At 52.0% G+C, this 279,714-nt stretch overlaps 7 protein-coding genes, 2 long non-coding RNA genes, 2 other non-coding genes and 1 pseudogene across 27 annotated transcripts in view; 6 read left to right on the top strand and 6 right to left on the bottom strand.

The window, feature by feature from the left end:
* Nucleotides 1-28,488, bottom strand: part of SLC8A2 (solute carrier family 8 member A2) — a 31,103-nt gene extending 2,615 nt beyond the window's left edge. The window contains exons 1-11 of one of the 6 annotated variants that reach the window (XM_072773519.1): nucleotides 28,088-28,485; nucleotides 26,437-26,551; nucleotides 23,867-24,088; nucleotides 22,950-23,639; nucleotides 17,826-18,490; nucleotides 11,724-12,146; nucleotides 7,614-7,717; nucleotides 7,439-7,456; nucleotides 5,614-5,738; nucleotides 5,205-5,304; nucleotides 835-1,113 (exon numbers count right to left, since the gene is read on the bottom strand). In XM_072773519.1, coding sequence (XP_072629620.1) covers nucleotides 835-1,113; nucleotides 5,205-5,304; nucleotides 5,614-5,738; nucleotides 7,439-7,456; nucleotides 7,614-7,717; nucleotides 11,724-12,146; nucleotides 17,826-18,490; nucleotides 22,950-23,624 — 2,389 coding nt within the window. In that variant the 5' untranslated portion in view covers nucleotides 23,625-23,639; nucleotides 23,867-24,088; nucleotides 26,437-26,551; nucleotides 28,088-28,485. Of the gene's footprint in view, nucleotides 1-834; nucleotides 1,114-5,204; nucleotides 5,305-5,613; nucleotides 5,739-7,438; nucleotides 7,457-7,613; nucleotides 7,718-11,723; nucleotides 12,147-17,825; nucleotides 18,491-22,949; nucleotides 23,640-23,866; nucleotides 24,089-26,436; nucleotides 26,552-28,087 lie in introns of all 6 variants that reach the window. The other 5 variants (XM_072773509.1, XM_072773527.1, XM_072773533.1 and 2 more) reach the window with 5 other exon arrangements.
* A 163-nt stretch (nucleotides 28,489-28,651) lies between these two features.
* Nucleotides 28,652-37,119, bottom strand: KPTN (kaptin, actin binding protein). Its single transcript, XM_072773462.1, has 12 exons — nucleotides 36,845-37,119; nucleotides 36,428-36,510; nucleotides 36,221-36,305; nucleotides 36,073-36,127; nucleotides 34,976-35,051; nucleotides 34,784-34,857; nucleotides 34,287-34,396; nucleotides 34,127-34,204; nucleotides 33,433-33,511; nucleotides 32,560-32,695; nucleotides 32,289-32,471; nucleotides 28,652-30,604 (listed from the first exon to the last, which is right to left on the bottom strand). Exons 1-12 carry the CDS (start codon nucleotides 37,065-37,067, stop codon nucleotides 30,476-30,478), a joined length of 1,311 nt encoding a protein of 436 aa, XP_072629563.1. The 5' UTR covers nucleotides 37,068-37,119; the 3' UTR covers nucleotides 28,652-30,475.
* Nucleotides 37,120-39,746: 2,627 nt separating this feature from the next.
* Nucleotides 39,747-62,193, bottom strand: NAPA (NSF attachment protein alpha). The gene is made up of 11 exons (XM_072773470.1): nucleotides 61,946-62,193; nucleotides 53,368-53,447; nucleotides 50,680-50,796; nucleotides 45,832-45,878; nucleotides 44,533-44,610; nucleotides 44,220-44,275; nucleotides 44,028-44,112; nucleotides 43,084-43,188; nucleotides 41,937-42,005; nucleotides 41,284-41,334; nucleotides 39,747-40,523 (listed from the first exon to the last, which is right to left on the bottom strand). Exons 1-11 carry the CDS (start codon nucleotides 62,041-62,043, stop codon nucleotides 40,422-40,424), a joined length of 888 nt encoding a protein of 295 aa, XP_072629571.1. The 5' UTR covers nucleotides 62,044-62,193; the 3' UTR covers nucleotides 39,747-40,421.
* A 4,318-nt stretch (nucleotides 62,194-66,511) lies between these two features.
* ZNF541 (zinc finger protein 541) lies at nucleotides 66,512-112,098 on the bottom strand. Of its 3 annotated transcripts, none has more exons than XM_072773442.1 (17): nucleotides 112,000-112,098; nucleotides 110,680-110,841; nucleotides 99,507-99,910; nucleotides 94,725-94,968; nucleotides 91,279-93,112; nucleotides 89,261-89,319; nucleotides 88,060-88,219; nucleotides 87,665-87,838; nucleotides 86,446-86,770; nucleotides 79,969-80,032; nucleotides 79,201-79,343; nucleotides 78,704-78,807; nucleotides 77,430-77,505; nucleotides 76,604-76,692; nucleotides 67,705-67,845; nucleotides 67,355-67,536; nucleotides 66,512-67,241 (listed from the first exon to the last, which is right to left on the bottom strand). In XM_072773442.1, exons 3-17 carry the CDS (start codon nucleotides 99,811-99,813, stop codon nucleotides 67,073-67,075), a joined length of 4,071 nt encoding a protein of 1,356 aa, XP_072629543.1. In that variant the 5' UTR covers nucleotides 99,814-99,910; nucleotides 110,680-110,841; nucleotides 112,000-112,098; the 3' UTR covers nucleotides 66,512-67,072. The 3 variants fall into 3 exon arrangements, with proteins under 3 accessions (XP_072629543.1, XP_072629533.1, XP_072629553.1); XM_072773432.1 differs by lacking the exon at nucleotides 112,000-112,098 and adding an exon at nucleotides 111,865-111,911; XM_072773452.1 differs by lacking the exon at nucleotides 112,000-112,098 and adding an exon at nucleotides 99,995-100,177 and having other exon boundaries at nucleotides 110,680-111,519.
* LOC140624489 (mitochondrial import receptor subunit TOM6 homolog pseudogene) lies at nucleotides 71,450-72,623 on the bottom strand (annotated as a pseudogene).
* Nucleotides 105,440-113,425, top strand: LOC140603031 (uncharacterized). Of its 2 annotated transcripts, none has more exons than XR_012006057.1 (5): nucleotides 105,440-105,558; nucleotides 106,064-106,184; nucleotides 106,301-106,571; nucleotides 109,666-109,746; nucleotides 112,967-113,424. It is a non-coding gene; the product is annotated as an uncharacterized lncRNA (long non-coding RNA). The 2 variants fall into 2 exon arrangements; XR_012006058.1 differs by having other exon boundaries at nucleotides 105,467-105,558; nucleotides 106,060-106,184; nucleotides 112,967-113,425.
* Nucleotides 113,426-145,142: 31,717 nt separating this feature from the next.
* On the top strand, nucleotides 145,143-228,405 carry BICRA (BRD4 interacting chromatin remodeling complex associated protein). 6 transcript variants are annotated; one of them, XM_072773392.1, is made up of 15 exons: nucleotides 145,143-145,273; nucleotides 201,782-201,882; nucleotides 203,302-203,347; nucleotides 203,432-203,474; nucleotides 205,567-205,632; nucleotides 207,824-209,812; nucleotides 210,389-210,565; nucleotides 221,703-222,335; nucleotides 222,504-222,684; nucleotides 222,992-223,101; nucleotides 223,921-223,982; nucleotides 225,188-225,336; nucleotides 225,506-225,600; nucleotides 225,846-225,948; nucleotides 226,405-228,405. In XM_072773392.1, exons 3-15 carry the CDS (start codon nucleotides 203,307-203,309, stop codon nucleotides 227,508-227,510), a joined length of 4,755 nt encoding a protein of 1,584 aa, XP_072629493.1. In that variant the 5' UTR covers nucleotides 145,143-145,273; nucleotides 201,782-201,882; nucleotides 203,302-203,306; the 3' UTR covers nucleotides 227,511-228,405. The 6 variants fall into 6 exon arrangements, with proteins under 6 accessions (XP_072629493.1, XP_072629484.1, XP_072629495.1 ...); XM_072773383.1 differs by lacking the exon at nucleotides 145,143-145,273 and adding an exon at nucleotides 145,976-146,146; XM_072773378.1 differs by lacking the exons at nucleotides 145,143-145,273; nucleotides 201,782-201,882; nucleotides 203,302-203,347; nucleotides 203,432-203,474 and adding an exon at nucleotides 203,498-204,741.
* On the bottom strand, nucleotides 219,771-227,596 carry LOC140603014 (uncharacterized). 2 transcript variants are annotated; one of them, XR_012006047.1, is made up of 3 exons: nucleotides 227,460-227,596; nucleotides 220,638-220,851; nucleotides 219,771-220,172 (listed from the first exon to the last, which is right to left on the bottom strand). It is a non-coding gene; the product is annotated as an uncharacterized lncRNA (long non-coding RNA). The 2 variants fall into 2 exon arrangements; XR_012006041.1 differs by having other exon boundaries at nucleotides 220,638-220,819; nucleotides 227,460-227,594.
* A 7,960-nt stretch (nucleotides 228,406-236,365) lies between the features above and the next one.
* EHD2 (EH domain containing 2) lies at nucleotides 236,366-254,957 on the top strand. Its single transcript, XM_072773374.1, has 6 exons — nucleotides 236,366-236,479; nucleotides 238,645-239,110; nucleotides 239,616-239,713; nucleotides 243,926-244,338; nucleotides 250,525-250,689; nucleotides 253,198-254,957. The coding sequence occupies exons 2-6, from the start codon at nucleotides 238,707-238,709 to the stop codon at nucleotides 253,747-253,749; spliced, it is 1,632 nt and encodes a 543-aa protein (XP_072629475.1). The 5' UTR covers nucleotides 236,366-236,479; nucleotides 238,645-238,706; the 3' UTR covers nucleotides 253,750-254,957.
* A 1,747-nt stretch (nucleotides 254,958-256,704) lies between these two features.
* NOP53 (NOP53 ribosome biogenesis factor) lies at nucleotides 256,705-265,396 on the top strand. Of its 3 annotated transcripts, XM_072773348.1 has the most exons (13): nucleotides 256,705-256,951; nucleotides 257,371-257,435; nucleotides 259,092-259,200; nucleotides 259,857-260,056; nucleotides 260,444-260,514; nucleotides 261,559-261,654; nucleotides 263,034-263,138; nucleotides 263,233-263,436; nucleotides 263,675-263,850; nucleotides 264,020-264,086; nucleotides 264,746-264,822; nucleotides 264,912-264,968; nucleotides 265,337-265,396. In XM_072773348.1, exons 1-13 carry the CDS (start codon nucleotides 256,728-256,730, stop codon nucleotides 265,341-265,343), a joined length of 1,458 nt encoding a protein of 485 aa, XP_072629449.1. In that variant the 5' UTR covers nucleotides 256,705-256,727; the 3' UTR covers nucleotides 265,344-265,396. The 3 variants fall into 3 exon arrangements, with proteins under 3 accessions (XP_072629449.1, XP_072629461.1, XP_072629453.1); XM_072773360.1 differs by lacking the exon at nucleotides 261,559-261,654; XM_072773352.1 differs by lacking the exon at nucleotides 265,337-265,396 and having other exon boundaries at nucleotides 264,912-264,972.
* LOC140608989 (small nucleolar RNA SNORA54) lies at nucleotides 258,398-258,530 on the top strand. Its single transcript, XR_012010993.1, has one exon. It is a non-coding gene; the product is annotated as a small nucleolar RNA SNORA54 (small nucleolar RNA).
* LOC140609008 (small nucleolar RNA SNORD23) lies at nucleotides 264,129-264,237 on the top strand. The gene has a single exon (XR_012011019.1). It is a non-coding gene; the product is annotated as a small nucleolar RNA SNORD23 (small nucleolar RNA).
* Nucleotides 265,397-279,714: the final 14,318 nt, after the last annotated feature.

Below are 279,714 nucleotides of genomic sequence, written 5' to 3'. Positions count from 1 at the left end.
CTTTTGAACGTCTCGCTAGTGACTCAGATCTCTGGCAGGAAGCAGGGGCATCAGAGAACCATTCACAATGCCTGCTCTCTAGGCCTACAGCGCCCCACCTGACAGGTGAACACATCCTATGGGAGGTTGGTGGAGGAGGGGGGTGTCAGGCTCCCCACATCTGGTCTTCCCAGTCCTGTAAGGATTTCTGTCTGAGGTGCCTGGTTTCTAAGGGACCCTCCCTTAGATTCATTTGGAAAGAGGGGGATCATGGCCATTGTGCTTGAATGGGACATACACTACAGTCTTTGAGGTTCTACTCTTACTTCTATGGCATCGCTCCCCAACATTTGGTTTTGACTCTGCCCTCTCATCTTAGTTAAAGCTTTGAGACTCATTGGCTTTGTTCCTGTTGTGTCCACCAACCTAGTTCGATGGAATCTTCCATGTGGTTTCTCGAGGGAAAGGTAATTACGATCTTGTTGCTATGGCACCCACTGGATGGAACTATTAAGTTCCCACCTTATTTCTATGGGACCCCTCTCCTACCTTTCTCTTCAATGCCTCACCTCCCTCTCTATGGAATCTTCATTGTCTGGTTTCTACATTTCTCTCCACCTTAGTTCTATGGGACATTCTACCCATTTGCTTTTGGGGAGGATTCAGTTTGCATATTGAATCTACAGGACCTTCGTCACCTAGTTTCTATTATGTTCCATCATCCTATCTCTATGGGACCCACCATATGGGCTCTGTATGACTCTACCACCTAATATCTGCAGAACTTTTCTTTTCAGTTCTACTATCTGACTTCTCTGAGACTCAACCCCAACAAGCAATTTCCCAGGGGGTTACCAGGGATGGAGGTGCCCAGGGCCACGAAGACTACAGCGTTGACAGAGTCCTTGAGGCCAACGGTGCAGCCAAAGTGGGAGGCCAGGTCCCCGATGAGTGCGGTGAGGAGGCCGATGACCAGGATGCAGACCCCGAAGCAGGCCCAGCCGTGGCAGTACTCGGTGGGGGGCACGCAGGCAAAAAGCACCTTCCAGAACACCGTCAGGAAGTGCATGACGTAGTCAAAGCAGGAAGGCAGCCGTTCCTCCCGGGACCCGTCCTCCTCCTCCTCCTCGTCTCCTGTGGGCACACGACCCAGCTGGGGCACACACCCATGCCTCCTTCTTCCTCGCCTACAGACAACCCCCGCCTCCCGCATTTTGTGCAATTTCCAGACAGTGAGTTCCATAAAACTAAATGCTTTCCCAGAATCCCTTGCAGCTAGGAGAATGTATGGGCCCAGATAAAAATATTCGCTTTTCCAGAATTCCTTGAAGCTAGAGGCTATGTGCCCATCTAAAAATATCTGGCATGCCAAGATCCCTTGCTGCGAGGGAGGGAGGGCACATGCCTAGCTAAAAAAAGAGTCCCCTTCCCAGAAGCCTTTACAACTACCATCTATGGACAGTCATTTCTGCAGCTAGAAATATTGACTTCCTCTGTTTCACTGCAGCCAACAGTAGCCACATACTCAGCTAACGGTGTTTGCTTTCTCAGATCTTTTGCAGTTAGAGCATGCCAGACACCCAGCTAACATTATTCACTTTCCCAGAATCCCTTTGGGCCAGCAACAGCCAGGTCCTCAGACAAAATATTCACTTTCCTGGAATTCCTTGCAGCTAGTGGCAGTCCTGTCCTCAGCTAAATACTTGCCTTCCCAGAATCCCTTGCAACAGTGGCCATGTGACCCAGTCTGGCAGTGAGACACACCCACAGGGCTTCTGGCTTTGCGGACACGGGCACTGTGTTACGGATCTGTTTTTCTGACCTTTGCAAAAGGATGCCTCACTCACCCTGAGAGTTGTTTGTGTCATGTCCTGTGACTGAATTTGACTTGCTTTTGACCTGCAGTAGCTTGTAACAGGAAAGCACAAATGAAATGTTTTGTCTAACCTGCCCATGACTGAGAATCACGAAGCAGTGAATGAGAAGTAGTGAACAACTCGAGTGGCCATGCACAATGACATCCGGAAGGACGGAGACAAGGAACAGGGTAACCCTGGACCGGTCACACTGAGCAAGTCAGGGAGGAAAAGCCAGGCCAGCCACCAAGCCATGGGCTGCTTCTCATTGGTCAACCCCAGCTCCCCACCACCGAACGTCAGCAAGCAGAGGATACCTGGTGGCAGTGGAGACAGAGGCAGATGGATGGATTCGGGAATTCAGGTCATATAGCCCTCTCCCGCTTTTCCAGCCACTTAGCCTCTTGGCTTGGTAAATAAATACATATATGTTTGAACTTGTAAATGCTTGACTAAGTGGTTCGTGTGCTTTCTTGGTTCTTCATGCTACATATCCAATAAGGAGATATTTGCTGTGACCTCAGGTAAATGGAATTGTCAGCTGCAATGTAAAAGGCCCCCTGCCCCTCCTTGCTTCCCTGCTTCCTCTTTCTGCTTGCCTGGAATGTGAACTTGATACCTGGAGGTGCAGCAACCATCTTGCAACCATGATGGCAACCACTGAGAGTGGAGAAGAAAAATAAAGAAGAAGTCTGGGCATTTAAGGATGTTACTGAGCTGCCAATTCCTTATGGCCTCCTGCAGATTTCTTTGTTCTGTGAGAAAAAGAAAATCTAGTGTGCTTAAGCCACTGTGGTTGAGTTTTCTGGTGTTTGCTGCTGAGCACATTCCGAATTGGCCACAGTGAGACATGGCCAAAGTCAGAGTGGGGAGCACAGAACACACTCCTGGGAGGGAAGGGGCTGCTATCAATGCGTCTTGGAGGGCTTTCCCTGCCCTGTTGCAAATCCTGCCTTGCTTTCCCACTGCCCTTACACCCAGGCTCATATTCCTGTGCTTGGCATTTGAGAACCTGCAGGCTCTGGCCTCTGCTCATTTCTCTGGCCTTTTCCATCAGGGGAGGCTCTTCCTCCACCTTTCCCATAGAGGGAGCCTCATGGTTACATCTGTGGCTCTGGAGCTACCTCTGTGTTGTCAAACCTTGGATCTGCCGTGTGATCTTGAACCAGTGTCCTAACCTCTCTGAGCCTCTGGATGCCTATCTGAGAAATAGGAGTAGGAACTGGACCAGCCTCAAGAGAAGGCTGCGATAACTACATGAGTCAAGCCGCAGAAAGTACTCTCCACGCAGCCCGGCGCCTCTCAGTGTGATGGTTATTGTTTGAAGGCTCTTCCATTGCCTGGGGAAATTCACAGATGCTCCAAACCAAGGCCACCCAGCAAACAGCTTACAGTTAAGGCAGGGAGGTAAAGGCTATAATACAAAAGCACCTCTAAGTGCAAGACAGGCCATGATTCATCCTCCGAGGGGGTGAGAACAGCCCTTCTCTGGCAGTGCCTCAAGCACCTTTGTGTTCACATCAAGAATCGAAAGGCATTTGTTGAACAAAGTGCAAAATGATCAAGCACCGAGCCAGATACTTGGGAAACATCAGTTAAATGAGGTCATACAGGAAATGGACTTCCAAGCTGCCTGGCACTCCACAGTCCCCATCATCGTTGTCACCATCAAGATGATTAGTTATCTCTGCCATGGTTTCCCTCTCCCCCACTCCACTACTCCCTCTGATCCAATCAGCTGTTTTCTACAGACCTGTCGGCTGACTCACATTGGCCCTCATGACCACTGTCTCACACCCTCTCCTTCCCACTAAGCCCGGAGGGAGGGCCGTGGCTCCTCAGCATTCTTGGACTGAAGCCCCATCTCCTCATCACATTCTCAGGGTCCATATCCTGACAGGTTGGCAGCCTCAACTCACGCCCCATCCCAGCCTCTTCTTCCTTCCGTGGACTCCCTCCAGCGCCCGGAGCTTCCCTTATTCAGAATGCTCCGTGGGGACCCCATGCACCGAAATGACACCCAAGCTCCCTACCGTGGCTTGTGAGGATTTGCACAGTCTGGACTCTGCCCACCTCCAGCATCATCCCGTGCTGTTTCTTCACTCCTGAAACTAGTCACCCTCCCCAGATGTGCCATGACCCGGCATACTTCCAGTCTCTGTACTTGGTTTTCCTTCTGCCTGAAATACCTCACTGTCTTCTCCCTTCTCCTGGCTAATTCCTATTTCAATTTGAAGTCTCATCTCAGAAGCCTCCTCCTCCAGGAAGCCTTCCTTGACCTTCAGGCTGGGTCAATAGCCCCTCTGGGCTCCTGCAGCAACTTCGGGTCCCCTGTCCCAGCCCTGCCCACTCTGGTCATTTTGTGACAGGTTTGTCTCCCCCACTGGACTGTGAGCTCTGTGAAACCAAGGCCCATGCTGTCATCTGTCATGGTTATCCCTTTGTCCCCAGCAATGTCCTACACAGGGCTGAGTCCAGAGGATCCCTCAGAAATAGATATGGAAAGAATGTGGCTTCAGAGGGAGACACCACTTTGTTTCTATTGGACCTACGAGCTGCTGTCTGTAGGTCTACTACCTGGTATTTCTCCATCTTCAAAGCCACATTGCTTTTGATCCCACCCATCAACCACAATCCCTGGTGTGATTTCAGTTCCCACCAGTTAGGCCTCCCTGAAGGAAACCTGAGGTTTGTGTAAGGGACAGAAGGCTTGAGCTCCACGTGAAGTCCCTGTGGGGGATTTCAGGCCAGTCCCTCCTCTGCCTCCGGGCCTCAGTTTCTCCTATCCGCATCACAAAGGGCCACTGTTGGTCTCCAAGATTGAGCCTGTGAATGCAAGTGTCATGGTGTCTCTGGCCACAGGGGGGCAGTATGGGCCCGCCTGAGACCTAAGGCGGGTTCCCGGCACAGGTGGGAGTGAGCTGGGTGTCCTGGTGACTGTCTCCATGGCAACAGAGGAGCCCAGGCTGTCTGGGGAGGCCAAGACTTTTAACCTGGTCCCACCCTCGGGCTGTCTGATGAGAAAGCCCTGGCGGTCTGCTCCTCCCTCAGCTCCTCCTGCTATCTTTCTCTCTGTGTCTCTCTTTCTGGCCTTTTGCAATTTACTGACTTGTCTCTCTCTCTCTCTCTCTCTCTCTCTCTCTCTCTCTCTCTCGTGCTGTCTCCATGTCTCTTTGTGTATCTGTGTCTCCTGTCTGTATCCATTCCTTAGCTCTTCCTCTTTCTGTGTCTTTCTTGTTCTTTTTCCTCTAACGTGTTGTCCTCTCTTTGTCGCTCTTTCTTTCTATTCATATTTCTCTCTTCCTCCCCATTCCTCTGTCTCTCCCTCCCTCCCTCTCTCTCTCTTCTTCCTCCTCCCTCCCCACTTACCTGCGCTCACCGTAACTGCCTCTAAAAACTGTTCCCTCCAGGAATGGGTCCCAATCACCAAAGCCAAGTTGGTTTTCTTGATGAGTTTATCCACTGTGTTCTGAGGATGAAAGCAGGGGGAAAGCAGGATCATTGCCCATGATCACCTCAGGGCACCCCTGAGGCTCCCTGAAGAACACTGGACTCACAGCCCATGCTCAGGGGTCCCCATGCCCCCATACCCTGATTCACAGCAAGAAAGGAAAAGGGAGTGTTACTGTCCATGGTGCTGGCAGAGGGATGAGAGGATGGTCTTGGACCCTTGGCCATCCCTCCCCTTATGACCCTCATAGTTGACTCCTCCTGAACCTCCCTCCCCCAGGAAATGACTCAGGCAAGACTCCAGGAAGCTGGGGACCCAGAAAGTCACCTTAAAATCATATGACTCCTCGATGATGACTTCCAGTCGGCAGTTTTCCCCAAGAACTGGCTTGCCCATCTCTGCTATCCTCCGAGCCTCCTCCTCCTCAGCTGTCAACTTCCTGTCCCCATCCCCTGCAGCATGAAGGATGGGAGTTAAACTCCAGGGAGGCCTACCTCACCGGGCCAATAGTGTCCTCACTCTCTGTTCCTCTTGAGAAAGAAAACCTGTCTGCTGTCCTTTGGGAAGGCTTCCTGATGGCATGCTCCCAGCCTGCCCCAGTGTCCCATCTGATCACTATCTTCCCCAACCTAAGACCCAGCTAGTCCATGAGGTTCAGCTGGTGGGCTCTGGGCTTCATATGGAAGGAGCTACGTGACCTTCGGCAATGTTCTGGACTCTCTGTATCTCAGTGTTCATATCTGTAAAACAGGCACAATAGTAGCTACCTTATCAGTGGTTGTGAGGGTTAAAGAAGTTAATTCATGTGCACCTTAGCACAGTGCCTGGCACACAATAAACAGTCCAAAACGGACTGTTTAAATACTTGTTAAGGGGATCCCTGGGTGGCTCAGCGGTTTAGCGCCTGCCTTTGGCCCAGGGCGCGATCCTGGAGTCCCGGGATCGAGTCCCACGTCGGGCTCCCGGCATGGAACCTGCTTCTCCCTCCTCCTGTGTCTCTGCCTCTCTCTCTCTCTCTCTCTCTCTCTCTATCATAAATAAATGAATAAATAAATCTTTTTTAAAAAAATAAATACTTGTTAAAAATCACAACCATCATCATCATTACCATCCCTGTGGGAGGAGGCTTTGTCTCTACATCTAAGCTCTGAAAAACATCCTTGAGTGTAGCTGGGGTGGTGAGGAAAGATGGGATACCCAATTTTGGTACAGAACTTGGACCCAGACCCAGCCATAGGTAGCTCTTACCTCACTTATCTCCCCAAAGCATGTTGGTCTTTTGCTTCAAGCCTAGCACCTACTTAACCCTAATTCTCAGTGGAAAGCTACTCCCACCAGGAACACCCTCAGAAAACTCTGCCACCAATGGCTTTATTGTGTTAAGCTTCTGGGATTGGGGGGCCTATTTGTTATGGCAGCTCCTGTTATTTACCCTGACTAATATGATCTTTAGTCTGACCCTAATCCTAAACCCAAACTCCAATCCTGATCTTAGTTCCAAAAGTACTCTGTCCTTTATCTTTGAGCCACTGCCCCCACCCTCACCCCAATCTCTGACCCTGGCCCCAACTTGAACCATAATTCCCCCAAACTCATTTGGTCAAACCCACACCTAGACTTTGACATAAATCTGACCCCAATTCTAATCTGATCTCACCATAAACCTGGATGAGGTACTGACTTATCATCCCCCCAACATTAACTACAAACAAAACATGATCTTGGGGCACCTGCGTGGCTCAGTCGGTTGAGCTTCTGACTTTTGATTTCAGCTCAGGTCATGATCTCAGGGTTGTGAGATCAAGCCCCACACTGAGCTCTGTGCTGGGTGTGGAGTCTGCTTGAAATTCTCTCTCACCCTCTCCCTCTGCCCTCCCAATCATGTTCTCTCTCTCCCTCTCTCTCTCTCTCAGAACAAAACAAAATAAAAACACGATCTTGGCCTCCAAACCCCCAAATATAACTCCAAACTCAATGGGCCTTGGCAACTCTGAGGTCAGTTCCAACCTTCCAAAGCCCCAAATCTGCCTTTGTCTCACCTCTAACTTGCCTCAAACATGACATGGAAGGGTAGCTTGAGGCTATGACCCTCTCCCAAGACTTCCCTCCAGTGTGCCCCGTCTAGTCAAAGCCCAGAGGTAACTCCACTCACCTTGATTGAGCAGCAGAGCTGGGAGGAGAGAGAGAGAGAAACAGAGAGCAGGTGAGATTGCTTCCCTGAGAAGCTCAGATCCATGAGCCTGAAGGAGCACCCTCTAACGGAGCCTCCCCGGGTCTTCCCATCCTGGACCCCTTACCTCTCCCGCAGCCCAACCATCACCCCTCACCTGAAATCCCTCGCTTCAGCCACTGCGGCTGGCCCAGTTCGATGAAGAAATTATCCTTTTTCTCATATTCCTCGTCATCAACTATCTTTACCTGAAGAGTTTTCCTGAGGGTGGGAGGAGGAAGAGCACCCAGCATAAGGCCCCTCCCCAGATCGCCAGATGACTCACCCACTAGCCCACTATGTTGAGCACCCCTCCAACCCAAGCTCCATAATTTCAGTTAATCCTTATAACTGCCCATCCCAGGAAGGCTCTCTATTATCCCTGCTTGAAAGAAACAAGAGTAGGTCTTTCTTGTACTCAAAATGTTCACATGGTTCCCATCTCGGCCAGAATAAAAACCAAAGTCCTCACAATGGCCAACAAGGCCCCATGCAATGTGGCCTTTTGTCCCTTTCTGGCCTCCCCATCCTGCTCCCCCTTGCTCACTCACTCCAGCTACACCGGCTTCCTCACTGTTTCTTGAACATGCCAGGCCTGTTTGTGCCACAGGGCCCTTACACTGACTGTTCTGTCCACTTAGAACAATCTTCCCCCAGGCTCATTTCCTCAGTTCCCCTGGATCCCTGCTCAAACATGAAGCCCATGTGCTCAATGAAGCCCATTCCAACCCCTTTCTTTAATTTTGAAATTCACCCTTGCCCCAACCCCAGCACACCTGGCCCCCCTATTCTGTTCTATGTCTTCTTTGTTGCATGTCACCTTCTAACATACCACTTAGTGTATTTATTTTGCTTGTACTTTGCCACTTGCCTCTTCTCATTAAAATGTAAATTCCGCCATGGCAATGACCTTTGTTCATTTATGTTCTTTGCTGTATCCCCAATGCCTAGAACAGTGCCTGGCACATAGTATGCCTTCCAGAAACATTTGTTAACTCTAATCCTTCCACTCAAGAGACATTCTGCTTCCTGCCCTCTGCCCTGACTGCATTCTGAGGGTTAAGTGAGTGTTAATTGATTTTCCCAGCATCCCCACTGCTATGGTAACTGGGGAACAGTAGGGACTGGGGAGGAAGACCCAGAAGCTATGCGTGCCCTCCAGGCACACAACTCACCCCCCCCCCCACACTCACAAAGACCCACAACTCCCAGAAAGCCCACAGCCCTGCCACTAGCAGCTCTTTCAGCTGTAGGAACCTTGAGGCCCGGCCTCAGAACCCAGAAACACAAACACCCAGCCCACACAGTCACCCAGCAGAGGAAGCTCAGCCAATCACACCGCCCACACCCACACACCATCGCACCCCGCAGCCATTCTCTATGCAGTGGCAAAATCGCACAGACCAGATGCCTGTTAGCACAACACCCCCACCACAGCCTCGCGACTTCGCCAACCTGCAGAGCCCCACTGTGGTACCATGTAGACTCTTCTTCCTTATATCTCACTCATTATGCCTCTTCGTGTCTGTTTATTTTTATTCCCTTCAGTCTCTCCGTCTCTCTCCCCATCTCTGACCCTTTCTGTCTCAGGCTCCTCCCCAGCTCTCTGCCTTTCTTTATCTGTGTTCTTCTTTCCCCATCTTGGTCTCTCGGTGTCCATAGAATGGAAGAGCCAAAGTTAACACAACTAGAGCAAGAGGCTCTCAATCATACAGTCTCTCAATGGACCCATCTCCACACACAGACGCACAAGACACAGCGACACCCATGCAAAGACAGATGCACACAAAACAGTCATGTGGGGACATGTGCCCACTTCCACCCTCACCCCCTCCTGGTCTCAGGATATTTTAAATTTTCTGTGGGTGAAGAGGAATGGCCGCCCCCAACCTCAGGAGTGGGCTGGGAGCTGTCCAAGGTGCTGGAACGCCGTGGCAAGACGCAGGGTCTCTGGAGACATTCTCTGCACACACCCTGACATGCAGACAGCTGCCGACCTGGGTGACATGCTGACAGAGTGATACACACACACCTCCGACGCTCCGTCTCTCACAGACACGCCGTGATCCACTGACATGTGGTGACTGACACGCAGTGACACGCGCGCCAGCTGGCACCCTTAGGCGCGTGCCCTCGGGGGACCCAGGGAGGGGAAACCCAACTGGCAGGGGACAGCATGAGGGACTCGAGCTAGACAAAAGCAGGACTTCCTGAGATCAGAGGAAGCAGCCTTTCTCCCCAGCCTGACACTGCCGCCCTCATGCCTGCCCTCTCTGTTTCCTGGAAACCCCACTCTCCCACCCTCTGCAGCCTCTGATCTCGGACCAGTCTCCATCATGTCCTGTCTCTTGTGCCCCTCTCTGACCCAAACTCTTTTCTCTCTGTAGCATCAAGAGGACCTCTTCTTCCCTGAGTCCCACTGAGTTTCTCTCAGTAAGAAGGTCTCTTTCTTCCTAGCATCTCACCTCCTTTCAGGCTTCCTGGATCGTATCCTCTCAATCTCTCTCTCTCCACATATTTCTGTTTCCTTCTCCCTCTGAATGAAAGTTTCTTTCTGTCCCTTTCTCTCTGTGACTCTTTCCCTCCATCTCTATCTCTAGGTCTTTCCCTTTGTCTCTGCCGCACTCTCTCCCCGCCACTCCATCTCTGGGCGTCTCTCCTCCACCTCAGTGTTGCCCAGTCCTGCCTGGGGCCCCCCTCCAGCGGGGCTGCTTCCAAGCACCTCTAATTAGCACCAGCCCGTGAGAGGAAGGATGTGTTTCCCTAAACGCTAATTAGCCTCCTGTACTGTCTTCAGAAGCCACAGCTGGAAGCTTCGGTGGGGGCGAGGGTAGGGGTGGGGGCAGAGGGCGCCCAGCCTGGGGAAGCCGCCTGGGGGAGAAGAGGGCCTGTGGGGTTGCAGCAGCAGGAGGGAAGCGAGTTAGACTACAGGAAGGACCAGAAAGGGCAGAAAGACAACTCTCCCCATTCCTCCTGCTTCTTGAATGTGACAGACGGGATCTGGGCTGGTGCTCTCAGCCCTCAACCCAAGTTCTTAGCTCAAGCCAGAGAGAGAGAGAGAGAGAGAGAGAGAGAGAGAGGAAGGTATGGAGAGTCCGTAACTGAAACATAACCCGAGTCAGAGAGCTGGACATCGGGGATCGAGATCTAGAGATTAACAGAGACCCAGAGAGAGACTGCCGGGAGCGAGAGACGCGGAGACGCGGAGGGAGGGCGGGGGGGCGGGGAGAGCAGCGGGAGGCTGAGCGGAGGCCAAGGCGCGGGGCCGGGAGGAGGAGCGGAGGGAGCGCGGTGGGGGCCCTGCTGGGTGGGAGGAGCGTGGGCGGCCGGAGGAGGGAGACAGACGGGCGTGCGGGGGCGGAAGGCAGCGGGCGAAGGGGGAGGTGCCGCCCGCATCCAGGCGGGCGGCGGGGGGTGGACTCGGCATCTGTGTAAGGGGGTGGCCGCGTGTCTGGGCGTGAGACCAGCCCCGACGCTGTGTTAGCGAGCGTGTCTGCGGCTTGCGGGTTCTGTGCGCGCCAGCGTGTGTGAATCCAGCCCGCTTCCCCAGACCCACCCCAGTCGCGCAAATCCAGTGTCCTCCGGCTTCTTCAGTGTCTCTCCGGGCCCTGCCCCCACATTCCTACTCGGTGTCTTCCCGAAGCCTCGACCGCATTCCCCTCAAGGGTCCCGCGGTTCCGCCAGGTTCTTCCTCCGACCACAAGCCCCGCCCCTCCCGCCCCAAGCCCCGCCCCATTCCCGTAGGCCCCGCCCCCGCCCCTCCGCAGACCCCGTCCACCGCCTCAGGCCTTGCTGCCTCCCCGTTTCCACAGGCACCGACCCACCTCGATCGCACCCCCCTCTTGCCCACGAGGCCCCTCTGCTCAGGCCACAGTCCATCTCCACTAGGCACCGATTCAGTCCTCTACACTCCTGTCCCCAGGCCCCTCTCCTACCTCTTCTCCCTCGCCTCACCTGGCCCTTCCTCCTCGGGCCCACCCTCCTCTCAAACCAGCCTCTTTCTCCCAAGTCCTTCCCGCATCCCGCCCCTGAATCTTGGTCCCACCCCGTCTCTCCTGTCTTCCCCCTCCTCACCCCTGTCCCGCCCCCTCTCTGGGCCTTGCCCCGCCTCCCCACAAGGCCCCACCCACCAAAGGGCACGCCCCGCCCCGCCCCGGCCCCGGCCCCGGCCCCGCCCCGGCCCCGCCTCCCCGCCGAGCCCCGCTCCCTCCCGCCGCGGCGCGCTCACATGGTCTCGTCGTCGCCGAACTCGAGCTCGCCGCACGCGTCCTCGTAGTGCACGCCGCCGCCGCGCGCCGTGCCGTCCACCGTGCGGTATGGAAGGCGCACGGTGCCCCGGGCGCCCGAGCTGCGCACGACGCGCACGTCCACGGTGCCCATGCACTCGCTCACGTGCAGCAGGCGGTCCTGGAAGGAGAAGATGCCCGCGTGGTCGTCGTCCAGGATGGTGACAGTGGCCAGCAGCGGCGCCACCAGCCGTCCCTTGGGTCGCCCGCCGCCGTCGGGCTCGAACATGCCCTGCGCGTCGCCGACGCGCAGGTTCAGTAGCCGCACGAAGAAGTGTTCGTCCTCCTCAAAGATGTCGTCGTCGATGATGCCAATGCGCAGCTCCTTCTGCGTCTCGCCCGGCTTGAACACCAGCGTGCCCTCGCTGCGGCGGGAGGGTTGGGGGAGAAAGGGGTGTAGGTGGGTCAGCGGCTCTGTGGGAAGGAGAGGAGTCAGGGCAGGCGTCCTAGAGGAGGGAAAGGCGCCTCGGAAAACTCCCAAGTATGAGGGTGGACCGGCATTAAATAATACTGAGGATCAATCAGGGTGGGCTTCTGGGGCTGGGTGGGGGAAGGGGATGCAGCAGGACAGCTCCTCCCACCATGGACCCCTGAGGTTTAGGAGCACCAGCGATGAATAAATAATGATGAAAAAGAGATCAGCGCCAGCTTCCTGGGGTAGTTTCTAGTGGACGGGAATGCTCCAAGCAGAGGGAACAGCACATGCAAAATCCCAGAACGGAGAGAGCCTGCAGTGTTCCACAGCCACACTTCTCAAACCTTATTGTGCACACGAATCCCCTGGGAGATCTTGATAAAATGCAGATTCCGGTTCAGTGGCCCCGGGTTTCAACACTGCATTTCTAAGTCTCTCCTCCCACAGGATGTGGATGATCCCATGGGATGTGGATGCTCCCATAGGATACAGGGACCACATTTAGGAGTAGCAGGGATGTAGGGCCCAGAGCTGACCTTTTCACACTTCTGATGAAAACCCTTGTGTACTCCTGGGTACCCGCAAGAGAAAGGCTACACTTCTTAACTTGGTGCCATTCATTCATTCAGTCAACAAATACTCCCTGAGCATTTTCTCTGTGCCCTGTGCTGGGCGGTGCTGGGAACAGAGTGGTGACGAGGCCCTGTCTGCACAGGGCTCACCAGACTCACAGCCTCGTGAGAGAGTCACATCGCAGTGACAATTACACATTTAATAATTTAATTACAGGCCATTCATTCAACAAATATTTACTGAGCAGCTGCTGTGTGCCAGGCACTGTTCTTAGTGTTTTCTCAGATCAGAGAAAATCCCTACTCCAGTGGAGCTTCTGTTATAGTGCAGGAGACGGATAAACAAACATATAATAAAGTGTCAGGTGCTGATTGTACTATGAAGAAAAATAGAGGAAACCAGAGGAAGGAGGGTAGGGAGTGAGAAGCTGTTGTGCTAGGATATCAGGGCAAGCTTTTCTGAGAGGTGACGTTTGAGCAGAGACTTGAGGAAGAGGAGGGAGAGAGCCATGTGGAGGGTATCTGGGGAAAAATCTCTGGCAAAGGGGACAGCCAGTGCAAATGTCTTGAGGCAGGAGAAGCTTGGAGTGTTTGAGGGGGCCAGCCTGGCTCTAGTGGAGGGAGAAAGAGGGAGTGGGAGATGAGGGAGACAACATCCCAGAGGAGGGAAACAGGGCAGATGTCACGGGGCTGTGGTGGGCCACAGTGAGGACTTTGGTGCTTACTTGGAGTGGGATGGGAAGCATGGGAGGCCTCTGAGGTGGGGAAGGATATGAGCTGCCTTGGAGCATCAGCTGTGTAAGTCTCTGAAGCACATGCGAGATGCTCTATAATGAGGCAGAAGAAGAAATGAGACAGTGACATCAGGGTAGTCAGGGTGAAACTTTGAGGGGACAGGGAATGGGTGGGCTCTTGGCAGGGCTGCAGGCATCAAAATGTCTCTGGGATGTAAATGCATCTATAATTTCCCCACCCAGATGCTCGCTCCATGCACCTCTGGCACCATTTCTGAAAGGTGCTATATGATCTATGAGTGTTCTCTATCATTACTGTGATCACTTTCATAAAAGGTCCTGAGCTCCAGTTCTCCCAGAGCAGTCCAGCTATGTGGAAGGGGCAGAGGGACCCCAAGTTTCTGGCGAAGAGGTAGAACCCAGGTGACAAGCCTGGAGTAGACTCCAGGTAAGGGGCTCCCTGTGGCGGCAGCCTTCTGCTCAGGAGACGCTGTCCGTGGTGGCCGAGGCACCCAGCCCAGTGAGCCCACCTGCTCCAAGCCGGGTTGGGCTGCTGTGCTGGCAGTGTGATCTAGGGCAGTTAGGATTTGCAGCCCTCTGAATTTCAGCTTCCTTATCTGTAAAGTAGAGCTGATAACAGTGTCTACCTCGTGACTGTGTTATGAGGATTGAGTTATAATGCAAGGGAAGCACTCTACAAAAGTTAGCTAGTGATATTTGTGTATTAAGATTAGAGTCTTAGGGGTGGCTGGTGGTGGCTCAGTCAGTTAAGCATCCAACTCTTGGTTTAGGCTCAGGTCATGATCTCAGGGCCATGAGATTGAGCCCCATATTGGGCTCCATACTCAGCACAGAGTCTGCTTGTCCCTATCCCTCTGCTCCTTCTACTGTTTGCATGCTCTCTCTTTCAAATAAATAAAATCTCAAAAAAAAAAAAAGATTAGAATCTTAGAATGCTAAAGTTATGGGATGTTAGAAATGTAAACTTAAGGGTTAGTAGACGGGGGGATTTTAGCACCCTCTTTACCAAATGGTTAAAGTGGACATCACTAATAGTGGGACAGGCAGGTGTCACAGCCTCCTGGTATAATGCACTGAAGAGGACACCACATCACTTGCATGAACTCTGGCCATCACCTGAATCTAATCATGAGGAAACATCTGACAAACCCAAATTGAGGACTGCTGTACTAACTGGCCTATCTTCAAAAGTGTCAGGGTCACAAAAGTCATAGAGAAGCTGAGGTATTGATCCAGAAGAACTCTAAATTTAGAGAATGACAACCAAGTGCAACATTTGGTGCTGGATTGGACCGGAAAAGAGGGAGGGAGCAAAAACACAGCCACAAGGATGTTATGGCGACAACCAGGGAAAATGCAAACAGGGACTGCAGATTGGGTAATAATATTGATTCAGTATTACATTTCTTGAGTGCGGTGATCAGATTGTGACTGTGGTGGGGTGGTGGTGGGGAATGTCATAAATCTTAGCAGATGCACACTCAAGTGTTCATGAGTGAGTGGTCATGCTGTCTGCAACTCGCTCCCATCTCGTGCCACAATTATTAATACTATTATATATTCGAGAGAGTGAGTGAATGCAAGCAGGACAGAACATGAACAATTGGTGAATCTGGGGAAAGGTTACATGAGGGTTCACTAAGCCATCTCTGCAGTTCTGCAGGTGTGAATTTCTTTTTCACAATAAAAGGTTGGGCAGAAAAAGAACATGGGGATTTTAGAAACCAGGTATGATAGAAGTATAGAAGATGGACTCGTGTTTCAACAGTGGATGCACAAAATCTGAGAAGATGAAAATCTTAGCACCATCAAATCAGAGACTGGTTGGGATATGGGTTAGAATACCCAGATATGGGAATCCTGGAAACTTAAAACTTTAGATTCTTAGCATATTAAAATTATAGGGCTTAAATCTCAGAATCTGGGAACAGCCATGATCCTTTGGTGCCTCAGAGATCATATTTAATTTGGAGAAACTAAGGCCCATGGACCACCCTAATCCGTATAGTGGCTGTGGGCAAATCTGAAAATGGGTTATCTTCTTCAAGACACTTTTATTTCCATGAATCAGGACATGGTCACAATAGACATACAAATCCACAATATCCATTATGTGAATAGAGCTTTCTTAGATGTGGTGCTCTTACGCAGTGCACAATCTCAATAACTGTATGTGACAGCCCGGATTGCCCACGCTGAGGCAGAAACTTTCTCAAGAAACAGGGTCCAGGGCTAATTTGGACTGGAACCCAGGTGTCCTCCCTCCTAGTCCTGGACTTATGCTGCACTGATAAGTGATGCCAGGCCTGTGACTGTCACCTGGGATGGGAGAGCAGGGATAGAAGGAAGGCGTCAACTTTTCCTAGCTCTTTGGTGCCACCACTGAGCAGCATTTACTCCTGCACTTCAGACATCTCACTACTGAGGTCATTTGCAGGTGAGAAAGGCGCCGCTGATGCCTGCAGTGACACCCATACTCACTTCCTTCTGCAAAAGATGGGGGCAGGGCAGACTCGGGGTGTGGGTAGCAGTGGAATGCTGAGCTCTAGTGACAGCAGGCACCAGTATGGTGAATGCCTTTTCTTTAGTCCAAGGAGGCTGGGAGACGGGGAATGGTAGGGATAGGATGGAGAGAGGAGGTCACAGATGGCCAAAGGGATCCCATGCTACAGGATGACAGAACAAAGATCCTGAGCCCCACTCGGGAGAAACAGAGTGGGGGAGGGGGTGGCGGGGCGGGGCCGGGAGAGGAAGAAAAATGAATGGGGATGGGCAGATCAGAGGATCCTAGGCTGACCCAGGTGGACAGAATGATCTACAAATACCCAGGGCAGTAGAAAGATAGGAAGATGTGATAGGCAGAGAGGCAGGGAAGGTGGCCTATTGATAGTCTTTGCTGGGGTACCGGGGTGGAACTAAAGATTTATGAGACCCAGAAATCCAGCCCCAGGAAGAGTTAGAGGCACGAGGGGACTGGCGACTGCATGAGCAGAACCAAAGATCTGTGACCAGTTACGCCTCAGCTTTACTCCAGAAAGAGGATGAAAGGGGGGTATGGCACACCATGTAGCAGGTGGCAGGTGGGACCCGTGAGAAGCTCAGCCTGTCCTCTACTTCAGTTCCTTTGCAGCTCTTACCACTCCCTGACACTCTTCTAGCTTCACTGCTCACTCCCCAGTGGCCCATCCTTCCCACGAGAATCCCAGCTGCATCAGGGCAGGGCCTTGACATGTCTCATTCACTGCTGGTCTTCATTGTCCAGACCCGCTTCTGGCATGTAGTAGACCCACAATAAATGTTGGTGTTATTATAGGCAACAATGACAGTGCATCAGTCAACAAAATACACTATAAAACTATCATTCTTGAGTGTGGCACGGACAGAAGAACTACTAGCAGATAAAAAATTTTGTGGGCCACACAAGGATAGAGAAGTTATCTTGTTTACTTCTGTGTTCTTCTTTTTTTTAGGAGGGGAGAGGCAAGGGGCACAGGGAGAAGGAGAATCTTAAGCCGACTCCATGCCCAGCAGGGAGCCCAATGCGGGGCTTGATCTCATGCCCCCGAGATCATGACCTAAGCCGAAATCAAGAGTCCCACGCTTAACAGACAGAGCCACCCAGGCTCCCCCCACGACTGTTCTGTGTTCTAAAGGTAGGACCTGACATATAGTAGGTGCTCAGTAGGAGCTGCGAAAGGAGGGAAATCACAGGTCCCTTCAAAGAAGGGTGAGGAGAGGGATGGGGGCAGGGAGACACAGGAGGGTAGGAAGGTACAAGGGGAGGTGGGCTTCTTTATGATTCAACCAAAGACCTGGGGATAAGGTGGGCGCTGCCTCTTTCCTCTATACCATTTAATTTTCCCACATAATGCTTACCATCACCTGCTGTTTTTATATATTTAATAGTCCATAACCTTATTGCAGCTTGAGGGCAGGGACCCAAGCTGTCTTGTTATGCATGCCATTCATGCGCTCAATACACATTTTTATTTTAGTTATGCGTGTGTGTGGGTGTGTGGGTAAGGGGTTACCTGTTCTTCCAGGTAACACTACCTATAATGGAGCTCTAATAATTAACACGGGAGCAGTGTCAAGCATGGGGGAGGGGGACAGCACACCATCTGGCCAATACCTAGAAGGCTGTGCGGTACCGTGAGGGCTCTCCACCGTGAATGCACCAGCGAGGGGTGAATGGATGGATGCCTCAGGCCTGCCCACCAGGCAAGGTGAAGGACACGGGCGCTGGAGGCAGCCCTGAGCGCCAGGAGCCCTGAGGCTGCGGCCCCGGGACAGCCCACCCACCTGTACTCGTAGTCGGAGCCGGCCTTGGCGGAGCCGTCCTCGGTGCGGTAGTCCACGTAGAACGTGCTGTTGCCCTCCCCGCCCTGGCAGGTGACGGACAGCAGCACCGAGCCGCAGTTCTCCAAGCAGTGGTAGAGGCTGGGCTCGAAGTAGATGCGGCTGGCGCCGTCGTCCTCGTCCTCGCCGGGGCCCTCGGCCGGGGACGCCCTGCGCGACGCGTCCACCGCGTGTCGCCGCAGCACGTTGCCCGCGCCCGTCATGAGCCGCGTGGCCTGGATGCGGTAGAAGGCGCGGCTCTTCTGCTGGTGCAGCAGCGCGTAGTAGTTGGCGATGCCCACCAGCTGCTCCAGGTCCTTGTCCGGGTGCTTCTGCTTGAGGTCCTTGAGGATCTGGATGACCTCGCGGCGGCTGGCGTCCAGCTCGCGGGCCTCGGCGGGGCCCGGGCCCAGGCCGCCCAGCTCGCCCGGCACCTCGGCGCCCACGAACGTGCCGTCCAGCTCGATGCTCTTGGGGGGGTCGCCCTCGGCGCCGATGATGATGCCGCTGCGCGGGTCGGTGCGGTAGCGCTTGTACACGTACTTGTAGAAGAGCAGCCGCTTATCGGCCATCCAGGCGAACACCACGCACACCGGGAAGAAGACGAGGGTCAGCAGCGCCTCCCACACCTGCGGGCGGCCGCGGGTCAGGACCGCCGCGCCGCCAGGGGGCGCGCTCGCAGCCCGCCGTCCCGCCGCCCTGCGTCTCTCTCGCGGGGCACTGGGTCCCGGGGTCCGCGGGCGCGACCCCCCAACCCCCCCACCGTCTATCCCGTCCTGCATCTCCCCGCATCTCTGTCCTTGCGCTACTTCGCTCCGGGGTCGGCTCGTCTCTGCCTCTCCCCATCTCTCTCTGTCTAGGTCGTTGTCTCTCTCTCCCTGTCTCCGTCCCACCCGGTGTCGGTCGGTTTTTGAACCTTCTCTCTCTCTGCCTTGTTGCCTCTGTCTCCTTGTCCTCCTTTTAGGTCTTTTGTAGATACTCATCTGTCCCCGTTGTGAGATTCTTCCCTCACAAGAGGTTCCTCTCCCTCTCCCTCTTTCATGGTCTCCTGATGAATCCACGCATCCATCGGTCCATCCACCCATCCATTCATCCGCCCACGCATCCATCCGTCCACCCATTCATCCCTCCGGCGGCCCATCCATCCGTCCACCCACCCATCCATCTGTCCACCCATCCATCCATCCATATTCACTCATCCATCCACCCACCCATCCACCTTTTATGCCGAGACCCACTCCCAGCTGCCTCAGTGCCAGGAATCCAGACACCCTCAGCTGCCACTAGGCAACAGGTCCCCACCCTGTGGTTTCAGCTCCAGTCAAGGGGCAGAGCCTGTGTCCCTTCCTGCCTCTCTCTCCTTCCATCTTTTTCTCCTTGCTCCATTTCCCCTCTATCCTTCCTCACCTGGGATGCCTCGGCTTGTCCAAACCCTACCCATCAGTCACCCAGGGCCAGTTCTCTACTCATCTCTTCCTAAAGCTCCCTGATTCCCCACCCTTCCCCCCACCAGGGAAGGGTGGGGAAGGTCTTTGCAAGCCTCTCCTTCTTTAGAATCTGTTTGGCCCTTAGGGATAAGACTTTGACTCTAAAAGAGGCACAAGTTTGGCTCCTCTCACGGCCTCATAGCGCAAGTTCCCATGTTTACATGCTGCCTCCCCAGAGAGACAAGGCAATGCTGAGTTCAGATCCTGGTTCTAGAAGAGGGAGGTCTGGCTCAGCCTCTTGTCTGTAAAATTGGGGCATCCCAAGACTGAATGAGACCCTGTACCCCTAAACACTTAGCACTGTCAGTTCCTGACACGCAGAACATACTCAAAATGTGAAATTACCATTACCATTATCATGCTAGTGCTGTACCTATATTAGTGTTCATTGAGGTCCAGGACACACTCCGCCCCTGGTTACCCTTCTCATTAAAGATAAGAATGGATTACAGATTATTTACAGTCAGATGGCCCCCAGAGGTATCTTTAAAATGGGCCCAGAAGGGAAAATACCTTTTAAGATCCAATCCCTACACTTCGTCACCATGTTTACTGATGGCTCAGAGAGAAGGGTAGGACTTGGAAACAGAGCCTCACAAAGCCACCAGGCAGGCTTGTGAAAAGAAGCCAGGTTTCCTACACAAGCTGTAAAATGAACTCTGGGCTTGTGTTCATTGCACTGACCACTGTGTATATTGCAGGGGATTCTTCCCTAATCAGAAGACAACCTCAAACCCCTAAGATTTGCTTTTGATTCTAGGAGACTCATATCTTCCTTCCAGGGTACCCACTGTGAATGTTCTTGCCCACCGTGGAAGAGAAGTGAGACAGCTTCAGTGGACAGGAACACCCCCAAGATGGGGTGTCACCAATCTAGGGTTTTTCATGGGCTGCCACTATGACTGGGGGGGGGGGGATATTATCCAGCAAGTCATGGGGCAGTCCCACATAATACAGAATTATCCCATGTCTTGCTGACTTCAGAACCTCCTGCTGGACATGCACGTTGGTGAAGAAAACCTGCTTATAATTGGAGTCTGGAACTCAGCTCTGTTATGTGTATATGAAGTATTTTCCTGATGCTTTAATATATGCTGAATATGCTTATTTTTAATCTTGTAGCTACCCACTCCTCTGCTCAACTTTTGCATGGAATGTTTCCTGATCTTTTTCTTTCTCTTAAACCCAAACTTGCTCAATCTAAGTAGGTGCTGGCATCTGGCTTCCCCATTATGACTTTTAAAGTAGCCATGGGATCCCTGGGTGGCGCAGCGGTTTGGCGCCTGCCTTTGGCCCAGGGCGCGATCCTGGAGACCCGGGATCGAATCCCACATCGGGCTCCCGGTGCATAGAGCCTGCTTCTCCCTCTGCCTATGTCTCTGCCTCTCTCTCTCTCTCTCTCTCTCTCTGTGACTATCATAAATAAATAAAAATTAAAAAAAAATAAAGTAGCTATGCTAAAGCATTTACATGTGGAAATGCACATCGTTCTATTAGAGATTACTTTCTTTTATATCACAGTTCAGGCATTATACTGACTTTCAGAAAGCCAACAGTGCAGGCAAATTCATTAACAGGAAGAGTAGCTCACATTTACTCTGTTCCAGGCCTGCTGTTCTGAGCCCTTCCACGTGTAATTTATTTGATCTTCACACAGCCCCTCAAAAGTCAGTCCTATGACAACGGCCAGGTGACAGGCCCAGAAACTGAGGCACAGGCAAAGTGAGGAACCTGCCCGAGAACAGCCAGGAAGCAGCAGAAGTGGGGTGTACCAGGACATTTACCAGAAAAAGGGAGCATCGGGTATGAAGGGTCAAGAACCAAGGGGCCTGGCCTAACCCCTTCCATGGTTCAGATGTGAAAACTGAGGGCCAGAGAGGGTACAGGCTTTGCCTGAGGTCACACAGCACTTCGGGACAAAATCCAGAGCTAGACCCATCTCACTGTCTCAGTTCACTGTGTTGAGGAGGAAGTGGCACCATCTTGGTCTCATGCCAGTTCCTTCCATTACTTCATGAAAATGTCCCATAATTCTGGCTTTCACATTACTCCTGAAGGGATCCCCCCATGGCTACTTCCCCAGAACTGTGGCACTCTCCACCCTGTTTTCTGAGTCTGAAGGGCTCCTTCTCAGGGGGATATCTCTCTTCTACTCTCATGCCTACCCACCTGTCGCTCATGGTGCCTAAAGTTCTCTTCATATTTTTGCTGTAAATCCTCATCAAAGACCACTTTGCAAACCTAAGTCAGTATACCATCCTTTTTAATAGCGCATGAGAACCACGTGACACATCCTTCTGTACTTTTCACCATAGCAGCCAGGAGACTCAGCATTATAGTCATTAGTCAATTGCAGCAAATGTCTCTTGCCCTCTCTCATCCCTGTCTTCTGGTGCTACCTTAGCTCACCTGTCGTTTCTGGTCCCTTAGCTCCTCCTTAGCTCATCTGCGGTTTCTGGTCCCTCCCTCCCTTCTGCTTTTATATCACCTGCAAAGAATTTTTATACTTCTAACTTCAGCTCCTTCCTGGAAAGAAACTATAGTTGGCAGAATCTGGCAGATATGCACCAAGAGATTATACACATGTGTGAAGGAATTCTGGGTAGCCTCAAATAAATTATGCATGTGTGTGAACAAATTAGGCCAGGCCCATAAATAAATTATGCAAATATGGGCAGCAGTCATGGGATTGTGGGAAATAAATTAGGCACATGTTTTAAGCAGAATGTGGTTAAGACACTGGACGAACGAGAGGCAAATGATTATGTGAACGTGGGTGTAACTTACTGAGTGGTGGGGCTAAATTTTGTCTCGCTGCTGGAATAAATTATGCAAAGTGGCCTTTGCAGTGAACTGGGTTTATACCTACGCTGGATTGGATTGAGTATAAATTATAGTGATGTGGCATAAATTATCCTCCTATCGGAGATCAATTATGAATAATGAATGAATTATGCAAATCACAATCACAGATCTGGCAAATACAGAGGGAGATCATGCAGATGTGGGCCTGCATCTATACAAGCCCGTGGATACATTAAGCCAATCGCACCAAGTTACCCAAATTGATTAGCACTGTCAGAAAACACAAGGCTGGATTATGCAACTGTGGCATGAATTATGGAAAATGGAGGAGGTCTTATTATACAGACAGGAATAAATTATGCAGAAGACAGGGAGTGTAACACGTGAACATACCTGGCAAATACCTGGCTAGACTGTGAACTACGTGCGGTATGCATTACACAGATCACAAGGACTCTGTTAACACATATGGCACCATCGTGAGAGCTAAAAAGGGGCCCCTTCTGGATGGGTATATTGCAAAATGTCACCTCCCTCTGGGCAGAGGAGTCCTTTCCAGGGCCTGTGGAGCCATACAGACATGGCTTGAGCACACTCAATGGACTTGAGCCCCAACTTGCCTTCTCCAGCCCAATGCCCTTGTGCAGTGTGTGACCAGGGCATACCTGACTGCCCTCCCAGATGTGAGCATGCATTTCTGCAAACACATAAATCAAGTCTCCAAGCCCAGGGAGCCACCCCTCTGGATTTTGCAGACATGCATGCACCAAGGAGGTGTCCATGGCTCCTTGCTCACCTGGACCACACCCGGGGAAAAGACGGCAAGGATGAGATAAAGCCAGACGTAGGCGAAGATACTCCAAGAGGCAGTGACAAAGAAGACTCTCAGGTGCTTGATCTTGCGGCTCTCGCCGGCTGGGATGACATAGATGCACACGGCAATGACCACGAACATGTTGAAGGCAGCACTGCCCACGATGGTGCCAGGGCCCAGCTCGCCCGCCTGGAAGTTGTGGCCACAGACCTCGATGACAGACAGCAGGATCTCAGGGGCTGAGGACCCCAGGGCCATGAGTGTGAGGTTCGACACCGTCTCGTTCCAGATGCGGACGGTGCCCACGCTGGTCTCACCATTGGCTTTGGTGATGGTAATCTCCTTCTCCTTTGATGTGATGACCTCGATGGATGCCATGAAGCGGTCAGCGATGATGGACACGCCCAGGAACATGTAAACCATGGCCACGAAGTAGACCACTGCTCTCGCTGCTTTGTCACCCAGCGACGGGTCATCGGGCTCCCACACAGGCAGCAGGACCCCCGGCTGGCAGCGGTTAGAGCCCTGGCAGCCCCCTGTGCTGGTATCACTGTCATTGGTTGGGGGAGGTGGCAGGGAGGGAGTGGGGGTGGCTGCCCCTGAGCATAGGGACGTCCCCAGGAGGAGTGCAAACCCCACTAAGGCCAAGGGAGCCATGGAGGGTGTCGGGTCCTGTGGAGGAGGAGGAAGTGTGGGTGAGGGGCACGAACCCCTCCCATTCGCACAGGAGCCAAGGCTTGTTGGGTGTCAAGCAGAGGGCTGATGGAGGGGGGATGGAGACAGAGGGAGACACAGACATGGAGAGATGGAGAGACAGAGAGTGCCAGATAGAGACCAAGAGAGAAAGATAAAGACAGAGGAGCGTCACACACTGCCAGTGGGGTGCACATTGGTCTCACCAGTTCGAGGAACTACAGCTGAACGTCCTGTGTCCTAGGACTCAGCCCAGGTACACATGCACTCAGGAGCCACAGGTCGTGTGTCTGCCAAGAGACACATCCGAGAATGTCCGTAGCTGCTTTATTTTTAACAGCTCCTGTCTTGAGACAACCCAGATGCCTCTCGGCAGTAAACGGAGAATGACAGCACAGAGCACTCACACTGTGGAATGCTATATGGCCCTGGAAAGGAATTGGCTGTTGACCCGCCCAGCCGCACAGATGAATCCCACAGACAACGGAGGAATGAATCCAGGCCCCAAAGAACACAGACTGAACGATTTCGTGGGTGAGGTGAGGGTCCCGAGGCCCTAAATTCATTAGGTCCTTCTAATGGTTTCCAACCTGGCCCTCAGAGGGCTCCTGCCTGGGGTCTGGGATGTGGCAGGATGTCTGTTTGTCTGAGCGGGGCTGGGGAGGGGCTGCTGGAGGGTCTCTCACTCGCATCTTCCCCTGCAATGGTGGCAGGTGTCTCCCTCAAGCACCCATAGGTCTCTGTGAGGTGCCCAGGTCTTCAGCAGCTGTGACAGGAGGCCCCGTGTTGAGCTTTCTGTCCCGTTTGTGGGTTTTGGGGTCTCTGTGGTTTCAATACTCCCCCCCCCCCCGGGGGGTGCCTGGGTGGCTCAGTTGGTTAAGCATCTGCCTTTGGCTCAGGTCATGATCCCAGGGTCCTGGGATCAGGCCCCGCATCAGGCTCCTTGCTCTTCTCCCTTTACCTTTGCACCTCCCCCTGCTCATTCTTTCTCTCTCAAATAAATAAAAACTTAAAAAAAAAAAACCATAAAACTCCTCTGGCCTCTAATCCTGGGTTTGAGTGGCTATTTCATGTCTTGCCTTGGTTCCCTTTAAAAGCGCTAATCAGCTCAGCTCCTCCCTCTGCTCAGAACCCTCCATGACTCCCAACTCCGCCTTAGAGAACCGCAGCCCTTGCCCTGGCTCATAAGGTCTCACAGGATCTGCCTCCCTCTTTCCCTCTCTGGCTTCATCTCTCTCCCTGTACCCTTTGCTTGCATGACTCCAGCCATCTCGAGGTTCCTCACATACTAGACAAGTTCTTGCCTCAGGGCCTTTGCACCTGCTGTTCCCCCTCCCTGGGACACTCTTCCCCACATATTCGCCCTCTCTTCTCCAGTTCTCCACTCAGATGTCACCTTCCCTGAGCTCCCCATTCCAAATGACACCACCTCACTTTGGGGAGGGCCAAGGCTCAGAGGTTAAAAACTCGTTCAAGCCCCTAGTACCAACTCTGGTTTCATTTCTCTCTCCAAGAGTGGCCTCAACTCCCAGCTCCTCTGCCCCACTGTTGCGTTGTCTTGGTAACCCAGTAGCCTATTAAAAAAGGGTCTGAGAGAAGAAGGAGGGGTCCTCCGAGCCCGCCTCCACTTCCCTGATCCCGGTCTCCTCCAGCTGCTGGGGGCTTCAGATCTCCAGGTAACTTGCATTTCTGTCTGGAAGTTCTTCTATCAGTCTAACTCACAGCCTGCCCCCAAAACACGCCCACATACTCACGGGCAGGGAGCTGGCTCCTGGGGGAGGGAGGCAGAATGTTGGCAGAACTTCCCTGAGGAGTGTGTGTGTGTGTGTGTGTGTGTGTGGGCGGCGAGAGGGGGGATTCTTAAAGGGCCACCACACAATTAGCCCCCTTTGCAAGGCCCCTAATGATACATCTAATTAGCAGCCCCCTAATTAGCAACAACTTAGGCATAATTACAAACCCACCAGGATCCCAAGCAGACTCATGCTCTCTTCTCCCTCCCTTCTCCGTGGCTTTCAGGAGTAACAAGGGCCACCTGGAGTCAAGAATTCATCTCAAGCATCTAGCTCCCTCTGTCATGTGAGGGCCCTGGCCTGGAAAGTGCCCCCTCAAGTCTAACCACCTGTCCCTCCTGCTGCAGTCCCAGAGGGAGATCAGAGTCCGCCAATGGGTGTTCTCATGCCTGCCCCCCTTGCCCAGGGGCTGGGCCAAGCAGCCCTTTTCCTGTAAAACGTGGTTTCCTCTCACCGAGGCCCTTAGGGGAGGTGGGGTCGGAGAAAGTACTAGATAAATATTTGTGAAATAAACGACCAAGAGCTCTGAGCCTTGTCGCTGGGGACAGCTGGGCTTCCTCTGCTAGAGACGCCTGCATCTGCCTCTCTCCATCCACCAGCAGCCTTGAAACCTAATCTGGGTTTAGAACCCAGGGGCAAAAGGATCAGGTTGAGGCCAGGGTAGGAGTCCGGAGGGCAGCTGGTGGCATCTCTCCATGTCTCCCCACCCTCGCAGGCAGGTGGCCAGCTGGGTCGGTGGTGAGCACCCTGGTTCTGCCTCACACACCCCTCAGGGTCTCAGACACCTGCCTAGAGTGGGACTGCAAGTGGGGGGGGGGCAGTCTGGTGTGCCAGGTGGGACCTCCTCCCTTCTGCATGTCCCTCGCACTGGTGATGGAGGTGGCAGTTTCTGCTTGTGCTCTGGTGGGGGCAGGGGTTGCCTGCCACCCCTTGGAGGGATTTCTAGGCAGGGACACGACGGGCTTCTAAACACACCCACTTACTGCTCCAGGGTGAGCCAGGCTCTCCCAGCACCACTCCATATCCCGCTCTGGGTGGGGAGTGTCACACAGAGTCTCCGTGCTCAGGGCTACGACACATTGATGGGTAAACTGAGGTCTGGAGGGGGAAAGAGCTTGGTCAGGTCAAGCAGCTTCGGAACAGGGGCAAGGGAGGATGGAAACTCAAGGCATGGAACTCCTAACCTGGTGCTCTTCTGAACCCAGCCGGGCCCCACGTGGATATTTGAGGACCTCACCCCATCGCAGCCTGGGCTATTGGCTAGGCTCACACCTCTCCCCTAGTCGCTCACTCCCCACCCACCTTCTTTGGGTCCGCCTTCCCCCCAGGAAAGATGTATTGGCCAGGGACCTCCAGACTCAGAGGGGCCCTCTTGGAGCCCCCAAGGGATGGTGGAGAATTTCTGAGATCCACCCCTACTGAGAGACAGGTCTGAGGCTGGTACAATGAGAGGGATGGAGGTGAGGCTGCGGGAGGGACTGGCCTGACCCGCCCCAGTGCCTAGTGTTGTGCCTGGTGTAGGAAAGGTGCTCAGTAACTGTCAAAAGAAGGGAGGAGTTGAGCAAGCAATGGATGAATGGGCGAACGAGGAACAGAAGTCAGACTGCAGGAAGGACTGGTCCAGTCTCTATGAAGAGGAATGGGGAGGCAAGATGGAAGGACTGGGGCCAGCTCCACCACAAAGGGTATAGGGTAGACTGCAAGAAGGACTGGCCCCAGAATGCCAGACACAAGGCAGGGGAGAAGAGAAGAGCTCTGGCCTCAGGGGAGGGATGGGGCACCAGCGAGGCAGCTGGGAGGATGGGCGGGAGCTTGGAGGAGTTTGGGGGGACTCCGCACCTTCTGAGGCAGCCCACCCTGGGGAGGGGACGATCTTCTCCCTCCAGGTCTCCCCCTTGCCAGGGGCGGGGACCAAGGTGTGTAGGAGGAGAGTTAACCTGCTATTAGGGAAGGGAGAGACCGAGAAACGGAGACCACATACCTACAGATGGTGATGGAGAGGAGGGAGAGGGGCAAGAAGAGACAGGGAGACACCCACAGAGATAGAAGAGATGGGAGAGCAGAGATTGGAGAGAGAGAGATAGAGAGACATACACATATGGTGAAGGAGAAAGAAACCAGGGACTTAGAGACAGAATCCCTGAAAAGACACAGGACAGACCGGGGCACAGAGGGAACCAGGGGGACAGAGGCTGGAGTGAGGGACTGAGAGACAGGGGCACGGGGACAGGGACTCAGAGAGCCAGATAGACTGTGCAGGACAGGACCCTGGAGAGATGTGGAGAGGCAGAAAGACGAGACCCAGACGCAGGAAGGCGGGGGCGGAGGGAGAGAAGGCGAAGGGGGGCTGCCCCAGACGGGCTGGGGTGTTCTCACCCCCTCAGTGACCAGGATGCACCCCCTCCCCGCCGGCAGTGCTCCCAGGAACACAGGAGGGGCTGAGGGTGTCGGCTAGAGGTGGCGCCCCTAATCCACGGAGGGGACCTGGTATCCCCACCCGGGATATGCAGCCCCTCAACCCCCATAAGCGAGCTCGGGGAACAGCGGCTCCTGGCTCTTCAAATGTCCCCTCCACCCGCCTGAGGCAACACCATCCTTCCTCCACGCCCCCCCCAAAACTGGGGGGTCTCTTACCTGCAGCTGCAGTCTGGAGCAGGTCCCCCTAGCACTGGGCTGGCAGTGGTGGGCGACTCCGCCCGACAGAAAGAGAGAGAGAGAGAGAGAGAGAGAGAGAGAGAGAAAAGCTGGAGACTGAGAGGGAGAGCCAGGGAGGAGGGGAGGGAGAGGGGATAGAGGGAGGAGAGGAAGAGGGGGGAGGGACACGAGGGAGGGGGAGTCGGGAGAGAGGGAGGAGGAGGGACAGGGGAGAGTGCTGGGAGGGAGGAGGAGGAGCCGGAGACAGAGGGGAGGAGGAGGAGGCGGGGAGAGGGGAGGCTGCCGAGAGGCGGGGGAGGCACCTGGAGAGAGGAGGTTGGGGGGAGCCCGAGCCTCCCCCCAACCCTTCAGGTTCAGCACCACAGGCAAGGGACAGCGGTGGCGGATGCTCCTGTGTGTGTGTGTGTGTGTGTGTGTGTTGGGGGGGGGCTGGGGGTCATCCAGAGGCATCTTTCCCTCTCCCCAACACACACACTCTCCGATCCATACAAGGGCCAGGGAGGCAAAAACAGCCACAAATAGTTACAGGCTCACAGAACCGGGTGGGGGGGAGGGCAAGAATGTTTAATCAGAGTCAGATCCAAATTCACATGCTGTGCCGACAGACATAACCTCGCAAAGCAAGCCAGAAACAACCACAAAGTCACCCGTTAGTAATAGTAACAACTGTTGCCATTCATATGGCCCTTGCCATTGGCCAGGCGGGGTTATGATTTTTTTTGGAAGTGACTGACATGGGTTGACACAGCTAAGCCCTCCTAATAAGCCTGTGACGTAAATGCTATTAGCCTCATTTTACAGCTGGGGAAACCGAGGCACAGGGGGGCCAAGTATGGCTTCAGGCTCTGCACCATTAACCACTACACTACGTGCTGTCCCAGACTGAGGAGCAAGAGGTCAGGCAGTGAACCACAAAAGGCCAGGTGAGTGGCTGGAGTCCTGAAGATACAAAATCCTGAGCCCTGAAGTGTCCACGCAGGTGCCCATACACGCCCACGAGCACATACTTCACAGACCCACACCATCTAAACTCACCTAAATCCCACGCTGGAGTCCCACTCCCACCTGGGGCCAGGAGGCAATGTAGCTCTCCACCTCAGCAGGCGGGCAGCAGGAGGGAGGAGACCCTGCTTGCATCAACCGTCCGTGCCCACCACCAGGCCAGGCTGGACACCCTTGGGTGGGCTGTCAGGGGGAGGTGATTCAGCTCCAGGCAATTTCCCACGCTTGGGCCCAGGTTCTAGGAGATGACAAGGGAGCCCAGCCCAGCTGTGGGCCGGGGAAATCAGCCCTGTCTCAAACTTCTTGGTCCCTGGATCCCCTGGGTTTTTCAATCAGGTCTAACCTTGGTCCTTTCTAGCACGGCATACCCTGGGTCTTTCCCTCCTGGGTCTTATCTCAGTATGCCCCACTGGGACCTAAACTCAGCTGCTTCCTGGTGGGGTCTAGCCTTGGCCCTTGGCACAAGGTCTAACCACAGTAATTTGTCGGGGGTCCAATCTCGGCATTATTCATGGAGGGAGGTGTCTAGCCTCAATCCCTCTGCTACAATTTGACCACAGCTTCCCATGGCAGTCCTTCCCAACTGTATCCTTTCCTCTGAGGTTTAATTTCTGTGTTTTCTCCACTGGGGTCTATCCTCAGATCCAGAGAGCCCCACTGCGGTCTAGCCTCAGATCCAGGGGGGCCCACAGGTGTCTAGCCTCAGATCCAGAGGGCCTCACTGGGGCCTAGCTTCAGATCCAGGGGGCCCCATTGGGGTCTAGCCTCAGTCCTTTTCTTTGGCTTCTACAATCTCTTCCACATTGGTTTTATTTATTTTTTTCCACGTTGGTTTTAATTCAACTTTTATGCCAGGGCCTCATTTCTAACCTCACTTCTGTCTTCTGAGGTCTACACTACGATCTCACCTTAGTCCTGCTTCTAGGTCTAACCTTGGATTTTCTCTCCCCGTATGCCCCTCCCTCCATTCTTCTGGGTGAATCCAGCACCCAGCACAGAGCCTGGCACATAGCAGGCACACATCAATCACCTCCCAGAACAAAAGAATGAAGGCAACTCGAAGTCGGCTTCCTCTGGACATATAAATAATCGTTGGCTGACCAATTCTCACTGGGGACAGAAGGGGGGAGTCAGGTGTGATCATCCCACTTTCAAATGGGGACACTGAGGCACAGAGACAGGAGTGTGTCAGCCAGGGTTGCACGGCATGGTGGGGCAGAGCCAGAGCAGGAACTCACAGCTCCACTGCCCTGGGGGGCTCTGGGGAGACCATCCCTCCTTCAGGATGCTTCTCCACCAGGAATGGCTAGAGGCGATTTCTCCAGTGAACTGTCCCTGGGTCTGGGGCAGGCAGTGGGTGGGAGCTCAGGAGGCCGAGGTCTCAGCAGGCCCTGGACCTGCCCTGTCCCCAGGCCTCTGGGACTGATGTCTCCTCTGCTCCACTTGATGCCGAAGCCGGGTCAGGACCAGCTCCGAGGCCTGGACCAGGCTGTGCTGTGGGGAACAAGAGGAGGCCAGGAATGAGACAGAGCAGGAGGAGTATAGGCTAGACCATGCGGGATGGTCTGGAGAAGCAGATGGGCCAGGAGCTTGACTGTGGTGGGAGGTCGGAGAGCAGACCAGCATGTGGGTGGGAATGGATGTCTGTGATGGGGTGACGGTTAGACCCAGGAGGATGGTGTTCAGTGTATTTCCAGCGGGAGAAACAAAGCCCAGGCCCAAACATATGGGTGTGAGGTTAGAACTCAGGAGGGACAGAGAAGGACCAAAGCACAAGAGACACACTGCACTGTACAGGAATGAGGCTAAGGTTAGACCATAGTGGGGGAGACAACGGCGAGACCTTGACAACAAAGGATAGGCCGGTAAGACAGGGGAGGAGCCAACCAAAGTACAAAGGAGAGGAATATGGCACCACAGGAGGGACAGAGTGAGACCCTGGTTGGAGGGTCTGAAGCTAATCCTAATAGAAGGGACAGAAGGGATTACAGTGATATGGCTGGATGAATGAAGGAGCAGGGGTGAGGGGATGGTTTGGCCACTATAGGGAAGTCCTCTGTCCCACAGCTGGACTCCAGCCTCTTCCACTGGGATCTAACTTAGGTCCTTTCTATTTAAGGTCTAACCTCAGACCTCTCCACTGGGGTCCAGCCTTTCTCCTTTCTGCTGAGGTCTAACCTAGACCATTCCACTGAGGAATAGATTGCAGGAAAAGACCCAAGCAAAGATTGCAGAGGAGGCAGTACCATTAGCCTCTGAGGAAAAGAACCCAGGCTAGACCACATAGAAAAGCAGATCAAAGGCAAAGAGAAGGCAAACAACACGCCAGAAAACAGGCAGACCACAGCCCAAGAGGTGGCGGTTGGGCCACAGGTAAAAGATCAGAGGTTAGACTATATTAGTTGCGATGGAGGCTTCAGTTTGGACCTTGGATTATTGACACGGTTGATTATTAGACCCTAACAGGGGTTATGGCAGGTAGGCTGCTATGGCAGGGTGGGGGGTGTGAAAATATAGCAGAAGGCCCAAACTATGGACCCCACAGCTCAAGGACCAGACCATAAGTGAAAGTTCAGAGGCTGGGCCAAAGCAGAAAGATTCGAGGTTAGGAGCTAGTGGAAAACCAGAGACTGGATGCCGGAAGGCTGGAGATTAGGGTACAGGGGAGGGTAAGTCCCCTCCTGCCATGGAAGAGGTTAGACCGCAGTGGAAGGACCGAGGTTTAAGTCATGGAGTCGGGGGTGGGGGTGGGGGTGATGTGGGCTAAATTACCACAAGGAGAAAGTCAGACAAAGCACAAGAAATCAAGGACTGAAGTTAGGGAGGCTGAGGGTAGGCAGGGACTGACAGATGCCACGTCAGAATCCCCTCTGCCAGGATGGCACCCTCCCCAACAGCGGCCCCCTCTTCGGGGACTGTCCTTGGCCAACAGAACCACCTCTCGGAAACAGTTCCTCCCTCCTTCAGGAGGGCCTGCAACCAGGGGTCCCCTTGCTGAGGGTGGACTCAGGCTACAGAGCTCCTGTGGGGTCAGTCCCTTGAATCCATCCCCTAGTGTGGCTTCTTCCCATCCCTCTCCGTGTTTCCTGGGAGAATGCGTCTGTGACAAAACGGGTGTGCAAAAATCTCCATCTCAGGCTCTGCTTTGAGGGAAACCCAACCCGAGTTGCCCAGCTACCTGCAGGATGTGCACGCCCTTCAGGGAGACCACGGCGAGCTCCTGCAGCCCGTCCCCGGTCAGGTCCACATGTGCCATGGCCAGCAGCGGGCTGGAGAAGCCCCGCTGCCACAGCAAGCGGAATCCACGCTCGGCCTCAGGCAGCCCAGACTCTGGGCCGAAGTACTTGTAACAGAGCAGCTCCTGCAGGAGGTAAGGGGTGAAGCTCACACAGGGATGTAGGGCAGTGGGAGGGGATAGGTGGTGGTGGCCCCGATCCCTCAGGTCCCACCTGTCCGTAGGTGGCCACCAGGACTTCAGGTCGCCCATCCAAATCTATATCGGTGACCAGGCCACAGAGGACGCTGTCAAACTGGTCACTGCCAGGCAGGAGAAGCTGGTCCTCAAGGCCCCGGCTAAGCAGGTCCCTGTGGGTCCCGAAGGCGGTGGGGAGACTGAGGTCATACCACAGTGTCTGTCACCTTTGGTGACAGACCTGGGCTGGGTGCCCACACAGTAGCTCCCCATCCCAGGTCTGGTCATGCTTTTCCTCCCAATGCCAGGACACCCTGGTTTCCGACCTGGACTTCTTCATCTCCACCAAAGGGAACTCAAATTGCTCGCTCAGACTGTCAACCCGCTATTCCCCAGTAGGGACACCCACTCTGCTCCCTGAAGGCGGGACCATCTCCCTCCCAAACAGAGGCCCACTTTGCTCTTTCTGGTGACATCCCTTGTCTCCAGGCTGGACACCAACACTACCTCTGTAGAGCCAGGGGAGCTTGGTCCCAGCTTGGACATCTCCGCTGCCCTCCAGGTGAGCCACAGCCGGCTTGTACTGGCTCACAAGAGCAGACTGGGACATTTTTAGAAATTCTGCTGGCTGGCTGGCATCATGTGAGTGCTCAAAATCCACCATGGTGGGAGTGGATCAGCGAACACTATGAAATTGGGGCTTTCTCACCCATGGAGCCAGTTGTTAAACATTTGCCAACATGCTCATCCAGGCAGAGGAGACATCGAGGTGCCCATCCCAAAGGCTCAATGTATCTCCTGTAAGTTCTAGACCCGAACATTCACACTGCCCTCCCTGGAGCATGAACACCTTTACCTGCCCAGCCCTGAACAACCTCCCCCAAGGGGACTTCCCGCTGAGGCCCCTCACCGGTACACCACGGCTGGCTCTAACATACTGGCCACGAGCACGCTGTACTCCTCCTGTTGTGGCGGCCGGTCCTTGGTCTCTGGAGAAGGGACATGCAGGGGGCGGGGCGTGAGGGGACAGGCTCCAGGCTCCTCCTCACACCCCCTGCTCCCTGAGAGGAGGAAGACCCCATGAGTGAGGGGAGATGCCAGGAGGAGGAGCAGGTGTGAGGCCAGAATGGGAGGGAGAGAAGTGAAGACCAACCAGACGGCAGAAGGCAGCCTGCAGGGGTCAGGCAAAGGGAAGCACCGAAAAAGGCCAGGGCACAGCAAGAGGAACAGAGCACCGCGTGGGGGTAGAGGTGAGCCCAAGCAGGAGTAGGAGGGCAGCGCAGAGTCTCCGGAGGAAAGCTTGGGGTTAGATCACAGCAAGAGACAGAGTGAAGAGGCCAGTGAGAGGGATCAGAGGAAGTCAGTGTGCAGGCTGATGGTTCCACCACCAGGGGAAAGACTCCAGGGAATGTCTGAGATCAGACCACAGGGGCAAGTCACTGAAGTGAATCTGAGAGCACAGAGGGCAGGGAGGGGCATGGGAGGGATGGCGGGGGTGGTGGTGCAGGGGGCTTGGATACTTTGGGAGAGGGGCATGGATCTGGGTATGGGGAGCTGAGCCTGCAGAGTCGACCCCCCCACCCCCCCTCAGGTCTGGAGCTCACCCTCAGGCGCCGAGAGGCTGAACACAATCACGCGGGAAATGGGGCCGTCCTGCAGGATTGTCCATGTCTGCAGAACCTCTGTGCAGAGGGGGAGGACTCAGGGCCCTGCCCCAGACCCCCGCTCTCAGCTCCCTGTCCCAGGGCCCATTCCGGCCATCACCTTGGCTTCGCTGGTCCACGTGAGCAACTCGGACATAACCACTCTGGCAGCCGAGAGCGGACAGTCGCCGGGATGTGCCGGGGAGGTTGTGGACATCAAGCCAGAGGACACTGGTGGGGGCAGGTGGACAGAGGGGCTGGAGAGTGTCACCAGGTACTGCCCCATATTCTGCCTCCCCTGGAGCATCCATTCTGTTTCTGTAGCCCTGGGACCCCGCCAGGCCTGTTATCTCTGAGGTTACCTCTACTGCCCACTTTCTCTTAGGGCTCGATTGCTATCACCTGATTTCAGAGTCCGTTTTGTGTTTTCTCTGGGATCACCACTGTTGACCAACTTCTCCGGAGTCATATCCATAGCCTGAGTTTGCTCAACTCCCCTCCCCTGCCCAGTTTCTCTGTGGTCATCTCCATCCCAGCTGTCTCTAAGGGCTTTCCCGCCACCTGATTTCTCTGAAGCCACCTGTCCTGGTCCCCTGGGCCTCTTTCAGGGGCTCTTACCTGCTGGTCAGGTTCGTGAGCTCTGGGAAGAGGTTTTCCAGGGGCTGTTCTTCAAACTGATGCAGACCCTCATTCTGGGGGAACCAAGACCGACCCCCCCACCTTGGGAGTCAGTGGCCAGCCTCATACCCAGCACCAGCCCATGGCCACCTGAACAGGGCTCTACACCCCCCAAGCCTCCCTCTGCCTCACCTCCTTGTACAGATGAATGGCTGGGTCATTCCCACTCAGGAGAAACACTGTCTCCAGTTGATTCCCGACCTGGACCCTGAAAACAGAGAAATCTAGAACCCCAGTGTGGTAGAGTCCATGTGTAGAACCTTCCAACTTCAGAATAACAGAAACCTTCTGTTTCTAGAGTACTCACCTGCCGGAATCCTCACTCTGGGTGTGGATTCAGGCATGGAACATGGGGCTCCGGTGTTCCATGTTCCAGAACACCAGAACTTATTTAATCTAGAACTCTGGTGTTCCAGAAATTCTGTTTTCCATTTCCTTTTAAATACTAGAATTTCTAGAAATTGCCATCATGGATATATTCACACTCATAAAATGTCAGAACATCCAAATCCCAGGATCCAGAACATCAGCTTCTAGAATTCTCACCTGCTAGACCAGAGGTTGGCAAACTATGACCTACAGACCAAATCCAACTTACCCCCTAATGCTGTAAATAAGGTTTTACTGAAACACAGTTACACCAATTATTTGCACAGTGTCAATGGCTGCCTTCCTGCAACAGTGGCAGACTTGAGTAGTTATAACAGAGATTGTCTAGCCCTTAACAGAAAAACTTGGTCAATTGCTATGCTAGACCATTGGTGTTCCAGAATGGAACGCAGAGGTCTAGAGTGGAATTTTCATACTTTGGGATTCTAGAACCTCACATTCTAGATGATCTATATTCTATCTCCTTGAAATATGAGAGTTTGAAATAGGAAAATGACTTTATCACTACAGAATCTCCAGAACTTTTAAATCTTGGAATCTCAGAGCTTACAACTCTAGAAAACTTAGCATCTCTGGATTCTGCTATATCAAAACCTAGAACATCAGTACCTGAGAGTTCTAGATGTCTAAAACACAGGTGCTCAATAAGCTCTGATTATCTAGTTCAGGGCCGAGGCTGGTCCATAGCCACTTTAAAAGCACAATGCTCTAAAAAACAAAACTAGAGTCTGACCGTCTACAGGTAGGTTTGCTGCCTTGTTTGCTAAAGCCTCCCCACATCACACGTGCATGACCACACATGAGCACACTTTGTTGTATTACACCTGTGGCTTACATACTCTGCATGGCACAGCTGGAAAGGAGTGAACTGGAGCTCCAGGTTCAGGCAGCTCTCTGTAAGGGGAGCACACACAGATGGGCACAGGGGACCTGACAGGTGCCCCCTCCCATCATCCCCCTCCTTTCTTCCCCCGAGGCCACACTTACGGGCAATGGAGTCAAGGTTGTACTCAGAGCCAGGCTCGTAGTCGCAGTAAATGTTAAGGAAGGGGCTGCCCTTGTCCCCTGAATCCTGAGGTAGGAAACTGGCCTCAGAGGAGAGTAGGGGTAGCCGGAGGGATTGGGGTCAGAAGCAGTGGGATCCTCTGTTCGTGTAAGGAGGAGGGCACGGGTAGATGGAGGGGGCCTGGGTACCTTGATGAACGTGATCCCCACAACCAGGCCCCGCTTTGGGGGTGACTTGTTGAAGGTGTCGATGGAGACAATCTCTGCATCCACTGGGAGGGGACAGTTGAAGGTTCGGGTCAGGAAGATTCCTGACCCCCATATCCTCACTCATGGTGATCCCTGACCTCTGGGATTCACTCATCTCTGACCACAGCAATTACCATCATCTCTGGGTCCATGTGAGTCCTGATCATCATAACCATGGCATGAGGAATCCTAACCTTTGGGTCTGACCTAGCCACTGACATCAATATGTCCTGATCATCAGCCCTGATCCCTTTCAATCACCCCATCCCATCCTCCCATCACGGTGACCCAGCTCAGAGCCTCAGAAGCCTTCTCAACACCACACACCCGGCCCCTCAACCCCACGGCGCCACGCACCGGGAATGTAGTTGAATTGCAGCTCCTTGGCCACAGGCCGGATTTTCTGTCGGAGGTCTTGGTAGCGGAAGCCCAGCACCTTGCCTTTAAGGGTGGCGGCCAGCAGCTCTCCGCGCCCGCCCGCGCCGCCCGCCAGCCCGTACACATTGCTCTGCGACGAGAAGCGCGTGAAGCTATCCTCCCGCAGCGGACAAGGCCCCGCGGCCACGGCCGCCTCCCCCATCACGCCCCTCAACCACTCACCCCACCGGTGGCGCCCGCCCTGCCCCACCCCACCCACCGCTCCCGAAGCGACCTGGACCGCCGGTGCCCGCCCGTCGCGCACACCGATGACGTCAAGAAGCTGCCGTCCCTGCCCTTTACCAAGATGGCCACCCGCCGGGCTGCCCGGGCTTCCCCTAGGACTGCCCCATCGCGCCTGCGCGCTCCTACCGGCTTTTACACGCCCAGAGAAGGGGCTCCCACAGGCTCCCTGAACATGGGAGGGGGTGGCCCTCTCTGTGGGCAGTATGGAAGATAGAATATTAATCATAAAACGCAGTATAGCCCTTACGTGCCAGGAACTGTTCTAAGCGCTTTCCATTTATCGATTTATTTCAAACTCACAAGCAGGCTCAAGTAGGAACTATGTTTGATGAAGGAATCGAAGCGCGGGAGGTAATTTGTCTACAATCACACAGCCAGTAAGCAGCACACGGGAATCCAAACAAGATCGTTCTATCTCATGTTACCTTTAAAATGGTGAAATGCGTTCCTACCCAAGGAAAAAGGATCTGGCTGGCTGTCCTGGCAAATAACCACCTCCTTCACTGAATACCTACTTTGTGCCAGTCGTGTCAGCCTGATTATCTCTGAATCCTGACACCGGCCCCTCCCCCCCAGCTGTTGTTACTCTGCATTATTCATTTACTCAGCATTTATTGAGCACTTCCTGTGTGCCAGGTGGTCCTTTACCCATCAATCTAAATGAGCCCTTCCAACCCCAATTTATAGAGAATGAAACTGTGGCTCTGAGATTACTAGGAAGTGGTGGAGACTGGATGTTAACTCGGCGTTTCTAACTCTGGGGTCTTCATAAACATGTGGGTTTTTTTTTTTTTTTGGGGGGGGGGGGCTAGAAGGGCGTCAGGGGTTTGGGGACTCTGGACAAAGCTGTACCTTATTTCCAGAAGACATGAGTTGGCCAATTGTTCTGGCCATGTTGAGTAATCTTCTGTTACCCATGTACACACCACCAATGCAGAAAGCACGAGTGCACGCACTCACACACACACATGAACAAGGACTCCAAGATCTGTGAAGGTTGTGACTGGATCTCCCTTGGTCTCAGTCAGATCCCCAGCACCTGGGCCACAAGGCCTGACACAAAGCAAGCATCCAGTAAATATACATTAGAAATCCACAAACTCTGTGCCAGCCCCTTTGCCAGGCACCAAGGACATTGTTATGTAAGAGACACAAGAGGAAAGTTCTCAAGGGCACGCGGGTTCTGGAGGGTGGAGAAGGGGACCTGGTGTCTATTCCAGACTTCGGGATTTGGTGAGTAAAACCTCTTGGAGGGCAGGTCATGGCATACAGTAGGTGCTTAGTAGATACTTGCTGAGTCAACTGAATGTGGGGTCTAATTCTGCTTCTGAAGAAATTCTTCTTCAGGTTTTGTCTCCCTCACATTGACTTAATATCCAATGAGTGAATAAATGAAGTTATAGGCTTTGGAAGAAAGAGTTGTCCTGCTCAGTGATCTCTACCTCTAGCTGTACCCTGTGAATCAGCAGTGACATTTTCAGGAAAACAAAACGAAACCCCCAAAGACAGTGGGGAACTTCAAACCACAATTTATCATGCTGTGACCCAAGCTTGTGTGCTTTCAATGATTTGAAGTACAGCCAGAGAGGAGACTCACTGTTGAGGTCACCTGTGGCAGAAAAGAGATTGTGGTGCTACTTACCCTTCAGCCTGTGTCCATGGCAGACATCAGTAATCAATCTCAGGTTTCAGGAGTCTTCACTGACCTCTAGGCAGCCATCATCAATCCATCCACTGGAGCTGTGGGAGGAGATGCAGGGGACCAGACGGGGCACAGTGCCGTAGTCCATTCTTTCTTGACACGGTGAACCTGAACCTCTCTAGATCTTCCAGAATCTAGAGTACCTCTTCCAGGAGCCTGACTTGGTCTCCCAGGTGGCCCCTCCTCTGCATCCTGCCCACCCACCCTTGCTTCCTGAGATCCCATCCTAGGGTGGCTCTGTGCTCTGGATGCTCTGTCCCCTGCCACATCCCAGTGCCCGGCATAGCACACACATCAGATTGCTCACCTCTATGCAAGCCTACATTGAGGCAATGTGGAGGTGGCAGGTGGTTCTTGTCCACCTTTCCCAGGCAGAGGGCTCCTTCCTGTCATGCCCTCTTCCACTTGACATGCCCACTTGGACTTTGTGCCCTGTTCAACTAAGTCATTTCCTCCCTTGTCCTGGGACACCTAGAACAAATGCCACTGGGGCTTTCAACCCTCCCTCCAGGGAAGTGTGGACATGAGGGAAGGCCGTGAGGTTCAGCAGCCCTCTGCCATCCTCCTTCCCCACCACTGTGGTTACCCTCTATTCTCCAGCTGGCTGAGGGCTGGTACTGCCACCCACCATCCCACTGTTGGAAACCGAGGCCTGCAGAACCCAGATGCCACTGGATCAAGCCAGGCACTCCCAGACTCTCAAGCCCGTGACTCCTCCCCGAGCCACCCATCCCCAGGGCCTCTGACACAGCCCTGTCTCCCAGTCATGCTCGCCCTCTTCTTTCCCACAGTGTGCCTGGAGTCCCAGGTGGGGACCAGGAGGGACAGGAAGACAGGACAGCAGCCCTTAAGGGAGAAGGGGGCAGCAGACGTGAGGAGAAAGAGAGACTCATGCAAAGTGTTCTTTTTTATTTTCTTCCTTAGGCCAGCTGCAGCTTCTAACCACAAAACCTCAAAGCACTAGGGAAGGAGCAGATGGAGGGGTGGGTGCAGGGGTGACCCTCTGAGCTCCAAGGCCTGGGGTCTATCCTGAGAGGTCAAGGCTGCAGGAGGCTGGGGGTGGGTGGTGGTTCCTGGCACTGAAGGGGAAGGAGCCCACCCCTGAGGTGAGAGCAAATCTCAGTGGCTACATGTGCTCGGAGCTGGGCTGGAGGACAAGTGGGCAAGACCAAAGCCAGCCTCACGCCTCGGCTGCTCAGGAGATGGGGGACCAGGTGCTGACCCCCACCCCTGGCAGCACCCACAGCAAGTAGGTCTGTGTCAGGTTCTGTGTTTCGGGATGGAGAAGGGGCATCTTTGGGGGGCTTAAATAAACGGGCAGGAGGTGAGGGATGCAGCAAGAACAGAGGAGGGGTCTGTCCAGCCAGCAGGCCCGGCCGGCCTCAGGAGCCCCGAAGCAGGGCTGAGCCCGCACTGTGTCTTGGGGAGACTCCTCTACGGGGAGGGAAGGAAGGTCTCACAGCCAAGGTCTCGGCCCCACCTCTCTCTCTCTCTGGGCTCACGCGCTGGAGGGGCGCGGGGGTAGAGAAGACAGGGCAGGAAGACAGGTGCCAGGGGGCTGGGTGGGGCTTAGCGCAGGTCCTCCTCATCCCCCTGGATCGTCTTCTTGATGCGAAGCAGCATGGTGGTGAGCCACTGGTCCAGCCGGGAGATGGTGTCATACTCCTTCACCTGTGACACGTGGAGGGAAGGGAAAGTGACAGGGGGGCTGGTCCCACACCTGGGCCTGGCTCCCTCCTTGTCCCCAGTCCAAGTTTCTGGTCCCCAAATTCTCTAGATGTGTCCCAGCCAGCCTCCTTGAGGAGGAGCGAAGGGAGGGGTGCTCCCTCTAAGGCTGCCTTGGGGAAAAAGAAAAAGATGCTCCAGCATAAAATGGTCTAGCTTCCTTGTTTTCTGGGTGGGAAACAGTCCTGGAGATGGGAGGGCCTGTTCCAAGTGCCACGGGGAAGGAGGTCAGAGAGAGAACTTGCACCTTGTCACCCTGCTGTGGCCCCACTTCTCTCTTCTCCATGGCTGAGCTTCCCGATGTCCTGCCCACTGTCTGGGGCAGGGTGGACCAGAGGGATTTTGATCTCTGTTATCGTGGGTGGTACAGGGTTCTTGAGGGGTACCCAGGAGCCACACTTGACAGATGCAGCCTAGATGCACTCTGAATGGGGCAAAGGACTTGGCCTTCAGGAACAGATAGATGGACACGGGTCTGCCTCCCAGCTCTGCCTCCAAGGGGGGGTTTCTAATACAGGGGGAACACCTCCTGTATCCCTGGGGCTCCCTTTGAGGATTCTGGGCTGACAGGAGAAAGGAATTCACAGCCAGGGCCAGGCGAGAAAGGGTGGGAGAAAGGGTGGGATAAAGGGTGGGATTCATGGGAGAGCATGTCTCAGCAGGGGGCCCCCCTCCATCCTGCCCCTCCCCGCCCCAGGCTACTCACCGCCTCGGTGTAGCTGTCGATGTTCTGCTCCTCATGGGCATCTAACAATTTCTGCAAGAAGATGGCAGGCAGGCAGGGGTTAGGGGCCAAGGCTGGCCCACACACACCATCGGGGGATGTGGGCTGGGGGCTCCTGTGCTGGGAGGGAGGAAGGGGTGGTTTCCAGCCCTGCCTGTGTGCATTCAAGAGCCTCCTAGGTCTGCCCCTACCTCCGTCACCACCTGAACCTTCTCTTATTGAGAGAGAACAGAGGCCCAAATGGGAGAAGAGGGAAAAACGAAACAAAAACAAAAGACCCTTAAGAACCCTCCCTAGTGGGGATCCCTGGGTGGCTCAGCAGTTCCGTGCCTGCCTTTGGCCTAGGGCGCAGTCCTGGAGTCCCGGGATCGAGTCCCATGTCAGGCTCCCGGCACGGAGCCTGCTTCTCCCTCTGCCTGTGTCTCTGCCTCTCTCTCTCTCTATGTCTATCATAAATAAATAAAAATAAAAATTAAAAAAAAAAAAAAAAAAAAAAGAACCCTCCCTAGTTGGTGATTACGGTAGGTAAGGAGAACCTAAGACTCCAGGTGTCCTCTGCCCCAAATCCTGGCTGAGTCTCCAGGCCCAGAGACAGGGAAAGGGTGGGGAGAGGGTGCTGAGCACCCAGCACTCACTTTCATCAGCGTGCACTCCCGGGAACCAGAGAATGCGGGGAACAGCTCCTCATACTTCTGCACAGCGAGCTGGACATCACGAGGGTGGAAGAAAAGAAGGAAGGAAGGAAGGGGACAAGCTAATGAAGACGGGCCACTGGAGCCACTGGCCTGACAGCCAAGGGGATCTGAGACACCTGGCCCCAGGCAGTGCTCTGCGCCCCTCTCCCTCCCCCTCCCCCAGTGTCACCTGGCTCTGTGCCTGGAGGGTACTTCCCTGGGGCTGTACTTGGCCAAACCTGGCTGCAGAGACAGCTTGTGTGGAGGAAGCGTGGGGAGGGGCTCCTAGGCCAGTGCCCAGGGCAGGGCACAAATGACAGCTGCCTCCTATGAATACATCCTACAGGGCAGGGCTGGTGCTGGGTACTTCTTACATTTAACCATCATGTGGACCCAGGGAAGGTGGAATGAGTGACCCCCATTCTGAAAGATTTGCTCAGGGCACAGGGTATATGGGGGCAGGGATGCGAACCAGCCTGAGGCCGAGCCTGAGCGAGCTCTTACACGCAGCCAGTGGGAGCAGGGGTGGTGGTGGGGCTCAGACACTCCATGTGGCGGAGGGCACGGTGGCTGGAGACCCCAGGAAATGTGGAACCCTGGAAGACTCCAGCTCCCTGCCCCCAGCAGTTCCCCACCCCCTCGCCCACCACTCACTCCTGTCTTGCCAAACAGCCCTCAAAAGGGGTGGTGTGGACACGCAAACTATGGTTCAAATCATGACACTGGGAGTCAGAAAGATCTGGAATCCAGCCATGTGACCTTGAATAAGGGTCCCTGTGTCTTAGCCTCAGTGTCATCATCTGTACAACAGGTGACAGTGGTGTTGACCTCGAGGGATGCAGCAAAAACTCAAAGTGTGCTCTCCCTCACTGGCACCAAGTAAGTGAGAAGCTGGATAAACTCAAAAGCTACAGACACTGGGCAGGTGACACCTGGGACAGGAGCACATCGGTGAGAACAAGCATTTCCTGCCCACAGCTGACAGGCAGGTGCTGGACATGAGGGAGGGCTCACCCCTATTAAGGGATCTAGTGATAAACATGGTGCACCACGGTGGTCACTGGGAGGTGGGGGACGCTCTGGGTGGTCCGACTGGGCCCCAGCTCACCTTGGCATTGAGCATGTCAATGCAGAAGTGACAGAGGGCCGCCTTGAAGAAGTAGTCCTTGGCGCTGTACTTGAGGAGGGGGCTGTCCATGGCATTGGTCCCCACCTGTGGAGGTGCGGTGGTGGCACTATAAGCTTGGGCAGGCAGCCAGAGAGCCAGGGTCACTGAGAGGCACCGGGGGGCCGGCTGGGAGCCTCATCTGTGTCCCGGATGAAGCCCCATCAACCCGGGACCCGAAGGGCAGGGAGGCCAAGGGCCAGCCCCAGGAAGTCAGCCGGTGGTGTGTGGGTAGCCAAAGACCAGGGTATGGCAGGGGGCGAGTGCTGTCACAGGGCCAAAGCCCGGTGTCGGTGGGCTCCCCCCACCCCCTGAGATGGTGGGGAGGAGGCGGCCCCGCTGTCAGGCCCTACAGGAGGCTGGCACGTCGGTGGGCAGAGGGGCGGCAGGCTGCGGGAACATGAGAGGTGGCACCCGCCCCCTACTCCTCCGAGGCCAGCTGCCTGCCTTTCTCTTGGCCAAGCTGAACCCACCAGGACCGCCCAGCCTTCCCCACACAGCCCAGGGGAGCCTGCGCCCCCACGTGATGCTCCCTCCCTGTCACTCCCATGGTGTGTGAAGGACGAGCTTTCTGACCCCTCCCTGTGGGCTCCTCAGCTCCCTCTGGCTACCCCAGGCCTTAAGGATTCTCTTCCCACTCCCTCTGGGCCCCCAGGCCCCCCCAGGAAGCTTTCTGTGAGAAGCATACAGGGAGAGGGTGGGGACTCCCTGTGGGGTTGTGGGTGGTGAACTGTTTAGCCAGTGAGGACAAGGGGAGTGCCAGGATGGTGATGGAGGGGAGGGGAGAGGTGGCCAGGGGGAGGGAGGGAGCACTGTGCAGATGATGGGACATCAGGAAAGGGCAAATGGGGTGCAGGGCCCTCCCCCAGAGCCCTGGCTGTCCCCACCTGCTCATAAATGTCAATGGCCTTCTGATACTGCTCCAGCTGTGCGGCATAGCCAGCCACCTTCAGCAGGCACTTATTGGCTGAGCTGTAAGGGTGGGCGGAGGAGACAGAGGTCAGTGGTGGCCGGCCTGGGGGCTAAGGGGTGGGGTGGGGGGGGTATAGGGAAGGGGGAAGGGTGCCCACAGCCGGTACCTGTTGGACTCCTCTCCTTTGTAGTAGTCTGCAGACTGCTCATAGTGGGCGATGGCCTGGGGAGACACGGGGAGAGGCAGGGCGTGAGGAGGTGGCAATGTGACCTTGATCCACCATAGGGCCGGCCCTGCCTGGGCCACAGCAGGAGCCCTCTACCCAAGTTCTGTCGGTGCGCCACACCCCCTTTCTGGTACTCAGACACCAGAGGATGCCTCAGGTGGAGAGAGCAGACAGACGAGCCCCAGTCTGAGGAGACAGGCTGCTGCAGTCCTCCCCCACTGTCAGCCAGGCAGGGCCACCGACTGCCACTCACCTTCTCGATGTCCACCAGCTCCGTCTCATAGATCTCAGCAATGGAGATGTGGTGCTTGGCCGCGATCGTGAACCGGCCCTGGGTGGGACACAGGAATGGGTCCTTTTTGATGGAGTAATGTTCCCAGCGTCCCACTTGCCCCTCCTTGTTCTTCTGGGCCCCCAAAACCAGTGGGTTCCTGCACCTCAGTCACACAAATGAGGCATGTACAAGAGGGTACCGGGAGACTGAGGGGCACAGGCCTCCAATGGGAGGCTTCACTGAGCCCTGATGGGGTGACCTTGTCACACCCCTCCACATTCAGCCTCCGGGTTTCTCCTGTCCACAGGGATACAGGTTGACGAGGCAATGCCAGAGGTAATGGGGCCCAGGTACCAGGCAGAGGGCCTGGCCTGGGGACAGATGGCCCAGAGAGGGGGGAAGACCAGCCTAGAATCACCTGTAAACACTCTGGAGAAACCAGGCTGACAGCCCAGGCATCCCTACTGCGGAGGGGACAGCCTTCCTAAGCCTCCCCTTGCCCCCAATGTGGCCATGGAGGCCGCCCCACTGACAGGCCAACCCCCAGCTTCCCCCATTGACACGATGGCTCTCCCCAAGGAAGCCTCTAGCTCTCTAGCTTCCAGAGGGGCTGAGCCCCCCGGCCTCCACCCGGTGGGCGTCCAGGCGCCAGGCTGCCCACTCGGCACGCAGGGCTGCTCCACAGCCCCTGCCCCTGCCGAGGGACATCAGGAAAGGGCAAAGCTCTGAGCTCAGCAAGGCCTAGTTCTGGGTCTCAGCAACTTCTGCTTGTGGGCATGTGTCCCTGGGCAAGTCACATCACTCGTCTGGGCCCCCCTTTTCTGTCACATGGAGGACGGCCCCCACCCCGCAGGGCTATCGAAGGGGAGGATTAAACCACTCAGCTGACAATGTCGGGTTCAACAGATGGTAGTGGCTATCACTGTGCTCACTACAATATTTCAGTATTGCCCGGGGTCTGTCAGGGGGCGGGACTGTGTTCCCGCCTGGGGAAGGGACCTGAAGAGACAAGCAGCAAGAATGGACAGGAGCCTGAGCCTCGTCTTGGTCCCTGGTCCTGGCTCCCGGGCGGAGGCGCCTCTGGGCCTCTCCTGTCATGGGGATGTTCCCTGGGGCAGGGCCAGGGCTGAGCCAACCCTGGGCTGCCAGAACCCAGGTGAGCAGACTCCTTCCACTCTCACACCCCCTCCTACCTGCTCTTCGTGCCAGGGTTGGGGAGGGCAGGCTGGAGCAATATGGTGGGGCAGGAAGCGGAACAGGACAGGCAGCAACCCTTACCATGTCTGTGTAGATCTCAATCGCTCTCATCAAACAGTTAATGGCCTCTGGGGAGAGAAAAAGGGAGGCAAGGAAGAGAAATGAGGAAGAGAAGTCATCTCAGCAGAAGCCAGGACAGGAGGTGGTGGCAGGGCAGGCGCTCGGTGGCCTGCAGAGAACACCAGGCACACGGAGCTGCCAGGGCTGCGGTGTCATGGCTGGGAGGGGAGGTGAAGGGGATCCTCAAGTCCCAGGTAGTGTGCTCAGAGAAATGGACTGTGTAGACCCTGACTTGCCGAGGGCTGTCCTCTCCCTCAGGGCTGCCACAATGCCACCACCTTCCCAGCAGCCCCAGGGACAGAACCACAGGCTCACGGCCAGCCTCCCGTGGGCGTTCTGAGCCAGGCCCACTAAGGCCCTGCTCTCCACAAGTGGTGCTGGAGAGGGGGAGAGGTGGGATCGGAGGTGGCCAAGCTGGAAGGCCCAAGTTCCACTGTGTCACTGCAGGATCCTGCATCAGCCATGTCCCCTGCACCTGCCTGGCCTCTGTCCATGGCAGGAGGGGGCTGGATGCCATGATACCCAGGCCCCTTCAGCTAGATTCTCCATCACTGATTCTTGCCCGCCACTCGTCTGCTCCTCAAACCACAAGACCCCCAACACAGCAAACACCAGGAAGGCCCACAAGGGGAGATATTCAGCTACCTTTGCCGTACTACCTCTCCCAAGACCTTAAATTTGGGGAGGCTTTTTTATTCTTTTGACACGTTATTTGGAGGAGAGAGCAGCATGAGTGGGAGGCATTTTCTAGCAGACAGAGATGAGCTCTCAGGGTAGATTTTTTTAAATGCATCTCAGAGGAAAAGGTGTGGGGGGAGGTGTGGGGAAGAGGACAGAGAGCCTGGACAGACCCAGGATGTGGGCTCTGAGGTGGGGTGGAGCTAGAAGTTCATCCTACCATCCAGGATGACCCCTAGTCAGCTGGGCCCACTGGGTAGAGGCCAAGGAGGGCCGAACCTAGTGCCTGCTCTTATGGTGCTAAATAACTCACTACCTGAGACTCGGTAGGGTGGGGGTGGGGGATATGTGAACAGAGGCTCTCAGCCTCAGACCTGTGGCTGTACCTTCAGGGAGTCCACAAAGCCCCCCCCAAATTTACATGTGCAAGGTGAGTATCTCAGAGCAGTGCTCTGGGGGAGGGAGGGCTCACAGGTTTGGTCTGATTCTGAAAGGCCTCTGGGGATGCCAGGAAGATTCAGAGAATGTACACCATTCTGTCAAGGTTCTGGGGCAGACAGTTGGAAACCCGGGGCACCAAAGAAGAAAACAAGGCCAAAAAGGAGGCAGAGTCACAGAAAAGGCAGAGAACACAGAAAAAAATTATGGCTGGAAGTAGTCTCGTTTGAACACACGCAACATATTTTGAAACAGAGCATTTTTGAACTCAGGAACCAGCAATCGGTTGGTTGTAACACGACGCTAACTGATAAGGAGCTAGCCCACTGGGCTGCAGGGAGCCAGCTCTGCAAGTCCCACCCCTGCTCCATTCTCCACACCAGGCGGTGCCTGTGGCCAACAGGGAGACTCACCGGCTCCCTCTTCTGGAATACCAGGGAGCCCAACCTGGCACCTGCACATATGCTCAGAGGTGGCACAGGTTGCTCCCAGTGAGAGGAGCAGCCCAGGCGGGGGAGAGAGGCTGTGAGCTCTTCTGGTAGGACAGGCTCCCCCACAGCTGCTGCCCCAGGCCTGCTGGTGCTGGCGCTGGAGTGCTGTCAACAAGGCATGGCCCTTGGAGTGGCAGGGGGCAGAAGGCTCACCCCCAGGCGGCAACATGGATTCATGGGGTTAAGTCCCCTTCACACCTGCTCCTGGCTCGGGGATACCTGTCCCTGAAAGTGGCAGGCTGCCAGCTGACACCCCAGCAAGTGCTGGCAGACAAGCTGCTGACACACTGGATATGACTGGCTCATCTTCAGTCAGGTCCCTTCAGTCCTGGGACCTAGAGGATGAGTGGCCAGAGCTCCCCTGGACAAGATCTAGCCCAGGCTGGGGGGCTGGTGGTGCTGTGGTCTAGAGCGGGGGAAGGCGCTGGCTTAGGCACACCAGGAGTTGGGACCCTTGCAACCCAGGGCCCTCTCCCCACCCTCCACTGTGCTCTAGTGGCCTCTGGGTCCAGCTGCGGTTTCCCACATCAAGCCTGGGACTCAGCCCTTCTGGGTACAACCGGACAGACTGAAGAAGCAAACAAGAGGAATGGGTTAAAAAAAGCTGCTGCCGTGTCTGGTACTCAGTAGGCACCCAGTAATGTAGACACGCAGAGCCTTGGGCCTGGCTCTCAGGTGGCTGGGGTAAGAGGCCTCCCTGGCCTGAGTCCCTCCAGAGCGGCTGGCAGTGGTGGGTAAACAGGGGAATCACCGACAGCTATGGGCATCACGCCCCCGCCTTCCCTTCCAGCCACCAGGGCAGGCCACCCCCTGGTCCACCATTCTGGGCAGACTCACAGAGAGACAGCACGCTGACAGGCCTTCTGTGCAGGCTGGGCACCAGCTGCCTCTTGTGGGGAGGGACCTCCAGGACTCCCGTAGGAGGTGCTGACACAGGACAGAGGTCTTTGAGGAGGCCAAGGTGACCAGCAAGGCCCTAGGGAGCTAGCCACCCACTGGGGGAAACCTGGAGGGGTTCCAGGTGGGTCCCTTGTGCTTCATTTCACAAGACACATGGCCAAGGGGAGGAGGTTAGGCCTCTGATGGGAGCCTAGAGCCACCCCTCACTAGATGTTTATCACATACCAGGTATCATGCTGGCCAGGTCTGTGCTTTTTCTCACATGTGGTCTCTGCCTTACCAGATCAGTTCATGGATGCCCCAAAAGATGAAGTGACTGCCTGAGGTTACAGGGGAACGGGCTCCATCTAGACTTAGGAGATCACGCGGAGCCCCACGCCCCACAAACCATTACTAGGGTGGGGAGGCTGTGAGGCGGCAGTGCTGGGACACTGCTCCCGTGCCCCTCCCTGCCAGAACCTGGCACTCCAGCTAAGGTACTCACTCTGGGCTGGGCCCAAATTAGGCTCCCCTCCTCATCACTGCTTCTCTTGCTCCCTGAAAGGTAATTCCCATCCCAAACACACCCTCCCTGTGCCTCAGCTCCCAGGGCAATAAACCGTGCTTGCTGATCCCTGGAGAAACCAAGCTGGCCTCTGGGCCCCACAATGGCCATGGCCATATCAGCAGACATAACTGCTGCTGCTTTCACTGGCATGGGACACCTCTGCCATGCTCTGCACTTCCTGAGGCCAGGCATGGGGCTGCGGCCCTTCCCAAGGCCCCAGCATCCAACACACCCCCTGCAGAGCCTTGCCTCCAGCTGAAAAAGCTCAGATCAAAAGCCACTGAAGGACCTATAGACGCAACATCACAGGCACAACATCACGGCGGCGCCGGGTGGAGGCCCATCCAAGGGAAGTGCTGGGGTTTTTGTTTAAAGAGCAAAGGGCGCCATGCACGTGTCATGAAGCCTGACACTCAACTCCCGCCCCAGAAACGAGTCCTTCCAGTCACTCTGGAGCAGCAGCTGAACATCACAGATGCTACGGTGGCATCTCCAGGAAGCGCCAGTTCCCCAGGGACCAAAGGGAAAGCTGGTTGGCAGGGGGAGGGGGGACAGACATCCCTGGGTGACTTGAGGCTGCCCTGAGTCCTCATCCTCACATGACCCACCTGGTCACAGGGACTCCCCTCTGGCTCTTGGCGAGCCTGGGCCCGCCATGTGACCCTCAGGCCAACCTCTGTGAGATACTCAGCTCCAGGGCAGTGACTGGTCAAGTCTGTGGACACAGAAAAGCTATCTGGTCTGCAGAGATCAAATCCCTGACTGGGAACTACGTGTCCCTGGTAGTAGTAACAGATCTGCCAACAATTCCCCAGCACTGGGGCGGGAACTAGGGTTCACCAAGCCTTACAAACACCTCTGGACCTGGGTGTAAACTGTCCTCTTGGGAAGGGCAGCCCCTTTATTCCAAGATAAGGCATCTCCTTTTTTCTTTTTTTCTTAAAACATTCACCTATTCCCTATTCTCTCACAAGAGAATAGTAACAATAGATTGTCTCCTAAAAAAAATGTCTTGGCTTGCTAAAATTAAGAAAGTCAGCAACCTGTGTCTGGCACAGAGATTTAAAAAAAAAAAAAAAAAAAAGAAAATCCCAGCTCCCTGAAATCCAAAATTCTGGTACCCACTGGGCTGTGCCTCTGCTTCAGGACGAGCCCAGTGGGACAAATGGTTTTCTCACCATGAGTCAGTCCCAAACTGGGCTTCTATCCCCAACACTTCCTCATTTTAAGTAACTTGTTCTCTGGCAACTCCATCCAGGGCTCTGTTCTGATTCTCCACACCCGCCCCCCCCCCCCCCCCCCCAGGGTGTAGGGAAGCCAGGTTAGGATAATTTCCGCTCCTTTTTCGGCAGCAACTCCTACCTGGCTGGTCTCAGAACCCCCTCCCACCCCCTTCTGCATGTTAATTCTGACAACAGAACAGATTTTCGTCTCTCCTTGGCATGCGGTGGGTCTGCAATGTAACTCCCACTCCCAAATGCTCCCAGGCTCCAGGAGGGAAGCCATCAGCTGCGCACACAAAGTAGGGGTGGGGGGGGGGGGAGGCGGCAGAGGCTTGGAGCGGGGATGCAAATGCCAACCGGAAGGGAGCCAATTCTGAAGTTCAAGCACAAGCGTCTCCCTGCCAGCCTCTGGTATGCTTTGGGCCCCTGGAGAAAACTGGAGCCTCGCGGAAACCCGAAGCCTTCCCTGAAGAGGGTTCAGTCATGTCTGTGCTGGGGGCAGCCAGGGCCCCAGTGACCCTTGGAGGCTCACCTTGGGGGTCAGCTTTCTTGAAGGCATTGCCGGCATCCACAAAGCAGGTGGCCGCGTCATGTTTGCTCTGGAGCTGCAGGTGCAGCTGGGCTGCCTGGCAGAAAGCGTTTCCGGCAGCTGGAACAGAAAACAGTGAGCTCAGCCTGAGTGGGGCTCCGCTTGTCAGGAGCCATGCAGACGCTGCCCTGGGGGTGGCTCTCTAGAATGCAGTGGGGCCTGAGTGAGGAAGTGGCTGGCCTGGGTGAGCTGAGGTGAAGGCCTCAACCTCAGGCTTCCTGGCCCCTGGACTGAGACTTCTGAAGACCCGTGAGGTAGACTAGGGAGGGAGGAGGAAGCAGCACTGGGGAGAAGCCCCTGAGCCCCATGTATATATAGAGAGAGCCAGGCTGAGGTCAGCTAAAATCCCATTGCTCTGATCCCAGCCTTTGCCAGTTTTCCAGGGCCACCCACTTCTAAAGATCCAAGGAGAAGGCAGACTGGGCCAAGAGCTCTGCAGGATATATAAACTATCCCCAGCTAACCCCAGCAGTGGCCCCAGGGGACAGCAGGAACTCCAGTGTATGGGGACAAGCGCCCACGGGCAGAGGCTGGTGGAGACCACATGGGAAGCCTTTTCTGTCCTTTGCCTAGCTGCATGCTGTTATCCTGCACTGGCCACAAGCCACTGGGGTCACCAGTCTGCCTCCCATACTGCCTTGCAGCTTGCAGGAGACTATGGCATCTCTCCTCTTCTAAGGCTGGAGAGCAGGGATAGGACTGTGCTAACTGGAAGCTCCAACACCCACTTCCGGCTCAGCCAGTCTCCACCTGAGGTTACGCTTCCCTTCATCCTACTCCAGCTGAATTGGGATTACAGAATTCCTAAACTGGAAGGGGACCAGAGCGCCTGGCCCCATCCTGTAACTTCAGAGGAGTAGGGAAGACAAAGCAGCCCAGTTTCCATTATGTCTGATTTATTTTTTAAGGGCTCAAACGTGACAGCATAATTTCCAGAAAAGCAGCATCACTGGAGAAAAATGAGAAAACAGCCCAGCACTTTTGTTTGAATGGCTGGGGCCTGGGGAAGTGCCAAATTTTAGGGGCAAAGTGACATCTACGTGATGAAGAAATATTCTTTTTCTGCTGGCACCTTATTAGTTTGGGAGCATGAAATTACACATGGTGTGTGGCTTTGTGTACAATGTATTTGGTGACAGCTCAGGGAAAACCCTTCCAATTTCCAGGAAACCAAAAGCATTCTCAGAAAACGGGGAGAATCTGTCTCACCCTGGGCTTCCAGACTGCCTCCAGGGTCCCATTCCAGGCTTTGTCTCCTTCTGGGTAAGAAAGTTCCTCCTTGGATCCCAAACCTGTCTCTGCTCGATTTCCTTGATCCAATCTTGCTGATGTGCAAGGCAGGGTAACGTAATGAGATCAGCCTCGATGAGCTCTGATGGGCTAGATTTTCAAAGCTCTCCTCTAGATCTTCCAGCCTCTCTGATCTCTAGGAGCCCATCCCTGCCTGCCCACCTCTCCTTGGTGGAGCCAGCCAAGCGCCAACCTCGCCAGAGTCCGACCACAGCCTCACAGCCAGGTCAGAGGAGCCGTGACTCTGGTCACACTCCACCCACCAATATATGTTGTGAGTTTCTCTGGAGGCACATGACCTGGGATGCCCTCTTCCAGATGGATGGAGGCCCTTCCAGCAGAATATGACATTGCCATCATGTGTGCTCCCCTAGTTGGAGCAAGGGCACACAGAAGGCTGTGGCTGGCACCTCATGGCTGGCTCCTTAAGTTTGCTCATCAGCAGCTCATCTGCTGTCATCAGCAGACATCTCTCAGTGTCCTGAGAGAGCTTTTCCTTCCATCCCAAAGTGGGAGGTGGTGTCGCTAACGCGCATGACGGATGTGGAGCTCACAGACATCACGTCTACTGAGTGCTGGCTGCCCTCACTGGTGACGCTGGATCTCCACTAGTCCATACCACAGCCCCACAGGGCTGGGATTCCTGCTGTCCCTGTGGTTGGACTGAGGAGGGATTGGATTTGAGGAGCCCAAGTAACTTCCCCCAGGGCCACGTGGCCAGGGTAAGCCATGCCATGAACCTAAGTCACTCTGGCTGTAAAGGTCAAGAAGCCACACAAGGACAGGTTAAGCACTCTGCTCCAGAGTCAGACCTCTGTTCTCTGAATTCTGGTTCTGACCCTTACTAGTCGTGACACCTCAGGGACGGGGCTGAGCCAAGACTCAGTTTCCAACAAACTAATTGCAGTGCCCTTCATGGGGCTGCTGTGACAATTCAATCAAGTAGCACATACTCAGCACTTAGGGGAACACTCGAGAAATGGTTAATGTTTAAGGTTACTACTGGAACACTGGAATGGCTTCCCAGGCCCAGAATTCAGATGCTGATAAAAACATGAGCCAGGAGTTTCCGGGGAAACCGGACATTGAATTAAAGGAGAAACCACTCCAAGAGCTATCTGGATTCAACAACCTATTTATCCCTACCCTTAGAGCCCTCTAGCCAAACCCCGTGACCCAGTACAATAACTCCATGGGCTTGAAGTGAGCCGATGGCAGGCTGATGGGTTTCTGCTGCCAGACAGGGGGCTGTAAGGGTAGCCCATGAGCCAGGACTTCAGGACCGGAAGCTGAGGGAAGAGGAGAAACGAGCATGAAGGGGTTCTAGCCGAGATCACATACCACTCCAGTTTTTGGCCATTTTGAACATGTTTGCTGCTCTGGTGTAGATCTCACATGCTTCCTCTATTTTGGATGAGCCTCTGGGGAAAGAAGAGAAAAGGAGATGAAACACATGAGTCTGGTAGTGAAAAACAAGCCAGCATTCTGCCCCCGGTGACAGGGGAGACGTATCCTCACCCCCATGCCTTTGTGAAGCCTGCTGCAGCTCAGGCCTCTGCTGAGGGCTCAGAGGAGACCAAGCCCGTGGCCCCCTGCTCCCTCTGCACAAAGGCACACTGAATGCAGAGTGCCGGGGCCCTCCCTGGGGAGGCCTGGGCCACCCCGACTCAGCATGGTTGTGGGGAGCCTTCCTGATCTCCCCGTGAGTCCTGTCTCTGATGGCCTCTTCCACTTTTGTTCAGTGACCGCTGGTTTCCAGGCTCTCTGCAAATCCACCCCACCCAGGAGGTTGCAAAGCATCCTCAGGGAGGAACTCAGCTCTGGATGCCTTGTCCATCTCCCTGAATCCCGTGCCCTGCATGCTGCATTTGTTCAGGGAAGACCCCTCAACCCTATGAGGGTGCCATTACTAACTCAAAACAGAGCAGGTATATGCAAAAAACTAGTCACGACCTTTTTTCTCCAAGGTGGGGTCTACAAAACTGGGGACCAGGCATGAGAAACAAGGTTTCATCACCATACACTCCTCCTTTGTACTGTCTGAATTTTCTTATTTTCTATCTGCTAAAATATATTTATATAATACATACAAAAATACGTACATATATAGATCATTTTAAATATCAAGATTTACATTTGGTTCTGTTGTCCAGCAAAGAATTACATTTCTAGCCATCTACCCCGAGAAATGCATCAGAAAAGTCGTAAGGATGTTCAGTGCAGAATTATTTAAAATAGCAAAACCACCTTCAAAGAACTTATTGTGCAAGAGTAGGGGCCTGAGAAATACGGAGGAGTATATTTAAAAAAAAAAAAAAAAAGAGAGAGAGAGAGAGAGAGAGAGTGAGCATTCGGTTTGGGCTTTATTCTGCCCTCCTGATCTCCAAGCGGTGCAGATGAAGCTCTTCCTGAATTGGGGGGACCCTTCATGAGCACCTTGTCTGTGAGTCTCAGCCACATTTCTATCCTCCCACCTCCAATAACGCAACCCGCCTCAGCCCATGGGGTCTGTGGTCTCTGCAATTGTTCCAAATCCCATGGCCCACATAAACCAGTAGGAAAAAAACCCACATGCTCAGTTCCAAATGAATTTCAGATTCTCTTCGCTGACGTCAGTGTTTTGTGTGGAAAGAGAAGAAAAGAGAGGTATTTTCCAATAAAAAGCCACACAAATCATTGGTCCTGTCCCCCCCACCCCTGACCCATGTCCACTGGACCTGGAAACCAGCCAGCCCCAGCTGTGGCCGTGGAAGGCCTCCAGGGTAATTTTGGGAGTTGTGTTCACAATGCTCCTTCCTTCTGTCTATTCCACTGAATCACAGGAGTTCCTGGCTAACAATAATCAAGTCAGACCTCTAAGCCACCCTCCCAGAAGATTTCGCTCAGTAGGTCCGGGTGGGGCCTGGGATCAGGGTTTTTAAACAATGGCCTCAGGTGATTCAGAAAGCTCAGGTGAATTGGGGATGAAAAAGCTGATCTAAACCAACCGCTTGGAAAGCAGCCAGCCAATGACCTCTCTTCTGAGTCAGGCTGTGTCAGTTGGTAAATACCCCAGGACAGGCTAGCTGGCTGGCCAGGGCTGGAATCCCGGCCTTCTGAATCCACATCACTGCCAGGTAAGGTTCTTCTTTAGAACCTTCTGGGGCTGCACTGATGCTGTCTCCTCTACCCTCTGCTATTCCACAGGAAGTGGCCCCTGAGGAATGCACTCCCACGCTCACCCTGCTGGGTCCCAGGGTCTTCTCTGGCAAACTTTACCCCAGCTGGCCTGACACACCTTGGCCTGGGCACCTCTGCTTGGAGTGACCTCTTTGAACCCACTCTTGGCCTTGGAGAGGCGAGGGACTTGCACAGGCATAGGGGCCTTTAGAGCCTACCAACAAAATCCTCTAGGGGACCTTCACTAGAATGTTCTCAGACTTCAAGGAGATGGATGCGTTCATAGACCGATATCCTATCTCTCCATCCTGTGGATCCCCTAGCTCATCATTCCCTTCTTTGTGGGAATGACAAGGTTCTAGCCAGATTCAGCCATTCTCTGAAAATAACAAAAAACAAAAACAAAAACAAAAAAAAAACTCAGACTCCTGGATGAGCAGAAATGGTTTGTCCCACTGAGAGGCCCAAAGCGGGGTGATCAACAATGAACAGAGTCAGCCCCAGCTGGTTTGTTTCAGCTCAGTGGGACAGAGTGAACACAGAACACAAAGGCTGTCAGCTGCCGGGCTGAAATTCTGTGATCCCACGCCAGCCCTGCACTGGGTCAACGATTCTAACTGTGTAGTGGGAAAACCAGAGGGATTAATGTCTGCTCAGGCCTGCCTCCTCCCAGGACTTGGGTCCTGGCCATTTCCATGCCAAGTGACAACAGGGGAATCTCTGGAACTCCATCCTCTTCTTTTAGAGATGGAGGTGGAGTTCCCAGAGGGGATGAGTGACTTGCCCAGGGTCATTGGTCCATCCTGAAACAGAAGCCATTCCCACAGCCACTTACTCACCTGGGAAACAAAGGTGAGCATTTATTATGTGCCAGACACTGCAGTTAATAGCAGTAAACCAAGGAGAAGGACCTGGCCCTCAGTAAACAGGAAATCAGCAAGAAAATTTCAGAGTGAGTAAGCACTAGAGGGATTGGGGGAGGAGGGGCCTCCCTGGATGGGCAGATCACGGCAAGCTGCCACAGTGAGGATGTAAGATTTAAGCTTGGTCCTCAAAGATGACTCAGGAGCTCCCTGTGGAAAGAGGGAAGAGCATTCTAGACAGCAGTCACAGCAGGTGCAAAAAGCCTAGGACAGAAACAAGTGTGGCCGGTTCAGGTTCAAGGAAGAGCGGCGGGCAGGCTGGCTACCATGCAGGGAAGGGGTAGAAAATGAGGCTGGAGAGACAGGCGGGAGACCTCCCTGGTGGAGGCCTTTGGGAAGCGATGAGAGCACGACGCAGAGCCCTCATGACCAGGACAAGTGCCTTTATAAAAGAGACTCCAGGGCTGAGGCCCTGTTGTAATGTAACAGGGAGGTTTCTGGCAGGGAGAGTGCCCAGAAGGGAGAAGTCCCCAGCTCCGGGTGCTCTACAAAGCTGCCTCCCTGCACGGTAAATCTGCAGTTTCCTACAAGCCTTGTCCCTGAGGTTAGGGTGGCTCAGAGCACTCATCAGAGTGGCAAACTCCCTTTGGGGGAAGAAACCAGGTCTCCTCCAAGGCCTCCTGCAGGAGATCCAGAAAAGCTAGTTGGGCCTGTCTCTCCTGAAGAGCCCAGTGGCAACATAGGTGACAGCTGACTGCCCTTCCCCCGCTGATAACCCCACCACCACCACCCCCCAGCTGCCTCTGCTTAGCTCTCCCCATCCCGCAGCTCCAGCACCAAGTCACGCTGGGAATAGAGGGAACTGGTTTGGGCCAGCCTGGTGCACGGCTGTCTATAATTACCCACTCAGCTCTGCTTTCTGCCCCCTCCCCAGGCGGAGGAAGCAGGCTCAGGGCTCCCAGGCACAGCCACCAACCTCCAGCGACTGCCATATGGAGAGGAGCGAGCGGTGCCAGCAATGCACAGACGGGCTCAGTGGGCCTCAGGCCAGGGGGGTCTGCAGGGCAGAGTCTCAGCCTCCCTCGCTCCTTCCTCCACCCCCTGGGCACTTCCTGGCTGCCAGAAACAGGTCACCCGGCCCACCTGCACTTTCCTAGGGCCTCAAAGGGCAGGGCGGAGAGAGGAAGTCCCATTTTAGGTCTTTGACCTTCGCTGTCCCTCCTGTGCCACAGCCACCGCCTTGGGCTTCTCTGGTTCTCTGGCCAGAGTCCTGGACGGGGAAGAACGGATCCCAGGGCCTGTCCCACCCTTACCTTCTCTCATGTTGCTCTACACACCTCCTTTACTTGATTATAACGGCTTGGTAGGAGGCGCAGGCTTCCTCACAGTAGCGCTCTGGGTATTACCCCGAGGAGAGAGTGGGGCTCAGCGGGGTCAAGGGGCTTGCCCACACTCACGCTGCCAGGGAGCCACAGGGCCCAGAGACAGGACTCAGGCCTTGGAGATTAAGTTCTGCCTTGAGTCTCACTCACTCAGTGATGGGGGAGGCTTGCTTTCCCATGTCCAAGGGTCTTCTGGAAAGCGAGAAGGTGGACAGGGTCCCTGCCCGCTCTCACCTCCTCTCTACAGAGCCAACAGCCAAGGCTGTGCAGATTTCCCTCACCTGATGAGCAGACGCTGCTCTCTGCTGGAGCCCTGCTGAGCTGCCTCTAGGCAAGGGAGGGAGTCCTTAAACCAGTCCCCCCACCAGAGGCCCCAAGCAGTGCTGCAGGCGGAAGGAACGTTAGAAAACAGGAAGGTCCACCTGGCACAGGGAGCAGGCGGCCACCAGCCCTGCTCCGCCACTGACCGCATTGAGCTGTGAGCTGCGGGATCCCTTGGCATCTCCTCCTGCCCCACCTGCAAGGCTAAGCCATTCACCCTCTTCCGCCACCCCCCACCCCCACTCTGCAGTGCACCCCGTCCTCCTGGGCCTAAAGGGTATGAGCACAACCTGGGCTCCCACCCAGTGCACACAGGCCCCAGGAATGAAAGGACGAGAAAATTGTTGCACACCAACTGCCCAGTTCTGCAACCATCACAGAACGCTCTTGTGACATGCCTGTTAACAGGCAAGAAGCAGAAACAGAGCCGACTTGGGGACCAGGGGACCTGGGCTGAGATCAGTTCCAGGCACTTTGACAATGGCGTGACCTTGGGCTAGCAACCCCAGAGCCTCGGCTGCTTTCTCTGTAAAATGGAGACAACGAACCCGATCTGGGAAGAGGCCCTGTGGGGATGAGAGATGACATATCTGGCAGAGAGGACAGAACAGAGCAGGTGCTCAAACGTTTGCTATTATGTGAAGGAGGAGAAACACACTCTGAGGGCTGCTGGCCACCTGGCAAGGGGAATTCTAGAGTCACGTGGGGTGGTGGAAAAACCAAGGACTGTAGTTAGGCCTGGACTCAAAATGTGGGCTCATGGCTTCTGTGACCCGGGTCCCTCTGTGACTGGGGGAAGATTCCCATACCCGGTGGGGACTGCCGGAGGTTCTTGCAATCCCGCAGGTAGCATCTGGGAGCGTGCCAATCACACGGCAGGTGTTCAGCTTGGCTCCTGTCAGGCTGACAGAGCATATTCTAGAATTGTTTACCTATTTCCAATCTCAGTGTGGGCTTTTCCTTCCCTACCCCAGGTTGGCAAGGTGGCACCCTCCTCTGATATCCAAAGAGCTCTGGGCCTCTGACCTGCCCTCCTCCCCACCCCTTACTACATTCTGCTGATAGTGCTTATTTACGGGTTGCTGCCTTCCTGACCGTAAGCTGGATGCAGGGGCCATGCCTGTGAATGACAAGGTGGGTACTCCTCTAGTTGTCCTACGGATGCCTCTCTACACCCCAACAAGATGACCTTATTGCAGCCCTAGAACTAAACGTGTTTCCCTTTTTTAACAGTTGCTTCTGGAAGACCTGTGGCTCTCAGTTGTCCTGTCCCAAACAGGAGCACTGGACGCTCTGTGTAACCAGGTGGCGAAGTCCCTACCATCGAGAAAGGCAGAACCCTGGGATTGCAGCAAAATGATGGCTGGGCACCCCCAAAAGCTTGCATTCCCTCAGGAAAGACTCCACTCTGAGACTGGGCGAGGGGCACGAGAGTTTTCAGCTGCAGAGCCTGGCAGCTGGCAGGGCACTTTGAGTCACTATAATGCCCAATGCAAACAGGCCCATGGGGCTGAGTGCATGCTCTGCAGGTGGAAGGCAGTTCTCAGCAGAGCTGGAAGCTCTGGTTCCCACACCATGCTTAGCTAAGGGCCCACCCACCCTACCTGGGCATCAATTCTTCCCTCACAAAGCCAGCCTCCAGGGCTCCTGGGGGGTTGCTGGTATCTATAGGCAGTTTAAACAGGAACTGATTTGTCACCTTTCAATCTTTAGGAATGTGCTCCGTGCTCTTTGTCTACAGAACACCCTATCATCCCTATTGTTCTAGTGCCTCCTGCTCAACTTCCAGTAATGGGACTTAATGATAATAGTTAAGTACCTAAACACTTACCAGGGTCAGGCACTGTGTGGCCCCCACTTCACGAGCACATTCTCCATTACTTTTTAGAACCACTCCATGAAGTAGGTATTACCACGATTTTCATTTTACAGACGCAGAAAACTTCCTACTAACATTGGTATCCAAGTGGGAAGAAGTTTTTATCTTGGATTTCGGTAGGCAGGGGAACTGGGGGAGCAGGGGGAGAGGGTGGAAGTGTCAGGGACAAGGACAAGCCCCAGGGAACACAACCACTGTTTAAATCTTGTATAATTCCAGAGGAGGCACAGTGGGGAAGTTTCTGGATCCATCTGAAGCCTTGGAGCAGGAAGAAGCACACTTCCCCTCCCATTTCTGTGGTTTCACTACACTTCACTCAGGAACTTTGCAGCTTTTTATTTCCAGATAGAAGTCTGGGCTGCTCCCCACTGCCCCCACCCCCCAGCTCCCTGCCCCAGGTGCATGTGCTCTGGCTGGGGACTTGAGGGAGGAGGAAGGAGCCAGAGGAAAGGTACACAGAGTTCTGATCTACTAACTGGCTGGTACCGCCTCCCTTGCGGGCTGCTGGTGCCCCAAAGCCCTCTAGTGTCTGGCTTCCCAGAAACAGTGAAGAACAAAGGCCGTAACATCCAAAGATACAGGGTTGCTCCGGATCCCAGGTGGGGGCTATCCTACTTGGCCCTCTAATGTGACCAGGGACCTCTCAATTTGCAATGCTACTGCTGAAGTTTCTAAAAGGAGAGGAAAAGGCATGAGGGACAAGCTGAGCCCCAACACTCCCTTCTCCAGTCCCCAAAGCCACCGGGGGCCTTAAAAAAAGGCAGCTGTGAAATGCTGAACACATGAAACCCCAGTTCCAAAGGGAGCAGGTGCCAGGAGTGGCTGCTGGCCATGAGGAGTCATCCGGGCTGACCTCTTGCTAGACTCCCTGCTCTCAGACAGACAGGCTCCGGTCAGTATCTCTGCCCTCTGTTCTCCCCTTGCTCATTCCCCTCTCAGCACCATCTCAACTGTTTTTAGAGCTGGAAGGGACTGGGATGAATATACCTGCTCTTTCAAATGTTCGGAGAAAAACTGCCAGGTCAGGCAGAGAGAGAGAGGGAGTTTAGGGTGGGAGCCTCCTAAGACACCCAAGTCTGCCAACATCCTTCCTTTTTTTTTTTTTTTTTTTTTTTTGCCAACATCCTTCCTAAGTGTAGTGTTCAGAAATGGACATGAGCCTCAGGGAGAAATCAGTGTGGCAGCAAGGCAGCTCTGGGATCGGACAGGCCCACGTCTCCCACTTACTGGGGAACCAAGCAAATAGACCTGTCCACCTCCACACGGATGCTGTGAGGATTCAATGCAAAGACACAGGTAAAGTGCCTGGCCGGGGTCTGACTCAGAATCAGAGGACTTAATAAATACTATCTGGTATTTCTCCTGTCAGTGCCTTCACCCTCCCCCACACCAGCTGCTATGGTCCTAACAGGGAAGTGGGAACCCTCCAAAGGTAGCTCTGTTATGGACTGTGTCCCCCCAAGATTCATGTGTCAGGTCCTAACCTCCAAGATGATGGTATGAGGAGATGGGGGCCTTTGGGAAGCGATCAGGGCACGACGCATAGCCCTCATGACCAGGACAAGTGCCTTTATAAAAGAGACTCCAGGGCGCCCGTTTACCCCTTCCACAGCCTCTTCCACAACTCAGTGACAAGCCCCGTCTGTGAGAAAGCAGGCCCTCACCAGATGCGAAATCTGCCAGCGCCCTCATCTTGGACTTCCAGCCTCCAAAACTGCTAGAGACAAATTTCTGTCGTTTCTAAGCCAGCCACTTTAGGTACTGGTACAGTGGCCCAACACAGAGGACCCCCGTTAGAATCCGCAATGTTCTCCAGCACCTCAAGCCCGAGCCCTTTCTCCAGGCCATGCAGCTTTCTCTCAGGCACCGTCACACCCCTCAGACTTGGGCTCCTCACCCCCAGGATGGCCTCAGCCCTGACCCCCTCACCCCCACCGCCCAGAGCTCATGCAAATCCACTGCAGCGCCTGGGAAAGGTCACCGGCCGGGCAGATGCCCTCAGTCCCAGGCCCCACCGTGCCCGTGAGGGATCCTGCACACAGGCTCTCCCAGAACTCTAGAAGGCTCCGCGATCCAGCTGCCCTCCCTGGCTGGTCCCCTTCGGTTTGGGCGCCCTGGGTCCAGGGCCCTCCCCACACCTCAGACGGTCTCTCCTCTAACCGCGCTACCGCCGCCTGGCCCCTTGCTCCTTCAGACCACGGAACCTCCCCCCGTCCTCTGGGCTCCAGCCCGGCGGCTCTCCTCCGCCGCTGCAGGCCATGACTCCTCCGTCCTCTCAGCGTAGGTCCCAGCTGACCCCCCGGCGCGCTTCTCACCCAAAGAGGCCTGAGAAGAAGGACTGCGAGTTCTTCACTTTGCGCTCCGCCTCGGCCAGCAGCGCCATCGCCTCCGCTTCTTTCCCCGAGTTGTCCATGACGGCCGCAAAGGTGCTCAGCAGACGGCCCCACCCGGGCCCACGGGGGTCTCAGCCGAGGCCCGGCCTCGGTGCACAGGTCGGGGGAGCTTAGCGGGCTGCGTTGACGTCGCACCGGTGCGGACCGCCCCCTGCCCCGCCCCACGTGATGTGCGCCGGCCAACCAGCGGCCGGGCAGGGGGCGCGCGCCCTCCTGGCCACGCCCCCGCCAGCCGCCGCACGCCGCCCGTGACTCACGGCCGCCAATCGGCGACGCGATGCCTCAGCGCTTGCGCATACTTCCGCGTAGGACACCCCAGTCTTCCTGGTGCGCTCCACGACTTCCCACGTGACTCGCATAAGCCAATCGTAGTTCCCACCGCCAAAGACTCGCCCGGAGGTGCTAGTGTCTGGCTTCGGCTCCACCAGTCAGCAGCATCCTCCGGCTCGGAGGGTAACATCCCTGCGGGACTTGCGCCCCAGTCAGCTGACCACCGACCCTCACGTGACAGCTCCCGGCCCGGGCCCAAGATAGGCCCCGCCCCCGTCCGGGTTTGACAGGTGTCCTGCGCCGAGCTGTGCCCGCCTCCACTCCTTATCCCGCGCGGTCCCTCGCCGGGAGGGGCGTCAGTGGTGGGGGAAGCGCGGCCTTTTCCTGCGCCCTCTGCTGACGGACACTGGAACCGCTCTGGGCGGGCCAGTAATGTACTCAGACGGGAAACACCTCTGAGCGATTAAAAAGGCTGGAGAGCGCGTGTCAAAAATTCAGACACGCAGAGCCCAGATCTTTGTCTTTAACACCATTCTCCAATAAAAGGAACCAGGGCTCCTTGATTAAATGCCTGGTTTGAGGCCTGGGCAGGAAATTACACAGGATGAGCCTGGAGCATCTTGTAGTGCCAAAAAGGAAGTGCGTGTGAGAGACACACACAAATGGTAGGGCCCGTCAGAAAGACGCAGGAGCCGAGGGAAAGAGCTCCCCATGGCCACAGCTGGAACCATTTGAGCAACACCATGAACTAGTCCTGGAGCATAACCCAATGTAAAAAATATCCCTGAGGCCATGCTGGTATAAATGAACAAATAGGGGGAATCGACAAGTATTTCACGCAGAAGTGTTCTGAATAATGCACGTGGGCTCCTCACTCCTCAGTGTGGACCACACAGGGGCTCCTTCAGGATGCCTATGGGAAGCGGATGGGAGGACTGTTTCCAGGGGCGAAACCTGACAAATAGCCAGGTGACTGAGGTTAATATCAACAGTGGGGAATCATGATGACAGGATGTACTCTCAATAATGTGATGTGAAGGGCACTTCTCTGTGGAGGATGGCTCCCGACACCACCCTCTACCCATCTAATCACAAAAAGACATCAGAAAAACCCCACTTGAAGCCCGTTCTCCAAAAAACTTAACCAGGACTTCTCAACACTGTCAAATTCGTTAGAAACATGTCAAGTCCGAGAAACAGTCACAGCCAAGAGGAATCTAGGGAGACATGTCCCCTAAATGTAATGTGGTGTCCTGGGTGGGATCCTGAAACAGAAGATGAATGTTAGGTAAAAACTAAGGAAATGTGGGGATCCCTGGGTGGCTCAGCGGTTTAGTGCCTGCCTTTGGCCCAGGGCGTGATCCTGGAGTCCTGGGATGGAGTCCCATGTCGGGCTCCCGGCATGGAGCCTGCTTCTCCCTCTGCCTGGGTCTCTGCCTCTCTCTCTCTCTGTGTCTATCATGAATAGATAAATCTTAAAAACAAAAACAAAAAAAAAAAAAAGGAAATGTGAATAAAGTATGGACTGTAATTTTTTTTGTGGACTGTAATTAATAGCATATCAATATTGGTTGGTTCAGTAATTGTGACAGATGTACCACACTCAGAATCTAAGATATTAATAGGGGGAGTGGCGCCTGGTTGGCTCAGTTAAGTGTCTAACTCTTGGTTTGGCTCAGGTCATGATCAGGGTCCTGGAACTGAGCCTATCAGGCTCCCTGCTCAGTGCAAAGTCGGCTTGAAGATTTCTCTCTGTCCCTCCTCCTGCTCAAGTTCTCTCTTATAAATAAATAAATTAATACATACATACATACAGCTTTTTAAAAAACAATGAGAGAATATATGGGGGCATATGGAAATTCTTGGTACCATTTTCACAATTTTTCTAAAAATCTAAAAACTACTAAGAAAGTTTCTTTTAAAAAATTCAAGTTCTAGGCCCCTACTGCCAATGATTCCAATTATGAAAGTCTGTGGCAGGCTACAGGAATATGCATTTTCTTACAGGACTCCCAGGAAATTTGGATGCAAATAATCCAGGACTGGGTAAGAAAATACTGTTATCTGGGGGTAAGGACAGGATTTAGCTGAAGGGGAAGGGGGAGTAATTCACAAGAAACCTTTGCTCTCAGGACACCTGGGTGGCTCAGTGGTTGAGCATCTGCCTTTGGCTCAGGTCATGATCCTGGGGTCCTAGAATCAAGTCCCACATCTGGCTCCCCTCAGGGAGCCTGCTTCTCCCTCTGTATCTCTGCCTCTCTCCGTGTGTCTCTCATGAATAAATAAAATCTTAAAAAAAAAAAAAAGGAAACCTTTGTTCTCTTCTGACGTTTGGAGACTCCCTTGGACTACCCTCCTGCAGTGGCCACTGTATTCTGACCACAGATCAGATTGGGTTGGCGGGAGGAGGGAGTCTGGATTACCACAAAGAGTTTCAGTTCCCTGTCCGTGTGAGTGGCACTATCATAAAAGTTCTTGTTTGTCTAAAGCTGTTAAATTTCAGGCCCATTTGTTATGCAGCACTAGAGAACTAATACTATACCACCCACCGGTCAAGTCAGGGCCTTTCCTTTCCAGATGCTGAGCCTGTTCTTCAGGCAGGACCCAAACAGTAAGAGCAACACAACGCATTAAACAGGAGCTGCTCCTTCCTGCGGTGCACTCTGCCAAATGCTTCATTTATGGTTTCTCACTGAACCGGATACCAGGTGGAAGGCACTTTCCATCCCATTTTATAGAATGAGAACACAGGGACTGAAACAGGGAAAGTGACTTGCCCAAGGTCACAAAGGAGCCAGCTGTAAATTCTGGCTCTTAGGATACCTGAGCCTGGAGGCCTTCCTCTTAACCACAATGGTCCTAAGTGTTTCAAATTCATCTTGCTCCTTTGCTCCCCGTCCTGCCCAGGCTTTAGGATTTACTTAGCTGAAACAAAGCCCCTCTGGGATGGCTCCTGACACCACCCTCTGCCCTGCTCCCCATTAGTCCCTCAGAACGGAGCACCCTCTATCACAGACACAATTGTGCCTCAAAGCCATCAGTCCTCTGATGTGGCCCTGCTCTTCCCCATATTGGCATCTACTAGAGTGCCAGCCCCAAAGCTGACATGCCGGCCTTGTCTTGTCCCTTCCCTTAAGCACCTCTCCCTGTGAGGGTACCCATCAGCAAGTCTGAGGCTACCACTAAGGTGGCTCCCCTAATCCTAGAGTCTCTGTCCCTCTGCAGCTCAGGCCACCATGCCTACTGTGCTCACTTGCCATTTGCCTCCTCCAACCTCCACAGAGCAGCTAGAGGCTCTTAGAACACCCTCCACTAGCTTCTGTGGCAAAGTGCTTTGCCATGCCATGGCTTGGAATCCCAACTTTGGCTCCGGCAGCCTCTGGCCTGCCCTGGCTGGCCACTGAACACCACCTGCCATGCCCAGGACACTCCCTAGGACTCAGCTCCTGGCTTTATTTTCTTTATGTCACTTTGTGGTGGACACAAGGTCTACCTGCCCAGTAGCCCTTTCTGTGTCTTCTTTTCCTGGCAAACAGAATTCCAGTTTTGACCTGGTGACTACAAACTTAGGGGGTCACACTGCTTTCCCATAGTTCCTGGAGACAAACCCTAAGTGTCTGGGAGAACCGCAGCCAATTTTCCTTCCAACTGCCAGGGATAAGCTGAGAAAGAGCATGGGCTACAGTTGTGCCAGTGAGATGTGAGGAGCATTCTGCTAGGGGGTGCTACATGTGTGCCTGGCTCTTCAAAGGGGACACGGAGGAACACGCTCTCTTCCCTGCAACTCTTCTGAAGGTCTGGACATTGGTATAGCAGAGGCTGATGCTTGCCACTGCTGCAGCCAACATGCTGACCTTAAGCACCACAACTCCTGACGGCTGAATCCTACGCTGCCTCTCCTGCTACTATGACTGCAAGCACACCCACAATCAAGATCTCAAATCACCTTTTCATTCATTCATCACTGCTACTCTCCCACTCCTAAAATGGAAGCTCCACAAGGAGAAGGACTTTGTTCCCCTTGCGTCACTGTAGCCCTGCTGCACCAGTTGGGCACTGTGTGGCTTATACTCTAGTAGGTGCTTAATAACTGCTGGCTGAATGAGTGTACAAAGCCTCCTGGGCTCCTCTGGGGAGGGGACTCAGCTTACTCATCTCTGTGGCTCCAGCAAGATTCAAAAGCCTTTGCTGGATCAAAAGGCTGGGGAAGCCAGAAGACAGCTGCTCGAGAACCCAATTTAATAAGATTTACAAGTCGACACGTACAAAAAAAACCTAACAATGTACAAGTCATTGCAAAACTAGGGACTGAATCTGGAATGCAGAGAGACTCCCCTGGAGGGGGGGCCCCAACATGTTGGAGATCTGAAGGTATCTTCCCACTGATTCTCTACGTCTTGGCCTTATCTAACAAATGTAACCAAACCCCAAAACTGAGGCTAAGATTTAAGAGCTACCCAGATCTACCTCATTACCTCCCCAAGCCCCCCTGCTCTAGATGGAGTGGGACTGAAAGAAGGGGAGTGACTAATTAACCTAAAGAGAATGGAGCCTCTGGCACCAGCCAACTGGGACTTCACGGTGGTCTGATGGTTGGGTGCTTCTCCTGCCTATTTATGGCCAAATGCCTACCACGTTTCCAAGCCAGGCTGGCCAGTGAGGGACAGTGGGGGTGGGGAGGAGGCAGAGGGGGGCCCTCAACCCCTTGGAGAGGCTGTCGGGGGGCTGGAGGCCCCCATCCAGACTTGCTGCCTGGCTCCAGCTCCCCACTCCACCCAATCACCACTGCAGGGGGCCGATGTCAGCCCCTATCTCCTCCTCCTCCTCCTCTTCCTCCTTCAGCTGGAAGGGCTTCACAGGCCACTTCACCCTGACGATGGGCTCCACATGGTCCTGAAGCCGGTGTCGCTTCATGTGGGCATTTCGACTCTTGATTTTGTCGAACACCCTGAGGATTCACCAGAGAACACAGGTCAGAGCAGGGGGAAGGCACGCCAACCAAGGGCAGCCATGGGGGCCGAGGGAAGGTGGTGTGGGCGCATCCAGGGAAAGGGCTGGTACCTCTCACACTCTCTGCAGGGGAAGACACCCTGGCCCTCCACACTGCCTGGTGGTTCAGGGGTCCGCTTGGGACCAGCATTTGGGCTGGAGTTGAGAATGGACTCCCTCCTGTAACTCTTGGTCTTTATCTTGAACTCAGGAGTGGGACGGTGGCTGGGTCTCTCCCGAGGGCTGCAAGTGACCTGCAGAACAGCAGAAATGATGGTATAAGGGCACCAAGCCTCCACCCTTCTAAGGGAGATGCTTTCCACTGCAGGGAGAAGCCCTTCCTGGTGGGTGCCCTCCCCTTTCCCTGTCTGGGATGGGCAGCTGCATCCCCATCAGCACCCAACATTCCCCAGACCTCCTACCTTTGCTTCTGTCTTGTCTGCCTCATCTGGCTCTCTCTTGACCCTCTTTTCCAGTCCTGGGGCTCGGCCACAGTCAAACTTGATCATTTTTTTCCAGATGTAATAATACTCAACACACTGGGCTACAGTCTTTGTCTGAATCTGGTGAAGGAAAACAGAAGGTGGCATGAGCAACACTTCCTGAGCAGCCTTGAGTGTCACCATGACACCCCAAATACCCTCCCCAGGGGGCCAGTCACTTTTTTTTAAAGATTTTATTTACTTATACATGAGAGGCAGAGAGAGAGAGAGAGAGAGAGAGAGAGAGGCAGTGACACAGGCAGAGGGAGAAGCAGGCTCTGCACAGGGAGCTTGACGTGGGACTTGATCCCAGGTCCCCAGGATCAGGCCCTGGGCTGAAGGCGGTGCTAAACCACTGAGCCACCCGGGCTGCCCCTGCCAGTCACTTTTTGAAAGGCTTCCTGAAATGTCTCTCTGCTTTGGCCTGGCGTGCCCCTGATTCACTGCAAGGGGCAGAGAATCGCAAAGTCCTCGCAGGTGACGAGGGGTTCAGAGTGAAGTCACCACCACAGCCAACACCAGCTAAGCCCCTCACGCCCTGGGGGGAAGTCCATCTCAGGGATTCTTCCTTATGGGATGGCGCACTAGAAGGCATACAAGGATGCTCACTGCAACTTCATGTCTAGTAGCCATACCTCTGCCAACTAGAACTAACAAAAGCAGAATGCCTCAGGCATTGGGGGCCACACAGCCTTTGTAACAGTGAGGCAGAGCCCTAAAGCGAGGGAAGTGGCCCAGGAGAGAAGGAAGAGGTTCTGAGGGCACAGTTTGATCCTGGCCAGTAAGACCCCACTGTTTGCTCCCCCCTCACTGTCCACTAAAGAAGAGATCCCATTAACAATAACCTCCATAAAAACAAAACAGAATGGAAAAGTTTAACTGCTCCAGAAAGAATATTTTTCAGGTAAATTAAAGTAGCCATTTAGTATCTGGATCTCACTTCAGAAGACACCTTTCTCCGTGTGAATTTGTTTCCACTTTGTGTGTTTTCACAAACTAAGAGGCAAAATAGTGCACTCCTGTCCACCTAAGAAATAGCACTAAGTTAAAAAAAAAAAAAGAAACAAAAAAGTTAAACTTCTGCTTCCTAACAAGACAGAGCAACAGGAGCTAGATCTCCCTCCCATCCAAAACAATGAAAAGACACAGGCAAAATACATGAAACAGTGGTTGGTAAGACACTTGGCATTAGTCCAAAAACATCTTTCTGAGAGGCAGAAAAACCACCACCACCTCAGGAGAGTTTCCAGGCCATGGCCCAGGGGGAGTCACCCCAGCAGACCCCCTGAGTTGAGAGGGAGCCGAGTGCCTGGGGAGACCAAGATGGTAAGAGTCCACAGGACAAGGTGCAGCAGAGGAGACAGAGGCACAGAGAAACACTCCAGAAATCTGGACAGAGTTCCCCTCAAGGATTCAGCAAAGTCCGTGTGAAGAGACAACCCAATGCCAGGCAAAGACCAATCCAAAAGGATCAGAGGGAAAGGCGCCTGTGGCTCACAGGGGCCAGGAATGGTGTCTGTCTCCACCGGTGTGTGTGTGTGTGTGTGTGTGTGTGTGTGTGTGTGTAAAGCCTCATAATTCATGGGGTACTGGTAGAGCAATGAGAACGGTTTTGCTTCAGAAACGAGAAATAATTAGCCCTAGACAAAAAGCTGTTCTGGTACCATCTTCAAAAACCTAAAAGCAATACCCTAAAGGAACACGTTGTTTTCAAATAACTGCATGCCAGAAAAAAGTTCAAGAATACTTATAAGGTGCAAAAATATACAGCAAACAACAAGCTAAAATTCACAATGCCTAGAATCCAGTGAAAAATCACCAGGCATGCAAAGAAGCAGGAAAATATGACATATAATGGGGAGAAAAATCAAACTGTCAAAATTAACTCGGAACACACACAGATGTTAGAATCAGCAGGGAAAAATGTTAAGTTTATTATATCTGCATAATATATGATCAAAAAGTTAAATAGAGACATGGAATATATGAAAGAGACCAAAAGAGAACTTTAGGGACAAAACCTATAATGTCTGAAATGAAAACTGCAGAACATGGGATTAATGACAGGTTGGGCACCACAGAAGGTAAGATGAGTGAACTTGAAGACACAACAATAGAAACCATTAGAAACCATCCAAAATGAAACAGAGGAAAAACAAGAGAAATGAAAAAGAGCACCAGTGAGCCATGGGGCAAGTGCAGGAAGGCATGTGCATGTGTGCATGCACACACATCAGTGGGATCCTCAATCAACACCAACCACAAGAAAAAAAATGAAGAAAACCATGTTGAAGCACATCATAATAAAACTGCTCAAAACCAGTGATAAAGAGAAGTTCATATAAACCACCATCAAACAAACAAACAAACAAACAAACAAACAAAAAACATGTTTATACAGGGACAGAGACAATGAAATCAGTCGGCTTCTTGCTGGATACAACAAAAGCAAGAAGAAAATAGAGCAACATCTTTAAATGACGTCAAGAATTAAAAAAAAAAAACCCGTCTAACTAGAATTGTATACCTAGCAAAGATATCTTTCAAAAATGAATGCAAAATAAAAAAATTTTTAGATATTCAGAAGCTGGAAAAATCCATGACTAGCAAACTTGCACCACAAGAAGTAGTACAGGATTTGCATCTATTTCCTTCTGGAAAATGATAACAAACAGAAACATGAATCTACACAAAGGGACGCAAGCACAGTAAAAATGGTAACCACATGTGTAAATATAAGCCTTTGCACTATTAAAATCTCTCTAAACATAGTTGGGTCATTCAAACAAAAACAGTAACAAGATATTGCAGGGCTTTATAACATATGTAAAATAAAAGGCATAACAATAGTAGTATAAAGGCCAGGAGGAGAGACGGAAGTCTGCTACTCTGCAGTTTTCAGTCTGCACATGAAGTGCTATCAAGTCACTTGAAGATTTGACAGTGATAAGTTAATGATGCGCAGTATAAACCCTAACGTAACCACCAAAATAATAGTTACAGCCAATAAACCAACAAAGGATATAAAACAGAATCCTAATTTTTACTTCATTAGTCCAAAAGAGGCAGAAAAAGCAGAAAGTGGAAACAAAGAACAGATAAGATCAACAAGACACACAGCAAGGTGATGGACTTAAACCTAACCATCTCAATAATCACGTTAAATGCGAATGATAAACACCCTAATTAAAAGGCTGGATTTTTTTTAAAAGCATATAATGGAATATTACTCAACCATAAAAAAGGAATGAAATCTTGCCATTTGTGACAACATGGATGGATCTAGAGAGTATAATGCTAAGTGAAGTAAGTCGGATAAAGACAAAACCATGGAATATAAGAAACAAAAGATACAAAGGAAAAAAATACAAACAAGAAGACAGATTCTAAAATGCAGAGAACAAATTGGTAGTTACCACATGGGATGTGGGTGGGGGATGGGAGATATAGTGAAGAGGGATCAAGAGCACTTATTTTGATGAGCTCTGAGCAATGTACAAAAGCGCTGAATTATTTTACTGTGTGCCTGAAACTAATATAACCCTGTATGTTAATGATACTTCAGTTAAAACAAGTAAAAAAGCACCATCCAACACATGATACTATAGACCACACTTTAAATATAAAAACACAAATAGATTAAAAATAAGAGGATGAAAAAAGATATACCAAGCAAACACCCATTATAAGAAAACTGGAGTAGTTGGCTATATTAATACTAGAAAAATAAATTTCAGAACAAAGAATAATACCAGGCATAAAGGAAATCACTTCATAATGATAAAAAGTTCAATTCATCAAGAGGACATAAGAATCCCAAATGTTTAGGCATCTAAATAAGAGCTTCCAAATACATGAAGCAAAACCTGATGGAACTACAGGGAAAAATACATCTACAGTTACAACCAAATATTTTATTTTATTTTACTTTATTATTTTATTTTATTTATTTTATTTTGTCTTTGTATATGTCTTTATTCCAAATATTTGTTAAAATATCATTAGGTTATTCCTCAGGACAAGAGCAAAGATCACCCCCTGCAGAAACATAGGAACTATGTACAGAATTTTACAAAACAGAGGACAACACTTTGGCTGAAACCTGACTGCTGACCAGAGAATGGAGTTCTGAGTGGGCTCAAGAAGACGAAGCAATCGGGAAGGGAAGGTGGTCTGATTGAAGCTTCAACTTCCAAGAAGGCTAGTCTTGTGATGGTCATAAATTGGAAGTCTGGTTTTGGAAGGTTCAAGTACAGCACAGGGGGTTCCATGTGTCTATTTGGCTACACTCCCGGCTGAGGTGCCATTAGGTCAATGTCATTCAAATTCCTAGCCAGCCATACTCCCACAGCAAAAAGTCCCAAATTGAGGATCAAGTTCCCCTGGAAATCGTTCCTGTTGGCGGCGAAACGGTAGACGCCGCAGAGCCAATCTCCCACGTTGTCTGGAATTTCTGGTGCTTCATTTGGCGTGCCAGCAGTGCTCACGCCGACCCCGCTGGAAGCCATAGCAGCACCCTCACAGCCAAATATTTTAATAACCCATTCTCAATAACTGTTAGATCAAGTAGATGATAAAGGTATGGAAGACTCAAACCACATTATGAACCATCTTGAACTGGTATTTCTAGAGCTCCAACCAACAGCAGCAGAATACACCTTCTTCAAGTGTACTCAGGACATCTACTAGGATATAGACCATATTTGGGGCCATAAACAAGGATTAAAAAATTTTAAAGGGGGATCCCTGGGTGGCGCAGCGGTTTGGCGCCTGCCTTTGGCCCAGGGCGCGATCCTGGAGACCCGGGATGGAGTCCCGCGTCGGGCTCCCGGTGCACGGAGCCTGCTTCTCCCTCTGCCTGTGTCTCTGCCTCTCTCTCTCTCTCTCTGTGTGACTATCATAAATAAATAAAAATTAAAAAAATTTTTTTAAAGGATTAGAGTTATATGAAGTATTTCTTTGACCACAGCGATGTTACATTAAAAGTCAGTAACAGAAAAAGCCTGGAAAATCCCCAAATATCTGGAGACTAAATAACACACTTCTAAATAACTCATTGGTCAAAAAAGAAATCAAAAAGTGAAAATGTACTTCGAACTGAATAAAAGTGAAAACCCAAGATACCAAAATGTATCAAAGCAGTACTCTGAAGAAAATTTATAGCACTAAATACCTATATTAGGAAAGAAAAAAGGTCTCATATCAATGGCCTCAGCTTCCACCTTCAGAAACTAGAAAAGAAGAGCACATTAAACTCAAGGCAAGCAGAAGAAATGAAATTATAATAAACAGTAGAGCAGAAATAAATTAAATAGAAAAAAAACCAACATGCCAAAAGCAGCTGTTGTTTTTTTTTTTTTTTAAGATTTATTTGTTTATTCATGACAGAAAGAGGCAGAGACATTGGCAGAGGGAGAAGCAGGCAGGGAGCAGGGAGCCTGATGCAGGACTCGATCCCAGATTCTGGGAACCCACCCTGAGTCAAAGGCAGACACTCAACCACTGAGCCACCCAGACATCCCGCTGTTTTTTTGAGAAAATCAGTAAAACTGATGAACCTCTGGCCAGTGGTCAGAAAAAAAAAGACAAATTATCAATATCAGGAATGAGAGAGGTGACATCTCTATAAGTCAAGGATTAAGGACAATATATGAGACCATTATGAATCAAGGAAAAGGACAATATATGAGACCATTATGAACAATTTTATGTTACTGTATCAGACAACTTAGAAGAAATGAACAAATTTCTCAAAAAAAAAAACAAAGCTCACTCAAGAAGACATGATAATGTGACTAGTCCTACATCTAAGAAATAACCTTAATCCACGCTTCAAAACCTTTCCCATAAAGAAAACTCCAGGCTGAGGTGGCTTCACCACCAAATATTTAAGGAATAAAAAAAAGCCAATTCTAAACAAATTCTTCCAAAAAATTGAGGAGAAGGGAGTATTTCCCAACTCATTTGATAAGGTCAGCATTACCCTGATATGAAAGCCAAAGGTACTACAAGGAAAGAAAGTTACAGACCAATATCCCCTCATGAACACAAATGAAAACTTCTTTTTTTTTTTTTTAATTTTTTTTTATTTATTTATGATAGGCACACAGTGAGAGAGAGAGAGGCAGAGACACAGGCAGAGAGAGAAGCAGGCTCCATGCACCGGGAGCCTGACGTGGGATTCGATCCCGGGTCTCCAGGATCGCGCCCTGGGCCAAAGGCAGGCGCCAAACCGCTGCGCCACCCAGGGATCCCCACAAATGAAAACTTCTAAACAAAGTTTTAATAAATAGAATCCAACTATATATATATATATATATACACACACACACACACATATACATATATACATACACACATATATACATATATATATACATATATATACATATATATATACACACATATATACATATACATATATATATACATATATATATACATATACATATATATATATATATATATATATATATATATATATATGAAGGATAAGACATCATGGCTTAAGTGGAGCTCATCCCAGAAATGTGAGGTCAATTTAACAATCAAAAATCAAGGGATCCCTGGGTGGCGCAGCGGTTTGGCGCCTGCCTTTGGCCCAGGGCGCGATCCTGGAGACCCGGGATCGAATCCCACATCAGGCTCCCAGTGCATGGAGCCTGCTTCTCCCTCTGCCTGTGTCTCTGCCTCTCTCTCTCTCACTGTGTGCCTATCATAAATAAATAAAAAAATTAAAAAAAAAGACAAGAAATTGACAAGCTAATTCTAAAATTCACATGGAAATGCAAAGGACCTAGGATAGAAAACATTTTGAAAAAGAATAAGAAAGTTCAAGAACTAATGTTTTCTGATTAAATTACTTATTATAATACAACAGTAATAAAGACCTTAATAGTATACAAACATCAAACAAAATGGATAGTCCGGAAATAAACACATAGGTGTATGGCCAACTGATACTTGGCCAAACTATAAAGGCAGTTGGGTAGAGAAAATATAGTCTTTTCAACAAAAGGTACCAAAACGTTTAAATATGCATATACAGGGGCACCTGGGTGGCTCAATGGTTGAGTGCCTTTGGCTCAGGTCATGATCCTAGAGTACTGGGATCAAGTCCTGCATCAGGTTCCCTGGAGGGAGCCTGCCTCTCCCTCTGCCTATGTTTCTGATTCTCTGTGTCTCATGAATAAATAAATAAAACCTTAAAAATAAATAAATAAATATACAAATGCAGAAAATGAACTCTAATCCTTACCTTGCACTATCAACCCAGAATGGGTCATAAATCTCAAAAACCAAAACCAAAAACCATAACATTTTAATAAATAAAATCTAACAATATATATATATAAAAGATAAGACATCATAAAACTAGAAGAAAACATGGGGGAAAATTCCGATGACTTTGGATTAGGCAAAGGTTTCTTAGTGATGCCATTTGAAGCATGGTCCATAAAAGAAAAATTGATAAATTGAGCTCACTCAAATTTTAAAACTTTTCCTCAAAGACACTTGAACAGAGCCTGAGAAGCCAGAGACCAGGGGCAAGCATCCGCAAAGCAGGTACTTGGATGTAGAACTTGTGTTCAGAACAAATAAAGAACTCTTGCAATTTAATAAAAACACAAATACTCCAAAAAGAAAACCCACACAGACAAAAACAAAACAAAACAAAACAAAAAAACAAAAAACAAAAACCACAGGTAAAAGATTGGGAGCAGACACCTCATCAAATGAGGCACACAGACAGCAAAGCAGCAGGTACGCTCAGCACTGTCAGTCTTTCTGGGAGTACAGAGAGGGAACCACTGTGTGCGCTCACCAGAATGGCTACAGTAAGAAGAGGGGGTTGTTGTGATGGCATGGGCCTCCTGGAACTCTCATGCACTGCCCACCCACCCATGGGAATGTGTAGTGGCATGACCACTCTGGATAACCATTTGGCAGTTTCTTAAAAGTTAAACATAACACTTAGTGTATGATGTGCTCATTCCTCCCCTGCCTATTCACCCCAAAGAAAAATAGTATTGGTCCATGAGAGCCTTGAACGTGAAGGAGTGTTCACAGCAGCTTTATTTATAATGGCTAGTATCTGGAAACCTCCCAGATTCAATGGGTGAAGGACTAAATAAACTTCAGTACTCCAACAATGACATATACCCCAGCAATGAAAAGGGGTGAACCACTGGCACACAACAACACAGATGAATCTCAATCATGCTGAGTGTAAGGATCCAGAGAGCATAGCACATGCCCTATGATGGTTTCATTGATGAAAAACTCTGAAAAATGCAAACTAATTTACAGTGACAGAAAGTAGACAAGGTGTTGACTAGGGACAGGGTGGCAGGAAAGAGGGACTCTACAAAGGGGCAGGGGAAAGTCTTGGGGGGTGATGATGGTCCTATAGTTGTGTAAGTACACGAAAACATCAAATGTTACACTTTAATTACGTGCAGCTTTGTGTATATCAAGTTAACAAAAGAATAGAAAAATCAGCAGGATATTAAGTATATTAAGATCTGTGCAGGCAGCGTGATGACTGAAGTTCAAGAGTGAAAAGCATAGGTTACCCATCAGGAGGAGGACTCTGGGCAGGGGGATTGAGGCCTTTCGTGGAGCATTTCTCAAGCTGAGAATAGGAGCATTCATTTATTGGAGCATTGAGCACTGCTGCATTTCTGTACTGTCTGGAGGTGTCCACAATGGCTTTCTAAAATTATGAAACGTTTACAGACAAGCAGAGCATCACCCTCAATGGGCTCCTCAGCTCTAGCTTAGCTCTGCTGTGGGAGGTGAGGCCCTGTCTACACCAGTGTGCCCATATTCACCTTACCGTCTTGTGTATCAAGTAAAAGTCCTTCTTGTGGGCACAGAACGCCTTCTTAAAAAGCCTCTTCTCCATGGGGGTCCAGATGTCTGAACCTATTAAAGAAAGAGCCGAGAGGGGGAGAAGGGCATGGCTGAAAGGCAGAGCATCCTCCTTTTTAAGCTGCCATCAGGGCACCTGGGTGGCTCAGAGGTTGAACGTTTGCCTTCAGCTCAGGTTGTGATCCTGGGGTCCTGGGATTGAGTCTTGAATCAGGCTCCCCGTAGGGAGACTGCTTCTCCCTCTAGGTCTCTGTCTCTCATGGATAAATAAAATCTTTAAAAAAATAAATAAGGCTGCCATCAGCAAACACAATTACATGTCAAGCAGTCTGCTGAACCCCTGACTTGCTTTATCTCATACAATCCTCACAAAACCCTTAGCAGGTAGGGGCCATGATGATTTTCACTTTATAGATGCAGCCACTGAGGCTTCCCTGAATTGAGAGGCTTGCCAAGGCTGAGGGAGGGCCCCACACTGCCTGACTCCAGGCAGTTCAGCCCCACTTCTGAACCCTGGCCTGTCTCCACCTCTCCCTGGCCACAGGCAGCCCCTTCCTGGCTGGACAGAGCCCATGAGGGAACCACTGAAAAGGGGGATGGTGGGATACAACTAGAAGAGAACACGCCCACAGAGTCCCTGCCCCACCCCGGGAAGAACAAGCCTTTCTGGAAAAGCAGGTGAAGGCCTCCAAGAGAACTCCGAAGAGGCACAGGCAAAGTGTGCTGTTGGGATTGACTGTTGAGCTGGTGTCATGTAGGCAGAAACCACACCCACACCCTGCTCCACTCACCTGTGTAGCGGTAGTCGGCCAGTGGGTGAGTCTGTGGCTTCTGGGGTCCTCTGAGTAAGAGGGTCTCCAGGGCAATCTAGAGCAAGAGTAGTGCCAGGCTACTTACACTGGACAGGGTTGGAGGAGGGGGACGATAAAGAGTCTCGCTTTCATTCCTTTGTTCCTCCACAAAACACTCAGCACCCTCCCAAAGGCCTGCCCTTCCCTACAACTCAGCATGGGGCTGGTGCACAGAGCAGCCACTGCCTGTGAGCCACCTGTGGACACTGGGACTATAGCACTGAACACAGAGTGCAGCGGATGTAGATTCCTCCTGGCAAGGTTCTCCTGATGCAGGAAAGAGTGTGCAGATTTATTCTGCTGTGAGCCCCTCACCATCAGGGTCTGGCCTTTGGAACAGCGCTGCCTGTGCCCACTGCCTCGCTTTACTTCCTTCATAGCACTAGTCGCTGTCCAGCAATCTTCTAAAACGTATTTCCTGTTTTGACTCTTCTCAAATGTCAGCCCACAGAGAGAGGGATTTTTGTCCTGCTCACCAGAACAACCCTGTCAGGTCCAGCCATGTGGTCTGTGGGTCCCGGTGCAAAATGAAAACAGGGGCCCTTGTTCGAAACTAATAATTTCACGGTGGAGGCAGCAGAGCATAAAGCCAAGGCTGGGACCCTCAGGCCAGCCCTGGCCCCAGTGCCACATTACCAAGTGCTCAGTAGGACCCCATGTGCGTTGGTCACTCTTCTGAACACCCACTATGTGCTGGCCGCTGCCTCTCAGCTGCAGAAAAAATATGACTGTGGCACTGACTCCTGGGGAACCCATCTCGGGTGACAGGTCTTTTCTCTCCCATTATTCAAGAATGTGAGCAGGGTCCTTGGAATAGACAGAGGCATTTCTATTGCATTAGAGGTTTTCATACATGGGTTTTTAATTGAAGAGGGATAATAAAGCTCAATAAATAAACCCAATCAGCACAGGATCTGAGTTGGGCCTACTGGGCTCCCAGCTCCCCACTGCCCCTGAGACGTCTCGGAGGAACCCTGGCACCACTGTTGTGTCAGACAGCTGATTCGCTGAGCCCGTATCTGCAGCTCACAAGACCTGCACCAATCCCAAAGCCACTGGAAGAAGGGTGATGGGCTTCCTTCATTCTTCGTGAGCCATAAACCCCCAAGCCAGTGGCACCCTCCATGCACCTGCAGCTCCCAGCCCCAGGAGAGCTGGGAGCTTCTTGAGACAGCCTCCCCACCCTACCTCATCCTGCCCCTGCTTCACTTCACCTGAACATCGCCCTGGGCTTCATGCAAGCAGTGCAGAGCAAGCTCCAGATTGGTGCCCCCTCCTGGCATCACGCTGGAGCAGGCCACGTTGCACAGCTCGGTCACTGTTGCCAGCAAGCATGTGAGAGAGGAGATACAAAGAGTCAGGGAGCTCCAGGGAGGAGATTTTCCTGACAGCACAAAGATGGGGGCTTCTTGTCACTGACTCCCCCTCACGTCTCAGCTGAAAGTGGGATGAGGGTAGAGAGAGCCAAGGAGGAAGGGCATAAATCCTGCTCCCAGCCCCTGCTCTGAGCAGCCTGGCCAGGACTGTGTGAGAAGGGAGGTGGGAGCAGGAGGCTGCAACTCAAGAGAAGCAGCACAGCACCAAGGGCTAGCCTTCCTACCCCCTCACTCCAGCGCACTGCTTCTTGGCCAAGGGGAGAACTGGGAGGAAAAAGCCTCAGATAGGGGCTTTCGGCAGGGCCCTGGGGAATTTGGCCCCAAGTCTCAGCCACCTCTGTCCTGTGTTTCTGGGTTGGTTGTCACATCTCCCCATGGCTTCCAGACCAAAGAAGCTACATGCTCATCCATTCCAGCCAGCGATCTCTCCTGAAGCTCTGGGATCTCAGCTTGAAACCGGCTTCCTATGTTGATGTGTCTGAAATGAGGCCACACACACACAGACATGCGAGACATACACATGTGACTAAGACAGGAGATAAAACAGGGATGTGTGGTGGTGTGCCCTGCTCTTGGGCCCCAGCCCCGCTCTGTGCCATCTGTCAGACATGTGAAGTGTCCATCATCCCTGATAGATATGTACAGGCATTCCAGAAACCTCTCAAGGGATGCTTCCTTCCTTCCCCTGATTCTCCTTATTGCCACATCTCTGGCCTCAGGTGTCTCTTTGGGTCTAGGAGAGGGAAGGTATATGCTGATAGCTGGCATGCTTCTACATCCACAGCCATATCTATCCAGCCACATTCCACAGACACTAAAATGTCTTGCACTGTAACATCACCAATTCTACCTAGAACCCCAAGGTCCTGGGCATTCTGTTTCCCTGGTCCCAGCTATGGTATGTCTGAACAGAAAGAACACTGGAGGAACTTCCCACATACACCCACAGAAATGCACTTCTCTCTTAGGAAGGCTCCATAGTTAGATCTGATCCTCTATGATAAAGGGGCCATTGGGAAAAACTGACACTGGCCACAAGGAGGGCAAAAGCACCCCTACTTTGGAAGGATCCACTCTCAGGTGCTAAGTCTGTTCCAACTCACGGTTCAATGCTGATCTTGGTGTCATCCTTTACCATGCAAATGCCAAAAGAGCCATCCACTTGATCTAGGAAACACATAACAAAAAAAAGTCTCAAGAAGATTGATAAGAAGTGTTCTGGGGGCCCATTCTGCCTGACTTTGCAGAGCAGCTAAAAGCAGCCTCTCTTAAAGCTGAGTGGTAGGGAAATTAAAAAAAAATTAAATTAAAAGTAGAACTATCACATGATTCAGCAATCCCGTTTCTGGGAATTTGTCCAAAAAAACTTGAAATCAGTATCTTCAAAGAGATACCTGCACTCCCATGTTTACTTGGCACTATTCACAACAGCCAAGTGGAAACAATCTATTTGTCCACTTACAGGAGAGTGGGTAAGGAAAACCTGGTATTTACATCTAATGGAATACTAGGTAGCCTTTTTTCATTTTTTCTTAAAAAGAAACCTTCATTATTCAACAGCATGAATAAACCTTGCGGACATTATGCCAAGTGAAACAAGCCAGTACAGAGAAGAAAATACTGTATGACCCCACTTGTATAAGTATCTAGAATAGTCAAATTCAGGGGCTTGTGGTGGCTCAGTTGGTTGAGCATCCAACTCTTGGTTTCGACTTGGGTCATGATCTTGGGTTCTGGGATTGAGCACCACATTGGGCTCTGCACAATCTCCTGCTGGAGATTCTCTCCCTCTCCTTCTCTCTCAGCCCCTTCTCACACATGCATGCTTGCTCACTGCCTCTCTCTCAAAATAAATAAATAAAAATAAAAAAATAGTCCACATAATCATAAGTGGAATGGTGGATGCCAGGGGCTGAGGGAGTGAGAAGTGGGTATTCACTAATCAATGAGCATAAAGTATCAGTTAAGACAGACGAATAAGCTCTAGAGCTCTGCTCTATAGCACAGTAGCTATAATTAACAATGTACTGTATACCTTCTCATTTAAGGGGGCAACTGTTCTTATCATGAGAAACATCATAGCATATTAACTGTTCTTATCATGAGAAAACATTTTTTGAAAAGATTTATTGGGGCGGGGGCACAGGGAGGGGCAGTCAGAGAGGGAGAGAGTAGCCTAAGCAGACTCTTGTGCTAAGCATGGAGCTCAATGTTGGGCCTGGTATCATGACCCTGATATCATGACCTGAGCTGAAACCAAGAGGTGGTCACTCAACCAACTGCACTACCTGGGTGCCCTGATAAAACACAATTTTAAGAAAGATTGCATGAAAGGGGGAGTGGACTTCTAAAAAGCAGAGTAAGGAACTCAGCAGGATGACTAACTGATAAAAATTATTTTTAAAAACAGCAACTTAAAGTCTCTGGAAGTCCTAAAGGCATACAGTATTTTGGGAAATACTCATTTAAGAAAATGACCAAATATTGGTAATAACAGTGAGAGTCTGTGGCATCTGCCCATCCCTTACCCACCCAATCCCCAGCTCTCTTTAACAGAAGCTCTACCTGGAGTGCCCAGCTCTAGGCAGGTGCAACTAAGGAGAGAGGCTTCCTCTCCCTGCAGCATCAGTGCTTAAAGAATTAAAGGGAGGTATGATGAAGATTTGATGAAGATTTCTTATCAGAGAGAGAATACCATTAGGAGACAGAAGAGTTTAAAAAAGAACCAAATGGAAATTCTGGGGCTAAAAAGGTATATTAACCGGGGTGCCTGGATGGCTCAGTCAGTTAAGCATCTGACTCTTGATTTCATCTTAGGTTATAATCTCAGGGTCATGAGATAGAGCCCCACATGGGGCTCCTGTGCTCAGTGGGGAGTCTGCTTCAGCTTCTCTCTCTCCCCCTCTCCCTCTGCTCCACTCCCCCACCAAAAGAAATAAATCATTTTTTTTAAAGTACAATAACCAAGATGAGGCTCAACAGTAGATTTGAACTGGCATGAGAAATAATCAGCAAATCTGAAGACAGATCAATGGAGATTATGTAATCAGAAGAACAGAGTGAAAAAAAGTGGAAAAAGATGGAGTGAGCCTCAGAGAAATATGGGACATCATTAAGTACAATGAAATACTTGTAAGGAGAGTACCAGAAAAAGAGAAGAAAGGGAAAAAAAACATGTAAGATATCATGGCATTGATACAACAGCTGAAATCTTCCCAAATTTGGTAAAACAAACAAACAAAAAAACCCACCTATATATACATCTAGGAAACTCTATAAACTCCAAATAAAACAAACACAAAAAGCTTTACATCTAGACACATAGTAGGCAAAATGCTGAAAGCAAAAGATAAAGATCTTGAAAGTAAAAAGAGAAAAACTTGTTACATTCAAGAGCACCTGAGTAAGATTAACAGCTGACTTATCAGAACAGAGGTCAGAAGGCAGAAGGATAACATATTCAAATTGCTGAAAGTAAAAAAACTGTCCATCAGTAATCATATCCAGTAAATTACTTTTCAAAAATAAAGGTAAAATAAAATCATTCTCAAATAAAAAATGGTATTTGTTGCTATTACACCTGTCTTTTTTTAACATTTTTTTCTAAATTTTTATTTATTTATGTTAGGCACACAGTGAGAGAGAGAGGCAGAGACACAGGCAGAGGGAGAAGCAGGCTCCATGCAGGGAGCCTGACGTGGAATTCGATCCCGGGTCTCCAGGATCGCGCCCTGGGCCAAAGGCAGGCGCTAAACCGCTGCGCCACCCAGGGATCCCCTATTACATCTGTCTTATAAGAAACAGGAAACGTGGAGGGGTGCCTGAGTGGCTGAGTCATGATCAGCTCAGGTCATGATCTCAGGGTTGTGGGATCGAGCCCTGGGTCAGGCTCTGTGTTCAGCAGGGAGTCTGCTGAAATCCCCCCTCCCCCATGTTCTCTATCTCTCTAAAATAAATAGATAAATCTTTTTAAAAAAGAAATAAAGGTAGAATATTATTCAGTCACAAAAAGGAATGGGATACTGACATACTGTAACACAGGTGAAGCCTGAAACCTCATGCCAAGTGAAAGGAGACAGTGGGCAAAAAACCGCATACTGTAGGATTCCATATATATGGAAATGTCCAGATTAGCCAAATCTACAGAGACAGAGAGACTACTAGTGGTTACTCAGGGCTGGGGGTGGGGGTCAGGGACAGGAGTGGCTGCTAATAAGTGTGGGGCTTCTTTAGGGGGTGATGACGATGTCTGAAAATTAATGGTAGCAAGAGTTGCACAGTTCTGTGAATGTAATAAAAACCACTGTAATACATACTTTAAAGGGATGGATTTTATGTAAATTGTATCTCCATAATGATAACAAACACCGGGGATCGGGCATCCCAGGTGGCTCAGTGATTTAGCACCGCCTTCCACCCAGGGAGTGATCCTGGAGACCCAGGATCGAGTCTCGCATCAGGCTCCCTGCTTGGAGCCTGTCTGTCCCTCTGCCTACATCTCTGCCTTTCTCTGTGTGTCTCATCAATAAATAAATTAAATTAAAAAAACAAACAAACAAAAAAAAAAACGGGGATTCCTGGGTGGCTCAGTGGTTTAGCACTGCCTTCAGCCCAGGGTGTGATCCTGGAGTCCCGGATTGAGTCCTGCATCAAGCTCCCTGCATGGAGCCTACTTCTTCCTCTGCCTGTGTCTCTGCCTCTCTCTCTGTGTGTGTCTCTCGTGAATAAATGGAATCTTTAAAAAAAATGGTAACAAAACCCCAAAAAAGTTTAGACTGAAAGCAAATGACACCAGATAGTGACGTGAACCAAAACAAAACAAAACAAAACAAAGGATGCTGGTAAAGATGATTATAAAAGTATAATCACTTATTTCTTCTCTTAATTGACTCAGAAAGCAATTGCACAAAACAATATGTATTGTGGGCCTATAAAATATAGAAATACACTATAGGTGACAATAATATCACAAAGGAGCTACACTAAAGAAATAATACCCCAGACAATAACTTGAATCCACTGGAATAAATGAAGTTATCAGTAACAGTAAATAAGAAGGGTAATACAACAAACTCTATAAATAATACCTGTTTTCCTTTAATATTTTTTCATATAGCTTAAAATTATATAAGTTAATAATTACAATAACGTATTTCTGAGTTTCTCAAATATATGTCTATGTATGTACATATATAACATATTGCTATATATATATATATATAACAGTAATAGCAAAAAAAGGCTAGAAGGAATAGAACTCGGTAGCAATGTTTCTGTATTTTATTAATACACAACTGAACACACCATGATAAATTAAGACATGTTTAAGTCCTAGAGCAACTCTTAAGAAATGACTAAAAAAAGTGAAACATTAGAGGAACGGATGTGTTATATAGGAAAACATTCACTTAATATAAAGGAAAGCAGAAAAAGAGGAACATATATATAAAAAGCAAAATGAAAGATGTAAATCCAGCTGTATCAATGTAATATTAAAAGAGAATGAGCCTGGTGGCTCAGTGGTTTAGGGCCGCCTTCAGTCCAGGGCCTGGTCCTGGAGACCTGGGATCGAGTCTTACGTCAGGCTCCCTGCATGGAGCCTGCTTCTCCCTCTGCCTGTCTCTGTGTCTCTCATGAATAAATAAATTAAATTAAAAAAAAAAAAACGGGGATCCCACCCTCTGTGTTTCTCATGAATAAATAAATAAATAAATAAAATATTTTAAAAATAAAATAAAAGAATGCTTAGGGGCACCTGGGTGACTCAGCTGGTTAAGTGTCTGCCTTTGGCTCAGGTCACAAGGTCCTGGGACCGAGCCCCATGTCAGGCTCCTTGCTTAGGCCTCTCCCTCTGTCCCTCCCATTTGTGCTTGCTCATTCTCTTAAACAAATAAAATCTTAAAAAAAAAAAAAAGAAATCAGAAAATACTTTGAGATAAATGAAAATAAGAACACAACATACTGAAACTTATGAATGTGGCTAAAGCAGTGCTCTGAGAAAAATTTATAACTACAAATGATAGTATTAAAAAAGAAGAAAAATCTCAAATCATTTATGGTCAATTGAGTTTCCACAGGGAGCCAAGCCAATTCAAGAGGAAAGGAATAGTATTTTCAATAAATGGTGCTGGAACAGCTGATATCCATATGCAAAAGAGTGAATCTGGACTCCTGCCTTACACAATATATAAAAGTTAAAATGGATCAGACACAAATTTAAGACTGAAAATGATACAACTCTTACAAGGAAACACAGAAGTAAATCTTCGTGAGCTTTGGTCAGGCAAAAACCTTGGATACAATGCTGAAAGCACAAGTGACAAAAAATAAACTGGACTTCATCAAAATTAAAAACTTTAGTCCTGCAAACAAGACCACAAATAAAATGAAAAGATGATGCCGAAAACGGGAGAGAATCTGCAAACTGTATATCTGATAAAGGACTTAATTCCAGAATATATGAGAAAGTTTACAACTGAATAATAAAAAGACAACAACCCTATTCAAAAAATAGGCAAAGGATCTGAAAAGATTACAAATGGACAGTAAGCATGCAGGAAGATGCTCAATCTCAACAGCTATCAGGGAAATGTAGCTCAAAACTAGATTGGTTATATAAGAAAAAAAGATCACAAGTGTTGACGAGGATGTGAAGAACCTGGAACTTTCATACAATGCTGGTGGGAATTTAAAATGGTCCAGTCATTTTGGAAAATGGTCTGATAGCTCCTTAAATGGCTAAATATAGAGTTACTCTATGACCTGGCAATTGCACTCTTGGGGGTATTCGCAGGAGAAATGAAAACATACATCCAACAAAAACCTGTACGTGAATATTCATGAGCAGCATTATTCACAATAGCCAAAAGGCAGAAACCACCCAAATGCCCATCAACTGATGAATGGATAAATAATATGCAGTTATGTTCAGACAACAGGATGTTATCTGGGCGAAAAAGGAAAGCACAGACACATCCTATAACATGGATGAACATGGATGCTAGTGAATAAGCTAAACACAAAATGTTACCTACTATGTAATTCCAGTTGTACAAAATGTCCAGAAAGGGCAGATCCATAGAGAGAAAATGCAGATTAGAGGTTGCTCAGAGCTGGGGAGATGGGGGCTGCGGAATGCACGTGTGATGCATGGATTCGGTGCTTCTTCTGGGGGTGATCAAAAAGCTCTAAAATTAGATTGTGTGATGGGTGCAGAACCCTGTGAATATACTAAAAAAATGCTGTATACTTTAAACGGGTGGTTCTCATGGTATGTGAATTCTATTTCAGCAACACTGTTAAAAAGTACTTATAGGGCCCAGGCAGAAGGGTTGTCAGGCTACACAGTCTCCAGATTTTCTTTCTAGCTGTAACACTCTAAATATCTAGAAGGTTAAAAAAAAGTATCTAGAAGGTTGCTGGTCCCAGATGGTCCTGGGATACCTCTGAACAGCAATGGCACTCATAGTCGGGCACAGCCACAGACCAGAGAGAATCTCTGGACCAAATATGGCAGGAGGGAATGGACCCGGCCCATCGCATGCTGAGCAGAGATTGCAATAATGCCCAGCCTCACTCACCAAGCATGTTGCTGATGAGTTTGTCAGGCCCGGCGTGAACGGAGGTGGAACAGAGGGTGTTGAAGTACAGCCCAGAGCCCTCGCGGATGGGGCTGAGCATGGGGGGTGGTGTATAAGGAGAGCACTGGAACAACCCCTTCAGGAGGCGGTCCACCAGGAACACTGGGGACCTCAGACAGCTCTGGTGGCATCCTCCCAGGCCCAGCTCCCCTAATGAAGAGGGTGCGGGAGGGATGGACAGTGACTTGGGCTGGGGGCGCTTCTTCCGCTTCCTGTGTTGGCTGCTCTCCTTGCTGTCTCTCTCTTCCCCATCCTTCTCTTGTCCCTGGAGAAGAAGAAGAGAGTTCAGAATGGCATGGGAGTACTGGAGACCACCCGCCCCACAGCTCTGTCTTTGGGATAGCAGGACAGTGGGCAGAGAGTACAGACTACGGAGACTCAGGGACATGTGACCACGCCTGGCGCCCTCAGAAAAGGGAGCCAAGCAGGGCTACTATGTCTGAGCCATACCCCAGATCCTAACTAAGCCTGGTGACATTCGAGGCTGGAGCCCTCCCATGCATCTGTGCCCTCAAAGAGGCCTTGACACAGAGGAATGTGCAAACAGGGGAGGCTGGTTTCAGTTGTTAAAAGCCCTGGCTCGCACAGAGTGGGGGCCAGAGACAGTGCAGCCATATCACAGAATAAGAAACAGCAACAGGTCCTGTGAGACGGGCAAGGCATCCGTGCACCTCATCCACCAAGGCTAGCCTGGGCTTGCCTGGTGGGATCCTCCAGTAGAGGCTGGGGAGACTGGTCACTTGAAATTACAATGCTCTGTCTCACCTCCATGCAGTCCCTCCTCTCTGCCAGGCCTACTCCTCCTCTCCTCCATGGTTCAGCTGCAACACACCCTCCTCCAGGAAGACCTCCCTGATCTCCTCAGGCTGAGTCCCTGGGGCCCCTCTGGGATGCTCTCAGCTCCCTGCGCTCTGGGGCATCACTGTTTGGGGACAGGTCCACTGACTCTACCGGACTGGCAGGCCCAGGGCTGTCATGGTCACCAAGTCCACAGGCTGGCACCAGGGAAGCTCAGTGGATGTTAATGACTGATTGAACATGCAAAGCAAGCTTCCTGAGACTCAGACATTTTTTTGATGTTTGGTTTGTGCTTTCCCTTGCCGCTTCCACCGGCAGGTAGGGGAAGCAGCAGGAAGGAAGTGGACTGACCAGCACCCACCTTGGCAGCGCTCCCAATGGGTCGGGTTGCTGGAGCTACAGGTGCAGACACAGGGATCGCCAAAGGGGCTGCAGCTGTGTTGTCCAAGGACTTCTTAGCCCCTGGGGGACTCTGCCCGTCCCCCTCTGGCCTCAGCACCTGTCTCAGTGGCTTGCAAAACTCCGTGCCAAACACCTAAATGCAGAAGACAGAAGGCTCTTTCAGATTCCCAGTAGGCAGGACAGGAAGAGCTGCTCTGGCCTGAAGCGCCGGACAGCCCTGACTCCTGGAACCCCTGCCCAGGCTTCCCCCAGGGGGACAGCTGCATCCTGAGATAGATGACATCCAGGCACCTACTCCCCAAAAAGCCTGCCAGAAACCCTGAAAGCAAGAACCTACTGCGCGCGCCCCTTCACCTGCTGCTCCTGCTTCCCTCGAGGTGATGGCCACTGGTCGCTGTGAAAACACATGTGGCTGCTCAGCCCTTTCTCTGTATAAAACATCTGGCTGCAATTCTTGCAGACATAAGTGCTCCTTGGCTCTGCCCAGTCTGCAGGACCCCCATTTTGCTGGTTACTGTGAGGAGACATGGCAGGAGGGAAGAACAGGAGAATGGGACTCTGTCCCCATCACTAATTTCCTTTTGTTTTTTTCTTTTTCATTTTTAAGTCTGATCCACTGATAACTCTTGAACCCTAAGAAGCGGAGACAGGATACCACAAATCTTCACAGCTGGGTACATACCTCTTCAAGACTAAAGCAGAAGTGTTCTGTAGTTTTTAGGGTATAGATCCTTTACCTCTTTGGTGAGGTTTATTCCTAGGTATCTTATGCTTTTGGGTGCAATTGTAAATGGGATTGACTCCTTAATTTCTCCTTCTTCAGTCTCACTGTAAACCGTGTGGAGGTTCCTCAAAGAGTTAAAAATAGATCTTCCCTACGACCCAGCAATTGCACTGCTGGGGATTTACCCCAAAGATACAGATGCAGTGAAACGCCGGGACACCTGCACCCCGATGTTTATAGCAGCAATGTCCACAATAGTTAAACTGTGGAAGGAGCCTCGGTGTCCATCGAAAGATGAATGGATAAAGAAGATGTGGTTTATGTATACAATGGAATATTCCTCAGCCATTAGAAACGACAAATACCCACCATTTGCTTCAACGTGGATGGAACTGGAGGGTATTATGCTGAGTGAAATGAGTCAATAGGAGAAGGACAAACATTATATGGTCTCATTCATTTGGGGAATATAAATAATAGTGAAAGGGAATAGAAGGGAAGAGAGAAGAAATGGGTAGGAAATAACAGAAAGGGAGACAGAACATAGACTCCTAACTCTGGAAAACGAACTAGTGGTGGTGGAAGGGGAGGAGGGCAGGGGGTGGGGGTGAATGGGTGACGGGCACTGAGGGGGGCACTTGACGGGATGAGCACTGGGTGTTATTCTGTATGTTGGCAAATTGAACACCAATAAAAATAAATTTACAAAAAAAAAAATAAGACTAAAGTATCCAGAACTCGGGTGACCCAGGGTCAGGGCATAAAGGCCACCTGAGGAATCTGAGGGGCTGAGCTCCCCCAGGGTGTGCAGGGCATGGCTTCTGAACTTACCATCCACCTGCCACATTCTCCTCCTTCAGCGGATGGGGGAGCCGGTAGATATTTCCACCCTAAAGATGAAAATACATGTAAGCCAACATGTTGGAAAGGAAGTATACAAGAGCTACAACTGTAAAACTCTGAGAAGAAAGCATAGGTGTGATTCTTCATGACCCTAGAGGATGCACTGGTTTCCCAGATAAGACCAAAACAAAAAGACAGAACTGACAAATCTGACTCCATCAAAATTTCTAACTGCTGTGCTTCAAAGGATACCATCAAGAGAGTGAAAAGACAATGGTAGAATGGGAGAAAATCACAGCCAGTCACAGGCCTGGCAAGGGATTGTATTCATGATATATAAAGAACTCATATACAGCTCAATAAGAAAAAGTCCAATAACCCAATTTAAAAATGGGCAAAGGGTCCAAAAGACACTTAGTGTAAATGATTTACAAATGGGGGGCAGCCCGGGTGGCTCAGTGGTTTAGTGCCACCTTCAGCCTGGGGTGTGATCCTGGAGACCCGGGATCGAGTCCCACGTCAGGTTCCCTGCATGGAGCCTGCTTCTCCCTCTGCCTGTGTCTGCCTCTCTCTCCCTCTCTCTCTGCCTCTCTCTCTCTCTCCGTGTCTCTCACGAATAAATAAATAAATAATCTTTTTTAAAAAAGATTTACAAATGGCCACTGAGCACATGAAAAGATGCTCAGTGGCATTAGCCACTGGAGCAAAACAAATCAAAGCAGTGATGCAATACCACATCACACCTAGGAGGATGGCTGGGATACAAAAACCTGGAGAACCACCAGGGTTGGTGAGGATGCAGAGAAAGCAGAGTCCTCCTATACTGTGGGTGGGGATATTAAATGGCGTGGCCACTTTGGAAAAGTCAGGCAGTCCCTCGGACGGTTAAGCACAGAGTTGCCTTATGACCTAGAAATTGCACGCTTAAGCATTTCCTAAGAGAAATGGAAACCTATGTCTGAATGGAAACTTGTGTACAGATGTTCACAGCAGCACTATTCCCAATGGCCAAGAAGTGGGAACAACCCAAATGCCAATTGATGAATGGATTAACAAAACGTGATGCGTCCATACTGTGGAATATTACTCAGTTGTATAAAAGAGCAAAGCACTGACAGGTGCTAGAACACAGACAAAACTTGAAAATACCACACCAAGTGTAAGAAACCAGACACAGAAGGCCACATAGTGTATGACTTCAACCACGTGAAATGTCCAGAAAGGGCAAACCCATAGACACAGGTAGATTCATGGTTGCCAGGGGTCGGGAGGGATGGAGAGATTGGGGGGACAATTCAGGGTACAGGGCTTCTGTTTGGGGTGATGAAAACGTTTGGCAAAGAGTGGTAAGGGATGTACAATCCTGTGAATATACTGAGAGCCACTGGAGAGTACACTTCAACATGGTGAATTAAATCATGTGTGCTGTCAAAAAAAAAAAAAAAAGAGAGAGAGAGAAGAAAAAGACAGCTCTGGGGTGACAGGAAGGGTGCTGGACCCCGGGCCGTCACAAGGAAGGATGGCCCACCTCTCTGCACCCAGACCTGGTGGATGCCACCCACAAGGACGGAGCTACCATTCCACAAGCGCTGGCTGGCATCGGGACCGAGACTCCCACCAGGAGAGGCAGGGCATCGTGCGCAGGAACATTTACGGGGGCAGAACTCTACCTTTATGGTCCCTGAAGAATTTAAGGAGGGCAATCCAAAAGGAAGTGAGAGGCAAAAAGCAAGCCAGCAGAAAAAGCTCAGGGGGATGGGGTGGGAAGGGAAGGATCTTTGACAATGCTGAAGACCTCATTCTGGCTCTTTCGGGGGAGGGGGTGACAGGAAGAGCCACAATCTCTGCAAATCTGCTCTGGAGGAGGATCCCCAAGGATCAAACACAATGCCTGGCCAACCAATAGGTGCAGAAGCAAGTCACACATGGGACGCAGGAGACTCTGGCCTGGGGCCTGGACAGGTGGGTCAGAGGTTGGGGGTGGCATGAGGGCAGGGCCCACGTACCTGGATTCTGTTGAATATGGTCAGCTTGGACTTGGAGTCCTGGGGTGGCTCTGCTGGTGGTCCAGCTGATGAGAAGGAGGCCATGGCTACCTGGCTTGGGGAGGCCGTGCAGCACATATCCATTTTCACCTTCTCCTTCCTGAAGCCTGAGAAGCGCTGGGACCTAGGGTTGCCGGAGAAGAGCCTGTAGCCTCCGCCCCGGGTGCAGGCCTGGCTCTTTTCGCCTTTCCCGGCCCCCAAAGCTGGGCCATTCTCCGCCTGGGCCTGCTTCCCAGGGAGCGGGGCTCCGAGGGTCTCCTCCCCACCTAACTGGGTCTGCCGGGGGCCCCCGGGGGAGAAGATGTCCCCCAAGTCCAAGGTCCCTTTAGTGGATCTCAGCTGCTTGGCTAGAGAGATGTCTGGATTCCCAGGAGGGTCCAATGATGCCGCTGTGAGGGGCAGCGGAGCAGTGGCCACCTTTGGTCCTCCCTTGGTGTCCCGTCTGGTGCCGCCCGGAGAGGCCTCTCTGGGGAACCCGGGCGTGGTTTTCTTCCTGCGGCCTGGGGACCCCTCTGGCTCCGGGTATCCAGGGCCAGCATGGAGAGAGTCAACAGGAGTTGCTGGTGGTGGGGGCTGCTGCGGCCATGGCCCCGGCAGTGGCTTCAGGGCAGCCTGCTTGCCCTCGGGCCCCGGCAGCTGGGAGAAGATCCGCTGGGACTTGGCAATCATTTGGAACACCTGCATCTGCTCGTGGCTCACCAGAGACTCCTGGGACTTCAGGAACAGCTGCCGGAAGAGTGGAGTGGCATCCGATGGGAGCCCGCTGGGCTTCTGGGCATCTGGGAGGCTGGGCTCCCCGGGGTTCTGCCGCAAGAAGGAGTCGCAGTCAAACTTGCTTTTCTTGGAAACCCAGGAGTCGTCTTCTCCGCCAACATATCTGGGGTCCCCTGAGGCTTCCCCAGGTGCCTTCAGGAGCGTGGCAGGGAAGGGCAACGCGTCCTCCAGACTGGGGCCTGAGTTGGGCAAGGGTTCCCCCACGGGGGAGGTGCTGCTGGGGCCAGGGGCTGACTCGCAGCCCTCCCGAGATGGCACTGACGGGGGCTTGTGGACCATGAACACATTGTTCCCTTTGTTCTTGGGGCAGCCGGGCAGGTTCCGGAGCCACTGGAAGTTGTGGCTGGCTGGCTGGGAACTGGTGGGGACCGTCTGGGCTCGGAACAGAGGCAGGCAGGCAGGTAGGGGGCCACCCTCAGGCCACCCCTCCAGGGTGGGCGGCACTGGGAGCAGAGGGGGCTCAGACTCAGCCAGGTCAGTGCCCCCATTCTCCACTGCTCTTGAGTGGACGGCTGTGAACATGGCTGCAGCAGGCTCCTTCCTTGGGGGACGAGGCTCTTCCGGAACGTCAATGCCCAGGTTTCCAGGGGCCACTGGGATGCCACCTGGGGTGCAGGAGGAGGGCCCGGAAGAGGGTGCGCAGGGACAGGCTGTGTTCCTCCCCTCACTGCCATCTGAGGGCCCCGCGGCGGCCGGGCCGGGAGAAGGGATCTTCTGGTGGACGATGCTGCTCACAATACAGCGCAGGAGGTCTCGGTTGGGCAAGAGGGAGCTGGGGGACCTGGCTTCTGGGGGCACCAGAGATCGCAGGCCAGCGGGTGCAGGCTGGCTGGCCCCCTCGTGGGCGTGGGGGGAGTCCCCACAGGCTTCCTCTTCTGGGGGGGCTTCTTTTAGGATACACAGACCATGCTGGACCTCGTAGTGCCGACGTAGGGAGCGGTAGTCACAGTAGCTCTTGCTGCAGCCCTGCTCGATGCACACGAAGGGCTTGGTCTTCTGGTGGGTGAGCATGTGCCCAGTCCTGGAGTCACACGAGAGAAGTCAGTCAGCAGGTTTCTCAGCTGCCCCTTACCACACACAGAACCCCAGGTGTGTCCCCAGGGGGTGGCGGTGCATCCATCCCATCAATCAGAAGCTACACTGAGCCTCCCTGAGGAAAGACCCAGGCAGCCACTCTTATGGGCAAAGCAATGCAAGGGGTGCTCCCCTCCCTCACCTTCGAGCAAAACCCTTATATGAGGGGAAAAAAATCAATGAGAGCCAGATTGGAGTTCCCCAAAGTGAGTTCCCAAGGAACACCAGTCCTCCAGAGTCACTCCCTGAGGACGTGGGCTCAGCTGGCAAGGAAGTTTTGAAAAAAAAAAACACCATTTGCTCCTTGGAGGTTCAGCGTAGCAAATTTAAAAGCTATATAGTGCATAGAGAGACATCTCTTTAACCTCCCATATCTCTCAAACCTATGTGCCCACAGAACCATTTATTTAAACAGCCCCTCCTAGCATCCTTGAGGACCAAGGTTCTGCAGGACACAGTGAAGGAGATGCTATCTTCAGGATAACCATTCCCTTAGCCAAAGGAGCCTTTGCCTTCCCATAGCACTCCTCTAAGGAGACAGCTACCTGGAACCCACTCCAGCAAAAAAAAAAAAAAAAAATTACAGATGCCCATCAGTAAAAACTTTCTAGCAGTCAAATGTGCCTTCTGTAATTTCTGCAATTATAAATGAATACAAATATGTACTACATCTATATCATACTTCTATGTACATTAATATATCCTAAGTCTTGCTCTGGGTTCCCAACAGCCCTTCCCTGGATGGTCTAATCAACATGACACATGGGGTATCTCCAGTAAATAATACAGCCCTTCCTCAAAGGCTGGCCTTGGCCTCCATCAGAGGGCAGCTGCAGAGGAGGAGTCGGGAGATTCCATTTCTAGCCCCAACCATAGTTAGGTGCATCCTAAAAATGCAAGGATTTGCCATCTACCACTGGCAAGTCTCTTAGTTTGAAAAAAGTCTGCCTTTCCTGCCTCATTAGCAAGAAAAGCTCATGATTTTCCAAGATACTGAGAACAAAGGGAATTCTGGCTAACTCTTAAAGTGGGCTTTATTTTTTACATCATGAGTTTAGGAGGGCAAAATGGAGTTAAAAAAATTAATGCTCCACTAACATATTCTATAAACAGGCATTTCAGAATCTCTCAGGCCCCTGAGTTATTCCCATCCACACTCCTCATGAGACGCAGATCCATTCTCCTCGGACACCTGCCAGGGCCTCCAAAACATTTCTCTCTAAAGTTAGCCCAATTCCCTGTGTGACAAAATTCTTTTGGGAGTGAGCCCTTATGTGTCCTGAAACCCACAAGGGTCCTGCCTGCAGAATTGAGGCAGTGATTTCCTCCCTGGTGTGAACATGGGGGCTGGGAAAAGTGATCTGCTCTGGGAGGAGCGAGCCCTGGGCTCAGGAGCACTGGCAGTGGGAGAAGAGAGGTACATCTGCACATGGGGTCACAGCCATCTTGGGAGTGGGAGGGGACCCCAGCTGAGGGCAGGCCTGGTTGCCTGGGAGGGCGTTAAGGGAAGTGGGAGCATGCCCACTCCCCACTGGCCCCTTGACCGTGCTCCCACATACAGGTGGTCCTGGCGCTTGAAGGCCTTGCTGCAGATTTTGCAAACGTGCTTCCTTTCCTGGCTGTGCGTCAGGTAGTGCTTGCTAAGGGAGCTGGCGCTGCTGAACACCTTTCCACAGAGGCTGCAGTCCAGAAGCGGGTTCTGGGGGGAAGTGTGCTGCCGCTTGCCTTTCCTGGTACTCCCACAGGTAGCCCTGCCTCCTTCATCAGCCTCCTTAGGCATCTTGAGCACGCCAAGGCCCAGGTCTAAACAGAGGGAGAAAGCACAGGTTACAGACATGTGGGGATGACAAAGGGCATGGCTAAGGCACTCGGCAAGTCTTGGGGCCATGACCCACTGGGGTCAGGACAGCGTCTTCCAGCTTCAGCCACCTTGGGCATAGAGAAAAGGATGCGAAAGAGAAGAGATCCCAGCCAGGCCATGCAGAGGGACAGCAGCTGTCTGAAGCACTCCTAGGACATGGAGGTGAGGAGGTGACTGACCAACATGGGCCAGGCCACCCATGGTGCTCTCAGAAGGCCAACCCAGAAAAATACAATCTAAAGCCTTAGGAAAGTATAAATCCTTTCTTCCAGCCAATTCCACCTCTGGGATCTTAAAGTAAAAATACACAGATTTATACAAAGAAGTAGCTGGCAAAGTAGTTAACAGCAGCACTGCCTGGATTCCCTTTAGACACAACCTAACATTTGATAAAAGGGCACACAGGTGACTGCTTGATGGTCTGAGTGGTCTAGAACAGCATTTAAGATAAAACTATAGGGGATCCCTGGGTGGCTCAGCGGTTTGGCACCTGCCTTTGGCCCAGGGCGTGATCCTGGAGTCCCGGGATCGAGTCCCACGTCGGGCTCCCTGCATGGAGCCTGCTTCTCCCTCTGCCTGTGTCTCTGCCTCTCTCTCTCTCTCTATGTCTATCATGAATGAATAAATAAAATCTTAAAAAAAAAGATAAAACTATGGAAAAACATCCAACACAAATGGACGTTCACGCCGCGCTACTCACTGAGAAAACAGTAACCTGCTACAAAACACAAAAAGACAAATAAATCTGAATAGAAAACAAGCTGAGAGAATGGCATATACTGGTAGGATTGTGGGCCTCTTCTTTTACTCTTTTTGTGTATTTGAATGCATTTGCATTTCCATGTTTTCTGTGTCCCTCTGGGTAAAATGATAAAAGGTATGTTTAAAATCATTCACCTGAGGAATGGGAGGAAGGGGGTTCGTCAATTATTCCAGGGCCAGTGAGTAGGGAAGGAACAGACTGCTTCTGCTTTGTTCCAAGGGACAGAGATAGGTTTGCTTTCCTCCAGACTAAAGAGAAGCTGATTTCAAATCACTGGAAATGCAGGGGCCATGGATGCGAGGACTCTGCAGGCTCCTGCTATTCCCAGCATTCCCCTCCTCGCACTCATGGACACTCCACAATCATCTATTGGACAGACCAACAGTGGAAGATACTCCTGCTCTTTAGAGTGGTCCTCAAAATGGATTCAGACTGCCTCATGAGATGGCAAGTTCAGAAACCTCCACTTCTCTGGGGTGCTGCCAGGGGCAGGACCCAAAAATCCAAGGGCCCAGGGCTCAGTTGGTTAAGCATCTGCCTTCAGCTCATGTCATGGTCCTGGGGTCCTGAGATGGGAGTCCCACATAGGGCTCCCTGTTCAGCAGGGAGTCTGCTTCTCCCTCTCCCTCTGCTTGAGCTCTAACAAATAAATAAAATTTAAAAATAAATAAACCAGAAAACCAAATGTTGCAAAAATTTGACAAGGACACTGAAAATCAGGCAGAGGCACTGGCCTGAGAAGCTGCCTGATGCTCACAGAAGGCAGTGTTACAAATATGTTATAAAACGGTGTATTGGGATGCCTAGGTGGCTCAGTGGTTGCATGTCTGCCTTAGGCTCAGGGCATGATCCCGGAGTGCTGGGATTGAGCCCCACATCGGGCTCCCTGCATGGAGCCTGCTTCTCCCTCTGTCTGTGTCTTTGCCCCTCTCTGTCTCTCGTGAATAAATAAATAAAATCTAAACAAAAGAAAAAACGGTGTATGTTCTCTGACAGGCAAACCTCCTTGAAGGAATATGTTCAAAGAACGTGGCCAAAAAAGGAAACTCAACACATAAAAAAGTTGTTCACAGAAACGCAAACAGTCTAAGAAACAAGAATACAAAGAGCACTATGGAGTAATTTATGATGATGAGGGAAGACCTTTATGTAAGAAAGCAAATACACTACTTTTAAAAAACCTCAAATTGGGATCCCTGGGTGGCGCAGCGGTTTAGCGCCTGCCTTTGGCCCAGGGCGCGATCCTGGAGACCCAGGATCAAATCTCACGTCAGGCTCCCGGTGCATGGAGCCTGCTTCTCCCTCTGCCTGTGTCTCTGCCTCTCTCTCTCTCACTGTGTGCCTATCATAAATAAATAAAAATTTAAAAATAAAAATAAAAATAAAAAAATAAAAAACCTCAAATTGCATCACATATTCACTGCCCCTGAGCAAAACCATGTTTTTCTGAGTGCCTTCAGTCATGTTTTTCAAAATCTACGTGTGGGAGCCAGACTGGGGAGCTTTCCTGATGTTACTTTTCTCTATTTCCTAAGTTTTCATTAGTAACTGTGTACTATTTTCCTAATTGGGAAAATGAATACAAGTGTTACACTGGCCTGAAGTTAAGCTGGAGAAGTATAAGGAGTTAGAATTTAATATACAGTGGACTCCTGTTTTTATGAGATATAAAAAAAATTCAAGTTTAAAATACATTAGGAAAGGGGATCCCTGGGTGGCTCAGCGGTTTGGCGCCTGCCTTTGGCCCAGGGCGCGATCCTGGAGTCCCGGGATCGAGTCCCACGTCAGGCTCCCGGCATGGAGCCTGCTTCTCCCTCCTCCTGTGTCTCTGCCCCTCTCTCTTTCTCTCTCTCTCTCTATCATAAATAAATAAATCTTTAAAAAATAAAATAAATAAAATAAAATACATTAGGAAAAATGAACTAGGTTAATGATTTGTGGGATACCTGGACAGCTCAGTGGTTGAGCATCTGCCTTTGGCTCAGGGCATGATCCCGGGGTCCTGGGACAGAGTCCTGTAGCAGGCTCCCCAAAGGAAGCCTGCTTCTCGCTCTGCCTATGTCTCTGCCTCTCTCTTTTATGAATCAGTAAATAAAATAAATTTTTAAAAAAAGGTCGGTTAATGATTTGTAATGCACGGACAGGGACACAGACCCCCATGAAAACCTAATGAAAGCCATGGTTTCTCTGTTCAGCAAAATGCACCCATATTCACACTACCAGCATTTTTCAGGTAGCTCCTGTGGCCAGGGCTAGGCACCTAATCCCATATTCCCTGGGGTTGGCCCAGTGCCTAAACACTGCACATGTCCCATGATTCTAGGATTTTGTGTCAGCTATCACTCCAACATAGTGATAAGGCTGACCCTTAGTCTACTGCGTCTTGTGTGGAGAGGAGGCTTCATGAGTTTTTCATTTTAGCAAGTTTTCAGGACATTTCCTGAGCTGCTTATCCTGACATTAACATCTGTTCTGCAGAGCCATCATGGACGTGGTGCTCCGTGCATGTGGTATGAATTAACTATCGAAAAGCTCTGGCTCGGGCAGCCCTGGTGGCGCAGCGGTTTGGCGCCTGCCTTTGGCACAGGGCGCGATCCTGGAGACCCTGGATCGAGTCCCGCGTCGGGCTCTCTGCATGGAGCCTGCTTCTCCCTCTGCCTGTGTCTCTGCCTCTCTCTCTGTGTCTCTATGAATAAATAAAAAAATCTAAAAAAGAAAACCAAAAAAACAACAACAAAAAAAACAAAACAAAACAAAAAAAAAAGAAAAGCTCTGGCTCAGTCAACCCATCTAAGCTACTTACCCAAGAACCCAGGAAAAGAGTTAGCAAAAATCTAATTTGGGGCACCTGGGTGCCTCAGTTGGTTGAGTGTCTGACTTCTGATTTTGGCTCAGGGCATGATCTCGGGGTTGTGAGATTGAACACGGAGTCAGGCTCAGTGGGGAGTCTCCTTGAGATTCTCTCTCTCTCTCTGCCCCTCCTCTTATGTGCTCTATTAAAAAATAAATCTTAAAAAAATTTTTTAGGTCGGATTTATCTTGTAAGGGAACCCTGAAAGCAAACCAAAAAACCAAATGAAAATTGCACCAGGGCCTTTCGCCATTCCATCAGCTCTCCTTTTGCTCCTCTGCTGTTGAAGAGAGAAACTTAGAACTAAATCAATGGACTGTCAGGGATGAACTCTATTGATATGGATGAAAATACCATCTGTCCCATGTTTTACAGTCCACACAGTGCTTTTACATACATTTCTTCTCTTGCTTTTTACTGCTATCACTCTGAGGCGAAGCAGAGTGGGCATTATCATCCCCCCACTTCACGGATGAAGATACTGAGGCTGGGGAAGGTTAGACAGCCAAGTGGCAGACAGACAGGATCCCAGGGCATTCTGAAAATGTGAAAGGGGCCTCTGAGATGTAATTGGTAGGGAAGTCTCCTGTGAACTCAAAGGTCTGCCCACATCACACACAAGATTAGGACATTCAGAAACGGCCAAGTTTCTCAACATTATTTCTTAGGATCAGTATTCAGTTTCCTTGACTAGAACACTGGAAACAATTCCCAAGTTAAAAAAGAAAGTGATTGTCCCCTGTTCCCTATTCACCTGTGGAAGGTAAATATTTTCTTATCCACTCCGTGCAGAAGCAATCTCATAGTTGGCCACCAGGGTTTTCACACAGCCCTGTAGGCCCTCGGACCCAGGTGGACAGCCTCACCTTGTAAGGAAGCCTGAGATTCCGGATCTGCATACTCCTCCAGCAGCTTCATGGAGTCACTGTCCTTCCCGGAGTACAGGGACAGGGTATCTAAGTTGTCCTCCAGTGCCTCACTGGGCATGTCAGGCGTGGGGAGGCTGGAGTCCAGGTCCAAACCACTCAGGCCAGCATAGAGCAGGTCACGTGTGCTGGGACCCAGATCCCGGTTGAGGGTGTCGCTGCAATTGAGTCCCTGGCTCTCGGAAAACGAAGGGAGATGCATCTCTGGAGGAAGGGCACCCTCGTCCCCAAGGCTGTACTGGTCCATGGCTCTCCACTGCCAGGTCTTGGCTAAGACCTACTCTCCAAACAAGCAAGGCCGTGTAAGGAGTCAGGGAGGAAAAGCTCTTGTTGATGTCTAATTCCTAAAAATGAATGAGGAGGAATTAAAATTATGAGATGGCAATACAGCATGGTGGATAGAGCGCGGACTTGGAATTCAAACAGACCTGTGTTTGGGTCTGTTCTCTGCCACTTAACAGCCATGTGAATGTGGGCAAGTCACTTAAGCTCCACGAGCCCCAGTTTCCTCATCTGTAAACTGGGCATAGAGTACCTCCATCATAAGGTTGTTGTAAGTAATAAATGAAAGGATTTCCGGCAACATGGACAGAACTGACCTCTTTCTCCAGCTATAAACACAGAGAAATATGACAGAAGATAATTTTTAATATATAGCCAAGCTCAAGAGACAGGTAAAAACCCCATGTGCCAGCAGCAATGAGAAAACTTAAAGAAGGGGTACCTGGGTGGCTCAGTTGGTTAAGTGTCTGCCTTTGGCTCAGGTCGTGATCCCAGGGTCCTGGGACTGAGCCCCACAATGGGCCCCCTGTTCAGTGAGGAGTCTGCTTCTTCCTCTCTCTCTACTCTCCCCCTGCCAGCTCATGCTCTCTCTCTCAAATAAATAAAATCTTCAAAAAAAAAAAAAGATAAAAGAAAAAAAAAAGAAAAACTGCACACAAGCCTAAAGAGGTACTCCAAGAATTAGGAAGGAAATAGGGTGATGAGAGACAATAAAACCTAGCATGAGAAAAAGAGTAAGTCAGTATGGGACAAGAACAAATATTTTTTTTTTAAAGAAACTAGTGAAACTTGCATGAAGACATTTAAATTCAAAGCTCACTGGAAGGGTTCAGCAACAGAAAAACAGTGCTGAAGAGAGAAATAATAAACTGGCAGAGCAATCTGAGGAAATTCCCCTAGAACTCAGCACAGAGAGATAAAGAAATGGAAAATACGAATGAGAAGCTGAGACAGTACAAATGGAGAAGCAAATGCAAAAAATTAACAACGTCCAATAGACATCCCAGAAAGAGGAGAGAATACAGAAGACACTACATCCTTTTTTTTTTTAAGATTTTATATTTCAGTAATCTCTACACCCAGCGTAGGGCTTGAACTCAGCCCCAAGATAAAAAATCACAGGCTCCCTCAACCAAGCCAGCCAAATGATCTGGAAAACATGGCATCTTACAGAGATATTGGAGGAATTTCCAGAATTGCAGGGATACAGGGTCCCAGACTTAAAGCTCCTAATTCTTAAAGATACATGGTTAATGACTAACCACTGCAAGGCAGAGCAGGGGGAGAAAAAATGAATTCACTCAACACACAGCAGTAGAACCACTCATCACTAAAGACAGAGAGAAAACCCTAAAAACTACCAGAAAGAAGAGGGAGACAGCCTACCAAGAGACGATGACTAGCCTGATGGCAAATATCTTGGAAGAACGGAGGCTAGGAGACAAGGAATAACACCTCCAGCAAATAATGGAAGGGGGAGAGCCAGCACAGAACTCCACATGCAGGAAAACTAGTATTCAAGAGGGCACAACAATGACCCTTTCAGACAAGGCATACGAAATTGCTCATACAGGAGCCCTGGGTGGCTCAGTGGTTGAGCATCAGCTTTGGCTCAGGGGGTTGTCCCGGTCTGGGGATTGACTCCAACATCAGGCTCCCTGTGGGGAGCCTACTTCTCCCTCTATGTGTCTGCCTCTCTCTGTGTGTCTCAGGAATAAATAATCTTTTTTTTTTTTTAAAGAAGTTGCTCATAGACCTCAGTTCAAAGACTAATATGGGGGATCCCTGGGTGGCTCAGCAGTTTAGCACCTGCCTTCAGCCCAGGGTGTGATTCTGGATACCCAGGATCAAGTCCCACATCAGGCTCCCCATATGGAGCCTGCTTCTCCCTTTGCCTATGTCTCTGCCTCTCTCTCTCTGTGTCTATCATGAATAAATAAATAAAATCTTGGAAAAAAAGACTAATATGGGTTTTGAATCATTTGGAAATGAAAAGACAATGATTAACTCTGTACTTTATGTATGCTAAAAGAATCTAAGTGTAACTACCTAAAAAAAAAAGGAATAAACTACGTAACATCTGAACTAGTATTTATCCCACTCCCCAAAAAAGAGAAAAAAGACTCAAATTACCAAAATTCAAAATTAAAGTGGGAACAAAAATAGAGATTATAAGGGTTACTACAAACAACTGCATGCCAAAAAATTAGGCAACTTCAAGATAAATGGGCCAATTCCTAAAAAGACACAAGTTACCAAACTGACTCAAGAGGAAACAGACTCTCTGCATAGCCCTATGGGAAGGAAAAAGATTGAGCTAATAATTTAAAAACTTCACACCCATGCCACTGCAGAAACAATGAAAAAATCAACTTTATTGGAACTCTGGAAAACAGTCAAAGGTTTGCAGCAAACAAATGGACCCTCAGCAAGACAAAGGTGAATGAAACCTGGTAGGAGGACGCTGTGGCATTTTAACCTACTTCTGTCTCATCACCCACACTACCCCCACCCCTAGCAGTGGTTCTGAAGACAGAAACCACATTCTGGTGGAATCTTCTGGTACAGAAAGGAACAGAGATAATCTTGTTCTCACATTGCTGAGCTTGTCTGTCTTGACCTGTCAGATGGCTCCTGAAGGGAGGATACAAAGGTCTTACCTGGATTTTGCCTAACCTGGAACTTCCTCAGGGCACAGCCACAGGGATGACATTTGTTGAAAATGTCAAAGGCAATATTGTACACCCACAATTAATATAAACGCATGTTAATTATACTTCAACTCAATATGCTCAAAATAAATAAATAAAAACAATGAAGCAGGTGCTGCAGCCCAGGGCAAAGGATATCGATGAGCCCAAGAACAAACATGCCACTGAAAGCCAGGGAGGAAGAGCTGGACAACGGGAGGCTTTGAAGAGGAAGGGCTTCAAAAAGCTTCCACGCCAGCAGTTTCTTACAAAGCTAAACATGGTCTCGCCATACAGTCCAGCCATCACAGTCCTTGGTATCAATCCCAGTGAACTGGAAACATATGTCAACATAAAACCTGCACACAGAAGTTTATAGGAGCTCTCTTCATAGCTGCATACATCTAGAAGCAACCAAGATGTCCTTTAATAGGAGAATGGATAACCAAACTATGGCACATACATACAATAGGATGTTATTCAGCAATAAAAAACAAGGAGCTATCAAGCAACAAAAAGACATGGAAGAACCTTAATTGTGTGTTGCTAAGTGAAAAAAAGCTGGTCTGAAAAGACACATTCTATGATTCCAACCATATGGCATTCTGGAAAAGGCAAAACTATAGAGACACTAAAAGACTGGTGGTTGCCAGGGTTCGAGGGGAAGGAGGAGGGGTGAATAAGTAAAGCACAGGAAGAACTTTGAGGGGAGTGAGGCCATTCTGTGTGATTCATGTAACAGTAGTTACGTGACATTATACATTAGCCAAAACCCACAAATTACACAACACAAAGAGTGAATCTTAATGTAACCATGGACTCTAATTAACTAAAAATAAAATAAATTAAATTACATAAGTAAAAACCATCCACATTATTTTAGGGAATTGAGAAGGCCATGTGCCCAGGGCAGGCACATGCTCAGAAAACACTCACGAAGGCTCTAAGCTCTCACTTCTGGGTGACCTTGTCTGTGAAAGCAGGAAGTAAAGGTGAAGGCAGAGATGTAACTCCCACTGAGTGCAGAAGTTACACTCACACAGAGCCCAAGTGCAAAGACTGGGAGATACATTTGGGCTCCAGGCATTTAAGGAAATCTTTGCCAAATCTTAGCTGACCACAAACTAACAGAACACAGACTTCGCTGACCACACATGACAAAGAATATAGTCTACAAAAAGAGTCTACAAAACATTCTAACCCGTAAGCAGTAGCAGTAACAAATGCTAGGGTAGGGGGAAGGAAAATCTGATTCCAAGAGTCACCATGTTATAATATTCAAAATGTTCACTTTCTCAACAAAAAAATTACAAGGCAGAGAAACAAAGTGTGACTCAACGAGAGGGCCAACCATTTCATATAAATGATGGAATCAAACAATATTAGCTTTTTACATCTGGCTGCTTTCACAAAGAATAGCATTTTCAAGGTTAATCCACACTGCAGTGTGCACAATTACTTCATTACTTTTCAAGGACAGATAATATTCCACAGTCTGCAGATAGCACATTTTCTTCATTCATTCATTGATAGGCATTTGGGCTGTTTCCATTTTGAGCTACTACGAATAATTCTGTCCTCACCTAAACTTTGAGTAAATGTTGATGACCTGCTGATAAAAAAATCTGGTGGATCCTAGAATAACTGGAGTTTAGGTCTAGATTCCTAGACTATTGGTTTCTACTGTTCTAAAACATTCTTTCTGTGTTGAAATGTAATAGAACAGCTGTGCCCACAACACCTGCACTTCACATCATGCATCTATACCTGTGTGTCTATGTGTGGAGCCTATCGGGGGAACTCAAAAGGTGAATACAGGCCCACAAGAGTACAACTCTAGATCTAAAATACGGGGGTAAATCGATGCAAATACTATATTTTAAGTAAACTTCAGTGGCTCTGGGGCAGCACCTGGTAACCAAATCATTAATTCTGCATCCACACCTACGATGACTCGAGTAAATGTAATAAATACTGTAAAGAGTAACAGATGAGTTCAGGTTTGCCCACCAAATGAGATCTAGGACACTGTGGCATTGTCAGAGCTTTTTGGGTTTCTAAATTGCAAAGATGGGAGTGCGGACCATAGAAATTTTTATTCTGAGGCAAAATGAATTTTTCTGCCTATTTTGAAGTTTCTTGTACAGTGCTGTAATAAACTCTCTTCAGTACTCCAAAGAGGAAAGAAGCCATCTCTTTTTGTAAATTCTAATAATAAAAACAAACCAATAAAATAAAATAGCATTGTTTAAACCAAATATGAAGTAATATTTCATAAAATAAAATATGAAGCATTTTCTCCTTCTCAGGTATCACACTAAGAGCTTTCCATGCATTAATTCACTCACTTTACAACCCAGAGGTAGGTGCTTTATTACCTCCATTGTAGAAAGAAGGAAAGGGATTGATTCTGAGACACTAAGTAATTTGTCCATAGTCACATGCCTAACAAGGAGTTGAGCCATACCTTAAACCCAGATATTCTGACTTTACAGTTGGATTCTTACCCACTACACCATACTAATTCACCACAAATAAATTTACACTGCATTACACCAATTAATCTAGAAAGCACGAAAGGTGCCAGATAAGGGCAGAAATCCCCACAGGCCTAACCACCTGCTTCCCAGCATACTCCCAGAGTCCACAGAGAAAACTGGTCTTATTACCACTTGGGGCAGGCAAGCCTGAAGTCCAAAGGCCATGTTTTGATATTTACATCCTTTCCAGTTAGTAAAGCAAAACCCCCTCAGCCAATATTGAACTTGCTCTTGTTCTGTCAACAGAGAAATTCAATTCAACAAGTTTTAGCACCTTCTATGTACAGGGCTCCCCGATAATCCCTGTGGGGCAGGGTTTGTGGTCACTTGGAACCTTACAGGCATTCCCAATTCTTTCCAAGAATTTTCTAATTTTGTGCTTTCACTTGGAGAATAACCTAAGAGAAGAAAATCAGTCTGTGTGGATTACTGGTTTACTACCTTATAACCCAGTACTACTATTTGATTTCAACACCCAGGGTATGCTTATAATCGCACCAATACCAAAAAAGGATGATTTTAATTGCCACAGGCTAATCAGAAGAGGACAGAGGTGGATTGAGCTCCTAATAATGCCTTTGGGGTCACCTAAAAGCCAAAAGACATCGTGGTACAAACAGAGGTCTTACAGTTGTAACTGAGAGGAAAGAGATGGGGGACCTAGGACATCACAGGGTCTGCTAAACCCACAGCAGGATGGTGCAGCAGTCAGTAAGATGTTTGTTTCAAAGAAGCTATTCCGTTTCATCAAAATAGCACCCCTCCCACTAAACTCATGTTTGTAATTTGAATTACACTGGTTTCGTTGCCTTGTTTTACATTTCATTTGCAAATTGATTTTGGCTTTATAGTGCCACAAAAACTGTAAGCTTTAGAAACATATGCCTTGTTTTATCATCGTTTATGCCTTGTTTAATAGTTTAAAAAACAATTTAAGCCAACGCTTGGGAGCCAAAGCAATTTTAATGTTTTTCTTTTAAGAAAGGCATGTCATTCTATGACTGGTGGGAGCAGGAGCAAACAGTGATTCTCCTGTGAAATGCTACAGCCTCTTGGGAAATTAATCTGCCATTTGTTCTAGCCTGCAGCAACAGGTACACAAACAGGTAAATAACATTTACCGAGTCATTGGATGGAAAGGGACAATCTTAAACACTTAACTGCTTCTATCAAGATGTTTTATTTCACCGGTAGCTAATCTGATTATTTTTCTTTTTGTCAGCAAGTCGAAAAATCTGTCAGATTTTTTTTGGACACAGCATCGCTGTCCAAAAGATTTTTGTGTGCTGATGGAAACGGTCTAAATCTGCACTGTCCGGTGGCAGCCACTAGCCCTGAGCAGCTAACAAGTGCCTAGAAATGCAGGAGATGCAACCGAGGAACTAAATTATCTATTTTATTGAGCTTTTGTTAAATTTAAATTTACATAGCTACAAGTGCTTAGCAGCTATCATATTGGACGCTCACCACAGATCTGGAGACTTTTCATTGAAGTAAGGCTTTACAACTTCTATTTAAGAATCTTTTTTTTAAATTTTTATTTATTTATGATAGAGAGAGACAGAGAGAGAGACAGAGACATAGGCAGAGGGAGAAGCAGGCTCCATGCACCAGGAGCCCGACGTGGGACTCGATCCCAGGTCTCCAGGATCGCACCCTGGGCCAAAGGCAGGCGCTAAACCGCTGCGCCACCCAGGGATCCTCTCTATTTAAGAATCTTGAGGGGAAGGGGCACCTGCCTGTCTCAGTTAAGCGTATGCCTTCGGCTCGGGTCACGATCCCAGGGTGCTGGGATCGAGTCCCATGTCGGGCACCCTGATCAGGGGAGAAACCGCTTCTCCCTATTCCTCTGCTACTCCCCTTGCTTTGCTTGTGCACTCTCTCTCTCCGTCAAATAAATAAAATCTAAAAAAAAAAAAAAAAAAAAAAGGAAGAAAGAATCTTGAGGGGCACCTGGGTGGCTCAGTGGTTGAGCATCTGCCTTTTGCTCAGGTTTTGATCCTGGAGTCCTTGGATTGAGTCCCACATCAGGCTTCCCACAGGGAACCTGCCTCTCTGTCTCTCTCATGAATAAATAAAATAAAATCTTTAAAAAAAAATCTTGAAAAAGGAGTACCTGGCTGGCTTAGTCAGTGGAGGGTGGGATTCTTGGGTCTCCCTGCCACGAGTTCAAGCCTGTGTTGGGCACAGATCCTACTCCAAATAAATCAATGAGTTCTAGTATTAAAAAAAAAAAAAAAAAAAAAAAAAAAAGATCTGAGGCTCTGTCAACCCTGAGTCCCTGTTCCTGAAAAGAAGCAACTGGCTGGAGCTGAGAAGTGCTGCTGCTTAGGACAGAGTAGGCACTCTCCAGTTTGCCAGAGTCCTCACCACTGCCTAATCTCTCACACCCTCCCTACCTTACTCATTTATATGCCCTGCTAGGCCCCTGGAGACCTCTTCCTTTATGACTGATTTGTACAGTTTCCCTTGACCAGCCTCTCTTTACTCAGCTTTACTGAATGAAACCTTTCAACATCAGGCTGAAGGGGCCCCTTCCAACATCTGAAGTCTGAGACTACCTCTCCCTCCATCCAGATGCCATAAGCACCTGTCTGACAGGTCACTGAACGCTTAACCTCAGACGGCTTCAGAGTCTAATTCTGTCTCAGGTTCTTCTATTTTCCCCAGACCACAAGCTCTAGGATGGCTGTTCCTCTGCCTCTGTGTCCATACTTCTCATGGCATCTTGCCCAGCACAGAACTATCTCCGATCAGAGAAAGCTCTCTGCGTTCCTTTCGCTATTGAGGGAGAGGATTCCACTGGGCCACCTCTTTTCCTCTTTAAAAAAATGCCCCAGCCTACTATTCTGTCTGGTTTTCTTTCTTTCATTTTTTCCCCTCAAGCACCATCTTCTCCTTTCCCTCTCTGCATCGATGTTACCAGGGAGACAATGATCATGTCCGAGTAAGGTCAGATTGTTGGAAGCTGGGAAATATGAGAGACTTGCAGCTTCTACCCCAGCTATGCAAGTCCTTGCCTTGTTTTCCTACTCCAAACATTATCACAACTATAGTCTTGTTTTGTTTGGCCTACACAGTGCTTTTTGCAACAGGGTTAGTCACCAACTTTTTTTTTTTTAAAGATTTTATTTATTCATGAGAGATATGCACACAGAGAGAGAGAGAGAGAGAGAGAGGCAGAGACACAGGCAGAGGGAGAAGCAGGCCCCACTCAGGGAGCCCAATGCAGGACTCGATCCTGGGACTCCAGGATCACGCCCTGGGCCGAAGGCAAGCGCCAAACCACTGAGCACCCAGGGATCCCCTTTTATAAATATTTTATTTATGGGCATCCCGGGTGGCTCAGTGGTTTAGCATGTGCCTTCAGCCCAGGGTGTGATCCTGGAGACCCGGGATCGAGTCCCACATCGGGCTCCCTGAGTGGAGCCTGCTCCTCCCTCTGCCTGTGTCTCTGCCTCTCTCTCTCTCTCTCAAGAATAAATAAATAAAATCTTAAAAAAATTAAAAAAAATAAAGATTTTATTTATTTATTCATGAAAGACACACAGAGAGAAGCAGAGGCACAGACAGAGGGAGAAGCAGGCTCCCTGTAGGGAGCCTGATGCAGGACACGATTCCTGGACAGGGAGGGATCATGCCCTGAGCCAAAGGCAGATGCTCAACTGCTGAGCCACCCAGGCGTCCCATTCACCAACTTTTTTTTTAATGGGGAGATTTCAACTAGATATATTAATTTCTGGCTTTTCTTGAAAATTATTAGATTTTGCATTTCGTGATAGTTATTAGTAGGACAGAGATGAGGGATAACTGCCATTTCTGAACAGATGTTCCCAAAGATCCTTGCTTTCTTCCTGTCTGGCCCCTATAATTATGATCAATATAGATACCAACAATAGCAGCACACACTTGAGGCTTTGTCCTATGCCAGGCACTCCTGGAATCACTTATGGATCATCTAATTCCCACAACACTCCTTTGAGGCACATCCTCTGTTCTTAACCCTGTTTTTACAGATGAGGTAAATAAAGCCCAGAGAAGTTAAGTAACTGCCCAAGATCAAGGTTAGAATTCAACCCCGGGTATTCTGATGTCAAAACCGTCACATGTAACCACTCATCTATGGTAGGATTCCACACCTGAGACTGGGACTCCTGCCCCATGTGCCGTACGTCCTTTCCTAAGCTGAACAACCAAAGAACACTCCCTCCCTTGATCATGTAACCATTATAATTTAAACCATTAGGGTAACTCATCTCTTCTGCTCATTAAAAGAACAGATTTACAGCTCACATTAAGAACTAGATAGAAGACAAGGAGGAATCAGAAAACTATGACTATGCTTTCTAAGAAAATTTCTCACATAGAATTAACTAAGGGAGGAAAAGAGACCTCAAGCCTTCTCATTCCAAAAGCTGATCCTAGCATAAAATACAAATAAGCATTAACATCTAGAACAGCAGGTTTTCCAAGTGAGGCGGATGGGGGTGGGAAACCTGGGGGGTCCTCAGAGTCTTGCAGGGATTCTTCGAGTCAAAACTATTTTCATAATAATATTCAGACATTACCTGCCTTTTTCATTCTCAGTGAGACTTTCCAGAAGCTACAGGGAATATTTCAAAAGGCTGAATGCAGTAGCAGAAATAAGATTCTAGGTGACTCCAAAAGGTAAGACAATGCCACTATTCTCACGAAATTTCTTTCTGAAATATCATCTTTCAAAAAATATTTAAAATAGTCAATTTTGTTAACATAATAAGCTTATCACTTATTTTTAAATGAATAAGTAGGGATCCCTGGGTGGCGCAGCGGTTTGGCGCCTGCCTTTGGCCCAGGGCCTGATCCTGGAGACCTGGGATCGAATCCCACGTTGGGCTCCCGGTGCATGGAGCCTGCTTCTCCATCTGCCTATGTCTCTGCCTCTCTCTCTCTCTCTCTGTGTGACTATCATAAATAAATAAATGAATAAGTATTTTAAAAACGTATTAAACCTCTAATAGTGCAAATATCAGCAGTATAGAGTTCACGTGCACAAATTCTCTGGGATCTTCAATGATTTTTAAATATAAGGGGGGGAGCCCTAAGATCAAAAAGCTAGAGAACTGTGGCTGTAAAGAGGAAAAGTCCTGCATCCACATGTGCCCAAGTGGGTGAGTATCTGTGTATGCAAGTCTTACACAGAAAGAAACCCTAAACCAAATATTCCAAACTGGTGGCCAGCTGGCATGTTTTGTAAGGGCTCCACACTGCCTTTAAATACCTATTAAATTCATTGTCACCATTTACAGATCAAAAGGTTTGACATAAATATAGTGTCTCTTCTCAAAAACAATTTTTTTTTAAAGTTCTGGCAACACTGTCCTGGCATTTCCACTGACTGGTATCACTTAGATGGGGCACGTGACCTTTGGTTCATCACACTGCAGGCATTTACCAATATGCACTATACATAACCTTTTCCTTATCTGACCTCACAAAGCAGAAACTTATAATGGTTTCATCATCGGTACAGAGACTTGGGCCAATTAGAAATCCTTCTGAGAAAGGAAGGAATCCTGACAAAGAAGGGATCTGTGGACAGGGGCAAAGGGGAAAACTCACCAGGAGAAGAACAAATGAGTGAATCTCCAGGGAACAGGAGGGCCCAATTTAGGACCCACAGGGAGGGGGTTCAGGTGACCGTCAGACCACTGGATATTTCCTCCTGGAACTCCGGGTAGCAAATTCAGGACACTCATCCAACTTCTTGTGTCCTGAAAGCAGCTGGTGGAAAGGAAGGGGCATTCAGAACTTGGGTCCCCAAAGAAGCAAGCACACAGGTGTGAAACTGTGGGGATGACAGGCAATTTTTGGAAGAAGGAAGGAAGCAATACTAAATTGGGGAGATCTAGATAGGGAAAGGGTTTTGCAGTTAAGGGAGTTATTTTTGTCTTTTCCTTACTTTCCTTCCTAGGGAAGGGACCTGAGGGGTTTGCTGGGAAAAGCCTAATTGGGGTAAAACTGGTGATGGACAAAAAAGGGATTTTTGCTGAAGAGGTCGAGAAGAGCGTTGGAAAAACAAGTATTACATGAGAAACTGGAAGAACAGAGCTCCTCTGCTATCAGTGGAAAGATAGGACAAAAAGGGGGGCTCTTGGTGGCCAGAAAATTTTTGCTGGAAAGAGATCCTGAATGGAGGAAAAATCCAGAAAAGAAAAAAATATATATATATTTATATTCTTTTTTGCTAGAGAAAGTTTCTAAAAGGAGGTTGAAGGGTATAATCAAAGAAGAGAAGAGATTTTTGGTTTTGCTGGAAGATCCTAAAAGAAAAATTCGGGTCCCCTATTCAGGAGGAAAGGTGATTTTTAGCAGAAGGCCTGGAAGCTAGAGCGAATGCAAGGCCGCGGTGCAGAAAGCGCCGAGGTCGGTAGGGCCCGAGGCGCGAGCGGGGGGGGGGGGGGGGGGCTGCGAGGGGGCAGTTGGGGCCTGCGGGGCGGGGGAGGTAAGGAAGGGGATGCAGCGGGCCAGGGGCCCCCCCAGGAGAGCCTTCTCCAAGGGCGAAGGGCCTGCGGGGTGCAGCGGGGCCCGGAGCTGTTGGGGTGCAGAAGGTGCGTGCGTGACGCGGGGTGAGGGGCGCCCGCCGCGCCTGCTGCGCTCCTCGAAAGGGAGATGGGCCCCCTAAAAAACAAATATATAAACGAATTAGATTTTAAGGGGGGGGAGGGGTTGAAAAGTGAGGAGGGGCGGGAAGGGGGGGGTAGGGAGGAAAGGGAGGGGGCAGGGGCAGCAGCAACCGGGTTTTACCCGCCCCCGGGGGCTCGCGCGCGGGCCTCGAGCCTCGCGCCGGGCGGGCCTCCCAGCGGCCCCCTGCCCCCCTCGCGCCGCCCGCCTCCGGGCGCGCACGCGCACCTCATCCCGCCCCCGGAGCGGCCCGCTCACCCGCGGCGGGGGCGCGCGTGCGTGGCTGCGGGTCCCCCCACGACACCCAGGGCGGCCTCGCGCGCCCCTCGCGCCGCCCGGGCTCCCGGCGCGTGCCGCCCGGCGGCGAGGTCTCCGCAGCTATTGGGCCTCGGACGGGAGGGGGGCGGGGCCACGCGAGGGGCGGGGCTTGGTGCGGTCAGGTGACCGACGGCAGGCGGGAAAGGAGGCGGTTGGTCGCCATTTTGCGAGGGGGGCAGTTGAGGCTGGGAGAGAGTCAAAGTGGAGCCCGGGAAGGGGCTGCGGCGGGGGCGGGGACGGGGGTGGCGAGGGGCCGGCCTTCCGGGCTCCCCGACACCCGCACGCGGAGGCCCGGAGTCGGTCGGCTCCGGCCATTGTTCCTGGAGGGCGGCGTTAGAACGCAGCGGCGGGGGATCGGGCTCCCAGCGGCCGCTCCGAGCTGCGGTGGCCCGCGGTGGGGGCTGCAAGGGCGGGGTCCCGCCCGGCCGGGTCTCGGGGTCCCTCGAGGCAGCCGCGGCGCGAGCGGGAGCCGCGAAGACCTGCTCTTCGGTGGGCTGGGAAGATGCGGCTACGCGGCCCCGTCGTGCCGGGGGTGGGGGTGGGGGTGGGGGTCCAGCTCCCCGCTGGGTCCTGCTGGGCGGAGGGATGGGACCGGGGTGAGCCGTGGCCTGAGGGTGCTACCCCAGAGCCCCCAAGACGGGCAACTCATCCCCTAGGAAGTGAACCCCGACCATCTGAGGAGTTCGAGAGCAGCTTTGCAGGCGCCTGGGTGGGAATGGGGACCCCCCCCCCCCCCCGTACCGGAGCATAAGGGCATCTGATTGGGGTGATGGAAAGATTCTAGAAGTGAGCGGCGGTGGTTGCACGCCGTGCTGAATTCACTAGAAAAGGTTGGATTTTATGGAAATAATATCTCAGTAAAGTTTTGTTGATTTGATTTTTTTTTTTTTTTTTATCCCTGGGTTAGACGGACGGAACAGAGAGGATAAGAAAAAGACCAGCATTCTACTTTTGGATTCCTTCATTGAGCAAATACTTATTGAGCTTCTGATCTGAGATAGAGCAGACGGAGCAATGTCTGAGTCAGACGCACATTCCCGCTCGAGCTTGTGTTCTCAGCCACGCTGTCCAAATGATACAGGATGCAATGACATGAAATTAGCTTTAATAGTACAACCTAAACCAAAATGTTGGGGCACCTGGGTGGCTCAGTTGGTTAAGCACCTGCCTTGGGCTCAGGTCGTGATCTCAGGGCCCTGGGATCCAGCCTGGCATGGGTCACACTGCTCAGTAGGGAGCCTGCTTCTCCTTCTTCTGCCTACCACTGCTTACTTATGCTCTCTCTCTGTGTGTCAAAAAATAAAATAAAATTGTAAAAAAAAAACACAAAATGTTATTTCAGCATGTAATCAATACAAAATTTTTAATAAGTTCCTTTTTTTTTTTTTTTTTTTTGGAAAGTCTGGACATCTTAATCCAGAGCAGTCACATTTTGAGTAGAGCCACAGGTAGCTTAGTGACTCTGGGACTGAAGAGCATACCTCCAGTAGGAGACAGGAAAATACATTTAGAATGCAATGTGGTTATACTTTAAAGAAGAAAAGAGAACGGAGATTATCAGAGGATGCTATTTGATAACAGGTCAGTGACGGTCTCTCTGGTGAAGTTACACTGAGCAGAGACCTGAAGGAAAAGATTTTAAAAATAGCTGGTGGAAGAGCAAGTGCAAAGGCCCTGAGACAGGAAGACGTGGATCCATTTGAATAATAACAGAGACCAATGTGGCTGCATCTATGTGGACAAAGAAAAGGGTATACTAGGCATGGATTGTGTAACGCCTTGTAAGTTCTGCAAAGACAGGAATTAAACACCTTTCAATTTAGGAGAGTTTTTTTTTTTTTTTACTTATATAGCAAACATTTTAGAATATGGAATTTTTTTTTTAAGATTTCATTTATTTATTCATGAGAGACACAGAGAGAGAGAGAGAGAGAGACAGGCAGAGGGAAAAGCAGGCTCCATGCAAAGAGCCTGATGTGGGACTTGATTCCGGGTCTCCAGGATCTCACCCTAGGCCAAAGGCAGGCGCTAAACCACTGCGCCACTCAGGGATCCTGGTTCATGGGAGTTTAAAGAACAGGACTTACACTCCTGGAATAAATCAGTATCTTCCCATCCTTTGACAAACATTTAACACTTTATGGACAAAGAAGATAACTTGTGACATATAACACAAAAAATTAGCATTCAAAAATTATTTTTTTCAAAAATTATTTTTAAAAACAAGTAAAAGCAATAGCTTGATTTAAAAAAATAAAAGCTATGAAGAGACACTTCATCCCAGAGGGACCCTATAAAAAGAGACCAAGCCACAATAACAAGAGAATGCAAATTTAAACCATAGACATCCTGTCATGTTGACCAGCATGGCAAATTTTTAAAATTTCCTATCAGGTGGAGCAATGGGAACTCATAATAGGTAAAATTGGGACAGTCACATTGGAGAAAAATTTGACTTACTGAATACAATTAAAGATGTAATGTATCCCGTGCCCCAGCAAGCCCAGGGGTCACTGTACAGAAACTCTTATATGCAGTAGGACATGTGTACAGGAATAGTCTTAAGCACTAATGCTTTTACATTCCCCCATGAGCCTGGATTGGATGATCCTAGAACAGAAAAAGGATATTAGTGGAAAAAACTACTGGAATCTCAACAAAGAGTGGAATTCAGTTAGCAGTAATGTATCAATGTTGATTTTCTGGTTTTGACAAGCACTATGATGATATAAGAGGCTGACATGAGAGAAAGCTGGGAAAAGGGTATATGGAGGTGTATGTCTTTCCAACTGTTCTGTAAATCTAAGATTATTATCTACAGGATACTGGATAAATTATATTATATAGCTGTGAACATCAATTTCAATTACAGTAGTACAGTGGTGTTTTCATCTACTTAGAGTTTCAAAACAAGCAGAACCAAACAACATACAGTTTAGGGACACAGATCAGTTGTAGATGATTATTGTTTTTAAAGTGGGCTCCACACCCAGCATGGAGCCCAAGGTGGGGCTTAAACTCACAGCCCTGAGATCAAGACCTGAGCCAAGATCAAGAGTCAGACACTTAACTGTCTGAGCCACCCAGGTGCCCTTGTAGATTATTATTTTTTTTAATGAGGGCAAGATAAACACAAAGTTTAGCAAAGTAGTTACCTCTGAGGGGTGAGGAAGGAAATGAGAAGGAAAAGGGCTGGAGCACCTGGGTGGCTCAGCAACTGAGTGTGTCTGCCTTCGGCTCAGGTCGTGATCCCGGGGTCCTGGGATAGAGTCCCAGATTAGGCTCCCTGCTCAGCGGGGAGCCTGCTTCTCCCTCTGCCTATGTCTCTGCCTCTCTGTGGGTCTCTCATGAATAAATAAATAAAAATCTTAAAAAAAAAGGAAGTGAGAACACTGGTCGCAGGAGATGGTGGTCCAGTTAGGGAGGCAGGATTTAAAATTACAAAAATAACAAAAATATTTAATATTTAATAACACATGAAATCACTAGAAGGGTTACTCAAATATAAATACATACCTACCCTACGACATGCCCCAAAGAGTGTTTTTGCTTAAGCAGACAGTCGAAAGGCACTTGTTGAATGACTTGGAAGATGATAAAGCGCAAATGGAATAATGCTGTGGGAGTATTTACCCAGTCAGAAAAGCTGTTCTAGTTCCTTTTTTTTTTTTTAAGCCAGAGAAAAATGGTGTTCTATTTGTGTAGACTTGGATGTCCATGCTAAATATTAAGAAGCCAGGCTGCTTGCTTGCCTTTTTTTTTTTTTTTTTTTTAACCTCTTGGCATTAGGGTTGCTCAAGCCCTCATATCAACCAGAAACATCTCGCCAGTGTCTCCAGATACTGTTTCCAGGTAGGGGAAAGCCAGCCATTCTGATCACACGATAGTCACCCCACTGATTCATTCATTCTACAAAGGTGAACATGCGCTGGGTTCAGAGCACAGCGCTGTCAATGGGGGGACTGCCACCCTTCTCTTGAAAGCGTCTAGCAGAGCACCCCCAGACTTTAACAGATCATTGGTACAAAACTAATAATTCTCCAAGTGTGGCCTCCAGTCCAGGATCAGCTACATCACCAGAGAACTCCCTAGAAATGCAAATTATCGGGCAGCCCGGGTGGCTCAGAGTAGCGCCGCCTTTGGCCTGGGGCGTGATCCAGGAGACCTGGGATCAAGTCCCATGTCCGGAGGGTTCCCTACATGGGGCCTGCTTCACCCTCTGCCTGTGTCTCTGCCTCTCTCTCTGTCTCTCTCTGTCTCTCTCCTGTGTTTCTCATGAATAGATAAATAAGTCTTGAAAAAAAAAAAAGAAATGCAAATTCTCCAGTCCCACACCAGACCTCTTGAGTCAGCCTGCCAGGTGATAACTGATGCAGGCTCGCTTTTTTTTTTTTTTTTTTTTTTTTAAGATTTATTTATTCATGAGAGACACAGACTGAGAGAGGCAGAGACGCAGGCAGAGGGAGAAGCCAAAGGAAATCTCCCATAAAAGAGATATAGTGGTGCTGTTTTACTTTCAAAAGCTTAAAAATACTGAGGGTTTTCTAGATGACTTTTATTGAAATAAAATTTGCAGAACGTGAAGTTTACCATTTTAAAGTACATGATTCAGTGGTGCTTTGTACATTCCCAATGCTGTGCCATCACCTGCTCCAGAACATTTTCACCACCTCCAAAGGAAACCCCATAGTCGCTCAATATTCACTCCCCATTCCCTGACTTCCAGCCCTGGGCAACCACTAATCTGCCTTGTGTTTCTAAAGATTTGCCTCCTCTGGATATTTTGTTGTGTTTTGTTTTAGTTTTTTAAAGATTTTGTTTATTCATGAGAGACACATGAGAGACACACAGAGAAAGGCAGAGACACAGGCAGAGGGAGAAGCAGGCTCCATGCAGGGAGCCCGACGTGGGACTCCATCCTGGGTCTCCAGGATCAGGCCCTGGGCTGAAGGCGGCGCTAAACCCCTGAGCCACCCGGGCTGCCCTGACATTGTGTTTTTAAGGTTGGCCTATGTCGCAGCACATAGCAGTGCTTCATTCTCTCTCTCTCTCTTTTTTTTTTAAGCCACTACATTTAAATTCAGTTAAACAAAAATTCAGAGTGCTAGGCCCCAAGTGAGGCTCTGGAGACATGTGATGTTGCATTGTAGGCGAGTGGTTAGTACTGATGGGCTTGGACACCATCCAGTACTGGTAAGGACACTGCTTCTACCACAACCGTGTTCACCTGCTTTGATGTTGCTACTACTACTGATGAACTAAGTAAGTCATGGAGATATAATGTTAAGTGCTTCACTCCTTTTATTGCCGGATAATATTCCATTGTCTGAATCTACCATGTTGAGTTTATCCATTCATTGGTTGAGGGACATTGGTTGTTTCCACCTATTGGCTATCATGATTAGTGACAACCAGAGCTTTTTAAAGTATTTTTATCTGGGGGATCCCTGGGTGGCTCAGCAGTTTAGTGCCTGCTTTGGCCCAGGGCACGATCCTGGGGTCCCGGGATTGAGTCCCATGTTGGGCTCCCGGCATGGAGTCTGCTTCTCCCTCTGCCTGTGTCTCTGCTTCTCTCTCTCTCTCTCTCTCTCTCTGTCTATCATGAATGAATAAATAAAAAAAAATCTTTTAAAAAAATAAAAATAAAGTATTTTTATCTGGAAGGCCTGTCTTGGTGGGAAATGTCTTTCTACACACAAACCTTAAATATAAATCTCCACTTGCAAATAGGGGCAAAAGGACATTTGCACAGATGCCAGCCTCTCCTCCAGACAGAGGGAAGACAGCCATTCTGAGGCTGGCTCTAGTGACCTTCCTCCTGTAGGATCTTCAATGACCCACGGTGTCTGAACCTCGTAAGGCCATAAGCTCTCCCATAGGCAGCAATTCTTATTCAACACTGAGCACAGAGCAAGTGCTTGGTCAACCAATATGTGATAGTGAAGCAAGGACGCGAATCCTTCTCAGTGACTTCTCAGCTTTTACTAGGCTCCTTGCATTTTCATTTTCCTCTCCAGCATAAGCTCTGAGCAGAAGTCAGGTTCTCAATATTTCTTAATGTCTATTAAATAAAAGCAAGAATCCTTGTTTTTTTTTTAATTTATTTATTTATGATAGTCACATAGAGAGAGAGAGAGAGGCAGAGACACAGGCAGAGGGAGAAGCAGGCTCCATGCACCGGGAGCCCAACATGGGATTCGATCCCGGGTCTCCAGGATCGCGCCCTGGGCCAAAGGCAGGCGCTAAACCGCTGCGCCACCCAGGGATCCCCAAATCCTTGTTAATTCACTCCTAGAATTTCAGGCCGTTCTGGCTAAATGGACTGTCAAATCCCTTGTGAAGGGTCCCCTCCATCCTGGGTCTCTTTTTTTTTTTTTTATTGAGATTTTTTATTTATTGGAGAGAGAGAGAATGAGAGAGAGTAGAGAGAGAGAGAAAGAGAGCCTAAGTGAAGTGAGGGGCAGAGGGAGAAGCAGACTCCCCGCTGAGCAGGGAGCCCAATCCAGGACTTGATCCCAGGACCCCAGGATCATGACCCGAGTTGAAGGCAGATGCTTAACTGACTGAGGCACCCAGGCGCCCCTAAACCCGCCTTTTTTTTTTTTTTTTTTTTTTTTACCATTATGGTGTTCAGTAAATATTTGTCGATTGAATGAGTAAATTGAGAATCCTTAGCACCTTCGTTTTGTGACCATAAAATCTAGTTGAAGAGGTAAGAACTCTTACTCATCTCAGTCTCTGTAACCTCGCAGGGCTGGGCATGTCACAAACCAACGTGAAATCACAGAGCTCTGAATGTCAAAGACAACAAGCAGTGTAGGCTTTACTGCTCACGGAGGAGCTCAGCTTCCAGCGCCTGGAAGGGGAAGGAAAAAGTTATAAGGACTGAAGCCGATGGAAAAAAAAAAGTCTCAGACCTAATCTGCATCTTAACCGGTGGGTTATGGAATCAGCAGGCCCAGGAGTGACAGGTGCTTCCCCTGTGCCAGACACTTGGCTAAAATGTATCAGCAGAGGATGTGCAGCTGGAGGAAGAGGAACAGTCTCCCTGAACAAAGGATATAAAAGAGAAAGCGAGACTGAGAAATTCAAAGACTGACCAGGATTAGACCTGGGGGGCAGCAAATGGTTACTCCAATACTGATGGAATAATAATAGTAGTAGTAGTAATAGCAGCAGCAATCCTAACAGGATACATTTTTTTTAAAAGATTTTATTTATTTATTCATGAGAGTCACAGAGAGAGGCAGAGACACAGGCAGAGGGAGAAGCAGGCTCCCCACAGGAAGCCCGATACAGGACTCCATCCCAGGACCCCGGGATCACGACCTGTGCCAAAGGCAGAGGCTCAACCACTGAGCCATCCAGGTGCCCACGCACCTCATTTTAAGGGGAGACTTTGAATTTAAAGCAACAGAGGAGTTGCAGACTTTGCTCAGTAGGCGACGGGAAGTCCCCTGAGCAGAGTGTTCAACCTCGACGCTACTGTCATTTGAGGGGTCAGGTCCTTCTTTGTTTGTGGGGAGCTGTTCTATGCATCAGAGTTTCTCTGGCCATCCCTGGCCTTTACCTGCTAGAGGTTGGAAGCACCCTCTCCCCACAGTATGAGGACCTGGAATCCTGGGATTGAGTCCCACATCAGGCTCCCTGCATCGGGCTCCCTGCATCTTCTAATCCAGGCTCATTCTTCTCCCTTCTCTTCATTCTCTATGAATGGAAGTAATTTCCAAAGTAGAATTTGAACCACAGCAACAACACAAGAACCCTTTTCTCGTCCACCATCCTTGACAGTCATGATGGCGCCAGATTAGCTCAGCATGCCTGCGAGATGCTTGGTTCCCAGGAGTTCCAATTCGTGAATATTCTGAGGTTCCAAAGTCGTTTAAGGCTCATGCACCCCTCTTTGGACACCGATGCCCTCTGCTGTCATACACTGAGTACCCTCCAGTCATCACCGTGCAGGGACCTGGAATTTCAAAGGTGACCAGCTGTGGTGGCCCACCACTGAAGACTCTTTCAAGAGCCATCATCTCCTCTCATCTAAGAACATGGCTTGATGTTGTCACCCTCACCTAAGAACACCTAGTAATGTCCACACGAAAACCTATACATGGATATTCATGGCAGTATTTTTCATCCAAGCCAAATGGTGGAAACAACCCAATGCCCATCAACTGATAAGTGGATAACAAACATGATGGATCAATACAATGGGATATCACTTGATAATAGGAAGGAATGAAGGCCTAATACATGTGACAACAAGGATGAATCCTCAAGACAATGGTTGTTTCTGTCATTTCAGCTAGGGTGAACAACGCTATGAACGTTTGTGTACAAGTTTTTGTTTGAACACCTGCACTCGTTCTTTTGGGCAGACACCCAGGAGTGGAATTGCCAGGTCATATGGTAGTTCTTTCTGTGTCTAACTTCTAGGAAAGGACCAATTTTGAAGGTAGAGGATTTGCTGAGGAGAGAGAATGCGATGAGTCAAAGCTGATTCCAGAATTTTCGAGCCAAGCAATTGGGTGAATGAGTGGTAGTGCCAGCCACAAAGACAGAAACACTAGCAGGAGGTAGGGGAACAGATGGCAGGGTGAGGGATAGCCATGAGCTTGGTTTTGGACATGTTTGGGACCAGCTAGCCAGGTCCTGGAGTTGTATATAACTGAGTCTGTCAGACTCTGCCCACACAGCTCACGGGAGAGACAGACATTAAACAAATAATCATGCAGCCGATCATCATGGTGACAAGCGTTGCAAAGGAGAAACTGAGAGCCCATGAGAGGGTGTGCCTTGAGAATCTGGTGAGGCCTGGAGGGTCAGGAAAGGTTTGCTCAGCAAGGGATATTTGAGTTGACATTTAAAGGATGAATAGGGGGACTTTTGGGTGGCTCAGTGGTTGAGCATCTGCCTTTGGCTCAGAGCGTGATCCTGGGGTCCCAGGATCGAGTTCCGCATCAGACTCCCACAAGGAAGCCTGCGTCTCCCTCTGCCTATGTCTCTGCCTCTCTCTGTGTGTCCCTCATGAATGAATAAATAAATAAAATATTTTATAAAAGGATGACTAGGAGTTAGCTAATGTTCTGATTATTTATTGCTGCATAACAAGACTACCCTGAAATAGTGGCTTAGATAATGACAATCATTTATTTTGTTCACAAGTCTGGGGGCATTGGCTGGATTCAGGCTCAGGGCCTCTCATGCAGTTACAGTCAGATGGTAGGTGGGCTGGAGTCATCTCAAAAGCTTATTCACTTGCTATCTGGTGGTTGATGCTGGTGTTGACCAGGACCTCAGCTGGGGCTGTTGGTCAGAACACCAGCACCTCCTCTCCATGTGGTCTGGCTTCTTCCCAACATGACAGCCTCAGGACTCCAAAGACCACATCGCAAGAGAGCTAAACAAATATTATATTGTTTAACATTTTATGACCAGTCCTCAAAACTCATAAGGAACCACATATTAGTTTGCTAGGGCTGGTGTAATGAAGTATCACAAACAGTGTGGCCTCAACCACAAAAATTTGTTAGTTGTCTTACTTATAAATTCTGGAGGCTAGAGTCCCAAGATCAAGCTGTCAATAGGGTAGATCGAGTGTAAGAGCATGTGGAATGGTAGATGGTGTTGTGACTGTATTTGCAAATGACAAATGTCACATGTTGAGGTAGAAGCTGGAGTAGAGGTAGGTATTTCTCTTTTTTTTTTTTTTTTTTGAGGTAGGTATTTCTCGATAAGGGGTGTGCTCAACAGCTCTGGAATCAAACTATATCCACTAGGATGAGTTCATCTGTAAGAAGAAAGAGTGCTCAACTAACAATGGCTGGGTGGAGGTGACCTGGGGCTGGTTCCACAGCTCAGGCACATCCTCACAGATTTGTGTATCTTTCTGCTGTGTGCTGTCCTCAGAGTACTGGTGTTTTTGATCCTCTTGGTTATTGCTTCGTGGCCACAAGATGGCTGCTGTATTCTACACATCACGTATTCACTCCATTGTCCCAAGTGGGAAAGACTAAGAACAATAGCAAAAGGCTGTCAGTCGTCGTCCTCCTCCTCTTTTTCCTCCTCCTCTGTTTTCTTTTTCTTTTCTTCTTCTTCTTTTAAAGAGAGAGTGAGAGAGCACGAATTGGGTGAGGGGGGAGGGAGAGGGAGAGGAAGAGAGAGAATCTTAAGCAGGCTCCCTGCTCAAGGCAGAGCCCAACATAGGGCTCTATCTCAGGACCCTGAGATTATGACCTGAGCTGAAACCAAGAGCAGGACAGGACACTCAACCAACTGAAATACCCAAGCGCCCCCCAAAAGGCTACCTTCTTAAGAGACTCAATACAGAAAGATTTTCTGCGGCAGATTGCAAAAACTGCCCTATTCTCCTCCTCTCCCTGTGTTCTTGCCTTGCACTTTGTAGTGTCCTCCCACTCTGAGCTTCGCCATGGAACTCCACCTTGGCCAATGGGACACTAACAGACGTGATGTGTGAGATTGGGCTCACTCATTCCTGAGCGTCTGCCCTCACTGTGAGAACATGCCCAGGCTGGCTTGCTGGAAGATGAGAGAGAGGCATGTGGAGCAGAGTGAAGTTGCTTCCAGTTGCCTGGACTCGCCTCAATCACTCAGCAGCCACTGACCACCAGACATGCACGTGAGGCCTGCCGTGATCAGCAAGCAACCACCTAGCATCCACTCCACATGCGTGAGCAATCGAAGCTTAGTAGTACATCCCACTGAGATTTGGTGGTGGTTTTTTATGCAGCATTACTCTGGCAGTGAATAATTGATTTGTGTTTTTCAGAAATCCTCCAAACAGTCTTGGACAGAGCAGGGAGGTGGGGAGAGGGTAGTGAGAGGATAGAGGTGGGTGGCAGAGGGGTCACATATCCTAACACAGCTGCATGGAGTCTGAGAAAGCAAGAGGAATGGGACAGAGCTGATTGGCTTGGACCAACCATGATCAATGCCCTGGGATTATTGCCCCAAACAAAACTGAGGTTTTGTGAGCAAAGACAAAGTGGGGATAGACTGGGGTGGGCAGCCAGCAGTATGTGTCACGACTACAACTGAAGGTACTGTTTTTCCTCTGGGGGGGGGCTAGATGCATGTGAATGTATATAAGGCTGTTAGAGGAAGCAGCAGTGATGGTGGTTCCTTCTGGGGAGGGGCCTGGGACGGGAGACAGATGGAGGAGGACTTTAGCATAATCAGTAAGGATTTCAATTTTCTACAAAATTTTAAGAATTTTAAACAAGATGTATTAACTACACTAAAATGTATTAATTACACTAAAATATACTAATTACGATTAAAACGGATTAACTAAAATCACATTAAAATGCATTAATTAAGCAAAAGCCTATTAATAAATGAAAACTTATTAATTACAATTACATTAAATTGTACTCTCAAAATTAAATTAAAGTGTATTAATTTCAGTGCATTGATTAAAATTAAATGTAAATTATTGATTGAAATGAAATGAAAATGTGCTAATGAAATTGAATGTAACATTTAGCAGTTGGAGTAAACCCTACTGATATTTAAATTAACATTTAGTACAGAAAAATAAAAAGCTAAGTGAAAATTTAATTTTCAGGTATTAAAGTAAATAAAATTTTCTAGAGATCATGTTCCACAATTACAATCCTATAATTAAAAGAATTCAGGGGCACCCTGGGTGGCTCAGGTCATGATTCTGGGGTCCTGGGATGGGATCGAGACCCTCATCGGGCTCCCTGCAGGGAGCCTGCTTCTCCCTCTGCCTGTGTCTCTGCTTCTCTCTCTGTGTCTCTCATGAATAAATAAATAAAATCTTTAAAAATTTTTCATGTAACATGTATGAGAAGATACCTAGCACACGAGAGGTGCTCCGATGAGTGAGTTAGGAGGTAGGAACAGAGCTGAGGCTGAGTGCAGGGGAAGAGCAACCTCTCACCAGAGACTGCATGCCCTGCTGGAAGGAGCAGATCTGGGGTCACCCCTGCTATGTCTTTGAAAGGCTTTACATATATTAACTCATTGGATCCTTATAAAGACCCTTCGAGGGCAGCCCCGGTGGCTCAGTGGTTTAGTGCCACCTTCAGTCCAGGGCCTGGTCCTGGAGACTCGGGATTGAGTCCCATGTCGGGCTCCCTGCGTGGAGCCTGCTTCTCCCTCTCTGTGTGTCTCTCATGAATAAATAAAATCTTTAAAAAAAAAAAAAAAAAAAGACCCTCTGAAGCAGAAACCATTATTACTCCCATTTTCCAGATAAGTAAACAGAGGACCAGAAAGATTAACTTAGTAAATGGAGGAGTCAGGATCCAAAGATGAGGATTTGAACCCACAGGTTTTACGGCCTCAAGCAAACCTCAGTTTCTGCACCAGAGATGGAGGACAGTGACCTATCCCAGTGGGAGGTCTCAGTGAAAATGGGAAGACAGTGGAGAAAGCCCCACTGAATCTCGAACAGTTGAATGCATGTCCGTGATTAAGAGGCTGGGAAGGAGGCTGGCCATCCTATCATGGAGAAAGGTGTGAGCAAAGGCACTGAGGCCTCGTGGTGGAGGCCAGGCCAATATAGCTGTGCTGGAAGTTTCTATAGGAGATGGGGAGTGAGGTCTGTGCCTCAAATCCTGGATGCCTCCTGGAGCAGCCTTTTCCTTAGTGAATGTTCCAGAACTTGGTGGCCACAGAGCAAGGCACTCCTAGTAGTGTTGGCTTTTACAGGTGGGGGCAGCAGGACCCCAGGGGATCAGCTCCTTCAGTCAGGGCTTCCCACTCTGAGGATATGTCCTATTATTCCAGGCACAGCCTCAGAATTCCTCTATAACTGCCAGAAAAAACTTAACCTCAATTTATGAAAATGGAACAGGATACGGAACCGGAAAGGACCAAAGAGGCCATCTGGTCCAACCCTTTCGATGTGCATGGATCTGGAAGCTGAGGCCCAGAGCGAGCAAGGGACTTGACCCAAGTCATACAGCAAGTCCATGGCAGAAACAGAGCCAAACACAGCTATCCTGACTCCTGGACCTAATTAGCTTTTCCCTCTCCCTAGGATTCGTGTAGGGGGGGCATTTGGGAGTTTATATGAACTGGACAGTAGAGGGCAGGGGAGAGGGGGCTACCAGACATATTGCACTAAAGGATTACGTGGTCTTTGCCTTGACAATGTTCAATGACTGCCATGCTGTTAAATTTTTTTCAAGTTTGACATTCAGCTATTTGAATGAATAAAAATGTTTCTTTTTTTTTTTTAAAAGATTTTATTTATTCAGTCGTGAGAGATACAGAGAAAGGCAGAGACACAGGCAGAGGGAGAAGCAGGCTCCCTGACGGGAGCCTGATGCGGGACTGGATTCCAGGACCCCAGGATTACGCCCTGAGCCAAAGGCAGATGCTCAACCACTGAGCCACACAGGTGCCACTGAAAAAAAAAAAAAAGTTTTAAGCACGTATTTCCTAAGTGTCCACTATCCCTCCAGTAATATGCTAAGCAGCATAAGGGATGATACAAAAAGATCCACTCCGCTGTGGTCTGAATGTTCGTGTACCTCTCAAATTCCTATGTTAAAACCAACCCCCCAGTGTGATGGTGTTAGGAGGTGGGACCTTGGGACATGGTTAGATCAGGAGGATGGAGCCTTAAAAGGGCTTAGGGCTCTTTTAAGAGACACCAGAGAGCTCCTTCAGCCCTCCTGCCACATGAGGTAATAGTGGAAAAACTACCAATCTGACAGCACCATGACCTTGGAATTCCTAGCCTCCAGAACTGTAAAAAATAAATGTTTATTGTTTGTAAGCTACCGGTGTGTGATATTTTTTTTTGCTATAGCAGCCTAGACGGACTGACACACTGTTACTGACTTCATGATTGAGAGATTACGGAGAGAGAAAGAGACACATAAAGTAATAGAGAGCAGGTGTTAAGATTAGGATTAGCCTTCATTAAAAAAAACCCGCCTGGGGGTGCCTGGCTGGCTCAGTTGAGGGAGCATGTGACTCTTGATTTTGGGGTCATGAGTTCATACCCCATGTTGGGTGTAGAGATTTACTTAAAAAAAAAAATTAAGGAGCGCCTGGGTGGCTCAGTGATTGAGCATCCGCCTTTGACCCAGGGTGTCATCCTGGGGTCCCGGGATCAAGTCCCGCATTAGGCTCCCTGCATGGAGCCTGCTTCTCCCTCTGCCTGTGTCTCTGCCTCTGTGTGTGTGTGTGTGTCTCTCATGAATAAATAAATAAAATCTTTAAAAAAAATTAAGAACAAAACCGTTCTAGGTCAGCCTTTGCCACACTGCCACACCTCCATTATCTCATTAGAAATGTGAGTCTGCCCTTCCGTATCCTCTGGTCGGGGACTTTCTCTTTTTATCTTTGAGTGCCCTGCCGTCAGGCATTTAACAAATACTGAGCACCTGCTCTGTGCCAGGATGCCGTGGTGAACAAGCAGACGATCTCCCTGGTTCCACGGGGTTAAGTTCTTGTGTCATATGCGTGAATCAACAAGAGGAGAAGTTAACTCCAAACTGAGAGGAAAGCTACAGAAGGAAGAAACACAATGGCCTGACAGAGCAGACCTGGGTGCTTCAGAGCCTTTGCTACTCAAAGTGTGGTCCACAGACCAGCAGCAGCGGCAGCTTGTTAGCAATGTGCAAGTTCAGGCCCTGTCCCAGGCCTCCTGAATTAGGAAGTTTTGCATTCCACCTTAGCAAGATTCCCATGGGATTCAAGTGTACCTTAAACATTGAGAAACCCTGTCTTAGATAGCATGACCCATGAAGGCTTCTCAGAGGAGGTGTCATGTGAATTGAGACCTTCATGTCCAAAGGTCATGACACCAGGTAGAGGTCTGAGGAGCTCTAAGAGGACTGGAGTGGTTCAGGCAAGCAGGTCAGGGGTACTGACCGAGGTTAGGGAGGCAGGTGATGGCTCCTGGTGGGCCCTGGGAAGGGGTTTGGATGGCTTATGGCATCCATGGAAGGGCCACATGGTGGGGACGGGTTATGGCCTGATTGACAAAATGTCCCTCTGGGTCTGCTGTGGCTTCATGCTGTGACAAATTTGCTCCCCTGGAACCACATTTCTCAGAATTCCCTTCCATGTGTGGTCTGGGTCAGGCTTGGCCAGAAGAGGAATCTGCACATCAAGACTCATTTGGTGATTTTATCTAATGTACTGTCCACATTCAGATTTCCTCAATTATCCTCCAAGTATCTCACCTTAAAAATATCAATATTAAGGGGTGCCCGCCTGGCTCAGTCCATTGGACATCCGACTCTGGATTTCCGCTCAGGTCATGGTCTCAGGGTTGTGAGCTCAGGCCCCACATTGGGCTCCATGCTCACATTTGGGGAGTCTGCTTGTGATTCTCTCTCCCTCTGCCACTCCCTACTCACTGGCTCCTCTCTAACATACATACATACATACATATTTAAAAAAATATTAATAATATGCTGGGTGACAATGAGAGGTATCCCAAAGTTTTGGGTCCCAATATGTAATTGCAGAGAAGAATCTGGGAGAGGAAGCAAAATCACCACCTTCCAATAGCTTCCCTCCTGGAGGGACCAAATTTTACATAACCAACCCCAAATGAATGACATGCCCAGAGACAGTGAATTAATTGAGCAGGCATTGACCTTGGCATCGTTTTGGTTTTTAAGATTTCTTATTTATTTATTTGAGAGAAATAGAGCACACACACAAGCAGGGGGAGGGACAGAGGTAGAAGCAGACTCCTCACTGAGCAGGGGACCCCGGACACAGGGCTTGATCCGAGGACTCTGGGATCATGACCTGAGTCAAAGGCAGATGCCTGACCAACTGAGCCCCCAGGCTCCCCGGCATTGTTTTGCTTTAAAGCTCCTCAGCTCTCTCGCGCTCTCTCTCTCTCTATGTCTTTCTCTCTCTATGTCTATCATAAACAAACAAACAAATAAATAAATAAATCTTTAAAAAAATAATAAAGCTCCTCAGATGATCATGATGTGCAGCCAGGTTTGGAAGTCCCTGTAAAGACCACAGGAAACCTGCCCATGTCAGGAATCAAACCCTTTCTCTAGGGTATTGGGGGCCGGACCTGCCCCTGTGGTCCTTCTGTCTCCCACTACTCCCCACCTGCATGCACACCACCTACTCTTTCCAACAGGTTGGGACAGTGCTCCTCACGCTGGGATCGAGGTTATCTGCGGTCACTGAACCCTTGGAAGACATAGTCAAGGGTAGGCGGGCAGTGGGCGGCAGACTTGCACTGGGAAAAGCGTAGGCATTGGAGGAGTCACTCAGTGAGGACACTGAGAGGGGGACCAGGGTAGTGGAAGGAAACCCATGCAAAGGGAGGCCCCAGTGAAGCTATGGGAGAAGATGTTTTCCAGCAGGAGTGAGGGGGCCACCCTGACCGCTGGTTTCTCTTCTCTACCTCCCTTTCTGCTTGGCTTGGTCCTACTCTCCATGTTTCATCTTTGCATCACTTCCGCCAAGCACCCTTGCACACCTCACCCCCTCAGCCTCCAGAGTACACACCTGGCCAAACCCCAGCCATCTGTCTTCTCCGCCAGCTGAACGCGTCAGGAAGAAACCACCCAGCCAGCCTGACGGGTTTTACCTGAACCAGCGAAATCACAGAGCTCACACAGGCACAGGGCATTCTCTCTGTGGCTTGCTTGCTCAAAAGAGGACTGTGTCCTTCCAGGGCTCCCGAATGGCCACCCCCCACCTGCCCTCCAGCTGATGACCCTGCCCCACACTTCCCTGCGCACCCTGATGTCAGCAGGCCTGGATCTTCTTGTTGCCCATCCCCGCAGCACTGGCCCCTCATCTTCTTCCCTTTCTGTGCCCACTCCCTTTCAACTCCCCAAGCCCTGGCAGCTGTCCCCTCTCTCCAGGAGGGAGGTCATCCTCATTCCTTCTCCCTTCCCCTCTCTCCCCTCCCCTCCTCTCTCCTTCCCTTTCCTTCCACCATCCCTACCTTTTTTTTTTTTTTTTTAAGATTTTATTTATTCACGAGGGATGCACAGAGAGAGAGAGGCAGAGACACAGGCAGAGGGAGAGACAGGCTCCCTGCAGGGAGCCCGATGTGGGACTCGATCCCGGGTCTCCAGGATCACGATCTGAGCCCAGGACAGACGCTCCACCGCTGAGCCACCCAGGCGCCCCCTTTCCTACCTTTTTGGCTTTAGCTTTTCCATCTCCTCCTTGTCCTTCTCCTTCATCCCCACCTCCCTGGACCTTCTGGCCCCTGCCGCACCACCTGTTGCAGTCCTTCCTAAAATGCAAATGGGAACTTCTCTACCGTGGTGGGAACAGGGGCTAAGAAATTGCAGAGTTCAGTGACCACAGGTGGTAATTTAGTGGTCTCCACTATAAAGGACCCTCTTCTGCTCTGCAGCCAGCAGCCCTAGAGGGGATGCTTGAGACCCTGTGTACCCCCTGCTGCCCACCAGCCTTGGCCCAGGGATTTTAGCATCAGACGCTGAGCCTTGCCTGGAACAATGTTCCATCACCATTGGCTGCACAGGAGGAAGTGGCGCCGGCCTGGACTCAGTTAGTAGGGAGAGATGGGGAAAGGGTGCTTGGATTCTGGTTTTAATTGTAATTAAATTCCTTGCTTTGTGGAGCACCTGGGTGGCTCAGCCGTTGAGTGTCTACCTTTGGCTCAGGTTGTGATCCCCAGGTCCTGGAATCGAGTCCTGCATCAGACTCCCTGCAGGGAGTCTGCTTCTCCCTCTGCCTATCTCTCTTCCTCTCTCTCTCTGTGTGTGTGTGTCTCTCATGAATAAATAAATAAAATCTTTTTAAAAAATCCCTTGCTTTGTAACTATCTACTAACTATGTGTCTTCTCTGCTCGTTCCATGAGGACAGGGTCCAGGCTTGTATTGGTCTCTGCATCCCCTACCTGACAGAGCTTTTGGTAATAATGATTTGAAAGTTTCAGGTACTGTTCCAAGCCCTTGACATCTGCTCCATCCAGAGAGGAGGATTGTTTCATATGAGGAGACTGAGGCATGGGGAGGTAGGTGACTTGCCCAAGGCACACAGCTAGTAGGTGGCTGAGGTAGGAAACAAATCCAGAGGCCTCATTCCAGAGCCTGCCCTCTTTGACACTAGCCTAGCCTCAGAAAAAAGGCCCAGTACCTGTCTTTTATTAATGGTGGTGGTGGCGGTGGGGGAGATGTGTTCTTGGTCATTTCTGCTCCCTCTCCTTGTGATCCTTTTGGGGGAGAGGGGTTGCTTTGTTTTCTGTTTTGTTCAACAACAGTGAATGTCCAGCCTTGCAGAATGATCTTTTCTTTCTTCCTTTTTAAAAGATTTTATTTATTTATTCACGAGAGACACACAGAGAGAGGCAGAGACATAGGCAGAGAGAGAAGCAGGCTCCCTGCAGGGAGCCCAGTACGGGACTCGATCCCAGGACTGCTGAATCATGACCTGAGCCAAAGGCAGTGCTCATCCACTGAGCCACCCAGTCACCTCCAGAATGACTTTTCTAAGTACAAGCAGCACCAGCTCAGACCTGACAGATGGGCCCATGACCTGATATATCACGTCTGTTTAAGGCACAGGCTCAGCAATTCCAAAGCATAGCTCCTTCCTTGAGGAACGTGAGAGCCAAGCAAATCCTGTCTCTGAGGACAGCCAGGACCTTCCCTTTCTTAAGAGAAGGATCCAGGCTCGCAGATACCCTCCCTACCTCTCCAAAGTCCTGGTGATTTCCCAATGAGTGACCCAGAAAAGAAGAAAGCACGCATCCAAGATGTGGGTCAAAGCCTTCTTACCACAGGTGACATGGGTGGCTGAGTTTGATGCTTCCCTCCCTTCCACCAGTACCATCAGCTCATTTCCTGAAATCCAGCAAGATCATCAATCCCTTTGAAATTAAGACCATTGTTCTTTTACTTAAGTGGTAATGATCACTCCCAGCTCATAAATGGCACACACTCCAAAGCTGCCATTCCTTGTCCACTGTCTCTTTCTTAAAGGGTTAATCCAGCATCCCTAGAAGGGGGATAGATATATTGTATTATTAGCAGCAAGGGGAGATCTGCATATCGTAATGAGTTTGAAAGGGGGGGGGCCCTGGGCGGCTCAGTGGTTGAGTGTATGCCTTTGCCTCAGGTTGTGATTCCAGGGTTCTGGGATCGAGTCTCGCATCAGGCTCCCTGCAGGGAGCCTGCCTCTCCCTCTGCCTATATCTCTGCCTCTCTCTGTGTCTCTCATGAATGAATAAATAAAATCTTTTTTTAAAAAAAGAATTTGAAGTGAAAGTTTGAAGGAAACAGAGACTTTGGGGATTTCCATTGTCATTCAATAAATCCTAAAGTACTAGATGTTGGGGATGTCCACGCTGTCATCTTAGCCTGCCCCTTGCACCGGTCAGCTACAGCTGCCTAACAAACCATCTTGAAACCCAGTGTCTTAAAACAACAGCCATTTATTTTTTTTTCTCACGTGTATTCAGGTCATCTGGACAGTTCTGCTCATCTGGACCACGCTCAGGTGACCTTGGCAGGGCTCACTCATGAGTGCCGTCCTCTGGCAGGTTAGCTAGAGGTTGGCTGGTTTGGAATGACTTCAGCTGGGATGACTCAGTTCTTCTCTACCTCTCCCTCACCTCCGTCCAGCAAGCCAGCCCAGGCATGTTCTCATGGAGAACGCAGAGAAGCAAGAGAGAAAAGAGAAACACTCAGACATCTTAAGGCCTAGCCTTGGGATTTGTGAGCTGCGCCGAGCTATATGCTGCTGGCCAGAGCAAATTGTGAGTTCCAGTGGGGGGGGGGGGTGTGCTGGGACGGGGGGGGGGGGGGGGGGGGGGAGACCCCACCTTTTGTGGGAGGAGCTGCAAAGTCACATAGCAAAGGGCCTGCACTCACTCAGGTGGACAGAGTGGAGAAGGGTGGCCTGGGGACAGAGAGAGTGATGCTTGGTCTTTCTGACTTCTGCTTCCTTTCTCCTGAGCTGGCCAATGCCCGAGTCCTGTTGGCCCCAATTGCTCCATCTGCTCACCTCTCTTAGCTTTCTGACTTCACTCTGTCCTCCAATTTTTCCTGTGAGTCCCTTGGGTATCCTTTGGGGACTCTCTATCTCATTCCTCACTCCCCAAGCCCCCAACTGCACCTCCATCCATCCCTAGAGGCTGAGGACCCCCGATATATTTGAGGCTTGGGCTTCTTCCACTTTCACAGCCTTTTCATATTCCTTCCATCTCCCACAAGAAAGAATTCCTCCTCAAGTGCTCAGGAAGGGTTTGACCTGGGCTCCTCCTGCTTTCTCCTTCCCAGGCAGTCACTGTTCTTCCCCGCTGTGGGTCAATTTTCTGTTTCCATCCCTATGTCTCCTCCCTGGGCAGAGCCACCATCATCTCTTCCCTAGAGTAGCAATAACCATATGCATGGGTGGGGGAGTGGGGTCTCCCTGTCAATCCTGGTTCTGCTGCAGACTAGTTGGGTGCCCCCTCTGGGCCTCAGCTTCCTCCTGCTGTAGACCAAATGTTTGTGTGCCTCCTCCCCAAATCCATATGGTGAAACCTGCCGCGCACCCCCCCCCACACACACACACTCAATATGATAGTATTTACAGGCCAGGCCTTTGGGAGGCAATTAGGTCATGAGGGTGGAGCTCTGTTGACTGAAATTAGTGCCCCTATAAAAGAGACCCAGAAAGGGATGCCTGGGTGTCTCAGCGGTTAAGCATCTACCTTTGGCTCAGGGTGTGATCCCAGGGTCCCAGGATTTAGTCCCGAATCCAGGCTCCTCCCTCTGCCTATGTCTCTGCCTCCCTCTCTGTGTCTCTCATGAATAAAGAAATAAAATCTTGAGAGAGACAGAGAGACTCAGAACGAATGAATATGTCTCTGTCTCTTCTATAAAGTGGAGATGATGGTAACACCTACTTGCATGTTTTTTTTTCGTGAGGATCCAAAAAGGACTCCTAAAGATCCAGAGCCCTGGGACTGTTCTGGGTCCTGGTAATTGATGGGAATAAATGGGGATGACGGGATGTGGGGGTAGGGTGGGGACTGGTTCCCTCCAAGGAGGTGCCAGGGTCTCTTTTCTCACAGCGAGCCTAGGGGTTAAGTCCCATTTTTCTCATGAGACAATGAGGTTCAGTTACTTGCCCAAGGCCACAGTTACTGAATCACTGGGCCACGATTTGAACCGAGATCCATCTCGTTCCTAAATTTCTCTTTCTGACTCTGAGCACCACTTTCTCACTGGTCTTCCTGCTTTCCCTCTTCTCCCAGCTCTAATCTCCTCTCCCCCATGACAGTCAAAGGGATGCACAGAAGGGGTCAAGCTGATAATCAAGGCTCCTCCCCCTTTCCTCAGACCCTTCAGAGATACGATTCAGAAGAGTGCATGATCTGGGGCGAGATCCTTGATCTGGGAGCACATTGCTATAAGGAACATGATGGAGGTGAATGGAAAGACTTGAATTTGTGGAGTAAACAATGGTGTGATTGTAGCAGTGTTAAATTTCCTGATTTTGATAACAGACCTGGGGTTTCTAAAGAAAATGTCTTTGTTCTGTAGCTCCACGCTGAAGTGTTTCTGGGGATGGAGGGACCCGGTATCAGCAACTGCCTCAAATGTTCAGAAAGGTGTGACATAAAATGAATGTGGCAAAATGTGATGGACTCATGAATCAGGAGAAGGGAGGTTCTTTCTACCCTTCCTGCTATTTTTGTGTAGTTTGATGTTATTTCAGGTGAAAGACCAGACAACAGGGGCACCTGGGTGGCTCAGTCAGTTAAGTGTCTGACTCTAAATCTTAGTTCGGGTCTTGATCTCAGGGTCCTGAGTTCGAGCTCTGGACCCAGGGTGGAGCCTACTTAAAAATAAAAACAAAAACACATAGGGGCACCTGGGTGGCTCAGTGGGTTAAGTATAGGCCTTTGGCTTAGGTTGTGATCTCAGGTCCTGGGATTGAGCCCCACGTTGGGCTCTGCACTCAGTAAGAGAGTCTGCTTCTCCCTCTTCCTCTGCCTCCCCAGCCCCTGCTTGTGTTGTCTCTCTTTCAGATAAATAAATAAAATCTTTTAAAAACCACAACGGGGATCCTTGGGTGGTTCCGTGGTTTGGCGCCTGCCTTCTGCCCAGGGCGTGATCCTGGGGTCCCGGGATCGGGTCCCGCATCAGGCTCCCTGCATGGAGCCTGCTTCTCCCTCTGCCTGTATCTCCGCCTCTCTCTCTCTGTGTCTCTCATGAATAAATAAATAAAATCTAAATAAAAAAACCCCACAACAACACATAAGCAAATAAATAAAAACAAGAAAACAAAAACAAACTATTCATTCCATTCCTCCATCAATACCTAAGATGAGGGACGCCTGGATGGCTCAGTGGTTGAGTGTCTGCCTTTGGCTCAGGGAGTGATCCTGGGGTCCGGGATCGAGTCCTGCATCGGGCTCTTTGTGGGGAGCCTGCTTCTCCATCTCTCTGTGTCTCTTATGGATAAATAAAATCTTAAGAAAAAAATACCCAAGATGAATAAAAACTTATATTCACACAAATACTGGTACATGGATGTTCAAAGCAGCATTATTCCCCAAATCCAAAAAAAGTAGAAACAGCCTGACTGTCCATCACCCTGAATGGGTGAACCAGATGTGGAGCCAAGTTGGTGGAATATTACTCAGCCATATAAAGGAATGAAGTACTGATCCCTGCTACATGAGTGAACTTGAAAACATTATGCTAAGTAACAAGCCAGACACAAGAGGCTGCATATCGTATGATTCTATTTATGTGGAATGTCAACGACAGACAGACCCGTAGGGACAGAAAGAAGATTCGTGGTTGCTTAGGGTTGAAGAGGAAGGGAAATGGGGAGTGACTGCTACTGGGTATAGGGTTTCTTGTTGGGGTGATGGAATATTCTGGAAGTAGATGGGGTGATGGTTGCACAGCTTTGGGAATGTATGGAAAACCACTGAATTGTACACTTAAGATGAGTGAGTTTTATGGGATATGAATTACATAGCAACTAAAAGTAATGATGCTGACAGCAAGCCTTTCTTTCTTTTCCCCCCTTTTAAAAAAAAAGATTTGATTTATTAATGAGAGACACACAGAGAGAGGCAGAGACATAGACAGAGGGAGAGGCAGGGTCCCCATCGGGAGCCCGATGTGGGACTCGATCCCAGGACCCAGGGGTCACTCCCTGAGCCAAAGGCAACTGCTCAACTGCTGAGCCATCTAGGCATCCCTGACAGCAAGCTTTTCAATAACTGTGTATGGTCTTTGGGATCAGACCCCAAATCCATCCAGACCCCCTATCAAGCCGTCCAGTCTCTCAGCCTCTCTCAGCCAAGCTCCCGACATTCCAGCAGCCTGGCTTGCCTTCTTCCCCTGCCTCTGCTGCCTCTGGGCCTTTTCACCTGCTCTTCCCTTCTGCCCTTTAGGACAAACTCTATTCACCTTGGAGTTTTAGCTTATAACTGACCTCCTGCAGGGAGGTCACCCTTAATCCCCGGAGACCAGGTCCTAGCTCCCATAGTAGCATTTGAAATCATTTCCAGGTGACTTATTTTTATGATGATGATCATGCATTTATTTTAATGCATACTGGGGGCAAAAAGGAACCAGGCCATCACACCTGTTTTTTCATGACATTTGGTGCTTAGGACGAGCCTACAGTAACCCCATGGGAACCTCCTGAAGGAAAGAAAAAAACCCAAGTTGGTTGAAAGAACAAATTAAAAATATAAGCAGTAAATGCAGTACTCTGCACAAATTGTGAAATGGTCCTTTGGGAATCCCAGAAGTTGAGAAGCCCCCAGGGGCTGGGTTAACTCTACCTGACCTCCCAAAGCAGCCACCAGGCTAATAACTGTCACTTGGGGAACGGTTTGCTTTATGTCTGTACCCCCTCCTGCCTCGCTGCTGGGGTGGGACAGGGCTGGGCCCATCCCCATCCCCAGTGTCCCCAGCATTGCCCACATAGGGGCACAGCGCAGATGCTCAGGGAATGTGTGTTGAAAGAATAGATGCCGAGCTGCTTCAGGGTGTGTGGCCTTTCCACCAACGGAAAGCACAGTTTCAAGCAGGAACGTCAAGGTTCATCTGTGTTTGGAAACGCTGGGCTCTTTTTTTACTCTGGGCCCAGAAGATCAACACTCCTCCTGGCACCACCTTTATCAAACTCTTCTTTATCCTTCCCCTCTGCCAGGAGGTCTTTCTGAACCCCAGGTGGTGTAGGCAGCTGCTCCCAGCTCCCACAGCCCCACCCACCCCCAAGTCTCCCATTCCAGCCCCGAGTACCCTGGGGATGGGTCTGTATCCTCCATATATCTGGGAGAGTTTCGCAAGGCCTGCCCTGAGCTCTCTGTAATCCCTCCAGAGCAGGTGCACTGATTGGATCTCACTCCAGTACCACCTCCCCAGATGTCCCCCTTTTTCCCCTCCACCTGGCCCCTCTCCAACTATTTCTGGCTCCTCTCCTTACTTGCATTAAAAGTTTTTTTCATCTTGGGGCGCTTGGGTGGCATAGTCAGTTGGGCATCTGCCTTTGGCTCGGGTCATGGTCCTGGGGTCCTAGGGTCCTGGGATCGAACCCCAAGTAGGGCTCAGCGGGGAGTCTGCTTCTCTCTCTCCCTCTGCCCCTCACCCCACTCGTGCTCTCTCTCTCTTTCTCAAAAGAATATCTAAAACTTTTTTTTAATCTTTTCATTTTAAGCAGTCTCTATCCTGAAATGTACTGTTTTTTTTTTTAAGATTTTATTTATTTATTCATGAGAGACACAGAGAGAGAGAAGCAGAGACATAGGCAGAGGGAGAAGCAGGCTCCATGCAGGATGCCCGACGTGGGACTTGATCCCAGGACTCCAGCATCACACCCTGAGCCAAAAGGCAGGCGCTTAACTGCTGAGCCACCCAGGTGTCCCGAAATGTACTGTTTAACCATTCAAAAGGATGCACTTCAGCATAATTATGTACACACTCACAATCTTATACAGCCTTCACTACTAATTCCAGAACATTTTTATCACCCCAAACAGGAAACTCCATACCCACTTAGCAGTCACTTCCTCTTCCTTCCCCGCCCCCCAGCTTTTGGCAACCACTAATCTACCTTCTATCTCCATGGATTTGCCTATCCTGAACAATTCACACAAATGGAATCCTACACTACGTGGCCTTCCACGTCTGGCTTCTTATGCTTAGCATGATGTTTTCAACATTCATCCATGTTGCAGCACTACTTGATTCCCTTGTGTGGCTAGATACTACTCCGTTGTATGGATATACCACAGTTTGCTTATTCAGTTGAGGGACATATGAGTTGTTTTCACCTTTTGGCTATTGTGAATAGGGATGCTATGAACATTCTTTTTTTTTTTTTTAAGACTTTATTTATTCATGAGAGACACAGAGAGAGGCAGAGGCATAGGCAGAGGGAGAAGCAGGATCCCTGTGGGAAGCCCCATGCGGGACTCCATCCCAGGACCCCAGGATCACAACCTGAGCCCAAGGCAGATGCTCAACCACTGAGCCACCCAGGTGCCCAAGGCAGATGCTCAACCACTGAGCCACCCAGGTGCCCAAGGCAGATGCTCAACCACTGAACCACCCAGGTGCCCCTGCTATGAACATTCTTGTACAAGAATTGTTTGAACACGTGTTTTCAATTACTTGGGGGTATATTACCTGGAAGTGGGTCTATAGTGATCCTATGTGCAAATGATTGAGGAAACGCCAAACTGGTCCCCATTTTGGCGACACCATTTTACTGACCCAGCAGCACATGAGGGTTCTGACTTCACCACATCCTTGCCAACACCTGTTCTCGTCTTCTTTTTTCATTATGGCCATTCTAGTGAGCGTGAACGAGTGTCTCACTGTGGTTTTGATTTGCATCTCCCTGGTGACTGTTGACTTTGAGCACCTTTTGCAAACTACCCACAGTCCGCCCACTCCCATGTTCACCCCTAAGACCCATTTATTCCACATTCACCAATCCAATGGTTTATCTCAGCTCCCATTCTTTCTTTTCTCTTTTCTCTTCTTAAAGATTTTATTTATTTATTTGAGATAGAGCACAGGAGAGAGCACAGTGATGGGGGGGAGGCAGAGGGAGAGGGAGAAACAGGCTCCCTGCTCAATAGGGAGCCTGATGTGGGGCTTTTTTCCAGGACCCCAGGACCACAACTCCAGCCAAAGGCTGGCACTCAACAGACTAAGCTACCCAGGTGCCCCTTCTTTTCTTTTTTTAAAGATTTATTTATTTATTTGTGAGAGAGAGAGCAGGGGGGAGGGACAGAGGGAGAGACTCTCTACCAGACTCCTCACTGAGGGCAGAGACCAATGTGGGGCTCAATCCCAGGACCCGTGAGATCACATCCTGTCAGCTCGCATTCTTTCCTCTCTCCTAACAACTTTGGACACCTTCCTCTCTCTCCTGCCATGTCCTGCCTGTTCTTTTTCGTCTTCCTTTTCTTTTTTCTGGAGGGAGATGTTGGTCTGTGGGCCAGTTTCTTTAACTTCTCGGTCCTTCAGTTTCTTAATCTGTGAAATGAGAGTGATCACGCTTTTGACCTTTGGGTTGTTGCAATGATTCAATGACCTGATGTGTATGAAAGGCTTAGAAGTGTGCCTGGCACACAGTAAGCATCAGATAAATGTTTAATGGAGAGAGGGATAAAAAGGCCAAGGGCAAAATGTTTCCTCTGTGAACGGTACTTAAACAAATTTACAAGTTTGCCCTAGTGTAGAATTTTAGGAAGAACCACCTGTAATTTGTTTTCTCAAGATTTTATTTATTTATTCATCACACACACACACACACACACACACACACACACACACACACACACACTGAGGCAGAGACATAGGCAGAGGGAGAAGCAGGCTCCCTGCGGGGAGCCCGATGTGGGACTTGATCTCAGGACCCCGGGATCATGCCCTGAGCCAAAGGCAGATGTTCAACTGCTCAGCCACCTAGGTATCCCTATAATTCTTTTATTAAAAACAAAAGAATGTGTTTTAACCTACTGTGGCTTAGTGGGTTAAGCACCTGACTCTTGATTTCATCTCAGGTAATGATTTCACAGTCATGGGATTGGGGTCCTGGATCATGGGCTCCACGCTCAGTGGGGAGTCTGTTTGAAATTCTCTTCCTCTCCCTCTGCCTCTCCCCGCCCCTACACACACATGCTCTCTCTCTTACTCCAATAAATAAATACATCTTTAAAAACAAAAAATTGGAAAACTCTCTACTGCAGAGGATAGATACAACATAGTTTATCTCCATAAGGACAGAACAGTCTTTAGGGGCAAGTGTAATAAAATAGTTAAAAGTATGAGCTTTGGAGTAGGGCTGTTCAAGCCCCAGCGCAGCCTGATCTTGGCAATTCTGTACCCTCTCTGTGACTCTGTTTCCACATCTGTAAACCAGGGATGATAGAAGAACCTCTGATATGCTAGGAATTGATCGAGCATTCATTGACTCTATGTACCAGGGCTGGCAGTGCCCCTCAAGCATTACTTACAACTATATTCTGTAGATGGGCAAATTTTCACCCTCAGCTTGGGTGACTCTCAGGGCAAACTAGACAATGTTTCACAAACCCCGAATCGAATTTATACAGAGGACACCTTTACCAGTAAGAACCCTAACAGTCCCGGCACCTGGGTGGCTCAGTTGTTTGGGTGTCTACCTTTCGCTAAGGTCATGATCCCGGCATCCTGGGACTGAGCCCCGCATGGGGCTCCCTGCTCAGGGAGGAGTCTGCTTCTCCCTCTCCCTCCCTGTGCTCTATCTCTCAAATAAATAAATGAAAAAAATTTTTAAAGATTTTATTTATTTATTCATGAGAGACACAGAGAGAGGCAGGCTCCATGCAAGGAGCCCGATGTGGGACTCGATCCTGGGACTCCAAGATCATGCCCTGGGCCAAAGGCAGGTGCTCAACCACTGAGCCACCCAGGCATCCCTAAATAAATGAAATCTTAAAAAAAAAAAAAAAAAAAAAAAAAAAAAAAAAAAAAAGGGACCTTAACAGTCCATAACTCTTTAGCTTCGGGACGTTGTCCCCAACCTCTTCTCTAGATCTCCCAGAACACAGGAGTATTAATGCAAGCCAACACCAGGGACTACTCTCCCCTCTGCCCATGCACTCCAGGGACCTCACAACCTCACCTGGTTTTCAGAGAGGCGGGCTTCCCTTCTTAAAGGGGCCTCTCCTAGATTTTTAATCTAACTGCTTTCCTAAAAGGGCTTGATTAGGCTGGTTTCTCCTCCTTTTCCTCCAAGCTCGGCTAAGGCCACCCTTTAAGTGATTAAAACAACAGTGATTACTAAATCTCTTAAAGCAACAAAGCCACTTTCTTCTTTGGGTCTGGATATCTGGTGGTACTGGAGTGGTTGAAGACATTCTTACCCAGGGAGTCCCTCCCCAACCCCAAGACCTTTTTGGGGCCACAGGGGGCACAGGTCGGGGGACCCCTGGCCCCTCCATAGCCAAGCCAAGAGTTTTTCCTAGAGGTAGTAGGAACAAGGTGGGAGGGTGCAAAATGAGAGTTCTCAGAATTGTTGCTTTTTTACATTGTATGTGTTTCTTTGAATAAATGATACAAGGTTCGAACTTTACAAAAGTACAAAAAGAGCTACCCTCCACCCCCCATCTTCCTCTCCACAGACAACTGCTGTTACCAATTTGTGTCTGCTTTCGAAGATATTCTGTGCATTGAACAAGCAAAAGCTTGCATTTTTTTCACCCACGCCCCCACTTTTAAATCATCATACACTCTGCTCCCCTCTTTGCGTTATTTTTCCTTGACTGAATACACAGCTTGTTACGTGTCGGTTCCTCATTTCACGGTTACTTCGTGTCCCATTACGGGTCAGGCCACAGTGTATTTAACGAGTCCCCCCATCCATGGACAGCTAGCTTGTTTCCGGGTTCGCGTGGGTGTTTTTTTTTTTTTTTTATGAAAAGAAAAACAATGCTCCCTAACCCAGTCCTCGATTAGCATTTGTGGAAAAAAGAGCGGAAGCCCCGACCTGCCCACCCCCGCCGCCCGCCTCCGCCGAGGGCACCCCGGCCGCCCGGACCCCCGGCTCCCGCTGCGCCTCCAGCCCCGGCCCTTCCTCCCGCAGCTGTCAGGCGCGGGCCCGGGCCCTCTGGAGCTCCGCCCCGCGGCCGGCCCGCAGTCGGGCCGATTCAAATCCAGCCAATGGCAGCGTGTAAACAAACCCAGGCCCCGCCCCCCGATGAATAATTCCCTGAGCCGGCGCGAGGCCCAATGAACCCAGCAGGGGCTGGAGGCGGGACGGAGCGGTGGCCCCGCCCCCTGCGTGGGCCAATGGGCGGCCAGACCCCGCCCCCCGCACTTGCCGCGCTGAGGACCCGAGGCCGGGCTGGGCTCGCTGCTGCCTGATTTCGCCGCGGCTCTCGGCGTCTGCGCTCGCTGCCGGCCCTGGCCGGGAGCTGGGGCCGCGTACTCCCGCTGCACGAGCCATATTTAAAGGACGCGGTCAGAGGGCCGAGGTGGGATCAGAGTCAGTGCCTTCTGTTCCTCCATCTTTCCTCGCCCCGCGGCTCAAACCTGGGTCCTGGAGAGGCCTTTTGATGGAAACTTGCTCTCCTCAAACCCCATTGAACGAAACCTGAAGGGGACCACAGGGTGTTTCTTTAGGATTGTGCAAAGCCGTTTCTTGTGTTGTTCCCTTTTGTGATTGAAGTGTTGCACACATACAGAAAAGTGCATGAATCATAAGTGTGCTGCAGACCTGGACACCAAAAACACCCGCACCACCAGCATCCTCCCCGATCAAGAGCCCAGAACTCGGGTCTGCAAAGTGTTCAACTTTGCAGCGGCCAGCGCTAGGAAGGGGCCACGGCGGGCACGTTTTTGACTCTCAGAGGGACACACCACTTATTTAAAAAGAAGAAAAGACAAAGAAAAACCACTCCTCCTTGTAGGGAGCTGGCGATCAGGCCAGACGTTGGGCAGGGTCCTGCAAGGTAGGAGCTGGACTGGAGACCGGATAGGATGGTGCAGGTCTCAGAGGTAACAGGGATTAGCAGCATCTGGTTGGCAGGGCTGAGGCAGGGACTTGCAATGGGACTGGATTAGACAGAAAATGCTGTGGTACTGGGGATGGGGAGGGGCGGAGAGCTCTCCTAGCTGGAGGGTGGGAGCGCCAAGGGGGACTTGGCAGCCAGTGGGTTGAAAAGTGGTAAAAAAGCATCAGCGCCCTGGGACAGGGCAGGTTGGTCTTGCAGTATGTTGGACCCTTCCACAGCCAGTAGTGGGTTTCCTTTTGTTCCTTTATCAGCTGCTCGGTTATAATTAAAACAGTCCCATTAAGCGTTGAGGTAAAGGGCAGAAATCCAAGTTCATGTTGAGGCTGTGGGGTTTTAATAACTCCAGGTCCAATGTCTAGGGCTTTGCTTAGTATTGAGAGGCTGCAAGGGCCTACAGAAACCATTTCCCTTACAGCAAACTTTTTTGGGACACCCCCCCCCTTTATTCATTCAACAAACATTTATGAGTAATCTGTGACCTGCTCAGCCTTATGATAGGAAAGAGGAAATACTGTCACCCTTTTGGGATTAAGTCCCAGCTTGGCAGGCAAGGACCATGTGCCAGGAGCCCAGCAGAACACAGAGATGCAGCCTGTTTGCTGGTTGAGGATATGCAGGTGCATCTTGTCTGGTCTTAATTTTTCACATCCGCACATGGCTTTGTCGCTGCTCCCAAATACCGTTCTGGATCCTTGTCTTGTTTCATCCTCATCATGGTCCTCATATAAAGTTCAGACCCAGGGGACACAGAGCGGGTTTGAATCCCAGGCTGTGTGACCTTGGATCTGCTTTCTTATCCTCTCTGAATGTTTCTCCTTCACAAAAAAGAGGATAGGGCAGCCCGGGTGGCTCAGTGGTTTAGCGCTGCCTTGGGTCCAGGGCCTGATCCTGGAGACCTGGGATTGAGTCCCACGTCGGACTCCCTGCACGAAGCCTGCTTCTCCCTCTGCCTGTGTCTGTGCCTTCTCTCTCTCTCTCTCTGTCTCATGAGTAAATAAATAAAATCTTTAAAATAAAAAAAAGAGGATAGAATTGAGATTTAAGAGAGCCAGCATCCAACCCAGCCCAGAGGGTTATTACGCTCATTAGATCATTGATCAGAGTGGGGAGTTAATATTACCTGGTTAATGATGTAAAGGGGGAGGTAAACAGATGCCTGTAACACACGGACAGACAAGATGATTTGATGGATGGATAGACAGTTGCACGGATGTATGATAAAGCCAATAGAGTAACATGCTGATGGTCCAATTTAAGCGGCAGGTTCACTCTATTTCTACCACTTTTCCACATTTGAAAATTTTCCTAATAAAATGTCTAGGGTGGGTGTGGGGGTAGATTTTGGTGTCTGACTGTACACTCCCATTGGAGTGATGAGAAGGTGGAGGAGCTAGAAGAGAAGTGACTCACCCCAAGGTCATCTGATGACTCAGAGCCAGTTGGTGATGGAACACCTGGTGTACTGGGCTGGCCCCCATCCTGACTCAGTAGCCCTGGGACAAGTAGCTGAACCTACCTGGGTCTCACCACCAATTCAACTCTTAACCTAGAACTCATGGGTTGTATGAGATTTTCTAAGGGAAGAAATGTGTGCCATCCCCAAGAGATAGCAGGTCTCTTTTCATTTGGGCTCATGACCTCTACGTTGGCCTTGGATACTTGATCTTTGAGGGCTTTGCCAGCCATGGCTAGGTTTGAGGTTGACCTTTTCTTGACTTCCTTCACACCCAGCCAGCCCCATTCCAAGTGGCATGTCCTCAAGACCCTCTTCTTGAGGATCAGGTGTGTCCGTGGGAGGGTGGATATGATCTTTTTGTCCAAATGACCTTTCTTGAGTTACCCCTCCTAACGCCTCAAATCTACTTTTAACTAGTCTTAAAGTGCTGAGCACCCCTCACTCTCCCGGGGCTGGCAGCTTTGACAAACAAACGCCACACAGCTCAAATCAGGTCCTGCTTCCTGGTTGTGTGACTTTGGCCAAATGCTTACCCTCTCGAAGCCAATTTACTTTTCTACGCTGTAAAATGGGATTAAAGGTTTCTAGATAGGGGTTGCTAGAGGTCTCTTCCTGGTGGGCAGTACTGAGGTCTCAAAAATATTGTGCTTGGCAGTAGTTAATGAATACACAAGGCATAGTTCAATCAACTCAATCACAGCAAAGACAAGGGCAAACTACATGAAAATAAAATCTAAAGGTGGGGACGCCTGGGTAGCCCAGTGGTTGAGTGTCTACCTTTGGCTCAGGTGGTGACCCTGGGGTCCTGAGATTGAGTCCCGCATCCGGCTCCCTGCAGGGAGCCTGCTTCTCCCTCTGCCTATGTCTCTGCCTCTCTCTTTGTGTGTGTCTGTCATGAATAAATAAATAATATCTTAAAAAAAAATCTAAAGCTGTATATTGCCATTCTTGGAAGGGTCCCATACCTCCAGGGAGTTGTGGATGACCACCACTGTCTTGTTTGGGGCAACCCGTGTGTTCACTTCTGAAATTGATAAAAGTTTACTTTTTATATAATAATCGATGACGGTCAGCACTGATGTGGCACTTCCCATCAGGTGCAGTTCTCCAGGAGAGCTTCTTTGGTCCCAATGACCTTATGAAGTGAGATCTATTATAGAGATGAGGAAATGGAGGCACAGACAGGTGAAGAGATTTGCTCAAGGTCACACGGCAAGGACGCGGCAAAGGCAGGATGTGCACCAGGGCTCACCGGTTTGAGTCAGGGCCCTTAACCTCGCTGATCTCTTAACACGACCAGTACCGCCAAACTACTAGGATAAGTACTAAGGCTTAAAACACACGTCTGAATCACTAATTCATTCAACACACATTTATTAAGGAGCTTCCTATGCGTGGAGCCTTTATAGGGCACTGGGCAGCCAGAAGGTAATGAAAGACCAGAATGGAGGTCCCCCTGGCCCGTGCACCCTGTAAGGGCAGGCCGGTCCGGGCCATCGGGGTCCCCAGCGCCGCACAGGACACGCCGCAGGCGCCCACCATGCCTTCCCTGAAGGAACGCGGGAATCCAAGTGTCCCGCCCGCAAGGCGTTCACGGGCTGGTGGGGGCGGAAACGGACCCGGCACCACCGAGACGTCCTGGGGCTTCTGGGAATCCCATCAGCGCGGGCCTTGAGGCTTCGAGGAGGCTCTCAGGTCGGAGCCCGCGTTCCCGGAGCCCTTCCCGGGGCCGTCGCAGGTCGGCAAGGACCGCCTGGGGGTGAGTGATCAAGCCACGCCCGGGGTCCCGGCCGGTCACCCCCAAACCCCCCCTCCCCGCCGCCTTCCACCCTTTTCGCTCCCACTCTCGGGCTCCTTCGGGGTTCCACCTGCGAGGCGCCCCCTTCGTTATCCTCTCCTCCCGCTACCTTTTCGAACCTTTGGCGCCCGCCCTGGGCGCTTCCTCCCGCCCGGCGACTGGTCCCCCGCGTCGGGCGCGCGCGTCCAGGGCGCACGACGCCCCTTCCCCCGCGGCCAGGGCGTCCGGGGTCTGGGAGCGCGGATCCCTTTCGCCTCCCGCCCCCCCCGAACCCGGAGCACCGTCCGAGGCAGACGGCCGACTCCACCGGAGCCCAGGAAGGCGCGACCCCGAACCCCCGGGACTGGGGCTGGGGAGGGGGCGGCGCTGGCGCGGAAGGCGCCCTCCCGGGGCGTGCGCGGCCTCCCATTCGCTCGCGGGCCCGCCGCTCGGCGTCCGGAGCCGGGGCTGGTGCGCGGAGCGCGGGGCGGGGCCTCCCCCTAGCCCGTCCCCCGGCGAGGGCGGAGGGAAGAGGAGGAGGAGGAGGAGGAGGAGGAAGGGGGGGCGGACACAAAACCTGCAAGGTTTTTTTTTTTTTTTTTTTCCTTTTGCATTTAATTAATTTTTTTTTTCCCCCAAACCCGAGGGGTCCTCCCCGGAGCGCGCGCGGGTCCGGGGCGCCCGGGCCGCGGCGCGGGGCGGCGGCAGGGGCCTGGCGGAGGCTGCCGGGCGGCCGCCATGCGATCAGGCAGTGCGCTGACCGGCCCGGCCGGTCGGCCCCTTCTGGGTCCTCCCTTTGCAGCCCGTGCGGGGCCGTCTCGGAGACCCCGCGCCGACGGCTGCTCAAACATCAGGGTGAGTTTCTCACAATGTAGCAATTTCTCTTTAAATCTCTTAACTCTCTCTACCTGCGAGTCGGGGCTGTGACAGGGCGCAAAAGCGAGGGGGGAGTGGGGGTTGGCGGCGAGGGTGTGTGTGGGGGGAGCCGGAGCCGGGGCCGAACCCACCCCCCCGACACTCACACACTCAGCCCCCCAACCGGGGCGCAGCGCCCGCTGCCTCTTTTTTTGCTCGGCGCCCACCACCCCCGGCAGCCCCCCCCAACCCCCCGCGTCTCTCCCACCATCACCGCCGCCCCGATCCTGCGGGGACCCCCCCCTCCGGCTCCCCTGCCCAAACCCGGCGCCCGGTGCCTCCTCGGCCCTCCCGCCGGCTGCCGGGGATACAATGGAGCGGCGGAAAAACGAGACCTAACGTTCCACGGGGGGAGGGGCGGGGAGACCCCCTCCCCCGGCCCGGGGGGCCCCCTTCCCCTCCCCCTGCTCCCCGCCTTTCGGAGAACGAGAGGGCAACGGGGCAGCGGATGGTACTCTCCCGGCCGGAGGTGGCGAGCCTTCATCTCCCCAGCGCCCCCTCCCCAAACCCCTGCCGGGGGTGCCGGGGAGAAACGGGGCCTCCGGCAGGCTGGGGAGGGATGGATGCGGAAGGAGGCCACTGGGTCTCCCCCTCCCCACCTCCCCTAAACAATGAAAGGAGTTGACTTGGTCCCCCACCCGCAGCGACGAAGGGAGTGGACCCCCCTCCCCCGCGGGCTGGCTGGCCCCGGAGGGGGCCGTTACGGGGAGGGGGAGGGGTGGGAGGGGAGCCTTACCCCTGTCACCTCCCGAGATTTGGGGCGGCCCCCCATCTCCACCCCCTCGGCCTGGGGACGGGAGGCACCAGGCCCAGCCCGGGCACCGCGCTCGGGTGGTGACCTTTAGACAAAGGCAACCCTTCCCCGGGGTGAGCCCGGCCGAGCCGGGCCCCGCGGCCTCCCGGGGCCCCCGCGGAGGGCGGCCTGGCCCGCGGGCACCCGGAGGGAGGGATGGAGGAGGAGGGAGGAGGGATGCAGCCATCTGGTTTTCCCATCCCTGGCTGCCCCTCGGCTGCTTCCCCGGCTCCTGTCACGGGCGGCCGCCGGGAGACAAGGGACCCGGGGCTGCCCAGGCCTGGGTGCGCGGCCGGCGGAGAACCGGGCGGGGAAGCCGCGCCAGGGCTCCTGCTCGGGCGGCTCCGGGCTCGGGGCTCGGGGCTCGGGGCTCGGGGGCCGCGGTGATTGGAGGGTGCCCGAGGCTCCTTCCTCTCCGCGCCCCTTTGTTTTGCTTTGTGGTTCTGAGCAGCTGAACTTCCTGGGAGGTGGGGTCAGAGGCCGCTGTGTCAGCTCGCCCCGGGAGGCGGGGGTGACAGGTCCCAGCCCTCTGGTGTTCCCTGGCTGTGGGCTGCAGTCCGTGGCCAGCCTCGTGTCCGGACAATCAGCCCCTTTTGTCACACGGCCCTCCAGTGGAATAATAACCATCTGGGGATGTACCCAGCGACACCTCCTTTCTGCCTGGCGTGCTCTCTGTGCTTTTGCCTCCCGTGTGGGGGTCAGGGGCCCAGTGGGCTCTGACCTGTGCGGTGGTGGGATGGCAGGGGAGTTGGACGGTTCAGGAAGCATCCTCTTCCCTTGTGCTGATGCCTGGTGCGACTTCTGGGGCCTGTTTACCCACCCCACCCTCCCTCAGGGCTCTCCCACTCCTAGCAGCCAGGAATAACATCTCTCTGCCCCGGGAGCATTATGGATTGGCTTCTGCTACACACTGGTCACCACCCCAGTAGGGAGTAGGGACCCTTCTTAATCCCATTTTGCAGACAGGCTCATGGAGGCTCAGAGAGGTTAAGCCACTTGCCCAGGGTCACACAGCGCCTACTTGCAGCCATTTCCGGTTTCTCCAACTCAGCTCAAAACTGTTAAAAGTTCTTCTGCACCCTTCTTTGACACTTTGGCCTGTTAATTTCAGTTGACTTGGGTCTCAAATATAATAGTACCCGGAAGGAGCTATTGTTGTGTCCCCCATTGTCCATTGTCGTCCGTCATCGTCCCCCACCCTACCCCCCTATGCTGGTTTTGGGAAGAGGTGGACACCTGGAAACAGCTGAGAGCAGAATCATTTCACCCATGGCTGGAGTGAAGAGCATTTGCCAGGAAGAACTGTGACTTGGAGGTGTGTGGGTTGGGAAGGGGTGCTGCAGGCCTGGCCGGCTGGGGGCCTGGGGGCCCCCAGGGAGCTGGCCCCACCATCCTCCTTGTCCCCCTCCATCTGAGCTGGGACTTGGCCCGACTTTTGGCTACTTAGCCCTGCCGGGAGGGAAGCCGGGCTGTTGGGGACCTTCGTGGTCACTCCACCCTGCCACCCTCCCGGGCACCCCGATGCGGCTGGCATAGAACCTTCTTGTCCATTCTCCCCTTGGCTGGCGTCAGACTCCCTACCCCACTCCGTAGCCTGAGGCAGGTCACTTAAGTCCCTAAGTCCTCAGTTTCTTCATCTGCAGGTGGCGATAATTATAGTTCCCTTAACTGACCTTGAGATGGGTGAAAGTATTATCCAAACGTGTTATTTTTGTCATTCGGCAGCAGCCGGCTACGGCATGCCTGTAGGGGGTGGGGAGGAATGTTGGGTGCTGGGCATTTAAGGGCGAGCAGCAAAAGGCTTGGAGGCAGTCCCTGGGGCAGGTGGGTGAGGGCCAACTATCAATTAGTGGGAGATCATTGAGGCTCCCCTGACCCCGCCAGCCCTATGAACTTGGCCCCTTCCCCTTCAGCACAGATTGGTGTTGAATAAACATGAGGGGGGGGGGTGCAGCGCGGGGTCACTTGGGTGATCTTGCCATTTTACAGATGAGAAAACTGAGCCTGGGGAAAGCCTATTCCGCGGCTGGGAGGGGATTCCAACCCAGACTGCAGAGGGTGCGAGAAAGTGGGAGAGGGCTTCCCTTCTTGGCAAGCAGGGCTCGGAGGATGACGTTTTGAGTGAGCCTGTGTCCCTTATCTACTGTCCTGTCCTCGAGGTGCAAATATCTTCCTTCCTGAGATGATAGAGGCATAAGTCATAATAATTCCTTCGGGCCAGGATGGGAGAGGGGCTGTGGAGAGCATAACAGGTCTCTCAAGCCTGAGTGTTTCCTGAAAATAGGAACTGATTTTTTTTTTTTTTTTTTTTTTTTTTTGAGTGGAGAAGCATGAGTAAGGCCCAAGAGGGCCAGGCCTGTGCCCCACCCCCCGTCCCTGCTGACTTCCTTCCCAGAGGCCTCTGGGGCCTTCCCTAGCCTGCCCTGGGGATCGTGGGGTCTTCCCTTCCCACCCCCTATGAGCTATAGAAGGGGTGGGCGCCAAGCACTGAGGCCTGGTAGGAGGATCCTGGTGTGGGGGCCTGCGGGGGTGGTGCCCCAGGCCTGGCCACCGCCAGTGGAGTTCCCGCGCCCGCACTCCCAGCTCTCCCCTGTGGCTGTCTTGACTCCTGGTCTCAAGAATGCAGAGGGCTGCTGGGGGTGGGGGTTGGGGGGGAGTTAATTGGAAACAGGAAAACATGGCATTCCTTTCCAGCGGGCCTGGGCTTGGAAAGCAGTGAGGGGCTGCCTTTTGCCCTGGCCTGCCCAGCTGGGGAGAAGCGTCGCGGGGCGTCAGGGGGCATCGTTATCTTGCTCTGGTCTCTTTTGGGTCTTCCCCCTGCCAGGCACCGTCTGGATGGAAACAAGTTCCCTGAACTACAGCAGTGATGTATGTAAACTGCTCCCCCACCCCTGCCCCCATCAGAATGAGTTGCTCTCTGCTGATCTCCCCCACACCCCCCCATCATATCTGAGTTTTGTCCCCCTCCTGCTTTGAATGTGAACTTGGCTCCCCGGCGTAGGAACACTTCACACCGGAGAGACACATGGGAAATGTTCGGTTGCATGGTCCCCAAGGATTTCCTCCTCATTCCTTCCAGTCCTCCCCTGCCTGGAGTCCCACCATTTGAGTCTTGTCCCCATCGACTGAAGCCTTTGTGTCTCGGTTGACATGCAAGATCCCTCAACGGGGAGAGAGTTTTCTAAGACATTTCGAGTTTGGTGACAATGAGTTTTGTGTTAGAGTTTGTGTATTCGTGGTGGTGTGGGATCTGTTGGCAGGAGAGGCGGGAGAGAGCGCTTTTGTTCCCTTGTTGCCAGTGAAACTTCCTGAGGGCCTACTGTGTGCCCGGGACCCGGTCCAGGAGGAGGCTGGAGGCGAGTGTTGGCTCCGGGGCTGGGCTAGCTGCTGTGGGATTTGAGAGGTTCTGTCTGGGTGGTCTGTGAAGGCTCCAAGGAGGAAGCAACTTCTTCCTGTCTTTTTTTTTTTTTTTTGGTCTTTTTTTTTTTTTTTCCTCCTAAGTGGTACAGGCACATGTGACAGATTCAGAGCCCTCGTGTCTTATGGGGAATTGGGTGTGCCTGCAGGATATGCTCCTGGACGTGGGATCCCTGGATGCAGAGTCTGCGATTTGTCGTGTAATTGCTCTTCCGAGGTACCTTTGCAGCTGCACTTGGAAAAAGTCATTCCTCTCCTGCTCTGGTGTCTTGGCCTCTTGTGACCTCCTGGCGTCTCCCTTTCTGCCTGTGGCTGGCATTGCGTGCTTGCCACTTGGTACAGAGGTCAAGGGCACGAGCTCTGGAAGCCATCTGTCTGTGGGTTGGAATCCTGGCTCCACCTCTTGCTGGTCAGACAGCTGCAGGCAAAGGGCTTGCTGGTTCTGGGCCTCCGTTTTCCCCTCTCCTAAATGGGTTCATCTCAGTACCAACTTTTGGAAGGTCATGAGGATCACATAACACCCATACAGTGCGTGGGTAGCCCTGTCAGTCATTGGCGCTGTTAGCAGTCCTTCTTTGGCTTGGTTCTTTCTCCTGGGGCCAGGACCCGCCAGATTCTTGGCTGTGAACCCTAATTGGCAAGGGTGGGAGGGATTGCTTGCTTTTCCGCTTCATTATAGCATGAGCCAGGCCAGATGATCCTGCTTCCAGGGCTCAGTTTTCTTATCTGGGAAATGGGCCTACAGTGCCTTGCTCGTAGGGTCGGCTGTGAGGATGAATGGGGCAGTGCTCTCCCTTGCTGGGCATCCAGTAGGCTCTTGGGAACTGGTAACTGATGTCGTCATATTCACTGTGATCACTGTCCTGCCATGAGACCCATGCTGACTTCTGCACTCTGAAAGGTCTTCCTTGTCTTCTCCAAAGGCACATGGGAAGCAGTTGGCATAGGAAGCCGCAGGGCAGCAGAGGGCACATAGCAGGCTGCTGTGGCGTGAGGCGTGGTGGTGTGGCCCTGGGAACCGACAGGGCTTCCCTGCTCTGTTCCTCAGTTTCCCCAACTGACAGAACACAAATGTGTTCTGGTGGAGACCCACCTCCGGCATCTCACAGATGTTCAGTGCTGAACACGATGCCTGGCAGGCACATGGCAAGTGCTCCAGAAATGTTAGCAGTGGGGCGCCTGGCTGGCTCAGCTGGTCTGTGTGTGACTCTGGATCTCTGGGTCGTGAGTTCGAGTTCCACACTGGGCATGGAGCCTATGTTAAAAAAATGTGATGGTGATGGTGATTAAGGGAAGTAGCAAAGCCTCCCTGGGATCAGATAACCCAAGTCTGTCTGTACTGCCGTGCCCTAAAACCGTGGGCAGTCAATACTGGCATTTTAAAGGTTTGTTTGTTTATTTATTTATTTATTTAAGAGCAAGTGTGTGGGAGCGAGCATGAGGCAAGGAGGAAGGGGCAGAAGGGAGAGAGACTCTCAAGGAGAAGGGGGCGCCTGGGTGACCCCGTTGGTCAAGCGCCCACCTTTGGCTCAGGTCCTGATCTCAGGGTCCTGGGATTGAGAGCCCTGGATTGGGCTCTCTGCTCAGTAGGGAGCCTGCTTCTCCCTCTCCCTCTGCCGCTCCCCTTACTTGTGCTCACGCTCTCTCTCTCTCTCTCTCTCTGTGAAATAAGGAAATAAAATCTTTAAAAAAGGGCAGCCTGGGTGGCTCAGCGGTTTAGCACCGCCTTTGGCCAAGGGCGTGATCCTGGAGACCCGGGATCAAGTCCTATGTTGGGCTCCCTGCAGGGAGCCTGCTTCTCCCTCTGCCTGTGTCTCTGCCTTTCTCTTTCTGTGTCTCTCTTGAATAAATAAATAAAATCTTAAAAAAAAAAATCTTAAAAAAAATTCTCAAGCAGACTCCTCACTAACTGCAGACCCTGGTGCAGGCTCAATCCCATGACTCTGAGATCATGACCTGAGCTGAAAATAGAGTCGGACGCCCCACTGACTGAGCCACCTAGGCGCCCCGATTATGGAGATTTTAAAGCACCGACATCAAGAGTTGAGAGAATAGCATAGTCAACCCCAGTGTGCCCATCACCAGCTTCAGCAGATTTCTGCTGATCCTTTTTTGTCTTTACCCCGTCCCCTACTCTGCACTTTTTTATTTTTTTTTTCTTTTTTTGGTTCTCTTCTGCTAGAGACTTTTAAGCAAATTCCAGACGTTATATCATTTCAATTATGTTATTACTGGTGTTGTTATTACTGGGGTCCAGAATCTGTTTCACTACCTCCAGGGTCTGTCCTGTCCTGTGAGGGAGGAAACATGAAGCTATTTCATAGGTTGGGGAAACCGAGGTGACGGTTGTCTTTCCTCTGTGTTCCCTTCTTTGGGATGTTGGTGACGTCCCTGTCTGGGCCATCCCAGGCCTTGGGACCTGGGGGTGGTTTCCCATTACACAGATTTGAGATTTGCCCCTGGATATGTACAGCGTGGGCCTAGGTTCTGCTGTTCTGTGCAGAAGCTGTCCCTGGAAAAGGCGAGTCAGAGAAGTTGGGCCAGTGGCAGGGTGATGGACAGGATGAACTGGTGGTGAGGGTCACCGGGTCGCCTGCCCTTCTAACCTTGTGACTTGGGGCAAGTTACTTCCCTTCTCTAAACCCGGGCTGGAGAACCAGGCACGCAGGAATGATAAGAAACTTTGCTTCTGAGAGCCTTTGCATCAGTTCTGTGAGTCCTGTGTGGAAAAGTGTTTTACGATGGCCTGGCTCAGAGTAAGCGCTGGGCAGCAGGTGGCAGTCATTGTTGTCGCTGTTGTTAATTATCCCTTGTGTGCTTGGACTGTGTGTGACCAGAGGCTCTTTCGAGGGCTCAGAGGGTCCGAGGGAAGTGTCTGTGGAGCCCCAGCCAGGCTCGGTGTCTCTGTCCCCTCCTCTGGACCACTCCATTCCTCTCTACTTCCCTTTTGAAGTGCTTGTATTCAGAGGGGCCGGAGGGGGCCTGCTGACTTTTAGGTGACACCCCTCCTTCCCAGCCTGTGTCCCCTGGGCCCCGGCCTGGTAGCCTTGGAAGCAGAGCACCAGGGGAATGTCTGTCTGTGGTCTGTGGCTGCCGGAACCTCGTTAATGACCCCTGGGACTCTGGAGGGAGCCGCGAGAGCTTTGCAACCTAGAGGTAGAGTGGCCTGTCCCCCCCAGGGCACCTGCAGGTTGTAGCTTCCTGGAAACCCCTTCCCAGAGGATGGGTGCTGCCTCTTGTCCACGTGCCGTGCTGGGCAGGTGGATCCCCACAGCTCCTGTCTCTTCCCATCCTTGAACACTGATCACCTCTCCCCCTGCCTCCCCCCCCCCACCCTGAGTGAAGGGGGTTCTTAGCTCTTTTCTCTCTCCTGCCAAGCTCTTGCTGTACTGGCCTTACTTCTCCCCAGAATGTGCCCAGTGGCCTCCTTTCTGTGTCCACAGAAAGTTCTGTGCATATATAGCTAGGGTTCCCCCGCTCACCCCCATCCTGTCATGGAAGGATAACTTACACATGAGAAAATGCAGAGTTGAAGCGTTTGCACCCTGGTGCATCCTGGTGGTGGCCTGTGTGACCCACGCCCCTGTCAAGATCCAGAAGGTTCACTTCACGGCCACGCAGTCCCCTTGTTCCCCTCCCTGGCCAGCACCTGCTCGGGTGCTAGTCCTCCTTGCCAGTTGAGGTGGAGCCCCACGGCCTCTTCGCAAATGTCACAGGCTGTGGCGTGTGGTCCTTTGAGTTGAGCATCTCTGCTCAGCAGCAGTATTTTGAGATTCTATCAAGCTGTGGGCATTGGGAAGGCCTTCCTTTCTCTCAGTGAGCAGGACTCCATGGAGGGGGCGGTTACCTCCTTTCTCTCAGCAGAGAGAGACCCTCCTCCTCAGTGAAGCCTCAGCCTCTGAACACTGCTCCCCTGGCTAGCCTTCCCTGGGCCCCCAGCACCCTAGTCTAGGGGACACCCTCCCAGTGCACTGACTAACCCCCTGGGGCCCCATTTGGGATATAGTAGGTCTCCCGTGAGCTCTTCAGGCCTAGCTTTCTCACTAGGGTCTAATTGCAGCAGGAGAGAAATGTTGTGTCCCATGTTCTCAGCTCCCCAATGTTTGTTGATTGACTGTCCAGCTGAATGGTGGGCATGTCGCAGGGGTGGAGAAAGGGAAGTACTGAGCCCATGTTTGAAAACTCTATTCTGATTCTCGGTGACTCACCTGCTTCTAAATCACCAGAGGTGTTTGTGACAGATGCCCGTCCCAGGGCCCCAGCCCTGAGCACTCGGTTTGCTCAGGAAGCCCACCTCTCAGAGTCGTGGGCCCTCACCCAGGACAGGGAGCCGTGGGTCTTCCAGCCGCACTGTGCCAGACTCTCCTTCCATGGACATTGTCTATCCTGCCTTTGCTGACTCTCCAGTGCCTAGTCCGCGATCCCCACACGCTCCATCAGGGGTCGGAGCCCTAGGGCCCATCCAGGACTGTGGCCAGCCCTTGGCCCTTTCCCAAGCACATGCCTCTTCCACACTCCTGTTGTTTTGTTTAGACCTTTCAGAAGCAGGGAGACGTTATCTCAATTTCTCATTGAGTCTGCTGTTAGGTGACCCCCCCCCCCCCCCTTGTTGCTACTTGCCCATCAGATGTATTCCTTCTCCCACTATGGTGGTGCTCCAGCCAGGGCCATCATTGTGGTTTGCTTAAAATTCTCCCCAGAGTTAGACCCGCACCTCCCAAGACTGCCACCACCTCCCTGTCACGCAGGTAGCAAGAAGTGAAGTGACTTGTCCAAGATCCCGCAGTAGCTGCTGGCAGAGCAGAAGTTTCAATCCAGTTAAATGCCACCAACTAACTCAGACCCACACAGTGGGCCTCCTGTGTGCCTGGCCTCAGAGCTCTGCTCTCAGGGTCGGGGGAGGCAGGGAAACCAGAAACACACCCATCCTCCTTCCAAGGTGAGATCCGTATCTCAGGGGTGCCTGCGGAGCTGGTGGAGGTCAGGAGGAGGCATCAGGCCAGGCTTCCTGGAGGAGGGGGTTTCTGGGTGCAGGCTTTAGGCTCAAGGCCGTTCCTGGCAAAGAGTGCGGTGGCCGGTAGATGTCAGGATGCTTTGCGCAAAGGTCATCAGTGTGAGCAACTAGATAAATGCAGGTGCCCCCTCGTGAGGCGGATAGAAGCGTCTATAGTTTGGGGAGCACAGACCCCAGAGAGTAAAGCTCTAACATCCTGGTGGATGGTGGAGGGATGCAGAGGGGTGAGCCAGGTTGGGGTCACGAGTGAGAGCTGGTGACACTGAGTGATCAGTCCCAGGGATGGGGACAGTCCCTCAGGGAGAGGACAGGAGAGAGTTGAGAATCGAGAATCGGCCTGGGTGGGCCAGGTGTGGAGGTGGAACTTCGTGGCCAAACCAAACCAAGAGAGGAGGAGGGTCAGGATCAGGCACCGTCAGCGTCTCAGGGGCAAAGGGAGACAGCTTCGTGAAAGGTCTCGGCTGAAATGGGCTCGAGGGGGGCTTCCTGGGCCTGAGATCAGAGTAGGTAGGGGCAGGAGCCAGACTGGAACGTGGCGAGGAGGAGAAGGAGTCTGGCAGGAGCCAGACTGGAACCTGGCGTCATGGATGGATGGATGGAAGGAAGGAGGGAGGAAGATAGGAAGACAGGAAGACAAGCACACTTGGCACCCAGACCTTTAACAAAAATAAAATCTTACTACACTCTTTGGCTCCCTGGTGCCCTCAGGTAAGACTGCCCCTCCCCTCTTCTGACAAAACCCCACCAGCCCTAGTGTGGGGGCCTGGATTTCTCCGACCTCACACCTTGCCTTCTCTGCACCCCAGGCTTGTTCCTATCTCCCTACCCCTGTTGTGCCCTCTACCTGCAGTGATCTTCTCCAACTTCTTCCCGTCTCCAACAGGCCTCTGCGTAAATACCCCCTCCTCCAGGAGGCATTCCTTGACGACCCTCTGCCACTTCCTTCACGTCACTGCCCTTGTTTCCGTGTTGGGACCCATCCCCAGGACCCGACTCAGAATAAGCCTGTGGTCAGGGTTTATGGAGCCAGGGAGGGCCAGGTGACCCCTTTATGTGGCTCATGAGATGAGCACGTCAGATTGGTTTTTTAGGAGCTGAGCAGGCTTAGAGTCTCAGGAGAGAAAAGGAAAGGAGTGAAGGAAGATTCTAGAAAAGCAGGAGTGGGTGGTACTGGGTGGGGCTCGGGAGTGAAGTTTTCTCATAGGTCAGGAGGTGAGGAGGAGCGGGGTGTGAAGGCCGATGAAAGATGAAAGATGTTATGCAGTTGGGAGGGAGTTTGAGGGGACTGCTTGGGGACCAGAAGAAAGGTGGCCTGGGGAGGAGTGTGGGGGCCGTGGTATTGCCAGCTGGTGGGGGAGGGTGAGCTGTCCTGCCTGCAGGAGTCACCTCTCACCTCTTGTTTCTTTTGGGCCGAGGTCTTAAGAGCATGTGGTTGCTGTTATTTTAGGGGAAGGAGCTTTAGGTCCTTTTGAGAACCTGCTCGGAGGCCACAGGCCTTTCCCCAGAGAACCACACACTGGGCTTCACATCCCAGCATTGGGCCAAGGGCTTCAGGGCGGGGGAGGGGGGTTGTGGATCTAGTTCTGACCTTCTCACAGGCTGTGACTGTGGCAACAGCAGTAGCAGCCAGCACTGTCCCAGGCACTGGCCTAGGCCCTTTATGAGTACTCACTCATTGCACAGAAGGACCTGAGGAGCATCCCCATTTTACAGATGAGAAAGCCAAGGCACAGAGTGGTTAAGTGACTTGCCCAGAGTCACACAGCTGCTAACTGCCAGAGTGGGGATTCCCCCCGGGTGGTCTGGCCCCAGCAGTCCAGGTCTTTGGCCGTGAACTTTGCTTCTTCCTGGTTACAGCCCCCCCTCCCTGACCACCCCCAGGAGCCAGCCCACAGTCCCGGAAGCTGCCCTACCCCCACCCCCCACCTCCACCTCCGCCTTACCCCATTTGCCCTGAGATCCTGCTTGGGCCTCCACTGAGCGCGGGAGGCCCTGAGCCCTGGGAGGCCGGGGCTCAGCGGGGCACCCTCCCTCTCCCCTCTTTCCCTTTTACCCTCTGTTATGTCTTCATTACCATAAGCGAGGAGGCTGCCCCAGCTTCCTCCAGACAGCGGATGTGTTTGTGAGCTGGCTTGCGAGCTGATGTGAGTCAGCCAGACCTGCGAGGGGGGCGGAGGGTCAGGACTCGGAGCCCCAGCTGGCCCGGAGCCCTCCCCATGGGACTGGGAGCCAGACCCCCCACCCCACCAGCTCTCTGAGACTCAATTTCCCTTGTCATTCAGGGAGAGGGGCCTGATGCCTTCCCGATGGAGGCTGGGTGACACACGCGCCAACAGAAGGGCTGCATTTAGGGCAGTCACTGGTAGGCATCGGAGGTGTTTCGAAACACAGAATATTCCAGGCGGGAGCCCACACCCGGTAGTGGAACACCCCCAGCCAGGCGGCTGTTGACATGGAGAGGGACACCTAAGGACAGTCCCTGCAGGGCGGCTGTGCCCCTGAGTGAGTCAGGGAAAAAGGAAAGGGAGGGTTTTCAGAGACCTTTGGAGGTGGGAATCATAGATATGGGGCCATAGATCTAAAATACCTGGCTGATGGGACCCTCCGTGGAGTCCAGTGAGCTCACGTGGGGTCAAGGGACCAGTGCCTCCTAAGCACCTTGTAAATGCTCCTCGCTGTTACTCCCTCTGCTCTTGGCTGTCATCATCTGGACCTACTGCTGCACGCAGCTCTCACCGTGTGGGAGATCCACGGTTGCTCAAACCTGAATTAATTTTTTATTATTTTTTTTAAGATTTTATTTATTCACAAGAGACATAGAGAGGCAGAGACATAGGTAGAAGGAGAAGCAGGCTCTCTGTGGGGATCCCAACGTGGGACTCAATCCCAGGACCCTGGGATCACAACCTGAGCCAAAGGCAGACACTTAACCACTGAGCCACCCAGGTGCCCGCTGAACTGATTTCTGGTAAGATGAGGCCAGTGCTGCTCCTGGGGGACCCGGGGTTTGAGGAGTCTGGTGTCTAGTGGATATTGAATGGTGTCTGAGTTGCTTCTAGGGCCCTGCAAATGGGATGGACACTTGGGGCCCCAAGGCTAAACAGGATCCCTTAACTCTCGGCTTTTGGGGTTGGGGATCTTAGGATGGGTGTGTATGAATTATTATGCAAGGAAGAGAGGTGTGTAAGTAACTTGTGACAGTCTTTTCACTGCCTTCCCATTCCTTCCCTCTCCACAGGGACTCTGAGGAGTTTGGGGTTCATTCAGTTGCTCTTTTCCATATATACTTCTTTTTCCTTTGATCACACGTACTCTGTCGACTCTTCCACAGAATCCATTCTTTAGGTTCTTTATTTTTTTATTTTTTATTATTATTTTTTTTTTAGGATTTTATTTATTTGGGAGAGAGACCATAAGCCAGAGAAGGGGTAGAGGGAGAGGGAGAAGCAGACTCTCCACTGAGCAGGGAGCCTGATGAGGCCTGGGATCACGACATCATGACCTGAGCTGAAGGCAGGCACTCAACCACTGAGCCATCCAGGCACCCCAACACCTTACTTTTATGTGTTTATTTACCTAAATCTTTTTTTTCCAATTGAAGTGTGGTCGGCATACAACATTATGGGAGTTTCAACATATGTTAGTGCCATATAGCGAGTTGACGATACTCCATGCATTACGGAATACTTAAAGTGTAGTTACCAGACAAAATTATTATAATATTATTCACTATATTCCCTATGCCGTACTTTTCATCCCCGTGACTTGCTTATTTTAGAAGCGTAAGTCTGTGCCTCTGAATCCCCATCACCTGTTTCGTCTGTCCCCTCGCTCCCCTACGTCTTACTTTTTAAATTGAACAAATGTCCTAAAGTTGATTCCATGTCTTCAGTCTGGAACCCCATTCTTTTAGCAGCTAAAGAGCATTACCTAAACTATTTAACCTTCACTCTGCAGATACGCTTTATAGTTTAGTTCCAGTTTTCACTATGAGCTTGTATGTGTCTTTACATTTAAAGTATGTCACTTGCAGATAGCTTATAGTCTGTCTCTATCTGATGATTGGAATGTCGAGACCAACACTGTCCAATAGAAATAAAATGCTAGCCGCTTACACGTTACTTTTTTTGTATTTTAATTATTTATGTATTTAGAGAGAGCATTGGATGGGGAGAGCCAGGGAGGAGGGCAGAAAGAGAATCCTAAGCAGACTCCATGCCCAGTGTGGAGCCGGACGCCGGGCTGTACCCCACAACCCTGAGATCATGACCTGAGCTGAAATCAAGAGTCGGACGCTCAACTGACTGAGCCAACCAGGCACCCCTCACATATTATTTAAAATTTTCTAGGGATGTCTGGGTGGCTCAGCGATTGGGCCTTTGGCTCAGGGCATGATTAATCCTAGAGTGCTGGGGTCGAGTCCCACATCAGGCTTCTTGCATGGAGCCTGCTTCTCCCTCTGCCTGTGTCTCTGCCTCTCTCTCTCATGAATAAATAAATAAAATCTTAAAAAAAACTTTCCTTTTTCTAGTAGCCATAGTAAAGAGAAGCAGGAGAAAAAAAACTAAAGGGAGTATATTTTATATAACCTTATATCCCAAATACTGTTATATCAACATGTGATCAATGTAGAAATGATTGAGATATTTATAGTCTTTTTATTGCGGTAAAATACACAGAATGTATAATTTACCATTTTAACTATTTTTTAAAGAGTTAATTTATTTGAGGGAAAGAGCATGAGCAGAGTGGCAGGCAGAGGCAGAGGGAGAAGCAGACTTCCCTCTGAGCAGGGAGCCCAATGTGGGACTCAATCCCACGACCCTGGGATCATGGCCTGAGCCTAAGGCAGACGCTTAACTGACGGAGCCACCCAGGCACCCCCCATTTTAACTATTTTTAAGGGTACGTACCATTCAGTGGCCAGCCTGTCTGCAGCATTGTGCGACCATCACCACTATCCGTTCCAGAGCTTGTTCTTTATTCTAAACAGCAACTCTATCCATTAAATAGCCCTCTCCCCCCACCCGCTTGGAGCTCTCTCCCCGTGAATTCGCCTTCCCTGGGCACCTCATAGAAGTGCAGTCTTACGCTATTCATCCTTCTGTGTCTGGCTTCTTTCACTCAGTATAACGTCCTCAAGCTCATCCATGCTGTACAGCCTGGATTGGCGTTTATTTCCTTTTTAAGGCTGAATGATAGTCCGTTGTCTGTATACACCTCATTTTGTTCACCCCTTCATCCGTCGCTGGCCGTTTGGGTTGTGTCCACCTGTTGGCCATTGTGAATAATGCTGCTGTGAATGTCGATATGCATCTGAGCCCCTGCTTTGGGTTCTTTTGGGTGAATACCTGAGCATGGAACTGCTGCGTCGTGTGGTAGTTGTGTGTTGAACTTTTGGAAGAACTGCTAATTTTCAGTGGGCCACACCATTTCTCGTTCACACCAGCAATGTAAGAGGGTTCCAGTTTCTTTCTTTCTTCTTTCTTTTTTTCTTTTCTTTTTTAAAGGAGACTCCATGGCCACTGTGGGGCTTAAATTTGAACTCATGACCCTGCCGTCAAGAGTTGCATGCTCTGGGGCACCTGGGTGGCTCAGTTGTTGAGCATCTGCCTTTGACTCAGGTTGTGATCCTGGGGTCCTGGAATCGAGTTCCGCATCAAGGTCCCCTGCAGGGAGCCTGCTTCTCCCTCTGCCTATGTCTCTGCCTGTCTCTCTGTGGCTCTCATGGATAAATAAATGCAGTCTTTAAAAAAAAAAAAATTGTGTGCTCTACCAACTGAGCCAGCCAGGTGCCCCAAGCATCCTAATTTCTTCACATCTTCGCCAGCACCTGTTATACCATCCCTCCCACCCCAAACACACACACTAAGGTTTTCAGATCCAGTGTGTATTTTGCAGACAGTGCGTCTTCGTTGGGAATAGCTGCATGTCAAGTGCTCGGCAGTCACATGAGGGTGCTCAGGCCCCATTTAGACCATTTATGTTTACTGTCCTTATCAGCATGACTGGATTTAAATCTTCCATCTTGCCATTTGTTTTCTGTTTATCACCTAAGTTCCTCTTGCCTTTTTTTCCCCCTCTCCTGCCGCATTTGGATTAAGAGTGTTTTACTATCCCATCTTCTCTGCCTTATTAGCTGATATATTCATTCTACCTCTTTGTTGCTCTGGAGTTTTCATTCTGTACCTTTGACTACTGTATGGGCTTCAATTCTCAGTCCAGTGGGAGCCATGGGAAGCTTTTGAGCTGAGGAGTGACCCGACCTAACATTTTTGTATCTGTACCTTCAGTCACTTGTGCTAGGCTGTTTCTGCCGGCCAGATTCCTGGAAGAGGAATTGCTAAGGCAGAGGGAAGCGTGCATTTAGACTTGGATGAGCCCTGCCAAATTGCATTCCAGAAAGGCTTTACCATTCTCACCCCTTGCAGACAGCAGCCAGGATTTATTGAGTGGCTGCTCGGTGCCAGGCCCATGCCAGGCCCTGGGGACACTGGTGAGAAACAGCCCGGGTCCTGCTGCTTTTGTGATTCTCAGTCCTTGAGTCCCAGGGCAGCTCTGGAGCTGCCTCTGAGCTCAAAGGAAGGAGAAGCTTTCACAGGAACCAAAAAAGGAGAGGCGAGAGGATATTCTAGGTGGTGGAGGAGGTCTGGCACATCCTGGGTGGCTTGGAGAGCTAGCTGGATCAGGAGACGTACTGTATTGGTCTGGGGAGCCCACACATGGGGCCCCCATCAGTGGGGGGCACATTGGGGTGCCGTTGAGGAGTAAAACAGTAGTACCTCCCTCGTGGGGCTTTGGGAGGATTTCACAGGAAGGCAGAGAGCACATGGGTTGTTATTCGACTAGATTATTCTTGTAATGAGAGGGCATTAGCGTCAGAACGAGTCGACCTGATGGGGTTGATCCAAGTTTTGGACAGCGTGTAAGGACTGCATCAGATAATCTTCGGCTTGGGGGTCCCAGCTTCCTCCTCCCTCAGGCAGGTTACTCCAGATCTCTGTTAAAAGAGAATAAAAGTAGGGGTGCCTGGGTGGCTCAGTCGATTGAGCATCTGACTCTCGATGTTAGCTCAGGTTGTGATCTCGGGGTCGTGAGATTGAGACCCTTGTTGGACTCTGTGCTGGGCATGGAGCCTGCTTGGGACTCTGCCCCTCCCCGCTCATTCTCTCACAAACAAACAAACAAACAAACAAAAAAATAGAAGAGGCTGGAAGTAGAAGCTGCCTGTCTCCCAGGAGTGTCACAAGGGTCCTGGTCAATGAGATGATGTTAGCGTAGAGCCCAGTACCCGCCAGGAGCACAGTAAGCCCTGGTAAAGCTTAGCTGCTCTTCCTATTGCTCTGGTTGGTGTTGTTGCCAGCAGTAATTCAAGCCAGATCCTTCCTTGTGCCCTAGAACTCATGCCCCAGAGAAATGAGGCCAGTTGCTCAGGGTCAGAGAATTGCAGAGCAGGGATTTGAAGCCAGGTTGTCTGACCCAGAGCCTGTGGGCTGCCTGCCTCCTCCTGGGCCTTTGGGGACCCCCCAGGTGTAGCACACAAAGATTCTTCCCCACTTGGGACAGCCAGTGAGCCAGGCGCACCATCCAGACACCACCATCCACCTCGGTGATGCTAACGGCAGCTCACCCATGGTGACTCGGGTGCAACGAGACCTGACCTGAAATTAGAGTTGTTGTTGTTGTTTTTAAGATTTTATTTATTTTTTCATGAGAGACACAGAGAGGCAGAGACATAGACAGAGGGACAAGCAGGCTCCCTGTGGGGAGCCCGACGCAGGACTCGATCCCACAACCCCAGGATCACGACCTGAGCTGAAGGCAGATGCTCTACCACTGAGCTACCCAGGCGCCCCTGAAACCAGGCTATTTATAGTCTGTCTTTATCGTGCTGCGTGTGAATATTCATACATTTGGCTGCAGAAATATTGGCGTTTGATTATGGGGCACCCGCTTGGAGCCTGCTGAGGGTGTTCGAGGATAGATAGGTGCATACTCTCTCCACCTGCAAAGGCTGCAGAAAAGCTGCATTTCGAACACATCTCACCTCAAGGGTTTGGAAGCAAGGATTGGCACCTGTAAAATTGTGTGTATGGGTGGCACGGTGCACGCACTGCTCGGCATCTTCCAGCACTCTGCTGGATTATATTTACTACTTATGTTCTTTGCTCGTTGCTAGACGATTCTAATGAGCAGCCGTGTCAAGCCTTGACGGGGTCTGCAGGCGAGGAAGCAGGGTGGGCGGCGCGAGTGGGCGGTAAGGCTTCTGGAAACCCGTTCTCCGAAAGCCGCGGAGCCTGGAGTCTGTATCGGGCTGTGGCTGTTGATGACGGAGGAAGCGGGAAGGTGGTGATGGGCCACATGGGGGGGGGCCTGCCCTTGTGGTCGATGCTCCTTGGGAGGCCAGATCTGTGGGGTCTGGGTGACAGAGGCCAAGTCCCATAAATGCCAGAAAGAGGGATTCAGGGTGGGCACGCCAGGGTGTGGATTTGTTCCCTTTCCCTCTTGGCTTCTGGAACATTGTGTCCAGACTGTACCACCCCGCAGAATTCCCCACCAGCTTGCTGCTAGGTACCCCAGATATACCGTGTCCAACACCGAGCTCCCTACTTCTCCCCCGCCCCTGCCCCAAAACCAGAACCAAACCCCAAACCGAAACCAAGCCTGCTCTCTCTGGCAGTTAGCATCTCTCAGTGGCATCGCCTTCCTCCCAGTGGCCTAGGCTATATACCTTGGCATCATCTTTTATTCCTCTTACTCTTTTCCTTTTAAATTTAAATTTATTTATTTTTTTATTCTAGTAAACATGTAACAGAAAATCTACCACCTTCACCTTTTTTTTTTTTTAAGTTTTTATTTTTTTCATGGGAGACAGAGAGAGAGAGAGGCAGAGACACAGGCAGAGGGAGAAGCAGTCTCCCTGTGGGGAGCCCCATGTGGGCTCAATCCCAGGTCTCCAGGATCACACCCTGGGCCAAAGGCAGATGCTCAACCATTGAGCCACCCAGGCGTCCCTTGCTAGAAAATTTTAAATGACCTATGTGACTCACATCATATGTCTCTTGGGCAGCCCTGATTTAGAAGGTCCCTCTCTAAAGGCTTGTTGGACAAGCAAATGAATTAACGTATATACAGCATTTAGTGCCTGGAGTATCCAACACAGCATGAGTACAGCGTTAGCTGCTTTGTAATTGTGGCAAAATACACACAACGTAAAATTTACCATTTTCACCTTTTTTAAGCATACAAAATTCAGTGACACTAAGTACCTTCATGGTGGTGTGCGATTATCACCCCTGTCTGTTTCCAGAATATTCTCATCATTCCAAACAGAAACTGTACCCATTACACAGTAGCTCTCCATTCCCCCTCCCATCAGCTCCTGGTCACAGCCTCTGATCTACTTTCTATCTCTATGAATTTGCCTGTTGTAGGCACCTCATAAAAGTGGAATCCTGCAATATTTGTCCTTCTGTGTCTGGGTTATTTCACTCAGCCCAGTGTTTGCAAGGTTCATCCACATTGGAGCTTGGATCAGAATTTCATTCTTTTTTAAGTCTGATGTAGTGCTCCATTGCACGGATCGAGGACATTTTGTCCATCCATTCTTCCGTTGATGGGCACTTGGGTTGTTTCTACCTTTTGGCTGTTGTTATACACAATCTGCTCTCTCGGTTTACAGTCTAATCTCATCTTCCCCTAACTCCTCACCCTAGCTCACTCTGCTTCAGCCACCCTGGCCTGCTTCCTCAGGTCAGGAAGCATGTCCAGACTTGTCCACCTCAGGGCCTTTGCACTTGCTTGTCTCCCTGTTCTATGGCTCCCTCCTCCTTACCCACCCCTGCTTTTATCACCCTCTTTAAAATTGTACAAACCCCTTGTCCCGTCTCTCTCTGCTTTTCCTCCACAGCACTTAGCAAGGCTAAGTTCTCACATACCATCTATTTTACATTCTTAATAGTTTTTTATGTATCGATATTTTATAATATGTGTAAATGCTTTTAATATAAATAATTCTGTACGTAACATGGCATTTCTTTCTTTCTTTTTTAAAAAGATTTTATTTAGGGATCCCTGGGTGGCGCAGCAGTTTAGCGCCTGCCTTTGGCCCAGGGCGTGATCCTGGAGACCTGGGATCGAATCCCATGTCAGGCTCCCGGTGCATGGAGCTTGCTTCTCCCTCTGCCTGTGTCTCTGCCTCTCTCTCTCTCTCTCTCTCTCTCTCTCTCTGTGACTATCATAAATAAATAAATTAAAAATTAAAAATTAAAAAGATTTTATTTATTTATTTGACAGGGAGAGAGAGCACAGGCAGGCAGAGTGGCAGGCAGAGGGAGAGGGAGAAGCAGGCTCTGAGCAGAGAGCCTGATATGGGACTCGATCCTAGGACCCCAGGCCCATGACCTGAGCCAAAGGCAGATGCTTAATTGACTGAGCCACTCAGGTGCCCCCGTAACATGGCATTTCTATTTTAACACTTATAATTTATGATACACATTACATTTTTTATTTTTTTTATTTATTTATTTTTTTTTTCACATTACATTTTTTAATAGAAATTAAATACCTGGGAGTTAATATTTGTAAATACTTAGTACAATACCTTCTATCATCCTTCTTTTCTGTCTCCATCCTTACCCTGGTCAAAAGCGTAAGCTTTGGGTGAACAGGGATCTTTGTTTTGCTCATGGCCATCCTCCCGTGGTTTCTAGAACAGGGCCTGGCGCGCATGCGTCTTAGTCCTTAATTGCTGAATGGATGAATGCTTAGAGGAACTTGGGAGGGTGTGAATGAGCTGGAGGAAAGTGTACTGGGGCTGGGGGTGAGGTGGGGTTGAGAACAGTCGAGAAAAGGCCCTGAGGGTTTTAGCTGGTACTGGTCCAGCTCTGGGTTGGCGGTGAGGGGCATTAGGAACAGGTTGGCAGAGTAGGTAGGGTGAATGCTTGGGGGGTTGGATTTGACCCGAAACCTGGTGCCCTGAGCAATTTGCTGGGTGACCTCAAGTCCATGACATGCCCTCTCTGAGCCTCACTGCCTTATCTGGAAAAAAGGGAAAATGGGAACTGTTTGTTCACTTATTCAACAGGTATTCCCTACATGCCTTCCGTGTGCCAGGCACTATGTTGATGGGGGCGCTGCCCTTGCTGTCACCGAGCTTCTGTTCCTCCAGGGGCCCGTGTATAAATTGAGCATTTATTTTTTTGATTTTTTAAATTTTCTTTAAAGATTTTATTTATTTATTCGTGAGAGACACAGAGAGAGAGGCAGAGACACAGGCAGAGGGAGAAGCAGGCTCCTTCCTGAGGAGCTTCCAGAGGAGAAGCAGGAGTCCGACGTGGGACTCGCTCTGAGGACCCCGGGATCATGCCCTGAGCTGAAGGCAAGTGCTCAACCACTGAGCCACCCAGGTGCCCCTAAAATGAGCATTTAAACGCCTGCCGGGCAAGCCTGTGGTAATCCCCAGTTCCTGTTGTCGGGTTGGCTGTCGGGGTATCAGCTTTCCTCATTTGTGGGATAAAGGGAGTTACTGTGCAGGGTCATCGGGGTAGACCAGGACCTCGGGTCTGGTACTGGAGCTTTATAAACTGGGGCTCCCATCATTGGTGTGGTATCAGGCTGGGGATGTGAGCTGAGCCTTGATCGTGAAGCTGGCATTTCTTATCAAAATACAAACTTAACGTGGCCGAGAGATTTGGTGGACACTAAATCCCTGGACCCGGCTGTGGCCCTGATGCTGTGCTGTGGGCCTTTCTGTGTTGGGCACACCTCCTGTGCCCTGAGGCGTGCGGAGACTGAGTTTTCCCCCCCTTCTCTTCCCTTTCTGGAACCAGAGATCCCTCACTGGAGCAGGCTGCCAAGTTGAGCAGCCTTCGTGTGGCATGTGACTGAGTTAGTTAGCTGGGGGTCACGCGGCTGCTGTGACAAAGAAGCACTCTATTGGCAGCGGCTTAATATGTTCAAGGTTTTCTTCTTGTGCGTGATGTAGACCAGTGAGGGTGTTTCTAGTCTGGGAGGAACTGAGAAACCAGACTCCTTCCCTCTTGGGGCTCTGCTCTCCCCTAAGTTTGTGGGCTGCACCGGGGATGAAGAAGAATGGGGGGAAATGTCATGTGCCAGACCTGGAAAACGCCTGTGTTGCTTCCACCTGCTTTCTGGTGGCCAGAGTTCTGTCAGGTGGCCACCCCCAGCCCCAGGGGATGCTGGGAGATGTAGTCCCGCAGTGTGGCTAGGAGGATGACACGGCGTCAGGGGGGAACACACAGTGGGTGTGTTTTTAGAGACACTGGCATAGCCGGTGGTCTGGATGGGAACGACTCCATACCGGAGGTTGGGGCATCTGAATTAGCTTTCACTTGAACTATGTGGGCAGCTTCTGGACTCCTGAGAGTACCACCTCCATGCCCCACGTGTCCCAGCCCCAGTTTGAGGGCCACATCGAAGGTGTGAAGGCAGTCCTGAAGCTTAGCACACCTAGAACAAAATCCGCAGGCCTCCCGCGCCTCTTCCCCGCCCCCACTACCTCTGTAACATCATCACTCAGGCCCTGTGCCACCACGCAGTGGTCTAGTTGTCCATGGCGCCAACCGAGCACGTTCATGCCTCAGGCCCTTTGCACTCACTGTTCCCGCAGCCTGGGACGCTTTCCCCCTGCCTAGCTGCGTGGCTCTCTCCTTACCTCATTCCAGTTTCTGCTTCAGTGTCACCCCCGTCAAGTACCCTATTTGAACATTGAAACCTCCCCCCCGCATCCTCATCCTCATCTTGTGTTAGGATCTCCACCTAGCCATTGACCAGTGGCTGATACCACATTATAGGGCCATTCGTTTACTAAGGTATGGCATGATTCCTTACAGAGGGGTCCCCCGGGCCTGGGGCACAGTAGGTGCTAAGAATGTGTCCAGTGAACACGTCAAAGTTGTTTGGTAGTGTTTTCCTCTGTGCCCAGTGGGCAGGCAACAGGGTGTTGTACTGGAGGGGTGAGGTGGGAGCCACTGGGAGGGGAAAAAACTGGACCTGGGAAAACCCTTCCCAGGAGCTCTGTGGGGGAAAAAAAAAAAAAAAAAAAAAGAATTGCTTATGAGCAGTGTGATTGTTTCCTCCACCCTCCTTGATCCTAGACCTAAACCTTATGTCTGATCACCCTGTAACCCTCCAGAGACACCCTGAAAAAGCAGGTGGTGGTGGATGGTGAGGGGTAGGGGAAAGACGGGGGTCTCCTCTGGTCCTGTCCCTCAAGGCTGCTTTCCTCTGCCTGGATGTGTCCGTAACTTTTTGTGAAGATGAAAAGCTCCTGTGTTTTGTTTTGTTGAGGTCTAAAGGTATTTCTGCTTCCGAAATCAGCATTTTGCACTTTACGAAATGCTACAAACCCTGCACGTTTCACATTCCTTTGTGGTTTCTCTGTCTTCCTGCCCATTTTTGGCTTGGGGGTGGGGTGGGGCGGGGCCGGAGGAGACTATGAGGCTAAAACTTGGTGCCCACCCTCACGGTGCCTCTGCCCTGCAGTGGGGGCAGAGGAAAGCAGCCCAGGATGGCCCCGGGGTGGCAGGGGTGGGGTGGGGTGGGATGGGGAGCACACTGCATCATCATGTAGGAGTCCCAGGAAATAACCAGGACTGGAGATGGGGGTTTTGGTTCTGCTGTCCTTGATCAGACCTGTGGGTTTGGGAGGTTGGGGGCCCTGCTGACAGGAGATGCCCCAAGTGAGTATATGGGTTGGGATTAAGAGTCAGGTTGGGGTGTTGAGATGGGCCACGTGATCAGTTTCTTTCCCCCCTGCCCCCACCTTGCTTAAAATGTTAAACAGCTCTATTGAGACATAATTCACATACCATAAAACTCATCCCCTTAAAGCGTACAAGCCAGTGGCTTTAAGGATACTCACGACTCTCCAGTTCCAGAACATTTTCATCCCCCCAAAGGAAACCCCACACTCATGAAGCAGTGACCCGGTATCACCCCCCACCCCCGACCCCCACTCCAGCCCCTGGGCAACCACTGATCTACTTCTGTCTCTGTGGATGCGCCTCTTCTGGAGATCTCATGTGAATCCTACATTTCCTGGAAGGCCACGCGGTACGTGCATCTGGCTTCACCGGGACATTCTTCATTCAGGTCCATCCATACAGTCGCCTCTTATCAGTAGATGGTTTCTGTTGTTGTTCTTGTTTTCTTTTTTCTTTTCCAAATTTGAGATATTGGCATGCCATAAGCATCTCCTTTTTAAAAGTGTACAATTCAGTGGTTTCTAGTATATTCACTACGTTGTGTAACCGTGACCACAGTCGAGTTCCAGGACATTTTCGTCACCCAGAAGGGAACTCTGTTCCTCGTGTCCATCCCCTGCCCGCCGCCCCAGCCCCTGGCAGCACTAACCTGCCTTCCGTTGCTGCCAGTCTGCCTCCTCTGGACGTTTCCTGTACACGGGATCCCACACGATGTGGCCTTTGGTGTCTGGCCTCTTGCGCTCAGCGTGATCGTCCCACGTTCACCCACGTCGAGGTGCGTGTAGGTGCTTCGCTCCTTTTTACGGCTGAATAACCTTCCGTTGTATGGATCTACCACGTTTCCATTCATTCAGCAGTTGGTGGACAGTTGGGGTGTTTGCCAGGCTCTGTTGCTTACGAAGAAAGCTCCTTGATGGCCATTTCTTCTGGCGAGTTGGGGGCTGGCATTTCCCGCAGCTTCTTGCCCAGGCCTGTCCTTGTTTTCTTCTCCCGGGCACTCAGGGCTCCTCCTCCCCCCTCCTTTCTCCCCCTCCTCCCCCTCCTTCTCCTTGCTCTCCCTCCAGTTCTTTCTGTATTGTATCTCCGTCCCCCCAGCCTCAGTCAAGAGTGAGTCTAGAAACCATGCCCGGGGAGCCCCGGATGGGCCCATGGGTCGGTCCTGTTCTCCCTGCAGGAAGGCGTCAGCCTCAGCCCGGTGCCAGCTGCCCACCCCAGGGGAGGGAGACAACCTGATCCTTCTAATCCAGCCCCAGGGGAGGTGTGTGGGGACATGGCCGTGCTTAGGAAACAGCTTTGCTTGGAGGCTTTTACAAATTTATGTGTTGATTATAGATTTTGGGGAGGAGTGGGAACACATGCCCAAGTACAAAAACAAATGGCATCAGAGATTTCTAGTAAAAAGTCTCCCTCTCTCCCCACTGACTCCCAGCTATCCTCTTCCTAGAGGTAACACGGTTATACTTTTTAGGCTTTCTTTCCCAAGAGATGTTCCGTGCATGTGTAAGCATCACACATGGTGGTGTGCATGCACTTGTGCGCACGCACACACTTTTTTTTAAGGCACTAATAACAGGGTGTTCTAACATGGCTCCGTCCTTTACCTTTGAATAAGATATCCTGGAAGTTTGGGATCCCTGGGTGGCGCAGCGGTTTGGCGCCTGCCTTTGGCCCAGGGCGCGATCCTGGAGACCCAGGATCGAATCCCACGTCGGGCTCCTGGTGCATGGAGCCTGCTTCTCCCTCTGCCTATGTCTCTCTCTCTCTCTCTATGTGTGACTATCATAAATAAATAAAAATTAAAAAAAAAAAGATATCTTGGAAGTTCTATAACTTATCAACTTCAGAGCCTGTCACAGCTGCATTGTATCCCATTGGAGGGCCCTAACTTATGGAACCAGTGCCCTTTTGCTGAGTGCTTAGGTTAGCTCCAGTCTCTTACAAACAAGGCGACAGTGAGGAGCTGTGCAGTGTTGGTTTGTGTCAATGTGAGTAGAATTGTAAGTTAAGATCCCAGGGTTGGAATTGCTGGGGCAAATTAAAAAAAAAAATTAGGAAAATTTCCAAGTGTACATGAAAGTGGAGACAGTGGGGCACCTGGGTGGCTCAGTGGTTGAGCATCTGCCTTTGGCTCAGGGCGTGATCCCGGGGTCCTGGGATCGAGTCCCACATTGGGCTCCCTGCAGGGAGCCTGCTTCTCCCTCTGCCTGTGTCTCTGCCTCTCCCTCATGAATAAATAAATAAAATCTATTTTAAAAAAAAGAAAAGAAAGATAGTGGAGAAAACAGCACGATGAATCCGTTACTTATATCCCCAGTTCCGCGCATGTCCAGATTTGGCCACACTACACACTGGCTTTATTGATCTCTGGTTTGTTATTGTTGAAGGATTTCAAAGCAAATTCCAGATCTCTTGTCATTTTAATTCCACATACTTCAGTACGTATTTAAAGAACAAAAACGGACATTTTCTTACAGGACCACAACCACATTGTCAAACCTAAGAAAATTAAAAGACGGGGATCCCTGGGTGGCTCAGCAGTTTAGCACCTGTCTTCGACCTGGGGCATGATCCTGGAGACCTGGGATCGATTCCCACATTGGGCTCCCTGCATGGAGCCTGCTTCTCCCTCTGCCTGTGTCTCCGCCTCTCTCTCTCACAACACACACACTCTCTCTCTCTCTGTCTCACATGAATAAATAAATAAAATCTTTTAAAATAAATAAATAAAAGTTATCTGGTATTTTCAAGGGATGTGCTTTTTTTTTCTACATTCTTAAAAATTAAGATGTAATTCACATGCCATAAAATTCACCCTTCTAGGGTGCACAATTCAGTGGTTTTTAGTATAGTCACAGGGTTGCACAACCATCACCACTGTCAGATTCTGGAATATTCTATCACCCCAGAAAGAAACCCACACTCATTGGCAGTGCCCTCGTTTCCCCAAGCCCTGTGTTTTCCCTTGTGAGCTTCTGGCAGCCACGAATCTGCTTTCTGTTTCTGTTTCTGTTTTTTTTTTTTTCTTTCTTTCTTTTTTTTTTTTTTTTTTTTAAGATTTTATTTATTTATTTGACAGAGAGAGAGAGAGAGTGAAAGAGCAAGTGTGCACACCAGCCAGAGAGCACAAGCAGGGGTCGGGGCACAGGGAGAGAGATAAACAGACTTATGCTGAGCAGGGAGCCAGATGGGGGCTCCATCTCAGGACCCTGGGATCATGATCCGAGCTGAAGGCAGATGCCTAACTGACTGAGCCATCCAGGCACTCCTGCTGCGTTCTGTTTCTATAGATTTTTCTGGAGATTTCGTATAAACGGATTCCTACAACATGCAGGTTTTTTTATCTGCCCTCCTTAGCATGGTGATTTTGAGGTTTGTCCACGTTGTAACGGTGGATCAGAACTGCATTCCTTTTTACAGGCTGAATAACATTCCATCGTAGGGATTTGCCACCTTTCCTTGCCCTGCCTATCAGTTAACAAACATTGTGTAGTTTTTCCTTCCTGGTCATTATGAGTCAGGCCGCTGTGAATATTCATGCACAAATGTTTGTGTGGATATGCATTTACTTTTCTTGCCTGTATGTATCCCTGCAGGTGGAATTGCTGGGTCATATGGTAACTCTGTTGACTTTTTTTTTTAAAAGATGTTATTTATTTATTCATGAGAGACACAGAGAGTGACAGAGGCAGAGGGAGAAGCAGGCTCCCTGTAGGGAGCCTAATGCGGGACTCAATCCCGGGTCTCCAGGATCACGACCTGAGCCAAAGGCACACACTCAACTGCTGAGCCACCCAGGCGCCCTTCTCTGTTGGCTTCTTGAGGAACCAACCACCAGATGTTCTCTCCAACGGCTGCACTGCTTTACATTCCCACCAACAAGTCATGAGGACTCTAATTTTTCCATCTCTTTTATTATAATTATCCCGATGGTGCAAAGTGGTGTTTCATTTTGGTTTTGATTTGCGTGGTCCCAATGGCTGATGATGTGGAGTGTCTTTTCATGGGGGGCTGTGTGTTGTGAATTCTGATCTCTTTCCAATCTGGCCCCAGTTTCTTAGCCTCGCGGTGCTTGGTCTTGACTGAGTAGTCATCTTACACAGAAACCCCCAGTCCCTCTTGCTCCCTGTTATTCAGGGGATGAAATCTGGGTTTCTCCGAGGTCTTGGATCATGCCCTCCCCTGGGGGCAGCGTGCAAGGTCCAGTGAAGGCAATTGATGGTATTAGACTGCCCCAGAACCGGGGGTTGGGGGGGGACTCTGGGCTGGGAGGGGGACCCCAGGGTGGTGGGAGGGGGCCCTTACTGAGTGGCCTGGATGCATTTTGACAAATAGTACCATTGTGTAAACCACCCTCACAGCCGAGACACAACATTTGCTTCCATAAAGCAGAAGGCCTCTGCCTTCTTGCCAGCAGTGCTCCCTACCTCCCGGGCTCGGGCAATAAACTGTGCTTTCTGTAACAATAGATTTGATTTGCCTTTCCTAGAATTTGATATAAATGGAGTCACATGGCATGTACTCTGTACATCCGGCTCCTGCCACACAGCAGAGGGATTTTGAGATTCATCCGTGATGCGTTTGTCAGTGCCTGCTTTCTGTTCATTGCTGAGCAGGATCCCGTTGTGTGGGTAGATCACAACGTGTTTATCCATTCACCTGTTGGTGGACCTTTGGGTCGTTTCCAGTGTTTGGCCCTGACAAATTGAGGCTGCTGTGAACTCTCATGTACTAATCTTTGTGTGGACACATGCTATCGTTTCTCCTGGGTAAATACGTTGGAGTAGAATGACTAAGGCAGATAAGGATGTGTTTAACTGTATTTGAAACTGCCCAGCTGTGTCTCAACGAGGCTGTTATGGTTTGCGTTGCCCCAGCAAGGTCGAGGAGTTCCAGATGCTCCGTGTTATCACCACCGCTTGCTAGTGTCATTTTCATTTTTTTTTATTTATGATTTTTTTAAAAGTTTATTTATTTGAGATAGAGACGGAGGGGGCATGAGCAGGGGAGAGGGGCAGAGGGAGAAGAAGAAGCAGACTCCCCACTAAGCAGGGAGCCTACGTGGGGCTCGATCCCAGGACCCGGGATCATGACCTGAGCGGAAAGCAGACGCTTAACCCACTGAGCCACCCAGGTGCCCTGGTCTTTTTCATTGTAGACATTCTGATGGGTACGTAGTGGGTGTTTTGTTATGGTCTCGATTTAAATTTCCCCAGTGACTTCAGATGTTGAACCTCTCAGTTGGCTTATGTGCCACTTTGTAGACCTTATTTTGCTTGTTTTGAAATTGGGTTGTGTGTCATCTTAATTGTCGGCTTGTAGGTTTCTTCACGTATCCTGCATCCGTGTCCTTTGTCAAAGGGGTCAGGTGCCGTTCACTTCTCGTCACAGGGCCGATATTCCAGTTTTTCAAGAAAAGCTGGAAGCCTGGAGTCTTTTACAGAACATTTCTCTGGCTTTCTAAAATTTGGCTCACAAAAGTAACTCTGTGTCAACCAGATCTATATCTGGGGCTTCTGGTTTGCTGACTGTCAGAGTGACACATTTGAATGAAGCTCTTTCTGTGCCACGGAGGCTCCGTCCAGACCCTGGAGGGCCACTTCCTAGGACACAGGGCCCTGTCTCACTGTCCCTGGGCCACTCATTGCTGACAACGGAGAAGCCATGTTCTGTCGCTTTGTGCAGCCTGTACTGTAGCTAGGAGAGCGAGGCATAAATTTTCATGGCCTTGGTTCACTCGTGTGGTTAACAGTTAACGTTGAGCATTTCATGTCTTTTGTGTGTGGACTCATTAAATCCTGAAACAGCCCCATAAGCAGGGGTGTTGTTGAGAATATTTAAGCCCCGTTGGAGCGCAGATTGGCTGTAAAACACCCCTACGCGTGCTCAAGCGGAACACCACTGGCCTGTGTGGCAGTTATTCTTTATTCCGATGCCTGTTTTATAGACGCAGAAACCGAGGCACAGAGAGGGGGAGTCACTGGCTCCAGGTTGAACAGCCAAGAGGAACAGAGCTAAGGGCAGATCTAGGCAGTGTGGCCCCAGAACCAGCTGGACTTCCTTTTTTTTTTCTTTTTTTTTTTAAGGATTTTATTTATTTATTCATGAGAGAGATACAGAGAGAGGCAGAGACATAGGCAGAGGGAGAAGCAGGCTCCCTGAAGGGAGCCCGATGCGGGACTCGATCCCAGGACCCCGGCAGACACTTAACCACTGAGCCACCCAGGCGCCCCTGCCCTTCCTAGTTTAAAGAAAACTTCAAAAGCCCTAGAGACATGGCAAAAATAATAAAGATAGGGAAATCTTTATGTGGATTCGTCACCTTGGAGCACTGTACCGCGTTTCCTTCTTCCTTCTCTTTTTTTCTGTTGCCATCGGCCAGTGGAGCAAAAGGTGTCCTGCCTGGGAGTCACAGGGCCCTCATCTGGAAAATGGACCCGTCCTACCTGAACTCTGCACACACACACACACACACACACACACACCCGCGCGCGCGCAATATTCTTTCTTTTTCGTAAGCCACTGGCGATTAGCAAGGTTCCCACGTGCTCTTTGCCCTTGACGCTTTGATGCATGTTTCCGAAGAAGCTCGAGGATGTTCTTACGTAAGCCCGGGATAGCGATCAAGCGCTCCTGGTTGAACATTGACACAGCCCTGTTATCTGCTCGTCTCCTCCTTTGTGTTCTGGATTTGTCAGTCGTCCCAGTAACGCTCGGAATAGCCAGATCCCTGCTTCTCCCCGCCCCCACCCCAGAGGATCCTGTTTGGGATCACGCATCGCATCAGGGCCGTGCTCTCTCTTTTGCTTCCTTCCGCTGGGAGTCTTTTCTTGGCCCTTCCCTGGGCTTCGGGACATTGCCTTTTGGAAGGCTCCAGACCAGTGACCTTTGGAGGAGGTCCCTCTTTGGGGGCTTTGACTTCTGGTTCCTCCCAGTGGGATTCTGAGAGTCACGTTACACATCCCTGCTTCGAATTTCCAGAACCTGTTCCCCTGACCGCCCTCAGGTTCTTCCTTTCCAAGGAACACTTGGCAAGGCCTCTCACCTTGTTCCTGTCCCGGCGGCTGGCATGTTCAGTTGGGGACAATCTGTTGCACTTACTGACGTGATGTGTGCGCTCCGGGTGGGTGGCGGGCAGTTTCAATAAAAAGTGAAAGCAAAACGCAATCTCTCAACAGGCAGTGCAAAAAAAAGGCAGTGCAAGATCATTCGAAGGAAAAAGGAGGAAGGGGGGTGAAATTGGAATATATGAAATTCTAGAAATGCTGAGAACACAGAAGCGACTCATAATTCTGTTACCCGGGGTAGCGCGGCCTCGTTAGTGCTTTGGCATATTTCCTCCCAATCGATCTGCTTTTCCCCTTGCCCTTGGGGCACTCATTCTTGCACAGTTGACTAGAGTGACTTGTATTGAGAGCTGAAGACTGGGAGGAAAATTCGGGAGGTCGAGCTCAGCCCGGGTGGGGGGGGTGGGGGGGTGGGGGTGGTTTGGGAACCAGCCAGGGGGGGCTGCATCACTGGTTGGGGATGCCCGCTGAGAGCTTGTGCCCCCAGAGCTGGGGATTCTGCTCCAGGATGTGGACACCAGCGTCCCCCACTGTCCCTGGGAAGAGATCGGAACCTTGGTGAGTAGGGCTGGGTCCTCTCTCTAGGTGAACCCAAAGCCCACGGGGCAGCTCAGCCCAGCGCAGACAGGCTGAACGCCTGGCACCTAAGATCGGCACCCCCACCTCCCCCCCTCGTAGTATTTTTCAAAGCTTAATCCTGGGGACTTGGGAACAATAGCTACTGTGATGATAGTGCACCTTCTCCAGCACATCCGCTGAGCCCCAGGTCATGTACTTTGTACATATGGCTTCATTTAAGCCTCACGCCCCTATCGTGGGGGCGTTACGGTTCCTGGAGACCCGAGGTAGAACGGAGGTACAGGGAGAAGTGCCTTGCCCAAGGTCAGACCAGGGCTTAAATAGCAGAGTAGGATCTGAACAAACGCGGTCTGGGTGTGTGTGGTGCTTTCTGGCTGCATCTGAAGCAGCAGTTTGCCTATTTATTTAACTCAGGCCTCCCTGAGCCCATGTGGTGCTTTTGTGGAACTAAAAACAGATGCCCCTTTCTCATGACCCTTTTCTGCCATCTGCCAGAAAATTGTGGTCATACGTATACACAAATCTACAGTGTCCTAAGATGGGACTGCCTCTCTGGGGGCAGGGAGTGGGGAGGGCTGGAAGGGGGGTGTTGTGCAGTGTACAACCTGCACAACTGTGCACAATTACCCAATATTTAGCAAATATTTCTCAAGTGTCTACTTCAGAGACTGACAATAAACAAGATAAGCCAGTAAAATATTTACTATGTCAGATGTCAGTAAGTGTTCCTAACAAAGATAAAGCAGGATAAGAGGGATCAGGGTGCAGGGGGTTGGGCTGTACTTTTAAAAAGAATGATCAGGGAAGGTGAGGTCACTGGGGTTAACCTTTGTATAGAGACCTGAGGGAGGTGAGGGGATAGGCTGTGTGGGTTTTTGGGGAAGAGCAGTCCAGACAGAGGAGGAAAGAGCCAGTGCAAAGGCCCTGAGACAGGTCGGTGCCTAGTGTATTTGAAGAATATTGAGGAGGCCTATGTGGCTGGAGCTGAGCAAGCAAAGGGGAGAGGGCATGATTTGAGGGCAGAGGGTAGCATGGCAGATCTTATTGGGCCTTGTGGGCCACAGTGAAGACTTTACTTTTTCTCTGAGTGAAACCAGAACCTGAAGGTTCTCACCAGACAAGGGACATGAGCTGACTCAGGTTCTGACCACATGGTCCCTGAGGGAGGAGAGGCAGAGACACCAGTGGGGAGGATGAAGATACTCAGGCATAATGTGGCTCTGGAAATGATTTCTTAATTTTGAGTGAAGGAATGTCAGTGAAGCAGAAGGAGGCATATGCGGGATCCCTGGGTGGCGCAGCGGTTTGGCGCCTGCCTTTGGCCCAGGGCGCGATCCTGGAGACCCGGGATCGAATCCCACATCGGGCTCCCGGTGCATGGAGCCTGCTTCTCCCTCTGCCTGTGTCTCTGCCTCTCTCTCTCTCTCTCTATGTGACTATCATAAATAAATAAAATTTAAAAAAAAAAAAAAAAAGAAGGAGGCATATGCCATAGCAGAGGCACAGAGGAGAGAGGGTGAGAAGGTGTGTCCCAGGTACGGCCTGGGCTGGTCCCCCCCTTGTCCCCCTGGGACCAGAGCGGGGTCCTGGGAGAGACCAGAAACGACAGAGCTGGGAGTCCAACTTGCAGGCAGACCTGTTCCATGACCAGGGGCTTGCTCACCATTCACCGTGTAAAATAGGATAAACAAGTGCCTTGAGGTGGTCAGGACATATTTGCTACTTTTCCTTTTTTTTATTTGTGAAATAAAGGGTCCACTAATACTCTCATACATAGTTACTTTTTCTTTTTTTTCTTTTCTTTTCTTTTCTTTTCTTTTCTTTTCTCTCCCTCTCTCTCTCTCTACTTCTTTCTTTCTTTCTTTCTTTCTTTCTTTCTTTCTTTCTTTCTTTCTTTCTTTCTTTCTTTCTTTCTTTCGCAAGTCCATGCATGTATGGGAGGTGAGGGGCAGAGGGATGGGGGAGAGAGAGTCTTGAGCAGGCTTCACGCCCAGTGCAGAGCCTGATGCAGGGGTTGATCTCATGATCCTGAGATCATGACCTGAGCCAAAATCAAGAGACAGTCACTTAACCGACTGAGCCACCCAGGTGCCCCTATTTTTTCTTTATTTTGTATTGAGGTATATTTGACACATAACATACTAGTTTCAGGTGTGCAATGTAATGATTCCATATTTGTACGTACTGAGAAATGATCAGCTCTGTGTCTAGTGTACGTTCATCACCATACATAAAGAATTTTTCTTGTGATGAGAACTTTTAAGATTTCCTGTCTTAGCAACTTGCAGAGTTGCTAATAATGCAACACAGCACTATTAACTAGTCACCATGCTGTGCATTATATCCCCATGACTTACTTATTTTGAAACTGGAAATTTGTACCTCTGACCCCCCCGTTTCACCCATTTTGCCCACCTCTACCCCATAGGTACTTTTTTTTTTAAAGATTTTATTTATTTATTTGACAGCACAAGCAGGGGGAAGGGAAGGAGAGGGAGAAGCAGACTCCCCACTGAGCAGAGAGCCTGATGGTGGGACTCGATCCTGGGACTCCAGGATCATGACCTGAGCTGAAGGCAGTTGTTTAATGGACTGAGCCACCCAGGCACCCCCCATCCCTGCATATTAATACTTTAAAAAAAAAAGATTTATTTATTCATGAGAGTCAGAGAGAGAGAGAGAGGCAGAGACATAGGCAGAGGGAGAAGCAAGCTCCATGCAGGGAACCCAACGCAGGACTTGATCCCAGGACTCCAGGATCACGCCCTGGGCCAAAGGCAGGCGCTAAACCACTGAGCCACCCAGGGATCCCCAAAACTCCAGCTTTCTTGAGATAAAATTCACCTGCCGTGTAAAGTGTACATTCCGTGGTTTATGATACATTTGCAGGGCCGTGTAACCATCACCAGCATCAATTTTAGAACATTTTCCTCCCTTGAAAAAGAAGCCCCAAGCCCCTTAGCTGTCCTCCCATTCCTCCCGTCTGCCCAGCGCCTGGCAACCACTGATCTACTTTCTGTTTCTATGGATGTATCTATTCTGGACATTGCGTATAAGTGGAGTCATAAAATAGGTAGTCCTTTGTGTCCGGCTTCTTGCACTTAGCACGATGGTTTCTTTGTTCATCTGTGTTGTCCTGTGGGTCAGAACTTCATTCCTGTTTTATTGCTAAATAATACTCCGCTGTGTGGACATACCACAGTTTGTTTCTCTGTTCATCAGTTGATAGCATACTTGGTTGGCTACCCCTTTGGGGCTGTTACGAATAATTCTGCTCTGACCATCCTCAGATGGGTTTTTACGTGGACGTGTGTTCTCATTCCTCCTGGGCATCTACCAGGGGTGAAATTGCTGGGTCATAGGGCAACACTATGTTTAACATTTTGACGAACAGCCAGACAGGCTGGCACACGGTTGCACCGTTTTTCCTTCCATTGGGAATAGATGAGGGTGTGATGTGTTGAATCGCACAGAAAAGTGCACATATCTTACAAGCGTGAGGCTGGATGAATTTTCACAGATTGGACACACTCATGTAACCAGCTCCCAGATAACGTGACTGACCTCCCAAAGATGCCTCGTGTGTCCTGCCCTCTCTATCCCCCACCCCCACCAAGAGCCTCCGCTCCAGGGTAACTCCATCCAAGTGAGTGTTGCCTGGGTTTGTTCTTTATGTATGAAATTCTCTGGTGTTTTCTTTCACTCACCGTGTGTGGATTGGTAGCGTGTTCCCTTTCCACAGCTGTGTAGTATTCCATTGTGTGGCTGTACTAGAGTGTATTCATACACTCTCCTGGGCATCTGGGTTGTTTCCAGTTCATGGGTGCTGAGAACATTCTAGAATGGGCCCTTTGGTCCACACCTGCCCATTATTCCTTAGGGTGGAATTACACAGAGAGTCACCCCAGGCTCCATATGATGCCAGGTAGAAGTTATCCGTAGGCTCCCCTTCCTTCTTGACGCACATGTGTCCCACATCATGTGTTCTAGAATCTTCCCTGGATGATGATTGAAAGATATTATTGCTGCTGGTTTCATTTTTATTATTTTATTCTATTTTTTAAAAGGTTTTATTTAGGGGATCCCTGAGTGGCGCAGCAGTTTGGCGCCTGCCTTTGGCTCAGGGCGCAATCCTGGAGACCCGGGATCGAATCCCATGTCGGGCTGCCGGTGCATGGAGCCTGCTTCTCCCTCTGCCTGTGTCTCTGCCTTTCTCTCTCTCTCTCTCTCTCTCTCTGTGACTATCATAAATAAATAAAAATTTAAAAAATATATTTAAAAAAAAAGGTTTTATTTATTCATGAGAGGCAGAGGGAGAAGCAGGTTCGCTGTAGGGGGAGCCTGATGCAAGACTTGATCCCAGAATTCTGGGATCAGGCCCTGAGCTGAAGGCAGATGCTCAACCCCTGAGCCACCCAGGCGGCCCTTGCTGCTGGTTTTTGCTCTTGAACGCTTGCTCTATAGACTTGAAAATGTTCTGTTCCCTGGTGCTGGGCCCTGGACATCCCTGCGGTCAGTGCAGATGTGGGGGTGCTACCTGAGGGTCCCGTCTTCTGTGTTGGGGGGTCCTGTTGAGCCAGGCAGGGTTCACACGGAGGACTGTCACCCCCAAGGGGGCAGAACTGCTGGTCGCCCTCCTTATTGTGTGGCTCTGGGCATCGAGTGGGCAGGAACCACAGGTGTAGACCGACTGGATTCCTCTGCCTCCTGGGTCAGTGCGCAGGGTCGGGGAGGCAGGCAAGTCCTGCGGCGTGGCCTGCGCTGGCCTGTGGAGATGACCCCACCTCCCCTCGGCCTCCGCCCGGCTCACTTCTTCTGCTCACTTCCCCTCTGCGGAGCAACTCTCTGTGCTGAAGCCCACGTTCACCGCCTGCCCCCACGGATTGGGCTCCTCTGAGCCCACAGTGGCCACCCTGGCTGTAACACCCTCCTCCCAGTCACCCCTTGCCTCCTCTCCTGCTCACACTGACCGACGGGTTTCTTCTGGGTCCTTCAGGCCTCCCTCCCATCCTGGTGACTGGTCCCTCCTTCCCTCCCCCAGCCCTGCTCCTTCATGAGTCAGGAGCCCAGCGTGGTTCAGCATCTGCTGCGGCCACTGAGAAGAGTCCCCCTTGGTCGTTCTGTCAGTTTACACAAAGTGAACAAAAGAGACCTGGCGCTCACCCCCTCCTGGTGGAAGACAGGCCACAGATAAGATAAATCACGTTTACAGCGAGTCAGATAGTAATCGGCACTGTGAAGGGAAGGAAAACAAGGAGGTGGAAGTGCCAAGGGGACAGGTAGGGATTCCAGCTGTCGGCAGAATCTGGTTGAGTCTCGCTGACCTGATGACAAGAGAGAGAAGGAGGTAAGGGCAGATGCTTGCCAGACAGGGAGCAGCACGTGCAAAGGTCCTGAGGGAGCCGTGTGCCTGGTGTGTTAGGGCACTATTGAGGAGGCTGATGTGGCCGGAGGGGAGAGGGAGGCAGTGACAGGAAGTGGGGGCAGATGGTGCAGGGCCTGCTGGGCTGTGGTGAGGGCTGGGCTTGTATGCAGGAGGGGTGTGGGCTGAGCGGGGTCCCACCACGAGCCCTTTAGCACCCTTTAGCTGTGGCGTGGGGATGAGATTATAGGAGACCAAGAGCAGGATCAGGGGGACGGAGGGGACAGAGCCCGCTAAGGCCACACAGGAAGGCCGAGGTGACGTGTGTAAGCCTCCAAGGAGACCCTTGGAGGCCCAGCTCTGGCATCTCAGGAAGCTGGCTTTTAGGTTCATTGAAGATTGTTGAGGGTTTTTTTTGTTTGTTTGTATAATAAACTATTTTCGAATAGTTCTAGATCTGCAGAAAAAGTTGCGAAAAGAGTACAGAGTTTTCATGCAGCCCACACCTGGTTTTCCCTAACACTGACACCTTACGTTACCGTGGGGTATTTGTCACAACCCAGAAACCTACATGGTACTTTGCCATCAGCCAAGTGTAGATGTATTCGGACCTCCCTCATTTCTCCTAATGCTCCTCTTCGAGGATCCCATCCAGGGCCCCATGTTGCATTTGATCCTGATGTCTCCCGAGGCTCCTGGTGGCTGCGGCAGTTTCTCGGACTTCCCTTACTGCCGATGACCTTGTTGGTTTTGAGAAGTACCGGTCGCGCGTTTTGGAGAATGTGCCTCGCTTGGGGTTTGTCTGATTTTTTTTCTCGTGATCAGACTGGCAGTTAGGGTTTGGGGAAGGAAGAGCTCAGTGGAGAAGTACCCGTGTCATCCTGTCACGTCAAAGGTGCATACTGTCAGCTTGACTTAGTCCTGGAGATGTTGACCTTGATCGTGTGGCTGAGGACACCGTGCTTTTGATTCGACGCTCCTGGCTCTGAAAGTGGTAAGCGTGTGACTGAGTGTAGATATATACTTGCACGTGTCACCTCAGTTCAGTGCTCACAGCTCTGGGGGCTGAACACAACTTATAATCCGATTTTACAGAGAAGGAAACAGAGGCACCTGGAGGTGCTAGTGGCTTGGCCAAGGTTAGCATACAATGAAGTGGCAGCCAGGAGGTCTGATTGCAAACTCCAGGCTCTTAACTGTCATCTGTTTATTATAAGGTATATATGTACACGTTACACAACCATCCCCTCCGTCTAATTGCATATGAATGGAGTCGTATAATACATGAGCGTATGTGTCTGTATTTTTAATCTTTTGGTCTCTTCTTGAGCCTCAAAGTCAATAGTATAATATATAAGTCAACTTGCTCAGGAATGTATTGTCAGGCTAAGGGACCTCATGCTTTCTGCTTTGGGGGATCCTGTACCCTCCCCTGAGACACCTCACTCCCTTGACCACATGTCACCTTTGCCCAGCCTCAATCCATATATTGATTACTTGTCCCGCTGAATCCGCTTTATCTCTGAGGTTAGGGAATAAATAGAAATGGACGTTCTACCAACGGAACAGAGCAGAGAGCCCAGGACGAGAGGCAGGCATGTATGGACACGTCCTAGAAGGACCACTGTGGCCACTGGTCAGATCCGTGGGGAAGGGAGACTCTTAGTAACTGGAGCTGGTACCAAAAAAAAAAAAAAAAAAAAGTCATCCATTTGGAAAGAGATGGATTTGGATCCCTACCTCACACCGTTTACCCCAAGGTAGTTTACGGATTCAAAGTTGCACATAAACTTAGAGACTGTTTTTAGATTTCGGGGTGAGGACAGATCCTGAAACAAGATACAAAAGGCATGTCTGTGAGAGGAAGGCTCGGAGGGCTTGTACGTCCCTGGCCTGAATGCCCCACAGCAATCCTTTCTCGTTCTCTGAGGCTCCGAGCACCCCAACCTGCCTGGCCCTGGGGAGGGTGTGCGTTGACCCGGGTGATGGTAGCGTTGGGACTATCAGAATACCTTAGATAGAAACGTCTTCACTGGAGAAGGTGCTAGGTCAAACCAAAGAGCTTGTATGAAGCTGTGTTTGCACAGCCCACCTGGCTGCCCTGTATTATCCACTCTGCCCTCCTCCTGTCCCTCGCAGATTCTGGAGGGCCCTCTTTCCCTACCTCCCCTGGGCAGTCCCTCTGCTGACTCTGCTGCTCTGCCCTCATATCCAGAGTCCAGGCAGTCTTCACTTCTTCCCCTGCCACCAGCATCTCCTCTCTGGGCTCCCTACCCCACTTCCTGCAATCCCTTTTCCACGCAGCAGCCAGAGGGATCCTGTGAAAACCCGAGTCAGGTCATGGCCCACTCTGTTGAGAGTGCTCCCATCTCCTGGGCTCCTTTAGAATCAAATCCCAGGACCTCACCTTGGCCCACGGGGCCCTCCATTACCTGCTCTTTGACTTTGCCTCTTTGACCCCTCTTCACCTCCTTGCTGTTGCTCAAGCACTCCTGCCTCATTTCTACCTCAGGGCCTTTGCATCTGCTGTACCTTCTGCCTCAGAAGCCTTTCCCTGTGTGTCCACATTGCTTCTCTTCTCTCCTGCACATCTGCTCATATTCCTCTTATCTGTGAGGCTGTCCTGACCACTGCAGCTAACATGCATCCCCCCTTTCCCTCACCACCTTTCTCCTCCATCCTTGCCATTGTCTACTCTGCAGCATGTCGTATGTCTCTGCGGCCTGGCTCCTGCCAGCAGAATGCGCTGCTGGGAACGACACAACCTTAAATAAAACGGAATCGTTTTTTTGGCCACCGAGTGAGGAACCGAGTTTAGAAGGAACCAGAGAGGAAGCAGAAAGCAGTTAGCGACTCCCCCGCAGCCCTCCAGGCAGTGCTCATGGGCAGGTTTACACGGACAGGGCTGGTTGCAAAAACCAGGGAAGGATGGGGGATTTATTAAGAAATGGGGAGGAAGTGTGGCAGCTTGGAGCCGTCGGGGTTAGCTAGTTCCTGAAGACAGCTCCACTCTGACGAGAAATTAGAAAGCTGTGCTTAAATCCAGGAAGAAAAGCATTTCGCTGCAGGAGGGTGGAAGGAAGGATGATCACTTGGTGCCAGCAGGTGCTCAGTTGTCAAGGGTTCTCACTGACCTTAGAATGAGGCAGTGGGGTGTCTTAGAAAGCCGTCCAGGCTTTGGTGTCCACAAAACCTGGATTCAAGGGGCGCCTGGATAGCTCAACAGTTGAGCTCCTGCCTTCGGCTCAGGGCATGATCCCGAGGTCCTGGGATCGAGTCCCACATCAGGCTCCCCTCTGTCTATTTCTCTGTCTCTTTCTCTCTGTGTCTGTCATGAATGAATAAATAAAATCTATAAAAATATAATAACTGGGTTCAAATCCCAGCACTTCCTTTTATCGCTTTGGGTCTCTGTGCATTTGGCTGCAAGTAACAGTTTACCTGACCAGTAGTGGCTTGAATAATCATATTTTTTCAACTTTTTTTTTTTTTTTTTTTTTTTAACAAACGCCTTCCCCAGGTTCGGGGGACCACAGTTTTTTGTTCAACCTGTTTTCTACTGACAGCCAGTGGATTGTTTCCACTAGCTTGCTCTTATAAACAGCATTGCCTACACATACAATTTTGCACACGTCAGGCTGTACCTATAGGATACATAAGTGAAATTGATATGTAAGTGAAGTTGCTGAATAAGGGGTTTGTGCATTATAATCTGGAGAGCCCCGTTATCGATGGAATTCATCGACTTGGCCTTCGTCCTTGCCACCCAGCTATCAGTCCTCCCCATGCTGTCTCAGTCGTTTGCAGATGTGCACAGAGCAGGGGTAAAAATTTGAGTCTCCTTATGTGCCCGTTCCTAGTGGAATTCGAAAAAGCAAACACGCGTGCCTTCTCGTCCTAGCTCCCCTACTGTAAACAAGTGCCCTTTTCGTGGTATAACCTTTAGTGCCATGTTTTGCACCATTGGTATGCTTGTTGGGGGTGATTTCACCGTTTAAAAATGCCCCCAAGCCCAGTGTTGAAGCACTGCCCAGCGCTCATAAGTACAAGAAGGCTGGAAAGTGGCTCCTGTAGAAAACACACAAGCTAGATGAGCTTCGTTCAGACGTGAGTTAGAGTGCCATTGGCTTGAGTTCACCGTGAACGAACCAGCACTATATATTAAATCAGGTGTATTTAAACAGAAACACACATAAAACAAGGTTATGTATTGATCACCTGGTGAAAATGTGACTGGAGGGCTCGCAGGGGCCTAACCCTCAGCGTCCCCCAGGAGCAATAGTTCAGGATTTCTTGATTCAGTGATCGTGGCAACTTTACAGAATGTAACTACCATGAATAACAAGAATCGATTATACAGGCTTTTTTTTTTTTTTTTTCTTTGACACACTACCTGTGCTTCACTGGGATATAACTTATGTGCAATAAAATGCACAAATCTTTAGGTACGCGGCATGATGGATTTTGCCAAATATCACCAGGATCCAGATCCAGAACATTTCCATCATCAGAGACGATTCCCCTCCCTCTGTCCCTCCACCTGTCCCCTTGAGGCCACCACAACCCTGACATCTTCCCACCGGTTTCACTTGCTGAGACCTTTATGTGAGGGGGATCACACCGTGGGTAGTCTTCTGTGTCTGGCTTCCTCTGCTCACCATGATGCATTTTGAGATTCATCCGTGTTGTTTGCACGGTGACAGTAGCATGTTCCCTTTTATTGTTGAGCTATACTCCACAGTGTGGCTGTTACACAGTTCGTTTTTTCATTTGCTAGGCAGTGTACATCTGTGCTGTTTTCAGTCTGAGGCTTTTGTGGAAAAGACTGCTGTGAAACGTTTTTGCGCAAATGTTTTTGTGCACATTCTTTTTGCTGTGGTCATAGAGTAGGTGTATGTTTAACTTAACCCAGGTTTTTCATCCTCTTCTGGAACAGGATGTCTAATAGAAGGCTATTCTGGGGATTTAGGGCAACTCAGTATTGCCAGGCTGCTGGGTTCTGATTCTTTTGACCTTCCCCAACCCCCTCTCCCCGCCCCCCACCCGGGGCACAAAATAGCTGCTGCAGCACCAGCCATTGTTACCATGCTTCACATCAGTTTTTCAAGCAGGAAGAAGAAGCGGAGGCAAATAATCTTCCCAATGTAGGGCTCTCTTTTCCAAATGTAAAACTCTTTCCAGTGTCCACAATTTAATTGCAAAGGAGGCTGAGAAAGGAAGTTTCTGACCAAGGGGCAAAGGCCTACGCTCCTAGTGACTCATTCTCATGAGTGAGTACATTGCTGAATGAAACCAAATGCAAGTTCTGTTGACCAGGAAGTCAGGCTGGGAGTGGCTTTGGATAATGGGCAACATCTTCGCGCCTCTTGACCTGTGAAGCCACCTGTCACTGGCTAGGAGCTGGTGGTCTGTGTTCAGTAGGAGAGCAAAAGCCCTGAGGAGGAAGAGGAGGAGACAGAAGGTTCTAGAGCAGCAGTTCCCCGGGTGTGGCCCCTGGTCCAACAGTATCAGCATCAGCTCGAAGCTGTTAGACATGCGTACTCCCAGGCCCCAAACCCCAAACCTTCTGTGAAACCCGTCCTTTATAAGGCTTCCCTGGAGGGGAGCCCCAGGAGGCCCTGTGTCCAGTCAACGAAGCTCTTCCTTCTGTTCCCTGCCCCCACCCACTGCCTGTTTCACTTCTGGGAGTTTTTCCCTCTTTTTTTTCTTTTAATAAACCAGCGTTAAGGGGAGCCTCGGTGGCTCAGCAGTTGACACACTTTGGCCCAGGGCATGATCCTGGAGTCCCAGGATCGAGTCCCATGTCGGACTCCCTGCATGGAGCCTGCTTTTCCCTCTGCCTGTGTCTCTGCCTCTCTGTCTCTCATGAATAAATAAACAAAATCTTTAAAAAATAAAATAAAATAAAATAAACCATCATTAAGAAAAAAAAAAAAGAAAACCTTTTGAGATACCTGATTTTCTTGGCGAGCCCATAGCTTTCTAGCTGCGTTTAGAACAGCAGTGAGTGGTAAAAAAATTGGGCAGGGTCGGGGGGGGATGCACAAAACATTCTAGCGTGTAACTACCTGTATAAACTAGGCTTTTAGGAACTAGACAGCAGTCGCTTTATGAGCAATCCAAGTTTTATAGGGCACGCTTCTATGTTGTTAAACTAATTCAATGATTTTTAGAACTCTAAAGGTCACTGAAAATAAAGATGGTGTAGATTTTAATTGCTCCTCAAATTGCTTCTTCTCTCTCTTCCCCAAAGGGGTGGGAGTGGGCGAGGAATCAACATTTTTTCCCTGTTTTCCTTTTTTGGCTTTGAAGTAGACACAGCATGCCAGTGGCTACATATTCAGGGCCTTGCTAGCTCTTACTGGGCCTTCCAATGTGAATTGAAAGAGGTGCCCTCCTCTGGGAGGGCACAGTCCCAGAGGCTGCGTTGTGTGAGTTAGAAGACAGTCCTTTCTCCACGTTGCCTTTTTCTGGGTCTCACTGGTGTGAGCAGATCCCCAGCTGGATTTGAGGCCCCACTTGTCCCCATGACTCAATAATTCCTTTTTTTTTTTTAAAGATTTTATTTAAAAAAAAAGATTTTATTTATTTATTTATGAGAGACGCACACACACACACACACACACACACACACAGAGAGAGAGAGAGAGAGGCAGAGACACAAGCAGAGGGAGAAGCAGGCTCCATGCAGGAAGCCCTATGTGGGACTCGATCCTGGGACCCTGGGACCATGCCCTGAGCCAAAGACAGATGCTCAACCGCTGAGCCACCCAGGCATCACCTCAATAGTTCCTTTATGCAGTGAACAACTGTGCAACTGTACATGGTGGTTTGTGTATATATATTGTATACCCAGGATGGATCACATGCATCTGTCTTATAAATTTACATGCAATACGAGTTTCCTGTGGCTGCGCTAAACAAATACCACAGACATGGTGACTCAAAATACCAGAAATGCATCCTCTCACAGCTCTGGAGGCCACAAGTCCAAAATCAAGGTGTTGGCAGGGCCACCAGGGCAGTCAGAGTTGTACCTTCTGAATGCTCTAGGGAAGAATACTTTTTTTTTTTTTTTTTTTTTTGCTTTTCCAGCTTCTCTTTTGTCGGTTAGAAGGTCATTGGTCATTGGATTTAGGGTTCACCCAGACAACTTAGGATGATCTCATCCCAAGATCCTTAATTACATCTGCCAAGAGCCTTTTCTCCAAATAGGGAAGTCCGCATTCACAGATCCTGGGTCACAGTCATATCTTTTTGGGGAATTACTACTATTCAATGCACTACATACGCTTTGAAAGAAATCGTAAGAGGGCAAGTTCTGGGCATTGTGTGTCGGGTCCACTGTGGGAATTCATCGCACAATATGCCTGTTTGACCCTAATATGTGGGAAATGAGCTGAGATTTTTACAGCATTTCAGGACGGTGTAAGAGCAAGAGGGCATACAAGGTGGGAGCTGTAAGGTCATTGCAGGAAGTGTACCCCTTAGGGTCGGGAGGGGGGCAGCTAGCAGGGCTGGCCCCATCATGTAGTTCCCATGAGCTTGGGGGCCCATTGGCTTGGGTTCACGTCTGGCTCTGCCGTTCTGCTGAGTGATCTTGGGCAAGTTACTGAACCCGTTGTCTGCCTCGGTTTTGTCAGCTGTGAACTGGGCACGCAGATCGTGGCACCCACTACAAAGGATTGTTGTAGGAATGAATTGTAGTAAGATGTAGCACGTCGTAAGTGCCCTGCAAACCTTGGCTTTGGTGATGAAGAGGATGATGAAGCAGGAAGTAGTGGCAGCCAGAGGCAGAGGGGACAGACCTGGACCACCTCCGGTGCCGGGACTTCCAAACCCCAGGGAGCCGTCTGAGAAAGCTCCCGAGCAGGGGGAGCCTTGTGGTCGAGCAGGTCAGGCTGGTGGCCAGTGAGGAAGGGAGTTGGCGCAGAGGAGCTGGAGGCCAAGGGAGCCTGGCCGGTAGGGGTCAGGTTCTGCGTTGTCGTTTGTGTGCATTTTGATTGACGTTTGTACTGATGGACTTTAATTGTCAGTGCCCATTCCTGTCTGTCAGCGCCCAGAAGAAATGTAGGAGTGACACTTGTGAGTGTGTGAACGGATGGACAAGACAATATTTAAAATTTGTAACAAGTGGGGCGCCAGAGTGGCTCAGTTGGTTGGGTGCCTGACTCTTGTTTTGGTTCAGGTTATGATCTCAGGGTCGTGAGATTGAGCCCTCAGATGGGCTCTGAGCTGAGTGCAGAGCCTGCTTGGGATTCTCTCTCTCTCTTCCTTTGCCCCAACCTCCCCACTCCCCTCCATCTCTCTCTCTCTCTCAAAACAGAATAGAATAGAACAAAATAAATTCAAAATTCATAACAAGCAGTGGAACATTAATACGGATCAGGTGGTACCTGGCATGGTGTGGGAAGGTGGTCCTGTGGGCTCCCTGCTGGGCCAGGTGTTACTCTGATGTTCCTAGGTCCTAGGGGAGTTCAGGACATCCTAAAAGGCCAGGTGGAGTGCTGGGGGTGCAGGCAGCATTTATCTGCCAGTCAGTATGGCAGCATCTGAGTATTTTAACAACCGGTGCAGCTGATTGTGAACAAGCGGATTGTTAACACAGGCTGCGTGGATGGATGGGTGAAAAGAAAAATGATGGAGTCTTGATGTGAGCAGGGACAGTGGTTGTGGAGAGGAGGAGTAGGGGGCCGGGGGAGGTTTGGGAGGTAGAGTGAGCAGGTAAGACTTGGGTGGAGCCAGAGATGCGAGGTCAAGGTGGGCCCTTCGTCTCTGGGGAGAGCTGCATCAGTTAGCTGCTGCTGCGTAACAACCCCCAAGTTATCGCTGTTTAACAAATTATCCACAGGGCACCTGGGTGGCTCTGTCAGTTAAGCGGCTGCCTTCTACTCAGGTCATGACCTCAGGGTCCTGGAATCAAGCTCCATGTCAGGCTCCCTGCTCAGTGAGGAGTCCACCTGTTCCACTGCCCCCACCTCCTCTTGTGGCACACGTGTGCGCTCTCTCCGCCTCCTCCCACCCAAATAAATAAATACATAAATAAGTAAATCTTTTTAAAAAATCAAATTATCCACACATGTAACAGCTTAAAGGAACAACCGTAGCGTGCCTATAAGTTTTACAGGTCAAGAATTTGACATGGGATTTGACAGTGAGTCTCTCCTCCACCATGTCTGGGGTCTTGGCTGAAAGACAAAACCTGGGGGCTGAAGGCCTGATCGATCTCACACATGCTTGGCACCTGGGCTAGGGTAACTGGATGACAGGACTTTCTTTTTTCTTCAGATTTTATTTATCTGTTAGAGAGAGAGTGAGTGAGAGAGAGAGAGAAGGAGCAGGGGGAGAGGTAGGGGTAGAGGGAGAACAGACTCTCTGCTGAGCAGGGAGCCCAACATGGAACTCGATCCCAGAACCCTGGGATCATGACCGGAGCTGAAGGCAGACATTTAACCCACTGAGCCACCCAGGCGCCCCGATGATAGGACTTTCAGGCAGAGCACCTGCTCGTGGTCTTTCCAGGGGCTCCATCAGGCTTCCCCACTGCATGGCGGCCTCAGAGTAGTCAGACTTCTGTCAAGGTGGCGCAGGGCTTCCAGACAAATGTCCTAGTGGACAAGGTGGAAACTAAATTGCCATCCACGACCCGGCCTATGAAGTCACATAGTGGCACGTCTGTTGCACTGTCCTGGGTGAAGTTGTCACAGACTCTTCTTGATTCGAGGGGAGTAGCAGGTCTGCACCGTGAGGGACAGGGACGAGGGGGGACCAGCAACATCGTTGCAGTTGTCTTTGGAGAACACGATATGCCACAGCGGCTGGAAATAAAGCTTTGCTCCCAGTGGTAGGAATTTGGACTGGGCATCACTGGGTACTTCTAGCCTTGCCTCGGTGTCTGTGGTCAGTTGTAGGTCACCTGGGTGGCTCTGCTTCTAGGACTTGACTGGATGTGAGCTGGCATGGTGGAGGTGACGGGCATGTGACTTGTCCCCCAGTGGGCCAGCCCAGGCTTCTTCACACGGCTGGGCAAAGAGTGAAAGTGTGTCAGGTCTCTTGAGGTGTAGGCTCAGAAAGACATACCATCACTCCTGCCACATTCTGTCAGCCAAAGCGAGTCAGAAGGCCAGCCCAGGGTCAAGGTGTGTGGCGACAGACCCCCATCTCTTGGTAGGAGGGGCTGCAAAGAGTATGGGACCAGGGAAAATTTCTGACCACTTTTGCAATCAGCCACAGTGATCTTTTCTTTCAGGTCTTCTTACCACCTGCCCCGTTCCATTTTCTGAGCCCTCTCAATCAGTGACACACAGAAGACAGTCCTTGACCCACAGAAGCCTGGGAGAGTCCTTGCGATGGGTTGCAGAGATATCTAGAAATGCACGCTAAGCGGTCAGGTTGTGTTTGGCTCCAAATAACAGGAAGCCTAATAGTGGTTTGAGCTGTAAGGATTAAGGATTAGGAAGTCTGGAGGCAGGCACTGCAGAGGAGTCATGAAGAACTCAGCCTCTTTTTCTGTCCTCCCAGCAGCTCTCCTGTGCAGGTGGGCTTATCTGCCCTAGGTTGGTTGCCTCGTTGTTGCAAAATGGCTGCAACAGCTCCAGTCATCTCAACTGTACTCAAAGCTGGAAGTGGGAAGCAAAAGCTCTTTCTCCCTGGGGGAGTTCTGTCTTTACATTCTGGAAGAAAAACCGGCCCCAAGTCTGTGCCCTTGGGCTCTTCCTATCTGCAGAACCGGGGCGACCCTAGCCACAAGGAAGCCTAGGAAAGTGAACGTTGGAGACAGGGGATAGGAGCGCCACTGGTTTAGTCTAATCATTTTAAAGCTATTTCGACCGCAGCCCACAGTAGGAAATACGTACGCATACAGACACACATAATTGAAGCCCGTCTCACAAACCGGTATTTAACGCTTACCACGTAGGATGCCTTTTAATATTTTCTCTTCTGTTCGTCCCATTGGACTCTATACTATTTAATTTAAAAAAAAATTTTTTTTTCCCCTGGTCACAACCTGCTAATTTGATTTCACAACCCTCCAAGGCGTGACCCATAGTTTGAAAAAGACTGACTCAGAACAGCCTTTGTTTACATCTTGGAGTTGGCAAGTGTTACCCCGAACGCCATCGGGCTTGTGTGAGTAAGGCGAGGGGAGGGCCGGGTGGTGGTGTTCGGAGCACAGCAGCCCGGCTCGGCCACATCGGCCTCTTTCCCCTTCCCATCCCGGAAGGATACGGTTCTGAGGACTTTGATGTTTGTGACCTGTCGCCCCCGCCCCCCCGGGGTTCCCGAGGTTCCCGTTGGGAAATGAAGAATCAGCCTGTTCCTGGAGCCTGGCGGAGACTTCTCATTCCGCGCCCTGCTGGGCGATCTGGCTTGTGCACAGCTCCTGATGACAATGCAGAACTCCACTCGCGGTTCCAGTGCAGGAGGCATTCACAGGATCTTCTGGAAGGACACTTTGTCATTGTTGCGTCATGGCTGTTCTCGCGAGCAGCTTGAGGTTTTCAGGCCTGGCGTTTCCTGCTTTTTATAGCCCGGTGGTGAGGAAGAAGGTCTCCAGAATCACAGGGTCTGGGTTCGAATTTTGGCCCCCTGGCCTGCTTTGGGGGACGAGTGTCCTGAGCTGTGACACTCGAGTCGGCATTGCTCCTGCCTCCCTGGCAACCAGGAGGGCTCAGTGGGTATGACGATGGCACGGGGACGAGGTGGGGACATCAGGCAGCTTTGGCTCTGTCTGTGCAGTAACGGGAGCCCCACGTCTCGGGGGCTTTCAGCGGCAAAGGCTTGTTTCACGCCCGTGTGTCTGCCTTTTGTGGGTTGGCTGTGGCCCTGCCCGTGTGTCCCCTTTGTTCTGGAACTTGGGTAGAGCCATGCGATAGCTCTTAAATCTTCTGCTCTGAAGGGGCACGATATGTCCCCTCCCACGTGGGCAATTTGGGGCTGGTAGCTCTGCACACGAATTGTGGTCCCAGTCCCTTTCTCTTTCTTTCTTTCTTTCTTTCTTTCTTTCTTTCTTTCTTTCTTTCTTTCTTTCTTTCTTTCTTTCTTTCTTTCTTTTTCTTTCTTTCTTTCTTCCTTCCTTCCTTCCTTCCTTCCTTTCTTTCTTTCTTTCTTTCTTTCTTTCTTTCTTTCTTTCTTTCTTCTTTCTTTCTTCTTTCTTTCTCTTTCTTTTTTTCTTCTTTCTTTCTTTCTTTCTTTCTTTCTTTCTTTCTTCTTTCTCTTTCTTTTTTTCTTCTTTCTTTCTTTCTCTCTCTCTCTCTCTCTCTCTCTTTCTTTCTTTTTTAAGATTTTATTTATTTATTCATGAGAGACAGAGAGAGAGAAGCAGAGACATAGGTAGAGACATCCTATCCTGCCCGATATGGGCCTCGATCCCAGGACCCCGGGATCACGACCTGTGCCAAAGGCAGATGCTCAACCCCTGAGCCACCCAGCTGCCCCACTTCTTTTTTAAAGCTTTTGAGTATGCGTGTGTTGAAGAGCAGGGTATCCAGTGCCACCCTTGGTTGAGATCCACTGGTCATGCCCCCCAGGCTCAAGAATTGGGTGTGCTTTTGCTCATCAGGGTCTCTCCATGATGGTAACCCCATGCTGAGCACACAGTGAGCAGTTAACAAATGTACTCCCTACCAGGCTGCTTGAACAAATGAACGGATTTGTCTAATGCCCTCTGTACATTCATTCAGTTCCCAAATATTTATTGAGCTCTTCCTTCTGCAGGCCCTGGCATCCCACAGGGAACAAAACAGACAATAAGCAATCAGAACAGACATACGATACTTGGTGTCAAAGTCTTTTTTTTTTTTAAAGTAAACACTTTCTATTATGGAAAACTGCAAATGCACACCAAGTAGAAAGCATAGCAAACCGTGGACCGCCCCCTCGTCATCACCTGACTTCCAGTTGCTCCCACTCTTACAGACCAGCTCTGTCCAGTTAGAGAGCTTGCTGCCACGATGGGAATGCTCACGATCTACGCTGTCTCTGACAGTAGCTACCAGCCACACAGGGCTGCTGAGCACTTGAAATGTGGCAAGTGGAACTGAGAATAAATGTTAATGTTTAACTTTCTTATGTGAATTTTTAAAAAAAAATCTTTGCTATTTCTCATTGTCCTTTTTTAATTTTTTAAAAGATTTTATTTATTCATGAGAGACACAGAGAGAGGAGAGGCAGAGACACAGGCAGAGAGAGAAGCAGGCTCCCTGCAGGGACCCCAATTGGGGGACTCGATCCCAGGACCCTGGGATCACGACCTTAGCCTAAGGCAGGCGCTCAACCACTGAGCCACCCAGGTGCCCCTCATTCTCCTTTTTAAAAAAAATTTTTTTCATGGTAAAAAAATACACATAAAATTTAACACCCTAGCCATTTTTTTTTTTTAATTTTTATTTATTTATGATAGTCACAGAGAGAGAGAGAGAGAGGCAGAGACACAGGCAGAGGGAGAAGCAGGCTCCATGCACCGGGAGCCTGACGTGGGATTCGATCCCGGGTCTCCAGGATCGCGCCCTGGGCCAAAGGCAGGCGCTAAACCACTGCGCCACCCAGGGATCCCTACCCTAGCCATTTTTAAAAAATTTATCTACATCACCTCTCCACCCAAGGTGGGGCTCGAACTCATGACCCTGAGATCAGGAGTTGCATGCTCCGCCAGCTGGGCCAGCCAGGCACCCCCACCACCACCACCTTAGCCATTTTTAAGCATGCACAGTGGCGTTAGAAGACTCGTAGTGTTTTGCAACCACGGCCACTGTCCGCTTCTAGAACCCTTCATCTTGCAGAACTGAAACTCCACACCCACGAAACAGTAACTCCCCATTCCCCCTTCTCCCGGGCCCTGGCAGCCAGCATTCCGCTTGCTGCCTCTTTGCAACTGTCTGGCTCACTTCACACAGCACGATGTCCTCTGGGGTCACCCGTGTGGTGGCCTGGCTCAGGATTTTCGTCCCAAATAATATTCCGATATTCCACCGGAATATCCCATTCATCTGGTGGCGGACTCGGGGCTGTTTCCACCTTTGGGCGATTGTGAATATTGCTGCCGTTCAGACGGGTGCGCTGATATCTGCTCGAGACCCTCCTTTTTCAGTTCATTGGGGGGATGTACCCAGAAGTGGGCTTGCTGGAACTGGGTCGCACAGCAGTGCTGGTTTTACTGTGTCGAGGAACTGCCGGACGGTTGCTCACAGCAGCCGCATCATTTTACATTCCCACCCAGGGTTCCCGTTTCTCCCTGTCCTCAACCATACCTGTTTCCTGGGGGTTTTCTGTTTTGTTTTGTTTTCGATAATAGCCATCCGAATGGGTGTGAGCTGGTGTCTGTGGTCTCGACTGCATTTCCCTAATGGAATGGAATGGAATGGCGTTGAGCGTCTTTTCAGGTGCTTATGGCCATCTGTATGTCTTCTTTGGGGACATGTCTTCTTCACATCCTCTGTCCTAATTTCATTGAATTAATCTGAACTTAAATGTACATTAGCCCCCCCCCCCCCCCCCCGCCAAACACCCACAGCTGGGTTCTTTTTGGGGAAAAATCACAGACATGTTACCATTTCACCCCTGAATATTTTAGAGTGTGTTTTTAAAGGGTAAGGACTCTATAAAGAAAAAAAAAGACAGGGCAGCCCCGGTGGCGCAGCAGTTTAGCGCTGCCTGCAGCCCGGGGCGTGATCCTGGAGACCCTGGATCGGGTCCCACGTCGGGCTCTCTGCATGGAGCCTGCTTCTCCCTCTGCCTGTGTCTCTGCCTCTCTCTCTCTCACTGTCCCTATGAATAAATAAATAAAATTCTAAAAAAAAAAAAAAAAGAAAAAGAAAGAAAAAAAAAGACGATACCATTATTACACTTTGAACTTTTTTTATTTTTAATATTTTATTTATTTACTCATGAGAGACACACAGAGAGAGACAGAGACACAGGCAGAGGGAGAAGCAGACTCCATGCAGGGAGCCCGATACAGGACTCGATCCCGGGTCTCCAGGGCCAGGCCCTGGGCCGAAGGCGGCGCTAAACCACTGAGCCACCCGGGCTGCCCTACACTTTGAACTTTTAAGAAAAAATAGGCTCTGTGCTCAGCGTGGAACCCAACGGAGGGCTTGAACTCATGATCATGAGATCAAGACCCGAGCTGGGATCAAGAGTTGGACGCTTCCCCGACTGAGCCCCCCAGGCATCCCTCCACTTTATTTTTTTTTAAAGATTTTATTTATTTATTTATTTATTTATTTATTTATTTATTTATTTATTCATTCATTCATTCATTCATTCAGAACACAGAGAGAGAGAGGGGCAGAGATATAGGCAGAGGGAGAAGCAGGCTCCATACAGGGAGCCCAATGTGGGACTCGATCCCGGGACTCTAGGATCCCACCCTGAGCCGAAGGCAGACGCCCAACCGCTGAGCCACCCAGGGATCCCTATCCCTCCACTTTTTTTTTTTTTTTAATTTTTATTTATTTATGATAGTCACAGAGGAGAGAGAGAGGCGCAGAGGCACAGGCAGAGGAAGAAGCAGGCTCCACGCACCGGGAGCCCGATGTGGGATTCGATCCCGGGTCTCCAGGATCGCGCCCTGGGCCAAAGGCAGGCGCCAAACCGCTGCGCCACCCAGGGATCTCCCTCCACTTTAAATCTTAATCACAGTTTCTTAATATTGCAAGTATCCAGGCAGTATTCAAATTCTATCTCTTTTGATGGTTGATGGGTTCATTTATGTCCGTCAAGCCTCCCTCTGCCTGCTGGGTTGCGGGCCGCAGGATACCTGGTTAGCTCTGCGTGGTCACGTTTCTTCCGCTGTGTTTGGCCTGTGGCTTCTCCACAGCCATTCTGTGTAGCCTCTTATCTCATCTGAGAAATGGGGGTAAGAACAGGCTTGGAAGAATTCAGAGGCTTGGTGTCTGGTGGTTTAGGTAGGCCCATATGCTTTACCCATAGCTGAAACAGGTGATCTATAAAGCCTTTCACAGGGGCTGCCTGGGTGGCTCAGTCGTTGAGTGGCTGCCTTTGGCTTAGGTCGTGATCCTGGGGTCCTGGGATCGAGTCCCACATTGGGCTCCCCGCAGGTGGCCTGCTTCTCCCTCTGCTTGTGTCTCTGCCTCTCTGTGTGTGTCTCTCATGAATAAATAAAATAAAATAAATAAAGCCTTCTGCAGGTGTTCAAGGGTGACATGTGGCAACTGGCAGGTGGAAAAGCCCGAGCGTGGGGACTTTTTTCTAGCCTGGCTGGGCTGTGGCCAGAAAGCTTTGGGGGTTGCCATGTGCTATCATATTCAGGATGGTAGGTGAAATTATTACAGCAGTATCTATTGCTCACAAAACACTTTACCACTCACAAGGATTAAAGGTATTCATATGGAACAATCCTGTGGCAAGGGACATACCGTCATCCGCATATTCCAGATGGGGAAACTGAGGCACAGGAGTTTAAGTAACTGGTCGTAGGGCACACAGCTAGCAGGTGGCAGTCCTGGGGTGGGAACCCAGGCTGCCTCGCTGAAGAACATGCTCTTACCCACATGCCACCCCATTGCCCCACGAGGGACCTTTATCAGTCTAGGTGCACTCAATTCTTGCCGTGAGCATTTGGTGAGCCGCTGGTGCCCAGCCACTTTAGAGCTGTTGGCTGCCCTGGGATTGGAAGCGTTTATTCAAAATGTAGCAACTCTGGCCTGTCTCCCAATTTCTGACCTTGTAGACCAGGGTAGGTCCTGGGAATCAGAGGGAGACCGTGGGGGAGATGCAGCCATATGAGACAGGGGGACGATGATCACACACTGTTTGACCAGTGGACATGTGGAGGCCCAGAGAGGTGGAGTCACCTGGCCAGGGTCACCCAGCCTGTGTGTGCATGGTGGAGCAGGGATCTGAACCCCTGACTCCAACCCCAGAACTATCGTTTCGTGTTGGACCTCTTGGCATCGAACTGATGGGAGACATGGGAAGCAGAGGTGCCAGACCTAGTGATTGTTGACCTACTGTTTTGTTTTTTATGGAAACTTTCCAAAATGTACAAAGTGATGAGAATAGTACTGTGAAGCTCCCAAGTACCCATCACCCAGCCCGAACAGTTATCAATGTTCCGCTACCCCCTGCCCCGGCCCTCAACCTGCCCCCCTCCCCCCCGCCCACTACCACCTGATGGTGATGATTCCTTTTTTTCTTCTTTTACAATTTTTTTAAAAATATTTTATTTATTCATGAAAGACACAGAGGGAGGCAGAGACACAGGCAGAGGGAGAAACAGGCTCCCTGCAGGGAGCCCGAGGCAGGACTCGATCCCAGGACCTGAGCTGAAGGCAGATGCTCAACCACTGAGCCACCCAGGTGCCCCTTTTTTTTTTTCTCTTTACAGTTTTTTAAGGTAAAATTTACATGTTTTAAATCTACATGCACAAATCTGAGCTGTGACATTTTAAACCCTCACTTCACTGTTCCCCATCACAAGGCAGAGCATCTCCCTCTGGCCAAAAAACCTCCTTTCATTTCTTTGCTGTTACCAGTGGAATGAAAACACGAATAGGGGCACCTCCGTGACTCAGTCGGGTATGCAGCCAACTCTTGGTTTCTGCTCAGGTCATGATGTCAGGGTCGTGAGATGGAGCCCCATGTCAGGCTCCACACTCAGCACAGAGTCTGTTGAGGATCTCTACCCCCGCCCCCCACTCTCTTGTGCTCTCATAAATAAATAAATAAATAAACAAATAAACAAACAAATAAATCTTTAAAAAGAACATATGAGGGATCCCTGGGTGGCGCAGCGGTTTGGCGCCTGCCTTTGGCCCAGGGCGCGATCCTGGAGACCCGGGATCGAATCCCACATCGGGCTCCCGGTGCATGGAGCCTGCTTCTCCCTCGGCCTGTGTCTCTGCCTCCCTCTCTCTCTCTCTGTGACTATCATAAATAAATAAAAATTGAAAAAAATATTAAAAAAAAAAAAACATATGAGGGCAGCCCCTGTGGCGTAGCGGTTTAGCGCCGCCTGCAGCCTAGGGCATGATCCTGGAGACCCTGGATCGAGTCCCACATCAGGCTCTCTGCATGGTGCCTGCTTCTCCCTCTGCCTGTGTCTCTGCCTCTCTCTCTCTCTCTCTGTGTCTCTATGAATAAATAAATAAATAATCTTTTAAAAAAATAATAAATAAAAATAAAAAGAACATGTGAATAAAAACAAATTCTCACATGGATGTCAGGAGCCTCCCACTGGACATTCACCTGCAGGCTCCCTTTGGAGGGTCCTGGTCAGGAAGCACCCACTCTTTGCTCTAATCCTGCTGGCTTGAGGTTGAAGAACCACCACGAAGCTGACTGCTCTGACAAAGGCACCTCGGTTGCTCGTGAACACCCTCAGGCCATGGCAGTGCACCTGGAGTCTAGCTGGGACAGGATCCCATGTCCCTGGGTCTTGTGACAGATACTTTCTAGATCTTTCCGTGGCCTGCGCCGGCTGAGCAAGAGGGGAAGCCACTGGGTGCTCCCATTCCTCTCGCTTTTTTGAATCTGAACTATTCCAAGCATTCTTAAAATGATAACAAAGCCTGCCACCCAGCTTCATCTCCTCTTGACATTTTTGCCATATTTGCTGCAGATTCTAAAAGAGAAACAGCATGAGGAAAGGAGCATGCAAGGGATAGCGGGTGAGGGCGGGGAGTCTGAGTGAACCTGCCCTGGCTCAAACCCCAGCATGCACCTTACCAGTCAAGGACTCTTGGGTATATCGCTCACTGTTCTGAGCCTCAGTTTCTCCATCTACAGAATGGGGCTAATAAAAGTGCCTGCCTCACAGGGATCTAGGGAAGGTGAGATGGGTTGGTACAGGGAGAGAGCCCTTAAAGCCAGTGGCCGGCAGGCACCATCATCACAGTCATCACAGCCAATTCCATATTTGCGAAGTTCCTGTTTGCCAACACGCACAACCTGCAGATGGATGCCCGAGCACGTGTCCCTGGTCATCTAGAGACATGTGAGAAATTTGAGTGGCCCCAAGTGCACATTCCCGCCCAAGTAGAGCAAGGCCACGCTTTGCCCTCTCGGTTCACCTCCCACTCTGCTGAGTGCCACCCGGTACCCCCAAGTGCAGGAAGGCTGGGTTGTGCCCTCCGGAGAGATAGGGTATGTGACATGAGCGTCCTTCAGGCACGAGTCCCAGAGCTGTTGGCCATGAGTTTGGTGTTAACGAATCAACGGTTTATAGGAAACGAGGTGTCTCTCGACAGAAAGAGCAGTAGACGAGGGCTGCGTATTGACAGGTTGATGAGAATGTGAGCAGAGGCCCGCGGGAGGCCGCCTGTGGTCGTCCCAGGGACGGGAGCGGGCGCCTGGCACTCACGGCTGCGTGCTCACCCAAGTCCCTGGATAACAAGAACTGACTGTTTTATTAGGTCAAAGTGTCAATAAACTGTATCATAAGACGATCTATCTTGTAGCACGTGTGGCATGTCGCATGTAGGGTAATAGGGTATAGTCTCATGTGCTATTAAACTTGTTTTCGACCCCTTCTTTTTTTACCCCCTTTACACGTGGTCTGGTCAACCCCTCTCGTGGGCTCCTCCCTCCACCACCACCCCCCCAGCCTGTCCCCTGGTCACTGACTTTTCTTACAGCCTCCCTCGTTCTCTCCACAGCTGGCCCCCGAGAGGACACTCCGCAAGTCCCCAGCCGGGGGCCCTGCGTAGACCTGGAGTGGACAACCCCTCCTTCCCTTCATGATTCGTTTGTAGCACAGGTAACCGACCGAGGGTCCCAGTTTGTGCCCCCCCGGGGGGGGCGTGTCCCTCAATCCACCTACCAGGGCCCAGGTGAGGAAGGAACAATCCTGGGTGTTGGAAGGAACATTCCTTTTTGGCAGAGCCTGGCTTATTAGCAACACCCTTCCGCCCCTCCCTCTCTGGCCTTGGGCCCCCTGGGTCATCTGGACCACCCCCTGCCTCCATGCCAGCTGCAGGTGGAATTTTCTCCCCACTTTTCCCTTTTTGCCAGATTCCTTGCAGGTCTGGCCCTTCTGTCCCCTGGCTTGGCCCTTCCCCGCCGCCCCCCCAGCACCCCACCCCTGCTCCCGGCTGGTCGGGAAGGGCAGGGCTTATAGGCCACAGAACTGGTGGTGACACAGGAAGAAGGAAGCAGAGGTGGGGCTGATATGGAGCTGGAGAGAACCTATTGTCAGTGCTGCCAAGTGCAGCAGGAGCCTGGGAAGGACCTCTGGGGACGGTCCCCATGGCCAGCTGGAAGGGAGAGTCATTGATGGGGGTGGGGGTGGGGGGCAGGTCCTGCCAGCGTCGCCTGCAGTGTTCTAGGCTGGGCTTATGGACCCAAGGCCCATGAGGTGTGTACTGTGTGTCCCATGGACCTGGGGAAAGTGGGTATCACGTTTCTAGCCCACTGACACGTTTTGGGCAAAAGGGTCTTTTGCCTTCATCAGATTCTCCGGGGCATCATTTAGTGAACCAATTGTGACAGTTCCCCTCAAGAGTCCTCTTTATATCACCGAGCACTTGGGGGGTCATGGGAGTTGGGGTGGCAAGGAGGTCCCAGAACACTGTCAAGGGTGATAGGCTTTAACCAGCTGGGGGCTGTTTTGTACGTGTGTGTTGGGGGAGGGGAGCCCACGACAGTCACTCAGAGAGGTTTATAGGTAGGCAGGCAGACCCCTGCCACACCCTGCTGTGGGCCAGGCCCTGTCCTGGGGAGGCCTGGGCCCAGGCTCTGGGTCAGACTCTGGGTTCAAGGCCTGGCTCTGCCCCCTGCTGGCTGGGAGATGAATGACAGTCTCTAGGCCCCCATTTGCTCATCCACAGCATGGGGGGCAGCAGGACCCATCTTGTGGGGGTCCCATGAAGATTAAGAGAGTTACGTGTGTATGAAGCACTCAGCACGGGCCTGCCGGTGATCAGGGCTCACTCTGCCCTGGTGGATGTCCTCACTGTGGGCAAGAGACAGATGCTGGCCAAGAGGCTGAGGGAGGAGAAGGCAGGTGTCTCTGGCTGGTCCCTGCCCCCACCCACACCCATAGACTCAAGGGAACAGAAACCCTGGCCTTCCGGAGACCTTGGTCCCAAGGAGCAGTCCTTGAAGGGAGGGTCCTGGTGTGCTGCCTATGTCTAACTTGTCACCCTTGCCCCCCCCTTTCCTGCCCCACCCTGCTCAGTGGCGATGGATGATGAGGATGGGAGATGCTTACTAGACGTGATTTGGTGAGTAACGGGCTCCCTCCACCCTCCCTGTCGCCCCTCCCCTGCCCCTCACCTCCTCAGTGTCTCTCCCCTTCTGTCTTTCAGTGACCCTCAGGCCCTCAATGACTTCTTACATGGATCCGAGAAGGTGAGTGCTGGGGCAGGCAGGGGCCTCCCTGGGGCAGGGGCTGTGGAATTGGGGGCTGAGAGACCTTTTCCCCCCACCCCCTCATTCAGTCGACATCTGCATTGTGCCTTCTGTGAGCTGGGCCCAGGGGTTATGGCAGGGACAAATCCCTTTCCTCACGCTGTACACATTTCCTTGGTTAAATAAAGCAGTAACTTCCAGAGGTGGTAGGTGGACAGAACCCTGCAGAGCAGGAGAAGAAATAAGCATGTCACTTGCACAACGAAAATGGCTTAAAACAAAATGAATGGTGGGGGCAGGGGCAGTGGCCTCTTGAGCTAGTGTGGGCAGAGAGGTGACCTTGAAGGATCACAGGGAGGCACCCATGATGCTCTGGCCAGGGGAGGGGCGGGTAAAAATGCTGGAAAATTTGCCACATTCCAGAAACAAAGAAGGCTGGTGGGGCCAGACCCAAGGGGAGTCTGGAAGCAGTGAGGCTAAGTGGTGAGAAGTCACAGGTCACACAGGGCCTAAGAGTAGAGCAAGGAAGAGTGGAAGGGTGGAGCCATGAGGAGTTGTATGGGTTACCTAGGGCTGTGTAACAAAGTATCCTGACACTTCCGAAACAATTTGTCAATGTTCTCCCAGTGTCTGAGGGTCAGGACTTGGGGAGCAGCCTAGCTGGGTGCTTCTGGCACAGGGGCACTCCAGAGGTTGAGGCAGGATGTTAGCTGGAGCCGCTGTCACCTGACAGCTTGTCCGGGTCCAGAGGACGTGCATCCCAGTTGGTTCATTCCCAGGCTGTTGGCTGGAGGCCTATGGGCCTCCCCACATTGTCCTCCCTGCACAATCCTTGAGCATCCTTACAACATGACAGCCAGCTTCCCCCAGAGTGAGTGACCCGAGGGGAACAGCCAGCAGGAAGCTCAGTGCCTCTTATGATCTCGTCTCTGAAGTCACACATCACCACTTTTGTCACCTTGTATTCATTGGAAGCAAGTCACCAAGCTGGCCCACAGAGCCCCGAGTCTTGGAAGGAGAAGCATCAGATGATTTGTGGAGCAGGGGCGAGTGCAAGTGGGATGAGGCTGGCCAGAGGCGTGGGGCGGGTAGTGGAGGGGGTGCCAGGCGCTGGCTTTGGGCTCTGCCCGGGAGGCAGGGTCAACTAGACCTGCTGGTGGAGTAGATGTCGAGGAGGAGAGCATCAAAGTGGCTCCTGGATTTGGGCCCAAGCCGCCAAGTCGGTTGTGTCTCTAGAGGTTGGGAACTTGAAACCCACTCCACAAGGGTAAGGGGGCTTGTTGGGCATGCCAGGCTGCAGTTCTGGAGAGACGTCCAGAGAGAAGCTAGGGAGGCTCAGCTCTAGACAGACATTCAATGGGCACTTATGTGTACGCTGGGCTGTGTTCTAGGTGCTAGAGACGCCTATGGGGGTCAGACAGGTCCCTGCCCTCCGGGAACAGGCTCAGCCTAACGCTCTGGGTGACCAGATGATGGGGTATACTGGGTACTTGGGGCACGAAGAGAAAGGTGCGACTTAGGTGAGACAGGGGGTTGTTGGGAGGAGGTGGCAAATGTGACCGGTCCTGAAGGATGTGCTGCTGGAGAGGTGAAGTGTGAAAGCAGGGGTACGTACAGCTTGGGCCAAGGCACAGAGGCCAGATTCTAGAGTTCAAGGCAGGTGTGTCCGGAGAGCCTAGGACTCAGTGCTGGGAACACGTTTTTTTGTTTTTTTGTTTTTTAAGATTTTGCTTATTTATTCATGAGAGACAGAGAGAGGCAGAGACACAGGCAGAGGGAGAAGCAGGCTCCATGCAGGGAGCCTGATGCGGAACTCGATCCCAGGGCCCCGGGATCATGCCCTGAGCCAAAGGCTCAACCGCTGAGCCACCCAGGCGTCCCAGTACCTTGGGTTTTGAACATGCTGCCAAGCCTCTTTCTTTCAGGCCTCTCTTCTGGAGGTGGAGTTTCCTGTACTCCTTGCACCCCGCCCACCCCCACCCCATCGTTGTCCTTTGGTCTGGTGTAACTTTAAGTTGGTCTTTGTTCTAGAGCAGGGCCTGCTGGCTGCCCATCTGACCTTTGACCTTGGGTGGGGGGGTTCTTGTTGCAGCTCGATGGTGATGACCTCCTGGATAATCCCGGGGAGGCCCAAAGTGCCTTCTATGAAGGTCCTGGGGTAAGTGGCCCAAGGGCTTGGGGAGGGCCCCAGGCTATCAAGTCATGGCTCACTTGCCCCTGGTGGTGGCCAGTGGGTGGGCTGGGGGTCCTGATGGCAAGAGGCAAGCAGATGGGGTTGTGTTAGGGCCCCTGAGGTATCTTGCTGGGGGGAGGGGGAGGCAGTCACTGATAGCAGTGTGGGGCAGAGGTGGAACTCCAGTGGGACGACCATGGCTCTGCCCAGGGGCTCCTCAGGAAGAGGTGAGGATCCGAGGTCCCTGGCCTTGGGGCCTTTGGGTACAGTTGGTACAGAGTGGTCCTGGGGAGCTGAGGCAGATGCCAGCTCTGGGGTTCACTCTTCTCTTGGGAGCAGAGCCGCTGGGAGTCTGGGGGCCTGTCCCTGCCTCTGCTTAGCCGTGGGGTCTGACCTGGGCAAAGGGGATTGACTGGTGCAGACCTCAGTCTCCATCTGGAAAACAAAAGGCAGGGGTGATGAGCAAAGCCCCGAGTGGGGAACGCAGTAGACATTAAATGAGCACCTAATGTATACCTGGCTGTGCCAGTTGTTCTTGCCTCTTCTTTCTCCTCTTCTGTGGCTTCTCCTTTCCTCTCTCCATCCCTCCTCCTCCTCATTTTCTTCCTCCTCCCTCCTGGTCATCCTAACTGTGATTCACTGATCATTTATTCTCTGCTGCCCAGCCCCTTCTGGTCTTTTTTTTTTTTTTAATGTTTTGTTTATTCGAGAGACAGAGTGAGCAAAAGAGAGCACACCAGCAGGGGCAGAGGCAGAGGGAGAAGCAGACTCCCTCCAGAGCAGGGAGCCTGACACAGAGCTCGATCCCAGGACCCCAAGATCATGACCTGAGCCAAAGGCAGATGCTTAACTGACTAAGCCACCCAGGCACCCTCAGTCATTTTTATTTAATGCCCACAACAACTGTAATAGTATATTCTGGATAATTCATTTTTCATAATATAGGTGATTAATGTAGAACCCAACAAATAAACATCATGCTCACATTACTATGTTTATAGAGTCAGGAACACTAAAGAGCCTGTGTTCTTATTTTGTGATCGTTACTGTCAGTATTACCATCTTTCTTAGTACTCGTAAAGTCCCTGGTCAGGTTCTCAGCCTCCCGTATGTGAGGTCAGCGAATGTCATGACTGTCCTAGGAGGTGGGTTTGGTCGTCGTTATTTAGTGGTTAAGAACTCAGAACTGCCTGGTTCTGGGTGGGGGGCCGAGCAGGGGCCCCCTCTGCCCCAGCACTCCCCTCTCTCCGTCTGGGAAAGGAGGATGGGGGACAGTGCCCACCTCACTGAGCCCATTACCAATGACAACAATATGGATGGCATAATAATGTTAGATGGTGCTTTTTGCACACCTGCTAAGGTGGCAGGTATGGCTATAAGCCCTCCATGTCGTTTAACTCTGAATCTTTTAAACTGCTAAATTTTGATCTATCATCTGGTCAAATACCAGTGGGGATTACATGCTCTGAGTATAATTGTCACTTGTGTAACATTTGCTCAGATATTCATGTGTGGATTGATTGCACTTGTCTGGGACTGTGATCCGGGACAATGTAGAAGACACTGTAGACCTGTCATTCCCAGCGCCGGGGGCGCAAAGGCAGGCTCACAGCAGTAGCTGTTACTGTCTTTAGCACAGCCGTGGTCTTTTATCCGAAACATTTGGGGCCAGGCACATTTCAGAATCCAGAATCTTCCAGACTCTGGGAAAATGATGCAGAATGTCACCTAACACATCCACATTCACCTTTCTGTGGTCAGACCCGAGAAGAGTCACATTACTTGGACAAATTATAGCCCTCCCTGAACGCCCCTTGTCACTTTTGGTCAGGTTTTGCCACCAAAATGAGTTAGGAAGACATTTGCAGTTTTCAGAGCCTTTTCAAGCTTTGGGATTGCAGGTAAGTATGATGAGCCTTTATGGCTCTTTAAAGGATGGTTTTTATTCCATTCTATTCATAGGTATAGAGGGAGAGGCCAGAGTAAGCAGGCCCCAGGTTGAATGACTAAGCCATGGTGATGCTGGCATTCGACCCTAGGTCTGGCCACTTCCAGCTGGAATCTTCTCTCCTCCACCCATATTGCACAGGCACCAGGGTCCTATTGCTTCGGCTGTGCCCCGAACCAGCCGCTTGCTAACCTCTGCTCTTCCTTTCCCACCTTACCCCGTCTCCAGCTCCATGTGCAAGAAGCTTCTGGCAACCACTTGAGCCCAGAGCCCACGCAGCCAGCCCCCAGCGTGGACCTAGACTTCCTGGAAGATGCGATCCTGGGCTCGCCTGCCGCAGGGGGCGGCGGCGGGGGTGGTGGAGGCGCCGACCAGCCCTGCGACATCCTCCAGCAGAGCCTCCAAGAGGCCAATATCACTGAGCAGACACTTGAGGCCGAGGCCGAGCTGGACCTGGGCCCCTTCCAGCTGCCCACCCTCCAGCCCGCCGATGGTGGAGCAGGCCCGGCCGGCGCTGGTGGGGCCGCTGCCGTGGCCGCTGGGCCCCAGGCCCTGTTCCCGGGCGGCACCGACCTGCTGGGGCTGCAGGCCCCGCCCACCGTGCTGACCCACCAGGCCTTGGTGCCACCCCAGGACGTGGTCAACAAAGCCCTGAGCGTCCAGCCCTTCCTGCAGCCCGTGGGCCTGGGCAATGTGACCCTGCAGCCCATCCCGGGCCTCCAGGGCCTGCCCAACGGCAGTCCCGGGGGCGCCACGGCGGCCACGCTCGGCCTGGCGCCCATCCAGGTGGTGGGCCAGCCCGTCATGGCACTCAACCCGCCCACCTCCCAGCTCCTGGCCAAGCAGGTGCCCGTCAGCGGCTATCTGGCCTCGGCAGCCGGCCCCTCGGAGCCGGTGACCCTGGCATCGGCCGGCGTCTCGCCCCAGGGGGCCGGCCTGGTCATTCAGAAGAACCTCCCCACCGCCGTGGCCACCACGCTCAATGGGAACTCGGTGTTCGGAGGGGCGGGAGCTGCCACGGCGGCGGCCAGCGGGGCGCCCTCGGGGCAGCCGCTGGCGGTGGCCCCCGGCCTCGGCACTTCGCCGCTGGTTCCGGCGCCCAACGTGATCCTGCATCGCACGCCCACGCCCATCCAGCCCAAGCCTGCCGGCGTGCTGCCCCCCAAGCTCTACCAGCTGACACCCAAGCCGTTCGCCCCCGCGGGCACCACACTCACCATCCAGGGCGAGGCCGGGGGCCTCCCGCAGCAGCCCAAGGCCCCCCAGAACCTGACTTTCATGGCAGCGGGCAAGGCCGGCCAGAACGTGGTGCTGTCGGGCTTCCCCGCGCCTGCCCTGCCGGCCAATGTCTTCAAGCAGCCTCCGGCCACCACGACGGGCGCCGCCCCGCCGCAGCCCCCCGGGGCCCTGAGCAAGCCCATGAGCGTCCACCTGTTGAACCAGGGCAGCAGCATCGTCATCCCCGCCCAGCACATGCTGCCGGGCCAGAACCAGTTCCTGCTGCCCGGCGCGCCCGCTGTCCAGCTCCCCCAGACGCTCTCGGCCCTGCCCACCAATGTCGGGGGGCAGATCCTGGCGGCCGCGGCCCCCCACGCGGGCGGACAGCTCATTGCAAACCCCATCCTCACCAACCAGAACCTGGCGGGTCCGCTGAGCCTGGGCCCCGTGCTGGCCCCCCACTCCGGGACCCACAGCGCGGCCCACATCCTCTCGGCCGCCCCCATCCAGGTGGGCCAGCCGGCGCTCTTCCAGATGCCCGTGTCACTGGCCGCGGGCAGCCTGCCCACGCAGAGCCAGCCGGCGCCCACCGGCCCCGCTGCCACTACCGTCCTCCAGGGGGTCACCCTGCCCCCCAGCGCCGTGGCCATGCTCAACGCCCCTGATGGGCTGGTGCAGCCGGCCACCCCTGCCGCCGCCGGAGAGGCCGCGCCTGTCCTCGCCGTGCAGACGGCCCCCCAGGCGCCGCCGGCGGTCAGCACCCCACTGCCTTTGGGCCTCCAGCCGCCGCCGCCTGCGCAGCAGCAGCCACAGCAGCAGCAGCCGCCGCCGCCCCCGCAGGCCCCTACCCCTCAGGCCACCGCACCGCCTCAGGCCACCACCCCCCAGCCCAGCCCAGGCCTGGCGTCCAGCCCCGAGAAGATCGTCCTGGGACAGCCGCCCTCTGCCGCCACCACGGCCATCCTCACTCAGGACTCCCTGCAGATGTTCCTGCCTCAGGTAACTGGGGTTGGGCTGGCAGGGAAGTGGGGGGTGAGGAGGAGCAGGGTAGGGACAGGGGAGTGCGGTGGAGACGGGCCAGGAGCTGGAGCTACAACTGTGTGGTGGAGGCGACTGGGGAGGGTCTGGTGGGCTAGGGAGAGCATCTCAGAGGTGGCACTCCTGCTCCCAGGATGCACGTCCCCTAGGGGGAAGCCCTGAGGTGACAGGTGCTGACAGACAAGGAGGGGGCCTCCCTGGCTGGCCGACTGGCATCCGTCCTCCTGCTGGAGGGCATGGGAATCACAGAGGGAGTGGGCAAGACTCGGACAGATGGGGCCGGAGGCTGCGGGCGAGGTGGAGCTGAAGATCTACGGGGAAAAGGGGGCACTGGACTGGGGCTCCGGCCTCCCTGGTGCCTGGACCCCGGGGCTCCTAGCCTCCCTGGCCTCTGCGCCCAGCCTCTCTGTGCCCCTCTGCCCGGTTCCCAGCACCCCCTTCTCCGGAGCCTCGGGGAGGCCGGGGTCTCGGGATGGGGAGGGGAGGCTGCGGGTCCATGGGGCGGCCTTCTGACCCTGTGCGGGCTGCCCATTTCAGGAGAGGAGCCAGCAGCCCCTCTCTGCAGACGGGCCCCACCTCTCCGTGCCCGCCTCGGTCATAGTCAGCGCCCCGCCTCCCGCCCAAGACCCAGCCCCGAGCACCCCCATCGCCAAAGGAGCTGGCCTCGGCCCTCAGGCCCCCGACAGCCAGGCTTCCCCAGCGCCGGCCCCCCAGGTAGATGAACCCCGGCAGCCTCTGTCCCAGCTCAGACCGAGCTCGCCCCTGCCGCCCCTCCTCTCGCTCCTTCCTCGCTGCTCTGGCTGCCCCGCCTGCCTCTCTGTCTTGCTGGCTTGGGAAGGGTGCTCCTTCACTCCCCAGATATTTCCTGAGAGTCTTCTGACAGTCCCGGACTCCTAAGACCAGGGCCAGACCTGGGGGAGCCCACACTCTAGGCAGAGGTGCACACAGCAGGCAGTTCTTTCCTCGAATTATTTTCGGATCTGGATCAGTGGTACATTCAGAGGGTTCAGATCTCAAAAGCTACCAAAGTTCTAGCTGAGAAGCCCCTGCTCCTGAACCACAGCCTCCTGCTTTCCCTCCCCGAGGGCAGTTTCTTGCATCCTTTTCCACACATGGACAAGGAAAATGGCACCTGGATTCTCTCCCTCCCATTTTTGCAAACATGGTGCATACTCTGCATTCAGTTTTGCATCTTTTTATCATTTAAAGTTTCCTTTCGAGAGAGATGGTACATCATTCTTTCATAGGACCACACAGTACTCCACTGTTATTTATTTACCCAGTCCTTCTTGGGCAGTCAGGTCACTTCCAATCTTTAGCTGTATTGAATGAAGCTGCAAAGAATGACTGTACGTATGTCACTTTGTAGGGTATGTTCTTAAAGAGGCAAGTGCTGGGTATGTCAAAGGCCATTTGCCCTTGCAGTTTTGACAGATGCTGCCAGATTGTCCTCTGTGGAGTATAAATCGGTTTACCCTTTATCAGCAGTATATTGCCTATGCCTGGTTTTTCCACAACTTCAGCAGTATCTTGAACTTAGCCAGTCTGGTAGGTGAAAAGTAGGAAACCTTTTCATACTGTGAATGAGGTTGGGCAGGCTTTCATAGATTTAGAGCTATTTATGTTTTCTGTGGAGTTGGCTTCTTGTACCTCTTGCCAAATTTAAAATCTGGGTCACTGGTCATTTTCTTGTTGATTTGTAGAAACTCTTTACATATTAGGAAAATTAGCCTTTGTCTCATATGAGTCATAGGCACATGAGAATTCAGAGAGGGCTACTTTTTATTTTGGGGGTGGTGGTGAGGGTGGATATTGTACTCATTCAGAAAGGACTGGCGGATAGGTAGATGAGGTGGGAGGGGGAATGATGTCAGCAAGGTCAGTATGGCAGAAAGCAGCATGGGCTTTGGCCTTAAACAGCCGTGATTTCACTCTCAGGTTCTGCTGCTTGCCATGTGTGACCTTAAGCAACCAGTTTCTTCTTTCCCTTAAACAGATTATTTGGGGAAGGAAGGCAGTTAGTATGTCCCTGGCCTTGTGCTGACCCTGAACACTTCCCCGTGGCTGCTGAACCTTGATTTCTTCATCTGGAAAATGGAAATAATGGTTTCTTCGAGGCCTGTGGGGAGTGAGTTGGCATATGCTTAGCACAGCGTCAGCCCTCGATAAACACTTGCTCTTACCATTATTTTATTGTCGTGGTGGGGTAGAGCAGGATCCAGCCCAGAGGCGTAGTTTTGAACACAGGGCCAAGATGGCATCAGGCCATCTCTCCCCCAGGAGGAGAAAGAAGCAGAAGTGGGGGAGGGGCAGGAGGCCAGGAGCCGCCTGGCCTGTGAGCCACTCAAGCTGGAAGCAGTGTCTCTGGAATGGGTCAGATGCAGGCCTCGGTCCCTCAGGCCAGCGGCTTCCCCTCCCCAAGCCTCCTGTGGTCAGCTGTACTTGGGGGGTCCGTAGAGTCTCCCCCAAGCACCGTGGCTGTGCCCTGCCACTTCACATGTTCACAGAGCACCTGCCTGGCACAGGCACGTTCTAAACTAGCTCCTACGGTGACCCCACCCGTTCCAGTTTACCCGGTACCCTGAGAACTTTTCCATTTGAAAACTGAGACCATCCCAGGCCACCCAGGACAAGTTGGTCACCCCACTTACCCTGTAGCCTGCTCCGTCCACAGCCCGGCCCTCCCTGACCCTCGCCTGGTTCATATTTCTCCGTAGCACTTACCACCACGTGACCGGCTGTCTCACTTCCTTGTTATCCTGTTCTCCTTGTACCGTAAAGTCCATGAGGGCAGAGTTTGATCTATTCTGTCCTTGCCGTATCCCTCCTGGCCAGAACGGTGCCTGGCACACAGCAGACGCCTGGTAAGCGTTCATTGGCTAAATCAATGGAGAAAATAATTTATTGAAGAAATCAAGCACCCATATGAGAGCCCACCTTCTACTGGCTCCATACCACAGTGGAATGAAAGGGAAAAAATGTTCTCAGAGAAGATGTGATTCAGCTGTAGGTCAATAGTTCGATAGATGAGGAGGAACCCGCTGTAGGGAGAGTGGGCAGGAACAGCCTCAGGGAGAGGGAAGTATGTAAGCTGAGGCCTGAAGAAAGAGAAGGTGTGAAGAGACAGCATGTGCAAAGGCCCTGGGGCAAGGATGAGCTTGAGATGTCAAGGAATGGAATATAGGCTAGAGGGGAGTGGAGGGAGGGTCAGGTCAGAGAGGTTGGCAGTGCCTCGTGGGCCAGTGAGTTTGGATCTGGCCAAACCACTGGAGAGCTTTCAGTTGGGCCATGGCATGGTCTGATTATATGATTTTCAGTGAGCCCTCTGGCTTCCATTGGAAGATGGTTTGGTGGGCAACGAGAATGGAAGCCCAGGGATCCTCAAGGGACAAGATGACAGTGCTGCAAAGATCAGGGTGGTCATAGCAATGACAGAGGGAAGTAGGAGGACTCAGGGCAGAGTTCGGAGCTTGCTTAGGTTTAGAGGCATGAGGAGGAAGGCACTACAGTAAACCCTTCGTGAATGGTAACGTTTCTGTTATTTCTAAGTGCTGTTCAGAACGCTTCACAACCGTCATCTCGTTGAAACCTGCCATCAGGGAGGTGGTATATACTATCCCCATTTTATAGATGAGGAAACAGGGGCACAGAGATTGAGTAGCTGGCCCAAGGTTACCTACTTCGTGAGGCCTGGATTTGAAGCCTACGTAGAGTTTAGTTGTGAGAAACACCTGAGGTCTTGAGAAAGCCAGACCTGAGCGCGAATCCCAGCCCCAACTTAGCATCAAAAGCTCTGAGACACCGTTTACTTACCTGCAAAATGGGAATAAAGCCACCGACCTCACGGTGGCTCTTGTACAAAGCAGGCATTCAGCCAGTAGATACCTGTCATTAACAGTAAGAGTAGTCACGATGCTGTGGGTGACCTCGAGAAGAAGGGTCAGCCATGCCCGTGAGCTGACTCCTAGTCACCCACCCGCAGGCCAGCACAGGGCTAGACACATTGTAGGCCGCCTGCAGCTTTTGTGCCTACGGCAGCACGTGGCGTCACGGGAAGTTCTTGAATGTTCGTTGGGTAAGCAAGTGGATGGATAGGTGGTTGGGTGGGTAATGGACGGACAGACGGATGGATGGATGGATGAACAAACGCCCAGGTCGGTGAGTGGATTGACCGAAAAATATAGACACACATAAACATCAGCAATGTACCCCCTTGTGTGTATGTATGTGTGCACACGTGCGTGTAAGAGGCACTCCCAGGCCAGAGCTCTACCATCACATAGTTCATTCATTTCAGCCCACATTCCCCAGGCACCTGCTTCGTGCCCAGCCTTTTGCAGGAAGGGACAGGTGAGACAGCCCTGGCCCTGCCCTCTTGGGGCTCACAGTCCAGGGGTGGATTTTGTCATCAATATCCTGGCTCTTGAAATAAATCGTCCCTTGACGGGGCCCCTGACTGTCTTTTCTGGGAGGGAACGCTGACCACCCTGCCCAGGAAGCTCAGCCTGCTGTGTATTGTTTATAGGAGGCATACACACACACACACACACACACACACACACACACACACACAGATTTTGTTGTTGTTATTCAAAGAACATTACCAGACACAGTTTAAAAAATATGCTTTAAAAAAAAAAAGGGTATATAGTTAAAGTGGGTCTTGCTTTTCGTGGGATTTCAGGCCCTTTCCCCATAGACACCCACCCCTCTCCTATCTATCTATCTATCTATCTATCTATCTATCTATCTATCTATCTATTTATTTATTTATTTATGAATGACAGTCCTGTGCCCTGTTGCCTGCTGAGTAGCATCCCTGGCCTTCAGACACGGTGCCAGCAGCTCCCCTTCTCCCGTTGGGATGACCATGGAGATCCTCGGAGATTGCCATGTGTCGCCTGGGGGATGGATTCACCCAGGTTGGGAACCACTCCTGTGCACGTGGCAGGCATCCCTCATTGTCTGAACTCAGAGCCAGATACTTGTGACAGCCTGCATGTGCACATGTGGGCATGCATTTTCCCTTTTTACACACAGGAGCACACCAGCCCCCTTCTGTATCTTGCTTTGCTCATTCAGCGGTATCTCTTGGATCGCTGACTTGCAGACTTTTCTCAAATGCCACCCTGCATGAGAATTCCATTGTATATCACTGTCTGGGACACACAGAAGTGTGTGTGTGTATTTGTGTGTGTGTGTGTGTGTATACATATCACTGAAACAAAAGTTTCACAGGATAATACCATGCGTGATGCACACTGATATTTTTTGTTTGGTTTCCTCTCTTCTCTCTCTTTTTTTTTTTTTTCAAGATTTTATTTACTTAAGACAGAGCATAAGCAGCAAGAAGGAGAGGAAGAGGGAGAAGCAGGCTCCCTATGGGGAGCCCGATGAGGGACTCGATCCCAGGACCCTGGGATCACGTCCTGAGCCGAAGGCAGACGCTCAACCACTGAGTCACCCAGGCGTCCCTCCTGTGTTCTTTTTAAGTGCTGGTCATGACTCACTAAAATGACTGGAACCATTACTAACAGGCATTAAGTATAGTTTGAAAGCCACCATCCAGGTCAGTCATTAAGCACAGGGACTCCAAAATCCTGACTCTGTCACTTACATGGTGACTTTGTCAAGTCACTCACCTCTGTGTGCCTCAGTTTCCTTCCCTTTAAAATGAGGATGAAGATAATAGCGTCTGTATCAAAGGGTTATTATGAGGAGTAAATAAGTTAATATATGCTAATCAGGTGCTTGAACGGGACCAGGCATGTTGAAAATGCCTCAAAGCAAAAGAAGCCAGACAAACACTCTATAAAGGGCCGATGGTGAACATTCTAGGCTATGTGGTACCCATCACAGCACAGAAGCAGCCCTAGACCATACGAAAACAAGTGAGCGTGGACGTATTCCAGTAAGACTTGATGTATAGATGCTGAAATTTGAATTTCATATCATCGTTGCCAATTGCAATACATTCTTTTGATTTCTTTTCCACCATTTAAAAAAAAAAAGATTTATTAATTTTTTCCTGAGAGATCCAGAGAGAGAGAGGCAGCGACATAGGCAGAGGGAGAAGCAGGCTCCCTGCAGAGACCCCGATGGGGGGACTCGATCCCAGAACCCAGGATCACGACCTGAGCCAGAGGCAGGTGCTCAGTGAGCACCCCAGCATCCCTTTTTTCCACCATTTTTAAAGATTTATTTATTTATGTGAGGGAGAGAGCATGAGCAGGGGAGGGGCAGAGGGAGAGAGAGTTTCAAGCAGACTCTCTGCTGTGCAGGGAGCCCAACACAGAGCTCGATCTCATGACCCTGAGATCGTGACCAGAGCTGAAATCAAGAGTTCAGCGCTCAACTGACTGAGCCACCCAGGCGTCCCTCTTTCCCACCATTTATTTATTTATTTATTTATTTATTTATTTATTTATTTATTTATTTATTTTATTTTATTTTTTTTATGATAGTCACACAGAGAGAGAGAGGTAGAGACACAGGCAGAGGGAGAAGCAGGCTCCATGCACTGGGAGCCCGATGTGGGATTTGATCCCGGGTCTCCAGGATCGCGCCCTGGGCCAAAGGCAGGCGCCAAACCGCTGCGCCACCCAGGGATCCCTTTCCCACCATTTAAAAATGTAAAAACCGTTCTCAGCTTTGGGTCATACGATATGATAGGCCACACAGTCCAGGCCAGCCGGAGTTGGCCTGTGGGCTGCAGCCTCCTGCAGGCTCACTGTTTTTCATTATATGGACACTCCTTGATTTATTACTTGGTTCCACATTGGAGTGAATACTTAAGGTGGTTTCCCGTGTATGTCAACAAGTAACACTCCTATGAGTATTCCGGTGCCCAGGCACTGCCTGTATGTGTGGATAAATTTCTAGTTGGTTGGTTCCCAAACAGTTTCCGGAAAGCGCTATTGCAGTTGCACCTCCATGGGGTTTATGCCTGGGAAGGCTTCTTCCAGAAGCTTCTTCAGCCCCAGGTCAGCAACCGCTCTGCTCCTGGCCAGGCTGCAAGGTGCCAGCTCTCTGCACTTTTCTCTCATTCTGTGTAAATTTGAGTGCATCTTGCCAGCTGTATCTGGGCAGCTAGCTGGGATCTCTTGGTGAACAGTCCACTCCTGTCGTAGTTTAAAAAAAAAAATGACTCTAAATCTCATTTCATGCTTACTTAGAGAATTTCAAAAACACAGAATAGAAGGAAAATAAATCCGTGCAGAAGCCGCTGGTGATATTTGGGGGAGAGAGGGGAAGTATGAAATTTCCTTTTAGCCTAATTTTTTCCCCACCCATTTAAGACATTTTTAATTTTTAGAATTAGGTGTTATGTTCACATGGCTCAGTCATCAAAAAACTTTTTTTTTTTTTTTTTTTTTTTTGAGAGAGAGAAAGAGCACAAGCAGGAGGAAGGGCAGAGGGGGAGAAAGAATCTTGGAGCCCAACAGGGGACTTAATCTCACGACCTTGAAATCATGACCTGAACTGAAATCAAGAGTCAGATAGTTAGGGGCGCCTGGGTGGCTCAGTCAGTTAAGCATCTGCCTTGGGCTCAGGTCATGATCCCAGGGTCCTCAGATTGAACCCCACGTTGGGCTCTCTGCTCAGCAGAGAGTCTGCTTCTCCCTCTGCCCCTCCCCCTGCCTATGCTCTCTCTCTCTCAAATAAATAAAATCTTAAAAAAAAAAAAGAGGGCCACCTCGCCTGTGTGGTTGGGCGCCTCTCTTCAGCCCAGGGTGTGATCCTGGAGACCCGGGATCGAGTCCCACATTGGGCTCCCTGCATGGAGCCTGCTTCTCTCTCTGCCTGTGTCTCTGCCTCTCTCTCTCTCTCTGTCTCTCATGAATAAATAAATAAAAATCTTAAAAAAAAAAAAAAGTGGGATACTTAATGGACTAGCCACCCAGGCACTCCAAAAAGCATTTTTTAAAGTAAGGGGAAAGTGTCCCAAACCCATGCTTGCATTCCCAGCCCAGCTTCCCCTCTAGAAAAACACAATTACTTAGCTCTCGTATATCTTCCCGGTTCTTTGTGCACGTACAGCAAAGTGTAAATGTGGATTTACGTTTCTTTCCCATTTCTGTCCGCCCGGAAGGTAGGATGTTGTGTGCTTGCTTTGGCAGCATGTGGAGAGTTTCCTTGATCCCTTGTTATGGTTGTGAAGTATTCCTCCACAGGGACAGACTGTCGTTCATTTTCCCAGTAAATGCTGTCCAGAGGCCAACTGGCCAAATCCAGGCTTTGTCCCTCCCCTCACAGCTGTTATAAACAACTTGTCGACCTGTCATTCCCCACATGTGCACGTGCGTCTGTCGGGTTACTTCCCGGAAGCCTGTTTGCTGGATCAAAGCAAATGTGCACTTGCAATGTGCACAGCTGCTGGTGAATTGCATTGTTCTGGAGTTGTAGCGAATCACGCCCAGTTTAGACCCTCAAGGGCTAGAAGAGAGTGCCTATAGGAGACGTGGCTTATTCCTAATTCAGTGAGTGGGGAAAGGTTCCATAGGGTGCTTTCAATTTGCATTACTCTTATTACAAATGAAGTGGAGCCTCTCTTGAAATATATAAGCCTTTTGTGTTGCCTTTTCTGTGCATTTGTCTGAACTTATCCTTTGCCCCTTTATCTCACTGATGGTTATTCTTAGTGATTTCTGAAGGCTCTTTATATATGATAGAAATGGGCTTTGCCTGTGTGATGAATTGCAACTGTTTCCCCCACTGTGTCATTCGGTTTTTTGACTTGGTTGGAAGGGGAGGGGCTGTGTTTGTCTGTATTGTTAAGGAGTAGGAGATTAACTTTTTCAATTTTTAAACATTGAAAAAAAATCTCAAGGGACGTCTGGTGGCACAGTGGTTGAGCATCTGCCTTTGGCTCAGGGTGTGATCCCAGTTTAGGGATCGAGTCCCACATCTGGCTTCCTGCAAGGAGCCGGCTTTCTCCCTCTGCCTGTGTCTCTGCCTCTCTCTGTGTCTCTCAGGAATAAATAAATAAATAAGTAAATTTAAAAAGAAAAAGAATCTCAAACACATAGTGGCAGAGACCTAGGAATAGCACAGAGACCTCATGGGAGTTCTTTACCCTTTACTCACATATATTGGTTCTCCGTGCTGTGTCACAAATTACCTCCAAACTTAGCAGCTTTTTTTTTTTTTTTTTCAAACTTAGCAGCTTTAAACAACGTTAAGCGTTAACTTATCTCACGTAGCCTGTAAGGATCAGGAATCTGGAAGCAGCTTAGCTGGAAGGTGCTGGCTCGTAATCTCTCGTGAAGTTCTAGCTCAAGTGTCAACCAGGGCTGAAGTCATCCGAAGGCTTGAGTGGGCTGGAGAATACGCTTCCAAGGTGGTGCACTCGTACAACTAGCTGCTGGCGGGAGGCCTCAGCTCCTCCCAACGCAGGCTTCTCCAAAGGGCAGCTTATAACTGCTCCAAAGTTGGCTTCCCCCAAAGTAAATGATCCACTAGAAAGGAGAGTCCCGGGATAGAAGCCGCGGCCTTTTTTATATAACTGAATCTTGGAAGTAGCGTCTGATCACTTCTGCAAAACCTGTTGGTCCCAGAGACGAACCAGGGGGCAGTGTGGGAGGTGACCTACTAATGAGGAGGTGGGGGTCGGCGGGGGGCACCTTGGAAGCTGGCTGCTGCCCAGATTTATCCACCGTAAATGTTTTGCTACATTTGCTTTATCATTTCTCTCTATACATATACATTTCTTTAATAAAGATTTAATTTATTTATTTGAGAGAGAGAGCGTTATGAGAGAGAGAGAGAAAGCACGAGCCAGGGGAGGGGCAGAGGGAAAAGGAGAAGCAGACTCCACACCGAGCAGGGAGCCCCATGTGGGGCTCCCTCCCATGACCCCCAGATCATGACCTGAGCCAAAGGCAGACGCTTAACCGACTGAGCCACCCAGGCCCCCCAATATGCATACATTTTTATTCGAAATCGCTTGAGAGTAGATTGCAGATATTCTGCTCCTTTACTCCTTAATGTCTCAGCCTCTGAGATCAAGAACGTTCTCCTACTTGACCATAGCAGAGTTATTGAATTCAGCAAATTTAGCACCGAGACAATACCATTATCCACTGTGCATAATCTAATGTAGCCGGTTGTCCAGCGGTCATGTAACGTGTTGCTCTCCTCATTCCACTTAGCTTTCTGGCACGTCGATGCTGGCCGCCTCACGAAGCCCTGGGAAGCGTGTGCTCGGGGCTGGTGTGGGGTGGCCAGCTGTCTTCCTTACTCACTCGGCCACTCGCCTGCTCTGGCCATTATTGTTGTTTCCCTGTGTTCTTTGTTGTAAATGTCCCACAGCCGGGGAGCCCTGCAAGCAAGTGCCTCAGTCAGTGCTGCTTATCACAGATTCCTGGAGGGTGGATCGCCAGGTCAAAGGGCACGACCCTCTCTAAGTCTCCAGACCAGAGGGCTGTCCAGGTGACAACCTCAGCAGCCCCTTATGTGAGCCAAGGGCGTCTCCCCTCTGCTGTTGGGGGTGTGTGTAGATTGATTGGTTTGGGGAGCTGGTTTTGAATCGCCAGAGTTAACCAGGACCAGCCTTGGACTGGGTATTGGAAGGGCCCAGGGCATCAGAAGCTTGAAATCATGAGTTGGCCCACTTTGGGGGCTAAAAGCGAAGAGCCCCAATTTTGGGGTATGGCGACCTTAGTGGCCTTGGGCCAGTCCCCTGAGCGCTCTGAGCCTGAGTCTTCCTCAGACAACTTGAAAGTCCCTGGACAGGGGGATGGGGTAAGGCAGGAAGACTCGGGACCAGTCATTTTGGCTCCCTAACCTTGGTTTCTCATCTGCGAAATGGTTCCAGCATTTTCACTGCTTTCAGGGCCGTGGAACAACCATACACGTGGGTGGAGGTGGCCATCCGCACTTGCCACATCAGTGTGGGCTGTCGCTGGGGTGTGGACTCTGTACAGTGGAAGGGTGCCAGCCCAGGGTCGGGTACACAGCTGGTGCTCACTGGGGAAACGGTGGCAGCTGAGGTTAGGACTCTGGGGGAGGGCAGTGCAAGGTGCTCTGTCTCAGGTGCATTTTAGGCAAGGTCACTGTGTACGTTATCACAGACTAGTGCCCGGGTCGCATGTGCAAACATACGTGCCCATCCCTGCAAGCTCACATGGCACCCAGGTAGGCCTGCAGCCACGGCCACGTAGGCACATGGAGGCAGAGGTCACGGACACTTAGAAGGACCTGCCCCTCAGTGACCATCCTTAGCCCCGGCTCTCCGCCCCTCCCCCTACGCCTTCCACAGCCACCAGCCCCATGCTCTGCAGCCATCTGTGCTGGTGTCCCTCTTCCCCAGGGGGAGCTGGACAGTCGGGCCCCGTGGGGCTGGCGGCTCAGATGCCGCCCCATCCAGCTGCCTCCTTCCCCCTCCGCTGCTGTGCTCGCGCTCCCTGCCCCTGCCCCCCCCCCGCCTCCCCGCTGGGCAGCTGGTGCAGTGCCCCCCCCCCCCCCCCCCCCGGCTGCCACCAATGCTTCCTCTGCTGCTGCCCCCAAACCCTGCAGAGCTCACCTTCACCTGGGGGAGGGGGAAGGGGGGCAGTTGGGGAGGGGGTCTGGACCAGAGGAAAAGGTCTGGAGAGGAGGTGGGGGCAGATGCAGGGGTGAGGTGAGCAGAGGTAGAGGGATGGGGCTGGGGGGACAGAGGTGGATGGGCAAAGCAGGGAGTTCAGAGATGGGGGAAGGATAGCCATGGTGGAGTCCTCTCTCTCAAAACAGGGGTGGCTAAGAAGGAGGGTTTCTGGTGGGAGTGGCTGGGGTCCCCAGTGTCCTGGGGCAATGGGAGCCAAGGTTGGTTCTGACCCCCGCCCCCTCCCCTCTACCTCCCTCCCCTGCCCAGATCCCGGCAGCGGCTCCACTGAAGGGCCCAGGCCCCTCCTCGTCCCCGTCACTACCTCACCAAGCCCCTCTGGGAGACAGCCCCCACCTGCCCTCCCCACATCCCGCCAGGCCTCCCTCCCGCCCACCCTCCCGACCCCACTCCCGCCCTCCCTCCCAGCCCCAGAGCTTATCTCGTCCGCCCTCAGAGCCCACCCTGCACCCTTGCCCCCCACCCCAGGCACCCCCCACCCTGCCTGGCATCTTTGTCATCCAGAACCAGCTGGGGGTCCCCCCGCCTGCCAGCACCCCAGCCCCCACTGCCCCGGGCCCCCCCCAACCCCCCCTGCGCCCCCCATCCCAGCCCCCAGAGGGGCCGCTGCCCCCAGCTCCCCACCTTCCTCCCGCCTCCACCTCCTCTGGCGCGGCCTCCACGGATACGTCCACCAGGCTGCCAGCCCCTACGCCAGCTGACTTCCAGCTCCAGTTTCCGCCTGGCCAGGGGCCCCACAAGTCCCCCACGCCCCCTCCGACCCTCCACCTGCTCCCTGAGCCCGCAGCGCCCCCCCCACCGCCTCCTCGGACCTTCCAGATGGTGACCACCCCTTTCCCGGCGCTGTCCCAGCCGAAGGCTCTGCTCGAGAGATTTCACCAGGTAATTGGAGGCAGGGACCGCCCGCTCCGCAAGCCCTGCCGTCCCCCTGCAGTCTGATGGGGAGCCCTCCCACGGGGCAGCTTTCTCTCGGTCCCCAGCCCCGGTGCCTGGCCGCCGCCCCTGCTAGCACGTGCCCCCTGCCCCTCAACCACCTGTCCCCCTCCTCAGGTGCCGTCCGGGATCATCCTCCAGAACAAGGCCGGGGGAGCCCCCGCCACCCCGCAGACCTCCGCCAACCTGGGGCCTCTCGCCAGCCCCACCGCCTCTGTGCTGGTCGGCGGGCAGGCCCCATCCGGGACCCCCGCTGCCCCCAGCCATCCCCCTGCCCCGGCACCCGTGGCTACCGCAGGTAGGGGAGAGGTAGCCCATGCAGGAGAAGTAGGGGGGCAGGGGGGCAATGGGAAGGGGGCCGGGGCGGAGCTGGAGGCACATCAGCCCAGGGGGTCACCCAGGGGGTCTGGGTGACCTCACGAGATGGGGAGATGAGGAGGAAGGGCTGTCTCCCTGGATCCAAGGGGGTGCCCGAGTCACACTGGCAGGGTTGCCAGGGCCAAAGTGCCAGAGGAGAGCAGGGTGTGCAGGCCTGCGGGTCACATCGTGGAGGGGCCTTTGGGCCAGTGACCCCTGAGCCCTGTCTGGCCCCACCCCACCCTCAGGCCTCCCTCCTCTGCTTCCTGCCGAGAGCAAAGCTTTTGCCAGCAACCTCCCGACCCTGAGCGTGGCCAAGGCAGCTGTGGCTGGACCGGGGAAGTCCTCTGGGCTGCAGGTGAGGGGGGGTGGGGCCCAGGTGAAGTCACCAGGGAACCCGGAAAGGGTCCAGTGGGGCGGTGACGGCTACCCGACAGGCCATCAGAGAGGAGTCTGGGCAGTGCGTCAGACTCCTCTCTGACAGCCAGGGTGGGCGCGTGCCAGAGTGGGATAGATGGAGCCACCAAGATTCAGGGTGAACATACGACAGGTGGCTCGAGTGGGGAGGGAGGCCGTCTCTGGGGGCAGGAGCAGGGAGTTTGAGGCTGGGAAAGGGGGGATGTGGGGAGACCATTGGACAAGGGAGGTAAGAATAAGGAGGTGGGGAGACCCTGGACAGAGCGGGGGCAGGGGGGATGGGAGGCCCAGAATGGAGGGGACCCTGCCAGTGTGGGGGGAAGCTGAGGCAGAGACCGTCTCGGGGAGATAGGCACAGGGCAGGAAGAGAACAGAGCAGATGGAGGGACCAGGATGCTGACGTCCCAGGGGCAGAGTTGGGAGAGCCACTGAGGCTAGCTCACCGCCAGGGACCCAGAGCAGAGTCGGGGCAGAGTTGGGGGCGAGAAGAGAACTGTCCCGGGCCCATTAGCAGAGGCGAAGGCCATCTGATGTGCAGGAAGGGAGTCAGGCAGGCCCAGCCCGGCTCTGCCCGGCAGCTCTGGTGTGCTGGGCAGCACATCCTGCAGCTGGGGCCAGGACCCCACCCTGGGGGACTAAGGGGGTGGGGATGTGGGCCCCGCTCTCCTCTTTGCCACAAGTGGGGTTGAAAGGGGGTCAGGGCACCAAGGGAAAAGGGCTCTCAGTGGCGCTACCCCTCACTCACGTCTCTGCCCCGCAGTATGAGAGCAAGATGAGCAGCCTGAAGAAACCCCCCACGCTTCAGCCCAGTAAGGAAGCCTGGTGAGTTGTAGTACTGCACACACCCTTGCCTTCCCGGAGGCTTGAGAGCAAGCAGCAGGGCGTGGGGACCACTCTTCAGAAGTGGGGTCACACAGGCCCCAGCTCTTGTTGGCTCTGTGGTTTGGGGCAATGGAATTTCCTTCAGAGACCCTCAGTTTCCCTTCTAGAGAGTAGAGTGGTAATAGTGATGATAGGGTGTCAGGTAAGGATTCCTTCCAACTGTGCTGAGAAGGTGTTTGGGTGGATGGATGAGTGTTTGAATAGATGGTTGATGGGTGTTTGGCTAGATGGATGGATGTGGTTTGAAGTGGGGGCATAGCTGGATGATGGGTGTTTGGGTGGATGAATGGCATTCTGAGTGGATGTTTGGATGGATAAATGGGTATTTGGATGGATGGTGTTTGGGTGGATAAATGGGTATTTGGATAGATGGATTGATGGGTGTTTGGCTAGATGGATGGATGGGGTCTGGGGTGGATAGATAGGGTCTGGGTAGGCAATGGGTAAATGTTGGGTGCTTGCCTGCATTCTCTCTCTCCTCTGCTCTCCTTCTACTGCAAGTGTTTATCAAATACTCACTGAGTGCCCAGTCCAGTGCTGGATTTTCCAAGCACAAGACCGAGTTCTGGCCCCCATGGGGTACTGGGGGTACAGGTCTTCCGCTCAGGGTAGAGATAAGCATGTCTGGGGAGAGGAACACTCACACAGTAAAGAGACATAACCCACTGCTGCGCACTGTAGTAGAAAATAGCCTGGTAGAGAAAGGGAGTTTACCAACCAAGGGACCACCCTCGCCCTGGGCCTTCCCCGGGGCCTTTCCCGGGTGCCTTCCCCGGCCCTTCCGGGTTGCTGCGGGCCCTGCAGCAGACTGAGGACATGCTGACCCCCGGTGGCAGGAGACGGTATAACACGGAGGATGAGTTCGAAGCTGAGGCACCGGCTCCCAGCTTGGCCTCTTCCTCCTTGTTGATGTGCTTTGGGTGGAGAATATCGTTCCCCTGGGCCTCAGTTTCTTCATCTGTAGCACCTGGCCCCTTAGGTTGTCCCCAGAGTCTGTGAGACAGTGCTAGCCCCTTCAGCGCATATTGCCACCTAAATTGGGGCCTGGGGGCTCGGGGTCGGGATCTGGTTTCTCCAGGCCTCACCACCAGCTCTGTGTGTGTGTGTGTGTGTGTGTGTGTGGTCTCTCCTCACCCTGCCCCCAGTTTTCTGGAACATTTGCACAAACATCAGGGCTCCGTCCTACACCCTGACTACAAGACGGCCTTCCCCTCCTTCGAAGATGCTCTGCATCGCCTCCTGCCCTACCATGTCTACCAGGGTGCCCTCCCCTCCCCCAACGACTACCACAAAGGTGAGGCAACCCTCATTGTCTCCCCCTACTCTCCGGGGACTCTCCCTCCCTAGTCCCTAGTGTGGGGAGGAGCAGATGCAAGCACCCCTCTGCACACCCCTGGGTGCAGGTCTGGGTGAGCCCCGCTGCCCAGCGTCTGTGCCTCTGGACCCTTTCTCTCCTTCCGCAGTGGATGAGGAGTTTGAGACGGTCTCCACGCAGCTGCTGAAACGCACCCAGGCCATGCTCAACAAATACCGCCTCCTGCTCCTGGAGGAGTCCCGGGTAGGGCGCTGGCATCTTCCGCCCTGGGAAACCCCTCGCCCCCTCCCCTTACCCGCTCTGGGCCAGGGTCGGGGTGGGAGGGGGCGGCGGCGGGGAGGCTGGGAGGGAGGACCGGAGAGGCTGGCACATCTCCAGAGGGACAGTTTGGAATCTGTCCCCATCCTTCCGGGTTGCCCACGTGCCCTCCCCCGTTCCTGGCCTTTCCTCGGCCCATCCTCTCTTCTTCCTTCCTCTTCCCCCCTCAGAGGGTGAGCCCCTCCGCGGAGATGGTAATGATCGACCGAATGTTCATTCAGGAGGAGAAGACCACCCTTGCCTTGGACAAACAACTGGCCAAGGAGAAGCCCGGTGAGAGGGGAGGGGAGGGGAGGCAGAGGTGGCCGCCATTCCTGCCCCTGCCGTGGAATGAGACTTGGGGGCAGGAAGAGGGGTGCACCACCCACCATCCCTGTGGGACTGCTCAGCTCCGTCCTGGCGAGGAGGGGACGTTCCACTACCCGCAGGGGGGGCTAGAAATTAGGGGAGCAGAGCCAGGGCTCGGGGGAAGCCAGCAAGGTGGCTGCAGAATTCAAGGGCCATGCTCAGGTGGCAGCTCCCGCTTGCACCTTAGGGGGCTTGGGAGTTGCTGAGAAGGGGGGTACCCAGCAGTGCGTCCTGAGGGGCTGGTGAGCCAAGGGCTTAGCGCCCTCCCGCGCCTGGCAGAGGCTCGGTGCCGTTGCCGCCGGGGCCTCCTCGCTGTGCGCTGCGCAGGCGTCTCACGCTCTCGCCGCCCCCGCGGGTTTTCTTGCCTCCCTGGTTTTGCAGACGAGTATGTGTCTTCCTCCCGCTCGCTTGGCCTCCCCATCGCTGCCTCTTCCGAGGGACACCGGCTCCCTGGCCACGGCCCACCGCCCTCCTCGGCGTCGGGGGCCCCCGCGCAGCCCCCTCTGCACCTGCCAACCAAGCTGGTGATTCGGCACGGGGGGGCGGGCGGCTCCCCTTCCGTGACCTGGGCGCGGGCGTCCTCCTCCCTGTCCTCCTCCTCGTCCTCCTCCGCCGCCTCCTCCCTGGACGCCGATGAGGACGGCCCCATGCCCTCGCGCAACCGCCCCCCCATCAAGACCTACGAGGCGCGCAGCCGCATCGGCCTCAAGCTCAAGATCAAGCAGGAAGCCGGGCTCAGCAAGGTCGTCCACAACACCGCCCTGGACCCCGTGCACCAGCCCCCGCCCCCCGCCGCCCTCAAGGCCGCCGAGCCCCCGCCCCGGCCCCCGCCGCCGCCCCCCGCGCCCGGCCAGATGAACGGCACAGTGGACCACCCGCCGCCCGCCGCCGCCGACCGCAAGCCCCCGGCCCTGGCCCCCCACTGCCCCCGGCTGCCCCTGCGGAAGACGTACCGCGAGAACGTGGAGGCCCTGGGCGGCGGGGCCGGGGAGGGGGCCGGGGCCGGGGCGGGGGCGGGGGCCGCCAGAGCCCGGGGAGGCAGCCCGGCGCCGCTGCCCACCAAAGTGGACGAGGCCACCAGCGGGCTGATCCGCGAGCTGGCGGCGGTGGAGGACGAGCTGTACCAGCGCATGCTGAAGGGCGCGCCCCCGGAGCCCGCGGCCGGCGCCGGGCAGGGCAGCGGCAGCAGGGACCCCGGCTGGGAGGCGCCCCCCGCCAAGCGGCGCAAATCCGAGTCGCCCGACGTGGACCAGGCCAGCTTCTCCAGCGACAGTCCGCAGGACGACACGCTCACCGAGCACCTGCAGAGCGCCATCGACAGCATCCTGAACCTCCAGCAGGCCCCGGGCCGGACACCTGCGCCCCCGTACCCCCACGCCGCCCCGACGGCGGTCCCGCCGGCCTCCCCGTCGCCCCTGCACAGGCCCGAGGCCTACCCGCCTTCCAGTCACAACGGTGGCCTCGGCGCCAGGACGTTGAACAGATAACACCGGGCTGGTCTTCGCTTCCCTGTCCCCCGTTCGCGCGACGCCGGGGCGGGCTGGCCATCCGACCTCAGCCTCCTGGGGGCCGCGAGCCGGGGATCCCCTGACAGTTTTTCTTGCCTAAGTTATTTGAGTCACAAAGGCCTCCTCCCCCACTTCCTGCTGGGTTGTTGGGTGGGGGTTGTGGATTTAGGGGAGGGGGCTGTAATGTAAAATGTCCCCCTGCGAAGGTGGGGGTGATCCCGGTGTGTCATTTCCGATTTCTTCCCGCTTCCAGCCACACTCCGCCCCTCTCGTGTGTGTTGGTGAGGAGGGGGGGACACACGCGTGTTTGCCAGGGATAGAGGTACCCTGGTGGCTCCCACTGTTCGCGCGTGTCCGTGTGGCTGCGCAGATGCGTGCATCGGTCAAGGGCGCTCCAAGCCGGGAGGGTCCTCAGGAGCCTTGGCTGGGCCTCTCCCTACCGCGCCCCCCACAGGCTGTAGAAGGAAAGGCGGGGACCGGCGGGCTCGGAGGCACCTGTGCTGCTGGGCACCTGTGTCACATCTGTGTGTGCGCGTCCAGCTCTACGTGTCCCATGTCCCCGTGTGTGTGCTCGAGTGAGCAAGAGAGAGAGAGATTTCGAACCCTCCCTGTCCCTCGACTGAAATCCGAGCACCTCCAAAACAGGAAACCGGGGTCTTCCTCCCACACCTCCATCCCTCCCCAGCCAGTCTTCCCTCTGTTCTTCCTGTCGCCAGCCACCCGCGCCAGATTTTGAAATCTCGGAGACAAAACTAGTACTGTAAGATAAATTTTTTTGTACTGTATTTATTGTGTATAACGATTTTTTTAAAGGAGAATTCTGTACATTTAGAACTCTTGTAAATTAAAAACTGATCCTTTTTTTAAAACTGTACTGACTCCGCCTCGGCCCCATTGCTTTTATATTTTATTTTATTTTATTTTATTTATTTTTTCCCATTGCTTTTAGATCTTTGGAAGGGAGGGGGGTGTTGTTTGAAGTCTGGGGGTTGGTTACAGACCTGGGTGGGGAAGGGGATTGTGCGGGTTTGTTCCACATACTCTTTGTTGAACACTTATTGGGTGCAGGGCCCTGTCCTAGGCACAGGGGTGCAGCTGAACAAGGCAGACGAGAAAGTCCCTACCCCGGGGGAGCTGACTTATTAGTTGAGAAGCCAGAAGAAACAGCCAAACCAAACGCAGGATTCTTACTCCCCCATAAATGTCTGCGGTCTCCGAGAACACAGAATTCACAAATACTGAACTACAGCTCCTGGAGGAAATAGAGGGTTAGCTTCCTACAAATCTCCTGTCACAGCATTTTTGTAAGTTGCTTGATACAGGTAACCTTGAGTTACATATATTATTTCCGTAAAGACACGTTATTAATATATATTGTTGATTCATTCACATCGGGCTCATGGCCAGTAACACTATAACTCACACCTGAAAGGAGCTGGTCTCACGCATATGTTCTACACAAGGCACGTTCCAGCCTTCTTCCGCTTGGTACAATGGATAGCGCTTCAGTACTAGAGCATTTTAAACCATCAAGTCCCCAACAAAAACACAAATGTGAAAATGTGGCACTAAACAGACCTTGAAAAGCTCGTTTGTATGCGAGCTGAAACCAGAGGGCAGAGCGCTGCTTTGTTCAACCCCGGTTGGAAACGTGCACGTTGGATGACTCCAGTGTTTTGCTGCTCTGTGCACGTCTGTGCAGGTGCTTCGAGTTTGGGGGGGTTACAAATAAATGTTAGCAAGCAGATGAACTCACAGGGCATCCACAAATGAGGATCACCTGTAAATGTGTGCAGCACCACATGGGGAGGGGAAGAGCAATCAAGCAGAGTGTTTCCTGTGGCTGCTGTAGGATGAGTGGCTTAAAAGAACAGAGATTTGGGACACTGGGGTGGCAAAGTCCATTAGGTGTCCCACTCTTGGTTTCTCCTTGAGTCGTGATCTCATGGTCTTGAGGTCGGGCTCCATGCTCAGCAGGGAGTCTGCTTGAGATTCTCTCCCGCTCCCTCTGTCCCTCCCGCTCCAGTGCGCTCTCTCAGTCTCTCTCTAAAGTAAATAAATCTTATAAAAAAGAAGAGAGGCTTATTCTTTCCCATTCTGGAGGCTGGACATCTCACATCAAGGGACCAGCAGCGCCATGCTTTCCCTAGAAACTCTGCAGGAGGTTCCTTCCTTGACTTTCCAGTTTCCAGGTGTTCCTGGTTCTTGTGGCTACCTCCTTTTTTGGCATTGGTGTCTCCTCTTAAAAGGAAACCATACCCAGGGATCCCTGGGTGGCTCAGCGGTTTAGCGCTTGCCTTTGGTCCAGGGTGTGATCCTGGAGTCCCGGGATCGAGTCCCACGTCGGGCTCCCAGCATGGAGCCTGCTTCTCCCTCCTCCTGTGTCTCTGCCTTTCTCTCTCTCTCTCTACGTCTATCATAAATAAATAAATAAATAAATAAATCTTAAAAAAATAAAAATAACAACCAAAAGGAAACCATACTGGATAATAGCCTACTCTACTCTTCACTTGCTTACATGGGCCAAGATCCTATTTACAAATAAGATCACATGCTGGGGGGTTAGGACATGAGCAAATCTCCCCCCCCCGGAGAGTGGGGGCCGGGGGGACACAAATCATAAAACACGGGGTGGAGGATACCTGACAAGGCTAGTCCCATCCTAGGACACCTTTGTGTGAACCAGAAAGCAGCGCCCCGTTCTTCTGGCCACTGAGCTTTGAAGGGCAGAATGAGTGGGATTCCAGCCCCCCTCACCCATCCAGTGAGTGCTTTGTGCAGTGAACAACCTGTGTACTCGGGCACTCGGGATCAGGTGGGAAGGGAAGACTTCTTTGAGGAGGTGACATCTGAGCAGAAGCATACAAGAGATGAGGGAGGGAGCCCCAGGGAGGTCTTGGGGGTGGGGGAAGCACCCAAGACAGAAAGGCCCTGAGGGAGGAGCATGCCTGGAGAGTTGAGGGACCGCACAGAAGCCCATGTGGCTGGAAGCTGGGGGGTGGCGATGGGAGGCACGGACGAGAGGTGAAGTCAGAGGGAACAAAACGGGCCTATGGTGTAGGAGCCTGGGCTTCGTGGCGATCTTGCTGAGGGATGGGAGAACCGCGGCGAAGATTCTACGCGGAGGGCGGAGCTGAGGCTCGGGGCTCCCGGGCGCCCTCTGGCGGCCGTGCGGGGAACCGACGGGGCGAGTGCGGAACCGGGCCCAGCCTAGAGGCCTCTGCCGAGGTCCCGGTGCCCGGTGCCCGGTGCCCGGTGCGGCAGGACCAGATTCTCTGCGGCCCTTTGGGGGTGTTTGTGGCGGGGAAGCTGATATGTGGAGTCTCTGGAGACAGAGAGACGCCCCCCCCTCCTAGCTCTGTATCTACTTCCCCACGTGCGAAATAAAGCACCGAACAATGCAGTTCTTGGCATCCTTGGCCCCCCCCCCACTCCCCGCACCCCGGGGAGACCACAGGTGGCTGTACAGAATGTTGGCCGGTGATTTCTGCGGGTTGGGGCCTCAGTTCTGGAGGGTTGGCCGCGTGCAGCCTGAGCAGAGCAGCCACGATGACTGGGAAACACTTACCATGGGTCCTGCCTCAAGCCCTTCACCCGGGATGTTTTACTTGGTCCTCGCAGAAGCCGGAGCATGGGGATTGAGAGTCCCCTCTTACAGATGAAGAAACTGAGGCCCCGAGGCAGTAAGTGGAAGGCTGGGCTGCACACCAGGCCGTCTGGCTGCAAACCCACGATCCTGGCCTCTGCACATCCAGCTTCCAGGGGGGCCAACAGCAAGGTCTTCCCAAGAGGGCAACACAGGAACCAGAGCCCTCCACCCACTGGGAGGAGACTCAAACTGGGGACCAAACTTCATAGACACTTGCTCCCAGATCCCAGAAGCAGCTCTGTAGGTGACCATGGTGTGTCCTCTTTTCCACGGCTGAGGCGTGGGCGGGGTGGGGTGGGGTGGGGGGGAAGCCATCTCTTCTTTTCCAGGATCTGAACCCTAGACTGACAGTGTCCAAAGGTCATCATTAACTTCTGGCTTGCCACCTGCTCCATCTGTTTTGTTTTGTTGTTTCTTTAATTGCGGTAAAATATACATAACATGAAATTTGACATTTTAACCATTTCTGCGTATACTGCTTGGTGGCATTCAGTACACCCCTGCACATTGTGCAAACAGCACCAGCTGAGCCCTGGCCACCACCACTTGGCTTCCTGTCCGGCTACATCTGAGTGCTCTCAGCACCTGACGAGAGGGCTCACATGGTATTTGTTCTTTCGTGCCTGCCTGGCTTATTTCACTTGGCATAGAGGCTCCAAGGTTCCTTGATATTATAGAATGTGCCAGAATTTCTCCACCCATTTTTTATTTTATTTATTTATTCATGAGAGACACAGAATCACAGGCAGAGAGAGAAGCAGGCTCCATGCAGGGAGCCTGATGTGGGACTCGATCCCGGGACTCCAGGATCATGCCCTGAGCTGAAAGCAGATGCTCAACCACTGAACCACCCAGGCATCCCTCCACCCATTTTTTTTTTTTTTTAAGATTTTATGTATCCATGAGTGACACGGAGAGAGAGGCAGAGAAAGAGGCAGAGGGAAAAGCAGAGCCCAATGCAGGACTCAATCCCAGGACCTCAGGATCACGCCCTGAGCCAATGGCAGACGCTCAACCACTAAGCCACCCAGGTGCCCCTTGCCATCCGGTTTGACAGATAGGGAGGGAGAGAGCGAGGGGGGAAAATTGTTATCTTGTGCCTTAGGGAGGGGGCTCCCAAGGCTGTAAGGGCACCAGGAGACTTGTCATGCTGGGGACAGATCTCAGAGGCTCCCTGATTTCAGAGATCAGTGACACAGCAAGACCAGACAGCAGCCCCAGTTACCGAGAGCTCATAAGTTTCATGAGGCAGAGGAGTGAGTGTCAACCAAGGGGTTTTTCACTCCACTGATCCCTTCCTAGAATAATGCCTTTAAATGCATGCAGTAGGGGCACCTGGGCGGCTCAGTGGTTGAGCATGGGCCTTCAGCTCAGGTTGTCATCCCAGGGTCCTAGGATCGAGTCCCACATCAGGTTCCCTACAGGGAGCCTGCTTCTCCCTCTGCCTGTGTCTCTGCCTCTCTGTGTGTGTCTCATGAATAAATACATATAATATTTTTAAAAACGCACATAGTAAAACCCCAGGATTACAAGGGGCCCAATTATACTGAAATCCAGCCATCAGTGAACCACCACCACCACCCTCCCCCCGGTGGAATCTGTGACACAGTAATAAGGGCTGTTGTATCGAGACACTAATTAGAAAGAGCTAGTGGTGGGTCTAATCAGCGGTGAGTAAACAATCACTGGAAATCTCCAAAACAACTGCAATGTGGTGGAAACAGCCCTGATCCCCTCTGTGATGGTGACAGTGACACAGATCCCGGTGATGCCATTGTGCTCTGTTCACATTCACGGTGCATAGAAACCATGAAGTCTCAGTGAAGGACCCAGATGTCATTTTTCTCTCCGTGTCCAAGTTCACGGACCCTCCTGAATCTCGTCTGAGCACGCGGCAGGCTGAGAAGCTCCGAGGTCGCCTCCAGGGTGGGGAGGGAGATGCCCCATGTCAAGGTTTTAGAGTAGGACCTGGCTCCTAGCTGTGATAGGGTTGGTCACACTAAGCCTCTGGCCCATTATTAAATATCTACGGTATAGATACCATTGTACCTTAGGTGTGATCATGTATTCTAATAATATATTAGAATTATGTATAAAATGTATTATACACCTCTTTATAGAATACAGCTGACTTGAAGAACAGTGGGTTAGGGGGCACCTGGGTGACTTAGTCGGTGAAGCATCTGCCTTTGGCTCAGGTCATGATCTCAGGGTTCTGGGATCGAGTCCCGCATCAAGCTTCCTGCTCAGCGGGGAGTCTGCGTCTCCCTCTCCTTCTGCTGCTCCCCCTGCTTGTGCTCTCTCACTCTCTCTGTCAAATAAATAAGTAAACTCTAAAAAAGACTCCGGCACAGTTGAAAATCCATGTATGACTTTTGACTTCTCCAAAATTTACCTTATAGCTTACAATTGACCAGAGGCCTTACTGATAAACAGTCAATTAACACATATTTTGTGTATGTATTCAACACTGTATTCTTACTATAAAGTAGCCAGAGAAAAAAATGTCATTAAGAAAACCTTAAGAGGGCAGCCCGAGTGGCTCAGCGGTTTGGCGCCAGCCTTTGCCCTGGGCGTGATCCTGGAGTCCTGGGAACGAGGCCCACATCGGGCTCCCTGCATGGAGCCTGCTTCTCCCTCTGCCTGTGTCTCTGCCTCTCTCTCTCTCTCTGTGTGTGTCTCTATGAATAAATAAATAAAATCTTAAAAAAAAAAAAGAAAATCTTTAGAGAATCACCCGGCTGGTTCAGTCGGTAGAGCACACGACTCTTGATATCCGGGTCATGGGTTCGAGCCCCATATTGGGTGGAGAGATTACTTAAAAATATATATATATATATATATTTTTTTTTAATTGCAGTCCTTCAGTTGTTAGCCACTCAAATCCCTTGTTAGGGTCATGCTAGCAGCTATAATAAATAGACCTCAAAATCTATAATATGCTAGCCTAATAAAAGCTTATTTCCTTAAAAAAGGAAAATCATAAGAAAAAATACATTTACAATAGTGTACTATATTTCTCAAATAAAATCTACTTCTAGGGGATCCCTGGGTGGCTCAGCGGTTTCGCGCCTGCCTTTGGCCCAGGGCACAATCCTGGAGTCCGGGGATGGAGTCCCGCATCGGGCTTCAGGCATGGAGCCTGCTTCTCCCTCTGCCTGTGTCTCTGCCTCTCTCTGTCTCTCTCTCTCTCTCTCCGTCTATCATAAATAAATAAAAATAAATCTTAAAAAAAATTAAAAAAAGAACTCAATATACTTTTAAAAAAATCTACTATGTGGACCTATAAACTTGTATGGTTCAAAGGTCAATGGCATCTGTCTATTGATCAATTTATCCAACTGTATTGAGATATTTCAGAAGCTATACCATTCACCCATTTAAAGCATACAATTCGGTGGTTTTAGTATATTCGCAGGATTGTGCAATCATCACAGCAATCAATTTTAGGACATTTTCCGCACCCCGTTATGTACATTATCACATTCAACCAATTAAATATTCAACGGAGTGCCTGCGGGGTACCGGGCCTTGTTCCAGGCCCTGGGGTGACAACAGTAAAGAAAACAGACCCAAGCCCCTGCCCTCGAGGAGCTGACATTTCTACAGGGAGAGATTAAAAATAAGTCACATTGAAAATAAAATTGTAAAAAGAAGTAAAAATAAGGAGCATCTATAGTCTGGCTGATGGTGCTAAGTGCTAGGAAGGACAAGTAGGAAATGGGGTGGTGGGGGGCAGAAAGGGGGTGTCAGGGGAAGGCTTGCAGAGGGGGTCCCATCTGAACAAAGACCCAAAGGAAGTCGTTCTGTGTAGCAAGACAGATGGGGAGACTGAGGCTCAGAGAGGCAAAATAGCTTCCCTGAGGTTCCCTAGCAGGGCTGGGATTAGACTTGAGGCTTTGCAGGCTCTGACTCCCATGCTGTGAGAAAAACCCAGCCCCAGACCTGGATTATAAAACCTGATGCTTTTTTAAGCACCTGTTAGGGGCCAGGTGCTGTACTAAGCCCTGAACCATCCCTCTGTGCTTTTTTTTTTTTTTTAAGATTTTATTTATTTATTCACGATAGACATAGAGAGAGAGAGAAGCAGAGATACAGGCAGAGGGAGAAGCAGGCTCGGAGCCTGATGCGGGATTCCAGCCCGGGACTCCAGGATCCGGCCCTGGGCCAAAGGTAGGCACCAAACCACTGAGCCACCCAGGGATCCCCCTCCCTCTGTGCTTTTTGAGCTCACTTCTCCGGGACTCATTTATCTCATCTGAGAAATGGGGATAGTAATACTTCTCAGGGACCTTCTGAGAATTCAATGAGCCGCTACCCTCAGCTAATAGAGCAGAGCCTGCACAGAGGAAGTGCTCCGTGAAAGATTACTTCAACACTTACTGAGTCCTTTTGGTGTGCCAGGCACGGTGCTAACCTGGGGACACAGCAGGACACCACCCAGTTGGAAATCCCTGTCCTCGTAGGGCTTGTGCTCTTGCTAGGGAGACAGGCACCCAAGCAGGGAAATGTGGAATAATCCGACCTGTGGAGAAAAATAAAGCAGTGATCAGGGATAGATGGTGGGGGCTGCCTTAGTAGGGAGATGAGGGAGGGCTTCTCTGAGGAGGTGACGTTTGAGCAGGTGTGAATGAAGGGAGGGAAGAGCGGTTCAGGTGGAGGGAACAGCAAGTGCAAAGGCCCTGAGGGTCTGGAGGGCGGTGGGTGCGCTTGAGGAACCGCAGGGAAGTCAGTGGGGCTGGAGCAGAGGGAGCCACGAGGAGGGAGGGAGGGAGGGGGGCCGCGGGGGGCTTTGGCTTTTACTTTGCGTTCTCCAGAGAGGAGCCAGGACGGGTTGTGAGAAGAGGAATTTCATGACCTAAGTCTTAAAATCATCATTATTATTGCTCCTGCTGTTGATGGTAGTAGTCATACTAATATTAGCACTCATAATAATAATAATAATAATAATAATAATAATAACAATATTAGCACTCCCACGCGACGAGGAGGGACGGAGATAGGGAAGCGAGTGGCCCAGGGTCCCATCCCGGGATCCGAAGCCCCGCTCTCAGCCATCCGGAGAAGCCGCCCTGCCGCTGCCCACCAGGGGGCGCCAGAGGCCAGGCTCCCGCTTTGGGGAGGGGGGGCGCCAGGTCCCGCCCCCCCCCGCCCCTCCCTTCCCTCCTCCCGGCTCCGGGCCCCACCCGGCTCAGACGGCTCCGGACGGGACCTCGCGCACAGGCCGCTCCGCGGCCCGGATCCCCGCGGGACCCCCGTGCAGCCCGCCGCCCGGTGCAGCCCCCCGCGCGCCCCCTCGGTGAGTGGCCCCGCCCGCAGCTGTCGCCTCCCAACACCCCCCGCACCTCGCTCGCGGAGCCTCGGAGCCTGGTTATTCCCCTGCCGCGCAGACCTTCAGCCCCCACCCCACCCGCAGTGTGTAACGGTGTCGCCAGTACCGCCGCCCCAGCTCCCTCCAGCTCCTTCCAGTCCCTAACAGTGCCCCTGCCCCCCTGGATCCTTCCCACCGTGCTCAGTGGCCCCCCACTCCCAGGGGCCTCCCCAACCTCCCAGCCAGGAGAGATCCCCTCCTTGGAGTCTCCGTCACCCACCTCTGTCCTATTTGGCCCCTCCTCCCACTAAAGAATTTCTCTCCTGCATCGCCAACCCGCTGGCCAGTCCAGCTACCCCTAAAATGTCCCTCAGACTCCTCCCGGCCCAGGACCCCCACCCAGGGTCCCCTCTCTCTGCCAACATCCCAATTCCCAGCTCCTGTCTCTCCTTCACCTCTCCAGCACTCTTTCCCCTCTACCCTTGTTCTTTTTTATTTATTTTCCTTTAAGTAGCGTTGTGATTTTATGGATCTTAGCAGTTTTGATTTGCAGTTAATTTTAATGCTCAAATCTGTCCCATCTTTGGCAAGTGGGAGCTCCTGCAGGTTGGTCCCTGTGTCCCTGTGACACGCCCCATCCATCTTTGAGCACCTTCCCTGATCCAGGCTCACTTGTTCTTCCCCTGCTCCAGTCCTGGAATCAACCATTTCTCCAAGAAGCCCTAGTTTTTGCTTGTTTATTTGCTTTTTAATGGAGAATGGTATTTGGAGACTCCAATCTGGCCAAAAGCTGGCTCTGTGAAAAGATCAGTAAAATTATAAGCATCTGCTTAGAGTGATCAAGGAGAAAAAAGAAAAGACACAAATGACTGCTATCAAGAAGGAAAGAGGGGACATCACTACAGATCCTACAGAGAATGAAAAGATAGTAAGGGAATATAGAGAACACAGTCTAGGTGCTGGGGGTGCCCGTTGTTGCTGGGTTGGTAATTCTCTCTTCCTAAATCAGACGTCTGGGGGCACCTGGGTGGCTCAGTGGTTGAGCGTCTGCCTTTGGTTCAGGGTGTGATCCCAGGGTCCTAGGATGGAGTCCCACATCGGGCTCCCCACAGGGAGCCTGCTTCTCCCTCTGCCTATGTCTCCACCTCTTTCTCTGTGTCTCTCATGAATAAATAAATAAATAAATAAATAAAATCTTTAAAAAAATAAATCAGATGTGTAATAGGAGCACAGGTTCCAAGGTCAGGTTGCCTGGAATCCCAGACTGAGCGCTTTCTAACTGAGTGATCTTGGATAAGTTATTGCTATCTTCCTGAACCCCCTTGTGAGTCAGAAATGTGGGGATAAATTGTCCTACCTTACAATGTTGTTATGAAGATTAGATGAGTTAGAGCAGTGTCTGGCATGCAGTGATCATAAATGTTATTACTCTTGTGATCGCTTGAGGCCCCTCATGACCTGGGTGCACCCAGGCAACTCCTCTGCCTTATTTCTCAGCTCTCCTGTGTCCAGCTATCCCTCCATGCATTTCACAGCTCTGGGCCTCGGCACACACCATCCTCCCTGCCCGTCTTGCACGGTAGCCCTATTGTGCATGGAGGGGAGCCGTTCAGCTCAGAGTTTGCTAACCCTGTGGTCAGCTCACTATGTCCCCATCTTGTGCCCACAAGTCCACTGCCCGGCATTTCCCAGGCATCACTGCTTGGTGCCAGGTCCCCTCCTCAATGGGGGCCTTGAGTGGGTAGGGAGCCAGTCTCAGGCCTATTTCTGGATCCATAGTGCCTGACACATGAGGTGATTTTAGTGAAAATGTGTGAAATGATAGCAGAGGGGGAGAGAGGAAGGAAAGAATGAACCAGTGAAGGAATACATTTCTTCGAGGCAGCTGCTTCCCCTTGTCCATCCCTTGGTCTCCCACCATCAGTCCTGCTTCTTCAATCATCCCACTGTTAATCTCTTTCTCTTCCTCCCTCTGGAATAATCACCTTCCTCCTCCATGAACCGTCACCTCCTGCCCTCCAGGGCTCTCTGCTGCTCCTCCTCTACCAATCCCCCCAGCCTCCTCCACCCGTTGCACCTTCCGGCTCCCTTCCTTGTCCTTCTCCTCCTCTGCCAGGCAGCCCCCCCATCAACACCCTGCCGTCCTCTTGCAGGCAGCTCTCCCCTGCACGTCTCCGTCGTGAGCCCAGAGCCCAGTGGACAGTGTGCAGCCACCATGTTCAGCTGGCTGAAGCGGGGCGGGGCGCGGGGCCAGCAGCCTGAGGCCATCCGCACGGTCACCTCGTCCCTCAAGGAGCTGTACCGCACCAAGCTGCTGCCTCTCGAGGAGCATTACCGATTCGGCGCCTTCCACTCGCCGGCCCTGGAGGATGCCGACTTCGACGGCAAGCCCATGGTCCTGGTGGCGGGCCAGTACAGCACAGGCAAGACCAGCTTCATCCAGTACCTGCTGGAGCAGGAAGTGCCAGGCTCCCGCGTGGGGCCCGAGCCCACCACCGACTGCTTCGTGGCCGTCATGCATGGGGACACCGAGGGCACCGTGCCAGGCAACGCCCTGGTCGTTGACCCGGACAAGCCTTTCCGCAAGCTCAACCCTTTCGGGAACACCTTCCTCAACAGGTGCGCAGCCTGAGAGGCAGGGGTGCATCTTCCTGTCCCCTGCCTGCCTGCATCCCTCCCTGCCTGTGTTTCTTCCTTTTCAGCTCCAATTCCCTTCTCTTCCTGATCCTTCTATTTCCTGCCTCTGCTCTCTGGCCTCCTCTAGGGGAGCAGTGAAGCCAGCTTGCCTGGGTCCAGCTCCTTTCCACGTGGGGGGCCTGGGGCAAATGACCTAACCTCTCTGTGCCTCTTTTATCCTCACCTGGAAAATGGAGATAACCATAGTCCGCACTCATGTATAAAGTGCTTAGAATGGCACCTGGCACAAAGTAAGTGCTCAGTAAACATCAGCTCTGAGTTGTGTGTGTGTGTGTTTTTTTTTTAATAGTTATTATTCTCTGTTCTGATCTTTCAAGATCCCGTGCTTCTCTGTACCTGATCCACCTCTGTGGATCTGGTTTCCCTTCTAATGTGTGCTCCCCTCCTGGCCTCCCCGTGTTGACCCCTGCCTTCTCTTCCGGCTCAGGTTCATGTGTGCCCAGCTCCCCAATCAGGTCCTGGAGAGCATTAGCATCATCGACACGCCGGGCATCCTGTCGGGCGCCAAACAGAGAGTGAGCCGGGGTGAGTGGGGCCAGACTCCTGGGTCTGAGGGAGGAACGACTGGGTCTTTGCGAGGACCTGGGCTTGTGTCAGCTGGCCCCAGGCTGGCGGGGTAGCAGAAGGGAGATGGTGGAAGGCTGTGATTGCTCCATGTCTACGCAGGCTGCAGGCAAGGGGAGGCGTGTGCATGAACACGTGCCAGCAGGCTGCAGCTCCATGTCTGGGCTGGTCTGGACGATGTGGAGGGAGAGATCTAGAGAAACGGGGTGATACGGGAAGTCAGAGACAGATTCTGAGGGCAGACAGCCTCATGGAGACGCTGGGGACCCAGAGAGGAGGCCAAGGCCGGGCAGGGAGGCCCTGGGCCTGGGCCTGACTCCACCTCTGGGTCGCAGATGGGGCTGAGCAGGAGTTGGGAGGGGGGAGTCTGGGTGCCGGCCAAGGCCCAGCCTGGAATTTATAAACAGCTGTGCAGGGGGAGCGGTGGGGGGGGGGTGAATTCCAGTGGGGGGCCTCCGGGGGAGCCGGCCCCCACCCCTTTGCAGCCGCTCAGCATCTGCAGCCCCGGCCACCCCACAGTTTCTGTCCCGCACCCAGTCTGGCCTCGGGAGTGGGGCGGGGGCGCAGAGACTGGGGCAAAGGAGGCTGCATTGTGGGGCAGAGGGGAGGGGAGGCGGGGCCGCCAGGCAGGGCCAGAGCGTGGAGGGTGACGGTGTCCCTGGCCACTGCCCAGCAGGCGCACATCCCCCTGGGAGACAGGCAGGGGGCAGCTGCAGAAACCATTGGAGGGCGAGCTGCCAGCCTGACGGGGGAGGCAGGGGGGCAGCCTGGGAGTTCCTGGGGCTCCGCCTCCACCAGGAGAGCAGGAGGGGTGCGGGGTGGGGGCCAAGGTTGTGGGGAGGAGGAGAGAGTAGAGAACAAGGTCTCCTTCCCTGGCAGGGTGGGTAGAGGAAGCAGAGGAGAGTCCGTTGGTGTGTGTGTGTGTGTGTGTCTGGGAGTCTATGCCTCTGACTATAGCTGGATGTGACTTTGTGTGGCTCCGAAGGACTGTGGGGACCTTGGGGGACTTTGTGGGGTTGTGTATGACTGTGTCTCTGTGCGACTGTGCTGTGAAATGTGCCCGAATGTGTGTGGAACTGTGGGCGATTTAGCATGTGTCCCGGAGTGTAATTGTGGGTATGACACTGCGATTGTGCGTCTGTGTGTCTCTGTGTGTCAGGGCCATGATTGGGACTTTGTGTGGCTGTAGAGGACTGCATAGGACTCAGGGGATTTTGTTGGATTGCGTGTGGCTGTGTCTGATTCTATCTCTGTATATAATTGTGTCTTTGTGTGTACAAGTGGGTGTGTGTGAGAGAGAGGGTGTGTCTGGGAGTCCGTATCTTGTAGCCTGTGGCTATGATTGTGTCCAGATGTGTGTGCACGTGTGTGTGCATTGCCGGGATGCGTGGCTGGCTGCCTCTGCATGTAAAATCTGTGAACATACTTGTGTGTGACTGTAGCATAGTGGAGCCTCTGGCGGGGTTCAGCTCTGGGCTCTGCTACTTGCCGTCTCCAAGGTGGACCCTGGACGAGGCGCTAGTCTCTCCTGGTCTTGGTCTCCTCGTCTGTAAAATGGGAATAATAATAGTATCAGCCTTGTAGGTGGCACCAAGGGTTAAAATTAAATGTCAAAACCCCGCAAAGCACTTCAGTGTGCGCACACAATAGGCGCTCTGGATGTGCGGACCACTGTGTGCCTGGGGAGTGCCAGAGCCACGCACCCCGCACCCCGGGGCACTCCCTGCCACGTCTCTCATTCCCACGCTGACTCAACCTCCCGCCCTTCCTCCCGCCCCGCAGTGAGACACACTTTCCAAATCCTGGCCTGTGTGTGTGTGTGTGTGTGTGTGTGTGTGTGTGTAGACACTGGGGAGGGAGGGAGCCCCAGGAGCCCCAGCTGCCATCCCTCTGGTTACCTGGCCCCTCCTCCCCGCAGTGTCCCCCCCACCAGCCAGTCCCCAAGGGCCACTAGGAGCCGGTTCCGTCTTAGCCGCCTGCGCCCAACACCCACTCTTCAGTGGAGCATAGAGACCCATGCAGGCTCCTGCTCCGGGCCACCTAACTGTGTGTCTTGAGTAAACCCCTCAACCTGTGTGTGCCTCAGTTTCCTCTTCTGGAAAATGGGGGCTTGTGAAAGTGCCTGCCTCCTGAGGCTGTTTTGAAGATTCAACTAGCTGAATCAGGGAGAGCATGCAGTGAGGTCATCGGGTGAGTCAGCCATGGCTCCCTGTCCTGCCAGCTAACTCCTCGTTCCCCAGGTCACCACCGTGTCCCCCGACCCTGTTCTGAGAAGCCCTCCCCAAACCCCTCCCAGGCCAGGTCAGGTGCCCCTGCACTGGGCTCCGAAAGCTCTCCAGGTTCCCTGACCCCGGCCTGACCAGTCTGGGGGTCTGGGTTTGTGTCCTCCGTGGACTCTGGACCAAATGAGAACAGGACTGGGAGTGCCCTAGGGGTGCTTCCCTGGGGGGCCCCCACCGTGCCTCACATGCGTCATAACTGATACTTGTTGAGTGTGCTTACTGTGTTCTCAGACTGTGTCTGTTTTAACGGTTTATTTTTTAAAGAGTTTGTTTGTTTGTTTGTTTGTTTGTTTGTTTGTTTGTTTGTTTATGGGAGGGGGCAGAGAGGGAGGAAGAAAATCTCAAGCAGACTCCACACTGAGCTGAGCCTGATGCAGGGCTCGATCCCACAAGCCTGAGATCATGACCTGGGTAACCAAGAGTTGGGCGCTTAACTGACTTAGCTGTGCCATCCAGGTGCCTCTGTTCTAGCAGTTTCACTGAGGCATCATTTACATGCCTAAAGCTCACCCATTTTTTTTTTTTTACGATTTTATTTACTTATTCATGAGAGACACACAGAGAGAGGCAGAGACACAGCCAGAGGGAGAAGCTGGTCCCTGCGGGGAGCCTGATGTGGGACTCGATCCCAGAACCCGGGATCACACCTTGGGCCGAAGGCAGACGGTCAACTACTGAGCCACCTAGGTGTCCCAAGCTCACCCATTTTAAACAGGCATGGTTTTTGTAAATAGGCTCTTTTTGTATATGATATATGAGCTCATTTATCTTTTTTTAATCTCCACAACAGTCCTACAAGTCACATTCTTGTGATGACTTTCATTTTACAGGAGAGGAAACAATCAGAGAGGTTTCCTACTTGTTTAAAGTCACATAGCTGTGGGGGGAGGCAGAGGCGGGATTCAAACCCAGAACTTCCTGACCCGCCAAGGCAGGGTGTTCCCATGGCTCTTCTCTGCTCTCCTGAGCACCGCTCACTGGGTGCATGAGTGAACGGCAGCAGAGTGAATGGTGGGGGCACCTGGGTGGTTCAGTGGTTGAGCGTCTGCCTTTGGCTGGGGGCATGATCTCAGGGTCCTGGGATCAAGTACCTTATCAGGCTCCCCACAGGGAGCCTGTATTTCCCTCTGCCTATGTCTCTGTCTCTCTTTCTGTGTCTTTCATGAATAAATAAAATCTTAAAAAAACAAACAAACCAATGAACGGTGTAAACTAATGAATGAACAAGGAAGGAAGGAAGGAAGGAAGGAAGGAAGGAAGGAAGGAAGGAAGGAAGGAAGATGGGAGCCATTTGTTGAGACAGGTGCTCCACGAAGGCCAGGACTTGTCTCCGTGTTGTCTGTGGTAATGCGTGGTACCCGGGATAGGGCCTGGCCCACAGAAGACTCTTTGTAAATATTGTCAAATAAATTCAAAATATTTACCATCTGCTCTGGCGACAGTAGAGCCAGAGCCAACGTGAACTCTTTAGTTGCTGGATGGCCAGGAGATCCAAAGTCCTAGGGAGGGACTGGGGTGATGGAAGCACTTGGGAGGCTGGGGGGTTCATAGAAGCACAGTCTGTTAAGAAATGCTTCAATATTTTAACCTGTGCATCTGGACCAGTGCACACCACTAGTATCTGCTTAAAGAATGAATGAAACGGAGGCAAATGATAGCCCTGAGGGCCAGGGGCCAGAGTGATGGGGTAATTCTGGTGCCTGGGGGGCCAGAGCCGGGGGGACACTCTTGGGGCCTTGGCTATGGTGCCCCGAGAAGGGTTTTGAAAGTTAATAACCTGAACACCCGTACAGTCCGATGTCAATCCAAAGGAATGGGTGCTTCTGAAAGGCTGGAGGGAGGGGGGGACTGACCTCTGCCCTTCGTACCCACTTCCACTGCGTACCCCCAGGCTACGACTTCCCGGCGGTGCTGCGCTGGTTCGCGGAGCGCGTGGACCTCATCATCCTGCTCTTTGACGCGCACAAGCTGGAGATCTCCGACGAGTTCTCGGAGGCCATCGGCGCCCTGCGGGGCCACGAGGACAAGATCCGCGTGGTGCTCAACAAGGCGGACATGGTGGAGACCCAGCAGCTGATGCGTGTCTACGGGGCGCTCATGTGGGCACTGGGCAAGGTGGTGGGCACACCCGAGGTGCTGCGCGTCTACATCGGCTCCTTCTGGTCCCAACCCCTCCTGGTGCCGGACAACCGGCGCCTCTTTGAGCTGGAGGAACAGGACCTCTTCCGCGATATCCAGGGCCTGCCACGCCACGCGGCCCTGCGCAAGCTCAACGACCTGGTGAAGAGGGCACGGCTGGTGCGGGTAAGCAGCTCTGGGGATGAGGGAAAAGCTCTGGGGATGTGGGAGCAGCTCTTGGGACAGGGGAGCAGTGCTGGGGGTGGGGCAGCAGCACTGGGGATGGGAGAGAAGCTCTGGGGATGGGGAGCAGTTCTGTGGATGGGGGAGAAGCACTGGGGATGAAGGAGCAGCACTGGGGATGGGGGAGCAGCTCTGGGGATGGGTAAGCAGCACTGGGGATGAGGGAGCAGCTCTGGGGGGTGGAGGAGCAGTTCTGTGGATGGGGGAACAGCTCTGGGGATGGAGAGCAGCACTGGAACGCACCCAGCAGAGCAGCCCTTGCCCTGCATCCCATCTCATCCCATCCCATCTAGTTCTCTGGGGCTCACTTAGGGGCCCTCGGGTGACGTTGTGCCCTCTGCTCTGAGAGAGTTGTCCAGGCGGGGTCATGCTGGTGCAGGGTGAGTGAGGGACCAGAATGGCCTGGAGTCACCCCTAGGCTACGCATCTATCATTCTATTTCCACATCGCTCTGTCTCTCCTGTGTCCTGTCATCCTTTCACCCACGCCCCGCCACCAGCCACACGGATCATGGCACCCTCCACGCACCAGCCACCAGGGACTCCCACGTACTCAGCAGAACCCAAGCCCTCACTGTGGTCCACGGCCCTTCCATTCCCCCATCACTCTGCGCTACTTTTCCCCTCTGTCCTCCTCTTCTGCTCCCTTTCCCACCATGCATTACACTTCACGCGGGCCTCCTCACCTCTACCTCAGGGCCTTTGCACGTACTATTCCCTCTTCCTGGAAACCGCCCTTCCTCGCCCCGCTCCCACTCGGCTCGCCCCTCACCTCCTTCAGGTCTTTGCTCAACATGCCCAGGAAGGCTTCCCTGTCTGCCCTCCCTTTGTAGGACTCTAACTCCCTGCTCCCATCAGGTGACCCTGCCTTCATCCTTGTGGTTTCCTTCATAGCATTCCCGCTGCTGTCTCCCCAGCACCCAAAACAGAGTTGGGGCTCAGTGAATCTTTATTGAACAAATGGCATTGAACAAACCCTCTCGTGCAACCAAATCTCCTCTGTGCCTGGCCCTGTGTTGGGCGGCACCGAGGACACAGCAGTGACCAAAGGCAGTTGGGAGGAGACAGACCCGCCCAGACAGTGATGACCCAGCATGGTCAGGGCAGGCACTGGGGAGCCCAGGGGGAATGAGGATGGAGGGCTTCTTGGAGGAGAGGGTATCTGAGCTGCAAACTGGAGGAGGAGGAAGAGGAGAGGAAGGAATTCTTAGACACTGGGACCAGTAAGCGCGTGGACCAGAGATGAGAACGTGGCCTGTTCAAGGAAGAGGGGGAAATGTCGGGGTTGAACCCGGTGTAGACAATGCAAGTAACTGAACCTGAGGCTGGCGAGGTGGGTGGGCATCAGACCCCCCCAGGGCTGTGGCCTGGAACCTGAGCTTTGTCCCAAGGGCACTGGGGAGCCATGGAAGAGTTGGGAGCAGAGGAGAGACAGCGTCCTACTCAGGCTGCCTTCTGGTAGGTGGATTGGAGGGTGGTTAGACTGGGGCCAGAGCCCAGGGAGGAGGCTGGGGACCGAGGCACAAGGAGCCTGGATCCGCAGCACAGGGGAGGGGAAGGAGAGAGGAACGGGAAGGAGAGCACTGGTTTGAGAGCGATTTTGGAGGCCAAATGGAACATTCATGGGGGCGGCTGCCAGGGTGGAGGTGGGGCAGGAAGCTGGGCAGGCAGGGAGGCCGAGGAGGTTATGGGGGGTGGAGGAGCTGAGGTGTCGGTTTAAGGAGCAGTGGAGAGGGGGTGAGTCAGGGCTCCCCCCACCCCAGGAATCCTCAGGAGGGAGCGGCCCAGCGGTCTGCTCAGCCTGGGAATCCACCTATCCCTCCTCCCCACGGGGCTCTGGGCTGTCTCTGTGTCTCCCTGTTTCTCCTCCCTTCTACCTCTTTCCAGCGGCCACCTCTCCCTCTTATTCCTCCCTTTCGTGCTCCTCCTCTCTCCTCCCTCCTTCTCTGTCTCTCTCCCTCCTTTCTCTCTCTCCCTCTCTGGTTTCCTCCTGGACTTTCTCAGTCCTCACCCGAAAGGACCCCCGGCTCGCCCTGGCTCCCCCAGGACCCCGCACGGACCCCCGGCCCCAGGCTCCCCCCTCCGACCCCCTGGCCCCAGGCCCCGCACGGACCCCCGACCCCAGGATCCCCCACGGACCCCCGACACCCCCCCCACTGACCCCCGGCCCCGGGGCCCCCCTCGGGGACGCAGACGGCGGCGGCGGGAGCGGAGGCCCAGGGCCGTGGGACAAGTGGGCGGGGTCGGCCCGGACACCTGGTGCCCCCGCCTGGGCAGGAGGCGGCTCCGGAAACGCGGACAAACCCCGGAGTCCGGGACCCGCGCCCCGGCCCAGCCCGCCCTCCCACCTTATCTCTTCCTGGCACCTTCCCCCGCTTCCTCTCTGGAAAAGCCATCAGCGCCCTCCCGCCTTCCCTCTTCTGGGTCCCCCGGGAGCCGCGCTGGGCCCCGCCCCCTCGCCCCCATTGGCCCGCGCTCGCAGGCCCCGCCCACCACCCTGACCCCACCCCTGTCCCTCGGGCCCCTGGGACCCGTGGACCATTCCTTCCCCCTCCTCCCGCGGATCCATCCCCAGAGCCCCTCACACCGGGCCCACCGCGACGGAACCCCGCTGCCCCCCCTCCCTGCTCCGGGGCACCCACTCATTCCGCACATGGGACTCCGCCACACTTGGTCTGGCCATCAAACGGTCCACACCACTTACCTCCCCGTACGCTCTCCCCCAAAGTACAGGGCCTTTCTGGACTCTGGGTCACTACTCCTCGGTGACTCAGTTTCCCCGTCTGTACGATATAGGGTGTGGATGAGTCACCTGGCTCTGCTCTGCCCTCTGGTTGATGTAATAGCTGCTAGAGGGGGTGATTTCACCGTGTTGTGATACTTGAGGCCAAGATCCCGGGAGGATCTGATGCCAATGAGGCCAGGCTGCCCTGAACCTTCTTACCGAGCTTCTCTGAGGTGGCTCAGTGCCATTCACTCAACAAACAGTTATGGAGCCCCGACAACGTGCATCCGCATTGCTTGGGGTCCTGGGGATACAGCAGAGAACAAACCAGATGATGTTTTTTTTTTTTTTTTTCTTTCTTGTAGAATCACTTTTTACTGGGGAAGTGGATATTAAACAAATGGATCTAGAATATCATACAGTATTGTATGTGATAAGGATCAGGAAGGAAAATGAAGCAGAGGAAAGGAGATTGGCAAAGGGACTGTTTTAGGGAAGTCAGGGAGAGTCTCCCTGAGGAGGTGATATTGAGCAGAGACCTGAAGGAGGGAAAGAGTGGAGGCCCGGGGGAGGCCCTCTCAGGCAGAGGGAACAGTAAGTGCAAAGGGCCTGAGGCAGGAACAGGCTTGAACAAGGAGCCCAGAGCGGTAGGGGTGGGAAGACATGAGGATTCAGAACCACTCAGGGGCCGCCAAAATTTTTAGCATTCTAAGCCTATGATTCATTAACAGAGCTTTTAAACGAGTGTTTTCCATCAAACATTTAAGACCATTTCATGATGAAGCATTTAAGCTCGGCCGAACATGCTCCCTCCCAGCCCTGATCTCCCCACCAGCTTGCAGGACCCCTTCCCTCGAGGCAGTAAGGAGGAGTTTCTTGTGTCTTTTTCCAGATATATTCTATTTTTATTTAGGCACATGCAGTTAATTACTGAACTTCCCGTCCAAAAATGCGAATGTTCATTATTCCGCCCTCCTTGTTTGTTATTTGATAACTTGAGAGATCGGGGCTCCAAGGTTCCCAGGTTGATTGCTTTCCTCCACAAGTATTTCTTGAGTGCATTCTGTGTATGTTGTGTCGGCGCTGAGGACAGAAGGAACAGATAAGGTCCCAGCCCCCCTGGAGCTCATATTCTTTTTTTTTTTTTTTTTTTTTTATTCATGATAGTCACACAGAGAGAGAGAGAGAGAGAGAGAGAGGCAGAGACATAGGCAGAGGGAGAAGCAGGCTCCACACAGGGAGCCCGACGTGGGATTCGATACCGGGTCTCCAGGATCACGCCCTGGGCCAAAGGCAGGCGCTAAACTGCTGCGCCACCCAGGGATCCCTGGAGCTCATATTCTGATGGAAAGAGACAGAATATGTAAACCACCAGATAAACAAAATAAGAGTTACAATAAACAGTGTGGGGGGTGGGAAAGTGACGGTAGAAAGTAATTGGATGGTGGTGGTCGGGGTGCTTGCTTCTCATAGGATGGCCTCTGTGAGGAGATAGGATCAAAAGGAAGCTGAAGGAGCCACCTTGGGGAGATCAGGGCAGAGTTGCAGGCAGAGAGTGGCATGTGAAAAGGCCCTGTGGTCAGAAAAAGATTGGCATGCTGGTACAAGGAAGGCAGGTGAGGAAGCTGGCACAGTGGAGGGGGCAATGAGGGGAGAGGATGTTGGATGAAACACTGGGAGCCAAACTATAGACAGCAGTGGTTCTCAAAACCTTCCATCACAGGAGCTCGTGACACTCTTAAAAATGACTGAATGCCCCAAAGAGTTTGAATGACCACACTAGAAGCTAAAACTGAGAAAATGTTTAATATATTTATCTGGTACTACTGCTTATCCAACAATACTCACATAATTAGTAAGTAGTAACTTATTTATTCTAAATGTTATTGATGAGTTATGATAGCTTACATTAATATTGATAGTAGATATTATAAGGTCATTTTTTTATAAGATCATTTTTTAAAATAACAATAAGCCTATGGTATGGTAACCCAAGTCCCATACATTTTATGAAAATTATCTCCAAACCAAAAAAAAAAAAAAAAAAAAAAAAAAAAAAATATATATATATATATATATATATATATATATATATATATATATATTACTTACAGAGGACGATGGCCCTATTTTACATTTTTGCAAGTCTCTTTAATGTCTGGCTTCCAAGGAGACCTCTGGATTGGCACATCTGTTATTGCATTTGATCAGTGAAGGTGTCCTACCGGCTTGTTGCCTTTAAAAACTCCACTGTTGGGGATCCCTGGGTGGCTCAGTGGTTTAGCGCTTGCCTTTGGTCCAGGGTGTGATCCTGGAGACCCTGGATTGAGTCCCACATTGGGCTCCCTGCATGGAGCCTGCTTCTCCCTCTGCCTGTGTCTCTGCCTCTCTCTCTCTCTCTGTCTGTGTCTCTCATGAACAAATAAATAAAATATTAAAAAAATAAAATAAAAATAAAAACTCCACTGTCCCCAGGGGAGATGAAAGCACAAAAGACAAATAGCATCTTAGTATTGTTATTAAAATAGTTTTGATTGTATGAATCTCTGAAAGGGGCTGGGGAGGGGGGGAAATCCCGGGGGTTCCCCCAACCACACTTTGAAAACTGCTGCTGTAGGGACTTGTCAGCTGTGGTAGGAATTTTGTACTTGGATAAGAGCAAACCGAGGCTTTGGAGCAGTGTCTCATGATCTGGTGTTTGTTCCTAAAAGACAAAAAGGCCTCTCCAGCTGCTGCTGCCTGGGGAAGGCATTGTAAGGGCAAGAGAAGCCAGAAGACCAGCGGGGTGCCTGCGCTGTTTCCCCAGACAAGGGATGCTGACAGTTGGCCCTGGGGTGGGGGGGTGGCACCCAAGATGGAGAGAGAAGTAAAAACAGAGGGGACACATGTAGAGGCAGAAGGCAAAGGACTCACTGATGGATGGATGTGACTGGTGAGGAGTAAGGAGAATCAAATCAAGAAAGGTTTCTGGAAGTCTGGCTTCAACTGGGAATGGAGTAGTGGGGGTGCCACACCCTGCACCCTGGTTCCCCCTGCCCTTGCCCCGCCACAGGCAATGGGCACAGCTGGGAGTGACACAGCTCTGGGGGTTGGGCCCAAATTCCACTGGGCGTCAAAAAACAGAGCTGTCCAGGAATGTGGACGAGGCAACCAGCATCCCCAGCTCCAGGAGAGAGGCCTGGGCTGGTATATAGATTTTTTTTGGGGGGGGGGGGACACTGCCTAGGAGAGGAGGAGCCCTCCTGCCCCTGACAGCTGCAGCATCAGCAGCAGCAGCAACAGCTCACCTGCAAGGGTCAGAATGCACATCCTCAGGCCCCACTCTGGGCCCCGTGAATCAGAAGCGCTGGGTGTGGGGCCCGGGGAGCAGTGATGCAGGCTCAGGTGAGCGCGCTCCTCCCGCAGGTTCACGCCTACATCATCAGCTACCTGAAGAAGGAGATGCCGTCCGTGTTTGGGAAGGAGAACAAGAAGAAGCAGCTGATCCTCAAGTTGCCCGTCATCTTCGCCAAGATTCAGCTGGAGCATCACATATCTCCCGGTGACTTTCCCGACTGCCAGAAGATGCAGGTGGGAGGTCGCCCGGGAGGGAGGTGGGAGGCGGAAGGGCTCAGCTCCTGTAGGCTTCGGGGCGGGGGCCTTGAAAACAGAAGGTTCTGGAAAGTACCTCCTGCAAATGGTTCCATTAGAAGGCATTAGGACTAGGGAATGAAGAGAAACCCCCAGGGAACCGTGGCTCAATAAGGATGGACTTGTTTCTCTCCGAAAGTCCTAGAAGGTGGTCCGGGGCTGCTATGGTGCTTTGCAGAGCCCCTTCAGTCTTGGTTCTCCTCCATGGCTGGCCTCCACTTCCAAAGATCCCCACGTGGTACAGAATGGCTGCGAGACCCCAGCCATCTTGTCTGCATTCCAGCCAGCAAGAAGGGGTGAGGAGGAAGGGAGGGAAAGCTACCAGCACAGTCTCTCTCTGGAAGGACACTTTCTAGAACCGTGCTGTCCAACAGTCCTTTCTACCACGATGGAAATGTTCTGGGCTGTGCCGTCCAGTACAGTAGCCACTAGCCCCACCGACACTGACATCGTAGGTTTTTATTTCATTTTAACTGATTTAAATGTCAATAACCGCATGCAGCTCCCGTATTGGAAAGGCCAATTCTAGAGTCGTGCGTGCAACGTACGCTGACGTCCAGAACGCGGCCACAGCTGGCCGTAAGCTGGAAGGTGTAGCCTCCCCTCTAGGCAGCCGGGTGCCCATGTAGTGCCCAGGGGTTCCAGGGCTGAGAGAGAAGTGACAGATGGGTATTGGGGGGCTCCCTTGCACGTCCAAGTCTAGGGTTAACCAGTGTTGGGGGGAAGCACTGGGTCTGGGTGCAGTGGCAACCGGGTGAATGAAGATCTAGTGGGCAGGGCAGGGGTGACGGCAGAAACAAGGGGACAGAGGTCCCAGCGCAGGCATGGAGGTGGGGAGCGGGACCCCCAAGCCCCGGCTGAGCCTCTGTTTCAAGGTTGCATCAGGCTGGTCCTCAGAGCCCGTGACCTTTGGGTCTGAGATGGTCTCTAACCCACAACCCGGAGGACCTACTGTACAGGGGTTTCGCTTGGGCCACTTGCGAGCTCCGCGAGTCTGGGCGAGTCACGTTGCCCGAGCCTCTGTTTTCGGCTGGGCAGTGGGCGCAGGGGCGCTGGCTGAGTCGGCTGGTGCCCGTGGCCCTGTCGAGCAGCGTGTGGCACGGACTTGGCGCTGGACCAAGGCTCTCACCCTCAGCGATGCTGACATTCGGGGGCAGAGCGAGCGTGCTCAGGGGTGTCCTGTGTATTGTGGGACATTTGCGTCCGCCTGGCCTCGAGGTGCCAGGAGCACCCCCCAGCTCTGACGGTCAGGAATGTCTCTAGATCTTGCCAGGTGTCCACCAGGGAAGAGTGACACCTCCCCTGGTTGAGAACCTGGCCGGGCTGAACTGCAGCTGCTAGCATTATGCTGACAATTCTGGAACACTTCATCCAGATGAACTCATGTAGCCCTTCCCACCCCCCCAACCCCCAAGTGAGGGGAGCGCCAATGCTATGGATCCGTTTTACACGTGTGAAAACTGAGGCCCAGAGAGGTGAAGTCACTCGCCTGAGGACACACAGCTCCAAAGTGGCAGAACGGGGTTGGGACCTGGGCAGGCTGGCACTGGAGTCCAGACCCCACCCCCACCCCTTTATGTCAGATCAGGGGCCTCTCCACCTTGGCTCTGGAAATCAATGTGGTGCCATGAAACACAGCGGTCTTGCTGGGACTCTCCTGGCGTGGGTGACTTGGAGCGGCCGCAGGAGCAGCAGCATGACCGTAAATCCAGCCCCACAGCTGCTCTTGCACAGAGATGACTTCTGGGGCGGGCGTGTGTGTGTGTGTGTGTGTGTGTGTGTGCGTGTCCCAGGGTCGCCTAATGATCTGGCCATCCCCAACCTAACCTCCAAACTTGGCAGCGAGCCTCTTGGCCATTTCTGTGAAGTGGGGTGACAGTTAACGGAGCAGTAGTAAGAATGGAATTTCCTTGATTTGCACAATGGTGGGGGTGCAGCTGGGGTGCCAAGAGGCTGGGCAGACCCAGGGTGTGCTCGGCAGAGCTGCAGCCGATGTCAGAACACTGAAACCCGTCTCCACCAGCTGGCAAACGGCTGCTGCTGTAAGTCATCAGAGGGCCCCCCGAGGTCCCTATCGTCCAAGGATTCTGGGGGCACGCGTGGCACAGGGGGAGGGCCTCTGGGACCCTGCTGCCCAAGTCTCTTCTGAGCGGTGGGTGCCCAAGTAGAATGGGCTGTGCAGATATATTTTTTAAAGATTTTATTTATTTATTCATGAGAGACAGAGAGAGGCAAAGACGTAGGCAGAGGGAGAAGCGGGCAGACGCTCAAACCACTGAGCCCCCCAGGTGCCCCTGTGCAGATATTCTGATACTTTTGCACCTCTCTGGGAAGACCTGCCACCAAGTCGGCCGCCCAAGTGTCTTGCAGCCCCCACGGGTCTGGGGCGCCTTGAGGATGGTGCCCCCTGACTTCCCAGTGCACCCCTCTCTTCCTCCCCTCCAACAGGAGCTGCTGATGGCTCACGACTTCACCAAATTCCACTCGCTGAAGCCAAAGTTGCTGGAGGCGCTGGACGAGATGCTGACGCACGACATCGCCAAGCTCATGCCCCTGCTGCGCCAGGAGGAGCTGGAGAGCACGGAGGTGGGCGTGCAGGGTGGCGCTTTCGAGGGTACCCACATGGGCCCCTTCGTGGAGCGGGGGCCTGACGAGGCCCTGGAGGACGGCGAGGAGGGCTCGGACGACGAGGCCGAGTGGGTGGTGACCAAGGACAAGTCCAAATACGACGAGATCTTCTACAACCTGGCGCCGGCTGACGGCAAGCTGAGCGGCACCAAAGCCAAGACCTGGATGGTGGGCACCAAGCTTCCCAACTCGGTGCTGGGGCGCATCTGGAAGCTGAGTGACGTCGACCGGGATGGCATGCTGGATGACGAGGAGTTCGCCCTGGCCAGCCACCTCATCGAGGCCAAGCTCGAGGGCCACGGGCTGCCCACCAACCTGCCCCGCCGCCTGGTGCCGCCCTCCAAGCGGCGCCACAAGGGCTCTGCAGAGTGAGCCGGCCGCTGCCTGCCGGCCGTCCCTCCCACTCGCCCTGCTGTGGCTCCCCCAGCTCCAGCTGGCTGCACGCACACCCTCGCCCCAGCCTGCACGCACCCTGCCTGCCCGCCTTCTCAGCTGTAAGGATGGAGGCCTCTCCACCTGCCTCCGCCAGTGGGGACCAGGGGAGGGGCAAGGCTTCTCTGCTGGCCTTTGCACCTCTACCCTCACGTACACTTAGGCACACGATGTTGACATTAATACACACACACACACACACACACACACAGAGGCATCAATCCAATCGTGTATTTATTGAGCACCTACTATGTTTGGATGTGCAGGGCTTGTTCTGGGCACTGGGGATCACAGCCGAGAGCAAAACAGACCCGTGTATCTCCCCTCAGGGGGCTGACATTCTCAGGAGAGAGCACCTACACTCACAGTCACACACCTGGCCCTAACCAGTCTGATCCCCCCAGTTCTGGGCGGGACCCCGGGCCTCTCCCCGTTGTTCAGTGGCCACTTGGCTGAAATAACGAACACACTTCTTGCCCGTCCAGGCAGGGACCACCTGCCCCTCCACGCCATCATGTCCTCAGGCCTTGGGACCACTGGGGGCTCCCAGGGGAGCTGCAACCTCCTACTTGCTCACATGGACCCCATGCAGCCCCTCCCCCTAGTTCTATCCCTTTTCTATAATAAGGAATCGTGCAGACAGAAAAGCCCCGTCCCTCCTTGCCTCTCCCAGACTGGGCTCACTTTGCTGTATTTCTGTCCTCGGCCCACCTGCCCGCCCCCTTCCCCCCCAAGCTCCCCACAGCTGGTGGCCTGAATTCTAGACTGATGGGGCACAGGCTCTCTGCCACCAGCACTTAAGGACAGCCCCTACAAAGGCCTCAGGGCTTTATTTTAGTCCCCTTTTCAGGGATGAGCAGGTGGGGGTGGGGAGGGGGGGGATCTTGGTGCTACAGCCCTGCTTCTCCTCCTGCCCTCCCACCTTTCTGTGGCTTCACCACATCCTAGTGTTTGACCCCATGGAAGACCCCACGGAAAAGATGGGGAAGGGTGACCTAGGCGGGACGACGCCTCCTCCAGGGTGCCTGCCCGGATGCCCACACCCACCATCACCACCCCCCCCCCACCTCCCCATGCCCGGGAGGGGCCTGTGAACCGAACAGCGAACATAGTTCCCACAGAGCAAATAAAGCCAAGGCTTCTTTCCACGTGGGAGTCACGCTGTCTTGGGATGGGATGGGTTGGGGTGGGGGAATCGCTCTCGACTCCTGCGAAGATGAGCCCTGGGCCGACCCGAGGTGGCAGGGGGATGGGGCGGAGGCGGGGGTCCCCTCGAAGGTCCCAGGGGCGGGGGGTAGGGGGGGTTGTGGAGGGCCATGACTCAATGCAGCGGGGCCTGATGACTCAGGTCCGGGCTGGGGGCCAGACCGACATATTTTCCGAAGAAAAGTGACTCTGGGGCCCTCCCTCCGGGACATCCCTCCCTCCCGCCTCCCGCCGCGGGGGCCTGGGAACCCAGCCCTGGGGCGTGGGGCTGTGCGCGCGCGAGCTCGGGCACATCGTGCCCAGCTGCCCCCGCCCTGCCCGCCGGCGTGCACCCCCTGGGACGCCGCTCCCGACACGTACCCCCGGGGGACAAGCGGCCCCAGGAAGGGAAGTGCCGCGGCCCGCGAAGACCACCAGGTGTGCACGCGCGCGCTTGCGCGCTCACCCCTGGGGGTAGGGGGGCAGGGGGCAGGGGGGCGGGGACGGGACCCCGCGGGCTGAGCCCCTGCCACACGCCCAGGCCACACCCGCCGTGCCCGGGACACGCTGGCCGCGCGCTCTTCCCGCCCACGCGCGCCCTCCCACTGTCGGGCTCCCAGCGCCCCCTGGCGGGCACTCGGGACCCGCGCGGGCTGCGCGCCCAGGGCTCCGGGAACCCTGGCCTTCCCAGCACCCTGCGCCGGGAGCCCGCTGGGGTCCGCGGTGCAGCCCCGGCCTGCCGCCCGCCTCTCTGCGCCTGCTACCCTTTCCGGGCCACAACGGCCTGCAGGAAGCCCCGGGTCCCTGTGAATGGTTGCCGGGCCCAACGGCCTCCGAGCTTCCTTCCTTATTTGTAAGCGGCAAAGGCGGAGTCCACCCTGAAGCCTCAGGGGCAAGCCAGTGACAGCAGCTACGGTTCAGATAACCAGGCACACTCTTACGCGTCGCGTGTTTATTATCTCGTGTTCGTCTCCCGAGTAATTTATAAGGCCGATGTCCCGTGATCGCCCCCATTGCACAGGTGAGGAAAGTGCACAGCCAAGCGGCTTGCCCAGGATTAATGATTCCGCGACCGCACCGCCAACCGTGTCGGCTTCTAACAGTCCTCGCCAATGTGGTTCTGTGCTCCCAACTCCACGTTCGGAAAGCTCTTGGATTTCCAGGATTTGGGGATCGGAACACTGGAAAGGCAAACGTTCTGGGACTAGACGGTGTTCTATGCTGAATCTGCCACTGATGGTTCTGATTCTTTTTTTCAAGAAAACTGGATTAAGGGGCGCCTGGGTGGTTCAGTGGTTGAGCATCTGCCGTGGCTCAGGTCGAGATCCTGGGGTGCTAGGATCAAGCCCCATATCCGGCTCCCTGCATGGAGCCTGCTTCTCCCCCTGCCCAGGTCTCTCTCTGCCTCTGTGTGTCTCATGAATAAATAAATAAAATCTTCAAAAAAAACGTAAGTTAAAAGTTAGAGATATACGTAAATTTAAGAAATATTCCTGAGCGGCCAGAAAGGCGCTCACCTAAGGGTAGAGCCCCGAACCTCCGACCCACGGTCCACAGAAATTTGCCTAAGAGGGAGGAGACATTTACACTTTGCCCCGCCCCCTGGGCGCTCCGGCTCCTTTACCAAGATGGCGGCAACCGGAAGTAGCTCTCGGGAGGGGGCGGGAGACCTGCGCGCGCAGGCCCCAAACTGGCTTCCGGGGAGCCGGCTGGGGATTGCTTCCTTTGCCAAGATGGCGCCGGAAGGTAGCGGCGGCGGCGGCGGGCGCTGCTCGAAAAGCGAGACCGACACCAGCTTCTTGGGTTTCCGGCCCACTTCGGTGGACCCGGCGCTGAGGCGGCGGCGACGAGGCCCAAGAAACAAAAAGCGAGGCTGGCGGCGGCTCGCTCAGGAGCCGCTGGGGCTGGAAGTCGATCAGTTCCTGGAGGACGTGCGGCTGCAGGAGCGCACGAGCGGGTGCGTGGGGCGGGACTTCCGGGAGCCGGGCCACGTTCTGAGGGACCGGGTGCGAGGCCGACTTCCGGGGGGCTGCGCGCGTGTGTTTCGGGCACCGCTGGACTCTCGTGGCGGTGGGGAGGAGGTTGGGCTACCGGGGACTCGGCACCCCGTGTTAAATGAGAGTTCAGGTAAATGACTAATAACTAGCGTAAGTACGCCTTGTGCACCCACGTTAGCGTAGTGCCGAGGATTAGTATTTTTAAATATGATTTAAGTGCTGAGCTCTGCGATCTGGAGGGAGGGTCTTAGCCTGGAGGGATCGCAGGGCGGGAAGAAGGTGCTTGGATCAGCACAGCATTAGAGGAAAGCGGGCTCCTGGGACGTTAAACCTCCCTCCCCGGCATCTTTGGCTGACATTCTGCATTCCCCTCTCCCAGTGGCTTGGTGTCAGAGGCCCCGGATGAGAAACTCTTCTTCGTGGACACCGGCTCCAAGAGAAAAGGTGAGGAAGAAATTTCTGTGGTGCCCGCTTGGTCCTCATCCAGCCCAGCGCAACCTCTGAGAAAGTCTCTGTTAACCGCATGGCTTGGATCGCAGGCGTCTGCTGGAGAGGGGAAGGGTCTTTACTGGTGCAGGAGGCCCTGGAATGCAAGACTAGGAGTCAGATTTCCTTTTTGAGGTCTCGGAGCTCTCGGTCTTCACCGTGGCAATGCTCAAGCCTCCATCTGGCAGGCCGGTAGGGATCTGCCTCAGAGTAGATTAGACATAGGTCAGCAGGTCTCTCGTGAACCTGAAAAAAAGCATTTAGTCAGGGACCTGCGGTAAGGGATACCGCGAGACCTGTTGTAGTAAGATGGGCTTGAGAAAGAATAAGAGGATCTGCTTTCATAAGTAGGTAAGAAGCTGGTCTTAATCTGCTTACTTTTGTCTGCCAAAAGGTAGGTCAGGAGGACCTGCTGGAACAAGCCCAGGAGAGGGGAGTTAGAGAAGGCTTGAGTCAATAATAAGCTTTCCGTAGGTGAGTAGGAAAACAGATCAAGAACAGGCAGTGGCTTTAGGGAGGGAATAGAAAGCCAGCCCCCAAGGAGCTGCTTTGATGAGTACACTGCAAGCTGCTTCACAGCAGGATGCCCTTAGGGAGCATGTGTGGGTTCCACCCAGGGGCCCATTCTAAGGAACGTGAGAGGACCTGTTTGATCGGAAAAAGAGGGACAAGGACCTGCTTTGAAGTGCAGGAGACTCTAAGTGAGCAGGTGGGAGGGATGATGAAAGAGGTCACCCTTCAGGGGAGTGAGCCCATCTGGCTTGTGAACAGCAAGCAGAGGGCCGGACATGCCCCGATGAACAGGTAGGGTAGTCGATGAACAGGTAGCGGAGTCGGACGGCCTGCTTTGGCCAGCGTGAAGTCTCTTTGGAAACGGGAGAGATGGTTTAGGTTCTGCTGTCAGTTTGCAATGAGAGATGAGGCACTGTTCGTGGCCTGCTAGCCTGGCTGTGGCTGGTGGGCTCCATTCCGGTGCTACAGCAGCTCCAGCAGCTCCAGCGGCATTGTGACTGAATGACTCGTGGCTCTCAGTTTCAGGTCCTGGGGACATGGGAGGGAAGAAAAAGAAAGATAATAGTGATTGTGAGCTTTCCTAGGTGATCACCGTGCTTTATGCTGTTGTAGTGATGGCCTCTCCAGAGAACCCCAGGAGGTAGGCGTTCAGGCTCTTTTTGGAAGCACAGAGGAGCGAAGTCTCTTCTATGATGTATCCTAGGAAACGGAAGGATGGAGGTTCTGTCCTGGCTTGTTTCGTCCTGGAGTTTGCTTTGCACAGTCAGGTGGAGAAAGGCAGAAAGCCATTGTGCTGAGAATCAGCCATTTTGGGTCAGGAGTCTAGTTCCCTGGGCCTCACTGTTACTTGGTCGCCTTCTTCTTCGTTAGCATCCGTGGTTTTCCTGTCTTGTCTGGCAGCCCTTAGAGGGCAGGGCTGTGGGCCTGAGCCTCCCTCTGTTCCCTGCATAGGGCTGCCTCTGGCCAGCCTGGGGCCTCCACATCTGCACCCTGATGCAGGTCTGATGGCTGCCATGGAGCTGAAATGCAGCAGCTGGGGAGCTAGTCTTTGGAAGCAAGGAGGCCCCAGCCCTTGATTGCTCTCTTTTCTCCCCACCCTAGAGCTGGACAAGAAGAGGACCAGAAGCCAGAAAAGGTCACTTCTTCTCAAGAAGCCCCTTCGCGTTGACCTCATCCTAGAGAACACATCCAAGGTCCCTGCCCCCAAAGAGTGAGTGCCCCACCATGCCCCAGCCCTTCTGTGTAGCTGCCGTCACTCACTTCTGGCCCTGGGGGTGTTGCTGGGGAGGGTGTGCGACAGGAGGAGGGGATGGGCTTGGAGGAGAGGGATGGGCTCAGAATGGGGCTCTGGAGAGTGCATTGGAGGAAATGAGGGGGCCAGGGTGTTGTGGGTGAGGCAGGCTAGTGTGGGGCCTTGGCCCAGCCAGGAGTCCTGGGGAGGGGGAAGAGGGATGGGCAGGAGCCATCAGGAGGCCTGTCAGGCTGGCTCAGTGGCAGCTCTGAAGGAGGGGGGTAATGAGATGGCCTTCTGAGATTGGGGTATGGGAGGAGCGGCTGTGGGGGTGAACCTGAGGTTGGTCTTGAAGTGATATATGAGGTGCCTGGGAGACCCGCAGGCAGGGTGAGGGCCGCTGAGGCTACCATGTTGTTGGCTCTTGGGTCAGTGGGGAGGACCGGACTAGAAACAGACCTGGGGCATGGGCTCTGAAGCCAGGTAGGAGGGCGAGAGGAGCCCCCGGGGAGGTTGGGAGTGCTTGGGAGAGGAGCTGCTGAGTAGTAAGGGTGCAGAGCCCAACTAGGAGGAGCCGGGCCTCTTCTCAGGCCTCTGCCTCACCTACTCCATCTGTGTGCCTCTCCTCCATCCAGCGTCCTTGCCCACCAGATCCCCAATGCCAGGAAGCTCAAACGGAAGGAACAGCTATGGGAGAAGCTGGCCAAGCAGGGCGAGCTGCCCCGGGATGTGCGCAGGGCACAGGCCCGGCTCCTCAACCCTCCCGAGACCAAAGCCAAGCCTGGGCCCCAAGACACTGTCGAGCGGCCTTTTTACGATCTCTGGGCCAAAGACAGTAAGTGCCTTTGCTGTTACTTGCGGTGGGGATAAGGCTGCCATGCACAGTTGTGCAGGTTGTGCACTGCACAAGAGCACAGTGTCAAAGGGAGGTGCTCTGCAGATGTTGGTTTGATGATCCTCAGCAGAGTTTGGCATCTTGAAGGGGCTTCCCTTTTCCTGGTGCATTTACCTGAGGGCCACCCCCACCTCTCAGCTTTGGTTCCCATGTGCTTTCTGGTTTGTCTGGCATTCAAAACTCCTTGGGGTCTGCGTAGTCCTTCCCTTGTCCTAGTCCTTCCTTTGTCCGTGCTTTGGTGCTGTCTCTATGGGGGGTGGCGGTGGGAGGGAGCCCTTCAATCCACAGTGGAAAGTTCCCAGCAGACACCCCTCACTGCCTCCACAGACCCTCTGGAGCAGCCCTTGGCTGGCCAGGACACCTTTTTCCTGGAGCAGACCAAGAAGAAAGGGGTGAAGGTGAGACTGTGGCAGCAGGGCATCCTGGGCGCTGGTCGGAGGAGGGTTGTGTGGTGGGAATTGTGCTGGAGCCTTGAAGCCTCGGTCTCAGCCTGTGGCCGAGACCACAGACGCAGGAGCCAGCCCTGGAGCGGTGCCTCCAGAGGAGAGCACAGAGTGGCGGCGGCGGCAGCAGGAGGGGCTTGGGGATGAACAAGGCTTCATTGGTGAGAGGCCTGTGCAGACAGGGTCTACCTGGGCAGGCGGGCGGCCTAGCAGTACCCAGTTGGGAGGGAAGACGGAAGGGCCTCCAGGCAGAGGACAAGAGAGCAAGGGCGGGGGTGTGGGGCAGTCTGGGGAGGAGGCCGGCCTGGTGGGAGGGAGCACAACTCAGGGTTTGGGGTTTTACTTTGGTTTCATCTAGGAGGGAGGGGGCAGCCCTGGAACCCAAGACAGCACCCTTGGGCAGTTGGGGGTGGGGGCAGGGGGCTTCCAGGGTTACCCTAAGGCTTCTGCTGGGGTGGAGGCCAGATGGACAACCATCCCCTCCGCACCCTCCGCCGCGGGCTTGTTGGGGGTCCTGAGTCCTGATTGGACTCAGATTCAGTCCCCGTGGACCTGGGTCTCTGTGTTTGTCACAAGCTGGACCTAGGGCCACACTCCCTGCTTTGAGTGATGGACAGCACCTCACAGCCTCTGCCAATCTGCTGCAGTGTGTCACACCAGGATGATGCACTGGTGACTAAGATCAAGGTGCCCAGTGCCCCGTGTTTTTGCAAGCTTTGCCCACCATGAGGTTACAGGGCCTTCTCAGGAAAGGCAGGCAGAGTCCCTCCCTGCAGGGAGCTCTCTTGTCCTGGGGATGTGGCTCCCGTGGGTAACATGGCAGGTGGGTGGCAGGTGTCCACTGTTCCAGATGCCAGACCCTCAGACACCTCCCAGTGTGAAGGCTGTGGGCCCTGCTGAGGCCCCTGCCATCTTCTGAGCCTGGAATCCCAGCTCCAGACCTTGTGAGGTCTTGAGTCGTGGGGCTGCCAGGCTTCATCCTACCTTGTCCTCCCCCAGCGGCCACCACATCTGCACATCAAGCCCTCCCAGGTCCCTGCCGTGGAGGTGACGCCTGCCGGAGCCTCCTATAACCCATCCTTTGAGGACCACCAGGTACTTGGCCTCTTACCAGGCACCTCCTCTGCGTCCACCCCTGCTGGGGTGGCAGCAGTGACTGAGACAGCCCCCTGCCTGCCCTCCTGGGGCTCCTGGTCCAGAGGGCTGGGAGGAGGGAACCCAGAGGAGCCGCCAAACCTGGCCTTGGGGGTCAGGGAGGGCTTCCTACAGGAAGGGGACATCAGAGCTGAGACCAAAAGAAGAGTTTGCCGTGGGGAGAGGGGAACGGGCGTTTCAGGCATGTGCAAGGAACAGCGTGTACAAAGGCCTGGAGGTGTATGAGACCATGCTGCCTTTCGTGGAAGTCCATGGGACTTGGGTGCAGAAGGCCTCAATGAACTGTTAGCAGAGTGGCCAGCTGAGGTGTGCCTGAGGCCTAGGCTAGGTCAGCATGGGCCACCTGGCTGTGAGAGTCGCTGTTTATATCAGTGATGATGTCTGTTAAGCACAGAGGTTGGGAACAGAGGGGACACCCCCCTTGCCCTCGGGGAGCACAGGATCTCAGAGAGATCAGATCATTGAGGAGACACAGGACACGTGGGCGAGTGCTGTTCAGCCTCGTTCATGATAGGAGAGTCTCTTACCCAGGAGTTTCCACTCCTGATAAATGATGTCAGCGGGATCCCTGGGTGGCGCAGCGGTTTAGCGCCTGCCTTTGGCCCAGGGCGCGATCCTGGAGACCCGGGATTGAATCCCACATCGGGCTCCCGGTGCATGGAGCCTGCTTCTCCCTCTGCCTATGTCTCTGCCTCTCTGTCTCTCTCTCTGTGACTATCATAAATAAATAAAAATTAAAAAAAAAAAAAATGATGTCAGCACCCGTGATGCCGAACATGAGTAGGGTGAGGTTGGCAACAAGCAGAGGAGGCCACAGACTGCAGTGCGTTCCCCTGTGGACTGACACGGGTGCTGGGGGAGAATGTGGGAAGATCAGTCTGTGTCTTTTGTTCTTCACGTAGCGTATCACAGAGAGAGTTCCCACATCTTAGGATTTGCCCACTCACACGCACAACTTAATGGCTTTTAGCGTATTTGCAGGCTTGTGTGGCCCTCGCCCGTGGGTTAGGATGTTTTCATCACCCCAGAAAGAAAGTGCATCCACTGGTCGTCACCCCCTGTGCCCGTTCTGGGTTTCACATAAATGAAACTGTACTCTGCAGAGATGAGGGACCGGGCCATCCTTCAAGAGAACTGGCAGGGCAGGCAGGAGGTTCAGGAATAGAAAGCACCTCCTGGCTGCATGGAGACACTGGGGAGACTGGGGATGAGGAGGGGGCCTGGGGCACTGCGGGTGGGACCAGCTCCGTCTGTAAGTCCCAGGAGAGGCCCTGGGGTGGGGGGCCTGGGTCATCACCCCCAACCCTTTCCCCTCCCAGACCCTGCTACTGGCGGCCCACGAGGTGGAACTGCAGCGGCAGAAGGAGGCCGAGAAGCTGGAGCGGCAGCTGGCCCTGCCCGCCTCAGAGCAGCCTGCCACCCAGGTGAGCCCACACCTGCCTCTCCCCCACTGGCTGCCACTCCTGCCTGGCCCCGCCTGGCCCCTGACACACTGTCTCCTCCCCCCTCCCCCACCAGGAGTCTGCGTTCCAAGAGATGTGCCAGGGGCTGCTGGAGGAGTCAGACGGGGAGGAAGAGCCAGGCGAGGGCCCGGACACAGTGCCGGAGGCTGGAGGAAAGCAGACTGAAGGAGCAGAGACATCGCCCACACCTGTGCGCCTGGCCGCCATGGAGAAGAAGACAGAGCAGCAGAGGCGGCGGGAGAAGGCCGCCCAGAAGATGGTGAGCACTGGGTTTCCAGCCCGCTTTTCCTGCTTCTCCAACAGCACCTGGCCTCAGGATGCAGCAGGGAATGTTCTAGATCAAGTCTCTGCTGCCCTGGTGCTTATATTGGGGTGGGATTTACAGACCACCAATGTACAAAAAAGGTGGTTTCTGAAGACAATGGTTGTGAAACGGTCAGGGGAGGTGGCCCGGGTCGTGCTCTGTCGGGCCCTAACTCCACCCATCCCTGCTGCAGCGGGTACAGCAGGCCCAGGAGCGGGCTGCCCGGCTCCGGCACCAGGAGCTCTTCCGGCTACGCGGGATCAAGGCCCAGGTGGCACGGCGGCTGGCGGAGCTGGCACGGCGGCGGGAGCAGCGGCGAGTGCGGCGGCTGGCGGAGGCAGACAGACCCCGCAGGCTGGGGCGGCTCAAGTGAGGCCCAGCGGGGGGTGAGGGGCAGGGGGTAGTGGTCCTGGTTCCCTGCCTGGCCTCCTCCTGGAAGACCATCTCTTCTCTGGAAGGCCTGCTGCCCAGGTGGGGCCTCTGGACTCCGCCCTGAGCAAGGCTGACCCTCTGAACACCGCACGCCCTTGTTCTCTAGGTATCAGGCCCCTGACATGGACGTGCAGCTCAGCTCGGAGCTGGCTGACTCGCTCAGGACTCTGAAGGTACTTGACCATCTGGGATGACACACTGTAGGGGAGACCCTGTGCCCAGTGATGATACCCATCCTTGCTCCCCGTGCCCCCCGGGCTGTGGGCGACATCATGGCTGCCCCCAGGTTGTGCCAGTTGGGCTGATGCCTGGGGGCTGAGGGCACGGGGTCCTCGGGGCGAGGGGCTTGCTGGGGTGGTTGTTTTAGCCCATGGCCCTGGGAATGTCTTGCCTCCCAGCCAGGCCCCGAAGCAGCCACTGGTGTCCTGGCCCCAGTCCCCCCACTTCGGTGCCAGAGAGGCCTCCCTGAAGCTCATGATGGGTCTTGTCCATCCCCGGCCCAGAACCTGCTATGGCTCCAGTGGCCTCCGGCTTCTCACCGACGCCAAGGGCCCTCTGGCTTGGCCGGCCTCGGGGCTGCAGCCAACTCTGCTTCATGAGCGGGCCAGCCCTGCACCCTATTCCTCTGGTACCTGGGCTGTGCCCCTGCTGCTCCCCCTGTGTGGCACAGTCTACTTTGTCAGCCGCCTCGGTTTTGTTGACTCTGCAAACCTAGCTCAGGCGGCCAGTGGGTCCATACACGGCGCCCCAGTAGCACAGGGCCAGGCTGAGCCCCGCAGAGAGGTCAGACCCTCCCACCCACTGCTGCTGAGCCTCCCTCTCTGTCCCGCAGCCCGAAGGCAACATTCTCCGTGACCGTTTCAAGAGCTTCCAGAAGAGGAACATGATTGAGCCTCGGGAGAGAGCCAAGTGAGGACCTTGGGGCTGCTGTGGGGAGTGAGGGCATTGGGAAACTTCTGCTCCTGGGCTCGCTGGGCTCAACCCCTTTCCTCCTACAGGTTCAAGCGCAAGTACAAAGTGAAGCTGGTGGAAAAGCGGGCGTTCCGCGAGATCCAGTGAGTTGCACTCCCTCCCCTGCCAGGCCGACTGGTCTCTTGGCTGACTGGTCTCTTGGCTGCAGCAGCAGAAACATTGGAAACACTGCTGAGCTGCTTAAAAAGAATGAGCTCTTGTCCTTTATGGTGGTGTCCCCTGGGTCCCAGGGCCCATCCCGAACCCGGGAACTGACCAGTGGCTGAGTGATCCTCCCCTGGCCCGAGGGGCAGCCCACCATGTGCACTGGAACTCAGAGTCAGGGCCGGGCGGAAGGGGTCCCCAAAGGGAAATAGAAGGACCCAGACCAGAGTTGGGGATGTCAGGTGGGTGAGGCCAAGGGGCCCTTCCTCCCCTCATACACCCTCAATCCCGTCTCCTCTGTCCACAGGTTATAGCCATCACTGAATGCTGGAGCCCCCACCCTACAATAAAACACCACTGATCGACATGTTGGGCGTCGTGTGTGACTTGTCTCCCTCCTGGGGGCGGCTTCCCTCCCTGGGTATCTCTCCCTAGTACATCGAGCTCCTTAGGGAAGGCAGGTGAAGTGACAAGGCTTGCAGGCTGGTGAGGGAGTGGAGCGTGGAGCTCACAACTGGGGGTCTGACAGGAAACAGCCCCCAGCTCTCTGCCGGGGTGGCTGAGGTGCAGGTCTTGAGTACAGGCCTGTCACATTGGTAGTGCTGACTTTGGTGAGCGCCTGCTGTGCTTTGAAGCAGGTGGATTCACGTCCAACAACCCAATTATAGGGAGGGCAGTCCTCTCTATTCTAAAGGTTAGGGACCTGAAGCACATCAGAAGGAACTACTCTCTTCTCCCCATAACTATTGAAAGAGGACTTTTTTGACCTTTTTTTTTTTTTTTTTTTTAAAGATTTTATTTATTTATTCATGATAGTCACAGAGAGAGAGAGAGGCAGAGACACAGGCAGAGGGAGAAGCAGGCTCCATGCACCGGGAGCCCGATGTGGGATTCGATCCCGGGTCTCCAGGATCGCGCCCTGGGCCAAAGGCAGGCGCCAAACCGCTGCGCCACCCAGGGATCCCTGACCTTTTTTTCTAATAAAGGACTATATTCTCACCGTACATTGTTGATACGGCACATAAAGATACCTAAACACCAGAAGTCTTGCCCTGAACCTTTGTTTCCATTCAAACCCACTCTCTTCTCTGCAAAGTAGCTGTCACTGATGTTCAGCGTGAACGATTCCAGTGTGTTCCATATGTGATTCTATTCAATCATGCACAGGTTGTGTGAAAGGAAAATAGAGTTGCTTTAATTTTTCTGTGTCTTGGATGCAATTGTACTATATGTAGTTCTACAGTTTGAGTGCGTCTTAGAGAGCTTTCTATGTACAGGGCACTGTATCGTATTTTTTTTTACAGCTGCGTAGAATTTCAGTGTTTGTGCTGTAACGTCACTTGACCAGACTCCTATTGCTCCATCTCTTGAAGCTGGAAAGAATATTGTTCATGGGCTGTTTCACATGTGTCTGTAGGACAAGAACCTGGAAGTGAGTCTCTGGACTATAAGAGAAAATATACATAAAAGGTCATGTGATAGCCAAATCGTCCTCCAGGAGGATGTGATGATTTTTACCTTCCAGCAACATAGGATCCCACTTGTTTGCTCATTGCTTTCCTATTGTATGATCTTACAGTTTTCATTTTACTCCACTGATTACTAATGAGGTTGAGTATATGTGTTCAGATAATCACTGGCACTTCTTTGCTGGTTCAAACCTTCTGACCATTTTCCTCCTAGACTGTTATTTTCTTATATACTTATAGCAGCTCTTTATTTGTTACGGATCTTGAAGTCTGTCCTGCACGTTAACAAACATTTCTCCTAGACTGTGACCTTTTTACTGGGTGTAAGGTATTATTTGTTAGAAGAAGGCAGTGTTCGTAGTGTTCTGTTAGTCTTTTTTATTGTACCCTTTGGAAAGGTTTCTCCGGACATGGTGTTTATAAAAATAGAGCAAGCAGTTTATAAAAAAAAGTGGATGAAAGGAGAGATTAATGTCAGGACCCCCCTCCCCACTTCCTCCCACATCCTGGAAAACATTGGGACTTTAAGGGGCTTTAAGGAACTGTTCTGCTGTTGCCGCCCTACCCTCCACCATAAAAGTAAAAAAGGAATGCTGTAGAGAGGAGAAAATAGCTCTTTGTGTGGATGTGTGAGGAGGGCCCAGGGGAGGGTCAGTTGAGGTGAAAACGAGAGCCACTCTGCAAAAAGAGCCTTAAGCCTCAGCATCTGACCCAGAAATCCATTCTGGGGGGAGTAAGTCTGAAGGAACCTGCCAGAGGGGAGGACACTCTTAATGCCGGGAGCTGGCCATCAGCACATGGATCAAATACGTGGGCACCTGGGGTGGCTGGTTACAGCTATTGAAGCAGGTGCCCCTCCGGAGGCTCGCGGGGGTTCATCGCCTGGGGAAATGTTCCCATACGTGCTGAACATGGGTCTGTGGCAAAGGCACATCTGGGCGGTTCTCTGCACTGTAAATTACCTTTCACATCTGAATTTTGCATCAAAAGAGGAAAAAAGTGCTGAACTCGGATTTGCAAGTGGAGGGGCTGGGCTGGTGTCTAACTTCCTGTGAGATGCATAGAACAATAGGGCGGGTTAAGTGGACAGAGGCCCGGGTCTCCTAAAACCACTGCAGTGACATGTGAGGGTGAGAATCTAGGCGGCAGGGCACATAGAAAACTCTCAGCTTTCCTGTTTGAAAATGCATGATTTTGAGGGAAGGGGGACAGAGGTCCGGTGTCAAGGCCACTTACGCTGGTTCTATGGCCCTGCACTTCCTTTTGAATCTGCAACATTATTTTCCCTGAAGCGAGTCCCCCAGATTGCAAAATCTGGATCTGCCTCTGGCTCTACTACACACACAATGGGAGAGCCACCATCTGTTGGTCAGGATGCCACACCTGGGCACCTGGCTGTTGGGGAGGACACATCATTTCACTGCTGTGTAGACTCGTTGAGAGCTTGGATGTGGGAGCCAGCCATCCTGGTTTCAAAGCCAAGACTCAACATACTAGCTGTGTGACCTTGTGAGGGTTACTCAGCCTCTCTGTGCCTCAGAGTCCCCATCTGCAAAATGGATATGGCAATACCTCGTTGTGCCTCAGGACAAGGATTGAGTGAATCTGCCGGTGAAAGTTCCTAGCATGGAGTAAGCACTGCGTGAGTGTTTGCTATTATAACAATGTTAGGAAGAAAACAACAAAAAAAAGTTTTTAAAAAGTGGAAACTTGCAGTCTGTGCCAAGGACTCCTCACAAACACTCTTACCTTTTGACCCACTAATTGCCCTCTTGGGAACGCGCCCTGAGGAAAGGGCCGGAAGTTTGGGGAGAGGCATAATGCAGAGGCCGGTCCCCCAGAGCGCCGTGCAGAATGGAAGGAAACCGGTCATGGCCCCGAGCAGGCCCGGCCACTCACCGAGGGGACAGACGCGCGGTAATAACCGGGATGTGTTTATGCTCAGATGCTTTGTGGAAAGAAGCAAACAGGATCCGCCGCCGTCCAAGTGCTCATCAACCAGCGGTGCCCCGAGTCTTGGGTGCGTGTGGGGGATTTCAAGGGATTCTTACTATTTCCAGCTTCTCTGAACCTTCTAGAACAGGGAAAACCTTTTCAAAAATGGGAATTCAGGGTGCCTGGGTGGCTCAGTGGTTGAGTGCCTTCAGGTCCGGGTGTGATCCCGGCGTCCTGGGATCGAGTTCCGCATCGGGGTCCCCGCGGGGAGCCTGCTTCTCCCCCTGTGTCTCTGCCTCTCTCTCAGTCTCATGAATGAATAATAAAATCTTTAAAAAGTGGACAGAGATTCCTCGGTGCATCGAAGTCGTCCACTGTCGCGCTATTTGGAAAATTAAAAACAACCAGTCCACATAGCCAACAGGAGGCCCCAGGTTTTCACGGGCGGGATGTCTACACTTGGGGCGGTTCACCGCCGTTTGTAGAGTCAGTCTTCGGCGGAGCGCTCAGTGATCCTGGGAAACCCTCAGGCCGCTCCCAGGGAGCTGTTACACGGCCAAGGGCACCGCAGGACCTTGACCAGTTTGTAAATGTCTGGAAGCGCATGCGCAGAGGAAGGTGTGCGGAGCTGTGCCCCCTGTGCCCCCGAAGGTGAATCCAGCGGATTCCTGTCGTCCTCCTCCCGTCGTGTGTCTCCACCGCCTCCATCTCCTTGCGTGTTCCTTACACTGGGCGGGTTCCAGCAGGTGGGCTCCCTCCAGAGCCCTGGGTGGCACAAGGGACCCCAGGTCAGGGCCAGGGCTGGGCGTTCTTGCACCCCGCGGTCCTGGCAGCGACCTCGGGGGTTCCAAGCTGCGGTCCTGGGGTCACTTCCCAAGGCCGCCGCTCCGCCTCCCCGGGTGTTGTCAGCAACCCCCCCCCCCATCCCCCTACAAAACCCCTTCCTGTTTCAAACCTGGCGTGGCTTCTATCCGGGCTCTGACCCCTGCCCCACGGTCATGCACTGCTCCCGGACTTGGGAAATCGTTTTTAAAATACCAAGAGCTTCCTAAGGTCTGTGTGAGAGTAAACGCTGAGAAGTTGACATTTTTGTTGTGTTCATCTGCCAGCAAAGGAGATGGTGGCCCAGAGAGCTCAAGCCGGTTACCTGAGGCCACACAGACTTGCTGAGAGTGGGTCCAGCCAGGATTTTCTCCATTCCCTTGGAGAGCCCAGGCTTCCGTGAATGAGGCAGGAACACAGACGGACAGACAGACAGCTAAGGCTGCCTCTACCCGTCGGTGCCCTCTTCCTTTTCTAATATGTTCCTGGGGGCTGGGCTGGGGGGTGCTGTGCAGGGGATGCTGACTAATGATGGAAAGTCCTGTGATCCAAACTTGGAAGGAGACTCACAGGAGTCCCCCAGGCCAGAACCTGGCATCATCATGGATTCCTCTCTTTCCTTTAATGGCAATAATGCCATTTTAAAAAATTAATACTTGTTTCATCTGTACAAAGCTCTTTCTTTTTTTAATTTATTTATTCATGAGAGACACACAGAGAGAGGCAGAGACATAGGCAGAGGGAGAAGCAGGCTCCCTGCAGGGAACCTGATGTGGGACTCGATCCCAGAAACCTGGGATCATGACCTGAGCTCAACCACTGAGCCACCCAGGTGCCCCTATACAAAGCTATTTCTGTCCCAAGTCCTTGTGTCTGGATATTGTGACCCCCCCCACACACACCCTTTTTTTTTTTTTACTGCTGAGGAATCTGAAGCATAGAAAAAGGAAATGACTTGCCCAGATTTGAGATTCCAACCCAAGTCCTGTCCACTGTCCCTTTGAAACAACCATTCCATTTGTCCCCAGCCCCATTCAGCCACCTAGGTACTACGCCAAAATACTGAGTCCTCTCCTGGTAGCTGACATTTGAGCAGAGACTGAAATAAAACAGGATGGGGGGCAGCCATGTGGATATCACAAGGAAAACGTACCAAGTGGCCAGAACAGCTAGTGCAAAGGCCCTGGGGTTGGGAACTTCAGGAAGGGCAAGGGAGACCTGGCTGCCTGGAACCAAGTGGATTGAGGAGGGAGTATGGAAGGTGGAGCCCATGATGCACCCTGGGCCCAGATAGTGCAGGGCCATCGGGGCCACGTGAGGAAAGAGTCCCTCTGACCATGGGTGAGGAACAGATTGTAGGGGGCCAGAGATGAAGTGGGGAACCCAATGACTAAGCAACTGCAGTAGTCCAGGCAGGAGATATTGCTGCTGCTGGGCCAGTGTGGAATCGATGGAGGTGGAAGTCGCCAGAAGCTTGATAGCTTTTGAAGGTGGAATGCGACTGTGTAAGAGGCTGCGTGTTGGGGTGAGGCCAGGGGGAGACCTTTTGGGTGGATGGAGGTGCCCTGTGCTGAGATGGGAGGCGGATGGTTTGAGGAAGACGGATTCCAGAAAGTAAAGCCCTAACACCTCCCTGGCTGGTGGGGGGATGGAGAGGGAGACAGAGACTACAGGAGAGGGGAGATAAAAGACCAGTGGAGGAGTCGGGGGGGACACCTGGATGGAGACTGGGCTTGGGGTGGGGGGGCGGGCAGAGAAAATCCGACTTTGGCCCCGTGAAGCCTGAGCTTCCCATCAGGCTTGTAAACAGCGCAGGGGCCGAAAGGGCTGGACCCGGGTTGGAGCGCGGGGGGGCGGTCAGCTTGTGGCTGCGGGTGGCATTAGAGGCAGTGGCCGTGGGTTCTAGGAGCTGAGTGTAGACGAAAGGAGGGGAGAAGGGAAAGAGCAGAGGAAGGGGGGTGCGAGCAGAGGGGACTCAGCCCAAGCCGCCAGGGCTTCGGATCCCCTCCCCCACCCCCCGCAAGGCTGGAAGTACCCCCAGGAGGGAGGAGGGCTGGCCAGGCATCCCGGGCGGATTGCTGAGAACTGCCCCGGCGATCCAGGGCAGGGTGGGGGTCAGGGGACACCCCTGGTCTCGTGGCGACACCGTGCTCCTGCGTGAACGGTGACATCCTCCTGTCTCTGAGCGACTGGGACGGGACCAGCGCCCCCCAAGTTCAAGGGGAAGCGAGTGGAGCTGCGGCCGGAGGGAGAGAGCGGCCGCCAGGGGGCGCGCAGAGCCCGCGCCCGGGACCAGCCGTCGGAGGAGGTTCCCGTGCACCCCTAACACCCCCGTCACCCCCACTCAGGAACCCCGCCAGGGGCCACACTGCAGCAAGCAGGGTAAAAGCTGCACCCGGGGAGGAGGAAGCTGCTGCCTTCTGAATGGACGTGAGCATATTCGAGAAGTCTCTGTAGGTCCACCGGGAGGGGCTTCTGCAGGTCAGCAGGTACGGCTGGGGCTGGAAGGTCCAGGTCAGTGGGTGAGACTCAGTTCATACGTCGGCACTGGCTACAAGCCCCCACCTGGGCCTGGACCCTTGCCCTGGTGGAAAAGGGGGTGGAGATGAGCAGGGGTCCCAGACCTGGAGGGGGCGGCAGGAGGGGTTAAAGGGTGAACGCCAGCGGGAGGAGAGGACGGACTGGGCTCCCTGCCCCTGAGAGGTGTGTGTAGGCCACGCTGGGTTAGGTAAGGCCAGAAGGCTCCAAGACAGTTGCTCTGCGGGTCCTTGTCACTTTGCTGTGGGCAAGCAGTGTCAAGCCTCACGCCTGACTATCCACCCGCTTCCCCCGTCCTGTGCCTTCCCCCATTGCCAGGCTGAGACCTGACCCAGAGCCCCTAGGAGTGGGCGTGGGGGTGTCAGGTCTCTCCCTTCATCCATGATGGGTCTATCTATCCACCCATTAATCCAACCACCCCATCCACTTATGCAACCATTGGCGCGTCATCCGTGCATCCACTTATCCATGCGTCCAGATATAAGGAGTGCATACTGTCTGATTCCAGTTACCTTTTTAAAAAGATTTTATTTATTTATTCATGAGAGACACAGAGAGAGGCAGAGACACAGGCAGAGGGAGAAGCAGGCTCCCTGCAGGGATCCTGATGTGATACTTGATCCCAGGACCCTGGGACCACGATCTGAGCCAAAGGCAGAAGCTCAACCACGGAACCACCCAGGTGTCCCCGATTCCATTTACGTGAAGCTCCGGAACAGGCCAGACCGATGTGCGGTGACATGGATCAGGGTGGTGGTGACGCTTGTGGAGCAGCTTACAGGGAACACACATAATGGAACTTCTTGGAAAATAGAAATGATCTTTATCTTGATCCGGGAGCTTATTCAATAGTGTTACGGGTATGAAAAATTCAGCAAGGGGCACCTGGGCGGGTCACTTGGTTAAGTGTCTGACTTTGGCTCAGGTCATGATCCCAGAGTCCTGGGATCGAGCCCCGAGACAGGCTCTCTGCTCAGTGGGGAATCTGTTTCTTTCTCTCCCTTCCTTTCTCTCTCTCAAATAAATAAAAATCTTTAAAAATATATATAAAAAGAAAGAAAAATTCACCAAGCTATATACACTTAGATTTGCACACTTGGGGTGCCCGGCTGGCTTAGTTGGTAGAGTCTAACTCTTGATCTTGGGGTTGTGAGTTCAAGCCCCATGTTGGGTATAGAGTTTACTTTATTAAAAAAAAAAAAAGTGAAAAAAAAAGATTTGCATACTTTACTGTGTGAAAAAAAGTAAATTTAGAAAAGATGCATTTCACTATGTTAAAAAAGGATTATCAGGGAAGGCCTCACTAAGGAGGTGACGTTTGAGTAAATCTCAACGTCACTGGCACTACTGGCTGCTCGTAGGCCCCCCAGGGACAGATACACACATAGTCCTTGGTGCGGCCCATACCTAAATACTTGCCCTAACTCCTTCGAGTACCATACTCACCAGAATAGGTCACACCAGATTCCTGGCTCCTAGAGCCTGCACCCATGTTATGTTGGTGGCCCCGCAGGCAGAGGCCTGACAGGACCTCCAAGAGGCTCTGGACAAACCCGTCCCCAGTGGAAAAATAGCCTATAAGCCCTATTTTATTTATTTATATTTATTTTTAAGATTTTATTTATTTATTTGAGAGAGAGCAGAGAGCACAAGTGGGAAGGGCTGGGGGAGAGGGAGAGAAACAGAATCCCCTTTGGAATAGGGAGCCCAAAGTGGGTCTCCCTCCCGGGACCCTGAGATCATAACCTGAGCCGAAGGCAAATGCTTAACCTACTGAGCCACCCAGGTGCCCCTAAACCCTACTTCAAAACCTTTAAACTCTGAAATATGCCTTTCCCCTTTAAGGATGAATCTGCTTCTTATCAGCCAAAGTCTGCAAGGAAGTGAACAACCCTCACCCCCACCCCATGCACACACACACACCCCACAATTTGCCTGAATTCTGAGTGCCTGGTACTTGCCTTGAAAGAGATAAGAATTATCGCAGAGAGAGGAAGATAAGGACCCTCCTGGTGCTAACAAATGCCTTAGTTCGCTTTCCTGTCTTGCTTGTAGTTTTTATACAATGAGATTGTTTTGAATGTCTGTGACATAAATGATATAAATGATGAGTTTTGGGAAAATTGGCGATGTTCACAATTGTAGCTGTTGACAGTAGCAACCCAACAATAAGCTTACTAAAAAGGCTTTTTGAAAAAAAGATTTATTTATTTGAGAGAGCGAGAGAGCACGAATGCTCGGAGGGACAGAGGGAGAGAATCTCAAGCCGACTCCATGCTGAACACAAAGCCCGATGGGGGGCTTGATCCCAGGATTCTGAGATCCTGACCTGAGCTGGAACCAAGAGCTGGATGCTTAACCGAATGCGCCATCCAGGCGCCCCTAAAAAGACTTTTTTTTAAAAAAAAAAAAAGATTTTATTTATTCATGAGAGAGAGAGAGAAAGAGAGAGAGAGGAAGAGACACAGGCAGAGGGAGAAGCAGGCCCCATGCAAGGAGCCTGATGCGGGACTCAATCCTGGGACTCCAGGATCACGCCCTGGGCCAAAGGCAGGGGCTAAACCGCTGAGCCACCCAGGGACCCCATAAAAAGGCTTTCTTAAAATGCATTTATCTGGCAAGTATTTACTGAGTGCCCGCTGTACACCATTCACCGCTTTACATGGTGGGCACAGACCAGGGAGAAGGACACAGCAGAAAACCATGGAGCACACATTCTAGCAGGGGAGGCAGCTGATGGCTCAAAAAATCGTAAGATGGGGCACCTGGGTTGCTCAGTTGGTTAAACATGGGACTCTTGACTTCAGCTCGAGTCATGATCTCAGGGTCATGAGGTCAAGTCCTGAGTCATTGGGCTCTGCACTCAGCATGGAATCTGCCTGAGATTCTCTCTCTCCCTCCCCCTCTGCCCCTCCCCTCCCCCTCTCAAATAAATAAATAAATCTAAAAAAAAAACCCCATAAGATATGCAGACCGCTCAGGGTATAAGTGCCAGGGGGAAGAGGGAATACAGAAGGCTGGTGAGGGCTTACAATTTTTTAAAAAGATTTATTTATTTATTCATGAGAGACACATAGAGAGAGGGAGAGGCACAGACGGAGGGAGAAGCCGGCTCCTCGTGGGGAGATCCTGATGCAGGACTCGATCCTGAATCCCAGGGTCACACCCTGAGCCAAAGGCAGACACAACCGCTGAGCCACCCAGGCATCCCATGGCTTACAATTTTAAATAGTGTCAGGGAAGAAGTGACATTTGAGCAAAGATGTGAAGGAGGTGGGGAGCAAGCTCTGTGGCTATCAGGAGGAAAAGTGTTCAGGTGGAGGGAACAGTACATGCAAAATCTCTCAGAGATGAACCTTGGAAACATTACACTAAGTCAGACACGAAAGGTCACATACTATAGGATCTGTTTACTCCAAATGTGCAAAACACGCAGATCCATAGAGACAGAAGCACACTGGTGGTGGCCAGGGGCTGGTGGGGGGCAAGACATGATCACTTAGTGGGTCCAGGCTTCCCTTTGGGCTGATGTGAATGTCTTGGAACTAGAGGTGCTGCTTGCACAACATTGTGACCATACAAAACGCCTCTCATGGTAAATTTTAGATTTTGTGTATTTTACCACAATTAAAACAGACACACACACACCTCCCATCCCTCATCACCATCATTTCCTATAAGGAACAATGACTTGGGGTCATTTTATTTTATTTTTTTTCATTTTTATTTTTATTTTTATTTTTTTTAATTTTTTTTTAATTTATTTATGATAGAGAGAGAGAGAGAGAGAGGCAGAGACACAGGCAGAGGGAGAAGCAAGCTCCATGCACCGGGAGCCTGATGTGGGATTCGATCCCGGGTCTCCAGGATCGTGCCCTGGGCCAAAGGCAGGCGCCAAACCGCTGCGCCACCCAGGGATCCCTGTTTTTTCATTTTTAAAAAGATTTATTCATTTATGAGAGAGAGAGCGAGCACAAGCAGGGGAGGGGCAGAGAGAGAGAGGGAGAGAGAGAATCCAAGCAGACTCTGGAATGAGCGCAGAGCCTGACGGGGGCTCGATCTCACGGCCCTGAGATCATGACCTGAGCCGAAACCGAGTTAGATGCTCAACTGACTGAGCCACCCAGACGCCCCTAGATTTAAGGATCATTTTAAAAACTAGGAAGAGGGGATCCCTGGGTGGCTCAGCAGTTTGGTGCCTGCCTTCGGCCCAGGGGCTGATCCTGGAGTCTTGGGATCGAGTCCCACATTGGGCTCTCTGCGAGGAGCCTGCTTCTCCCTCTGCCTGTGTCTCTGCCTCTCTCTCTCTCTCTCTCTTTCTCTCTGTGTCTCTCATGAATAAATAAAATCTTAAAAAAATAAAAAATAAATAAAAACTAGAAAGAAGTTCTGTGAAGGTGCTAAAAGCCACTGAACTGTACACTCTAAAATGATGCATTTTGGTATGTGAGTTATCCCTCAGTTTAAAAACAAAACAAAACAAAAAAGAACAAGCCAAAATCTCTGTGAGGAAGAGGTGAGAGATGGGGGAGGGGTTCGGAACATGTGGCTCCAGAGATCCCGGGTGAGATCTGCTGAGATGGGGAAATGCTGGAGCCACTGACATTCTGAGCAGAAGAGGGGTGGGAGCTGCCAGACGTGGGCCTGGTGCCCCCTGGTGGCCTTGAGGGGGACAGGCTGCAGGGGACTGGGATGAGGATGGGGCAGGAGAACCCCTGGGCTCCACGTGGAGGTGGGGAGGGGTGGGTGCGTCTGGGGTAGGTTTTTTTTTTTTTTTTTTTTTAATTTATTTATGATAGTCACAGAGAGAGAGAGAGGCAAAGACACTGGCAGAGGGAGAAGCAGGCTCCATGCACCTGGAGCCCGACGTGGGATTCGATCCCGGGTCTCCAGGATCGTGCCCTGGGCCAAAGGCAGGCGCTAAACCGCTGCGCCACCCAGGGATCCCTGGGGTAGGTTTTGAAACGAAATCCTCCATAAGTGGCTGACGTGCAAGGAAAAGGAGAAAGCCAGGGTTTATGCCTGGCCTAGAGCTGTCTTGTCTTGTCTTGTCTTTTCTTTTCTTTTCTTTTCTTTTCTTTTCTTTCTTTTCTTTTCTTTTCTTTTCTTTTCTTTTCTTTTCTTTTCTTTCTTTTCTTTCTTTTCTTTTCTTTTTTCTTTTCTTCCTTCCTTCCTTCCTTCCTTTTTCTTTCTTTCTTTCTTTCTTTCTTTCTTTCTTTCTTTCTTTCTTTCTTTTCTTTCTTCTTTCTTTCTTCTCTCCTCTAAGATTTTATTTATTTATTCATGAGAGACACAGAGGGAGAGAGGCAGAGACACAGGCAGAGGAAGAAGCAGGCTCCACGCAGGGAGCCCAATGGAGGACTCAATCCCAGGACCCCGGGATCATAATCTGAGCCAAAGGCAGACGCCCAACCACTGAGTCACCCAGGCGCCCCTATAGTTGCTTCATTATAGTGACATAGCAAGGACACATGGTGGACCACAAGAGGAAAAGACACAGGGGGGTCTGGAGGGATCCACGTGCTGGCTCCCTCCTGCGAGCACAATTCCCCGGCAGTGAACATGTGGCAACGTGGGGCAATGCTTCTGCCCCGGGGAGCCCATTTGAGACCCAGGACCCAAGGATCTAGGGGGAGGGCTGGTCTGTAGGCACCATCTGTCTAGCCTGTACCCCAATTCCAGACTTCCTGAAGACAGCAGGTATCAGCATGAACCATACTATTTTGTACAAAGGGCCGAGGCAGTGAACCCCCTTATCATTTAGGGAAGTTTTTTTTTTTTTAATTTTTGTTTATTTATGATAGTCACAGAGAGAGAGAGAGAGAGGCAGAGACATAGGCAGAGGGAGAAGCAGGCTCCATGCACTGGGAGCCCGATGTGGGATTCGATCCTGGGTCTCCAGAATCGTGCCCTGGGCCAAAGGCGGGGGCCAAACCGCTGCGCCACCCAGGGATCCCCTTAGGGAAGTTTTTTATCAGTGGAGGGAAGTGTTTATCAGCCAATTTCCCAGATGCAAGGCAAGGGCCAAGCTCGTGAGAGCGGGGGCCCTTGGAAGGTTAGCTTTGTAAAGTTTCTCTCCTCTCCCGACGCCACTCAGAGGCCTGGTGGCAGAGATGGATTTGAACAAGATAAGAAGCCGGGTAAGGACAAGAAAGCACAAGATCTAAAAGAGCGAACACCAAAATAAATAAATAAATAAATAAATAAATAAATAAAATAAAATAGCGAACACTACAAAAACTTCCAGAAGAAAACTCAGGAGGAAATGATCTTAGAGGCTTTGGGTTTGACATAGACACCTTATATATGACACTAAAAAAAGGACAACGTGTCATCAAAAAAAAAACAAAACAAATAGGGCTTTCTCAAAATTAAAATCATTTGCTCTGCAAAAGACGCTGCTGCAAAATGAGGAAGGCACGCCGCAGACGGGGAAGGTGTTTGCAAAACGTATCTCCAGCAAAGGACTCATAGCTACACTATGTAAAGAACTCCCACAAGCTAATAACCTAGAAGATCAACAACCCAAGTAAAAAGTTAGCCTCCGCTCATGCAGGTCCCAAGAATGGCGGAGACGGCGAGCCGCATCTTCCCTGGGGCCGACATAAGGCTGAGGCTGGGGGTCCTGGGTGTCCCTCAAAGGTCTGGGCCTCTTTCACCCCTGACAATGACACCCCCTGCCCTGCCCAGCCTGCCCCCACCTTTCTCATCTTGCCCACAGGAAGGAGGCTCAGAGTGTAGGCTCTGCAGCCCGTCAGCTGGGGACACAACCATGCTCTGTGCCTGTGTGACCTCGGGGGAGCGCCCTCAGTCTGCCCATATGTAAAGTGGGATCCTCACAGCTCCTGCCTCTGTAAGGGCTGGCTGCTCTTATGAATCCCATAGCTGCCTTCCTTGATCTGTTTACAAAATTCTCTGCCCCAGCCCAGCCAACCACACTTCCTGGCTTTATTTTCCTTCTCAGCACTCACTCCGCCTTCCCATAATACATATGGGGACATTGTTTATGTTCTGGGGACAGGTGGAGTTGTGTGTTGCTGGGGGTGGGAAGGGCCATTCCAATGGGCACCAATGATCATATGTGTGTGTGTCAGCATCTGTGGCCGCGTCCTGCAACAGGTGCTTTGTCCGTTATCGTGTGGCCCAGTGAGCTGGATCTTGGGGTGAGCGTCGCTCCCCTGGCTGGATCTGCGTTGTGTCACTCTATTGCGTGTCTGGAGTGCAGCTGTGTGTCCCACCACGTGGCCAGGGGGAGGTGGCTCTCCTTGTGTCCTGGATGTTTGGAGATGTGTTGTTGTGACACTGGCTGGGCTGTTGCTGCTGTATGCGGGGTCCTGGTGTGCTTTGGTGTCCTTGTGTGGCCGACTAGAGGTGTAGGCTGTTGTGTTATTGTGTTTCTGGTTGGGTTGTGCTTTGCCTGGCTGTGCAATCGTATAGCCAGGTGGGGGTGAGTCCTTGTGTGTTACCACTGGTCTGTGTGTGTGTGTGTGTGTGTGTGTGTGTATGAGAGAGGGAGAGAGAGAAAAAGAGAGTCCCAGCCCCAAAATCATTACTAATTCTTCCGGCCTCCCCCTACTGGACAACAGAGACCCCTTTGTTCTCACGGCAGAAGAGGGGGGTGCTGTTCCTTTTCTCTGAAGCTCCTGGCAAAGTCTCAGCCCAAAGCCCGGCCAACAAAACACTCTCAGAGCCTCTGTGCTGTGCCCGGCCACTTGCTGGGCGTGCTGGGAAAGCCAGTGGGGTCACCAGACCTGGGACAACCAGAGTGGTGGCGGCTGAGATGGGGGAGCTCTGAGGGGAACCTGACCCAGCCTGAGGGGCTCAGGAGATCTTTCTTGAGGACAATATTGTTACAAGATAGTTTTGGGGAGGAAAAGGGAATATCAGGACTCATACAGATCTAAAAGTGAACATATGTTAG

Source organism: Canis lupus, chromosome 1 (assembly GCF_048164855.1).
Source record: "Canis lupus baileyi chromosome 1, mCanLup2.hap1, whole genome shotgun sequence".
Classification (NCBI taxonomy): Eukaryota; Metazoa; Chordata; class Mammalia; order Carnivora; family Canidae; genus Canis; species Canis lupus.
This window is presented reverse-complemented; position numbering and strand designations above follow the sequence as displayed.

Coding starts and splice junctions, on each gene's coding strand:
- ZNF541 (XM_072773442.1), bottom strand. CDS start 99,813: ATGGACCAGTACAGCCTTGGGGACGAGGGTGCCCTTCCTCCAGAGATG. Junction 94,969..99,506: donor ATCTCAGGCTTCCTTACAAG/GTGAGGCTGTCC, acceptor CCCTCTGTTTAG/ACCTGGGCCTTGGCGTGCTC. Junction 89,320..91,278: donor CCATATTCAACAGAATCCAG/GTACGTGGGCCC, acceptor TTTCATCTTTAG/GGTGGAAATATCTACCGGCT.
- NOP53 (XM_072773348.1), top strand. CDS start 256,728: ATGGCGCCGGAAGGTAGCGGCGGCGGCGGCGGGCGCTGCTCGAAAAGC. Junction 260,057..260,443: donor CGATCTCTGGGCCAAAGACA/GTAAGTGCCTTT, acceptor CTGCCTCCACAG/ACCCTCTGGAGCAGCCCTTG. Junction 260,515..261,558: donor CCAAGAAGAAAGGGGTGAAG/GTGAGACTGTGG, acceptor GTCCTCCCCCAG/CGGCCACCACATCTGCACAT.
- NAPA (XM_072773470.1), bottom strand. CDS start 62,043: ATGGACAACTCGGGGAAAGAAGCGGAGGCGATGGCGCTGCTGGCCGAG. Junction 44,276..44,532: donor AGCTGGTGGACATCGAGAAG/GTGAGTGGCAGT, acceptor GTGTCTCCCCAG/GCCATCGCCCACTATGAGCA. Junction 44,113..44,219: donor AAAGGAGAGGAGTCCAACAG/GTACCGGCTGTG, acceptor CCACCCTTACAG/CTCAGCCAATAAGTGCCTGC.
- EHD2 (XM_072773374.1), top strand. CDS start 238,707: ATGTTCAGCTGGCTGAAGCGGGGCGGGGCGCGGGGCCAGCAGCCTGAG. Junction 244,339..250,524: donor AGAGGGCACGGCTGGTGCGG/GTAAGCAGCTCT, acceptor CTCCTCCCGCAG/GTTCACGCCTACATCATCAG. Junction 250,690..253,197: donor CCGACTGCCAGAAGATGCAG/GTGGGAGGTCGC, acceptor CCCCTCCAACAG/GAGCTGCTGATGGCTCACGA.
- BICRA (XM_072773378.1), top strand. CDS start 204,640: ATGTCGAGGAGGAGAGCATCAAAGTGGCTCCTGGATTTGGGCCCAAGC. Junction 222,336..222,503: donor TGCTCGAGAGATTTCACCAG/GTAATTGGAGGC, acceptor CCCCCTCCTCAG/GTGCCGTCCGGGATCATCCT. Junction 225,601..225,845: donor TGCTCCTGGAGGAGTCCCGG/GTAGGGCGCTGG, acceptor TTCCCCCCTCAG/AGGGTGAGCCCCTCCGCGGA.
- KPTN (XM_072773462.1), bottom strand. CDS start 37,067: ATGGGGGAGGCGGCCGTGGCCGCGGGGCCTTGTCCGCTGCGGGAGGAT. Junction 34,205..34,286: donor CGTGGACCAGCGAAGCCAAG/GTGATGGCCGGA, acceptor CCCTCTGCACAG/AGGTTCTGCAGACATGGACA. Junction 32,472..32,559: donor TGGTGGCCACCTACGGACAG/GTGGGACCTGAG, acceptor TACCTCCTGCAG/GAGCTGCTCTGTTACAAGTA.